The sequence below is a fragment of the Dromaius novaehollandiae genome, chromosome 15, assembly GCF_036370855.1.
Source record: "Dromaius novaehollandiae isolate bDroNov1 chromosome 15, bDroNov1.hap1, whole genome shotgun sequence".
In the NCBI taxonomy this organism is placed as follows: domain Eukaryota; kingdom Metazoa; phylum Chordata; class Aves; order Casuariiformes; family Dromaiidae; genus Dromaius; species Dromaius novaehollandiae.
In genome coordinates, this window is record NC_088112.1 from 21,915,018 (window position 1) to 22,134,221 (window position 219,204).

Consider the following 219,204-nt stretch of genomic DNA (forward strand, 5'->3'; position numbering starts at 1 on the left):
CATGGTAAATGTCCCCAGGCTTCCTCTCCCGGTGCGTGGTGCAGAAGCATGGCCTGGCCCGGGAGCCCCGGGGCTCGTGGCCGTGGGCAGGGAAGGAGACTCGGTGCGACGGCGAGTGGGCTGCTCTAGCCTGCCAACGCTGCGATTCCTTCTGCGTTACAAAAAACTGCCGGTTTTGAGCGTGTGCAGATTTCCACGAATCACCTAGGCGCTTTAGCTATAGCAAAGCTAATCTGCAAACGCTGCTTTCTTAAACCTGGTATCAGCTCAGCCCGTCGTCGTCTGAGCGTGCAGGAATTTTGTCTCGGGGTGGTTTGGAGCGCACATTTCTTTCATTCCTTTTTTTTTTCCTTGCGGACACATTCTTGGTCCGGCAACGGATGGGAAGGAAACGTGAGCCGCGGCGCGGCGGGGAATGTCTTGCTGCAGGACATGTCCTCGACTGGTTAGTTCTTGTCCAGGTGCTGCCCCTGAACGGAAAGGGAAGAGGAAAAATGTGAGCAATCCCGCTACCCTACCGGCTGTGCGAGAACGGGAAAGTCAGAGATCGACTGTTCTCAGTCGAGGGACTCTTTTTTTCTTGAGAAGAAAGGAGGATTTCAAGTGCCAGGGAAAGAGGGGTTCACCAGGCATTTTTTTTTTTTATCTGTTCACACAAAGTTGGTACTGGAAGTCTCTAAATATATAAATGTGTTTAGCCAGGGTTTTATTTGCAGCTTGGATGAGACGTTCAAGTCTGGACCTGGTTTGAGTGAATCTGAGTGGCTTCCCCTGAAACCATCGGAAAGTCTCTGTTCTGCAAGGCCTTGACTTAAAAAAAAAAAAAAAGAGGGGAAAAAGAAAAAAAAAAAGAAGAAAGCATGAGAGTCTTACCAGTTTGAGCCTCGTTTCAGTTTGTGTATTCTGGATTTTCAGCATCTGTCCTGCCGGGCGGGCCGGCAGCTATCCCCAAAATGACCCAGGAATCCGGAGGTCCCAAATTCAGTCAAAAAAATCTATCCAAGAAACAAACCCTCATTTGCTGAGGGCGGAAAGGAAGGAGGCGGCGAGAGGAATCGTTTGTTAATTATGAAGACGGAGCTTGTGCAAAGACGTCCTGCCCAAAGCGCCTTGCCCTTCCTCGAGGCGCCGGGAGCCCTCGGCCAGGCTGGGGCCCACGCCTCCATCCACCCGCTCGTCAGATTTGGTCTCCTGCTCTGGAAAATAATATATATATATATAAAAAAATATGCATATATATCTCTATCTCCTTGCTTCCTGGGGTGGGCTGCCCCTGCGTGCCCCCGGTGCGTGAGGACACCAGCACCTCGGTGGCTTCGGGGAGCCGATGGACCACGGCGGGTTCCCACAGCGTGGGAGAGGGGACAGGACGGTCCGGGTGACTCACAGACACCAGCGGCTTCGTGTGCGAGTTCCTCTGGGTTGCCGCTTGGCTGAGGACCGTCCCTCGGTGCTTCCCCCTCGGAGGTTTCCACGCAAGCAGCCCCGAATTTGGGCTCGCGGTGCCACCGCCCGTTAATCGCTCCCGCGCTACGTGAAGGGTAGAAGCACCGCGGCGGGTGCGAGCTGGGCTCCTAGGACGTCCCTCTGCCCTGGTGCCCTGGGCTTGGGCAGAGAGGTCCATCAGCCACGCCGGTCCCAGAGGACCTGCCCGCCAGGTCTTTGCGAGCCCTCGGAGGCTTGGTGGTTGTCCCAGCAGCGACGGAGATCCCTGATCTACTTAGAAATACTTCAAAGCCCGTCTCGGGTGGATGGGGCAGCGGGAGCTTTCCCGCGAGGCTGAGTAATCCCGCTCGCTTCAGACCTTCAGGCCCCCGATTACGCGAGCGAGGGATGTCGCCTCTTCAAGCAGAGTTCAAAAAGCCCAGGAATTTTTATAAATAGCTCACATCCTCCCGGTAACAACGGGCTGCTATTTATTGCCCGCTTCCCCCCAGACAGACAGGTCGGGGGATCTGGAAGCCGCACTTCCCGCGGAGCCCAGAGGAACCTGGGTTTTCGGGTTCCTACAATTGTTCGTGCCGGCGGGTTTCCGCTGCGGCTACGGCCTTCGGCCGGGCTGGCCCTGGTTAGGAAAAGCCGGTTGCATCACGGTGCAGCATCATCGCAAACGCACCTAGGGTTCTGCGGGACTCGGTTTCGTGATTTATTCATGAGAATTTCTCCCTGTATGAACTTGTATTTATTCCTCGTTGTAAGGGGAGAAAAATGCCAACGCAAGCTGCGGTGCTGCGAGGCAAATGGGCGAAAAACGGACCAGCAGCTTCTTAAAGCGCAAAGTCTCCCTTCCCCTGCCCGGGGGAACGGCAGATCTCTGTCTTTGGGGAGGTTTCTGTGATTTCAGCCCGGGAAACGACGGGCAGAGGACGGCCGGCTGCCTCGGATGTGCTCCCCGTCCCGGGGATGCCCCGAGGGTCCCTGCGCGGCCGGCGGTGACGACAGCCCGTCCGACGAGGACGGGAGCTTCGGAGCCTGCGGGGTCCCGACGCCCTGGACGTTTATTATTCTTCCCCTCCTTGCAGAGGCTGCTCCCCGCGGAAAAACATGTCATCCTCCCAGGCAAAACCCGCAGAGCTGCCATTAAGCAAAAAGCCCCACGCTTAACGCTTCCTTTAGTGCTTCATGGGAAGCCGTACCATCACCGTGTTTGTCGCCAAGGATGGATGCGATTTTTGCCCAAATTTGCTTGTTGCCGCACCCCCTCCCACAACTGGCAACACTGAAAAACCCCCACCAAGAAAAATCCCACCTTAAGAGTTATTTCCAATCCTTGGGAAAAATCTCAATGTCTGTCTTAAACACCTATTTTAACAAAATACTTTTGAAGGTGGTTTCAAAGCAAGCTTTTTATCGCATTTCTGAACCCTCCCGCCCGGGCTGCCTCCCGCGTGCAGAGCAGGGAACAGCGCATTTTGGGCTGCCTTCTGCCCCTATTTTCAGAACAACTGCTATAAACATTTGTTTGGATTTCTTTTCAGAAAAAACGCAGCAGCCATTTGTATATTTAACAATATATATTTATATATATATATTTTCTAGATCAGTACATTCATCAGTACTTGCTTTCTTCACAAACAGAAGAACTCTTACGATAGTAGACTTTCTAAAATAAATACTATTAAAATAGAGCTTCAAAATAAATACTCTATACAAAGAAAACCTTCTGTGGTGACTTTTCGGGGGGTGTGGCAGGGCCCAGAGCGGGGATGCTCGGCCGAGCCCGGGTGCCGGAGGAGGCAGGAGGTCCAAGTACCTTGAAAGGGGGACGCAGGAGCCGGGATTTGGGGAAAGGAGGGGAAGGGACGCTGAGCGGAGATGCTCCGCGCGCCAGCCCGGCGGGACCGGTGTCCTCAAAGAAGGCAGCAAAGGAGCAGTTACAGCTATGTACAACGCAAAGAGAAGCAGGCGGAGGCGGCGAGCCGGGGTTGCACAGCATGTGCGACTCGTTCCCCACCTGCCCCCTCCTCCGCGGTGCTGCCCCACGCCCGACACGAGGACGAGCTGGTGCCTGGGAGCAGGCGCAGCATCCCTTTTCCTAGGCTTTATACACAACCTAGCGAAGGTAATAAATATAAAAAGTTTTTTCTTAATTCCCCACGCAATAAATATCTACAATTAAACCTAACCGAAAACCAAGCCGCCCGGGTTAAATGAATTCGTAAAATGAGACATCCGAACCCCAGCCCGTCCGCTCCCCCGCCCTGCGCGGCCGCCGCGTTGCCGCCCGGCAAACGGGGCTCCTGGAAAGGCGACGCGGGCCCTGCCGGCTGCTTAGCTAATCGGGGATGACATTTCGCTGTCGCTGCTGTGCATTTACTGGGGAAATTTCCTCTAATTGAAAAAAAAAGAGAGCGAGAGCGAGACTAGCTCGGTGTTCAGCATGCAACAAGTACCTCCCTACTCACTAGCGCTGCGTGTTTGGGCAAAGGTTTTTATTTAGCACCTTGCAGCCGTGGAGAGAAGGGGCTGCTGCATCCGAAGGCAGCGCAGAGCTGGCCCCAGGGTGGGTGCACGGGCAAAGCCGACGGGATTCGGCTACGGAAAACCATGGGCAAACGCTTTCGATACGCTCCCTCCCCTCCCCGGCTTTCCCCAGGCTTTGCTGACACCAAAATAAACATGAAGAGCGTTCCCTACGCCTACAGAGACACACTTCTGTACAGAGGGGGCAAAAGTTGAGCAGCAGCAACAGAAATGGGGGGGTGGGAGGTACTTCAGCAACTGTCATTCTTCCCCAAGGTGGGAAAAAATTACCTTACTGTTCGACGAGCAAAGGGCTTGTTCCAGGAGCGGCGGTACTGGACTGATATCCCTATAAAAATATACCCACGTGGGCCCTGCACGTAGGTTTTCATGACTTCTTAACCCAGTTTGAGAGAAACGAACAGACTTTGAACGTCTGAACTTGGGGGGTGAGTTAAGATCCGCTTGTGCTCCAGCGTTTGCTGAGCGAGCAGGCGCCTGGGGACGTGAGACTTGAACGATGCTCTTTGGAGCAGCCTCGTCCTGTTGCTGTAAAGTCAGTATTTAGCAATGCACTGAATGAAACCTGATGCTACAGACGAGCTCCCTGGCAAAAGGACGTGACAACCGCGTGGACACAGTCTGCCTCCGTTCCTTGCAAGGAGGGAGCAGCCCTGCCTCAACTCGCTCGGGAAAGAAGAGTCCACATCAGCGTGGCCGGGTGGGGACAGAGAAGGCAACGTGCCTAAGAGCTAGGAGACCCTTAAACGAGTGACCCGTGGGCTTACTTCTGGTTCAAAATCTTGGAGGGATGAGGAAAACGCTTGGGAAACGTATCCTGCGTGTGCAATGGGCCCTTCTGATGGCGAGTGTGTGAGGGAGGAAGAGGAGGAGGAGGAGGAGGAGGGAGTTAACCCGTCACCTGCCACGAGCTGCTGGTAACACATCAGAGTTTTGAAAGAAAGCAAAAACCAGCCCCCCCGCCCCCAAAACGCGCCTCCGGGGCTGCTTCTGCAGCGGGCAGGGTCGCCGCCGGTGCTGCCTGCCTGCCGAGGGAGCGGCTCGCGGGCCGGGTGGTACGCGGGCACCGTGGGCAGCCGGCAAGCCGAAGCAGGAGCTTTTGCACAGCCGTTCTTCGTGACACACACAGGTTTTCAGCCTTCGCTCGCAGTTAGTAAGAATCCTCCTTTGGCCCCGTCTATTTAAGTTCTGATCGGTTCCAAAACCCTGAACAACCCAAAGTGCTTCGGTTGGTGGAAAGAGCTGCTGCCGCTGTCTCCGAAGGCAAAAGGCTGACGTTATCCTCAAACACAGGTTGCTAAAAACGCTGAACGCGGTGGCCCGCCTCGGAGGCCCCCTCCCCTGCCCGAGCCGTCAGAAGGGCTTCCCCGGCCGGCTGGCCTCGCCGTCCGGCAGCGCCTTGCAGACGACGCTGTTCGTGTTGCTGCACCTGCAGCCCGGCCGGCTCACGCGGTCGTAGCATCGCTGGGCCAGCTCGAGGCAGCCCGCGGCGGGCGGGTAGCAGAGCAGGCAGGGCAGCAGCAGCGAGAGGGCACCCATGAAGGACCAGCGGGCGCAGCGGTGGGCGCGGGCGCAGGAGCAGGGCTGGTCGGCGCACGTGCCTTCGTCGTCCTCGTTGGCGCAGTGGTAGAAGACGCCCCTGACGAGGCACATGCAGGTGCAGTAGCTGACCAGGGTCTGCGCGGAGCAGAGGCACTCCTGCTTGCACACCCAGCACGAGGGCAGCGGCCGCGGCAGGACGCACTCCTTGCACTTGCATTTCCCGCAGGCCTCGCACAGCAGAAAGTGCTTGTCCGGCTCCGGCGCCGCGGCTCCCTTCGGGTCCGGCGGCTTGCCGTTGACCGCCTTGGGCTGAACCCGCACGGCGCGCGGGGACGACTGCTCCGCCACGGCGGCCGGGGCCATGTGGTCCAGCAGCCTCTGCTCCGAGGAGGTGCTGCTGCCGCTGCTGATGGAGCTGGGGCGGCCGCTGAAGGAGATCCAGGGGTGGGTGACGTCCCGCTGGCAGCGCGCCGGCGGCTGGCTGCCCGGGCCCGGCCGCGAGGCCGTGGGGCTGTCGGCGTAGTCGTTCTCCGCGTGCGTCGTCTTCACCTGGTCGATGGGCAGGACGGTGAGCGGGTGCTGCAGCCGCCCGTAGGGGATGCGGCTGTCCGGGAAGGGCTGCACCATCACGGCGCTGGGGACCGCGGTGATGCTGTGGGCGATGCGGGGCTCCATCGACAGCGGGCCCGGCCACCGGCGCAAAGCGGGGTTTCAGGTGTCCTGGGGGGAGGAGAGGAGACAGAAAGGGGTGGGGGGGGGGAGAGAGCGTGCCGTTATTGAGCTAGTCTGCAACGCCAGTCCAAACGGGGCTCGGCGCGGAGCTGGTAGCACACGGAAAAATGAGCTAAACTCGCATCGAGCAGAGCCAGAGCGCTTGCTCACGTGTAAAGCTCTTTGCTCTCCCTGCCTTGGCCTTGCACGGCTCCTCCGGTCCCGGTCCTGGTCCCGGGACACGGCTCCCGCGCGCTCCCGCGGCCTCGCGCATCCCTGCAGCCGTGGAGGCACAGCTCAGGTGCTCCCGACCGCCGGCTTCGTCAGCAAACCACCTGCAATGACTTAGGCACCGCTCGGGGCTTTTCCCCAGCTGAGCCGGGTCTCCGGCAGAGCTGGTGCAGATGGGTGGGGGCTGAGCTCAGCCTTGCTGCCCCGAGCCAGCCTTTCTGGGAAGGGTCAGTGTCTGCAAGGCAGTGCCCGGCTCTCGGCTGCCCTGCGGGAAGGGGAAGCTCTTGCCGAGCCGCTTGCGAGGCTGCGGGTCCCGCTTGCTTCACGGGCCCTCGGGAAGGCAATGCCTCGCCTCCCCGCGTAATCCTCCTTGCAGCCCCGCGCAGACTAATCCTCGGTTGAAGGGCTGCTTGCCGGCGAGGCTGGCCGCGGGGTCTGATTTCATGGCAGGAGTGCAATTTGTGCTGGAGCGGATCCAGGGATTCAGCAGCGGCGCAGGACGAGAAACCACAGGAAGTAACTAAACTTAAATCAAAGAACGGAAACGACTCGGTTCAAATTTAGAAAGTGCACATTGTTTTCTGCTAGATGTGCCATTTCCTCCCGGGGTGACCTTTATTCATAAATAATATAACGCTGGAGATCGGCCTGAAGAAGCGGTGAGTAACGCTCCGGAGCAAGTTGCAGGAGGGGAAAAGCTGCTGGTATCGAAAGGAAATCGCGAGCTGCTGAAGGCATTTCGGGTTGTTTGTTTCCAGACAAACAAATTAATCTTTTCCAAAGCGTGAAAGATTTTAATATTACAGCGGTCTGAAAAGCCCCGGGGTAGGGGGGGAAGTCAGGAAAAAGCTGCACGAGCCCACAACCGTCGCGGGAGGAGTGGGTGTGCGAGGGTGAACGTGTGCGCTGTACCTGCAAACGCGTGTCCTGCTGCCAATTAAAGTTCACAGGTTTAACACAACCGTACGAAAACTGGGGCATGAATTAAGTACGACATTTTTGGCAGGAGAGCAAGAAGTGCGTTTTACCCCCGTTTTAGCTGCTGCTTCGGTGGGTCTCTTGCCATCTGGGTCTGACCCGCTGCCGGCCCCGCTGAGCCGGGGGGCTGGTGGTGGGACCTGCGCCCGGCTCGCCTGCGTCCGCTGCGTGAAACCAGCAGCGAAAAATGTGTTATTTCTCAGTAATGGTGGTGATACTTCTTGCACCGTAGTCTTTATGCCGTTGCTCTTCTCCAGTTGGAATTTGCTGCTGGGTCATCTCAACCATCCACCCAGAATTTCTTATTTCATTTTTCATAGCTCATTGACATCCTGACTCTAGAAACAAGGGCGGTTTTAAAGTGTATTTTCTAATTATTTCAAAAATAAAAATAAGCAAGGATTCTCACAGCTATGGGGCATGCAGAGGGGGGAAAATGATTCTTTTTTTGTGCGTAGAATCCAGTGTCACGGTATAAAAAAGCCTTACTGCAAAATCAGAGTCTAGCAAAGCACTCGGTTGCGTATCAGCTGGATGTTGTGCTTGCAGGAAGAGTTAGATTTCACAGGATTTTTTTTTTTTTGAAGGCGAGCGATGCAGCTGTTTGGGCCGGAGCCAGGGCGGCCGGCGGAGCTGGTGGGGGACGGGAGGCAGCCGGAGGAAATGGTGGCACGCGTAGCAATGTCACCGGCCCGGTGCCAGCGCCTCTGCCGCGCTGCCGGTGCCGCTTTGTCACCTCGTCCTGGTTTTGAAGCCACCTCCAGCACGTGGCTCGGTGTCTCGGCCTGAGTTTGGTCTCGCTCGTTACCGGTCTCTGCAGGTTCCCCCCGTCACGGTGGGTTTACCGGAGCCGCAGAGCATCACTCATTTGAAGGTGCCCCGCGCGCCGGCATCCGTGATGCAGGAAGCTGCCGGTCGCAGAGCCTGCGGTGGTCCAGGGCGCGCGGTGATGTCGCGCGGCACTTGCGGCACCGGCTTAATTTGTACAAGGGCTATAGCCACAGGTAGCAAATGCTTTACTCTTAAAAACACCTGACCACAAAAACTTAAGCCCACGGACACCACCATATGCAGGTAGACACTAAAAGATGGCTTAACTGCGATCACGCTGATCAGGATTTCAGTTAATTATCACAGAAAAGATTAACCCTGGACTAAATTCCATGCTTTAGGATAGTTAAGGTTGAAAATTATTCACTCTCTTTTTTTCTTAGCAGTAGTGTTTCAGATCAGTTTAGTAACAGGTAAACCGGTCCCGCAAAGCAGGAGGGATGGAAGCACGGACACGTGAAGCCTCTTCTCCCAATTCCTGCCGAAATGAGCTCGGCGAGGGGCTGAGGCAGGAGCAGACCCCACGGACATCCGGGCACAGGACGGACTTGGGTGAAACGGCCGGTGTTGGTGCTGGGGTACATTCGGACCCTCCACTTCTGCCCTTCCTCCTCACTCCTGAGCAGACGGTTTCCTTCGCTGCTCTTACCAAACACATCGAAGCGTGCTTAAGCAAGGTAAATTTATGATGCTTATGGAATCGTCCAAGGAATACGACTGCTTTGCTGCCGCTGGCCTTGTCGCCAAGAGCTTCAGCGGTGCACGACGATTGCTGCTGACAGATCCGGGTCAGGTATCCCCAGTGCTCCTCTGCTGAAACGCGGAGTGCTCCGGCTGGCCCTTGTCCTGCCGGGAGGCTCTTCCCCCCCTTGGGATCTGCCTGGATGAGAGCAATGGTGGTGGTCTACGGTGTGCTTGCTCCTGTCTTTGTGTCTGTGTGCTTTCACCGGCACGTGCCTCGAGCATGTCTTTCTCTGAGCTGTTTCTGCTTTAAGCTTTACGTCTGCAGCCCGTGAGAAGAAAGATCTCGGATTCGGTGGCAGGCGCCAGGCGCTGCTGCCGGCAGCCTTGGGCAGGCCAAGCTCTTGGAAATACGTGATGTAGCAAAGGGAACTAGGTGCCTGCTGTGTTTGCGCGGCAGAAGAGAAGAGACGGGTATTCCCGCTCCTATGGCAGAAAGTCAGGAGTCAGCTCAGGACTGGGGTTAAGGACTTCTTCTGGGTCAGAAGCAGGTCAAGAAGTCTGACTTCTCCCTTGAGTCCTTGCAGGCTGAAGTCTGCCTGTGCGAGTGTGTCCACGGACCCTGATGACTTAGCTGGAAGACCCCCAACGGCGTCAGAAGTTGACCTTCTTTGGTCAGCGTGTTCCCCGGGCAGGGGAGGGAGAAATGCAGCTGTGACCAGCCTGAAACTGTTCCAGGATGACGGGAACAATACAAGCAAGTCATCTTCCGAAACCTTGGCAGCTCACAAGGATATATAAGGATACGCTCGCCTTTCCCCCTCCTTTTCTTTCCTGCCTTTACGCAGCAGGTCTGGGGCTGGCGGCTGGAGCCACCGGGGCTGACCGGGGACGGGGGAGTCACCAGGGCCGAGCTGCAAACGTCCAGCCCCCCGGGAGCGTTCCTGCTCTTCGGGCTGCTGCGACAAGGCAGGGCTGAACGTCGCGGTGCCGGTGCCGCGATCTGCACGGATCTGCACCGTCTAGCGATGTCGGCCAGGTACCGCTCGCAGCCGCCGAGTTAAGTGCTCAAACCAAGCAGGTTTAATGTAACAGGATGCACCGTTTGGAGAAAATTGTAGATTAAAAAAATAAAAAGAAAAATAGGAAAAAAAAAACATTTTACAAGATGTTTGAGCACTGTGATTTTGCAAAAGTCACATAACTTTGCGTCGTGCCTTTGTAATCCATTGCCAAGGCACTAATCCAGTCTGACTGTAACTCACGTTTTTATTCTGAGTCCAAAAAATGCCACATAATACTTGTAAATTAAGTTAGTTAATCTTTGATCATCAGTAATTACATACATATTATTGCATTAACCTAGGTGCAAACTCACTGGATGCAACTCTACAGAAAACTTTCTGGAAGCAGGCAATTGGAAGGAAAACTCATGCGCATGCTCTAATATTGGGCTTTATTCACTCCTTAGAGGTAGGTGAAACGATGAAGTTCCTTTCAAAGCAAAACCGTCAACAAACGCCTGTGTAGAGAAAACTTTCCCCATCCCTGTTCCCCATGCAGGGACTAACAGTCTCCATCTCACGTGGTTGGTCACCACACACAAATTCGGAGTCAAAATATGCTCCCTTGCAGGCAGTTAATGTGGTGTTCAGCAATCAAGTTCTCAAACGTGCTGCAGTTCTCGTTTCATCTCCTCATCTAGGTTTTGCCAATCTAAAAAGATTACTGTACTAGGCAACTGGAAACCCCAAAGCTTTGGGAAGCCAGTTGTTGGCTACAGTGTTTTGGTATTATTTTACACTCCAAAGTTCTGTAGTATTCTTTAGTCATATGAAAATAAAAGTGATTTTACAGTTTTAATAGGATTTTGGACTTGCCTACAAAATTTTATAGAAAACTATATATTGTAGGCAATTCTGTGAGAAAGTCATACGAACCCCCCGGAAAGCTCATGCTCATTAACCGCTTTAGAACAGTTTCTCCCGTTGAAACTAATAAGGCTCTATTATTTTTATTTTCAAAGTCGAGTTGGATAATTTGTCTTCTAATCATTGAAAAGCAAAATGGAACTAGAATTAAATGCTTAACCAAGTGCAGACATATATAATGTTTATGACTGTATTAATTACTTATTAGTTAATAGCTCTGAGATGTTCTTTCTCGTGTGTTTAACAACGCTAGGTGTGCACCGTAACAGCGGGATGGTGAAAATGAGAGCTGGGCCGTGCAGAACGAGGCGCTGCGTGGGAGCAAAGCCAAGCTGGGAGAGCACTAGCGCGGTTTGGGACACCTGCAACGCCCGTGGTCCCCGGAGGTGACAGATACCGCACTCTCGTGGTCCATCTCCCATCGCCCAGGACCACGTGCGAAGTGGCACAGTTTGCCCAAGCCACTTCTGAGCGATGCAGAAGGTTTCAGGACGCGGCGTAGAAATGCAGACGGCTGAGTTCGCTCTCAGCTGCTGGGGAAAGGGCGAATCCCCGGCTGCTGCTCGGGGCCCTGGCTAATGCAGAGACCACCCGTGTGATCGAGGAAGCAGCGTGGCCAACTACAACTCTTCTGATACTGTGTGAGCAGCAAGTGCCAGATCAGTGGCCACTTTACCTCTTTTAATGAATTTTAGTCCTAATAACGCTGCCTGCGTCGGCAGGGCAGCCTGTCCCTACGCCGCTCCCGTGGAGCAGCTCCTCGCCTCACCCCACCAAGGCTTCTCCTGCGACTGCTCAGATAAGTCACTGCTGCTTACTGCAGCATGTTTCGTGGCGCAGCTCGTGCCCCTCGTTTTGAGCCTGGCAACACGTCCCGTAACTTCAGGGCGCTGCTGAGCACGCAGCATCCGCAGGGCTCGCGCGCTGCTCCGGACCTCTGGCTGCGAGGCGTTGGCGCGGGATGCAGAGCAACGGCATTAGCAGAGCCTCCTTCCCTCGCAGGCTTCGTGAAGAGGGGATGGAGAAATTACCGCGGGGAAACGGAAGGCCAAATCCCGCCTGGAGCCCGTGGGAGCTGCACGCTCCGTGCTGGGCGCGTGTTAACGCCTGGACGACTGACCTAGGGCTTCACCGTGGCTCAGCACCGGCGAGGAGCAGAGACCAGAGATCCCTGAATCCTGTCACCTAACAGCTCCATCATGCTTCCCCTGGGTCGCTATGATAATGTCAGACCTTTTATTAGCCACAAAAAAGCTGAAATACTTCCTCTAGAAGAGAGCAATCACCTAATGAAGCTTGCAGTGTTTGTAGTAATAGTTGCAGTAAAGGTACTGTAGAGGCTCTGGTTTTCTTTACTGCATGGGACACGTGAATTTCTGAGACAGCAGGACAAAAATCAAAGGAGAAATGTTTTCTTTCTAGAAAAGTCTGAAAGTAAAAAGAAAAAACCTATCATAAGGGAAAACAATGTACTTTACATCTGAAGTCAAGGGAGGCCATATACTCCAAGACCTGTGTGTGTCAACACCTCTCAGAATTGATGGTAATCCATATTGAATAGTCGCCCCTCTAATTTAGCATTATTTTTAGAAGGATCATGACTGTATTCTCTTTTCTACGGTGGTTTGGTTATACGATCTAGAAAAGCTTATCCAGAAGGAGCTCCTCGGAGCTGCCTCCGGCGCTTTTGGACAAGTGTGGGAATGCTGCCGTTCTGGCCTTGGCACAGCGCTGAAGGCCAAGAGCCATCAGCAACGGAGAGCTCATCTCCGCAGCTACTTGGAGAGGAGTGAAATGCTTGGGATGTGAATGGAAAATGAAGCCAGGGTGTCCGGTGTAAGAGCTATCCTTGCTATCAAAAAGCACTTGCAAAGGGAAGATTTATAGGGCTTAATAGAACATCTGCACAAAATGGTGCAGGAGAGTGAGCAGGCACCTGGCGAGTAGCCTGGGAAATGGTCCGGATGGTGAGTGCTGCTCCCTTCCTCCGGGAGAGACCATTTCGGAGCAAACGAGAGGGTCAATACAGACCTCGCTTCCCCCAAATCTCAGCAGAGGAGCAGCTGGCCGCTGCCCGAGCCGATGCTGCCATTGCCGTGTCACCCCGTGGCATTAAGGATGCTCCTCTCTGGGCAGCCCAAACACGACAAGTGACAGGCTGCTGCTGACGGAAGTGAGAAGCTTCAATGAGGGAAGACTACACTAAAGTGAGAAGAAACCTTTAGGAAGCATGTGTTTTAAATGTGTGATTAAGAATAGCATATAATGTTGGAGCTCGTCAAGACTAAGTTAAGCTTTCTGAATTTTGAGTTAAGCTGTAAATTCTTTAAAAGAGGGAAAACAAAGCTCTTTCTTTTTCATAAAGTATTTATTAATATCGACAGACTATTGATATTAATTCTTTTTGTTCCTCCCCTTAACAGCTTTATACCTCTAAAGACAGCTAGAATTTTCACTAACAGTAATAAGGGGAAAAAATTAGAAAGCTTATTAGGAGAAACCTGCCCTTTTTCAAATGAGACATTAAGTTCTTGCCAGAGCTTGGAAATTCGGAAGCGGGGAAGTGAGACCTGGAGACTTCCAAGAAGCTGTCTCTGTCCAGCTAAAGTCTGTTCCTGTGGTGTAAGTGAATAAAGCACATTTTGGCCCATGAACATTTGGATCTCTAGGGACTCAAATTTCTTAGTTGAGGCTTTTTATTGGATAAGTACATTTGTTCGAAGGCCAGAAAACTCAACTCAAATACAATCTATTCAGCTAGTTGTACAAAATGCTGACCATATCAGAGGGATTTTATATTAAGTGAAGGAAACACATTATAGTGGATTTGCAAAGAATAAACAACTAAATACTTGTGCAATGATTTGCCTATAAAAAGGCAGTTGTAAGTAGTGGGCAGAATTCATGAAATTGTAATAGTAATACAATTAATGATTTTTTTTTTTTTTGCTTTTATGGTTAATATTTGGAAAACTATCAAAACTGTGAATTAATTACTACTATAGTGATGAAATAACTCTGAATTTTATTTCACTAAAGACTGATAACATGGTTTTGGGCAGGGGGTGCTTTTTGAGATGTAGCATTTCCCAGTATGATATGGGAATTAGTCATGATACCATGAAAGCAGCTTTTGTTTTGCTGTTTCAGGAGAAGAGCAAATCATTTCTCCCCTCCACATACCTCACAGAGAAGTTGAAAAGGACTGCAGCATTCAGAAATCATCCTTTTAATTTCATAATACCAGTATAGAGCCCCTTCTAGCAGCAGAAACACAGTAGCCCATGGAAAATGGCACATTTATCAATGAGACATCCCCAGTGGGGTTCCAATAACGGAGAACAACCCCTCCTCCTGCTATCATTCATTTTTACATGGAGAAGGGGGAAGCTAGTCATCAAGATCATTGTGATTCAGTGCACAAATTGTAGCTTTATTCTTTAACCCAAAATAAAGAGAGACGAGGGAACAGTTAATATTGAGAAAAGTGGGTTTCACTTTACCTAATTGAACAGCAATTTCTGAGCTGATTTTTGACGTATTGTATCCTTAATACGGTTTGGAAGAAAGATAGTAGCTCAAGAAGTTTTAAAGAATCTAGAACGTACATTTTCTACTCTGGATAACTCTGGTGTTTTCCCCCCTCTCTCTCTTTTAGCCTTTAAGGAAAAAGTTGGGTGCAATAAAAGGTTTGAATCAAGAAATCAGACCTATCTTTTGATCATTTGAGGAGAAAGAGTTGAAGCCTTTTCCTCCTATGATTAATGCTGATATTCATTTGCACAATGTCTGCACTTCCAATCCTGCTTTCCTCCTGGACCTCTGTGCCTTGTATACGTCCCTCTCTGCTTTTTCCATTCCCCCTCTGATAATGAATTTTCAGAACATGTCGTCTCTAGGTTGTCTTTCTCCTGTGACGCCAGGACTGGTACCAGAAAACAAAATCCTAGCTTGTCTTTGCTACGCAGTTGGTAAAGAAGAGCAGCCAAGACAGGTTTTTCTCCACATATATAACATTTCATATACCTTTTATAAAATGATTCTATTCACACATTTTTATGACTTATCTAACCTTTAAAATACATAATCCATCCACATTTAAAACCAAAGCAACCAAGTGTACAGCAAGACAGAGAGCAGAACAGCGATGGAGGAAGGCAAAAAGAAAAAAAAAAAAGGACAGTTGCATGAAATAAAATGCTGAAGAGCAAAGGTCAGGCAGGAAAGATCTGACACTCCAGTGGTTGATCTCTGAAGTGTCCTATTATGGAGACAGCTCAGAACTACTTGACACTGGAAGCCACAGGGCTTTGGAAAAGAGAGGAAATACGTATGACCAGTTTTCATATTCTAAAGTAAGAAATATCCAGTTCTTATTTGTCAGTCCAGGTGACCATATATCTATGCTCCTTTTGGGAGAAGGAAGAAGGAATGAGGGAAAAGACACCCCATCAACAGAAAGAGGAGCCTTATTCTGTTATAAAAACCCTGCAAATAATCCTGACGCAAGTATGGTAAGACCTGCCTGCCATATATGTACACCAAATGCAGATGTTAATGCAAAAACATAGAAAGGAGGTATAATAAGAGTCACAGAAAAACAAATGCCAATTCTGCAGGAAACAGAATCTTTCTTTTCTTGAGAATGAAAAGTCTCCTTTATATAGTGAAGCACCAGGCAGCTATCTACTATATATAATTATAGATAATTGTTGTTACAAAAGTCATAGTCAGAAATATGCTTGTGATCAGTGATCTTTAAGGGAACAGATAAATGCATCTAGAAATAGTGCAAGATTTTGCCTTGGGAACAGGCTTTATTTTTTCCACTTAAATACATTTATCATTTGCTCACAAATACAGATCTCGTACTTACTTTAAATAATTCAGCTAAGACCATCTCTCAATAGGCGAGTTAATCCTAAATCCGAGACAGACGAGGGGGGCTGGACCTGCAAAAATCCTGGCACGAAACCCCTCGGAGCTGAGGGAAGGGACCTGCGAGCGCGGCGCTGCGCTGTCAGCAGCAGCCGCTTCCCCCGCTCCGCCGCGATGTTGCAACAACCGCTGCCTGGGAAAATGGCTATTTTATGAATGGGAGGGCAGCCACCCTCTCTGCGCATGCGCGTCCGCCCGACTCTATGAATGGGTGGGCACCGAGGCGCCAAGGCGCATGCTCCGCTCTCTTTTATGAATGGGGGGCTGGAGAGGAACTTGTTGCAAGTTGCGGAGAACGGATACGGCTCTCGCTTTCTTTTTTTTTATGAATGGAGGGCAGGCAGCAGCCGCTGCGCATGCACCGCGCCCCCCGCCCGGGGCTGAAGGTAAAGGCGGTTGCAGACGGGGTGGGGGGCGTCTGGGAGGCGGGGGGGCTCCTGCCCCCCCCCCCCCCCCCCCCCCCCGCTTCCCTTCCCCTCCGCCGCAGCCGTCCTGGCGCTGGCGGCGCCGCCCCGCTGTCCCCGGCCGCCGCCTCGGGCTCCGCGCAGAGCCGGGTCGCGGGCGGGCGGCTCGCAGGAGAGCTGCGCTGCGGGGCCGCTCGCGGCCGCCTTGCCCTTCCGTGGGTGCACTCTGTAAACTCATACCTACGTATGCCAGCAAGCGGAGAGCAGGAGGAGAAATTCGCCTGGAGCTGTCAGTAATGGCTTTTCTTCCCTTTTTCCCTTTTTTTGGTGGCGTGAATGTGAAGCGTGCAGATGTTAATCAGTGCAAATAATCATTCTGCTTTAGCGTCAGGCTTCCTTTTCCTGTGTTTAGACCTGCAGTTCAGTCCCTTCACTGCAGCATCGCCATGCACACACGTCCTCCCACTTATGCATTGCAGCTTCTGCGTTTTGCTGGCAATATCTGTGTGCACATGCAAGTAGAAGCCATAATTGCGAGCTGTATACACAACACAGATTTATTTTGTGGCTCTTGCCTTTTGAGAAGGTAAAGGAGATAGGAGACAACTGTGCAATTCACACAAAACCACCGAGAGAAGGAAGATGATCCTGTTTAATGAAAGTGAGACAATTTGGGTGCTGTTCTCAGCTTTGTAATGTTTTTCTTTAGCTTTGCATAAGTCCTGTTGGGCCTCATGGTGGGTGCACTGCAGGCAATGGGAGGCAGGCCCTCAGGGCCAGGTTTTCAAATGATGTTTAACCAAAAACTGCTTTTCTGCTGTTAGATGTTGAGCTTCCTTGGAAGTCTTGCCCTAACTGTACATGCCGAGAGCTCAGAAACGTCCTCTCGTGCTGCAGTTCCTTTCAGCAAATGGAGAATCTCTCAGTTCCCGGGTGGGGCAGGACTGACTCCACAACAGGCCTCCGTTTGCACAGTCCTGCAGGATCCTTGCAGGCAGGTTGCTTTATAGTGAAAATGCATTAAAAGTAATGGTGTATATATGCATAAAGAGTAATCTTCAGACTACACACTGAGCCCCTTCTCATTTTCTGTCATATTCATGGAGAATATCTTTAAAAGCTTGCACGGCACTTTGGAAAAAAACTGTCTATATTATTTATTTAGTGCCAATATGAACATTGTGTGCTAAGTTAAATGTACCTTTGGAAAAAAAAAATCTCTCCGAGTGTGCGCTCTAAGGCTGGTTGTTCAGTTATGTGTGCGTTTGTCTCTGAGGGCAGAAACCTTTCCAGTTGGGAACAGTATTTACGGGTCATGGGCAAATGCAATTTGACAAGGAAAGGACAGAGGAGGGAGAAGCTTTAAAGAACAGCTTATCTGAGTGGTGCATAAAGTATTACTGTATTTCAGATATATAAGACTGATGCCTTCTTTTAAGAATAAATAGAATATGCTTGCTAAAAATGTCCCTTTGTTATTGTCATGTTCTTTGCAATATAAACATTTTGGAAATATAGTCAAGCATAAGAATTCCGTGTTTATCATCTTGAAAATTAGCAAGTAAGTGGATAATAGAAGAAAATGCAATTTAATACAAAAACAACATCTCACTGTATTTAGTGCTGGAAACCAGCTCAAAGCTGAGAGATTCAAATGCCCGAGCAAAAAATCTGCTCTGATCCTGTTGTTTTCTGGCACTAGCAAGTGCGTAAATTCTGAGCCTTGATTCCAGTTTTGCAAATGTGCTGTAACATTGTGGCAACATGAGTCAAACGCCTCAGAATTAAAGGCTTTTAGCCATGAATGCTGAATTCTGTATTTTGGGGCCATGTGCACAGTAAACGCGGTGGAAGCCCTTTGTTGCAGCACAGTGAGCATCTCCCCCCAAGACCCCCACCCCGTGTGGCTGCTGCAAGCTGCAAGTAGTAGCCAAGAAGGCTGACGCTATAATTATACGATAGTTACAGGCAAAGCACAGCTAGACAGTGTACTCCTGACAAAAGCCCTAGCAATAAAACTGGAAAGAGGAAATAATGCAGAATTATTCATTAAATGCGTGTGAGGAGAGGAAGGAAGTGGGGATTAGCTGTGTCGTTCTGGGGAGAACATCTGAAGCAGCAGAGCTCAGGATGTTGCTGCTATTGCTCCCAGTTGCATGGAACTTTTTATATAGTCTTGAAATCATAAAAATCTTTGAGTTAATCTCTCTCCTCTTCCTCCTGGCTCTGCCCCTAGCCCATCCATATCCCACTAACTCTTCCCTCTGGATAAAGGTGGCTTTTGCCAGAGCTGAGCGTGTTTGCTGGGACTCGTGTCGGGCTCCTTGGGATCACAGACGAAGGCACCGGTTGCGCAGAGCTGCCGTCGCCGTTGGGCCCGGCGGGCCCTGCGTTGGGTGCGTGTGGGATTGGGGTGGCCTGGCAGAGACCCTGAACGGGAGTGCGTGACACTGCGGAAAAGCCACCAAAAGAGCAGTGTATTAATCGGGGAAGCAGGGCTCCCTCCTGCCGCCGCTGCTGGGCCCCTGCTTCATTTGGTTCCTCAAATCTCCTTATTCTCTGCAAAAAGGTGACTGTGCTACTGACTGTCGTTGCGGAGGGCTCTGGTGTTGAAGAGCACTAGGGAGGAGCGTTGCGTTACCGTCGTGCGATTCGGGGAGCTGAGGCTTCAAGAGAAACGCCAGCTGTCAGGAGACCTGTGATGCGTTTGTACGCGTTGGCAGGACCAGTGATACAGAGCTCTGCATCACCTTCCTCCTTGTGCTGGAAATTAATAGCTTATTCATTTCATGCCCATTTAAACCCCAAAATGGATGCAGATTTTTGAGCAAGATTTCTTTGCTGGAGTGACTTGTGGCACAGATGCATTGCCCACAAAGTAACTTTCTTGCTGGTGTTCTTGCGTGTCCTTGGAAAAGCTGAAAAACTGCCTGTGCTCTGCGATAGAGGCTGCGCCCTCATTTTCTGCAGTGTGTTGCGTTGCCTCGTCAGAACCCGCCAGGTTCAGATCGTGTTATTTGTTTTACTGAAACTGTGTGTAGCAGCAAAATACTCGTCCAACTCATACCGCCTGTTCCTAGGACCTGCACTATCGGTCTGCCTCTCTTTTTCCTTCCCAGTGAGGACAGAAAATGCTCATCATCTAGCTGGATGCTTTGCAATCTCCCTGTGTCCTTGTGGAAGAGCCAAGACCATCGAGCCAAGACCATCGCGCACCTTCCACCCTGGAGCCAGTTGCTAGGCGTGTGGGGTTGGTCGTTTGGCCGGGTTTGCGTGTTTGGGTGGAAGCCGAATTCTGAGCGGCCCCGAGACGTTCGGCTCTCGCTGGTGGTGGCCGGCGCCCAGAGCTGCTGGGGGCTTCCTCTCGCACAGACGGAGCGGCTGAAGTGCCACCCTGTCCCTGCTCTGCCGTCCTTGCCCAGCCCTGCACGTGGGTTGCTGCTGCTGCTGCCCAGGGTGGTAGCGTTTCCCGTGGTGTTGGCACTGCGTAAAGGATTAATTTAGCAGCAGACTACAATAAGATGACATCCAAAATGAACACAGATAGCAATAGATATATAAAATTCAAGGGATTTCGTAGTAAGCCCACGTGGCCTGTTCCGGGGAGCAGACATGTACCTGCTTTGGAAGCATGCTGGGTTTCCAAGGCTCAGAAGTCAGCGCTGCTGTGGAAGCGGGTGCCTTGCTACCCTACCGCGCTTTTAAGCTTAAATTCCATTTTCCCGTTCTCCAGGGCTGCCTGCCTGGGGCCGCGGGCTGGGGAAGGCAGAGCCGCTGCTGCCGGGCCGTTCTGGCGGCGCAGCCACGCGCCGGGCTGTGCTGGAGCCGCGCCGGGAGCGCGTGTGCGGGCGTCCTCGGCCGGGGCAGCCGGGCGCCGGGGTCCTCGCTGGCCGCCGGCTCGCGGGGAGGTGGCACGCGGCAGGACTCCTGCGGGGAGAAGCGGCTAGTTCAGTCTCTGAGCTGATAGCAGTTTTCTAATTTGCTTGCAGAAATGTCATGGGTTCTGATTACTACAGAAGAGAAGGGTGTTTTTTTTTTTTTTTAATTTGGCCTTGTTTCCTTTTCATTATTTCCTTGAGAATTTCTGTATAGGTTGCAAGAATGGAAACTATAGATTGGAATTTCCTATTAAAAATGGGAAAAGGGAATGGCAAGTTTTTATCTAACCTATTTATCCAACCTTTATCTACCTCACTCTTAGAACTATATTGTAAAAACCCGCGTGACTGGATCCCTGCCTCTCCATGCAGTGAGGAGATGTGCCCCGCGTATGCAGATACCCCTTTCTTGCTGCAGAATCCACCCAGCTCAGGCGCCAGGTGTTTCTGCTGCCTTTGGTGCTCGTGATGCTTCTAGCCACAGGCAGAGCAGGAAAAATGGGGCCTGCTAATTTATTCGCTGAGGTATTGTGTCAGATATGCTTATCACGTGCGTGCCGGATGAGCCGTTGGGGTGTTGCTGCTGGAGTAGTTCCCCCCGGGCCCTGCCAGCAGCTACCGTGCGGCTCTGCCGTGCCTGGAAGTAAGTGAGGGCGAATGGGTGTTGAGTGATGGAGATACTGGCCAGGCGGCCAGCGATGTCCCAGGACGCAGATCGTGTTTGGAAGCAGGTCTGCGCTGGGAAACCCAGGGCGCAGCGGCTGCTCGGGGGCTTTGCACCGCGGGTGAAGGTGCCGGGCTTCCTCCGGCCTTATCAGCACCTGCTGCCGCTGCCCTGATGTTACTCACATCCTCCAAGTCACCTCTTGTTTTGCATAATTCACGCCGCCTGCGCTTCGCTTCCTTCCTTCCCTCGCCGTTTCGCTCCGTGCCCTCACCTGGCTCCGCAAACGCCCCCGGCTTCGTTTCTGAGTTTCGGTACACGGAGGGGAACGCAGCCGGGGCTCCCGGGGCATCGGTCCGCGGGAGAGGTGAGCGTCTCGGAGGCTGGTCTAGGCGATGCCCGTAGGCGAGAGCTGGTGCTGTGGCCTCGTGCGTGACATTATCCAGCACATCCTTAGGAGTGGTTTAAAGAAAAAAATGGAGCAAGCCTGAGCAAATGTTGCAGAGCATTTGTTCATCGCAGCTGGCAAGCTGCACCCCAAAAGGGCCTGGGCCCCGCTGCGGGTGTCCCAGGAGAGGGTTGCATTGATCGTGAGCTGTGTTACGGGCTCCTAGGGCAATCCAGGTTCCTCTGGGATGATGTTTTCCATCGTTGGTTATTTTCGGGTGAGTTTTAGCATGGATCGCTGACTGCTGCCGCACACCAGGTAAGTGCAGGGCTTGGGACAGAAGCCGCAGCTCCAGCACTTGCTTTCTCTCTCATTTCATAGCTCCCCTCAGTTCCCTCCAGCTCTTACTAACTCTTGACCTGATGCTACATGAATAATTCAGTGTTTGCGAAGAATGGGAGTAACCGAACCGCCACCATTAACCGAGCTGAGAGCTCGGCCCTGGGAAGCTGGATGAAAGCTCATAAGATGTAAAGCGACAGGCAATGAGGGTTTTTCAAAATATGGGACACGTAAGGAAGACGGAAAAACAGGGCTGGAAAAAAAGAGATGAAAAAAGATGAGGGAAGCGAGCCAGCAGCCAGGGTGAAAGCTCCTGAGCCTGACTGTCCCCATCCCGGCAGCCGCCTGCGAGCGCCTGGCATCCCGGGGACATCGCCGGAGCTCCATCTCCATCCTCTGGCTATCCCGCTTCTGCTGCCCATCAGCCTCGCGTGGCAGAAGCAGGAAAGTAAACGTAATTCTTGCAGTGATCCAGCTGAAAATCGCCCTCAGACCTGACTTTTCTTCTCCCCCCGGGTGGATTGCGCGAGGGGACAAAAAGCTCTGGCTGAGCACCTCCGCTTACGAAGGGACTTCCCCAGGTTCTGGCTAAGCTTGTCTGGTATCACCACTCCATTTCAAAATTTCTTTCAGTATTTTTTCCTTAAACATTTACATTTTTTATATATCTATATATGTATGTGTATATATATGTATATATAGTACTTCAGCATGATTTTCCAGGTGATCTACCCCAGAACTGAACAGAACCGTATCATTGTACCTGTAACCCTGAATAACATTTAGCTGCTCGGTGCTGAAGTGACCGGCGACGCCAGCACACCCGAACGTCTGGGCACGTGTAGTCAATGGGAGCTGATGCAACCGAAGTCCCCGTTACAGCTCCGGGATTCTTGGTTTATACGTTTATTTATAAGCAAGTTTTTGCTGGGTCAGGTATTATAATTAAGAAAAGGTTGATCTGGATTTGCCGGCATCTTAGCAGCTGTAGCTGACCGCACTGTCTTTTGCTTTTCAAGATTTTATCAGTGTGAAGCTGTTTGCTAGTATTGATGGGTTTTGCTGTGAGCTGGCTGCTCTGAGTCTCAAAATCTGGAATCTCAAAATCTTGAGTCTCAAAATCTCGCCGCTGGCTTAGATAAAAATCCCGCGGAGGTAAATGCGGACTCTGCGGTTGGTACCTTACCAGAATAAATGATCTTGAAGAAATGATCTGCGATCCCTCCTGCTGTCCGACTGGCCAGATAACGAGCCTTGTTATTACGAAGCTTCATCATGGACAAGTGCTGATATTAAAGGCCAGAGGACCCCAGCGCCCAGCTTTACCAGCCTCCGTATAGCCACAGCAGGCCAGTTTCGCCTGGAAAATCCAGGTCTGGGCGTTGTTCCTCTCATCTCTCCACCGTCAGTCCCTAAAGAGAGCTGCAAATCACTGACGCAGCCCGAGGCAGTATTGCGTCTTCCCCTGACGCCCCGAGTAACACGCAGTTACACCTTGAATAGAAATGCTGTAAGTCTTTCCTAAAAGGCACATAACTTTGCACCGCAAGATGCCATTTACAAATGTTATTAATGAAGAGCAAAGCAAACACTTAAATATCACCTTTGCGTGTGTGTGCATGCACGTGTTGCAGCCACCGATGCCATCAAAAGCACACAGCAAGTATATCCTCATTTTGGCAGAATAAGATCAGTGCCTACTTGATGTAGACAGGGAGAGCGATTGCTTAGTAGCTACAGTGAATTAATTGTATCGGCATAAAAACTCAAATAAGTAGCTAATGAGGTCTTTTCTTCCTCCTTCTGTAGAACTGAGCTTTGCTCTTTAAAAACACCACAACAAAAATGATCTCTGAGGTCTCGCCAATTAAATAACCTGTTTTCTGCTTCAAAATATTCTTGTGGGCAATTAGTTGTGATTCGGTAGGTAAGACGTTAGGGCTGTTTCTTTATAAAGAGAAGTTCTGCAATGCAAATGTATTGGTCATTTTGGTTCACAACCGCTTGATTGCCAGGGCACCTCCAACACTTCTTTCCTGTTGCATTTCTGGACTTCGGTTTATGCAAGTTGCAGCAAAAGGGAATATACTTAATTCCAACCCAGCTACTGCAGTAGTTAATAGCATATCTGAGGTTGTGGTTTAGTATGCAAAAACTTTTGGGAATTCGTGTCCATACTCTGCGATTAGCCATATGGTCATGTAGATGTAAAACTTTTTTTGTATACTGTAAAAACGTTTTATATTATAGATCTTTTGCTATTTCCACAGGATTGGTGATGATTAACTGCATATTTTAATGATAGCTCCTTTGTGGCCTGTAACACTAATGCGATTTGATGTGGCTCCTATTTCCATCCCCATTCAGTATTTTTTAACCATTTCGATGTAGTGTGTGTGTATATAATATGTATTACAATGGAAAAGGATGGAAAAAGTATCTTCAAGGATTTATAACTTCTGGAATAAATTACGGTCTAAGATATTCTTCCAAGTTAAAGCTCCATTAGGAAAACAGCATAGCTCAAACAACCGGTGGGAGGAATTTTGGAATTAGCTCTTTAGCAGTCTCGCACGGCCCGGGAGGCGCTTGCTCTCCCCGCGGCCGCCCTGGCCGTGCGGCGGGGGCTTTGCAAGCCGCGCGTTGCACCGCTCCTCTTTACGAGGGGTTTTCTAGCTCGGCACCTGACCTTTGGCTGCTGGGGGAGGACACCCGTCTTTATTGATCCTGATTTAGCTTGCAAAGCTAATACAAAATAATAATAATTAAAAAAAGGGGGAAAAGCACAAGATAAACAGCTCTGCACGCATCCCTGGGTGAGCCTGCTGCTGCTGGGCTCGTCCAGCCGCCTCGGCTCGCCGGGCTGCGGCACTGGAATAACATCGGCACGGCCCTCCCCGCTTTGAAGTAGTGCTGGATGTTGCAGAGTCGCATACTTGTGTATAATTACCATATTCTGACACTTAAATATTTTCCTGACTAACTTCCTCCTGTCCCTACTTTGAAAATACCCAGATTTTATCCATTAAAAAAAAAACAGGCTGGAAAATACAGGATTTCAAAGGATTTTTTTAACACTTAAAAACCATTTTGCTTTGCCTGTTACCTTTCATAGAATTTAATGGTTTTTAGTTATTTTCTTTAACAAACCGCCCCTAATGTCGTATATCAAGATGTTATGACAGTCGGGCTGGGCCGGGGCCAGCGGCCTGCGCTCTGTCCAAACGCCCCCAGCTCCGGCGGGAGTTTGGCCTAATTAATGGTGCAGTAATGTGGAAACTTAAACAGCAACAGGAAGCAAGCGGATGTTAAATGGTTTGCCTTTAGCTGATCTCTTACGCTTTTTTTTCCCCTTGTTTTGTTGCTTAAGAGATCTTCTTGGGGCGTCTTTCACTCTGCTGTTGCTGCTTTTTCGCTGGGCGCTGGCGGCTGAGGGGCAGCAGCCCGGCCCGGGCGACCCGGTTCCTCGGCAGAGCAATTAGTCCTGGCTGTGTAAAGCTTCCTCCTAAGCCTTATTTCCCCAGCGTGACTGCGAGTTTAAGTGAAGATACAGAGTGTGGACCATGAGCAAAGACAGGCTTCTCCTTCTTGAGAGATGCATGTTTTTTCTGAATGAATGAAAAGTTAATTCAGCGGCAGGCGCTGAAGGCGCCCCATTCATTCAGAGCGGGCCGGCGGAGCTGCCGCCAGGGATGGGCGAGGAGGAGGAGGAGGAGGAGGATGAGCTAGCGAGGTTTGCTGCTCACGTTTTACAGTGTTTTGGTTAGCTCAAAAATATTTTGTTGTGAGAAACTCCAGATGGGTCTGAATGCTCTCGGGGGTGGAGGGAAGGAGCTAGGGGAGAAAGTTAGTCATCGCGCTGGCAGATGAGACGCCATGAGGACGAGCACCCAGTGATGCAAATGGGCAAAAATAGGCCGAATCGCAAATGCAGCGGGATATGACTTTCAAGTTTCCCTGATGGAAAATACTCTGAAGTCCTTGTGCACATCTCGAAAGTTTTTGTGCATCTTTCAATATCTGTGGAACAAATGGCAAATGTATAAGAAATTGAAACCAAGAGGAACTAATATAGAGAAATATATAAGGGCTTGTTTGCCCAAAGTTACGGGAATTATGAGATTTACATTTCAGTCTGATCTAAAATCCCACTTTTTCAGTTTAAAAGCTGTCTACTGTGCATCTAATGTACACTAACACTTTCTGAGACTATTGAGTTATGTCTGATATTTTTTGAAAGAACTAGTGTTAGAAAGGAAAATACTAAAAAATGTTATTTGTAGAGATTTTGACCTGTTTGTTCTTTGGTTTTGTGAATTCCTCTTCATTAAAGTACACGTTGCAAGAGCCTTCCCAGACTTTAGGTGGATGTCGTGTGTCCCTTTTTGGTCCCAGGCTCTTGCGGTAAGCCTGAGATGACTTGTCAAAGATGGTAATGTTACTTTTGCTTCATCAGGCAGGAATCTGATAAAACAGTTCAGAAACAACTCCGCTGAGGGCCTTTCTTGCACTTGCATGCCCTGCTAACTCCTACGGTGTGGCTACCTTAGTAATGGGGTTTCCTTTATTATTTTGTGTTTGATGCTCTTAGTGCTAACAGACAGACTTTATTTAACGTGAATGCTGCAGTATCCCCAAAAGTGCTTAAGATTTCGTGCGAGGCATGTTATGGAGGTGGCTGAACCCCGCTGGGGCGGGAGGTTCCTGCCTTAGGGATTTGGATACATTTTCCTAGCGGAACAGGGTGTATCGCCAGTGGGAGTGTTTCTGTTTTTCAAAGTCAAACAGCAAATTGTAGGTACATAAGTGTGTGGCTTCCAAAAACTAACCACTACCTATGGCTGCTTCAACAGCCAGAGCAGGTCAGTTTGCATTATTTAAAGGAGTACAGTAGGGAACTCACTGCTTGATACGGGAGGATTAGAGCTGGATGAACTGACGGTTGGAGGTTACAATTTCAGGTTATGTCATTTATTGCTCGGAGAAGGAAATGCCCTGAACTGCTAAACTGCTGGGTCTGTGGCCCTGGAATAGTGAGTTAAAAGCTCCCTAGGAGATCTTAGGATCGCTTTGGATCTCCTGCTACCTGATAGACAGGATCACACTATGTCGTGGTAAACTGAGCCTACACTTGATCTTGGCCAAGAGCAAGGCAAAGTCCTGGTCCTGGGCCCTGCTAGTCCCTTGCAGGCTGTGAAAGAGGATTGCAGGATTGCTGTGGCTCTGTGTCTGTCTAATACAATGTGCTTTTATTAAGATGGATTACTTTCCAGCGAGTGCAAGCCAGCACTGTCTCTTCCTCTGGTCCTTCTTGGAAGACGCGCTGGCACTCCTGATAAAACGTGACCGTTCGTGGACGTATGTGCAGTCCCAGAGCATGGCGATAGCCTGGGATTTAGTGCATGCGTGCGCTTAAGTTAATCTGTATCTTCCAGGAGGGCACTGCATCCATATCCCGCCATGGAGACGCGGTTCCCTACGCCTTTGTGCTCCAGGGTTGGAGGGTTGATCCTGGGGCTGTGCGAGCGGCGCGTTGCCGTAAGCGAAGCCCCGCGTGCGGCGGTGGAGCTGCTGGGCAGACAGGGCTGCCGCCTTCGCGTGAAAAAAATGCAGCAAGGAATTTTTAGCACGTTGTCATGCACCACTCTGTTTCCTGGCTTGTACGTTCAAGCTGTGTAATAATATTTATATACAAATGCTGACTGTGATTTTCCACCCCGGAAAAAGGAGATGTCATTTAGAAGTGCTGTGCATGATGTAAAGCAGAGATTTCTGCCTTGCGTACTTGCATATGGTGTGGGTGTGTATTTTAATTGTTTGAAAAGATATCATTAAAAATATATAACAGTCTAGCTATATAAGCACATTCTGAGGAAGTAAAGGTCGTTTTGTTTTTCAAAAGTTGGTCCTGGAAGAGGAGAGAGGAGGTTCCTCATGTCGCTCCCCACCCTGTTCCTACCTTTTGAATTTTTCTGAAAAACATGAAGTAATTAATTGTGGGGCTGAAACCGCTCGTTAGCCCATTTTCCTGCTGGGATCCAGTAACACGGGCCCTGCAGCCGTGACACCGGGCGTATCGGCACACGGAGGAGCATTGCTTCCCTCCGCAGAAAGGTGCCGCTCGATCTCCGCAGAGTTGACACCTGCGTCTTGCAAAAACACGTTTTAGTTTTACTGTGTGAATGATCACATCGACTGTCTTCAGCTTTTCTGGAGCCAGGATTTATATGTGGTCGCAAGGCAGAATCACTGCTTATCGGCTCTAGCCGAGGAAAGTGTTTGGAAATCTTTCCCGTTTCTAGCACGCCTGTGATCCCGGGGTGCTGGGCCCTGGCTTTGCTGCTGGCCCTGTGCTCCCGCGGGGCTCCTGACCCGCTGGGTGTGCAGGAAACAGCGACGCAACGCGCCGAGATGTGCGAGTGCATCTTCCGATCCAAGCTTGACCAAAGAAGGTTGGGTCAGGGTTTTGTTTTATCCTGTTGTAATGATGGACTCCAGATGTGAAGCTCCTAAATCTTTAAAGTTCCCGTTTTCCTTCATTGTAGACTCTTTGAAGCCGGGGTTGGCTCTTTGTCCGCGTGGCTCCCGGCGCGAGGAAGCCCTGCCCCTCGCCGTGCCTCTGCGGTGAGCGCGTAGTTGGGCTGCTGGCTAATCCCGCGGCCAGCAAGAGTGACGGCAGAACAGCCGGTTCCCGGGGATAATAAGGTATCGAAATAAATAAAACCGTGGTGTAGAAACCCGCGAGAAACCCGAGGCCACTCGGCTGCCCCGGCGCTGCTCGTGGCTCCTCGCGTCCCGAATCCCGCGGCGGAGCAGCGCGGGCACCCTGACCCCAAACGTGCCTCCTGTGAACAGGGGCTTTGCTTCGCTTCAAGCTCGGTGATTCTGCAGTCTGGTGACTTGTGCGACTTTGTCGCGTTAGTGATGACGGTGTCCGCGCCCCCCCCCCTGCCCGCTACCTGCGCTGTTGGTGAGAACGGGGATATTCCCGTCAGTCAAGCTTTAAAATCAAAATTCTGGTCGTCAGTAGAGGATAATCACCTAACCGTGTGCCAAGGGCCGTTTTCCCCCCAGTCTGCGTTATTGTGCCTGCGTATTTTCATGAATCTCAGAATATCCCACCAGCCGTTTGCCCAGGGCTACTCCGTGAAGGCGTTTGCACGGGGACCGCCCTGCGTCGAGAAGCCGAGCAGAAGCGGTGCAGCCCCTCGGAGCACCGGGGGACGGACAGGTTGTTTTCCCGAGAACACGTTTGCTTCCTTCACCAGCAAGAAAAAGGTTTGCTGGCTGTGCTGGGCCAGCGGCGGTTTCCCGGGCCGGTGGGTGTGCGTGGGTGTCCCGGCTGCGGCGGAGTGCTTGGAAACGTCGCCCCAACCGAAGCGTTGATATAAATGCTGAGCCCCCCGGCTTCCCCGAGGGAAGAACGTGCCTTTAATTTATGAGGGGTTTTGCTATTGGTAAATTAGTCATTTGCTGCGTCCAAATAATGAGGAATATTCCCTCCGCGTGTCAGTATGCAGGAACTCTATGCAGATTGCTTGACCTCGATTCCCTTTAAAGTGGTGTTTTAAAAGGAAAAAGTGAAAAAAAGAAAGTTTTATGTGCTAAATTCATCGTGCATTAAGAAAACTAGAAAAATAGCGATCCAGACCTGCGTTATAGGAGCACTTTGCAGCAGCGCCGCAGGAGAGCTGCGTCCAGCCCCTGTGGCTTTGGGCCACTGCGGCCTCGGCGCTGCATCCATCCGCTCTCCATCCACGCTCGCGTTATTCTCCAGCCTTTCTTCGGGACTGGAAGCACGGAGCAGCTTCTTGCTGTTATTTGAGTTGGGTCCCGCTGATGCACGCGGCCGAGCTGCGTCACCGGGGACGTGAACAGGAGGCCGGGAGCTAACGAGCCGCTGGCTAATGGGAGCGGGCCAGCGTCCGCGGCGTTGCCAGCGCAGGTCGTCCGTTCCCTTTCGAGGGAGGCTTTCCGAGGCGTCCGAGAGGGGACGGCGATGGTAACCCGTTAGCACCGCGGTGCCGAGCTGTGCAGTCGTCCTTCATCACCTCCTCGCGTGTTCGGAGATGGTGAAGGCCGGGTAAAGCCCGCGGTCACGGTCCCAGCGGCAATCAGCAGGGACCTCTGTTCCCCCAGGAAATCCCCAAGTCGGACCGTGTGTTTGCCTCGAGGTGCTCTGTGACCGCAGCTCCTAGGCAAAAAGGAGGTTCAGCATTTACTCCAGAGGGGATGGATGCAGGGGGAAGCCGACCCTCTGGCTCCCTTCGCCCACGGAGCGCCGAGCTCCCCAAAAGGCCTTTCTGCTTTGCCGGGAATCATCCATGTGAGACGCTGGAATAGCAAAGGAGGTTTCTCGGGCTTTGCAGACATAACATATCGTGGAAAAGCAGCTTGGAACAGATGTACCCAGCAGTTATTCCATTTATCATATTAAAAATAAAGAAAAGACAATTTCAGCTCGTTTAGTGCTTTATTAGTTCAGATAAACAGCTTTCTAATCAATGTGTGTGGCAAACACAATACTTCCATAATAATTTGGCAGTAGTGGTTCCAAAATTAATGAGACTGTCCTTGTTTATTGTCTGGTACCGCAGGCAGGCAGCTGAGACGTGGGTCAGATCCCACCCTTCTCCCGTATCCATTTTAGATAGGAAAAAATCATACTCTTTTTAACGTGCTTGAGGGTTTTTTTTCCACCTGTTTGAGAAAATGCGACCAGAAAGGAGAACGACTGCACAGGAAGCGTTCACAAAGGCAGGCGTCTGAACAGCATCTTAGGGAGTCCTTTGCCCCTATTTATCTAGAGGTCTTTGTTGATTTTCCTTCCCTTCCAAAAATATTGATTTAATTTATGAAGTCATAGAAGAGGCTGGGAGAGAAATTTTACCTGTGAGAGTGTAGCATTGTCCAAATACTTGCCCAGGAAAGGACCTGAGGAAAAGATCTGCTGCTCTGCTCCTGCAGATGTTTCTCATCTGGAATACAGAGCACTTCTAGCCTTTTTTTTTTTTTGATTACTGTTTATTTGGATGTTTTTATTAAACTGAGATTACCAGCAAGGAAACAGTGCACAGAAATCCAAGCAGCCAAGATGCAATTTGTACTGTGGTAATACTTATGCAATTACAATTTGGAGTTTTGACCCCTTTCCCCCCTTTTCTCTCTAATTGTGAGCCCTCAGTTCAGCTCTTTTATTGGGACCAATAAAACACGGTGATGGTTATGTGGGCCTTGCTGATCCCCACTGCAAGTGCTATTAACTGCAGTTGCTATTAAACCACCTGAAATTTTATAGATACATTTATGCTCGTTTCCAGCACGTAACTAATGAGGACCTGCTGGCTTTTTTTGCCACCTAGTGCTCCTGTCCCTGCATTGCTGTGGAAGGTGGATGTGCGGGAAGAGGGAGGAACCAGGCTCGGCCGAACGCCCGTGTTGGGGTTGTCAGGGACGTTTCCTTGCGTGACTGGATGAGCTTGAGCTGCTTTGTTTCCTTAGAGAGATACCAAGGGCTGTCGCAAGCCTTTCGTATACTGAATGGGAAGGAAGCGGCTTATGTGGTACCTCCTGCCTTTGGATTAATTTTGAATTGCTTTTTAAAGGCATCGCCTTCTCTTTTTTGCAAAGGTGCTAATCTGGCTGAGAGTGGGCCCTGCCTGGGCCCTCGGCCGCGCCGCCGGGGCTCCCCCAGGGTTTTGTCCCCCCGGAGCACCGTGCGTTCGGGATGCGTGCTCGCTGCTTCTCCTCCCTCCCCGTGCTCAGCTACCTCCTGGAAGGCCGTACGCTTCGTCCGAGTGAAGCAAAGCAGCGCCAGCAATCCCAGAGCATCTTATCGCTCCAGGTGTCCCGTGTAGATGCTACCGTGCGAGGGGAGTGTGTGTGCACATCTGCTGCACGCACGCAGCTATTCACACGCACAGATACGTGTGTGTGCACATCTGCTGCACGCACGCACCTATTCACACCCACAGGCACGTGTGTGTGCACATCTGCTGCACGCACACATGTATTCACACCCACAGGCACATGTGTGTGTGCACATCTGCTGCACGCACGCACCTATTCACACCCACAGACACGTGTGTGTGCACATCTGCTGCACGCACCTATTCACACCCACAGACACGTGTGTGTGCACATCTGCTGCACGCACGCACCTATTCACACCCACAGACACGTGTGTGTGCACATCTGCTGCACGCACACATGTATTCACACCCACAGACACGTGTGTGTGCACATCTGCTGCACGCACACATGTATTCACACCCACAGGCACATGTGTGTGCACATCTGCTGCACGCACCTATTCACATGCACAGATACGTGTGTGTGCACATCTGCTGCACGCACACATGTATTCACACCCACAGGCACGTGTGTGTGCACATCTGCTGCATGCACACACCTATTCACACCCACAGATACGTGTGTGCACATCTGCTGCACGCACACATGTATTCACACCCACAGACACGTGTGTGTGCACATCTGCTGCATGTGCACACATGTATTCACACCCACAGACACGTGTGTGCGATGTGGTGTTGCTGTGCTTTATGGCTGAAAAAGGCCAGAATCGGACATCCGAACCAAAATATGGTGGGGGGGGAAGTGAGCGCAGGTCGGTCCTGTGCTCGCTGCGGGTGCTGCTGGCGGAGGCCGGGGACGCCCCGCTCTCCCGTGCGGGCTCCGCTCCAGCACGCCTGGCTGCACGACGGGGCTGCGCCGCTCCCACCGGCAGCGGCAAGGGGGGCGGATTAGGAAAACCCGCACATCGGTCATCTCTTCCCCCGGCAGCGTGACCCCGGCGTCCCCCCGTTGCCCTGTGATGGGCGAGCGCCCGGCGCAGCCCGGTAGCACGGCGGTGCGGGTGGGGGTGACGGCAGCGGGCGCGTGGTGGGGGAACACTGCCTGGGGGACCCGGCTGCGGCATCCGGACCGCCCAGCGCTGCCTAAGCCACCGGTGGGAAAGCGGCACTTAAAGTGGATTTATTCAGGTGGGAGCACCGCAAAACACGGAAATACGGCTTTTGAGTGGCTGTGTGGGCGCGTGGGTGCCAAGGAAAAGCTTTTTGTCGGGTTTTGGAGCCAGGTTTCTGGAAGGCAACGCGCCTCGCCTCTTCTCGGCGAGCAGAGCTGCTGGCACCCCGAATGCAAAGCGGGGCAGAGCCGTAAACCAGCGGTGGGTGTGCGAGCAGAGAGCGCGATTGCGCTTTGCCCGGACTGCTTGCTTTATTTGACACTGTCCTTAGACAGAAGGTCACCTTGCAGCGCGCCCGGGGCCTGCCAGGGCGAGGAAGGTGCCGGCGGAGGAAGGAACCGGCCGCGCTGTCCAAACACCCCGGCTGTGTACTTGGCGGGGCCGTGGGGCGAGGAAGCGGCATAGTAGCTCTTTGTGCCCCTCGCCGCCTCCTGCCAAGGCGCTTTCCACGACCAGGCTCGAAGCCCGTTTGCACTGCGGCTGTCTCGGCTCCGGGGCGTGCGCCCGCGTGGGTCGCGAGCGGGAGAGGTGGGAGGAATCCTTCGGATTCGCCCCTCTGCCGAGCAAGGGGCTCAGCTCCGTATAGCGAGATGCTGTATTTTCCCTGAAACGGGAGGTCCTGCCTCAATGCTCCCTTCTTAAGCTCATGGACGTTTGCATGGAAACCAGAAAAGCGGGCTCAAGTCAGGACTGCAATAACCTCGTCTGAAACCGCTCGCCACGGCAGGCGCTCACCCGCTCGTGGCTTCTCTGCTCATGTGGACAGAAGCGGTGGAGGAAAGTGCAGGAAAACACTATATGGCTGCATCACTAGCATATTTTTAACAGGGTGGTTGATGTACAATGGGTTTTTGCAGTGCATTTCTCCCCTTCCCGCTGTGATAACTTGTAGCTGGACATTGATTAGTTCAGTTTGGGGGGAAAAAAGCCAGGCAGGACGATTGGGCGCTTTAGAGACGGGATTCCTGAAACGGGTCCGAAGGAGAGCTGGCTGCTCGCGGGGCACCGGCTCCTCGCCTGCTTCCAGCTGCAGACTTGCATTAAAAGACAGCCAAAAACGCATTAATTACTCTGCTAAGGTTACTTTCCTGTGTGGGCAATCGGGATAGCTTTCACATCTGTGCCGGGGAGGAAGAGGGGCAGCGTGCGGGGCGGCTCGCTTGTCTCCAGGCCCCGGTCATCCCCGTGCCACCGCTGCAGGAAGGCTCCTCCGGCAGAGCTTCCCGCAGCGGCCCCGGACGTGTGCTCTCCCGTGGCTAAACGCCCGTCCGCTCTGCGCGGCAGTCGGCGGAGACGCTGCTCAATCTGCTTCAGCAATCCCTGCTCCGCCTGAGAAGCGACTTACAGCAGTTCTGCAGCAATTCCCGAGCACAACACGGGGCTTGCTCTGAGCACGCGTTTGCTTTCGCTCCGGATGCCGTCTGGGTTTTCAGGCACTTAATGGAAATGCCAGTGTCCGCACTTGGAGGGCAGGCCGGAAAGTTTGCGTGGGCTCGTGCGGCTGCCAGCGAGCCGCGTTTCTGTACGTCGGAAGCCTGTTTCCATCACGCCTTTGCAGGCTTTGCCTCCGTGCAGGGGACCTGGGGAGTCCAGCTTGTTTGCAAAGGGCCTGGAAGTGCTCCAGAGCAAAGAAAAGAGGTCAGCGCTGGCAGGACCGCGCGCAGGGCAGGCGGGAGCGGGGTGGCTCCGGGTGACCGTCCATGCTGTGCACGGAGAGGGCTGGGAGAGAGATGCGGGAGCGACCGGAGCAGCGGAGCAACGGACGGGCTCGGGGCCGGTTAATTAAAAGCAATGCTTATAGGACACCCCCGTAACTGGAAGGGACTCTCAAAGTGCTTAAAAGATACGGGTCAGGCTTTTGCATTTCTTGCCCAAGCGAAGCTCTCACCGTGCTCGACGGGGAGCAGTGATGGTGCAGCTGCAGGAGCGGGGGAGCAGGGTAATTCGGGGAGGGCCGGGCCGGGCGCCAGGCGATGCGGGACCCCGCGGTGCCCCGCAGCATCTGTGGTCAGAAGTGCTGCTCCCGAGCGCATCACCGCGACCGAGGGCTGGAAAAAGCTCTCCTTCTTGTGACGAGGTGATGGTCACGGCTTTAATTCCTCCTCTGCCTTTGGGGACCCCCGTGCACGCCTCGCTCCTCAGCGGGGTTTTTCCTCCGGCCCGCTCCAGCTCCAGCTCCAGCTCCAGCTCCAGCTCCACCTCCGCCTCCTTCCAGGGGAAACACAGCCGAGTGCGCCTGTTTGCCTTGGCCGCGAGCGTCGTGGGATTGCCGGGTGCTGCGGGGAAGAGGCCTGGCTGGCGCAGCAAGCCGCCTCGCACCCCGGCCGCCTGCGAGCCCGGCCTCCAGCAGCGCCGCAGGAGCGGGAACGCGGCTCGGGAACGGGGTGCGGGAGCGGGAACGGGGCACGGGAGTGGGAGCGGGGCATGGGAGCGGGAGTGGGAGCGTGGGAACGGGGCTGCAGCACCGGCAGCGTGCAGAGCTTCAGGCGCCCGACGCTTTTCCAAAGAGCCGCTGCGGGCTGACAAAGCAGGAAGGTGTCGCGAAACATGCGTTTTTAGGCCTTTTTTAATTTCCAGTCTTTCCACCCTAACCATAATGTTAAAAACCTTTTTAAAACGTAAAACGAGGCTAAGACTTTCATATAATCACAGGATCCCAACTTTTGTGACTGTATGAGTATCTCCATCTCATGAGAGTCAACACAAAATTACGAGAGAAGGCACCGGGATTTGCTTAAGTGCAAGCGCTCGCCTGGCTCCTCGTCCTCTGCCCAGGGAGCCGGCAGAGCATTGCCACCAGTACCACCAGCCCTTCCAGCACTGGGCACGCTGGGGAGGAACAGGGGATGCTCGCTGCCTTCCCGCGTGTCTCGAGCTTTGACTGCGCTGCCCTCCCCTTCCTGTGCCGCTTCCAGCCCCCCCGGCCGCCCCGTCCTGCCCGGGCTGCAGCTCACGCAGCAGCAGCAGCAGCAAGGAGGAGCCCAAGCATAAAAAACCTGTTTCATGACATGTCTTCAAAGTGCCTTTTTAGAAGTTCAAAGGACATAAGGAAAGGAGGGGATCAAAACCAAAGGAGCATTGGGGGGAGGGAAATTAGAGCCTCAGAGGGACGTTGTGGCATGTTTTCTGTAACGCTTGCAAGGCCAAAATCGAAAGCGGTCCCAGCACCGGCTCTGCTCTCTCACGGCAGATTCCTCGTCTGCTTGCGCAGGTTTCGGAGCAGCCCAGCAGCTCCCTTGCTCGCAGGTGTGAGGTTCAGGCTGTCGTCCAAAAGCCGTCAGCAGTGATGAATGTGCGGGAGATAAAGTGCACGGGGTGCTTTGCTGTCCCGGAGGGCTCGAGCTCTGCTGCGGGGTGGCGCGGGCAGAGCAGCCGCTGCAAGAAGCCGGCCGCGTGCCTCGGCTCCCGCCCGGAGAGGCCCCGGTTTCGCTGGATATCGCTGAAAAGGTGACTCGAGGTAAAGTGCAGCGGGCATCTGTCCTATCACAGGATCGGCGATTTCATTCGGTTGTAGCGGTGCAGGGGACTTTAAGGCACGTCAAGCCTTTAATCGGGGCTGCAACGCCGTGGAGTTGCAACTCGCCTCGGGACCTGGGGTTTCCGAAGCCTGCGGGGTCGATTCCCGAACATCCACTCGGGAATGCCAGGCCGGTCGTGTACCAACGCTTGCAACAAGACCACAGCGCTTTGCACAGTTTGTTGTAGCTTAGGAGTGAAGCCCGTGGGCTGCAATGGGGGAAACCGTCCCAGCTAAGGCTGCGCGGGGCGGGGGAATGGAGAAGGACGCTGGGGGGTCGGCGGTAGTTTGCACACTATGTTTTAATTGCAGTGTTCTGCCTCAGTGAAGCTGCTTTTCTGCAGTCACCTTACAAACGCACATTCCTGACCGTTTTCCTGCTTCCTTTCCCGGCTGTCTAACGTGATGCGTTCTGCCCTGGTCCCTGCCTCGGCGCGGAAAGCTGCTCTCCGCCTCGGCGCAGCCCGGCTTTCCCTCCAGCCTCTCCTCCCCGGTATTTTCTTTAACGCTTTTGGCTTGTCGGGGGAACTTTGCAACGTGGGGCAAACGAAAGCGCGAATGCATTGCTCCTCACGTACTTGCTGTTTAGAGCATCTCTTTCTTCCCCTGTGGATTCAGAGAGAGAGAAAGATAAATCATTGATTTTAAAACAGGGTAATTTAGCAAGATTACAGGGGAGAGCAAACCCACCTCCCACCCGGAGCAGCACCCTCCTGCCTCTCTCCTCCTCCGCCGCGCTGCCCCAGCGCCCCGTTGGTGTCCTTTCCGGCGGGACCGCGCTGCGCTAATTGAAGTCCACGCGCCCGGCGTTCCCGCGGAGCCGGCCGTGCCCCGTCACGAGGCTTCGGGACTCCTAGGTACAGCTGCAATAATAATAATAATAATTATAATAATAACCAGCAGTGCTGCCACCGCCGAGCAGATACCGCAGGAAATATTATCAAACTAATGCACTTGCAGATGTTGTTTCCATTCGCGTTACCGAGCTTGAACTCTCGTTAAGCTCGGAGATTAAAATCAATAGGTATTTTAAAACAGATTTAGGGAACCTCACATAATCACCTCATTCTACAAGCTGGAATTAAAAAACAACAAAAATCTGGTAAAACGCAAACACAGACGTCGCTCCGGTTGTCAGCGTGTCACGGGAGGCAGCACCGCGGGGCCCGGCAGCGCCCGGATGGGGCTCCGGCGATGAGTTTCCAGTGACACGTTTTTCTAATTACAGCAAATTATTTTTGCAAACATTTTCCTGGGAAGACGCTCTGAAACCGCAGCCAAAAAGGCGGAAGGCTGCGATGCAGACAGTGCCCAGGGAAAAAGACAGAAAAAAAATTTACAATTACAATTTCCCCATTCCTGTTTCCAGCGCTGCTCCGCGAGCAGCCCCAAAGGCTGGTTTTGCCTGGCAGGAACGCGGGGGCTGCTAGGGAGGGACGGAGGAAGGAAGGACGGGGCATGCGACCGGAGCAGCCGGGGGGTCGGCGCGCAGCAGCTCCCCAGGGACGGCTGCTCGATGCTTTCCGCAATTTCCCTCCCATTTACATTTTTTAATGTCTGGTTTCCTCCCTCCCAGCCCCCCAGGTGCTGCGGAGGCTCCTGGTGCTCAGGAGCGAGCCGTGGCGCGTGCCGGGTCGCGGTTTTCCCGGGAGAGCCCTCGACTCCATCAGTATCCGCACACGGGGCGCCCCGGGATGCTGCTGCCCGTACCCACGTGAGCCTAAAACCTGCAAATTTGCACCGAAAAGGAGTCGATAGCACCGCCGCCGCTCGCTGCCCCGTCCTCGTGGCTCCGCTTGGGCCCTTCCCAGCGCGAGCAGGCTGTTTGGTATGTGCAAGTTGCTTTTTGAAGCGATCTGCTGCCCTGGGACGTGTTTGACGGCTCTCCTGGAAGCGGGATGCTCCGGGCTGGGGCCGCGAGCTGGCCGGGAGCGGGAGCCGGGCGAAACCCTTCCTTCCTGCCCAGAGTGGAATTGCCATTAACTCCGAACTAGTTTTCAAGAAGAACAGATTTTTTTTTGTAGGCTGTGGAGTTCTTCCAAGAATTTTTCAGTTTTTACAAATTAAAATACGGTCTAAACCAGACGCCAGCTAAAACGCACTTACTTCGTACCGGCTCGCCAAGGCAGCGCGCCACGAGCTCAACAACGCGGCCTTGAAAACAGCCTTTCTAGAACTAGCTGGTAAAAACACTTCCTAAAAAGCCACAATTGCAGCTACTCTCATTACTCATAATATCCTTAATGGAGAGGAACTTAAACATAATCCTTAAGGAACTTCAGCTTCGACGACCCCCAGTAGACTTCGTTTCTGCGCAGTGCAGGCTTCCTCTGCAGGGCTGCAGACCTGAGGCTGCGATTAGTGCTGATGATAACGTGCTTTTTAAAATCATTACTGGCATAGGAATAAAATGAAATAAAGGGAGCGAAGCCTTCGCGTTACTTTCTCATGCAAATGAATGGATCTGTGATTTAGCGATTTGTTTCTGAAAGTGGATACACATTTCCACGTTTTCACGTATTTATTAAACTAACAAGTAGTATATAAATACACATGTAAAATACATTACGACAATGTATCTCAATCAATAGGATAGTTTGAGTCGTCAGGCTGAATGATGTTTTGTAGATGTGTAATTATATATTACTTCCTGGGATTTTTGCAATATTCCAAGCTGTGCTGAGCTGCTGTTTAACTGCAATGTCACTTGGGCTCCTGAGTCCTTCAGGCTTCTGCTGTAAGGAAGGCTGAACCTTAATCTACATGTTTTCATTGACATTGTGCCTGCAGCGCACAGACGTGTCGTCCAGGCTTTCCCGACCTCCACCCTCGTGTCCTCCTTGCAAAGCTAGCTCTGTGAGCTCAGCTGCTGGAGTCCAGAAAGCCCCCCAAATCCAGGTCGCTTTGGCAGCACCACAGAATATTCCGCACCAGCAGTGCCGGGACATTTCAGACGTGATTGAAGCTACCTGTGAAATGTCTGTTCTTAAAACGATGCCACTAAATGCGCTAGGTTATGACTAAGAATTGCCCTGCCTCTTTAACTCCCGCTTCTTTCATTCCCACCCTTGACAGGGTGGAAACAAAACCTGTTTTCCTCAAAAGCCCTTGTTTTTGCTTGCTTTTTGGCTCCTCCTGCTACGGCGCAGCTTGGCTGCAGCATGTGCTCCCGTGTCTGCAGCACGTGTGCAAAATAAATTAACGCCTGCACCAAGCGTTAGGAGGACAGAAAGCGTGTTATATCACTCTCTCTATATAAATATATATATATATTGCTTGGGCAGGCTGGGGACGGGCAGGTCTGGGGGCCCTGGGGGCATTTTCCCACGCTCGCCATGGGCACCGTGGTCGGGAAGCGCCGGGAGATCGCTTGCAGCCTGGATGGGCTCAGCACGGTGCAACTGTATGGTACAAGCTGGGATTTAGAGCCTGAAACAGCGAACGAGCTCGAGCTGCGTAGCACAGCAGAGCGGCTGCGAAGGGGCAGATCGCCCTGGGTGCCGAGCCGAGCTGTCTGCCCCGGGTCTCCCCCTCCCGCTCCAAAAGGACGGGAAAGACGAAGCAAAGACGTCGACTTTGAGGTCATAAAGAGTTAAAGAGGTTAGAGCCCACCCTTAGTGCTGTGGAAATAAACAGGGTTTTGCTTTCTGTTGCAAATTCTTCACGTATATTGCGTTTCTGCTATCGTGCACGAGGACGGATCCGGCTGAGCGAGCGGAGATTGGATGCAGATGGCCTCGAGCTGCAGCTGGCTTTGCTGGAGCTCAGCTTGGAGAGGAGCCTCGGGGGTTTGGGCCTCCGCTCACGGAGAGCAAAGCTCCAGCAGGCTGGATGTTTAAAGTTGTTAATTTTCCGTGGCTGTGCCTGGAAAATGTTTTCCTCCTTTTTTAACCTGAGTCGAAGGTGTGTTTTGAATACATGCGACAAAATGGGCATTGCCTGCAACAACCCGGGACTGTTGCCGCGCGCCTTTGCGGAGCGTGGGGCAGTGGCAGGCACCGGGGCCTGGGGGTGCGGAGACCCCCATCTGCGTGGGCACCTCTGCCCCCCTGCGCGTCCCAGCCAAGGCTTTCAGTGCAAACCTGCCCTCGGACTTTATTCTGCATCGCTTTTATTCCCCAGCGCCCCTTTGCGCGCTCGCCCTCTTGCTCCGTTTGCGCTCCAGATGCCGATCCAGATGTTTGCACCGCGGTTCCCGCCCGCAGCAGCGCAGGACGGCCGTCCGCGCTCCGGTGCCTCAGCATTGCCATCTCCTGGCCCTGCCGGGCTCCGTGTCGCGCAGCTTCGGCCGCGGGGAGCTGCAGCGCTGCCTGGATCGGCAGCAAGCGGGGCTGCCTTGCGCTTTTTGGTGCGGCCCCGCGTGCTGGCCTTGCCGGAGGGGCTCCTCTTCCCCGGCTCTGCCTGGACACGGATGAGGAAGGGGGACTCGGGCCAGGCCCCGCAGGAAAGGACGCCGCTGCGGCGATGGAGGGGCGCGCTTGCCCCCGCGGGATGCCCCCACCCCAGCGGCACGGGACCCCCAGCGGGACCCTTCCTCCTGCGGGTGACGCGGCCTCGAGCGGGTCCCTTCCCGCGGGGAGGGCTGGGCCCCGCAGCACCCCACGCCCATCGGCCCGCCCTGCGGCAGCAGCACCCTGCTCCCGTCCCCCGGCGCCGGTGGAAGCAATCCCCTTCCCCAGCCGCACCTGGGCTCAACCGCTCCCTCCCGCCCCGGGGCAGCACCTGCTCCAAAACCCCTTCAAATTGCTGCCCGGTGCTGGTGCTGGAGTTGGGCTGTCCCCAGCCCTGCTGAGCAGTGGCCTTTAAAGTCAAGCATTTTGCTGCAAACCGCTTGGGGAAGCTGAAGGTAAGGTGGAAGCTGTCTTGTGTGCTGAAAAGCCTTGCGTGCATGTGCTGTGCACTTGCAGGGAGCTGCTCCCGGGGCGAGGAGCCTGGTCTGCTGTTTTGCCTTTCGTGCGTGGGTGTTTTTGTGTAACCCCTGGAGGGTGTATGGGATCCATGGGATCCACATTTACATTCCTGCCTGGTAAATCGCAGCGTGGTGCAGTGGTGTTTATTTAATGTAAAGCGTGGTGTTTCTAAAATGCAGCTGTGGCTCTTCCCGGGTGACGGGTTGTGTGGGTTTTCCTGCCCCTCTTCCCGGTGCCGGATAAACAACTAGCAGCCGGGTCCTGAATCCCCGCGGCGGTGTCGGAGCCGCGCTTGGTGGGGCGGGGAGGTGGCGCGGAGCCCCTCCGGTGCCGCGGCCGCAGCGTCGGGGTGCCCCGGGCAGGCCGAGGTCCCTGCGGTCTCCAGAGCTGGGTGATGGACCTCCTGCACGACGCACCTGAGCCGCTCGGGTGCCGCGACCGGGCAGGGGTCTGGGCCGCCTCGGCTCTCGCTCGCGCCCCTGCTGTCGCCATCCGGGGCTTTGCCAAAGCGAGGCCTCAGATTTGCTTCAAATACCTTTTCTTCCTGTTCTTTCACCCGCTGAATCTGTGCCGCAGCTCCGGGTGGGCAGCAGGCAACCCGCAGGGCCCTGCCAGGCTCGGGGGCCCCGGCCGTGGTGGGGGCAGGTGCTGGAGGCAGAAACGCAGCTTCGGGAGCCCCCGTGAAGCTGTTGCTGCGAGTGTAAGTGGGAGCAAACGCGAACCTCGGCCCCAGGAGCAGGGGCGGTGGGATGCCCTAGGGCAGCATCCCCCCCGCGCCCTCGTCCTCCTCCCAGCACGTCTCCAGGACGGTGCAGGAGCCTAAGGACGGAGCGGAGCGTCGTTCCGGGCGGGGGTTGAGGGGGTGCAGCCGGCAGCCCCACCTCCGACGGGCGGGACGTCAGGCAACCGAACAGCCCGCCGGGCCGGCGTCACCCCTGCGCAGCCCCCCAGGTCGGTACGCGCGCGGGTGCCTTTCCCGGGTAGGTAGCTCCCGGGCTGGGCAGGGTCTCCGCAGAGAGACTCGGTGTTGGCTTTCCCCTTCTGGTCAGGTACGAGACGAGTTTTGGGTCTCTTTCTGTCTCCATAAAGTACTCCAAAGGCGGTGGGACCTTCTCACGGGAATCGTTGGCATCGCGCGGGTTGACGGGAGCTCGTCCGTGGTCTCTCCGCAGCGAAGCTCTGGCCGCAGAGCGGCTCCCCGAGCGCCGAGGCCTCGCCGCTGCCTGGGGCCGGCTCCTGCCGCCTGCCCTGCTCCCGGGCTCGGCACTTCCACGCCCCGGGGACGGGTCCGGCTGCTTGACTCGAACGCTGTGAATTTAATCGAGCATCTCAACGTCTTCATCCTTCCACAGCGTAGCCACGTGTCCCCAGCTCACCCTGTCTCGCAGCCCTTGCTCCTCCGCCTTTAGGGCACGCTGCAGAAATCCTCTTAGAGCACACCTGCGCTTGCCACGCTGCTCGTGAAAGACCTTCAAGCGCAGTAATGTTATTAAATCTTGTAAGTCTCTCTTTCCCTCACCTCTCGCCCTAAGGACAAAACTCGAAGTGTAATTTCTCCTGGTAATGTCATCCTTGCTTGTTCGTCTGTCTGAAGCAATTACTGTGGCTTCCGCAGGGATTATTTTTCAGACAAGTGTTGACATTTTTCCCCAGTTGGGCGTCAAGCTTATACTGAGGTAGTAATTTCTGCGCTTCAGACCTCTAATGAGAGGAATGACCTGAGGTTAATGAGGTGTTGGAAGACGGCACGGCTAAATCCAATACTACACTTCCCAACTTTCCAGGTTAATTAGAAAGCTGCATCACCTGTTCATGCATTCATTCTTTTTATAGTTGAGTGGCAACCCAGCCTTTCACGGGGAAAATTATCGCAATATTTGTTAAGTGAGGCATTGACGCCATTTGCTATCCACATCACTCGGTCCTGTCCCAGCTTGCGTCTTTGTGTCTGCTATTACAAGCAGCATCTTCAGCTTTTAGCCACAGGCCGGAGCTGCCAGGACAGAGCTACCAAGGACGTTTGAGGTGGCCGTGTCCTGCCCTTCTCCTCATCCCCCCTGCAGCCCACAGCTCTAAATCCCGCATTTTGGCAGATATTCTGCACGTACTGGGTGCTGCTAGGTGCTGGTTTAAATGTCAGACTTCTCAGCTGTTAGCCATGGAAATTAAGCAATTACGAGTTCACAGCAGCCTGGGAGGTGGAGGCCGAAGGGCTCAACCTCTTGAGGGAACCATCTCACCGCCTTGGAAACCGGTGCTGTGGACGTGGGCTGCAGGCACACGAAGAGCATGAGCAAGTTGCCGTGGCTTCGTGTGTTAGTGCTCGTTAGCTGGTGTTGTTTAGATATATAAAACATGTCAACCTTGCAGAATGGTCACAGATACTTACTGGTTTAGGGATCAGCAGTGGCCTTACCTGTGACACAGGGATGCTGAGCCCCCCAGGATATTCTCCTCTTGTGTTTGATTTTGGGGGGGAAAGAAAGTTGTCTGTGCTGGGTAGATGTTTGCAAGCATTATTTTCTTCTTTCTTTTAATGCAAGTGTTTTAATTGGTTTACAGAATAAGAAGGTGCCTTTTTGGCTATTAGAGTTTATAAGTGAAAACTGGAAATTGCTGTTTGTCGTCCACCAAGTGCTAGCTGTCACACAGTAAATACGAGGCCATATGCTAGCACGGCCTTCCCATGGACGGCTGCACGGACTCTTCGGTATATAAAGGGTGCTGGAAGGCTTTTGGCAGCATTTCAGAGAAAAAAACCTTACCTTTTCACTTGAAGTCTGTACGGTTCCCCCTGCATTGCGTGGGACCGTTGAGTATTAGAGAAAAAGCTTGCAGATGAAGCTTATTTCTGCAGCTTCTTAGCCGTGCAATGCAGGTTCCCCCCCAAGAGCTCAGCGCGTCGGCTGAGGGGGCTGCGGGAGCACAGGTCGTCACTGGCCCGTTTGCATCGTTTGCAGACAGGGGCGAGGGCACCTGCAAGCGGGTGCTGGGGCGGCAGGACACCCCCGGCCGCGGTCGCTCGGGGACAGAGCGTGGTTTGGCCACGGCCCCGCGGCAGAAAGGTGCTCGGCAGGAAAAAACAGCTCGCGCTGTCTAATTAGCGGCCGGTGCCGGCCCTGTCTGGGCGTCGCGGCAGGCGCAGCGCGCACTTAAAAACCGCCCGGTGCACCGACGGGGCCGGGCATCGGCCCCAGCACGGGGTAAACAGGAAACACGCTTGTTTTTGCTCTTCCCAAAGTTTTGCAAGGAAACTTGGAAGCTGCAGCCCAGGTAGGAAACGCAGTGCGTGGCTCCGTGAGCGGTGCCGCAGCCCGGGAAGCCGGGGCGAGCAGCCGGGCTGCCGCGACCTGCTGCCGAATAGGTACTTCTGCAGCCTCCAGGGGTTTGCTATACAAAAATAACGGCAAATAAACTAGATTAACACCTTTGCCGATATGAACAGGACCTAGAATTATTATTTCAACAACGTAGTGCTGAGCCACGTTAAGTTACACTATGTAGCTAAATGCCTTTTTTTCCCCCCCTTTACTGATGAATAAGGGAAGCCGAGCGCTAAAAAGCAGGAGCGCTGGGTTTGGGCACCTGAGCTATGGGAAATCCTGGTTTTCCCGGATTTTTTCCGCGTGTCCGGCTGCAGCTTGTGGTGCATCCTGCTCGAGGCCGGGGTCCCCAGTGCCCTGCGGCTGCTGCCGCCGTCTCGGCGCTGGGGTTTTGCGCTCTTACCCCGGCGGCAGAGGGACATCGCAGCCCGCTCCCAATCCTGGGGGGATTTGCACGTTTTTACTGAAGCTTCTCTGATTCACGAGCAAACGCACCGTGCTGCACTAGTCCCTATCAAACTTTATTACTCTGCCACTACAGCAGCACATCTTATGTACAGCTTCGGTCCAAAGCAGCCGGGCGGCCGCTCTGCGGTTGCAGGGATTTGCCGTACGGCTGCGGGGCGACGCCGCCCCGTTGCAGGGCATGAGGGTCCCGTGTGCCTGCCCGCGGTGGCAGCTCCGGTGGCACCGCTGGGTAAACCTCCTCTCTTTGGTTGGATGCGATATCGCCGGGAAGGGTCAGTCCGAAACTGGAGGCTCTGGGCTTGCAGGCGCATCGGGAGCTGCTGGGGCTCTGCACCCAGCGAGCGGGGCCGGCTCTGGCTGCCCGGGGCGGCTTACGGGCACATCGCCGAGGAGGCAGATTCACTTAATAAATATAAACCACATACAGCAGGCGTTAGCACGAAGTACAGCAGTGCTCGTGTTGTCGGGAGGGATGAGTCGCCTGGGGCCGAGGGCTTTTGGCTGGTGCTAGTTTGGCTGGATGCAAAGACGAGATCTGCAGGGATTTCTTGCCAGGCTCTCACGCGACGGCGTGGTATCGGCGCGGCTGGCGGATACGTGGGAAGCCAGGTACCAAGGAGCCGGAGAGCATCACTGAGCCGGGACGACACGGTGAGGGGCACCGCGGGCGCCGGGCTCCCCGCCGGCGGGGCTGGAAGGAGGGCGCGGGGCCGAGCGGCTCCGCGGGGCCCCTACTCGGCGGCCGCGGGCAGCGGGAGGAAGAGGATGGCCTTCTGGCCGCCGTGCGTCCGCGGCCCCGCTTTGCTGCGGCCGTCCTTCTTCAGGCCGACGAACCAGCGCTTATCGGCGTGCTTCTTGGAGGCGTAGGTGTTGTAGTGGTTCTCCTCGAGGCGCTCCAGGAACAGGCACTCGTCGCTCGGCAGCCGCTGCGGAAGAGTGGGGTAAACGGCGTTATTTGGTTATTTACCCCCCCCCCGCCAGCGCCGTGCCCCCCCCGCCACTCACCGAGCCGTAGAGGAGCCCGTTGGTGTCCATGGCCAGGTACTGCCCGGACTGGGTGCCCCGTATGTACACCTCGCCCACGCTTTCCGCGCTGAGCTGCAGCCGGACTGCCAGGGAAAACAGAACAGCGGCAAAAACGAGAATAAGAGGAGAAGAAGAGGAGGAAAAAAAAAAAGATGTTGCCAGCGAGGTGTCGAAGCTGCTGGAGGGCCGTACGCACGCGGGAAAACACCGCCTCGCGCCCGCTCCTTCAAAGGAACCCCACAGCCACCTTTTGGGAGCCAAAACCCAATTTTTTCCTTATTTGACATCAAAGGAAGGTCGGTCTGCTTGCTAGGGCGCTGGAATGGGACACAGGAGATCGGGGGGTTAATTCTGGCTCTAATTTACAAATTTCTCATGTGGTTTTGACAAGACACTTAGGGAGTTGGCTATGCAAAAGCAGCTTGAGATGCAGAGCAGGGGGGAGCCGGCAGGGCCGCTTCTGCAGGAACTTTGGGGCTAAAAAGCGGAGTAGAAAGGTTAAAACCTGGCTCTAGTTCTTGATTAATACGTTGATCAAGAAACACTTGGGAAGAGGCGTTCTGCTGGAAGCGGCTTTGGGAGGGACGTGCTGTCGCGCTTCCCTTGAGAGCTCCCGCGCCCCGGCTGCGACGGGGACGGCAAAGCCCGGACGACTCATCGGCCGCTTCGGCGTGTGCGGAGAACGTGATTTCCCCAAGAACGGGACTTGGGAAAGCCGAGCCAGTCCAAAGCGCCGTGCCCAGCCTCCAGGCAGCCTGTTTCCCCGTGCTCGTACCACGGAGACCCGTAACGGGAGCGTTTAGGTTGGTGTGCCTGGAGCACGAAGGATGTCCCCGGTCCAAATCCTTCCTTTGCTTTTTACTTTATCCTCGTCCGGACGAGGTAAAAGGTAGTATCGCCTCTCGGCGTGGCAGAAGCCCCTGGCCCTGGGGGATATTTGCTGCTGTGGTTCAGGTTCTTCATCGGCTGGATGCCGCAGTCCTCGGATGCAGCCATGGAGAAGGAGAACCGGGGAAAACGGGAAGCAGGAGAGGAGTTACAGCACTGGCCTAAAACCTGCCGGGGCAGAGGGACGAGGGGCTCCGGCCAGCAGCAGAAATGCGGGGAAGCGGGAGGCAGCAGGGGACGGGAGGGACCCCATGCATGGGCCCTTATGCTTTTTGCAGGGCTATGCAGGTATTTTCCCCCCATGAGTAATGGGAGGAAACAGGGAAAATAAGGCTGGGCAGAGGCGTGTTTCTGGAAGGGAGCGTGGGCCCCATCCACGATGCTCCGAGACGCGCGGGCGAGGTTCCTGCTCCTTCCGCGGTGAGAGCGGGAGATGCCCAGGTGCTGCAGGGAAGGTGCTGGTGATCGTCTGGACCCCGAGGCCTAGGCTGATTTGAGTTTTTAATTTCTCATTAGCCGTCCTCCCCAGGTTTGCGGCTCGTGCCCGACAAGACAATTTGGGGTGAAAGGACGGATCCGGGATGCTCAGGTGGAACGGGATGCAGAAGCCAAGCGCCGTGCGGGGGCATGGGTGGCTCCCGCATCCCTCCCCGTGCAGGGTCGCCGGTGCTGGCGTGCTGCCGAGTCCGGCCAGACGCTGCTGCCCGCCGCCGTGTTTACGCAGCCTGAGGTCATCGTCCTCCGGCCGCGGCCCGCGCGCGGGCGTAAGTGGCCCCTGCAGCTGCACCCTGCTCCAAACTGCCTCTCTTTGCAACCGCAACAGCAAGGAGGAGGGTTAAGCTTGCGGGGGAGAAAACCACACGTACGTCTGTGGTTTCAAGGGAAAAAGCGCTTTTCTTAGAAGCTGCAAAGCAAATGCGGCTGCTCCCAACCCCTCTTTCTAGCCAGATTCGAGCCCAGTGGATCCCAGTCTCATCCCAGTCGGTGCCCAGGCTGTGGCATGCACGTAGTTCAGGCGAGGGTCGTGCTGGGAATGGAGAGAGCAGATGTTAAGGCTGGGGGATCGCAAAGGCGAAGCCATCTCCCTCCGCGTGCCGGGCCGTGGGGTGGGTTTGCTCCGGTCGGGGAGAGGGAAAGCGCTTGCAGGGTCTCCAGCGATGCGGGAAACTACGGGACAAGACAAGCGTGCATCTCTTCTGGCCGTGCAGCACGGTGTTATTAATGGTCAGTGTTTGCCCTGTGTCGGGTGATCTGCAGCACTTTGGGACGGTAGCGCTGAACGTGGCAGGAGAACTGCAAAGCGGCAACCAGAGTCAGTTCGCCAGCGCTCTACATGAAGCCATTAGTGTCTACGCTGGGCAACGTCACCTTGCTTTTCCAGAGGTCTGTCTGGTGCAGACCAACACAGAGCAAACTCCGTGCAGTCTGTTTTTCTACCTGCAATGGATAAAAGCAGCGCAAACAGAGCGCTAAGAGCAAGGATGGGGTTAGGAAAGACATCGTGCGATGGGTGGAGGCTACAGGAGCACACGCTACGCGCGATTCATAAGGCAAATAGTCATTTTCCGCAGGCTCAGAGCTGTTCAGAAGACCAAAGCCAGGCAAATGCAAGACCAGCTCTAATCACGCATTAAAAAAATATTAGAAAGAATGGTACAAATGCATGATCAGTCCCTGAGCCCATCCAAGGGCGGGCTGAATAGGGGCAGGATGCTCAGATCACGTGTGGTCCCCTGAGAGCATCGCGGCACCGGGGAGAACTGCAGAACGGCGGCCTTGTCTTAGAAAAGTGAAGGCTGCTTTTAAAGAAAGGGGAAAAAATCAGCAGAGAAAGAGAGAAGGAAGCTTTGTAGCAATAACGAGCTTTGCTAAAGGATTGCAAACAATGTACAGCTGCAAGCTCGGTCTCCAGCCAGGACTTGCTTCCCCGGGGAAAACCAGATGAGCAGATCTGCAGGCACCTCCGGGGAGTGAACGACCACCTCTGCTTGGCTGCTGGTTCCCGGGGCCTCGGCGGCCCTTCCGCGAGCGAACGGTCCCGCTCCGACGTGCAGGTGTGCGTGGTGCAGCCCGGTTCCCGCGGGAGCACCCGGAGCCGCTCCAGGCCAAAGCCGTGTTTCGGCAGAAGAGTCCTGCCAGCCCTGGGGAGCCTTTTCTTAAGCAGCTTCTGGAGAAGGAAGGGGCTGCCAGAAAGGCACGGGAAGGCAAGCGTGGGTGTCCGCGTGGCCTGGCGTCCCAGGCCGGCTGTGAGGGGCAACTGGCCACAGCGGGAGCTCCGCTCACCCCCAAAACCTTGTCCCGGCAGGAGCACAGGGAGCGTGCAGCAACCGATGCAGGGCACTGCAAGCTGTACTTGTTTTCAGAAAAAACCGTGCATGGTAAAACGGGTGGGGGTTTAAAGCCGTAAATCGCAAAGCAGCTTGCTTTAGGCTGATTCTGCCACTACGGGACTTTTGCATCCCGCAGCACCGTATCTTGCTGTTTAAGGGGAAAGGGAGTTACCCGAAGCCCAGAGCACAGTGCGTGCAAAATGCACGGAGAAAACGCGTCCTGCATGCAGGGCAGCGGGCCCCGGTCCCGCGCTCGGCAGCGAGGGGGGCGAGCACCCCACCGCCCGCCGAGCCCCGCGCGCTTACTGTGCAGGTCGCCGCGGTCCCTGGTGCCGTCCACGCGCCCGTCGGGGCGGATGCGCAGGAAGTGGCCCCCGTTGCTGCAGTACAGCAGCTTGGGCTGCTGGTAGTTCCCCGCCGGCAGGTCGAATTTTTCGGTGAGGGCGGCGAAGGTGGTTATCTCCCCCTCTGCCATCGCGATGCCGGGGCTTCACGGCTGCAAGAGAGGCAGCAGCAGCTCAGCTCCGCGCCGCCCCCGCGCTTTTCTAGGGCGGCGGGGCCCGGAGGTGCTGCTCTCTATTGACGCACGGACTAAAATTATACACCCCCCCCGCCCCCCCAAAAAAAAAGAAAACCGCTGGAAAACCACCCAGTGCCCGGCTGAAGCCCACGCGAGGCAGCAGCTCCCTGCGCTATGACGACCCGCAGGCAGGGCTGGCACGGGGCGTTGCACACGCAGCGCGCGCGAGGCAGCCAACGCTGCTGCACGGCTTGGTGCTCTGCACCGCACCTGCGCAGGGCATGCACACGCTTCAGAGCAGGGCAAAACTCAGATATTGGGGGAGATAGCAAGGGGGAGAGGAGGCTTTCGCTGCTTGGGCACCGGTCTGGCTGTAATTCGGGTTACCAGTAAGCAGGAGACTTACCCAAACACTGTGCAATAGCATACAAAGTAATGCATTGCTGCATCTAGCTTATATCACACCTCTGCGCCCTTGCCAGGCTCAGCAAAAATGCTCAAAATTGAAAGCACGTCTTTGGTTGCTGTCCTTCGTATACCGAGTTCCTCAGTGCTTGTAGAGAAGAGGGTTTATGAACAGAAAAACACAGGGCATCATGTGAATCTAGATGCAGGAAATGACTTTAAATGTCATTTTTTCCCATAGTTATACTATGGGAAATAGTATATACTCATTGTTTGTTTATACTTATACTCTTTATACACTATAAAAACGTGTTTTTAGCACTGAGTTGTAACGCTGTTGCATCAGGATGGAGCTAGTATTCTATATATACCCCAGGAGAGCGACCTGGGAGATGTTAAGGACTGCCCTGGCCCCGTGCCGCCCGGCCTGGACGCCGTGGTCGGGAGCAGAGCCCCCGCTCCCCGCGCTGCTTCCCGCCGAGCAGCCGCGTCTTCCTCGCCGCGCGCGGGGTGTCGATGCCCCCCGGCCGGCCCCGAGCACCCACCTCCGAGCCGCGCAGCCGGTGCGTAAAGCCTCGGTGCTTCACCGAGAGCTAATCCGAGACCGCGGCATCACGTCGCTTACCAGAACTAAAGCTTTCCTTAAACCCGTACCGAGCGTGAAAGGCGCTCCGAGATCTCCCGGGCCGACGGCACCTGGAAGCGGGAAGCAGCCCCCAAGCCGAGAGCTCCAAAACCGGCTGCGGCCGGAGCGAGCTGCGGCCGGCGATGCCTCACTCGCTTCAGCGTCCGGACGTTCGAGCCTCCGTGGATCGCTTCAACAGAGCGGCTATGTTGGAAATTTGGGGATTGTTTCTTCACTTTCCTGTTTTCCCTTGAAGGTTTTTTTCCTGCTATTTTTAGGCGGTGTTTGGTGCTCGCCAGCTGCCTTTCCCTCCGCAAGAGAGGCTGGATGACCGCTGTTTTCCACTCGCGTTGTCTCCCCTTGCTAAATGCTGCTGCCGTTCCCGCACTCCTACGGCCGCGTAGCTGGCAGCCCGCACGCAGCCCCGCTCGCGGCCCCGCGGTCAGACCCCGGGCAGGACGGGTCAGGGTTTGGGGGGGCGAAAAAGCGAGCGAGAGAGAGAGACCCTGGACCAAGCACTGCATAACTACTTGCTTTTTTGAGTAGGAGCCCAACAAAACGATTAAGCAGCTCAAAGGGGAATAGAAAACTATTGGCAAGATGCTAAGCCAAGAGACATCGCACCGCGGCGGCTGTTCGGTGCTCGTAGCCCAGCTGTGCGCAGGGGCTCACCTCTTCCCTCCCACCCCGAGCAATGCACTTTTCCCCTTTATTTTGGGTGTTTTCCCGTGTTTAAGTAACTGCCCGGCTGGGTGACTCTGTCAGGTGGGCTGGATTCGCTGTGAACTCCAGGTCAGCTACAGCCGACGCACCCCTCCTGCGCCAGGGCTCGCGGGCTGCGGGCAGCAGCTGTTTGGAAGAGCCTCCCTGCAACCTGGCGTTGCAGCCCGGGGAGCAAAGGAAGGGAGTCAGGGAGTCACGTGCTGCGGGTTGGAGCTTGGGAACGCGAGAAAAAAAATCGCCACTGCGATGAATCGCCTAATCCCTGAGCTCTGGGGGTCTCGCGGCCGGCCGGGGGGCCAGCTGGGCCGGGAGGCCGGTGCACTGGGGGCAATGGGAAATAAGTGAGGTCCTCTCCATTTCCCACTTCCAAACCAGTACAGGCTTCGCTAGACAGAAAGTCCTGTTGGCTCCTTTGCTCGCTCCACAAAGACGGTGTTGGAGAGGTTTTGGCAGCCGGGGGGCTGCTAATGGGCCGCGGGATTTCTGCACGTCTGGGTTGCTGGTTCGCACACAGACCGTCCCCAGCGCCCCGGAAACCTCCGGCTGCGGCGCGTCGGCTGCGGTGAAATGAGCTGGGCGATGCTCCACAGGGCAGCGGGAAGAAACGCTCCGGCAGCCTGCGTTGAGCACGGCTTTGGCACGAGTCTGGATGCATGGATGAAAAGTGCCGTTAATAACAACTGTCGCTTAGATCATCCCATAGAGAGCAGGCGGAAAGCTCCAAAGAGACACGGCCATCCCAGGATTTGCTCACGGTGCTGTCAGACCTCTCTCATGGGGTTGGCGTCTCCTGCATTGGGCCCCAGGGAGCTCAGTGGAAGCACTGGGACTGGTTTCGCTTTGCAAAGGGCCATTTTCTCCGTCACAGCAAGAAGGACATTTGCACCAGTGCATATAACCCAGCTGTGATCCAGCCCGGTTCCCCTTCCCCCTTCCACCCGCAGGCGCTTCCCGGGAGCGTGGATGCTGCGCACGAGGCTGCGGAGCGGTTGCAACAGGCAATGCATTTCCGAAGCGCTGAGGCTCCGGCTCTGCATGTCGGCGCTGGCAGAACAGCCCAGGAGCTGCTTGCGTTTTGCCTTTGATATTCTTGTGAAAATCAGGTCTAGTGCTGCAGCTCAGGCAGTTGGACGTCTCTCTCTTTCTTCTCTTTGCTTGGAAAATAGAAACCTTTCCCAGGCGTGCTGCTCCTGGGCGCTGCGTGTCCCGGGAAAGGCCGTCTCCAGGGCCCCCCAGCTGGAAACGCTGCCCGCCCCGGCACAGCTTTCCCTTCGGAGGAGCCGGCCGAGCTCTCCTTGCTCGGCTTGTGGCTGGCTCAGGCTCCCGCTGCTGCTGGCTGGGACCTCTGCTCCCGGGTAAATCCCCTTGACCCTGCTCGCGGGGGTTCACCAGCGTGTCTCCGTGCCGGGAAAGCCCTCCCGAGCGTCGGGGAAGGGGCCGAACCTGGACGGGCCGGGTGAAACCCGCAGCCGTGCTTTACCGCGGGCCGGTGATGCCTGGGACTGCGCATCCTCGGAGGCAGCTAGTACAGGATTAGGCAGAGCATACGCTAAATGCAGGTAACTTTGTGCGTATCGGCAGAAAGCACCGTGTTTTTTCCAGCAAGGGTTTTGGTAAGCTGCCACTTTTATCTCTAGTGACAGGATTAGCTGCTTGGTGAAACATCGCTCAGCCGGGTTCTGCCCTTTACAAGTGGAATTTGCAGTACAAAGTGTGGCCAAAACTGCAGGGATTAATTTAACGAATGCCCAGAGTCACCATCCCTTCTCTGCCAGGACCTGGAAACACAGTCGTCCCATGGGATTCCCTCAGGTAAAACAGAAAGGAGTGTGAACATAAAACCTTCCGCGGTTTACTGAAGCGTTAACCCTGGTGGCAAGGGTGACCGTGTCCTTGGCTGAGAAGAGGCTGGTGACCAACAGTCGGGAGCATCGCGATAAGGTGACACTGAGGGAAAACCTGCGTTCGGTCCCAGCAGGACGGTGAAGGGTGATTCCCGCTGCTGACCGTGGCAGGAGTTTGACCGGTCCCTTTTCTCATCCTCCCTTAAAGGCAGCATTAAAAAATAAATGATGGCACCGGGGAATAAGGTGAAAGAGGCACCTCGTACCGCTGGCGGGCCTTTCCCAGCCCCTCTTTGCGGGGCAGAAATAGGGTCGCTGGGCCCGATCCTGCCCGGTTTATGCCCTCCCAGCCCCACGTTAGCCTCTGTCTGGCTTGCGCAGGCGACGACCCGAGCCGCGTTTTGGGGTGCAGACAAGTGAATTGCTGCAGGTTTTGTCTCAAAGCCGCACACGGTTTCCAGGCTCCTCTTTGGAGCCAGGGCGGCTGGTGCCGCATCTTGGCAGGCCGACAGCGTCCGCGGGGAGAGGGGAGAAGGCGGCGATGCTCCGCTCCCCAGCTGCGCCCCAGCCGCTCCCAGCCCTCCGCCCCCGGCCCGCTGCCGCCAGCTCCGCGACGGTCCTGCTGGCTCCTTGGAGGTCCCACCGGCTCCGTGGAGGTCCCACTGGCTCCGTGGCAGTGCCGGGAGGGTCTCGGCCCCGGGGCCGGCGCAGCCCGCACACCCGTGCGCAGCCGCGCATCCCACGGCCCCAGCTGCGCTCGCCGGCTCCCAACGCAAACCAGATGTCGGGGCCCTCCCGGACGGAAAGATCACCCTGGACGGGGAGTCGGAAAAGCTGCTCCGCCGGCTGAGGCTGCAGTGGAAGATACGCTGCCGCGGTGGAGGACACCTTTGGGCTTTGCAGCGCGGGATGACGGCATTGCTGGACCGCTGCAAGGAGCCGGTGGGCGGGCGGGCGGGCGGCTGCTGCTCTCCATCCCGCTCCCCCAGCTCCCTCCCTTCCCGGTTAGAGAGCGGTTCTTTCTCAAGGCAATAGTTTACGGCGCTTGCTGACAAAGGCTGCTCTGTCCGGAGCTGGCAACGCGCTCGGCACCGGCAGCTCCAGCCCATCCCGGCGCTGGAGGCCAGGCCCGAGCGGGGGCTGCGGGTTGGGGTCCGGGCGCTCGCCCGCAGTGCGCGCTCGCTCGCTGGGGCTTTGGCCAGCTTTGCTTCCCTGCACCTCGGTTCCTCGGGCGGGAGATGACAAGGAACACTGTAAAAAGCAATGGGTCACCAGCGCCGAAAGTGTTTGCTGCTGGCACGGGAAAGGCTCTGCCTTGCTCTGGGGCGTGCGGGAGCGGAGGATGCAAACGCGTGCCCGCTGGCAGGGCAGCTCTGCGGGCGAAGCCGGGCTGGTGGCCCGGTGCCATTGCTAATCAGGTGTGAGGCTGAAATGGGAGAGCAGACTGGAAATAGGGATGTTCCCGCGGTGCTGGATGGAACCCCCCCTCCAGCCGGGCCTCTGCAGAGCGGCCAGCCTGGATTAAGGCTTGGCTCAGGCTCCCGGGCTGGGGCCGGGCTTGGTTCGGGCTCGGTGCACCGTCCCTGTGCAACTATCGGTTTCTGGGTTCGCCATAAGCTCAGCATTGATTTACTGCCCTGAAAACGTGCAGGGAGTTAATTACGCCCACTCTAAACCATTTGTCTAAGGAACATGTAGCTCGTCCTGTCCAGTTCTCAGGGAAACTGGCTGGAAGGATTCTGCAGCGGACTTTAAACCTGGTGCCTAATAGCCGTCGCTGCTCACCCTGCTTTATCTGCTGGAGGAAAGCCCTTGAGCTGTGTTTTCCCGTGCACGCTGTTGCTCAATACCCGTCTAACACACGCCTGAGTTACTAATTGTGCCACCAGGAAAATTCTCCAATAAATACCCGTTTTCTTATCTGAGTGGTTTGCAGGGCCGTGCAGGGCGGCACTGCGGCGCACGGGAGCATCCCGGGAGCGTGGCGGTGCCGGAGCCGGAGGCCGTGCCCCGCCGGAGCAGGGCGAGCTGCAAGCTGGGTCTTGGCACAAGCAGATGAGACGGTCAGCAACCCCCACCCCAGGCAGCTGCACTTATTGCTGATGTACAGCAAGACCGCGTGACCTCGTTGTCCTTTATGGCCACCACGGACCCTATAAGACTCAAATCAATGTCTTAGATGAGAAGTGAAGACCTTGATAATTGAGCATCTTTCATGCAGTTAGTGGTAAATAATAATTTGCCGCTCTGCCCGCGCTCCTGCTCCTGCTCCGGCCCGGAGGCAGCGGCGGCTGTGACGAGGTCCGCGGCGACTCGGCCCTTCCCGGGCCGCCTCCCTGCCAGCATCCGCTTGCTGTTTTCCATCGCGGCGCGTCCCGGGCGAGGTGACCTTTCCCTGGAGGCTGCTCCACCTTTCCCATCTCGGTAAACAAGAAACCACCTCAGAAAAGGGCGTCCCAGGAGGGATGGCTGCGGTTTTAAATATCTGATGAGCGTCGGCTGCCGAGGCCGGAGCGTTTTTCCATGGAGGCATCCCGGGCTTTGGGCTTCTGGCTCCCAAGCAGGCACCGACCAAGGATGCAGGGATGCTCCTCGTGCCCGATGCCCTCGCCCCAGGCGCTTCCAGGTCTGGCTGGGTGGAAAGCCGTTCCCAGGGAGGTCTGCCCACAGCGGGGACGTCGGTGACAGCTCGTGCTGGTCCTACAACCTCATCAGTGGGGGGAAAACCCAAGCTGAGCCCAACCGAGCGAAAGGAAGCGCCAGGGTGGCGGCTCCCGGGTGCAGCCAGCTCCCGGGAATGCTGTGTCCGCGTCCTGCCCGGGGAGCCAGCTCCTCGCAGCCCCTCCAGCGAGATGCATGTTAGGGGAGCGGGAGACGGGACCAATTTCATTGAACATCAAATGCTTTCCAAGGTTTATGTCCAAGATTTGACCTAAAATCAAAGCTTGGAGGTGGGAATGCTGGTGGAACACGCAGCCCTCTGACTTATATCCGTATGTATAAACCAGACTGATGGGTGCCGTCTCCGGAGAAAGCAGGGGCGTCTGCCGGGCCGGCCGGGCTCCGGGAGCGACGGCAAACGTGGGAAGCGGCCAGCTCGGCACTCCGGCTCTTTCCCCGTGCCCGGAGGGGGCCGGGAAGGGCCGCGTAGGCCCCCGAGGCGCACCTGGAGGGGGGCGGCTTCCCAAAGCGGCACCAGGTTTCTACCCTTAAAGTACAAATTAAAGTAAAAGTCAGAGGTCGGGACGGGCTTTTTAAGCCCAGCAAGGCGGTGAGTCACGTCTGAGCCGCGGGTCTAGACTGCGGCCGGCAACGGCACGCGAGGACGAGCCCAAGGGCCAAATTCAGCGCTGGGGCTGGCGCAGCGCCCGCGCCGTCCCCGTGCCCGCGGGGTGCAAGCAGGACCTGCCGCCCTCTCCCCGGGGAGGCTTTGCCCAGAAAACCGGCTTCTGCTGGCTGGGGTTTTTAGCCAGATTAAAAATTTGCTATTTTTAGCTTGGTTTGATCTGAAATTCCCTGGAAGGGTTAGAAACCCCGGCACAGCGAGGGAGCGGCGCCGTGGGAATCTCCCCCCCGTCCGGCATCGCCCGCCCGCCAGGGCCGCGGCACCCCTCGCCGCCCCTTCCCTCCGCTCCCCCGGGGACCGGCTTGCGAGGCCTCGACATCTGCTTTCGGTCTCCAACAACGGCGTTGCAATAAGAGACGCTGATGTTGGAAACGCGGCAAAAATATTAACTGATATTACTGCGAAATGCTGCTTCAGGCATTTTTCTGATTGAACGAACAGGGGAGCTGAGGGAGGATTAGTGCATTTGCTCAGGCCGCTGGGGCGGAGATGCCCCGACAAAGCCACAGTCCCCGTCTCTTCCGCTGAACTGCTTTCCAGAATTTCTGCTGCGAAGAGGTTTCTATTGTGAGTTGTTGTTCGGTTTTTTTAAAAGCACTCGGTCAGGCCTTTAGCTCAAGCGCTCATGGTTTGCATGCACTTTCAAAAATTTAATATAAGATTTCTAAAAACGCCCTAATGGTGGGTTTTTGCGTGCTGTGTAAGACTGACCCGGAGCTGCCCGTGTCACCGCGCTCGCGGGGCCGCGGCTGGCTCGGAGCGCAGACCCCCGCGCCGGGTGCTCCCACGTAAGGACCCGCTACCAAGACTTTTTTAGTGCAAGAAGCCAGGAGAAGGGGGCAGCTGGGCCGGGAGGAGCCGGCGCTGGGGCAGCGGTGCCCGTCCCTGTGCGCTGCGGCCCGGCGAGGCGGCCGGTGACGCTTTTGGGTCGACCTAATGTTAATTGTCGCCTTGGGCCGGTGACGCTTTTGGGTTGAGCTGTTGTTAATTGTCGCCTTTCGGCACCGCTCCTCGCAGCCTCCCGTTCCTGCACCCCGGCTGAGGAGCAGATACATTCCCTCGTCCCAACCAGATTCCTCTCCCCTGAAAATACCCGTCTTTGCTATCGGGGGAAGAAAAGCTCCTTTATAAGTGCTAATTTTTTTTTTTTTTTTGGTAATCTTTGACTTGGCTTCCAAAGAGCAAACAACTATTTCAGGTGGAGCTTTGGGGCCGCTCTGGGACGGCTGCAGCTGCAGGAGGGAGAAGAGGAGCCCGAAATAACGCCGCCGCGGCTATTACCGGCGCGGGCCGCGCGCTAGCCCTAACGCCTCATTACACCTCTGCCGCGAGCTGCTAACTGCTGCCTAGGCCGGCCCGGGGACGCCAAATATAGACCGAAACGCGGCCAGCGTCCCTGCCCGGGGGCGAGGAGGGGACGGGAACGATGGGCGCCGGTGCTGCCACGCAAAATCCTATGCGAGTTGAAAGCGATGGAGCTGGTCAGTAGTACTCAGACCCCTGGCTAGAGCAGGTTTAAGCACTTTTTTTTTTTTTTTAAGAAAGGAAACACTTTTTTCCATCAGAAATGAACCGCTTTATAGTAATGTCTCATTTAAACAAATTTCCTATTTGGAAAAAAGTTCCCGAATGGTCCAAATAGTGTGCTCTGCAATTTAAAATGCTTTGTGTATTCTGGCTCCGGTTCAGTCTTTTGTCAAAAGCTTTATGTAAATTGGCAGTAAGTTTAAAATTACTAATTGAAATGAAACATCCACTCCCTGAACCCTTCTCTTCTCCCCAGGCACAGCAGCCTAGAGACGTTTGCAAGGTTTGGGGGTTTTGGCCAAGTCGGGTAGGGAAATATTTCCGACATCCTAAAACTGTCCTTGGAGGAAAGTGCTCCCTGCTCTGCAAGGGCCCCTGCGGGCAGAGGGCTGCGTCTCCCACCCCCACCCCGGCTCCGGGGCAGATGTGCTGCGGGAGAGGATGCTCCACGCCGCACTGCCATGGGACACGGCTCGGGCATCCGCATCTTGCAGCCCCTCCGGAATGCCGCGGTGCCAGGGATCGCAGCCCCTCCGGGATGCCGTGGTGCCAGGGATTGCAGCTCCTCCGGGATGCCACAGTGCCAGGGATTGCAGCCCCTTCGGGATGCTGCGGTGCCAGGGATTGCAGCTCCTCCGGGATGCCACAGTGCCAGGGATTGCAGCCCCTTCGGGATGCTGCGGTGCCAGGGATTGCAGCCCCTCCGGGATGCTGCAGTGCCAGGGATCGCAGCCCCTCCGGGATGCTGCAGTGCCAGGGATCGCAGCTCCTCCGGGATGCCACAGTGCCAGGGATTGCAGCCCCTTCGGGATGCTGCAGTGCCAGGGATCACAGCTCCTCCGGGATGCTGCAGTGCCAGGGATTGCAGCTCCTCCGGGATGCCGCGGTGCCAGGGATTGCAGCCCCTCTGGGATGCTGCAGTGCCAGGGATCGCAGCCCCTCTGGGATGCTGCAGTGCCAGGGATCGCAGCCCCTCCGGGATGCTGCGGTGCCAGGGATTGCAGCTCCTCCGGGATGCTGCAGTACCAGGCATCCCAGTCCCTCCGGGATGCCGCGGTCCAGGAATTGCAGCATCATCCCCCGAAACGCGCCTCCCCCCCGCGCACACACGCCGACCGAAGCCGGGGCGCTGGGCACGACGCGGGCGACTCACCCGCCGCAGGCTCCTCGGGGGCTGCGCCCGGCCGGCTGAGCTCGTCTTCGTGCCGAGGGCAGCCGAGCAGCCCCGGCGCTGCCGCGGGGAGCGTGCCGGGAGGAGGGTGGCAGGGCCGCGGCTGCTCCCCGCGCGCTTCTCCTCCCTCGGCGCCGCGGAGCCCGGGGGCGACGGGGAAAGTCTCCGGCAGGCAGCGGGGCTGGGGGCAGCTGGCTCTGGCTCCAGCTCCGGCTCCGGCTGTGGCTGCGGCACGGCAGCGGTGCGGCACCCGCACGGCCGCTCCGGCGCTTTCCGCAGGGCAGCTGGCTATGCCGAGCGGCCGCTGGCCTCAGCCCAGCCGCCTCCTGTTTGTGTTGAGCCTCCCATTGCCAAGGAAACGGGGACTGCGGGGAGGCAGGATCGGAGGGGGGGAAAGCCGGAGGAAAAGCAGCGTTCCTGTTACTTTCTTTTCCGTTCCCACCTCTGTGGCCTTTTGTGCAACCACTGGCTGTTTCAGTGCCCTTCCTAGGCGAGGCGATAACCCCTAACCGGTATCGTGCTCCCGGTTCACCTGGCTGTGCCGAAATGCCGAGCACACGGGATGCAGGTGGACCCCGAGCACGTGGGATGCAGGATGCCCAGACAAATGCCGAGGATGCGGGATGTGGAGGAACCCCAAGCACATGGGATGCCCAGACAAATGCCGAGGATACGGGATGCGGATGAACCCCAAGCACATGGGATGCCCAGACAAATGCCGGGGATGCGGGGTGCCCAGACGGACGCCGAACACACAGGATGCTAAAACCGGTCGCCGCTGCCTTAACAGCCCTGTGGCACCTCCAAGCAGGGAGTGTTTGGCCTTAAAAGCTGAAGCGGCTTTGAGAGTGCTCTCAGCCTGATAAAACGTGGCTCAATATCCCGAAGGACCGTGTTTCCCCCGAGGAATTTGGCTCTGTCTGGTCCTGACGCCAGTGCCACCGAGCAGCTCGTCCCCGCACACCGTGGCTGCGGGGAAGCAGGGAGGTGAGCGAGCGCGGGCACGTCCTGCCCTAGGTGAGACAGGCTGCAAGCTTGACGTCTGTTTGAATCAGTTATAGCACCTAAGGCAACAAACGGCGAAGTGTCTGGCTTGGCCTGCCTCCCCCGGCGTCTTGGCGTGTTGTTTCCCCAGCGTTATCTAAGGCTTGATTAAAATAATACATTTTCCCTCCCAGCTGACACGGAGCCCATGTGTTTGGCCAGCGAAGCCTGGCCGAAGGGACGCCGGGGTCAGCGCTTTTGTCGAAAACACGCCGGTCATCTGCAGCGACCAGCCCGCCCCGGGTTCGGGTTGCTCTCAGTGTGCGCGACGGCACGCGCTGCCTCCAGGCCGCCCCAGCATCCCGATGGGCAGTTTCCTCTTAGCCTGAACAAGGCTGCGCAACGTTTTCTCCTGCCATTTCAGGATCTCAATCCCAGGAAAGACTGGGTCTGAATTTGGCTTATTTCTCCTGGATGAATGGGATTAGGATATCGGGAATTTTGGGAAACGCTGCTCCATTTTCCCATGCGAGGGAACTGAAGCCCTTATCCGTGGGCTGCCAGCCGATGCCGCCGTGGGCACGCTCCCACCCCGACCCGGCGCAGCCCCGGCTGCCTGGCTCCGGCCCTGGCTGGTGCGGGAGCCGCTGCCCCGGGGCTTGAGCCTCTCCTTGTCTCGTCTCACGCCCTCACGATGCCCCACGATGTCGGCAGCGTTTTGGCTTTGGTTGGAGACCTGAGGCTGTTGGTCTGCAGGGGAAACACAGTAAATAATTCACTACAGAGGAAGTGATAGGTGCTGCTTCCCACCCAGCAGGCACGCGCCCACCTGCCCCCACGCACGTGCTAATGCATCGCTGCAGCTCCTCATCTGCTGCCCCAGCTCTCCCCCCCCAAATCACAAACCAGCAACCGAGATGCTTCAGGCAAGACCTTCTGCAAGGCTGTTACCCAAAACAAGACCCGCAGGATCCCGTGGTTTGGGTTTCGTTATTCCCCTCGGAGCGGCAGTGCTGGCACGGCCGAGCAAGGGCAACGCGGGAGCAGCATCACGGCCGCGCTGGCTCCCGGACAGCTTCGGCACCTGGGCAGTACGCAGGAATGCGGGGGCCGGACCGGCACCGGCCCTGCGAGTGCGGATGGCCACGCTGCACCCCTGGCAGGCAGGGGAGGCTGGATAACCATTCGCCTTGCTGCTGGAGGAGGCAGCGGGCGAGCGGGGCTTTGCAGCGCCCGCCGAGGCGAGGGGCAGCTGCCGGGGCCGGGGCAGCTCAGTGCACCCGCTGGGGCGCTTCTGCGGGACGCAGCGCTGCCGAAACGCAGGAAATGTCCTCGCGAGTCCGGTGTTGTCACAGCACATTTGCTGACCCAAACCCGGCCTGCGTGTTGAGGAAACCGGTCCTGATTCCTCTGCCTGTGCTCACTGCCCGAGGCGGTGGGTGAACCGCTGCACGGGGTAGCGGACTCCCGTCTCCCCTGGGATTTTGTGCACAGATGCGACACAGGTGACAGCAGCACAGACGCGACACAGGTGACAGCAGCACAGACGCGACGCAGGTGATAGCGGTACGGACGCAGTGCAGGAAGCCACCCGCTGCCTTAGGCCGCTGCGCGCGTGTTAAGCGCCGCTTTGGGGGGGGGGGGGGAGGTTTGGGGCGAAGGGCAGCGGCCCCCCCCGCCCCCCCCGCCCGGCCCCAGGCTGCTGCCCGGCCGCCCCCGAGCGGGGCTGCGCCCAGAGCGGCTCCCACGCCGCGCCGCCAGGGGGCGCCCAGGGGCCGCGCCGCACCGCTGGGCACAGCTGGGCACCGCTGGGAGCGCGCAGAGCGGGGGGGGGGGGCACAGCTGGGCACCGCTGGGTACAGCTGGGAGCGCACAGAGCGGGGGGCAGAACTTGGAGCGCGCAGGGGGGCACCGCTGGGGGCAAACAGCTGGGAGTGTGCGACGAGGGCACATCTGGGAACGCGCAGTGCAGGGGCGAGGGGCACCGCTGGGCACAGCTGGGAGCATATGGGGGGCACATCTGGGGGCAAAGAGCAGGGAGTGTGCATCAGGGGGACCTCAGGGCACAGCTGGGAGCCCACAGTGTGGGGCGAGGGGCACCTTGGCAAGGGGTAAGGGACAGCGGGGAGAGGGCAGAGTGAGGGGGCACCACTGGGCACAGCTGGGAGCCTGCAGAGAGGGGGAGGCACCACTGCAAGGGGCGCCGTGAGGGGGTACCACAGGGAGGGTCCACCCACCTCTGGGGACCCCTGAGCACAGCTGGCAGCTCACCCCTTTGGGGGTTCACAGCTGGCAGCATGCACTGCTGGGGGCACAGCCGTGGCAGAGCTGGGGGTGCGCACAGCTGGGATCGGCGGCACACCTGGGAGCTGCAGCACTCCTGAGGGCTGGGACACATCTGGCAGCACACAGCTGATCGCACACCCACCTGGGCTGGGCACAGCTGGCGGCGGGCACAGCTGGCGGCCGTGGCCCGGCTGCACCCCAGGGCCCTTGGCAGGGAGCGGTGCGGCCCAGCCTCCCGCCAGCTGGCTGCTGGCTGCCCAGAGAGCAGCGACCCGCAGCAGCGTTGCAGCCGCTCCCGGGTGGCTGCTGGCTCGGATTTACTCCATCCCTGCCCCGCAGGTGGGGAGTCAGGCCCCTTCTCCCTCAGGTCACCGCCGGGGTAATTAGGAAGGAATCAAAGAGAGACAGGAAGAGTGTTTCTCATTAAGATCATCTCATTCACCCTGATTTCTGTCGAAAACAGTCATTCTCCAAACCAGACACACAGTAAAGTAATTTTGTCTGTCTCTTCTGTGCACTTGCACATTGCCCTCGGTCCTGGCTCTTCCACCAGGATCACTCCAGCCTCCTTCAGTCCCGGTCTCCCAGGACAGCGTGCCCCTTCCTGAGGAATGACTCCTCGTCTTGGTTTCCTAGTGGATGACCTTACGCACTGAAACGAATCTCGCTTGCTTGCACTCAGCACTGCTTTGACTCCCAAAGGACCCCTCTGGAGAGTCACTAACCAAACGATGAATCTTCTATTATAACTATATTTTGGGAACATCAGACAGTTTCTGATTCATTTATTATATACCAAGTTGCATTTGTTCCAAATCAAATACCTAAGAGAAGCTTGTTTCCTTAAAAGCACTGCCGTTATCAAACACTGACTTAATTACAGTTTTATCTAAAAATACATCAAGTTAGCTTGACAGAATCTTTTTCATAATCCCCTGCTGATTGGCATTATTTCTTTCCTTCAGTCCATGGTTAATCAAGTCCAATACTGACTGTTACACCAGCTTCCCAAGACCGACATCAGGCTGACAGGCCTCTCCTCACCCAGAGCTCCCCGGCAGCACAGCAGCTTTTTACTCATTGTCTGGAATTTTCCCAGTCTTCCAAGACTTACTGAAAATTAACGTTTAAAGTCCAGAAGGCTCCTCTGGATTCAAGCTACCTGCATGTTGCTATTTTAATGTTTCTGACCGTAGTAGCTGCTGGCATTTCTGTCCATGCCTGCTGGCACGGGGAGCGTTGTTCGTATTCCCACTTTTGCAGGTCGCCGCTTCCCAGAGCTCTCTTTGTTTGCAGAACTCGCACAAGGTAAGGCCAGTAGCCGGTATCTACCCATTATCATCACTTTCCTATTTCCTCCCATTGTTATGGACAGTTTTCGTAGTTTTTATAGCTGCCTTCGCTTCCCCCAAAGCCAAGCCAAGGCGACTTTCTTCCCACTTGGGACACTGTGTTTTTGGTTAGCCTGAGCGATGCCGGTAACTAGTAGGGAAACGTGGAAGAGCACCGTGTGCCTGGGCCGGGCAGAGTGCGAAAGCTTTCCTTGCCGGTCACTGCAGCGTGCCTGCTCCGCGCGTGTCCGGAGGGATTTGTGGCTGCGAGTGCAGCAACGCTCAGCGGCTTCAGGAAAAAATCTGACACCAGAAGTGCAGCAGCATGTTAAAATGAGAAAACGGTGACTTGGGGCGAGCGGGTGGGCAGTAGCGGGAAGAAGCTTGTAACAAGCGTGCAGCGGCTCACCGCAGCGCTTGGGATTGGGGACACGGCGCTTGCAGCATGCACTCTTCTCTTGACATTTTTGCTAGCGCATCTGGCTGTTTCTTACACCACCTGCCCTCACGTGCCCAGCGAGGGCACCCGCTGCCGGGGGGCCTGGCCGGAGGGGACCTGGCCGGGTAGGACGCTCGCAGCGCCCTCAGCTATGCGGCCATGGAGAAGTAAAACTAGAAATTATGAAGTGCATGAGGAACTAACCAGCTCCCAGAAGAAGTAGGGAAAATGTATGTCCGGAAAGCAGCAAAATTAGGCGTCACTCTGAATCAGAGCATGAGTAATCTGACAAAAAGTGTACATTCACGAGATTTTTTGGTGTTGCCAAGCCTGTGTTCAATTTTTTTCCCCAAATACTTCAGACAAATGCCCCGAGCAGCTCTGCAGAGCCCAGGAGCGGCCCAGTCCCACCCGGCACGCCAGGCTCTGCTCTGCTTCCCCAGCCGGGCTCTCTCCCGGCACCTGGTTTGGGCACCACGCTTTAGTTTAAATCCTGACAACGTCAAACACCCTCGTCCAGCCCCTCTCTTCCACGGATCAGTAAATGCATCGGTTACTGACGTATCCTTTCCCCAGTGCGCCAAGGCAGCTTTCATCTCCATTTGCAAATGAAGAAGTTAATGCAGAGAAGGGACTTTTTCCTCTTGCTGCAAAACAATGACGTGTCAAGCGCTTTCCCCACGGAGCACAGGAAGCCGTACGACATCCAGTAACAGCCCTCGGCTCGTAGGAAACCCAGCCCTGCGCCTCAGCCTGTCCTATGTAAATAATAACCCATCCTCGAGCTAAACAAGGCTGAGATGGGAAATGTTTGGTGATCCAGATAATCTCAGGCAAAGGCTGGGACCGTCCATTTGAGTGTATTGTGGTACTATTATTATAAAACACGATAACTGCATGCTCAGATTGGGTCAGTGTACTTGCACAGGGAAATATTCTTGAATAATTAAAAAAATATTCTGTATTCAATTTGCCACTGTACTTCCTCCATATCAAATTATTGAAAGATGAATACAATGTCAAAATCATTTTGAAAATCATTGGGTTTTGTTCTTTTGAATTGTTTTTGGTTTCATTTTTTATTATGTAAAGAAAGGCACAGGAAAACCTCGCTGCAGCTAATAAAGGCATAATGAGCAAAACAATTAAATATACAAAACTGGAGCTGTGGAGGAAAAGGGGGCTCCGCGGCAGCGTGGCCGGGGCCGTTTCCCAGCCGCCTCCGTGCTAGCGGCCGTGGCAGGATGCTCTGTGTGCTTGGAGCTGGATTGCAAACCAAGGGCTCGCAAGCGGCGTAATATTTTTAACAGCAAAGGAAACTGCTTCCAGTCATCGGCGGCCTCAAGGACGTGTCCTCGGTAACCAGTGCTGTGAAGGTAAAAACACGGTGCAAGGAAGGAAGCTCTCTGCTGAAAGGTAAGACGGTAGATCTGCGTTCTGGACCCGTTCCCTGGGAGCTAAATTTGCTGAGACTTACATGTGCACGAGGACATCTCACGGGATGACCTTGACGGGACAAAATATGTGCTTGTAAAAAAACGGCGCTGACGAGGACGCGGCTGTCCCCGCTGCTCTGCAGCTGCACACCTCGCACGCGGCCTCCTTTCCCTGCTGTTCTTCAGAAGCCCGATGAAGCCACTGCACAGGTTTATAAGCACGGGCAGGTTTTCTGGCTTGGCAGCGCGTTTGCTCGCTGGCACGGTGCAAAGGGGTCCGGTGGGCCGCCGGGGCTCAGCCGGGCTGCGGTGAGGCAAGCGCAGAGCTCGCGTTCGTGGCGGCGAGTGCGGGAGGCCAAACGCCAAAGTCGCGTACGACGAATACAAGTGTGAAACTGTACCTGTCCGCGTCTCAGGTATTATCCCAACAGCACGTCGCTCCTGCTCCTGACGTGGGAAATGTCTATTAATCCTTAAGCAACTTTTAATTCCCTTGATATTGGATTTTTTTTAATGGTAGAGATCATAATGGTAGAGATCTGCTGAGATGAAAGTCCCGCTTCTTGTATGATCTATGTCCTATTCCAGATCCTCCTGAAGACTTGACAGCTGGCCATGACCGTCCAGCTATACAAACATACCCATCTACTTAAAATGTCTCTAACTTCATTTACATGTGTAAAATGGCACCATCAGTTCTTACTCATTTGCACAAAGAGCTTTGAGGTATAGAGAAATAAAACACCACCTAACTGGGTATTATTATTTTATTGATTTTTATGCTTTCCCTCAATGAGTTTAACATGGTCTGATATTTACTGCTGTGATGTCCCATCCCACCTCGCTCATCAGGTGGTGTTATGTCACAGGGCTTTCTCACTTTGTAGGCAAAACATATGCCTCTGGAGGTGTTTCCAAGCTCCTCAGACATCGGAATACATCTGATTTGGTTTCTCCCTAAAATATCGTGCCTATATTGGCCTGGGTTCAAGGACGTTAATGGCAGGGAGAAGGAAAGCTGAACGCCTCTAATCCTTCCAGGGCGTGCAGGCAGCCCAGAAGAAGCCGCCTCCTTTTAGCAGGACAAAACATCTTTTATTTTAAACATCTGATCTGTGCGTGGCTGGTTGTCTGCTGGAGGAACACGGAGCTGGCACACTTTCCTGCAGAACCGCTTGTCATCTTGGTTCTTTAATTCATTAACTTAAGAAAACAAAACCCAATCTGTTTCCTGGCTCTTGTTCTCCGTTCTTGTAACTTTTCCCGGCTGCAGCTTCTCTTTTTCTCCTCCCCTTAATTCCTCTGGCTCGCCTGTCACTTCAGAGACCCGCTGAGCCGCCCTTTCACAGCTGCCTGCTGGGCACCGAAATGGCCGAAGACCCAAACGTACATCTTCCTTCTCCGTTTCATACAACTTTCCAGATTTTTGTACTGAGAGAAGAAACAGAAAATTTCAGTCCCTGGATTTGCAGAAAAGGGTCAAAATTAAGGGCTATACCCAGACCTAAAAAAACCCAGCAGGCAAAAATCGAGTTTGCATGGCGGTGGGTCTACGGAGAGGTGTCTAGGAGCAACGTTTGGAGTGCCTGGCTCTAACCCTGCAGGTCTCCGCAGGGTTTTGCAGAGACGGCGCGTGATTTGGGCAGAAGGAGCCATGAGGTTCAGATCCAGATTTTGAATCCCACCCTACCAAAGCAAACCGCTTTGTCTGGATTTCTGGGCAAAGTCAAAGTATTTAGTGGGGATTTCCACAGGATTTTGGAGGTATTGCTAACTACTTTTGAGAGTATTTTTATTCAGGAAAGGCAGCGGCCTTGCTGTAATCACGAAAATAAAAATTATTTCCACTGAAGCCAACAGTGGTAAATTGATGTAAAACTGGCATCGGGGTAGAAGAACGGTGTGTAAGGGATGGCCAGAGGGTCCCTGGCGGCCAAGGGAAAGGAAAAGCTTGATCCAGCTTCCACGAGGGGAGACACAGGAAAGATGGCACAGCAAGGTCTGAGACAACTGAGCAGGACCTGGAGGAAATTCGTATTTACACAGGGAGAGCCAGCACTTACATCCATCTTACAGGTCATACCAGGGCTAATGCACAGCAGACATCTCTGGAAAACCTCCAGAAAGGAAACTGGAGTTTGGTTTGGGAACTTCTGGTTCTAATTCCTGGAAACACAGTTTCAGATCAATTTCACAGTGGTTTGAAACTTTTTTCCAGTGGTTATACAAATTTGGGGAAAACATTCCTCTTGTTGGAATTGTCTTCTGATAGCATAACTTCATTTAAGTGGACTCGGGTTTTGTATGGCTTCGAAACCGTCTCAGAAGGAGCCTGCAAGAAGCAGCCCCATCTGCATCGTGCTCCTAAGTAACTCGCAGTTAAACAGAGAAATGGCTGGGTGCTGCCTATTCATCGTGTGCCTGTGCTTTTATTGCAGCCTGCTATTGTATTTTGACATGAAGAGTGGGCCCACAGCTTCTGCTGGATTGGGTTTTGACCTAGCTAAAACCCACCCAGTTTGCTACTTGCTCTTTGCACGGCTGGATCAGCTCCCTGACCCGTGCAAGCCTAAGAGTCAGCACAAGACAGAGCAGCCCAGAGGCCCCAGTGCTAAAGGGGGAGAAAACTTAACTACACAGCGAGTGAATGCTCTTCTGCCCATTGGGTTTGCAGAGATTTGGTGCTCAGGTGCTTTGTGTTACCACCTCACCCTCCCACCAGGTGTGGGCATTCAGCCCAAGCAGGTACAAGAAGCTGGAGCTGGAGCTGCTGTGGTCCTTGGGAAGGTCCTGTAGTGGTCTGTGTCCAGCTGTGGCTGTATGGTGCTGCATCTGGAACATCTGCTGCTGTGGGAGCTCATCTCCAGCTCCCAGCCTGCCTCAGGTAGTGGGGTCCTGGGGGGAGCAGGTGTTTAATGCAGGGGGTGGCCAAGGTCCTTCTGCTCTGGTTGTGGGCTCCATGCAGGCAATGTGGCTCTGCTACAGGAGCTAATCTTTTTGGTAAAAAAGGTTGCTGCTGTTGCAGGCAGAGGGGCTCAGAGCTGGGCTCTGTAGTGTGGCACTGGTGGCTGAGCTCTTTTGGGTGCTGAGGGCTCAGCTCTGCTAAAGGGGGCTTTGAGTAACTGTCTGTCCTTAAGCAGTGCCCCCTTGCCCCCCATGGTCCCAGGCTGCCTCTGCTAAACTGAGAGGCTAAATATTAATAGACTTAAAAGGTTAAGTCTAAAAAAGTTGTCTAAATTTTAGTATTCTCAATTCTGTGTTGCTTTCCTCAGCTATTGATTCCCAGCCTGCCTTACAAAGCCTGGGATGTGCATTATATTCCTGATGCTCTAGCTCCTGTGGTTAGCACGGTGCTGCTGCACGTACGTATCCTGTGAGCTAGCTACTCCTCTGTATAACCTTGATGTTATTAGATCCCCATACCCTTCAGGGGCCCAGGCACGATTCTCGTGTTCAGCCTCAAAAAGCTGAAATGGTCTTCTGGAGGGAAAGCCTGCCAAGGAACACAGGGCAGTGGGTCTCCTCCAAGCCAGGGAGTTTTTGAAAGCTTTGCACAAATAGCAGAAGTTGGAAATTGCTTTATGAACTTCATACAATATTCATTTCCTTACCCTAGCTCTATAGTCTGTGGTTCATTTGGCACAACTGGGTTCTTGGGGCCACAGTTCTTGTATCAGATGCCTCAGTTGTGTTAACTATGATTTTTCTCTGTTAATCTAATGACTTTTAAGGGTGTCACTTAGAAGAGTTAAGGAATATAATATACTTCTTGGCACAAATCTGTGTGACAGTTCAAAGGAAATATGTGGCATGTATGTGGTGGAAGGACTTCAATTTCCAGGCTTTGGTTAAAAACTCCCTTTACATTAGGTGTAAGCAAGGTAGGCTGCTCCTCTGCTCTTGAGTGTGTCTGTCTTTGCCTCATTTATGCCCACCTTGAAGATGAATAATAGCAATAAACTTCCAGTGTGTGAAAGGATGATGAGCTCCTAGACCCTTGCTCATCAGGACCTTGCAATCCTTTGCCTTTGTTCCCTCTCCCACCCCGTTCTCCTGTGTGAGGACTTGTGGAAGTGTTTTTCCATGGAGTATTAGGAGACCGAAGCTCCTGTGTGCAGTGTGGATATAGGCTGATGTTTTGTATTTGTAGAGGAAATGAATGGCAGCTGCTTGGCTGGTCTTTAGATGAGCTTTCTTATTTCCTGAAAAAAATGAGAGTAAGAATAGACAGACATAACTCTCTGGCCTTTCATGACAATGAAACTTTGTCATATCTACAATTAACTCTCTTATTTAAATAAAACTTTTTCCATAAACCTCTTTGAAGATTTTGTAGCCTTTGGTTCATTTATTATTTTTCCATTTTAGCTTCTTCCTCTGCTACAGTAATTTCAGGGCCATGACTAATTTTGCTTTTATTTCATTGTGAATTCATTTCTTATCCTGTTTCTGTGTATTTAGCTGTAATTTGTGCAGCCTGGTTGATGCCTTATCCCTGCCCAAATGCACATGAGTGTCCTTTATTTTCCTCTAGGAAAAGATTCCCAGAGAATTTAGAGATGTTATCACCAACGGTGTTTTCCTTCTTTAGGAAGCCTTTTCCTCAACGGGACATGTTTCCATATTTCAGTGTGGCTCGAAGGTTAGTCCTCACCCTTCAGGTCCAAGCTGATTGCTGCAGAGCCCACAGTGATCAGGTGTGGCAGAGGCTGGTACCACCCTAAGGTGCTCTGGGCACTGCTGGAGCTGGGTGCAGGACCTGCTGGTCCATCATGGTGCGCAGCACTGCAAGGCCTAGGCAGGGCTTTCTGCTGAAGGTGGCACATAGTTTGGCTCAAGTGGCTACAGCTGTGACAGCTGGGGCCTGGTGAATGTGCTGCTCTAATCCTCTCTTTATTCTTGGAGGATGTTATCTGCAATGCATTAAGAAGCAAGAAAAGTTGCAACAGAACTGGAATGCTCTTGAGACTCAGATCTGTGGAGCTGATTAGGGGAACAGTGTAATTGCCTCTAATCATGTGGCGGATTTTCTGTTATGTGTGTGTCCTCCCTTCTGAAGGGGTTCACCCAAAAAAAACCTCCAAGTATGAAACTCTTCTTGTTTTTATATCGTTTATCATTTTTGTGTCAGTAAGAAGTTCCCTACAGGGCCTGCAGTGACATGTCCTGTGTTACTTCTCCAGCAGCTGCAGGGGGAGTGGATTTTTTTCCTTTTTTTGGTGCTTGCTAAATAACCACTACTTTGCTCCACAGAAATCATGCAGAGATGAGACCTAGATGGAAAAAGAGCTAGTAAAACTGCTGGGCAGCACAGCAAATGCCAGGGACAAGGGGCATCCTTCTCTCCAGCATGAGATAGGACTCCAGCCATGCGCAAGGAAACCATGAGCCTTCAATGCGATTAACCCTCTCTTTGCCTAGAAGGTAGTTGTACATACAAACACACACGTGAACAGTGAGGTCCCTTTTTTGTGTATTCTTCCTGTTGCACTGTGGTGTTAAATGTGCTAAATGCCTCTAGACATACTAGTTTCCTCATCCAATAATTTCTTATGCTAGTCTTAATGCTTCAGAACAAATGTCACATCTCCAGAGGTTATGACCGCACAGTCACTGTCTTCATGATTTGTAGCGCAGTCTAAACCATGCTGCAGATAACCAGATAATAATGCACTGCTTTGTTATGTCTTGTACATGTATGCCTAGTGTCATTAACATTTACAGTATGAATGGTGTTTTAAATGAGACTAGAAAAGGAGTCATTGTGGCTTGAATCAAGCAGTGATTTGTGCTACGGGGTAACTAAGCCTCTGGAATCTCGTGATTAAGGCATTACTCTTCAAAATAATGTTTCAGTTCTGTAAGTTATTTTATGTCTGATATCTGGGCAGGGCAATGTAACCATAGACCTGAGTATGATTAATTATATTAAAAAAAAAAAAGCCTCAAACCAGTTCAATCTTTCATAGTATTTCAGCATAAGGATCTCATGGTGCTTTTGATTACCAGTCATCATTATCACTACCAAATTAAGTCAACACAGGACACTTTGGCTGCAGGAGCCTGTGTCCTGGCTCCAGTGCTAGGAGAATCATCATCCTGGAAACAAAGTCAAAGCATAATAGCAGACTAGAGAAAGCCAAGGGGATTCGAGAGCATCTCCTGTGCTCCTGGGAGGCTCCTGGTAGCAGGCTGCTTCTTGGGGTCACAAACTTGTAATGGCATAAGAGGCTAGCAGTCAGGGCAGATGTCTGTCTGTGGAGCTGAGTACAAGCATTAATGAAGTAGTAAAAATGTAAGAGCCTTCTCATTAAACAGTGCTCCCATTCCAGAAATATTGACAATGGGCATCTCCAAGCAAACAGAAACACCCCCAAAGCCCAAAATGATGCTATGCAGCATTAGGTGTTGATTGCAAGCTAGTAAACACAATTGGATGTGGTATATGACATCTCTTGAAATGCTGGGTAAGACAGTGGATGCTAATGAAGGTCTGTAGCAGTGGTCCCTGGGGAAAGTGCTGAACATATTTGTCTCATCCTCTTTTCAAGCAAGTATGTAGCTTTATTACTTCAGATGTATCTTGCTTCAAGCTGATCTGTGTTCTAATCCTGCCTTTTCACACAGAAGATGCTGCTCTAGAAAATGGGTTTATTTGGTCATAACCTAGTGATTTAACCAGTGATTACAAGAGTGATCTATGGTTTATGACATGAACCAATACAGATACCTTCAGCCTTGTTGCAGGCAGGTAAGACTGGGTTAGAAAACCAGTGAAAAGTGAAAGACTGCAGCTGTATATGTTTGATTCAAGTGGCCCTGTGCCAGGGGTTAGTGTTTCTGCACTGGTAGCACACATGAGAAGAAAAGGGAAAACTGCATAAAACCACACACAAAAACCTGCTTTCCTTCATCTCAGCTCCCCAAAAGCAGAGCAGCAGCCTGAGCTGCAGCCCAAATGCAGGAAGATGAGCGAGGGATGAAGGTCATTAGCAGGAATCCAAAGGGAGGCTGAGGTTAGCTGACAGTTGTTATTGCAGTCTGAAACCAGATAAGTGCTGGGCTGCAGAGGGATGCTGCACTGACTGAAGGAAACATGGAGTGCGAGCTGGGTTTCCTCACCACAGGGAGCAGCATTAATAGGCAAGGGCTAAATTAAGTGGGACATACTGAGTCTCCTCTTCAAGCTATTTAAAAAAAGGTCATGAGTGTATAAAAACTGATGGCTGCAAGATGCTAAAGAGACTAAACTCCTGCTCTGAGACTGGAGAAGGGGGAAGCAAATAGCACTTGGAAAATCAGGCCAAAAATAACAGAGTTAGGAAAAGTGCCATCCCCCTGCTTCAAGTCTTATCCCTCCCAGTGCAAAAGGACTGTTCTTGTTAGCAAAACATCTTTTTCTACTGAGGGGTGAGTTGAAAGGTCAAGGGTATGTCAGGCTTTTGAGTCTTGGTTCATTTGCTGCCTCTCCAAGGAGGGCTGGATGTGCCTCTCTAGAACTTGTTGTTTGTAGCTTTCACTGTATAAATTTCACACACACACACACACACACACACACACACACACACACACGTGTGAGTGGATGTAAAATGTGCCTAGCCTAACCCTGGGGTACTGAAGGATTTTTAAATCAAGGAATCAAGGTGAACAAACCTTCACGCACCATAAACTTTCAAACCCGCGACTGCCCCGTGCTTGTTCTGGAAGCACTCTGCCGCTTCACTTGAAGCTGGGTTTTGGTCTATTTGACCTGACACCTGCCAGGAAGATGAAAGGAAATGGTGCTATACTGTTTTCAAGGTAGCTCCACTGAGAGATGGCATTTCTAGTGTGTTTCTGTTTCTTTTTACTTAGATTGCTGCTCTTTCCCCAGTGCTCCCGGATGGGTGTGGAAGAGGCACGCGACAGGGAAGTGGCTTGGCAAAGATGAAGCTGTAAGTAGCTGGCGTGCCCAGGGCACGTATGGTTGCTGGCTTTAAAGATAATTGACTGTTGCAGAGCAAAAGCAGTAGAAGATGCCAGTTAGTCAAAAACAGATAGATGAGAGGACAGTAGCAGCTATAGTTATAGTAATAGGTGCTCTGCAGGGGACAACAAATGATTGCCCAAGGCACAGACAACAAATAAAGTAACTTGGAAGGAAATAGATGTTGAGGTCATTCCTGCTACAAGTCGGACGCTGCAGACTAAGAGTATACCCCATTGCTATTTGCATTCAAAAAGGAACCAGCTTCCAAAAGCAATTAGCATATCTGTAGTGTCCACGAAATGAGTTTGAGCATGCAGTACTGGCTTGTGTGTCTCTGCCTGCACCTGACACCGTTTTGATCCTGGGACTTGTCTAGACCCTGAACCTGGAGAAGGCTTGGTAGCACGAGAGGCTAATGTCCAGTTTTGCAAAGAATTTGATCTGCTTTAAATCTACTGGAGGTGAACATTTGCAAGCTAGAAGCCTAAGAAGTTTTGCAAATTGTGATCAGGGACCCCAGTCCTATTTGCTTTTTACTTTTGACCCCTATGCAGAGGCTCATGTACTTCCAATCACTGTTCTCTATAGACACCTACATTCAGGGTTGTCCTGGGCACCTGTGCAAATCTTCCTGAAGGCCAGGAGGGGGACTGCAAGGACAAAAGAAGACAAAAGCTGAAAAAAGAAAAGAGGAATCGAGGAGAAATTCCCTTGATGACAGTGGAAAGTCACAGACACTACTGCTGGAGGTGTGACTCAGGTATCACTGCATGGCAAAATACATGCAAAATTGTGTTAATCATGTTTGCTATGTGTAAAACGCTCTAGAATTCAGTAGAGGGAGCACTCCTGATCATGTTGAAGGTGTCTCTAAGACTATTTGCTGCAGCCACAGGGAGAAGATCTATCAGGCAAAAACACACCCAAAGCATATTTCCAGGATGACATGACTATGTTGGAGAAGAAGGGGGAGCTCTAAGAGTGTCTACTTCAGAGTGCAGTATTCATAACTAACAAAGACCAGACCCAATGATCTGATCCCTCAAAAGGTTGTCAGCACAACATTTCAATACATGCCCTTTGATTTACAACAGGGAATTCATACGGATTCATTGCAAAGGTCTAATGTAGTTGCAACTTTTTTTTCTTCATATGCAATGCTTCATCTGTGCCCAGCTCAGAAAAGGATCCTTGAGAGCAAGAGAGACAGGGGTGATATGTAGTCACATAATAAATGGACCTTGAACACTGCTGCTTGAGGGAAAGTTCAAGAAATTCTGCATGTGGTTCCTGGTTTCTAATAGTCAAAATGCCTACTGCAGTCTCCTGGGTTTTAAATAAATGTCTGTGTGTCCAAATCTGTTAGCTTTCGGATCTAATTAATTGGTGGTTTTACCACCTTGCTTCTCCCTGTTCTCTCAAATCCTTTATAGCACTGGTCTCCATTCCCACAAACAGTGGAAACTGCAGGCTTCGACTGGTGAATGTCAGCTTTCCAAAGATAGCCTCCAAGCTCACTGATGCAAGATATTTGGAAGATAACTGGGTTTAACATCTCCTGACAGACACTGCAGTAATTGTACACGGATGCATGCACTGTAACGCACGCCTTGCTGCCTCCCCAAGGCCCCTCTCCGTGTCTGTCTGGGTAGCTCTACAGCAGTGATGGGCCTGTGAGACATGGGGAGCTGACAGCAGCTCTGTGCTGCTGAAAGGGGAATGGGGCCATGCCCCAGCCCCTCCCTGCTCCTGGTGTCCCTGTGGGTCTTCTGCCAGTCTTGTGCTAGCTCTGGTGCTGTCAGCCCTGCTGGGGCCTTGCTTATCCCACTTAACTGGCAGAAAACTTCTCCAGAAAAGAAGTGGCTGATGTCTACCATGTTAATAGCTGATCTTCCTTCAAAGAAGGTCCTGGAAACGCCACAGGAAGCACAAGGAAGCAGGCAGGAAAATGCAGCTTGTGGTGGGTCAGCAAAAGGGAAGCGGGGGAGATGTGCTCAGCCAGATTCTGGAGCTGATCCAGCAGAAGCTAACTCTACGAAAAAACCTGTTAATTTTCAGACAAAGCTGCCTAATCCAGCTGATTGCATGACCCACCAAGAGCTAATGCTGGTGCAAGGGAAGGCTGGGAACAGCAGCTGGAGCTGATGTGAGTTGACACTACTGCAGTCTTCCTTTCTCCCACTTGGTCAGGACTGTAGTGCCCCATGCACTTGCATCAACACCAGTGGTTATTTGATCACATAGTGAGCTAAACTAGGTAGAAACTGGTGTGGGGTTTTTTGATTTTTGTTTTTTCTGTTTGTTGTTAGTTTTCTGCTGACTCAGCTCCCTGAGGGAGCTAATTGTGGGATGAAAGTCAGCAACTATGCAAGAGAGAACGTGTTAACGCATGGTCAAGGACAAGCTCACAGGTGGGAGTGGGGGATTGCAATGGCAGCAACTTTGATCTGCTTCAGCTATGTGTGAGCACAGCTTTAGAGAAGCACAGAGCAGTACTTGCTAGAGATCAATGACAGGCCAAATTTCTGCACCCGCTAGCATAACTAGGAATGTTTCTGTTGGTTTAAATAAAGTATTACGTTCTGGTGAGCTAAGTCAATTGGACACTGTACATGGCTCTGGTAAGACAAAAAAAAACTCTAAGCAGGCAAGCAAATGTGCTGAGGGGTGCCAACTTTTAGCCACAGACAGGAGAAAGTGGAAATCTTGATTCTTGATTTTTTTTTTTTTTTTTTTTTTCTTCCCCCATTTGGTATCCTTCTACAGTTTGGATGTATGATCCCAGCAGAGCTTGGTTGGAGTACTTCAGTGGCTGTTCCTCCTCACTGCCTGCTTCTGCTGAGAGAGACTCCGGGAGCTCAAACATGATGGGGAGCACAGCGCAAGCAAGGATGTGGAAGGGAGGACAAGTGCATATCTGACGTGTTGATTGCTGCCTGCCAGAGGCCTGGGGTCCGGTCCTGGTGTGTGCGATATCGTGCATGTGACAGAGCTTTGCACTCTCAATTTTGTCCTCATCAGAAAATGACGGTCTCAACACCATTACCTTCTGTGATTCTGGAAGGGTGGAGAAGCTGAGCACAGAAATTGCTTCGAGTCCCAAATACTCTGATCCTCTAAGGCAGTGTCCTATAAATCTAGTTACAGGTTCTTCCATATTAGCCGTAAGTGCTGGCACACTGTTTTACTCTAAGCAATAGCAATGTAGAAGGATAAAACTGAAGAATGTGCTGCTGTAGCTTTGTACAGTGCAGAATAAAGGAGCTTAATACAAATAGCATCTAGTGCTTTTATGGGGCTGTATGCATATGGCAAAAATTACAGCTAATTGAACTTTATACCCTGCTTTTAAGATAAACATTTAATTAGTATTACATCCACTTTATAATTAGGAAATCTCATGCAAAAAAGATGTCTCTCAAACCACACTTGGAGGCAGTGACTTGGCTAGAATTAGACTGTGGTGAGATGGAGAAAGTGGTGCTTTAGAGCTTGCAGTATAGTGGGGATAAAAAGGCAGGCGGCAAGGGTTTGGGCTAGTATGGGGTCACTCTGCCTGGACATTTTCACTAGAAAATGCAGGTGGATTAATGTGGTATCACCAGGCTCGGGCTGGGTCACGTATTGTCAGTACTGCACGGAGCCCAGGCTTCATGTGAGACCACATCGATCTTCCCTGGCCTGGAGGGCTGGCGCCGGCTCCGCGTCGCGTTTCACGGCTGGCTTGACAGGAATGCGGCCCCGTCGCCACGCTGGATCCCGGACACGTCCGCTGCGCGGCTCGCGGGCCCGTGTTTGCTGAACGGCGGCCTCCCCTTGCGAGCCGAGCGGCTGAGCTTCCGGGCTCCCGGGAAGGGGGAATTCCAGGCATCCAGGGATTACCGGCAAATGTGCCTGTTCGTCACTGCCCGGGTGACGCTGCTGCGCTGGAGAAGCTGTCGTTGGCGACAGCGCACTCGCACCCATGTAGACGTGACACAGGTGTGAGGAACGTCATGGCTTCTGCCACGCGCGGCTAGGCCGGTGGGCAAAGCACAGCGAAAATGAGATGTCTGAAATCTCATCTCAAGTTGCGCTGAGCTGGCTGGTTTTGAAGCCAATTTGTTTTTTGATCATGGCTGTTGTGCTGGGCGGGTGGGAGGCTGCAACACCTCCACCTCCCGCTGCTGTAGGACATGGCCGGGCCGGTTCACCCTCAACCCGGCCGTTTACGGGAAGAAGGTGTTTTTTGAAGACTGTTGGGCCGGCGCCGACAGCACTTCCCTTTTTTTACTGTTGATGGGCCGCTATCCGCCCTGGGGCGGCTGAAACCGCCAGGGCCGAGGGCAGCGAGCGCTCTGCGGGGCGGGGCCGGGGGTGGAAGGGCAGCGCTCGCCCCGGGCTCCCGGCACTCTCCCCGCCGCGGAAAGCGGCGAGGCAGCGCGGCGGAGGACGGGGGTGGTTTCCTCCAGCCGCCGGGGAGGTGACCCCGGGTGTCAGGGGAGCAGCAGCCGCGAGGGAGCCCGACGCCGGCGCTGGGAAGCGCTCGGTGCCCGGCTGCTCGCGGCGCTGCGCCACTGCCCAGCCCGGCGGGCCGGCTGCATCCGGCTCCATCCCCTCACGGCGGCGCGGGCGCCCGCCTCGCCCCGCCCCCCGCGGGCGGCGCCGCTGATTGGCCGGGGGGCGGCGCCGCGTTCGAACGCGGCCAGTGGCGCGGCCCCGAGGAGGGGGCGGGGGGCGGGGCGCGGCGAGGCGCGCGCCCATTGGCGGGGGCGCGGCGGCGGGGCGGGGCCGGCGCGAGGCGGGGCGGGGCGGGCGGCGCTGGTGCGGCCGGCAGCCGTGCCCGGGCGGCGGCCCCCAGCGCGGCGGCAGCACCGCCCCCGCGCCGCGCTCCGCGCTCCCCGCCGCTCGCCCTGCGCCCCGGCCCGGCCCGCTCCGCTCCGCCCGGGGCGCGCCCGTCCCACCCCGCCCCGCCGCGGGGCCCGCTCCGCCGGCGGCGCGCGTGCAGCTGCGCTGCGCCCTTTCGCTTTCCCCCTTTTCCATTATTTCTTTGATTTTTGGTTTATTTTCTTCTCCCCTCGCGGCGGGCAGCATGGGGCTGCCGGCGCTGGAGTTCAGCGAGTGCTGCCTGGACAGCCCGCAGTTCCGGGAGCGCCTCCGCTCCCACGAGGCCGAGCTGGAGAAGACCAACAAGTTCATCAAGGAGCTCATCAAGGACGGGAAGTCGCTCGTCGCCGCCCTCAAGAGTAAGTGAGGTCCCGGGGGGCGCCGGGGGCACCGACCCCCTCCCGCAGAGCCACCCCCTTCCCTCCCCGTCCGGTCCGGTGTGGGCTGCCTGGTCCCGTGTGAGCCACCTGGGCCGAGGTAGCGGTCCTGGCCCACCATGGGAGTCCACCTGGGCCGTGGGAGCTGTCCTGGCCCACCATGGGGGACCACCTGGGCCGAGGTAGCGGTCCTGGCCCACCATGGGAGTCCACCTGGGCCGAGGTAGCGGTCCTGGCCCCCCATGGGAGTCCACCTGGGCTGTGGGAGCCCACCTGGGCCGTGGGAGCTGTCCTGGCCCACCATGGGGGACCACCTGGGCCGTGGGAGTCCATCTGGGCCAGGGTAGATGTCCTGGCCCACCATGGGAGTCTACCTGGTTTGTGGGAGTCCATCCGGGCGAGGGTAGATGTCCTGGTCCACCTGGTCTGTGGGAGCCCACCTGGGCTGAGATAGCTGTCCTGGCCCGTTATGGGAGTCCACCTGGGCCGAGGTAGATGTTCTGGCCCACTATGGCCCACCCAGTGCATGGGAGCCCACTTAGGCCAAGGTAGCTGTCCTGGCCCACCATGGGAGTCCACCTGGTCCATGGGAGTGCATTTGGCCTAAGGTAGCTGTCCTGGCCCATTATGGGAGTCCACCTGGGCTGAGGTAGCTGTCCTGGCCCATTATGGGAGTCCATCTGGTCCATGGGAGTCTATTTGGCCTAAGGTAGCTGTCCTGGCCCCCCATGGGAGTCCACCTGGGCCGAGGTAGATGTTCTGGCCCAGTATGGCCCACCTGGTGCATGGGAGCCCACTTGGGTCAAGGCACTTGTCCTGGCCCCCCATGGGAGTCCACCTGCTTTGTGGGAGCCCACCTGGGCCAACCTAGCTGTCCTGGCCCACCATGGTCCACCTGGTCCGTGGGAGTCCACCTGGGCCAACCTAGCTGTCCTGGCTCACCATGGTCCACCTGGTCTGTGGGAGTCCACCTGGGCCAAGGTAGCTGTCCTGGCCCACCATGGTCCACCTGGTCCGTGGGAGTCCACCTGGGCCAACCTAGCTGTCCTGGCTCACCATGGTCCACCTGGTCCGTGGGAGTCCACCTGGGCCAACCTAGCTGTCCTGGCCCACCTGGTGCATGGGATCCACCTGGGCCAAGGCAGCTGTCCTGGTCCCCCATGACCCACCTGTTCCTTCCTAGCTGCCCTGGTTCACCACGACCTTCCTGGTCCATCGTGGTCCACCCAACCCTCGGTGGTCCACCTGGCCCCACTCCTCATGGGGGTCCCCAGCGGCGGCTTTGTTGTGAGGAGGGGGCAGGGGACACGGGCAGCGCCGTGCCCATCCCCGGCTCTGCGTGTGGACCTGGTCCGGCTAAGGGGTGATGGGCACGGGTGCAACGCCTAGCGCCCCGTTTCTGGCCTCGCTCCCCTTGGACATTGCAAGACCCCCGGGAACGTCCTCCCACCCGAGGGACGAGCGGCAAAGGCGGCTCGCGAGAAGCGGCGTCTGGCCGCGTCGGCTGAGCAGAGCTTCGGGTTGCCTGGAAACCCGAGTTTCTCCTCTCCCGCGAGGACCTGGCGAAAGGGCAGCGTGCCGGGGCCCTGCCGGGACGCAGGTGAGCGCGGCGGGGACGCGGGAGCTCGCGGGGAGCCCGGGACGCTGCAGGGCCGCGCTCCCGGCTGTGCCGTCGCCTCCTCCCGAGCCGTCTGTGCAAACGGAAGCAGAGATTGTTGTTTGCGAGAGAGGCGCCGGGTGGGGGTTAAAACTGCAAAATGCTCCTGGTTTTTGTTTTGTTTTGAGTCCTGTAAGAGAAGGAAGCTCTGACACATGCCGACGGCTATTTCGGTGCCGAGGGGAGATCCGGTGCACGCAGCCGCCCGCAGCATCGCTTTGATACGCTCTCCCCCCATTCACCATGCCCACCTCCCTCTCGTATTAATGGATTAATTTTGCTGGCATCTCTGCGGTTGAGGGACTGGAGTCCCCTCGTGCTGTCTCGCGCAGCCCTGCTCGTCTGGCCAGTGGGGCCGGGTCTGTTGCAGGAGGCTGCAACGTGCTCCTTGAGTGGCAATTTCGCTTCCGTAGTTTCCCCAGTGAGGTTATTTGGGGGTTATGGTTTGTCTTTCTCCCTGTGAAGTGGCCTGGGGGATGGATAGTTTCCCTGGCCCGTATGTCTTTCGTGCTAAGTAAGCTGACAAAGTGAGTTGTAATCGAGGTGAACTCTCCAAAGCTCGTGTTTTGCTGTGATTTGACTTTCTCTCGCTCAGCAGCAGGGATGGACAGGGAGACGGAGAGGAAACCCGCGTGCCCGCACGCCGTGGAGCCGTGATCCGTAGGAAAGCACGTCCGGGCGCTCCGGCAGCATCCTTGCGCTCCGTCCCCCGGTCCGGCGCACCGGCGTGGCGTCTGGGATGCCGCAGGGCTATTTTGGGAGCCGCCACGCAGCGGGGCTCGCCCGCGCGGCACGGTGACAGGTGACATTCCTGCCCCGGCATGGCCGCGTGCCCGCTCCGCGCGGAGCCGCAGCTGCCGGGGCTGCGTTCCTGCTCCCTCCCTTGCAAAGCCGATACCGACCCTGCAAGCGTCGCTTCCCTTGCACTGGAAATCTCATCCTGCGAATCCGCAGTTACAGTTATCCTCCAACGTACCAATTCTTCATGTCCCGGGTAACCCCCCCTCCATACGAGTAGACTTATTGTTATGCACATCTGAGACGGGAGGTTTTAGGGCAGTGTGTTTGCCTGCAGAGTCGCAAGACAGCCTGTGCCTGGCTATTCCTAGCACATTCCTTTTATCTGAGAGCAAGTCAGTGTCGTTTATTCTTTATTATTATCTTCTTTATTGAAAATGAATTTTAGGACTGAAGTTGTGGGCGCTGATGTTGTTTGTTTCTAAGCTTTCCAGCTCAGTCAAAACGCAGCTTGGGTGAATTCCTTAGGGAAGGTGGCTGGCCAAAGGACAGTCACTCTGCGCTGGTCCCGTCCCTGCTGGGTGACGAGTGCTTTTTGGTGGGGGCTCCTGCCTGTTCTGCGCTGCTGGCAGAGGGCCGCGAGGCCCAAATTCCCTGGACTGATACGATTTGCCTTTCTCTAGTGGCATTTGCACGCGCAGGCTGAACTGGACTGCCACACGTGCTTTTGCACGCTCGTCGGGGATCCTTGGCTCGTTTTCGCCGGTGCAGGACAGGCGCCGTGATTCCCGGGACGGGGACCGGCACAGTCCTGAGCCGCAGACTTTCCCTGGCTGCAGTCGCAAAGACTGTGTGGCAACAGGAAGAAAGTTCACTGCTCTCTGAAGATAAGGGTATTTTTATGACCGAATTGTTTTCTAGCCTCTATTGAATCTGTTCTTGGATTAAATTTTAATTCCTTTAATGGCACTGGGAGTTTATTCCACTGATTTCCGGGAGGCTAGGATGCAGTGGGCATGGGTGTGAACGATCCACAAGACTTTGCCTGAGAATTAATCTTTGCATCGCCATTGCCTGTTTTTTTCTAGCAGCACTGGAGCAGCAGAGGCGTCATGTGAATGTGGGGACATGCATGTGGTGACACAGGAGCAGGACAAACCCCTCAAAGGTCTGGTCTGTAAAACGTTTTGGTAGGAAGGTTTTGCAGAAGGGGTGATGGGATTGGACTGAGATGCACAGCTCTCCTTTGTGGGATAGCTGCCGGCAGAGTTGGAAATAAAAATTGGGTGTTGCCGTCTGTCCCACGCCGTGGCTCCAGATTGCTTGTTCCTTCCCTGTGCATGATCTTTTCTCACCTCGCCTATACTTTAGTTATGAAAGTGACTGTACAAGTTGTTATGCTGCTGCAAATTTGCAGTAATTGCATTGAATTCGTCAGCGAAGAGGGAAACTTGGGAGAGCACAGGATTTGGCCCAGCTCCTTCCCTAGGAATTGAAATTAGTGTGACCATCTTTCATATGGTGATTTGACCTAGTTAGGTGCTTCCATGCTTACGTCCTATGTAAGGACAAGAAGTCTGAATTCTTGCCGAGTTATATAGACTATTGTAAGCCTTCGGGGTATCCATCTGAATAGGGATAAAGATATTCTCAAAGTGAGAACTGCTGCCCTGTATCTCGTAGGGTGAGATGGGGAGCTGGTTCACTGCGTTTCACTGACGCCTTGCAGGGAAGTTCGTTCGTTCCTGCACGGCTGGTTTTGGCAGTGCTGTAGTTTGCTGTGAGCTGAAACCGCTGGAGGTGGTGGCTGGTGATAGGTGTTGGTAGTGAGCACGATGCTCCCTTGTCTTACTGAGGTTTTTGCGACGTGGTGGCAGCAGGTCGGGGTGACCAGCAGACCGCTAGCGCGGGGGGTTTCCTACGGGGACAGAGGGGTTTGCAGGCATCTTGGATCAGAGCGCAAGCGAGGCAGCGTGAAGCTGAAATCATCTGAAGTCTTGGCAATATCCTCTCGCATTTTCCTTCCTCTTGCGTTTTCTACCGGCTGTTTCACATCCTCTTTGTTTGAAGACGGGCGTTGGGCGAGGAGGAAGCACTAACTTTTTCTATACCGGAGAGAAGGGAGTGAGCTGGAGTGGCAACTTGGACAGCAGCTGTACTGCGGCTGGGTGGAGGTGGGGAGAGGAGGAGAGGGAGCCTTCCTCATCGCCCCGACGCAGGGATGCTCTGGGCTGCAGGCGTTGTCCTGCACTGCTTGCAGAAGGGCCTGGGGCAGCCCTGGCCCAAAGCTCTCCTGCTCTAGCTTTGCTAGGCTGGGCTCATTGCACACCCGCCTCTGGCGCTTCTTAAAACCCACCGTGTCGAGAGCTGTGGTTTGGGGAAGAGGAGGCTTGTTTGAACACATGTAAGCAAATGTCTCCTGTGGATTTTGTGGAGGAGCCGCTTGCCGTCACCCTGCTTTTGTCCTGCGTGAAGATACGGAAAGAAATGGTACTGCCGACTGAGAGCTTTTTTTTTTTCTTCCCTTCATTAAAAAACAAAGAGAAGTTCAAAAACAATCTTCATTCACTGAAGGACTGGTCTTGCTGAATATCCTGTGGTGTCTAGGGCCTCTCTCAAGTTTATGTACAAATAATTATGTTTTCAGAAAGGGAGTGTCTGTCCCTATTTCTGTTGTCTTCCATTACTGCTTCCTTGTACTTGGTGACCTGGTTTTCATCCAAACATGTCCCTCTTTCTCCCTTGTACACCATGCATAAATTATTCAAAGTTTTGCAAGTGCAAAGAACCGAAGCGAGACATAAATAATGAACTCGGAGCTCGGATGCCGCAGGTCCTCCGGTGGGTGAATCGGACTGAGCCGCTCTGCGGCGACTGGCGGTGCAGGAGTATCGAGGTCTGCGGCCCCGTTGTGTCCCCTGTGCAGGTGAAACGTCAGCCGGCCGGGAGCTGTCGGCTTGCTCGGCAGCTCGCCCGTGGGTACCACGGGTGTGATGAGTGGCGGCGGTCTCGACGCTGGCTCCAACGCGACCCTGCTCTGTTTCTCTTGCGGTGGAGGGGAATTAGCAAGATGAGCCATAATCAAGGCTTTATTTCCATAGTGAGGAAAATCCTGGGATTCGGGGAGGATTTGGGTGGGAAGCCCAGTGCTGAGGAAAGGAGATGAGGGTCCCAGCTGTGGCCGTGGTGGAGCCCGGGGCAGGTCACGGTTTCTGTCCAGGTGAGTTTTGGGTGAAGGTGGGGGTACTGAGCGGTTCTGTGGCTGACTTCATACAGCCAACGCGGCACCGTGGAGGGGGGAGATGCGAGGGGGGTGCAGGCTGCTTGCACCCGTTGCCTCTCCTCGTGCTACGACGTGGCGCGGGGCATCTCGTGCGCGGAGGGTTGCTCAGCAGGCGTTTCCACGGGGAGAGCTGCAGCAGGACCCTGCGCGGATGCGTCTGCCTTCCCTCCTGCACCCACCTAGCAACTCGGCTGTGTGCTCGGAGGTGCCGCGTCTCTATGGCGATGGGGCTGTGGGTGTTAGAGACGCTCCTGGTTTGCGGGATCGGAAGCGCGATGGTGGAAATGCTCCTGGGTGACTAAAACGGGGAGAAAATCTGCAAGAGCGGGTCTGGAGGGGAGTCGCTGCTGCCCATCTGGAGCAGAGGGCTGGGGCGAGCGGGGTTCTGTGTCTGTAACGCTGCTCTTCAGCTGGTGCCTGTTTGTCTGAAACAAGTGGCTTTTGGGAGTCACGTGGTACTCAAAAACCAAAACTATTCATCCCCGAGCTACCCGTTTATTTCCAGAGTGTCCATGCCCTGGGAGCACCCCAGGAAGCTTTTCCCGCGTGTGCCGGCTGCAGAAGGAAGCCCGCCCGGCTGGAGGGGGGTAGGTGCGCGTTTGGTGGGTCTGCCCCTGCCCCGGCATCGCCTGGCACCGCGCCGGTCTCGTTTGAATCCCGCGGCCCCTTGCTGGGCTGAGGAGCGTGGCCAGAAGAAGGGGACTCTGCTGCTGCAGCAGCGGCTGGAGTCCAGCGCGGTGGCACTTCTTTTTTGCTCGTTTCTCTAACTTCTAAGCACTAATTTTAAGCCACCAGACTAGTCCACACCCCTGGTCTGGAGCGTGCTCGCCTGCTCTTGCGTAAGTGCTGCCGCAGGGTACAATTTGCGCGTGCCGCAGGGCTCCGGCGCTGCGTGCAGCCGGGCCGCGGGCGAGCGGAGGGCAGTGCCGGCAGGAGGGAGCGGGACGGCCCGGAGAAGGGCGATGCTGGGCCAGACCCGTGGGGAAGCAGGAGCAGCCTCTGCCCGGCCGGGGCTGGGGGGTGATGCCGTCGTGGGGGGATCGGCCTCCCGGGGAGAGGACGCGGAGGAAGGGCCGGCCGTGGGCAAGCGGCACAGCTCCGCTGCCCTCGCTCTGCAGGCACGCTTCGCTGGAGGCCTGTCGGAAGAAATGCAATCGTCTTTCAATCTTGTGACGGAGCACATGCTTTAATTAGCCTGCATTAACGCGTGTGAGGTTGGAGGCGGAGAGGCCGTCTGAAGTCCCCAGGTGCACGTGTGCCACCAGCCAGCCCACCGCTCCCGGAGCAGGGCAGCAGGTCTACCCTGCAGAGTCTGTGTTACTGTTGTTATTCCTGATGTATGTTTTGGGTTTCTCCGGTGGCTCCTGAAGGAGATGTTTGTCTGTCCCGTCTGTGTGCCGGCGGGGCAGGATGCCCGTGGGTTTGCTGTGCCGTGGTGGCGAGCAGCAGCGTGTGGAGGACTTGGCTCCCTCGCGTTGCTCGTTTTCTCCCCAGAGCAGGGCTTATTAGCATGGTTTTGACACAAAACTTGTACTCTCTGCTTGTCCCCTTCCCATCCCACCGAGCACTTCAACCCTCCCCCTTTGCACCGGGCGTTTGCATTGCAACGTCTTGGCGTGCCCCACGGAAGAGCTCATCCCGGGGCGAGTGGTCTCCCAGCAGGAAGAGGTCCACCTGCCGCAGGAGAAGACGGGAGATGAACGCCTTCAAGCAGAGGCACAACCGCGCACCTGGGTTGCCCCCGTTTTCACGGCGGCCTCGCAGCTTAAGGGATGAAATGGAGTGTGGTTCCTTCTCGCGGTGTCACGACTGTCGGGCTGAACTTGCAGACTCTGTTCTCCGGGATCGAATTGCACCCGGACTTGGATTCCGTTTCTTAACAGCTTCTTGCCAAAATCAAGCCTTTGTCAAATGTTTGCGTCCATGATTGTGCTCCTCTGCAATGTTTGCAACCCAGATATCGCAGCAGTGTAACTGGAGCTGGCGCGTGAGTCTGCAGCTTGCCTAGAAGGAAAAGTGAAACTTTCTTCCATTGTTTAACCCCAGCAATTAATTTCCCTCTGATACGAACAAGGTTCAGTCCTGGGATAAGGAAGTGTTTTAGACTCCAACCAATACTTTCAATTGCCTTTAGCCCCAGCTAACTTTCTGTTACCAAAATAGGTAAGGAGTCAGATGTGTTGCCTGTCTGCTGATTGCTGCAAAACCCACTGATCTGACCCTCTCGGTCCTCTCCCAGGGGTGCGTGTGAAGTGTTTTTCTCCTTGGTCTGTGCCTCCCTTCCCGGGAATTGCTGGGGACCACATCCTGAGCAAAGGACTGGGAACGCCCCTTTGCTTTCTTCCTGTGGATTGACACAAATCCAAGAGGAATTTTTTCTTACCGAACCCCTCTTCAGGTTAGGGAGCGGATTCTGCGTCAGCTGCTGGGGGTGAAGGGGCTGTCGCAGCCTCTCGGCCGGCGTGCCCAATGCAGGGCACCGTCTGCTCCCGACGCCATGGGGAGCGTGGGCCGAGATGCTCTGCGCAAAGCAAAGCTGGAAAGCTGTATGCACATTCGAGAAACCCAGATGGGTAAAATGTTGCTGAGACCAAGACTATGGAAGAAATAAACCCTGACGGAGTTAACCTTAGAATATGTGTGTTTGCTCACCACCGTCCACTCTGAAGCGGGGAGGGTAATCCCGGCTCAGGCCAGGGAGAGCTGCCCAGCTTCACGGGCAGGTAAATACAGTGGTGGAAAATGTTCTAAATGTCTTTGGTTTACATCTCTGCTGGGTGACAATCCTTAGGCGTTTTGGAGGAAAAACACTGTCTTGGGCTCTCTGGGGTGAAAGGCCCCCGTTGCGTGCTCCTCAGCAGGGCCTGGCAGCCGAAGGCTCACCACAGTCTTCATCGATGGCCAGAGCAGCTCATGGCAGGTAAAACAAGCTGCTGGAAGAGTCGCTGGTGACTGCTGCTCCTGAAAGGGCAAGAGGAGCAGTACCCGTCCCCTAAGGATACCGGAGCTGCTGCGTTGGCTCGACCCAGCGGTCCCTTCCGACCTGCTCCCCTGGGCTCCAGCGTCGACGTGGGGAGGTGGAGAACGTGCCTTGCAGAAACCCGCAAATACTGAAAATCCTGAGGTGAAGAAACCTGAAACTGTTCTTTGATTATTTTCATTCCTTTTGCCCTGCTCATCTCTTTTAAAGAGCAGTGACAACCCAAACCCTCCCCTCTTCTGTGCAGAGATTGAGGAAAACAGAAACTGAGATACAGAGGTTTAGATCTGATCTCTGTAGTAATGGCCCTTATTTCTGCAAATGCAAACATTAGTGATTAGAGATGTGCTCCTGATTAGGAGACATCTTTACTTCTTGCAGGCTTGAAGTGGAGGGTAAATCAGCGTTATGCTTTCTAGAGGGTGAAAAAAGTCCCATGTTGGGTTGCTGTGGCCACTGGAGTTAAATTCTGTGCTGGTTGTGCCCTAAGAAATGATGTTTGGAAGCACGGATTAAGCAATCAGTGCTAGAAGCCTACCCGCACCAGTCGGGTAGTGGGATTATCAAGGTGAGTCATGCTGCTTTCAATGCAGAACGCATTTTACATTTTCAAATTGCTGGAAAAATTGCTGTCTTACGGAGGGAGGATTTCTCAGGGCTCGAAAGCGCAGCACGGTGGGGTGTGAAGCTGCTGAGGACTGCAGGATTGCCCAAAACCTGAGCGAAGCTCGGGGCCTTGAAGCAGGCAGTCCTACCTGGATGTGGGAGAAAGCTGTGGGAGAAACAGGCTCGTTCCTAGATCTTCTCAGAGGTGGTTGTGGTGGGACGTAGGACTTGCCAAATCATCTCGCTCTGCGCTCTGGTGTGCTGTGAACTGCTCCGGTTTCGGGAAATGAGCTGTTGCTCCGGTTCTGTATGCCCTTTTGATGCTCAAACTCTGCTATTCAGTGAGTTCTTGCTTTAGTACCATGATTGCAGCAGGTGACGGTATTTAACACTTTTGAAATCTGGTTTCTTTATCTAGATCTAATCTTTCCTTGGGCTGGCAGCGCAATAGATTTCCTCCTCTTCTCAATTTCCTTGTTGCTTGTTCAAATACGTGGCAGCTCATTTTACCAAAATGGAGCTCAAAAAGGCTCTTCACCACTAAGAGAAATAAATCTAAACGGACGGATGAGATCTCCTTAGCAGCTTGGATGAAGTCTCAGGTTATATTGTTATTAATAATAATACCTACATTGAGAGCTTTGTGTCGATTTCAACTAACTAATCTTCAGTGATACCCTTGGGAGATAGGAGTTAAGTGTTATCCCCGCTTTAATATGTGGAAACTCAACTGAGGTTGAAGCGCCTGGCCTGGGGCCAGGAAGTGAATCAGTCGCCAAGTCAGGGTTAGAATTTGGGGCCTCCTGGTCCCCAGCGCTGTGCTGTTCCTGCAGACCACACAGCCCACTGCCAGCTCTGTTCCCACTTAAAATGTAGTCATCTTCGCAAACTGTCGCAACCAGGCGCTCCGCGCCTCTGCTTGTGATGTGACTCAGACCGAGGTGGCTTTTAAGCAGCGCTGCTGGATGTGGAGTCAGATGCGTCGTGGGCTTAGCATCCTCCCGCTTGAAGCGAGGGGAACAGGAGGCGGGGGGATGAGGTCTGCCAGTTTCAGACTCTGCAGTGCAAATGTCATCGTTTTAGAGCTGTTGGGGGTTTCTGGTTGTTCTTGAGAAGAAAGCTTTCTCCGTGTCTCCTGTTACGGTTTGGGAAGATCTTTAATTGACAGTGCAAAATTAAGCCGTAGCTGGGCATTGCAAGTTCTCCCTGCATCGCCAGCCTGTGTTCTTCACGTTGGCCGTACAAGCTAACCACAAGACCGATTTGAGATGGGAAGCCCATGATTTTCGGTTCGCATTTCTAAGATGAGTTGCTTCTGTTTTTTCTGCTTTGTTCATCTAGTGAAGATGTAATTTTGCAACCTTTTTCAGCCTCAAACTCATGGCTTATCTGTGTCAGGATGTATTTTTCACCTCCTCTTCCTTTCTGAAAGGCTGTAGGAAACATTCAGTGCAAGGATTATTTTGCAGTGAGGGAGAGGTACGTAATTATGGCTCAGCTAGGCAGTCCTACCCCTGAGCCAACAGGACCAGTGAGAAAGAGGACTTCTTCCTTCTGTGCAGGATCTGTGTGGCTTTTATAGTCACCTGTTTAATAGCTTGTCTGGTGTTTTATTAAGCTAGATGTAATACTCTGATTTATTTTCAGCACAGTTTGAAAACTCTTCCTCTTCCTCCCCAGTGGAAATGGGTAGCGGAAAGCCTGCAGGCACAGCCTGACACTGAGAACGAAAACCCGGGAGAAATCTGTTGTGAGCTTTATGGGGACTCGTGCACTTTTTCCCCCTAAATGGGCGTCTGCCCGCTGTCCCACGTGGATGCACGCTTCCCTTTGCAGTCTCCTCTACCGCAGGCACGCACGCTGGAGGCGAAGCCCGTTGCAGGTCCCTCGGGGAAGACGCGCCGTTCCTTCCTGCCGCGCGCAGAGCTGGGACGCCTCTGCTATTTCTGTGCTCAGGGAACTGGAAACACAATGCTGGTACTGAAAGCAGGGAGCCTGGGTTTGAGCTGGGATGGACGCCTCGCGAGCTGAGCAGTAAATGCTGCACTTGTGTCGCTTCCAGCCTGTAACTCTACTCCCGTGCATCACTGCACCGAGATGTGGCTGGATCTGGCCTCTCATTAGGACCAGGGAAATGGAAGATTTTGGAAGTGGAGGAAGTTTGCATGCATTATTGCATCTTTTAAATTACATTAGGAGAAAGCTCATTAACAAAGCATTGAAGGCCCTTTTAATTGGGAGCGTGCTGCAGAGCAAATCCGGGCATGTGTCCTGGCATGCCGGTCCTGGTGACGTCGTCTTAAGGAGCTGCTGTCCCTGTGACTGTGTCACAGCCCTCTCAGCTGTGGCACTGAAGGCACTAACCGGCTGCGCCCTAAACCAGGGTGTCAAAATGATGGTATAAAATAAACCCTTTTGGGTTGGTGAGGGGTGGGGTGAAGAATAAGCAGCTGCTGTGAAAGGTGGGATCTTCTGGGATTGACTTCGTTGCCAAAGCCAATGCATCACAAAAGCACGTGCTTGTTTTTTGAGGAAAAATCTAGGTAGAAGCTGTATAGATCTAAGGAGGTTAAAGTCTCGCAGGAACAGAGGTGTAGAGAGGGTGTTTCGTGGTGGGCTGTCGGGTGGCGGGGTGGGATCTGCCGGTGCTCCTCCAGCATTGGGAACCAGCCATCTGCTGCGTCCTGCTCGCGCTCAGCATTGAATAGATGTGCCTGATTTGGATCAAGAGGCAGTTTTCCCCCGGTCGGTTGGGTGAGGGCTGCGTTTGCAGTGTGCTGGCTCCCTGGCGTGCTCCTCGGGGACACGCTCTGCTTGCTAGGGCGTCTTTGGAGAGCTGAGCGGTGGTTCTCCTGGCCCTGGGGGGAGAGCTGGGAAATCGCGATGCCTTCACTTCTCTTGTCCTCCTCTTGCAGCACGCCGCAGCCGTGTTTTTACTTCTCTGACAATGACTTTAGCTGTGTTTTAGGGTGACGTGGGGTTGGGTGGATGGCTCCTTTCTTCTGCGCAGGCTTTTGACACCATCTGTGTCCAGGGCGGTGGGCTGAACCTCTGTACCTGAGCAGAGGCCGCCGGCAAGCTGGCACGGTCTCGGCTCGCGTCTCCTTTTGCTCCTTGCAGCCCTGACACCGGCGGGCGTTTACCAACGATGCTGCGCCAAACGCTTTGTGCAGTGAATGCTGTGTGGCCTGGCACTCTGCTTTGAGGGTTTTTCCTTTCTTTTGAGGGTGCTAAGTCACTGTAACGTTCAACGTGCACGCAAGGAAATAGCGTTTCCATGGCTGCCGTGGCCTCCGCGGAGGGCAGCCGACGTGACGGTCCCGGGCGGTCTGGCGCGCTTCCCCGTCTTCCTGCAGATCGCTCGGAGCGGCCCTTTCCTGCGCCCCGCACCTGCTTTTATGGCTAATCTGCGCTCGGCCAGGAGGCCGCCGCTCCTCCTCTGCGCCTTATAAGCAGGCTGCAGAAAGCGGGAGCGTTCGGGCGGATGAGATAATGGACGAGTGCCGTGTTAGCTGCTGCTCCTGGTCTGCAGAGACCAGCAGCCTTCGGGCATTGCTAGCGTTGGACCCTGACGCTGCACCAGGGGACTTAGCAGGGCTGCAGCACTGTTTATGGTCTCTGAGCGTGTCTTAATTGGGGTTAATCCCGCTCGGAGGCCGTCAGCAGCCGCGTTGCTGCAGCGCTCGCGGCCCGGGCAGGGATCTCGCGCTTGCCCCTAGCTGGGGACGGGGCCGTGCGGAGCTGGCGCCTGCCGGGCCGGCGGGCGGGCGTTTCACTTTCCCTCTCCCCCGAGCTTGACGGGGAGCCGAGTCGCTTAGTCAGGGCTCGGGGGAAGGTGTCGACGTTCTCCAGAAGAAAGCAGATGAAGTCGGAGCCTTGGGAGCAGCTTCTCCTGCCTCTGCCAGGCCCGCCGGAGGAGAGGGGCCAGGCGGCGCGCTGGAAGCCCGGGCGGTCCTCGGCTGGGGAACGGCAGATGCCACGGTTTGGGGGAAGGAGCAATAAATGGTGGTCTCCTCTTCAGCAGGGACTGCATCCTCTTTTTGGGGACACATGAGTTTTCTTGCGGGGGTGACTAGCCCTGAGGCAGCACCTTGGATGAGCCCAGCACGGGGCGAGCGGAAGGGAAGCCCTTCCCTTGGTGGTGCACCCATCCCTTATGTCTGCAAGGCTTCCTTGGTGCATGTGGTTGGGCACGTGAAGTGTGTGGCTGGGCCACCAAAAAGCCTTCACCCAGGAGCGAGTGGGCTGACCCACCTCAGCGGTACCCGAAGCCCCTTCTGGGGCTGAGGCACGGCCCAGGTGGCCCTTGCTCGCGCCTCGCTGGGTGAGGAGGGCCGTGGGGCCGGGCGTGGGGCTGGGGCACTGCACCTTCAGCCCAGGGGCAGTGGGGAGAGGATGGGCGTTTGCCTATGGGCTTGCACACCGCTGCGGCCTGCCCAGGAGGCAACGATGCTCTTGCCAAGCAAACAGCTCGGCAAGCGGCTTCTGCAACCCTGGAGGCTGCTCTGTGCAAGGCACAGCACAGGTGATGGCACCGAGCGAAACCGTCCCGGAGCTGCGATTCTTCTGGTTGAGTGCGTTTTGGGCAGCCTTTCAGCTTCCTTTTGTCATCTCCCAGCAGCTGATCCAGGAGGCGGATGTGCTTTGCTAGGTATTTATCGCTCCTTTTTTTTGATCTGTTAATTTTAAGCATAACCACACGAGCCAGCTTCACATGCAGCGTGATAAATAGATTGAATGTGACCTGTTGTGGGTGGGGAGGGGAGAGAAAATGAGGGAGAGCTTGTACTGAAATCTGCACACCCTGTTCGCTTCACTGCTGCTGCTTATGAATCATCTCCCCTCTTCTCCCCCAAGCATGTGAGCTAGCTGTCACAGTGAAAGCTGCTACCAGCAGAACAGAATCTGTTTTGCTGGTTTTCCTGGCATGCTCCCCTCCGTCAGCCTGCGCCACCAGGACTTTTCCACCTGCTTTTTTCTTTTAATTGCTCTGTGCAAAAGCAGAGTGACCTTAAAGAGTTGCCTTTATGCGACCTCTCCTGCAGACAGCATGTCTGAACCAGGAGGATGCTTTGTTATTAGGATGCTGAGAGCAGGAATGGTCTCGAGCCTGGCGTGGTGGAGCAGCGAATTGCATTCCCCATCCTGATTTTTTCCAAAGTCCGTTGCCTGTCTCTGCCTCGGCTCCCATCTGCCAAAGAGGAGAGCGATAGTTTGTGATGTTTCTACGGGGTAATGAGGAGAAATGCGCCCCGTATCAACAGGTGCAGACCTCCCGGTAGTGCCTGAGAAGAGGAGACTGCAGAGGCTGAAGATGCTCCGAAGAACGGTGGCCACGGTGTAGTGATGGAGGGGAGGAGGAGAAGTCTCCTGCTTTAATGCCAAGCTAATTTCTAGCTCGAGTTTATGCAAAGTACACAAGCCTCCGAACCATATGGTTTCTGCGTGTTAAGTGGTGGGCAAAGCCGTGCGGCACATGGGGCTGCGGAGCGCGTGTGAGGAGGAGAGGAGTGATCAGAGAAAGGCCGCAGATGCTGCTTCCTCTTCTCTAATTGCAACCGAGACACATGGCATTTGTCACAAGCCGACGGTTGTTACGCTTTAGTCAGCTAATGCACAAACTCTTTGGTGTGGTCTATTTGCTTATTTTAATCTCCTTACATTTTTTTTAATTAACTTTAGCCGAGCCTGAGGAGGAAGCGTCTCCCTCCTGGAGCCTGTCGGAGCTGCTGGAGGGGCGGCAGCGGCGTCCCCGGGTCGCTGGCTGGTGCAGCGCTGGCCGCGGCGCGTCCGGCTCCGGGAAAGCGGATGGCGTGCCGGCCGCGGTGCCACCCTCGGAGGGCAGGAAGGCTCGTCCCCCCGCCCGCGGCACGTCCCCGGCAGCCGCTCGCGTGCGTGTGTGCCGCTTTCCTCTCCCTCAGCGACTCCAGCTAGACGAGTCTGTCTCTGTAAAGACAAAAATGCTGCCTTTGTTCTGGGCTGCAGCGTGAAAGAATCTGTTTTAAGAAGATATGAACTGTTTGTCTAGAGATAGGCACTAAATAGCTCGTAAAACTTGTTGGAAAACGGGAACGTTTTTTTCTTTGGGGACGAGAGCTCCCGTGCGTGTCTGTGCAGCTCGGCACGCCGATAGCCCCGCTGCGGATGTTGCAACGGGGAGCTGCTGAGCTGAAGGCCGGACGGGTCGCAGTTACAAGTTCCCAAATGTAGTCTTTGCGTAGGGTTTGCAGCGCTGCGCTGCGAGGAGGTTGTCGTAACGGGTGGTGGTAGCCGGGGGCTGCCGTTGCCCGGCGCTTGGCCGCGTGCTGCGCGTGGGAGGCGTAGGTGTGCGCACGCGTGTGCGTCCTGCTTCGGCGGCTGCTGCTCGTGCCCCGTAGCTTAACCAGGGAGGCGTGCGAGGGTCCTTCGCGCAGAGCCCGCGGCCCGTAAAGCGAGCTTGGGAGCGGGTTTTAAATGATGTTTCCCCCCGCTGCTTTCTCTAGCTGGAGCCGCGTCTGCCGGGAGCGATGCCCTCATCAAACACCGGTTGCTTAGCGATGACTGTTTTTAAAAGGCAGGCATTGCGACACGCAAACATTGCTTGGCATTGCCCTGGCTTCCCTCTGCTTCCAGCAGCCGCACTGCTCGGGGCGTGCGGGAGGGGAAAGGGCAGAAAGCAGCTCTTTATATATATTTTTCCGCAGTTTTGGGGAGAGAAAGGTCCTGCCCTTGCTCCTGCGTTTGCAGGGAGCCGGTTGACGTCCCGGTGGGGTAACGGGGGGCTGTGGCTATACCCGCCGGGGCAAGGAGATGCACGGCCTCCTCGGTGTTTCCCTGAGCGGTGGTGTCAGGAGCTCCTGCGTTTCTGCTTGAACAAGGGTGATTTATGGGGAGAGGGGGGTTGAATTTCCAGCTCTTTAAACCCAGGTGACCACAAACTTTGGAAGAAGCACGACCGGGACTGCCGATGCGTTGTGGACCCCGCATCGCTAAACAAGCGGCGTGCGGTGGGGAAGGGGCTCCCTGCGTTAGGGCGATGGCTGGAACAGCTTCCCTGGCAGCCAACACCCGAAGTCGTGGTGTCTGCAGCGGGTCTTCTGCTGCTGCGGGATCTGCCCGGGGGAAGCTGGGAGCGCGGAGGGCGCGAGCATCCTTGCGGGTGACCACGGCTGGTTCTCCAGGGAGCCCCAGCTCCCTGCTGTTTCTGAGATTTATTTCTTAAGTGTCAGAACAGATGCAGTTTCTTACCCAACATGGATGTTTTTGGATGTTTTTTTTCCCCATAAAACAGGCAAAATTGATTCATTCGGCAGCGATCTTTCTGAGAGCGTGGTGGGGAAGCGCTGGAGACGAAAGGATTTCCCCAAATCCGTTGAGAGGAAAAGGAAGCAGACTGCTGCGAGACGTATTTCTGAGGGTCTCGGAGATGACTGCACTTTTCCAGCTGTCACCGCGGGCTGTCAGGCCTTCGCGGCGAGACCGTGTTAGCAGGGCGTACTGCCACGGCGGCTTGGGAAGTGTCCCCTTGCCAGGAAACCCGTGGGTCCTCCCGAGGCCTCTGGCAGAGCCTCCCCGGCTTTATCAGCTGTGCGTTATCTGTTCGGAGGGTGGGAATGCCCAAGCGGACACGCGGGAACCCATCCGTTCTCCCGGGTCCACGCGGCGCGTTGGTGTCCCCCCACGTCTCCGGGCCGGAGCTGGGGCATCGCCCTCCTTCCCCGCTCCCAGGGCCTGCAGGGATCCCGTTGTGCAGCAATTCCTACACAAATAACTTCAGAAAATATTAGATCCAAACGTGTGAGTTGTGAATAAATTCTTCCAGTCATCACATGGCCAAAATAGGATTTATTTATTTATTTATTTTGGTGACAAGGCTGTGGAGAACTGCTTCCTTGAAATGCAACTGAAAGTTTCTGCTCCCATTCTTATAGAAACGTGACGCTGCAAAGTGTGAGAGCGTGTTGGTCTCTCCAGAGAAGGAGTAGCAAGGTCTCGGTCAGCGGCTCTGTGCCGATGCTCCGGGCGTGCTGTCTGCCCTTCGCAGCCGGCCGTATCCATCGGTCCGTTTTGGAGCGGGCTGTCGCTGCGTCGGGGTCTGCTGAGGCTCCGTGTCACCGCGTCCGAACCGCCGCCGGGTCTGCTGGCTGCACGTCGGTGGTTCGCCGCGGGAGTGCCGGGCCGGGGTGATGCATGCGGCGTGCCGAGGCTGTGGGTTGTGCGAGTCTCCTCCACGGCAGGCTGCTCTCGTGTGAGAGGAGTCACCTGAAGGGCTTTAATGCAAGCTGGTGGGTTGTTTTGCTGTGTCTGCGATCCGTGGGAAGGCTCGGCCGGTGGCGGGGCCGGGGGCTGCCTCTCTTCTTCCAAGGCCTTGCTGGTGACGGCCTCGTTGGGGCAGCCTGGTCTAACCGGTCCCGCTGCTGCTTTCTGCCCGGGATGCCGAGCGCCGGCCTTGCGCAGGGCCGCATCCTTTCGCGAGCAGCAGTGGGGCCCGTCGCGGTGCCGAGCGGGAGATGCCGCCGTCGCCGGTGCCCGGGAGCCTGGCCAGGCGTCGGGCTGGAGACACGCGGCCCAGGGAGCTCGGCCAGCGCCGTGCCGAGAGCAGGCCCGGCTCTGCATCCAGAGACCTGTGCCTGCCTCTCCTCCCGGCGTTGGCCCTTTCGGAAGGCGAGGAATGGAAAAGAAGAACCCGAAGGCTTTGCAAAGACACCCTGCCAAGCATGAAAACAAAAAATCCCCCAGGTACTTGCTGCCTTTCTTATGCCTTTGGGCATAAAACAGGTATCTTTGGTTCTCCCTCCCTCCCCTATTGTCATCTTTTGTCCCCTGAAGATGCAGACTGCAGAGCCCCGTCTTCCCTGGCTTTGTGGCTAGCATCCACATGGGATGCGCTGATTTTGGTAGCCCACCTGCCAGCCCAAGACAGTAGAAACACCTTACGGGCGTCTCTGAGGGTGCAAGACTAGCAGACGCTGAAGAGAAGGTCCAGCTGCCCAAAAGAAGTATGACTAAAATTTCCTTTTCTGTTTTCAGCTGTGACAGATTTTTTGGGGGAGCGGGTGGAGGAGACTCAGGAATCAAAACAGTGCCAGCCTCTGAGCTGCTGAAGGTGGAACTTGCTCTCAAGCCCGCGCTTTGCAGACCCTCGCCCGGCTTGCGGGGTGCTCCGGGTGCGCGGGCGCCCCAGGCACGAGGAGAATGGCCCGTTGTGCCTTATCGCTGGAGTTTATCCCAGCGACCTGCTCCGCGGCTGAGCTAACTAGCCGAGAAGTATCTGGAAGGACCAGGCAGTCCGTCAAAGGGGACTTTGTGTCGCGGTTACGCTCGGGCAAGGAGCAATGGCTCGATCAGGAGGTCGAGCCCTGCTGCGAGTTCGAAGTGCATGCCACGGTCACGTTTCGGTGGGGTCTGCTGTGTGGTGCTTTGTGCGGTTGAAGGGCCGAGGAGAGGCTGTGGCGGGGATGAACGACATCTGCCCGTTGCCTCTGGCTGCTCAGATCAGTCCCCTCCGTCCTGTAACGCTTTCAGGATTGGAAGAGGCTGGGACACAGGACCAGAACCACGTCGTCTTGCTCGAGGAGCTCGTTGGAGAGGAGGCGGCTTTGCACAGAGCTAGTGCAGGCGGGGTATCGGTATTTCCAGATGTCGTTTGCTAGATCCGTTTATGGACAGTGTCCACTTTCCCACCAGAGCAGTTGCGATGGGTTGTGAGTTACTTTTTGAGTGCGTTTTGAGCGTGCACTCTGCAAGAGTCCTGTCCCTCGGCGTGAAGCGATGCCTTCGGGTGAGCTGGAGGTGGGTGAAGAAGCTGCCATGCTAAGTAGAGGTGCACCTCTACTTATTGCCATCCATTGCCATCCGTCTTGAGGTTGAATTTCGTTGTGAGTTAGAGGAAAAGAGTGAAAATTTCCCAGTGATCCACGCTGTCCTGTGTCTTCTAGTTGCAGTTATGATAAACACTGATTAAAGGGTTTTTCAGTGTTGGACACTAAATAAATTACAACTTCTAGTTAGTGTCTCTCTCCAGGGGATGTTAGTGATGTTCGCTGGTTTGCGTGGCTGTTCGGTGTCCGTGCGCGGTGCTGGTGGAGCTGGTGAGATGACTGAGGAGCGGAGGTTTCTTCCCGGCTGCGGAGAGCGGAGCCCCACGCCCGGCTTCTGCCGCCGCTTGGCTTTGGTTCTGCAGCTGCCGTTCCCGAGCACTCAGGTGGAGAAAGCCAGGGCTTCGTGAGGGCAAAACGCTTCCCGATGTGAGCAGGCGGCAAAGCCCTGCTGGGCTGCTGGAAGCTGGCTGCCGCCTTGCCAGACGGGCACGGTACCAACGTGGCTGAAGAGATCTTCAGCAGTCGGCTCTTCTGGGAAGACCCCTGGAAGTGCTGCAGATGCAGCCAGGCTCTGGGGTAGGCACGGTTCCTACCTCCCCGAGCAGGCTTTCAAATTAAGGCCTGTTTACTCAGGCTTTGATCATGCAATTAGAAGTTCAGTGTAATTTCTGCTCTTTTATCACGTGGTGTTTTTGGCCTCGATATTAAGCCTGTACTTTAGCGCGTGGGAAGTCTGCAATGCTGGAGCAGGCGGCCGTGGGATGGCAACGCCGGAGGGAGCAGCGTGCTGCCGGTGCCGGCTCCGCGCTTGGCCCCAGGACCCCGTCTCCCCTTGGAAAGCAGCAGCGGGGACCTGGATGCCTTGTCCTGGCCTTGCCGTGGCCCTTGTGCTTGTGGCTGGTGAAGCAGAGGGTCGTTTGACCCTCTCCCCTGGGCATCACTGAAAATCTGCCCTTCTGAGTGAGCCACCACACGCCCAGCGCTGGTGTAAGCCCTGCCGTCGGATATGAGGCTCAAAAGCCTGAAATTCTGCCCCGGGATGCAGTAAGGTGGAGGTCGGGGTCCGGGAAACCCGTCTTTCCCCCAAGAGGTCCTTCAGCTGCAGAGCCTTCCTCTTCGGGGATCAAGTAGTGTCCCCGCCGGGCTGGCTATTAACTAATGAGACTTAATAACAAACTAATCCAAATGCATGGTTACTGCGTGAGGTAATCTGTTCCCTCGCCCGGCGTTAGCACATGGCGTCTGGTTTGGAGGCTTCTGCTGTGGAAAAGCAGCGCTGAAAGCAAAGCCGCCCCGGCACGCCGAGCACCAGCACGAGCCCGCGCACGCGGCTCCGCTCCGCTCCGGCCAGCGTGCCCGCATTACCCTTGGCTCCCGCTCCTGGGCGTCCCATCTTGCTAATGGGTTATTACCTTATTCAGAAGCAAATTTCTCTTGGATTAGTGTCCTCTAAATTGATTAACTGTCTCAGACAGAGCATTTTATTTTAATGAAATGTGATTCCAGGCTCCAGTCAATGAATTTTTATGGAAACAAGAGTAGAGTAATCTGCCCTGTTTTTGTATGTCATCGTTTCAGGGTTTAGAAAGAAAAAAGAAGCAGAAAAGGCTCAGAGGGGAAATCGTAATTACCAAAGGAGCATGTAACGCTATCATGTATCTGCCCTCCTGCCCCTCCGCAGCTAGGGAGCTGTGGGGAAAAAGAGCCGTCAACAAAATATGGCATTTCCGTCTTGCCTTCTGCAACAGCTCTTCGTGAAATTCAGAGAAACTGGGGCTCCGTGAAGCAGGCAATCTGTACGTAAACACATTTAATGCACTTATGTGTGTGTATATAAATATATATGTAAAATAGGAAGTGATCAGGTGACTTCTTGCTGGGGGGAAGCAGGAGCACAGCTCTGCAGTACAAAATAAAGCCCGTGTGACTTTGGAAGAGGATGTGAAGGCGAGTGCCGTATCCTGGTGAAACTTCTGGGGAAATGGTGCGTTCTGGAAGACCGTCTGCGTGGGGCTTGGGGAGGACGTGGGAACGCCGCGCTTGGGAGACGCTCGCTCTTTTTAATGCCCACAAATAGTTCAGGTTTTGCAACCGATGCAGTAGATACCGCACGTGGCACCTGTGTCCTTGCTGGCGTTCTTCATGCAGGACCTGTTCAATTCATATGTGTATATATACGTGAGTCTGTGCATATATAAATATGCATGTGTGTATTAATATATATGTGTGTGTGTGTGTGTATACTCTTGTCCTGTTTGTTCCTAATGTCCATGGCACAGGGAGGTCTGGGTGATGGTCGCTCCCCTGTCTTCTGCGCGCACGGAAAGGCAGCTTTGGGCGCAGGAGACTGGTGTCGCAGCGTGGGTGTCCGGGCTGCACGTGCCTGGGCAGCCCGTCTGTCGGATTTACGCGTACTCGGTAACAGCCTGTTGTTTCTGGGATTATGAGAATTTTTGTGACCTCTGGCTGCCGGCACTGATGATAGGAGCTCAATGCAGTCACCTCCTAATGCGTACGCGTCTGGCATGCCTGCTTCTTCGCTGGGATGTATTTTTAGCATGCGAACTACCTTTTTTGTTCGCAGCACTGCGTGAGTGAATACAGGGCCATGCGAAGGCTATAGCCAGCGTTGGATGGGCTGCGCCGGGCGCTGGCCCGGGGACGCCTCTCCCAGCCGGGCGCCTTGGTGGAGCAGCCTGGCAGCAAGAGGGGATCTTGCAGCAGGGGGGTGAAAAATCAGTATTTTAAATCCGTGTTGTCCTGAATAAATTGAAAAATATTTCATAATTTCAAGCTTGCAACTCGGCAAGCATGAGTTAACACTGTTTTTTATTTGTACGGTATGTTGCATTTGGAAATACTAGTTAGAGCGATAGTTTTCCATTTTATTGCCACTTCCCTGAAGTTTTCCAGGTACTTGAGCTGTCATGTGCGTTTGCTGCTCTGGCACTTCCCTCCTCTGCTTTTAGTGTGTTGCATATTTACGTGTGACTTTATTTCAGGGCCGTATCTGCGCTCGCCTGCAGCTGTGCCCCGCGGCAGCCTGGCCCCCGCCCCGGCCGCCTGCCCGCGCTCGGCTGCCAGCGCTTCGGCCAGATGCTGGCAGTCACTTACCGACGAGATTACAGGGTAGGACGGGCCCCGGCGAGCCCCGCTCTGAAACAACACCAGGATGCGAACGAAAATAAACACGGGGAAACGCGCCAGCTCTGGTAGCTGGGCGGGGAGGCGGAGGGACCTCTCGTGTTTTGTTCTGCTGGGCGAGCCGTCGGGGCCGTGCAACGCGCTCCGCGTTCGGGCCGGCGCGAGGGAGCGGGGAGGGCGGCCGGGATCCCGACCTTCCCCGGGGCACGGATTGCACCCGGGAAGGTCGCTGCAAGGCGGGGAGAGGGTGTCCGGCGTGGCTGCCGTCCCTTCCCTGTGCTGGGCACCAAGCGTGGTGCTCGAGGGCCGGCGGGAGCCGTGCATCCCTTCGTTCATGTCCGTCGTGCATCCCTTCGTTCATGTCCGTCGTGCATCCCTTCGTTCATGTCCGTCGTGCATCCCTTCGTTCATGTCCGTCCTGCATCCCTTCGTTCATGTCCGTCCTGCATCCCTTCATTCGTGTTCTGCTCCCTTGTCTGTAGCTCGCAATCGCCTGACTATCCAACAGGCAGGTTTTGCTTGGAGTCTGCTCCTGGATTTCTCACATTATTTCCTACCACTTCCCTTCACGTCCATCCTGCCTCATCTCTGTCCGTTCTACCTCCACATCTCTAAAGCAAGAGCTTCTGCAGCTCGTTACACGCCTCAGTCCCTCTCCTTAAATAACTCGTTTAATGCAGAGCTGGGAGAGGGCAGAACTGTGGTGTGCCCCAAACCGAGCGGTTAGTTTGGGAACAGCTACTTCCGAAAATCCTGTTTGGACAAGTAGAGAAAATACTCCAAACTGTGTAGTGCAGGACAAGCAGGGAAACTCCTCTTCCTCGTCTTCCTCTCCCAGCTTCCCCGCGGTTGCTCCTCTTTTGGTGCAGTTCGGCGGCGGATGTGTCCGGGCGGCGGGGAGAGGGCAGAGGCAGGCCCTGTCCTTACGCGAGACAGCCGGGAACCGATGGTGCTGGCAGCTCCCACGGCCCAGGGAAGCCGTTCACTCCTCCCTGGCAGCTGGAAACCCCTTTGCTAAGGGCTGGCAACCTAGTGGGTTACGGGCTGAGAGATTTATGGTATGCTTTCCCTTCTTTTTGCAATATTGAACTGGCTCTGCTGGGAGCGTTCTTGTCTTTTACCAAATTTGTGGAAAAACTCCTGGGCTTCAAGGGCTGGGGGCCCGGCAGGTCCCCCAGGGGTTTAACCGGTGGGTGATATCCCGCTCAGTGCGTGGCACGGAAACACCGCTGATGGCTTTTAGCATCAAGCAGTCGTGCCCTCGGCTGCAGCAGAGCTCGCGCCTCTGTCGGGTTTGGTGGGGCTTGCTGCTTGTTTTCTGGCCGATCCTCTCCGGGCGTGAGACGGGGAGGTTGGTCCCGCGCTGGGGCAGGCGGGACGCCGTGGTGCGCTCGGCTTTGCGTTGTTGCCTCTACTCGGTCAATGTCTGCCAGCAGCGTAGCCCAGAAGTTAAGGGTAATCCTTCCCCCAAAGGAAGCTGAGAACGGTCCAAAACTCATCCCTGTGGTAGCCCTGGATTTTCAGGGAAGCGGATGTGTATCTGCCTCTCCTGGAGGGAGGAAAAGGTGGTTGAACCCATCACCGTTTAGCACTTCACGTGGAGGACCGGGCAGGTGAAACGCCAGCGGCGGAGGCGGCCGCTTTGCCGACGCGTTGCTCTTGCAGCTCGGCGATGGTCGCTCGTTTGCGCGCCCGTCTGCCACCCGCTTTTGCCGAAGGGATGGGCGAGCGGGGCCGTCTCGCAAACCGATGGCCTCCTGACGTAGCAGCTCTTTCGGGGGCGGCTGGGAGTGTGCTTTGCGGGGTTTAACTCGTCTTTCCCTTTGTGTTACAGTGAAAGAATGGATTTGGTGCTCGTTCGGCTGCTGGGGAGAGGCGCGTTGCGATGCTGCCCAGCCGCGCTCGGCAGGCTTAGACGGGATCAGCCCTTTTGTCCTCCCGGTGCCGGCGCCGGAGGGACATCGGAAAATGGTGCCCAGCAGATGTGGAAATGCATGGGAGCAAAATGCTGGTCCACTTCAACACCGGTGTCTTGCACCGGTCTCTTACGACCTGCCAGGCTGCTTACGGCAAGCGCGTTTCTTTGCCTGGCGGGTCTCTGACTTGCTGACCCCCAGCAGAAAGCGTTGCTGGCATCCCGTAAGGGGTGAAAAATTGTGCAGCACAGTAAGACACCTTACCAGGAACAAACTCACAATCACGTTTGCTTGCAAAAAAGGTGAAATTTTATTTATTTATTTAGATGAATCTACTGAGCTATCTCAACTCTGTATGTACTCTTCGGTGGCACGTAGGCTTTCGGCGCGTTGCTCCTTCGCTCGGTAGTGCAGTTTGGCATTTGTGGGTCTAAATTGCCGTGGTTCTCTTGCAAAACACCTGCGTTTGCCGCATTGCGTGCCAGGAGACGGGCAATTAGCCCCGCGAGGGCACCGCTGGTGTCAGGCACGGGCCGAGGGCTCTGTCGCGGCTTCCGCCTCCCTGTCCCACGCTCGGGTTACGAGGCCGAAGGCTGGGGACCAGCTGTGGCCGAGCTCCGGGCAGGTTGTGCTCGACCTCTTCTAAAATCCCGTCGCGGTTTCGATAGAGGACGTTTGTTGCAGGGGCATCGGGGCGGTGCTGCCCCGCGTGGACGCCCGCGTGACTGTGCTCGTCCCCCGTTCCGCGCGTGGGCCCGACGGCCGCCTCGCCGTGCCGTGGGGAGCGAGCTGCTCCGTGAGGGTTAAGGATATGTTTGTACAGCGTATGCAAACTCTGCCACTGTTTTTGGAGTTAACTGGGCTCTTTTCCTTTTATCAGAACTGTATCGCACCTTCGTAAACTTTTAAGCTATGATATTCTTGCAGTGAGGCTCATCGTTACAAATGCAGTTCAGATACCAAGAATGACTTTCATAGAGATCCTGAATGATGTGAAAAGTAGGTATTGAAGCACTACTTTAACAGAGTGGTTGTTGAAGGTTTGTAACCGAAAGTCAGATTCCCGTGTGGATGGAAGGCTCCGAACGCGCAGAGTAATCCCTTTTTTACGGCAGTGACCCGCAGGGCCCCGCAGGCTTTTTGCAGCCAGCTCCGAAACTGCCTCTGCCGTTTGCTCTTTTCCCCAGCAGTGCGGTGCAGAAGGGAGCTGACAGCGAGCTGTTTGTGGAAATGAGTTTTCTAAAGTGTCTCGGTCGCTGTGCAATAAAAATCCGTGCATGAAAGCTGCTGTAATGACTTTGTTTTAATAGGAAGCGCATGGGCAAGCGCTGAGCAAAGTCGAGCAGGCAGGGCGGAGAAGTGTGGTGAAATGCGTCGGTGAGGTTTGTGCTTGGTCTTGAGCTTGGCAAGTGCAAAGCAGGGTCTAGACAGGACTAAGATGTCCAGAAGCTGAGAAAGATTAGGACTGATTTTAATTCAGAACAGAGGCGGGGGGGCAGAGGGAAGAGGGCTCTAATTAATGATTAGCTTCCTAAAATAAGGAGGCAGCTGCTGGAAATAGAGGAGTAGTGAGTTCAATATGAATGAAAGGAAGTAATTTTTCTTACGGTGTATTATCAGACTCTGGAGCTTGTTGCTACAGGATATCGTGCAAGGCTGAATCCACCGGCTTGAAGGATGCCTGGGATGCACGCACTGGATTCGCAGCAGCCTCGGATTCCAGGGGTTATCGCTAGCTGCTCCTGCGCGAGTTAGTAAAGCTCACGTCCAAGATTAGGACAATTTGTAAAGACGAGCATTAAGGGAGGATGTAGCGTGAGGGGCAGGCAGGCTCCTCTCTATCCGCGCAGGGAGAAGGTGTCCTCTCCCGCCGGGACGGTGATCCTGTCGGACCGCAGGCCTGCTCCCGGCGGAGCGCGGCCGTGCAGCCCGTCATCGAGGGCTTTAGTCAAGGAATAAAATCACTTTCGTGGTGGCTGTCCCGGTTCTGCTGCCCTTGTCCGCTGTGTGATTTGCGCACTCTCCCTGCTGTTCGCGTAAATGAGTGAGGTTGTATTTAGGTGACGTCTGCGGGGAGCTGGCAACCCGGTTCTGCCCCTGCTCCCCCACCGGTGGGGTGGAAGCGGGGGGACCTTGTTCTGCTGGTTGCCCAGTCCCTGTGTGTATGAAACAGGACATAACAACACTATTCTCTTCTGAATACTCGAAGATCATTTGATCAAAGAGCTATGTAAGAAGCTGCTATGTGCATAAAATATTATAATTGATAAAACTGCTGCGCAGCCAAGTAAGCCCCCCCGTCCCGCCCGGCTGGCTGGGGCGGCGGGGAAGCGTGACGGTGGCTGGCTCCGGAGGTGACGGCTGCTGTGTTGGCGTCCGGTGACTTCTCACAGCACTCGAGTCGAGAGTTTTGGCCGTGTGCATTCGTTTTCCTCCTTTCTGTGACAAGGACTTAAAATGGGGCTTGCATGGGCTCGAGAGGAGCTTTCCTCCGTTTGCATCTCGGCCGTTTTCCGCAAGCTCTGCAGCGTTTACCTCCTTCAGTCTGTTTAAAATGACTTTAAACTTTTCTTTCAAGTGGCACCTTGGCATCAGCTGGTGCCTCGGTCCCAGGGCCGGCTTCCCGACTCCCTGCTGGCCGCCGGCTTTTCCTCCGGGCTCTGCCGCGTCCCGGACGCCCCTCGCCCCGCGGCATCGCCTGCAGCACGGGGTCTGTGCTGGGAGTGAAGCGTTTCTAGATCAAAGCAAGGCGGCAGCGAGATTAGGCTTCAACCTTCCTTCCTTCCCTCTCTGCAGCTCTTCCCTTTGCAGATCCGTGGGAAAAGGCGGTTGCATTCCTCTGCCCTGCTTCCCTCTCCAAAGTAAATAAAAGCTCCAAAAACTAGGTAGGGGCTTGCTTCTTGCTTGCTTTTTCCAAGTTGCCCTCTTCTCTCCCGTGATACGTACCTGCCCTCAGTGATACGTAGGCTCATCACTAACAAAACGTGCTTTTCCCCACGGTGCAGCGGTTCATTTTGCCTTCGGACGGGGCCGCCGAAGGTGGAAGCACGCAAACTGGGTAATTTTAAGCTTCAGGTCAAACAAACCAAACTGTCCTACTTTCTGTCTTTTTAAGTCAGACAAAAATTATCTCTTGGACTGAGCAGGCAGGAAGGATCTGGACTGAAAGAGGGTTTAAGCCAGCGTGGGACGCTGCTGCTTAGGCAGGTAGGTCCCCATGGGAAGGATGCAACGCGAGCGTGGTGTGCGTTTCCCTGGGCGTTTCGTTGCGGCATTGCGTGGGCACTTTCAGCCTGATGGAAAATGCCTGGTTTTGGGTTTTGGTGTGCTTTGCACAGGCTGCCGTGGCGATGCAGCCTGCCCTTGCTGTTGCTGCAGGAGGAGGTTATCCTCCGGCCTCGCCTAGGCTCGCTCCCTGGACAGGAGGAAACCTCCTCCCTCCTTCTGGATATCCAGCAGTATTTCCAAGAGACCCGACTGTCCTTTGGATGTCGTTCCTTTTGGATCTTCAGCGCCTGTCATCGGGAATCTCGGAAAGCTTTAGAAAAACATCCCGGCCTGGCGGCACTCCCAAAATAACTGGGAACGTTATTGATTTGGGGGGGAGGGAGGGATGAAATGATACGGCCGTGGCGTTGGCTTGACGGGAACAGGGAATAAGCTCAGCTGTGTAACCAGGCAATCCTTCGCCAAGACCGACTTTGTGTTTTGTGAAGCACAGAACTTTTATCTCTTCAAATACCACGAAAATAATTCATGTCTCCAGTGCGTTGCTCAGATCCGATCTGCTGTTTGAGCTCAGTCAATAGTCCCATTCATCCCACAATAGGTTCTCTGTCCCTCTGGCAAACATTTTGTCGTATGAATCCACTTTGAGCGTGTGAAGCGAGGCATACGGTGATGCATTGGCTGAAGAGCAGCACAACATGCTCTAGTGCTTGGAGTGAAAGAGCGAGTGGAAGCCGGGGCAGCTCCTGGGGGTTAAATCTTCGAGCTGTCTTGGACAGACCACTTCGTTTTTCTTGTGCTTTAGCATGTCCAAGTAATTCTGCGTTTTTTCCTTGAAGCATGATTCATAGGGGTGCATTTATTTGTTGTGTCCGAGGTGCTGGAATGGGATGTGCAGTGCAGAAGGAAACCCCTCGCTCGTGGGAAGGACGGGGCGGTGAGCCCAGCTCGTGGTGGGAACCTGCGCGGTGCCTTCACCTTGCGTCTGGTGTCCTCTGCGAGCTTCCAGCCTTCTCCAGCGGCCTCCCTCTCCCGGTGCCTCCTGCCACAGGAGGAGGAGCTCAGTGGGAAGCACCGATCCGCTCTCCGAGCGTAGGGGACCTCTTGGAGGAAGACGCAGGAAATGCAGCCTTTCTTCAGGTGGAACCGGTCGGTGCGAGATGCTGCTGATCGTAGCGTGTGTCCTCGTGCGGATTGAGGAACTTAAATGCTCTTGGAAAGCGGGCAAAACCGCGTAAAGAAAGCACTGCAGCCAGATGCTTTGCAGCTGGACCAGCCGCAGCATCGTCTTGATAACGGGCTGCTCCACGCGGCTGGAGCTCACCTTTGCGTGTGGCCCCTTCGCCTCCCCAGCGAGCACCGCTTTGTTCGCATCCGTTGCTGGCCGTGATGCTCTTGCTGGCCGCAGCCTGTCGCGTGCTGTCCTCCGGGAAACGCAGTGGCTCGCGTTTAACACCGCTGATTTTCTGCGGGATGTCCGAGGTCGGCAGGCCGCACCCCGCACCGCGGTGGGGATGTCCCCGGGCTCGCAGCGATGGGCTCGCTCGCGTCCCGGCCCGTTCCCAGGGCCCAGCGGAGGCGGCTGCTCTTTTACTAGAGCAGATGCTCTAGTAAAATTTTTTTCCCCTTTTTTCTCATCTCGTCTCAAGGCTTGTTGCTACAGACAAGTTGTTAGGGTGGGTTTTCTGTTCCAGTGCTGTAGCCTGTCTCCGCGGTAGTTGTTTTACTTGCTGGTGCCCAAAATTCAATCTGGAGTGCGAACGAGTGATCTTTCGTGGCGGGAAGGGCTGATGGGTTGCAGACGCAGAGGCTGCGGCCGCCGCGCCCCGGGTCCTGCCACGGCACCGGCCGGCCCTGCTGCGTCTTCCCCAGTGAGCGACAGCTTTCCAAGCCGCCACGGTGCAGTGAAGTTCCAGACCTTGGCCCCGCCGGCCTTTTATTCCTGCGTGTAAATTCGTGGTGCTTCCCCCTAAAAAGGATGCCGTAGCCAATGTCAATACTCGTATCCAAGCCTTTTTAAACAAACAGCTACGTTTTGGCAAAGGGGACTTGGTTCTCATATCTAATGATGCTTATAATTGACACGGGAGACTTTTAGAGGGATTCATAAATATTAAAGTTGGAAAAGACCTGTCAGACAAGCTTGTGAGAGCTGGTGCTCAGCTGTGTGGGACCGAGTCGGACTGGCTGATTTCTGTGGTCGGAGAGGCTTACCTCTCTGGCTCCCTCACAAAATGCCTGCTCTGACCTCAAAACCGACTCTCCGCGGTTTTTGTCCTCCTCACGTGCACAGGTGAGACGAGACTAGACCATTAAACTGCAGCCGAAGGCTGTATATAGTAAAGGCAGTAGAACCAGCAGCTGGTTGTGCTGAGGTGCCACCTTCCACCGAGATACAGGTATGTCTGTGCTTAGGCTCTACTAAATCAACACGTCTTGGAGAGGTTGTATAGGTCTTAAGATAACTTCTTATAAAATCGGCTGGAAAGTGTGCAAATAGAAGATAAATCTCTATACTCAGTAATCCCTTCCTATGGGGAGCGAGGCTCCACATCCATCTCCTGCACGTCTCTGATGAAGGCTTTCCTTTGGGCGCTTCGTGGTCCGGAGAGATGAGCCCCAAGCCTGACTTCTCGTCTCCTCGCCTTTTCCTCCCGTCTCCTGAGTGGCTTCTGTTTTCATGCTTCAGGTCTTTGTTAAGAGGATGTTTTATTTTTGATTTTTTTTAAGAAGCGAAACGCAGAAAGCCGTCGCTGTGAAAGGACTTTCTTCTGTGGACTTCATAAGTAATCTGGGTTCTTCTGTACCTGTCTTTAAGGTTAGTTTGCTGTTCTTAACGGCAAAAGCTGAAAGAACACAGCATTAAGTATTTAATGGTGACTGTTAGCGCCCGTTGCACGCAGTCGGTGTAAGCATCTTCTGTTTGGTGTCCTGCCCTTAAAACCTTCATCTTTACTGTTCCAGTGCAGCCTTTTCTCATGCTTTTATGCATGAACTTACTTCAGTGAAAGTAATACACATCTGAGATGGGGTATTCTCTGTTCTTGTGGGTTTTTCGTTTTGCTTTAACTCGAATGATGACTCAAAGGCAGAACCTGCCAACAACTTTAGTCCAGTCCTAAATCACTGATTAAATCCGACCACCTGGCTGAGAAGTTATTTAATAAACACGTCATTGCTAATTATGAATCAAAGCTGCTCGGAGATCGTCTCTGACCCCAGCTTGGTTTGGCCCAGATGCCTGTGGTATCTTGCAAGCGTGGTGCTTTTGCTAACCCTGCCGTCAAGCGCAAAGGAGGAGGATTTAAACATCTCGAAACAGATTTTGCTTTTCATGATGCTGACCCAGCTCTCCACGCTGACCACACCGGGCGTTGGACGGTGCCCCGGGGAGCCTGGCCTGTGTACGTGCTACAATATGATTTCTGTGCGTATCAACACTGACTTCTTAGGCAGAAGGCCCTTGCTGTGAGATTGAATTGCTCGACCATAGTTATGTCGGAGCCCCTTCCTTGCTGCGGTATTGCTGCGTTTTGCTGTGCTCCTCGCTGCGTTTTGCAGCGTGCCCGGACTCGTGCTGGCCGCCGGCTGTGGCACGTGCTCGCTGCGATGGCAGACACCATATTGCTGCTTTCTAAGCATCCTTAACCGGCCCTAATCCGGCGGTTTTGGCCGCGGGTTGTAGCAGCTGTTACCTAGATTAACTCGCTGACTTGTCCCCTCGCAAGGAATCGGTGCACGGCAGAAAGCCGAGCGCCGGGCAGGGCCAGGTATCCCGAGGCTGCCGGCTGAGCCCCAGCGCGGTGGTCATCGCCCCACGTTTTCCGTGGGCTGGATGGAGGACCGCGGCCGTAGGGAAGCCGGATAGCTGGCTCCTCTGTCCTGCTGCGTCTGGGCGGTTTCGCAGCAGCTACGGTATCGTTGCAAGGCAAATCTCGGGAAGGGAGAGCCGGTTCCCTCCCTGAGCGCCTTGCGGGGCTGGAAGGGGATGGAGGGAGCCTTGAAAACCGAGAGCGGGGAGCATGCCAGGCTGCCCTTCTCCTCTCGACCGTGACTGTCCGAGGTCCGCGCCAAGGCACGGTGCGTGCAGGCCGTGCCCCCCGCCTCTGCCCCCGGGCCCTGGGGACCGAGCAGTGAAGGCTCGAGAAGAGAGAGGCTGGAGTTACAGCTTCCCCTTGGAGCCGCCGGGGCAGGCAGAACAAAAGGGAGGACGTCACGAGAGTTTCCCAGTTGCGCCCTTGTGCTCGGCAGAGGAAATGAGTGGAAGGTTTGGATTTTCCTTGAGGAAGGAGGAGGGGGGGTTCTGCTGCTCCCCGCAGCCCCCGCGGGTGACTCGCTCGGTCTCCGGATGCCTCCGCAGCTGAGCACGGCGGGGCCGGTCGCCTGGACGTGATCCTCTGGCCTCGTGCAAGCCCGAGGAGCGGGACGGGGGGCCGAGCCGCGCTGTGCCGGTGCGTGGCCGTGCCAGCTGCCTGCATCCTCGCGTCTGAAGGTCTCTGTGAGTTGGCTGCAGGTCTGCAAGCCCCGGCGTTCGCGTGGCGGGGCTGCGAGCTGAGCTGGCCAAGCCCTACTGCGGTGAAGAGGTTGAGGCTCCTGGCTAGATCGGCTCTCGGTGCCGGCACGCTGCCCGGTTGCACGTGTGCCAGCGTTGGTGCAGGAGAGGGCACGACTGAGTAAGCAAGAGCACGACCGTGCAAGAGAGGGCACGACCGTGCAAGACAGTGCATGACTGCACAAGCAAGGGCACGACCGTGCAAGACAGTGCATGACTGCACAAGCAAGGGCACGACCGTGCAAGCCCGGGCCGTGCAGAGGTGGCACCGTGGTGTTTCAGCGTGGGTCGGCCGCGGTGGGTGAAGGTGCATCCCCATGGGGTGCCGTGCCGCGGCTGGGTTGGCGTCCGGCAGGATCAGCGAGCTCCCTGGCGCGGTGGCCCCAAGGTGGTGGCTGTCCCCTTTCTGGTGTCACCAGCAAACTGCCAGCGCCCAGAGCTGCCCGCTCGGCTGGGCTGGTCCCGAGCTGCCTGGAGGCCGTGCCGCGGGAAGCAGTCCCGTGCTCAGCCTCGGCGGTGGCGTTGGTTCAGCGGCGATTTCAGTTGAAATTGCTCAAAAACAATGAATGCATTAGCACTTCTCTCCCTCCTGGGGAAAACGCGCTCTATTTGGATTGTTGCTCTGTGATTTATACTGTTTATGTTGAAATATTTTCGTTTGAGGCCTGTCATTGAACAGCATCGTCCAGGGACTCCGCGTGCGCGTTTCTATCCCCGGAGCTCGGGCGGATGAGGCCGGGGGACGCTACGGCTTTGCGCGTTGATGCCCGCTGTGCGCGGCCCCGGGCGCTGCACGGGCTCGGGGCTCTGCGGGGAGGCCGGGCTGGTCGTGCAGAGCGGGGAGCTGGAGAGCAGGGCAGTGAAGAGGTTGTCTGTATTTTCACCACCCAGTGACAGAGTTGGGAACAGGCCCAGACCTCGTCTGCAGGCCTTGGGATCCGGCCACGAGAGCAGCCGGCCTCCAGGACCGCGGAGGGAGGGTTGCGGGGGGGAGTTTTCTCCCCCAGCCGCGGCTCTCCTCCACCCTCGTCCCGGAGCTGGCGGAGGCCGAGTTGGCAGGGCTCGCGCGGGAGGAATAAAACCCAACTGCGGCGAAACGTGGAAAGCGTTCGCTGCTCTTGGCCGAGGCCGGTGTTGCAGCGAGTTGCTAGGAGATGCGGGGCTGCCCTGGCCGCCCCCGCGGAGGGACGGGACGGGACGGGACGGGACGCGCGGCGGGGAGGCCGGCCGTGATGGGGAGGCTGCACTGAGCCGGCCCAGGCGCCCGGCCCCCTCCCCTGGGACCACCGCGTCCTTCTCCTCTGGCTGGGCCTTGGCTCACCGTGGGGTCTGGGAGCGATCGAAGCGGTGGGACGACCTGCTGCGGCAGGAAGCCTCTCTCCCCGGCGGCCGTGTCCCTCCGCGGCGGCCGTGTCCCTCCGCGGGGGCCGTGTCCCTCCCCGGCTCCCCCAGGGCTGCGGACGGTGCTGGCGCTGGGGCTGGTGTAAGTCACCTTCTGCAGACCGGCAAGGCTGAGCCCTGCGACGGCAGCGTCCCCTCCGCGCTGGGGACTGTCGCCTTTCTCCTCTCCCCCCTCGGAGGGACCTCGCTGCCTCCAGCCTTGTGGCTGCGGGCGGGGACGAGCGCCGGGGCGGGGGCAATCGCTCGCGGCCCCGTCTCCTGTTGCAAGCACGGGTGTCTTCTGCTTGCTTCCTGGCCGAGGGGCTCTGCAAGCGCCTGGGGCCGCATCCGCACGAGGGCTTGCAACCAGCCGTCGCTGCGTGTTCGGAGGTGACGCGCGCCGGTGGATCCCCCCGGTCCGCGATGCCGCCCGCTCGGAGCGGGGCCGTGCCGTCCCCCCCATACAGCGTCCGAGCACCGTGGCCCGCGCTCGGGGTCCTCATCTCTTCGATGCTCCTCGGCCTCCGCGGGAGCCCCCGGGCAGCAGGGCCCCTCAGGGCAGGCGGCAGAGCGGGCTGCCGGGGCCGGCTGATGCAACCGGAGCCGTTCTCGAGTGCGTGATTACTTTCTGTCGATGGCTGCTGCTCCCTTTGCCAAGGCAATTACCGCTGAGATGTTCCAAAAAGTGCATTTTGGGCGTTCTCCTTACGTTTCCCAGCTGCTGCGTGCGCGCAGCGCTCGGGCCCCCGCGGCAGCAGCCCGGCCGGCTTCGGCAGGCTCGGTGGGGCGTGCGAGCCGCCTGCGCCTCTCCGGGGGCTTTGCAAGGCTCGATGACGGCCCCGGCAGAGACCCGTGGGCTTGCAGAAGGCGGTGATAGCTGCTTGGAGGGTCAAGCCGTCCTTGCTTCAAGCCTCGCGTGTTTGCCAGCAGGTCTTGCGAGATGGTGCCCAGGGTTCATCGAGGCTCCAAGGCGCCCCGAAGCTGTAACGGAGAGAGTCCGTCCCGAGGGCGCGGGCCGCTTTTGCAGGGGAGATGAAACGCGATGCGCGGTGGCATGTCGTGGCTCGTCCTCCGAAGAGCTCGTGGCTCCGGGAGCGCTCGGTGCCGCTCCGGGCTGGCTTCGCCGCGCGCCCCGGTGTCTGTCCTTGCCGTGCAGAGGGAAGGGATGGTCAGGAGTTTCGGTTCCTGCTGTCCCCACGGTTATTAAATATAGATTATTAAGCAACTTTTTTGGCAGGAAGTGTAGAAATACAACTCCGTGTGAGAGCACAAAGTCTTGGACATGGCACGGGTTGGACCTCGCCTTGCAGACGTGTTGTTGGCCTCATCGGCATCGTTATCCTTCCCCCCTTGGTAATAGTGAACCTTCGCTCCCGCATCTTCCTGCTGGGAATTTTGGTGGCCAGGTTCCTGCTTTGACTTGCCCTGCCTGCAGCGACCGTCCCGCTCTCGCCGTGTCCGTGGCCCCGGGCGTGCAAGGTGCCTGCTGATGCCGTGGGCCACCATGATTTTTCCTTCTTGCAGCTGGAATAGCGAGCTAGCTGGAAACGGCGCTTTGGGGAGGCTTCCGAGCTCCCGCTCTCCGCAAGCTGTCACCACATCTCCTTCCCTGGCCGATCTGATTTTTCAAAGGACGATGCTGGTGTGGGGCCAGCCGTGGCCAGAGGAGCCTGGAGCACCTGGTCCAGGTGGCTTCACGTGCGTGTCCATGGGTTTGTGCCTGGTGGCACAGGAGCCGGCCGGACTCCTGCCCCACGAGGAACATGCATGGGACCTTACCATCACGTCTCGCTTTCCCGGTGCTCCCGCCTGCCCTGCCACTCCAGGGGCCTCGGGAAGCCGCCTGAACCCGAGCCCCGTGCGTTGGTACGGCACGGAGCCAAGGTGCCACCCGGGCCGGCCGCCGCTCTCACGCGGGAAGGTGATGCCTCCTACGCAGGCGTGTTTTGCTCCGATCATTAAACTTCTAAAACTTGTGTTTGGCAGCTGGTGATGATCCCAGCCAACGCTGCTTTTAAAGGCTTCTGTTCTGGGTTTCTTGGTTGCGTGGTGATAATCCTCCCCCTCGCCCCCCTACCCATCTCTGGAAATAGCACCGTCGCTTTGTTCTTCCAGCCAGGAGCCGCATCTGCAGCGTGGTCTCGTAGTTTCGTTAAACCTTCCCGATCGCTGGGACGGCGGAGGGTGTGCAGGCCCTTGGGAAGGGCAGGGCGCAGCGGGGGCAGGCGTCCGGCATCTGCACAACGTGTGGGGCCTCCACGATGCGTGGGGTCTGCATGGTGCGCGGGGCCTCCACGATGCCTGAGGTCTTCGCGATGTGCGGGGTCTCCTCCGTGCACGGGATCTGTGTGGTGCATGGAGTCTCCGTGATGCGCAGGGTCTCCTTGATGCATGGCCTACATGATGTGCAGGGTCTCCACGATGCACGGTCTACACCACGCACAGGGTCTCCATGATGTCCGGGCTCTGCCCGGAGTGCAGGGTCTCCATGATGCATGCTCTGCACCACGCACAGGGTCTCCACGATGCCTGGGGTCTGCACGGGGTCCGTGCCGCCCCGCGACGTTTTGCTTCCTTGCACTGAGCGGCCCTGAGGGAGGTTACCGGTGCCGCTAGCGCAGCAGCTTGCGGCTCTGTAACGTGGGAACTTTTATACGGGCTTTTCCACGTTTGATTTTGGTGTGTTTTAGCCATTTGCTGTTAGTCTGCGTCCCGTGATGATGGTTCCCATCCATCCCCCCTGCTCCTCCGTCCCGCGGAGGCGGCGGCTCCGGGGCCGTTCCTGCTCCTCTCCCCCCGGCGGGCTGTGCCTGCGGAGGAGGGTTACGAAATCCTGCCGGCTCCATCTTATTAATGGCCTTTTGCAGCCTTTCCAAACCCCTTTGGAAGGGACTTTTCGGGGGGGTTTTGTTTTTTAATTTAAAAACAAAGCACTTCACTCGCGTTGCGGTTGCAGAAGCCACTTCCCAGAACGATGCCTTGAAGGGTGAGGAAACGGATGAGACGCCGGCGGCCGCGCTCGGTGCTCCCCGCCCGCTGCAGTGGCTTGTGGCAGGGCCCCGGCGCCCGGAGGGTCCCGTCCCCGTGCAGCTGGACGCCGGCAGCTCGCGGACCCCGGCACGGGGACGGGGGCAACCGCGGGTGATCGGGGAGTCAATACCCAGCGCCTGCCCCTGCGTATGCACGAGGCGCTGGGGACGCGACATAGCCGCGGGCAGGAGCGTGCACGGCGCTGCACGAGCTGCCGGGCCGTCGCTGCCGCTCCGAACCAGCCCACTTCACGTGCTGGCTTGCATCCCACCGCGGCATCCCACCGCGTGGCTCGCTGCCACCCCCGTTGCGTGGGGCGGTCTGTGCATGCTTCCTCTCGCCTCGGGGACAGACGTGCCGGAGCAGAGCCTTGCAGACCATCACCCGGTGCCGGCTTCGGTCCCGGGCAGTGGGATGCACCCGCCGGCATCTGCCGCAGTGCAGCTCAGGCCCCTGTGGTCCTCCCTCCCCTCCCGGGAGGTGCGCGCGTGCAGGGGGATGTTAAACTTGGGTTTTAAATAAGGAAGAACAAGGAAATACGAGATGAAAATGAACGTTGCAGAGAGAATCTGGGGGAAAAAGGGATTGAATTCTTGCTTGCAAGCGGCAGCCTCCTGCATTAGGGAAAGCTTGCACCGGCTTTTCCCTAACATACCAGGTTTTAATTTGCAGGAGCTCGGCAGCAGATGCGCCCGTGCGGGGGTTTGCCGGCCGAGGCAGGGCCAGCGCAGCTTCGCCCGCGAGTGTGTCGGCTGGTAACCTCCTATTGCAATAACAAGCCCATGCATCACTTTTAAAAGGGCATTTTATTTGGGCCGTGCGTTGCTGTGGTTACGCAGCCGGGCTGCCGCTGCCTGTGTCTTGTCAAGTTAACTTTCTTGAAGGGTTCCCGCTACCTCCGTCAGCGCTGCCGCGAAACACCCGGGCCGAGAGCGGGGAGCGTCTGGACGCGTCTCAGAGGAAGACCACGCTGGCTCGGACGCCACGAAGGGGTATCAGTAAGGATAGAAAAGAAATAAGTAACAGACAGAGGAGAATTTGGGGCAAGAGCTCTCCCGCCTTGGAGCAGCGGGGAGGGCAGGAGGGAAAGGCAGTGAACTTAGGTCACTGCAGATTTAATTATCATTTCAGCATGATGCATAACTGAGTGCACCGGCTCCTGGGGCTCCGTCCGCCTCCCGTGAGGTTTCTGCTCTGCTGGCTTTTGCCGGATGCTCATCCCACCTTCCCTTATTGCCCCCCAAAATCCTTCTCTCGCGCCCCTAGCCCAGCTCGGCTGTAGGAGAGGGGAGTCCTGCTGTGGGGCTTTCGCGTGGGTTTTCAGCTGCCTAATGGCATGCAAAAAGCACGGTGCTGAAAGCACACAGGTTTCTGATGCCGGGCATGCGTTAAGTGTTGGATCGTACCCGAAACCGCGTTGTGCCCCTGCTAACCGCACCAGCACTGGGGAAACGTCCCCGCTTCTGCCCTGCGCGCTGCTGGCCCCGTCCCGGGATCCCTCCCTCCCGGCCTCGCTTCTGCCGTGCAGGACCACCAGCTAGTGGTGCCCGGGCCTCGAGCTTGGGGGAGAGATTTTTCCGGCTTTGCGGTGGTTTTGCCCTATTCTGTGGTTGATTGATGAGACCAGCTAGGGAACTTGGGAGCAGGACTTTGACAGCCCGGGTTTGACTTGCTCGCGTGGAGATCTGTGCGGTTTAACTCGCACAAGAGAAAGCAGACGTTGCTCTTGAGCCCTTGTAGGATTTTGAGTTTGCTCATCCCAAATCCAGAGGAGAAATAAGCTTCAGCAGGTGAGCAGGGTGCTGCGCCCGAGGGCTGAGAGCGAAGACGCGGCGGTGGCCTCGCACGCTCGCAGGTGAGGAAGACCTCGGCCAGGGCACGCACAGCGGAGCCCAGCTGGCCTCGTTCGCTTGGGACGTGTTATTTTAGGGCTTGAAGATCTCTCACAAACAAACCCTTTGTTGCTTGCGTCCTATCTGCTGTGCGACAAAATCAAACCCAACTTTGACACGAAGAGCCTTGACATTTCCCGCGTGTCTGCTCCGGAGGCACTATCCCAGGGCAAAGGCAGCCGTGCTTGCTGAGGACTCCCAGCTTGGAAAAAGGGTCTGTTTGCGTATTCCGGTGACCGGGATCGTCCTCTCGGCTGGCACCTCAGCTTCCGTCGCGGCCGATGGTGCGGAGAGCCCGGGGCCCGCGGGCTGCCGCTTGGGCCGTGCGCTGCTGCCCCTGGAGCTTTCTTTTTGTTTTTTTCTGAAAAATATTAGCTAAAAGCTCAAGCTTTTAGGAAAATGGGTTCCAGCAGTGCGGATGGGTCTGGCTGCTGGTTGCACGGGGAGCGGTGGCCCTTCCCCTCCGTCCCCGGCTGTGTCTCCGAGCGCGTGGCGGCAGCACGCTCTCCTGCCTCTCCTCCGGCCGAGCCGGCCTCTAATTTCAGCCGTCGCTTTGCTCCTGTGACCCGATCGTGGTGGTCAGCAAGTAGCTGGGAGCAGCTCCGCTTTTATCGCTGCGCCCTGGGAGTTATCTCCATTCTCCCGCTGCCTATTTTTAGTGCCCCGCGGGTCGCGGCTGGCGGCTCGCGCCGTCTCCCAGGGCTCGTTGGGTTTGCGCGGGAGCGCTTCGGCTCGGCTCCTGCCCCGAGCGGCCGCTTGGGGTGATGAGCGGTGCTGGGTGGGAGCCGCGGGCTGTGGCCGCGGGAGGAGGCTGCTCCCCGGGCATCTTCCCTCTGCACCCCGGCATCGCCCCGCTGCTCCCTGTGCATCGCCCTGCATCTTCCCGCTGCACCCCGGCATCTTCCCGCTGCTCCCCGGGCATCTTCCCGCTGCTCCCCGGGCATCGCCCCGCTGCTCCCCGGGCATCGCCCCTCTCTGCCCCACATCGCCCCTCTGCTCCCGGCCGCGCTGCAAGCGTGGGGAGGGAGCGCGAGGCCCCGCGCTCTCGCTGCGTGCCGCTTCGAGGAGGGAGGGAGGGAGAGGGCGGCCGTAGCAACGGATGCTGCTTGGAAAGCAAACACTGCTGACCCCGGCGTGCTCCCCGCGTGGCCGGGGCCGGCGGCTCTGCGCGCCTGGCTCCCGCCCAGGCCTTGCCCCAGCCTCTTCCCGCGGCTCCGCTCCCTCCGCGCCGGAATGCGGCGCTGGGATGGCGCCCGGGAGCCGCCACAGCGAGCGAGGCCGGGAGCCTTGGACGGGGCCGTTTCGTCGCTGCTGGAGCGGGGCAGCGGGCTCGGATGGAGCTCCGAGCCCTCCCGGATGCCTGGCGAGGAGCGTGCCTTGCACCTGTGCTTGCAAAGGAAAAAATCGCTGAATTTTGGGAACTTTGAGCGAGGATTTAGCATAGTGTCGTCTTAACGCTGTTTGCATCCCCCGAGGCGCTTGCGTTGCTCGGTGCGAGCTCCCGTCACAGCCTCGCCGTGCCGGCAGCAGTGCTGCCTGTGCGGGTGAGGTTTGAAAAGCCGATCCCGGATCGGCTCAGCCCGCTCCAAGTAATAACTTAATAGGATTCGGATCTCGGGGAGAGTCTGTGACTTGTAAAGTAATAAACCTGTGCATTAGCGCTGGTAAGCGGAGCCTTCGTTCCGGCGAGGCCTTTCCCGACGCAGCCAGCGCCTGCGGGACGAGCATCCCTCGGGGCAGCTGGGATTGCAACGGGAGGGCCCAAATCGAGCAGATCCCTCCTAGGAGATTCGCTAGCTCAGGTTATGCGACTGCCTGGGTCATGCCATCTTTAATACCTGCGTTTTCCTCTCTCTCTCCTTTCTTGACAGATCTGTCTTCAGCCAAGCGGAAGTTTGCAGATTCCCTGAACGAATTCAAATTCCGCTGCATCGGTGATGCCGAGACGGATGACGAGATCTGCATAGGTGAGCGCTGGGCGTTTGTTTAATGGGCAGCGCTGGAGCGGTGCTCCAAGTCCGTGGGCTGATCAGAGCTCGTGGTACATGACATAGAAACACAGACGTGGATATTGAGAGGCCCAGAAATTCTTCTGAGTCTTTCCTGCCCTGTAGAAATGCATATGCCTTTTAATTCAACATTGGCAAAGCCTTCGCAAGAACAGTTGTAGCTTCTTGCCCTAAATCTAGCCCTGTCAGATAAGCAAGGAAGAAGATTGTCCGTATCTGAAACCATCCAGATTATCCTACCGTTTGCCCTTTTCCATTTGAGAGCAGTGATCTGGAGACGTAGTCGCAGCTAAATATACTACAGGGGATTGCGATCTGAAAGAGAGGCAAAGCGCAGTCCTGTTAGCCGGGCTGTGCCGGGGAAGGACACCTCAGGCACTCGCCGTCCGCATGCACGAGCCGTCGAGAGCCTGGCGGTGCTCCCCAAATTGTGAACCTGTCTCTGCCAAAGGTGGGTGCAGTCTGTTCTCGGTTCAGGGGAGCAGCTTCTCCCCCTTCATTCAATATTATCACACTTCTACACAAGTCGAACTTTTAGAGCTTCCTGTGCAAACACTTTGCTTATTTATTTGTATTTGATCTCTTGGCAAAAACAGTTTCTCGTCAAAGTCCTCTTGCTGAGATGCAAAAGGTGCGGTGAGCTGTCACTTGTGTGCTGAGCGCAGCTGAGGCCTGCGTTAAGCTGTGAGGCTGATCAGTGCCTGTCCCGTGGGCAGAGCAGCTGCAGGACCGATGTGCTGTCCTTCTCCCTGCAAATCCAGCAGCCGTAGGCCTGGGCAGCGTATTCTGAATGTGCAGCAGGGAAAAAGCAAACTTCTGGTTTGTCTCCGTCTGCCACGATGCTTCTGGGACAGTCGGGGTGCGGCTGTTCCTGTTTCGTGTGTGTGTCCCTCCCCAGCACGTCAGCAAAAGGACAGCAGCAAGTTAGACTTGCTTGCGACAGAGGAGTTGAAGCTACGTCGGAGCTGGCAGCTTGTGCGCGGAGCCCCGGGCTGCTGCTGCTGAGCTCGTGGTGGGCGCAGCGGCATCTCAAGCCAGCGCGGCACGCTCGCTGGGAAGGCACCGCCTGGCTGGGTAGCGGCTTTGGGGTGGTATTGCCCCAAAGGTTTGACAGCCAGTTCCCTTGCTCGCCGACTCCAGGAAGCAGCCGACCTCCTAATAAAGTCGGGATTATGCGTGCCTGGAGCTAATCTGCAGCGTGATCTGGCCTGGCTGCCCGGGATATCTTCCCTGAGGAAGGGCGGGCACTGGGGATGTGTTGCTATGGCCACTTCGATGTTAAAAGTTTAAAAAAAAAGAAAAAAGAAGTGTTAAAAACTGAACTTGTTGCTGTGTCTTTCAGCCAAATCCCTCCAGGAGTTTGCCACCGTTCTCCGGAACCTGGAAGACGAGCGGATGCGCATGGTACGGGCTCTGCGGTGAGGGGGGTACCCAAGGCTGGGGGCTCCGGGCAGCATGAGGTGTCCCGTGTCCTCTGCTGTCCTCCTCGCTCCTCACAGAGGAGAACAGCTGGTCCAGACATCTTCAGCCTCCTGTGCGGATCCCACCCCGGTGTGTAGCTGGAGGAGGACGAAGGGTGCAGGTCTCAGTTTTCCTAGGAGAGGGTTCTCGTCCCAGGTGCTGCAGTGTTGGTGTTTGTTTGGAGGGACCGAACAGAGAAACGCCACGATGCGGCGCAGGTGTCTTAGTTCTAAGCTGGACACTCGGTGCTCGAGCGCGTGGTCCCGCTGGGGCAGGCGTGAGAGGAGAGGGGTCGTGACTCGTGCTGGTCTTCCCGCAGATCGAGAACGCCAGCGAGGTGCTCATCACGCCGCTGGAGAAGTTCCGCAAGGAGCAGATCGGCGCCGCTAAGGTAGGTCGCTCCTGCGCCGAGTCGGGAAACTTCTTCCCTGGAAACTTCCCCAGACCTCCCCCTGCGAGCGAAACGTGAAAAGCAGTGGCCGTGCCTGCTCGGGGACGGGGACGGGGACGGGGACGGGTCTCAGCTGGTCAGTGCACACGGGGGAGAAGTCCCTTGCCTGCGGGACGGAGAGACGGGGACGATTCCAGCTCCCGTTAAAGCACCTCGGTGTTTCTGAGTTTGCCTGTAACCAAGCAATGCGCGGAGGCGAGCCGTGGGCCAAAAATCGCATGCAGACTTAAGTAAGCTTTTTTTCCTCCCTCCAAACCTCGAAACCAGAATTAGCATTTTCTCAGACGAATTCTCGGTTGCCTGGAAAGAGCCCGGGGCCTGTTCTCTGCCGTCCCGCGCGAGTCCCTGGGACGTCGCACGGAAAGGGGGCTGGCGTCTGGCGGCCCGGGCGGGCCTGGGGAGGGCTGGCCCCTGCCCCAGGATGTCTGGGAGCTGCTGCGAGACACAACCTGTGCTTTTATTTTGTTTTATTTCCCGATTTCTTTCCTGTCTTTGTTCTGAAGTTAAAAACGCAGTCCGCTGCCCTTCTGTTGTTATAACAACCTGCCGCTGCCTGCGAGCAGCCCACGGCAGTGAGTCGGGGCAGCGTTTGCATCGCCGTGGTGTGCTGAGCTCCCCGCTGCACCGCACTGCTGGGGGGCACGGCGGTGCGTCCCCGAGGCCGGTCCGTCTTGTTCTGTGCAGCAAAAAAAGTAGTCCTTCGGAAAGGTTTTGCTCCAGCCCAGCGCCCGTGGTGGCCATCGCGGCTTCCCTGGGGTGACACGGGGATGGGGCGGCAGGCGGGGACGCTGCCCGGGGGGGCCCTGGCCGGTGACCGCCGAGGGCCGTGCCTGTGCCCTTGCTTTTCTGTCTGTCCACCCCAGGAGCACTGCTGTCCCAGAATGCCCTTTTTTTGGCCCAAATGCCTGCCTGATTTTTCTTTCATCTCCTGTTGCCGTCGTGTTGGTGGTTTGAACTTGCCCGTCGTCTTCCTGCCCGTGCTGCTCCCTAGGACTTGGGAGCTTTTGCACATCGTGAAATCTGGTGGCTCCTGACTTTCAGCAATGTTCTTCCTTTCCCCCTCTCTCGGCATGGGCCGCGGGCGCCTGCAGCCTGTGATTTGCGCGGTGCCGTGGGGCCGAGCAGCGGGGCATCGCACGGGGGGCTGTTTTTGACACCTTCACGTTGGTGCCACGGGCTGGCCGGTGCCCGGGTTTCTTGCACCACGTCCAGCTGGCGCAGAGCAAAGAATCCCCCGCGTTACGTCCAGCGAACGGCGCGAGCGGGTGCCGTGTGCGCAGCCGATCGAAGGCAGGCGTGCCGGGGGTCAGGAGCTGCTGTCCTGCCTCTTCCTTCGCTGTCTGTCCAATTCGGGACACCCTTCAAAGCGTGTCTTCTCCGGGTGTGGTTTTAGGGTTGCTGTAAGTTTTGAGATGAAACTTAAAATAAACCTGGCTTCTTTGCCGAGCGCAGCCTTGATAACAGGGTTCTGGCGGAGGGTTACGGTTGCTGCGAGCTCTGACTGCTGCGTGTGCAAGCTGACGACTGGCCTCTGCTGAGATGGGGGTGGAAAAGAAAAGGTTGATGTCCTCCGTTGACACTCCTGGCACAAATAATACCCAAATTCCTGTATCATCACCCTGAGTGACGCCTAGGATAAGCCCCTGCCAGGTCTGGCAGGGGAGGGGATGAGAAACTTGTGATGATGTTCTCGTTAGCGGGTAGCAAACGCTTTCCTCGCCGTGTTACCTTTGGATGGGCGCTGGGACTGGGAGTGCTGATGAGCTTTGGGCTGTGTTGATAGAGAAGAAACTCTCCCAAGTCTTGGTTTTGGTAGTGAGAGTGTGGTAACACCAACCAAGTTTTAGTTTTGGCACGGCCGTGCTCGCGTGAAGCCCTTTGCTTTCTCCCGCGGCCGCTCGGAGCCCCTTGGTTTTGCCCTGAGCGGTCTGTGCTTTGCAAAAGCGGGCTGGCTCCTGCCTGGGACTCTCAAGCCCGGTGTCATGCAGCTGTGATGCCGTTGCAGTCTCCTAACAGCTGGCACAGTACTATTGTATTTGCTGTAACACCTTTTGTTCTGTTTTGTAGGACGCCAAAAAGAAATACGACAAGGAGACTGAGAAGTATTGTGGTGTCCTCGAAAAGCATTTAAACCTGTCTTCTAAGAAGAAAGAATCCCAGCTCCAGGAGGTGAGACCAGCCTCTGGTTTTCCATATCTGGTAGTACCTGGTGTCGACATCTTTTTGGATATATTATGCAGCTTACTGCTTTGTTTTCCCTGGATGTAAATTAATATTTTTTTTTCTCAATCTGGCTGCAAGTGGCAGCGTTTTGCCCTCTTCTTGTTATCACAAGGGACAGAGCTGTTTTGGTGCGTAAATGAGAGAGACCCCAAATGGAGAGCAACCAAAAAGGATAGAGAATTTATAATTAAAGAAGGTAGTTTATAATTAAAGAAGGGGAGCGGTTCTGCTGCCACCTCCTGCGTGCCGGGAGGAATCACGGATGTCTTCGGTTTCCCTCTCTGGAAATGGCTGCGCTGCCTTCGTGCTTCCTGGGAAGAGCGATCAGGCTTAATGCTCTTAAACTGCTTTCGAAGCCTGTTGCTTAGTCGGGACGTGGTTTGCTGCTGCGCCAAACGCTCTTACGGGGTGGCAGCACTCAGTTTTCAGTCACTTCTCACAAGCCTGGGATTCCCTGAACCAGCAGCTTTCGGCTGCTCCTTGCAGGATGCATGTGCATTTTTTTAAGCACAAAGCTGGAAGGTCACTGAGCCCTTTGGAGGGAACTGGGGGCCCAGGCAGCGACCTTTGCATGGGGATAACTCGGGTTTCGTCACGGCGTGCAGCAGAGCTGGGGATGTAGCCCGAGTCAAGAGCGCAGACGCATCCCTGGCACGAACGGCCGCCGAGGACGGGTGAGGGTCCGGGCTGCCGTCCCGCTGAGCCGGGCGGTTCGGCCGCGCTGGTGGCTGGTGCCATCTGCTGGCACTTCCACCTCCGGCTCCGCTCCTGCCGCCGGGGAAGGTGCTCCCGGGCCCCTGCTCCCGGCTCGGGTGTTTCTGGCCTTTTTCCCCCCCGCGGCACTAGGAAGCTGATTGCGATGACTCAAACTTTGCAGAGAAATGGGTGAAACAGCAGTGCGACGCTCAGGTTGTTAAATGGAGACGCAGCATCCAGCAGAGCATCCTGCGGAAACATCCTGCTTGCAAACAGCTTCCCGGAGAGGGGGCTGGAGGAACGGCAGATGTGCCTGGAAAAGTTACTGATGTGACAAGAACGTTTTGGAAAAGGTCACACCAACCATTTATTAGCAGTCCGAAGCTTTATTAGACTCCCTGGCGTCCTAGGAGATGAGTTTGTATCTGGGAGATCTGGTGTTTTGCATTTCCTACGCTCCTCCTCCTGTCCACATCTGGAGGATGCTGGTGGCCACATGTGCAACTGCTGTAGCAAAAGGAGGAGAGAAGAAAACCATGGGAATTCTCTGCTGCTTTGGCTGTCGACCAACTGAATAACACACTGAGTCTAATTTGCCGTTTAACTGCTGGCAAAGTCACTTCATTGCATCATGTTTTCTGCTTTTCAGAACTCAGTTTGCTAAATATCTCAGACTCTGCGCCGTGGATACGTAGTGCAAGTGTTGATGGCAGGTCATGGTGAAAATAAACCATTTCACGGCTTTGTCACAGAGAAAATGGGGGATCAGTTCCCGTTAAAAGGCAGTGGATGTTTGCCAGCTGCGTCGGCCGAGCACAAAAGCAGATGTATGTTCGGCTCTGGCGGGATGAGCGAAGCCGCCTGCCCCGCGGGCTTGGCTCGCTGCTTCGCTCACCCCGGGAGGACCTTCCCGGGAGTCCTGCACGGCCCCGGCCGCGGCCAGGACGGCGGAGGAGCCAGGGTTGGAGCTGCTCCACCACCCCGCGTCCTGCTGAGCAGCTCTGCTGTCTGCGCTGCACACGCGGGGTCTGAGGGAGCAGCTTGGTGCGTCTGGAGAGGGCAGAATTTGTGACAAAGCTGCAGTTTTACCTATGTAAAACAGCAGTAATAATAATCCTCAGCCTCCCTGGGTGCTGACTCCAGGGTGTTAAATACTCCTTAGTCCTCAGGAGAGGAGAATTTGCCTCCTGATGAAAGATGACTCAGTCCGCTTGCACTGGGGGATCTCAGACCAACACTGAGTTTACCAGAGTCAAGCTCAGAAGGATCATTGATCGCCTGGACTGAATTCCCTTCTATCCCAGGTCCAGGGTATTCTGCACCTATGAAAATAGTAAAAATCTGTGACCCGGGAAGGCAGGCGGGTGGCCCCTGCGCTCCTTCCCCTGCTCCGAGCGTGGTGGGGCAGGTATACCACCTTGTTCAAACGCAGGGCGTTCCTGGAAATTCCCCTTCATGGTGCTCTCCAGAAAATGGAGAATTGTTTCTTATTGTCGAATATGTAGAGGCTTCTCATATGTCTTGCTTCTAATGCGTGCTTTTCTGTGCAGCTGTCAAGGAGGTAAGAACATAAGAGTCATTAAAAACATTTTTTTCAGCTGAAGAAAGAGCCTGTTCATGTGAATCAGGTTTATATTTAATCACCATGCCATCTGTCCCGCCCCGCACTGGTGTCTGAAGCCGAATTTGCGTTCTGCACGGACTCATTCCCATTAGACCCAGATGTCTTCTAATCTTGAAGCCAAGTGTTCACCGTCAGTAGTGATTTTGTGTTTCCTCTTTAATCTCTGGGGCGCTTGTAGGCAGACAGCCAGGTGGACCTGGTTCGGCAGCACTTCTACGAAGTCTCCCTGGAGTATGTCTTCAAGGTGCAAGAGGTCCAGGAAAGGAAGATGTTTGAGTTCGTGGAACCCGTAAGTGAACGTTCAAACTCCTTTACCTGCAGAATGTTTCTGACGGACGTGTTGTTTTTATACCAGCCGGCTTGTTTGCAATGATGTGAAACGTTTTCCCTTTTATTTGAGGGATTGGGGCTGGACAGTGCTGGTGGCACCCATGTGCGGTGGCCCGCGGATGGGCAATGCCCTTGGTCCTTCCCCTGGGTGTTGGGACGTCCCTCTGCGAGCGCTGGGGCTCGGAGCCATCAGTCTCCAGCTCGGCGGTCGCACGCGGACCGGGAACGTTGCCGGGTTCGGTTGGGCGGTCGTCTGCCGTGATGGGCTGTGGCTGTTGGTCTCAGTGCCGCTGGCAGCTCAAGGCTGTGTTAGAAGGAAGATAGGCTTGGCTGGGGAAAAAGAGCAGAACCTGGAGCGAACTGTAACTTTTACAGGGGGAAAATAGAGTGCAGGAATGATAAAAGTTGAAAAAATAAGTTTCCCGACATGCACCTTTGCTCAGGTGCTGAGTCTTTTAAAGCTCCTCTAGGAAATGTAAAACCTTCTCTGCTGTTTGCAAAAAGTAATTCCTTTTAAGTGAAGAATAAATCAAGGTTAAGCGAAGCAGGACTTTGGGCATGATTACTTAGGGCCTGGTTTTCCCAGCAAGTCTTGACCCTGTTCTCAGAGAAGCGAGCGTTTAAATAAGGCCAGGGAGGGAGGAGGAGAGAGATGCGAGGAAGGGGAGCTTTGCTCAGTTGTGCCTTATTTATTTATTTATACGAGATTGTTGAAAGTGGATTTTTTTGTGAGCTCGGGGGTCCGTGGGGATGCTGGGCTGGAAGCAGGGGGTGGACCGGGCTTGGAGAAGCGGGGGCTGTTTGTGCCCCGGGGCGTCGGGCGCGCGTTGCCCCTCGGCAGCGGCTGCTTTGGAGGCAGCTGCGGGTCTCCACTGACCATCTCCATCCCTTCCACCCCAACGCAGCTGCTGGCCTTTCTGCAGGGGCTTTTCACCTTCTACCACCACGGCTACGAGCTCGCGAAGGACTTCAGCGACTTCAAGACGGAGCTGACGATCAGCATCCAGAACGTAAGTGCGGGAAGGCCGTGTGAGCCTGACCGCGACCGTCTTGCAGAGCAAGCTAACGTTTTTTTGGCTATAATTTAATTAAGATTTTTTTCCCTTTTTTGTGTGCCATTAACCAGGAGGTTTGACAGTAATTGAAAGCAGTATTTTTTTTGTAAATAACGCTACATCATACAGACAACCTAAATGGCAGTTTATTCCTGACGGCATTCCAAATATAGAGCTGCAGACTTTCTCAGGAGAAGCTGGCCAGCGGGCAGACGTCACTGAGTGCCCCATGGTTTTAGTGAGTGCTTCAGACCGTTTTGCAAGTATTTCAAAGCGTTGTTTGTCTTAGGAAGTGCCTCATTTTGTTCGCCAGCATTTTTTCTCCGGGGCTGCTGGAGAGGAGAGCTGCCGCCGGGCACCCCCGGAGCCGGGCGTGTGGTTAGTGTCCGCGAGCCCGGCTTGGGGCTGCGTCTGGAGCGGCTTTGTTGGGCATCTTGGCGTTGCAGCATGCTTCGCTTTCCTCTTTTGTTATAAAATTACTCTTTCTACAAAGACTGGTTTCATTCTTTTGAAACAGCTTCTTCAGAAAACTCATAAAACAGCTTGGCACTTGTAATATTTTTCTTTAAGGTCAGGAAAAGCTATTCTGTGGCCGGCAATGGGTGGCTCTGGCCCCGTTTCCAGCGAGGGCGGTAGGGACCTAGCTCCGGGGTCTCCTGCCGCTGGTCTCCCCCCGCGTGGTGCTCCCCAAAACAGCGCGGTCCTGTCCGTGTTAGGGCACAGACGCCGGGTCGCCCCGGCTGCTGCCGTCCGGGTCCTCGCTACCCCGCGGGAGCGCGGCTGGAGACCCAGCGTGGCACCGGGGACGGGGCCGTCCCGGAGCAGGGCACCGGCGTCTGCTCTGTGCGGCGGAGGAGGGACGGCCGCGGGTGGTGGGACAGCTCGCGTGTCATTGCAAACGCGAGATGATCCCAAGGGGATGAGCTGAGGTTGCCTGGGGCGTCTAGCGCTGGTTGAATGGAAATGGGTGGAAATGTTTTAATATAGCTTTTTGCGTGAGCTTGTATTTGCATTAGGGTATAGACTTGAGGCTCAGAAAGGATTTGTGTTGCTGTTTTTTGGTTGGTTTTTTTTTTCATGAAAAGCTTCAGAATTTATTGAAGTTGTCTCAACTTGCAGAATGGAAGAACAAAGGACAGAGAGTCCTTTCCTGGCTCGCTCTTCTGTGTGTTTAATTCTGCAGTGTCCGTGGCTCCTGCAGAGTCATACATGCCTCCCTTAATTTACAGACAAGAAATCGCTTTGAAGGAACGCGGTCGGAGGTTGAATCGCTGATGAAGAAGATGAAGGAGAATCCCCACGAGCACAAGAATATCAGCCCGTACACCATGGAGGGCTACCTCTACGTGCAGGAGAAACGTAGGTGTCGGTGCCGCGGCGCGGGCGCTGCCTTCGCGGGGCGTCTGCCCGGGGGCCCTGGCAAAACGGGGGCTTGCGTGAGCGTGGATGGCAGGGCGCAGGGACGGGGGCTCCTTCAGCAAACTGCGAAGTCTCTGCGGAGAGATCGGCCCAATGGGTGGGATATTAAGATATGAAACTGGGAGCCAGAGTCTCCTTGCGAATCACCACCAGTGACTGATAAACTCTGTTTCAGCTTCGCCTGATCAAAATGGGGATAATAATGCTTATTGCGCTTGTAAAGTACAACCCGAACCACAGGGACAATAACCTGTTCTGCTGAGTGGTTGTTGCATACAGGTTATTAACGGGAGTGCACTAAAACTGTGCTGTGTCTGGGAATAAAACTTTCATGTACTCTGCAGGTCACTTTGGGACTTCGTGGGTGAAGCACTACTGTACGTATCAGCGGGAGTCCAAGAAGATAACGATGGTACCGTTCGACCAGAAGTCTGGCGGCAAAGGGGTGAGTGCCGACACGCAGCGGGACGCACGCGGTTACGGACGGCTCGTCCCGGGGGAGGTCTCCGGCGTGCCGGTCTCTTCCCCCAAGGAGGATTGCGGACGAGACCTGCCGACAGGCTCCGGGAGCCATTCCCCTCCCGCGCCGACTAACTCTCCAGTGATCTCCTTCTCCTTCTTGCCGAGGTCAGACTGAAACATTTTTAGCAAGGTGACAAAAATGCAAGTGAACTGGGTCAAATTCATTCCAGGCTGAGCGAGTGCCACAGGGGGAGTGAACTCTGCGCCTTGGAAAGGAAAAATTCCCTGGGAAACTGTCAGCAACTCTCGCAGAAGAGCCGCTTTCCTGGGCGAGCAGCGCCCTTTGCACATAGCGCGATTTTACGCTCCCATGCGTGCAAGGATTGCTCTGGCTCTGTGTTGCAGGCCTGTGTCTGCACACAGTTATGTATTAGGGCGAGTTCGCAGCGGCTGCCTCTGGGCTTTTTGCTTTTGGAAGGAGAAAGGAGGAGGCTGGGAGCCGCACAGAGCCACGCCGTGTGCACCCGTCCTGCCCCAGCTCCACAGACTTCGCATTTCCAGTGCCTGGTTCCTATTCTGGGACCCCAGAGAAGGGAATCTGCCCATGATTTTCTTCCTTCCCCGGCCCCTGTGGCTTGGCCGATGCCGTTATTTCATTTTAACCGGAGCAGCGGCAGGCCTTGGGGATCCCACTCGTTACGGGTGGCTCCCCGTCGCAAGGGGAGGTGGCTGCAAGGAGGGCAAGCTTTAAAACTAATTTCCTCTTGCCCCGGAGCATCTTCGTTATAACTCGGCTGTAAAACACCCAGCCCGGTACTCATGGGCTGCTGCAGCGCGTTGCACGTGGGCTTGCCCCGCGCCGGCAGCTGCGAGCGCCGGTGTTTGCAGCCCGGAGCCGGCGGCTGCCGTGGAGTCCGGTGGGATCCCCGGGTGCTCCGTGGCCTCCCGAAAGCCCGGGCGTTTTGGGGACCCGCTGGAGCGATCCCGGGCTGCAGGGCCGCGAAGGGCTGTGCGTGCTCCCGGCCTCGCGCTGAGCCGCCTTGGGCCGCGGCTGGAGCCGGATATTAGGCGGTTTAAAACCGCGGCGTTCCTTGAATACCGGGCGGAGGGTTCGGCTCCCGGGCAGCAGCCCCTCGCCAGCAGCCAGCCGGCGACGCGGAGCCGGGAGCAGGTAGCCCAGGGCTGCCTTAGGTGGAGCTTGCAGAGCGCTCTCCAAAGTCGCCTTTCCGGGCCTATTCTGGGTCCCTAAATACGTTTCCAGGAAAAGGATGATGTCAGGGAACAGGGTGGTCAGCCAAGGTGCCGTTACGAGCAGCACGGAGAGCGCAGAAACACGGCCCTCTCCAGGAACTCATTCAGAAATTTATTTTCTATTGAGTCATCGGCGGATTTCTAAAACTGCAGAAGGAGAAGTCTCGGTGCTCGCAGGGGCTGCGCAGAGGCTTTGTCCAGCAGAGGACAGCAGTGCACGCTGCTACTGGCACGTCGCTGCTCGGCATATGGGAGCCCAGCGCAACCTGGACCCAGATGCCTGGACGGGAGGATGGTTTTGTCATTGCTTTGTTATATAATAAACATTTTAAGACATGTTTGCTCCCCTGAAGAATGCTCGTGTACCGAATGCTGCCAAAAATGCAGCCAGCTCTGGAGCGAAAACTGACAGCCAGATCTATGATACGCTGTAAGCAATGGAAAATAAAGCTGACTTTGCCCAAAAATTGTGGTCCAGCACTCCCTGGCGGCCTGAAACAGGGGACATGGGATGCTTAATGCATACAATTTAATGGTTTTATTGTGTGCATTCAGAAAGAAAGGTTCCTTATGAAAGTTTTGGATGAAACCCATTTGCAAGGGTAAAAGGACAAGTCCTCATTTCAGATATGTAAACTTGTGTTTCTAGCAGGCGAGGATTTGCTGGTGTTGGCAGACCTCTCCTCTGGTTCGAGCTTGTGAGCTGAAAGCGCAGTGGGTGCTGAGGACGGGCGTATGGTTGGTCGTTCTCAGCCGAATATCCCATTTCATGTCCTCTCAGGGCGAAGACGAAGCTGTTATCCTCAAATCGTGCACACGACGGAAAACCGACTCCATCGAGAAGAGGTTTTGCTTCGACGTGGAAGCCGTGGACCGGTGAGTGGCTCGAGGTGACGCGGGGCACCGCAGCCGTGGGGCGCGCGGCCCGCACCTTGCGTTCAGCAGCGCTTGTCTTGCCCTTCAGCCGCACCTCCCGCGACTGGGAACCGTGCGTCCGTGGAAACATGCTTTTCTCTGGTGTTTCCAGCCAGGTGCTCTCAATATGTTGCATCAGTGCTTCATTTTACAAGGTGCTGAGTTTACCCAAGTCTCTCTAGCTTTAATAGCGTTTTAGCACTTTTGCAGGCTCTGACCATGTGAGGTAACTGGTCATAAGCGCGGAAAGGTCGCCCTGCATGTGTTCTGGCAGGGATGCGACACCTCTTTTCGGCATCGGGTATGTGTTCAAATAACTTCGGCTTTTGTGCTGGCGACCGGCTGTTGGTGGTTCCCTGTGGCTGGTCGATGGTGGGAGTCCAGCTTGCATCTCCTGGTGCTTTAAATTCACGTTGTCTTCTTGCAAGAGTAAATGCTTTCTAACACGCTTTACCGCTTAGCAGCTGGGCCAGATGTGTGTGTGGATTTAATCTATAGCGCCCAGGAATGAGAGCCCGTTATCACGTCTAATTAGCATCACGCGTGGCTTACGTATATAAACAGGAAAACAAGGCTATTCTCAGCGGTGTCAGTCGCTGTCTCCTGTCTTCCTCGCTGCAGGAAGTTTGCAGGGTTTGCAAAAGCACGCTGCAAACTCCCCAGGTACCCGTGCCCTGGCCCCTGTGTGCCTGTCGGCTTTCCAGCCCTCCTCTCCCCTGCGCTGCCCTCCCTGCAAACGCTCGTCGGTCTCGGTAACGCCAGGTTCAGCAGAAATAAACCTGTCGGATGGAATAATCCGCATTGCCCTTCCCCGTCCAGCCCGTGCTTCCTCAGCATTTCCCTGGCAGCGTCTTGCGCTGCTGGCCTACAGCGAAAAGGGGTTTAGGGGGATTAAGCCCAGCCCGTGTTGAGGGGGCGATGAGTGGCCTGTGCGCGGCTAATCCCGGGCGGCCTCCCCGCGCCGGCGGCTGCGCTCCCCTCTCCAAAGGCTGCCGGATTTCTGCTGACACGGGGTTTTTTCTTATGCCCGGAGGAGATTCCTTCTTCAGTGTGAAAATCAAAATAAGGCTGGGCGGAGGAGGAGAAGCCAGCCACCGCAGTAGTTCTCTTTGCAGCGTGCTCAGAGGCGGCTGAACCTCCCCTTGATGTCTGGAGCCTGTTGGGCGCGGGATCAAGAGGCTCCTCCAGAAACATGCCTGCTAAGTGTAAATAATGGCAGGGAGCGGCGGAGGGGGGAAACCTGAGAAATTGCTCTCTTACCTCCTTCCCTGCGCTCCCTCCCGCTGCGAGAGTGCCCCTGCCCCAGCAGCAAGCCCAAGCGCTAAAAGGCTGCTGTTCCCCCGCTGTGCAGGCAACTCGCTGCATGTTTTTGTTATCAAAATCTGTCGTTAGTTGTATAAAATCACAGAGCTTTCCAAAAGAGCTGAGAAGAGAGGGGGAGCACGGCCGTCTGGCCGTAGCCCGGCTCCGCGCGTGCCCCGAGCGCCTCTTCGCCCGGGTCTGCCGACCGCAAGCGATGGACCGTCTCCGAGCCAGAGCATCGTCCGCGCGCCTGCTTCCCTGGGATGGAAAAGCTCGTTCGGGTCGTGGGCTTTTGGTTTGGGCTGGGATGTTTGGAGGGCGGGGGCGGCCTCGCAGTTTTTCGGTTGTCTCCGGCAGTAGAGGAGTGAGTTAGAAACTTGCTGTCTTGTTTGTCAGCCCCATGGAGCAAGTCTGAATGTGATTAAGCAAACAGACCCCCAGGATGCCCGTCTGTCTCACACATGTGCTGCGTTTTGACTTGCCACAGTCTTGTCTTTTATTTCTGCATGCAACTTAAAGACAAAAGTCGGTCCAAACAGGAGAGCACGGAGATTCTGAGAATGCCGTCTGCGTCGCGGGGAGGTGAAGGGTGTCGCAGCAGGTCTTCTCCCGAAGCTGGAAGCGGCCGCGCGCGGCAGCGGGTCCGGGGCGCCGGCTCTGCCGCGGCTTTGCTCCGTGGCTTTCAGCGAGGTGCTGGCGTGCCTCGGCGCCGTGGGGACAACGCCAAGTCCCCTCCTTCCCAGGCCTTGCCTGAAGTGCTTTTAATTAATCGGTGTTAATTAGCTCTGGATGCCCAGGCTCGCTTGGTTATTGACCTGCTTCGTTGTGGCCTGGTGGGTCGGGTCGGTCTTGCCAGCCGGGCAGGAGGAGGAGGAGGAGGAGGAGGAGGAGGAAGGTGCTGCTGGGCTCGGGCTGGGGATTATCCCGCTGCCTCGCGGTAGCATTGGCAGTATAAAACCTCCCCGTAGTTACGATTGCTTAATATCAATCCAGTGCTAACAGCCACGTAGGTGTATAGCTACACGTGCGTATATAACTTTATATGAGCAAATTTCACTTTCTGCTTAAACGTTTTTATCACCTATTGCCATGAAATTTGAGTAGCTCTTCAAATTCTGTCCGTGCTAGATGGTGAAGGCGTTTTAGGGCGAGCACGAGGAGGAGGGACGTGGTGCAATCGCAGCGCTAGGGCGGTGACGTGAAGTCGCCCCGCTCGAGGTGCCGGCGTGCGGTGCAGCGGGGCTGGCAGCCCTGGCCCTCCTTCCCGCCTTGCCTTCTCCCAGCAGCACGAAACCAGACCTGCCCGCGCCGCATTTCGGGAAAGCGGCGTGCACGCAGCGCGCGGTGCAGGCTTGCACCTCTGTAAATAACGCCCGGAGAAGCTATTGTCAGCTTAAAAAAAGGAGAGGGGAAAAAAAAAGAACCCGGCTTTTCTCCTCTAAAAATAATTCAGCAGTATGGAATTGGAAATCTTGAGCCTGATCTGCAGTTAAAACACTGCTTCCTTTTCCTACGGTCGGATAAGGAGCAGACTCCAAAGTCCCCCCTGCCGAGGGCTGAGAAGCTGCGATACCTGTATTTGTGAGAGGCAGTAAGAAATTCCTGACACCGTATGTGCAAATAGTTCTAATTTGCTCCGTGGGAAGGGAAGAATATTTTAGCACTTTGTTCGGAATGCGTTATATATTCTTATAGCAAAATTAGCCCCCAGAATGGTATTCTGGTCCTTGGCTGAAATACTTTTCCTAGTGCGAGGGATAGGGCAGTTTACTGTTAATGCCCTTTTTTCTAACTAAACCTGTTTGCAGTCTCTGCGTGTTGGATCAGCCGTACAAACAAGGTGCACGGGACGACAGCCAGCGTCTTACAACACGAGCCTCAGGAGCAGGAGTGTTTCATTGAGGTGATGACAAAGGCTCGGTAATTTAGGATGATGTAGGTCGTTGCTCTGGGCCGCAAGCTAAGTGCTTCTAATACCAGTTGGCTTTTATGGGAACTGGAAGTATTCGGTGTTTTTAGGGTTTGTTCTCTTAGTCATTTGCAAAGGTAGTAGAAGTGCCCAGGTAATACCATTTCCCTGGAATTGTGCTTCTCGCGGGTGCAAAGTGCCTTAGCTCGGCGCGATGAACCCGCTGCAGGCGTTCCCAGCGACCGGCTGGTCTGCAGCGGGTGCGTGTGCCGGCCTTGCCCTGGGCCTCTGCTCCGTGCGTGCGCTCATCACCCTCCCGCTCCCACCCGCGCTGCGAGCAGGAGCATCCTCTGCTCCGACGCCGGCTTTGCGGACGCGCAGGGCTCCGGCGGCCGCGCCGCCCCGCCTGCCCGCGAGCGCCGGTGATCCCTTGGACATCACGTGCGATACAGCCTGTACTTGTTCCTTGGCCGGTGTCGCGTTTCCAGTGACCTTTCAAACAAAGGGACTCGTGGGGTTTTCGCGTCCTGGCTGGCAGTAAGCGCGGCCTCTCTCCCTCCCCGCCGTAGGCTCCGGGAGACGCAGGTCGCAGCGGAGCGGCGATGCTCCAAGCTTTCTTCTGCGGGAGCATTTCAGGCACGGACCTCCTCCGCGCACGGCCCTGCTCGGCCTTCGAGACCGTTATTAATCTGTCCTTGTGTTTTCATGCAGCAGTTTAGATTGTCTCGGCGTGATAAGCTGCTGCAGGAGTTGAAAGTTCTTATCTGCTTCTATTGCTTTCATCATTTGTTTGTCTTTCTGGAAGCAGAAGAAGCCATCAGGCTTTTTCATTTTCTCTGCCTGCTTAGTCATAGCTCCTTAAATGCAGGCTGTCGTTCGCACAAGGTGAAATATTACGAAAATTCAAATTTCCTGTGTGGTCTTGTATGGAAAAATCTCTTTAATTTTCAGATTGGAAAACGCTGAAAATGTGCTTTCTTGCACCACACTTGCCATGTTCTCATCTGGTCCCGTGCTCCTGCACAGCCATTCAGTGCAGAAACTGGTTCCTCCTGATGACAAAACTTCCCTTCGTCCTTACTCCCTTGCATCCCAGAATAGGGCAAAGGGCTCCAGTATTCAGAAACATTAGTGTTCGGTCAAGGAGCAAAAATGAATAGCTGTTGTTGGTCTGTTGGGAAGGGAGGTCAGAGGAGATCCTCGGAGAGCTCCTGCTCACCCCGGGCTCCTCGGAGGCCGCCGATCTTTGGGGAAACCCCGTGAAAACGAAGCTGGCTGCAGCCAGGGCGAGCTGAGCGCAGCTGCGTGTTGCCGGCATTAGCAGGGCGTTGTTTCGGCTGCCGACGTCCTACCCGACTGCTAAGCGTGCCGTGCCCTGTGGCGTTGTCCCAATAAATAATGGATGAGGGCTAATGTGTGGGGCGCATTTCGGATGCATCACTGCCAGGAAAACCCAGCAAAGTGCCGCAGCGGCCGCTTTGGCAAGTGGAGGCTGTGGGAAGAAGTGTGGTGCCGTTTGCAATGTAAATGGGTTTTTAATTCAGTTTCTCAGCCTCTCCCGTCATGCTGTTAAATAAGTCTGACTTTGAAGTGAAGCCCGAAGAGCTGGTGTCTGCTCAAAGGCAGAACAAACACTTTCATTTTATCACCTTTTCGGCTTGTTTGCGTGAGAACCTGGCACAGGAGATATCAGCGTTGTCTTCCTAGGACCTTGTCGCCTGTATGAGTCCAGTGTCAAGTTTGCCACAAGTGAATGGTTTGAATTTCGTAATGTTTTAATGTTGCAGCTTAAGAGGCAGGAATCCCCATACTTCATTTTTGCGTATCTCCCTAGCACAGATAGAGCCTTTCCAGTGCTGGGATACCTGTTCCTTAAGTAGCAGCTTGCTTTAAACTCAACGCGAAGCCCTAGTTTAGCGCGAGCGCAGCTGGGATCCCTGGTCCCCCAGGGCAGAGCTGCCCCATTGCAGGCGGGCAGGAGCCTCGGCCGCCGTCGCGAGTGCTGCTGCGCTCGCGTGGGCTCCGCCGTCTCCCCTGAATCGCGTTGTCCCTGCACAACGAGGAGCCGTGTTCGGTGTTCCGAAAATGTTTGGCGTCGGATGCTGCACATTTTCTTTCTCAAATGGGGTGATGGTTAAGTGGTTTCCTCTTCCCTTCGGAATGAGTAAACTTCCAAACCACTAAGCTGGTGAGTATTGACTGACTCACCAATGGGATTAGCGAAGATCAAATACATTATGTCGGGTTTACTTGGACGTAAGCTTCTTGCAAGCCCGAACATACTGCTTCTGCTGGTTAAACGGTGCTAAGCCGTCCTGTCTGTGCAGCGTGCGAACTGCCTATTTGCTTGGGGAGCAGAATTAAGAACAGGGCTTAATTCTCTGTTCCTTGCCCATATGCACCACACAAACAGTAGAAAACGGGTCAAAACCACGAGCAGGAGAGCCCCTGTCAATGTTTTGTTTTTTGAGAGAGGATCAGCTCTTATCAAGGGCCGAACAGCTTTTGCAGAGCGCGTTGCTGCAGCGTACGTCCTCCTGCCGAATCAGCCCTCCCGGCCTTATCTGTTCTTGAGGCCTTAGTACCAAAAAGAGCCTACGTGCTCTGCCGAACGCTATCTGTAGCTTGTTGGCTGCTCCCAAGTCACACCGCTCATCCCCCTCTTGCACCGCGAGCAGTTATCCTCCAGATTGGGTTTCTGCTGCTTTTCTGGAATTGCTTGAGCTTTGCCGGGGATGGAAACTGCAGTGTCAGAAGTTCTCTGCTGTAATCCTTTTGATGGATGAAAACCCACAAGTATTCCTGCAAAGAGAGCCCTGATAAACATTTCTGCTCACGCTGGAGTCGCAGCTCCTCTCGCCCTGCCTGCGCTTCCCGTTGCCAGGGATTCTGTCCGCTTCCCGCGCGTAGAAATAGCTGCGGCGCGGTGCTAATGCGTCTGAAAATAACTTGGAAGGGAGCAGGAAAACTAGACCAAACAAACACAGCAGAAACCCCAGTCGATTTGCTATGTGGGCCACTTCGCCGCGATGGAAGCCGATGCCCCGTCCCGGGTTTTGTGCGAGCGGCGCGCAGGCAGGAGCTGCCTGGAATCCCAATGAGGCCGGAGGCGGCTGCTTCCCGGAGCCCGGGACCCGGGGCAACTGGCAGCCCCGCTCGGCAGGCGTGCGGCTGGCCAGGCTTTTTGTCTTCTGTACTTGTCTGCAAGAGAAACTGGGGTATTCGGGATCGAAAGCCGGACAGCTTATCCCGGGATGAAGCGGAGCAGGTTGTCAGGCTCTCCGGTATCCCGCAGGAAGGTGCCATGGGCTTCCGCGGTCCGCAGCGCCCTTCCTCTGCTGGGCGCCTGCACGGCTGCGCTAGGGCTGGGAGCGGGCAAATACACCCACTTTAAGACAGCCATGACCTTGGTAGGCAGAGTTAAAACTTATTTATTTAACTCTGTAAAGGACCAGGGTAGTCCCAGGTCGTCCCCAAGCCATGGAGGTGGTGGTGTCCCCGAGGGGGAGGACCGGGCTGCTTCTGTTCCCAGGCTTCTCTTGCTTGTTTGCAGTACCGGGTACTGCAGTCACGTTTTCTGTCCTTTCCCCTTCTCCCTCTCCTTTGAAATAAATAAATACAGGGTTATTTTTTGGTAGCTGAATTTACAGCGCGGCTCCCTGACTGTTGTGTTGGTAGAAACGGGGGGTGGACGGCAGCGCGGGGGCAAGAAGGAGCCGCCACGGAGGGAGGGAGCATCCCGGGCCAGCGTCGTCGTGAGAAGCCGTCATGCTGCGGCCGCCCGCGATGCTTTTGGGGACCTCCTCAGCGTGCGGCCGGCGTCGGGGACGTGGTGGCGGTGGGCAGGTGTGACCGTCCCAGGGACAAAGGTACTGAAGTGCCTGACGCCGCTGCGGGTCCCTGCTGCGAGCTGGGGCCGCGTGGGCAGGACGGGCCCCCTGCGCCTGTTGGGTCCCTGCCTGCGCGCCCGTCCCCGACACGAGCGTGGCTGGCCCGGCACGTGAGCCGTCGGGGCGAGGGGCAGAGCTCGGCATCCAGCGTCGGGCGCTGGGTCTCCTGCCCTAAGGACCCGCTGGAAGTGCGGGTTGATCCTTGGAGGGGTCGTCTGCCCGTTTATCCCGGGTTAGGACCTGCAGGGACATCCCTGGAAGGGCTCGACGGGGTCAGACGTGGCGCTGCAAGGAGAGAGGTCGCCTTCTCTCGCCATCTCTCCCGGGCGTTCTGCCTCTGCCATCCTTTTCTCCTGACCGGCGGTGTTCCCTCTCCCTCCGCAGGCCCGGCGTGATCACCATGCAGGCGCTCTCCGAGGAGGACCGCAGGCTGTGGATGGAGGCGATGGACGGCCGGGAGCCGGTGAGCAGAGATGCTGGTGGGAGCTGCTGGGGAGGAGCGCGGCGAGCTTTCCTAGCCCGGGGCGGACCGCTTGCCGCGGAGCTGCCAGCCAGCGCACAGCGTATCCGTGGGGCAGCTCGCGCAACCTGCCAAGAGAATGGTTTAATCCCTTGGTTAAATATTTGAGGTAATACTGTATCTCCTGCGCGCGGGTTGCTCGAAGGTGCGGCGCAGAGGAGGAGGGCAGGCTCAGCCAGCACAAACACGCTGCTGTGCTCTGCTGCGCTCGGAGGAAAACGTGGCAAGAGCAGCAGTGGAAGAAAATACGCTGTCGATTTCCAGGGCTTTTTCTGAGCCCTGCAAATCGTCTGGCGGCCGTTCCTGGGTCTCGCAGAGCATCGCGGATTTAGCGTGTGCTCCAGCGCGCGGCCCCCTTCCCTCTCGCTCAGCGGGAGCCTTGGCGTTGCTGCGGCTGCTCCCGGCGTGCCGAAGGGCTCCCTTGGCTTTCGGGCAATCCGGAGGGTTTTCCGGCGTGTGCACGCTCTCCTGCACGGCTTGAAGGGCTCTGATTTGGATCGGGCTCCCTCCGATGCATTTTGCTGCAGGTGCATGGGATCCTGGGATCCTGGATCCTTTCCGAAAAGCCGGGGGAGCAGCAGCAGCACGCACGAACCCAAGGAGCAGCCTGAGCGCAGCCCAGGGGCCCCAGGGCCTCGGCGCGGCCAGGAGCGTAGCAGGATGCGAAGAGGAACTTTGCGGAGAGCGAGAGCAGCCAGGGTCGTTTTGGGACGGTCTGTGCGTTTTTGGCCTGGGTGTCCGTTCCGGGCTGCAGTCAAGCTCTGGCGATGAGCCGTGTCGGCGAGGGGAGCGGGCTGTCCTGGCCCGAAGCAGCCCCGCTGCCAGGGGCTGGTCCCGGTTTGAGCAGACCCCCGGGCTGGTTCGCGGAGGCGTTTGTTGGAAAAAGCTGTCTGTTACACCGAGGAGACGGACTGTCCCGTGCACGTTTTTAAGCACGTGCCGTTGTTAGTGAAGCGACTCGCCTTTGAGCGGTCTGCAGGGATTCGGAGGCCTGGGAGGCGATGCGTGCTCGGAGGTGCTGGGCCTGTTGCAGCTAAAGCATTTCTCTGTCTTCAGCTTCGAATCACAGATTTTCAGGTGGAAAGGGACCTCGGGAGGCTTCTAGTCCAACCTCCTGCTCCAAGCAGGTTCCTCAGAGCTTTATCCAGTTGGGTGTCGCTCAGCTGCACCCGCAGACGCGTCCCATTCCCAAGAGCAGGCGTGGGAGCTGCCTGCATGGAGGCAACCATGACCCTGGAGGTGTGCTGCGTGCCGAGAGCTAAGGACAACCACCACTCTCTTCCTCTGACACTTGTGGAGAAGGGACCCGCGTTCGGCGGTCGGCCTTCTCGGCTCTCGCCCGGGTGGCCCGTCCCTGGGGCAGCCGCGGTGGGAGATGCTGCTGTGCGAGTCGTACCAACCCCTCCGGCTCCCGCGCGTGAGCTCTTTTCCCCTCTGAAACCAAGCCCTCCATGGCCTCTGTGGTGGCACCTAGGATAACATTTTCTTTTTTTCAGTAATGAAATGCGCATCCTTGCACCCTTCTGCACATAATCTCAATTAAGACTTGTCCTTTTTAGTCTGTTCACCTCCTTCCCATCGCCTCACCGCCACGGAAGAATTGCGCTGTAAGGATGTGAAACGCGGTCGCCTGCAGTTGCAGCTGCACGAATAGAGCCCTCGGTCGCATTTTGACCGGCCGCCGCTCTCAGGAGTCGGCACCGCAGCTGGGCCCCTCTGTCGGGACGGGGTTGCAGAGTGCAGCCGGCGATTGTAGCCGCCTCGGGTCGGAGGCTGGGTTCTCCTCGCCGGTCTGGGCAGGTTCAAACCCCGCAGGTCCCCGCGCTGCCGCCGGCGTTTCTCCTGTCGCGCCCGTCAGCGCGGGCGGCTCGCTCCTCCGGCGCGTCCAGGGCTGCTGCCGCGCATCCGTACGGCAAAAGCTGCCCTGGGAGCCGTGGGAAAGGGGTCCAAGAGGCATTTTGGCGAGGAAGCCGGTGTGTGCGGACGGGCCAGGTGGCTCCTCGTCCTCCGTTTTCCTCCCTGCTCCACCAGGAGCTGTGGGAAACCGTGTTTTCGGTCCCTTGTTCGGGTCCTTATCTCGCAGCAGGAGGGCGCAGGGTGGTACCTACTCCGCAGAGATTTCCTTGAGCAAGAGACAGGGATTTAACCTTTGGGCTCCTACAATTATCCATTCTAGGCTTTGAATATACTTTGTTAACCAAAAAAGCCCTGCTGGAAGGAGCGTCCCTCCCCATGGACCGGGCCGCGGAGCGTGGGAACGGCCGGCGCGGTGGGGACGGCAGCCCCGGGGCGGACCCGGGTGCTCGATCGAAGGGGAGTTTGTTTCTTAATTATAATTTAAAAACTAAAACCAAATGTTGTGTTATGTTTTAGTAATAGCTAAACATAGAACGCGGGCTACATTAGCCAAGACATTTGTCACAACTCGAAAAGATTTATTGTGTATCTTACAGTCAAAGCAGTCTCCAGATAGCTATCACCCGTCTGTTAACTCTTACCACTTGTTTCTAATTTGGCTAAAAAGCCTGTGTTGACTTTGGTTTTTCTTTCATGTTAGAGGCTGGAAATAGGAGCAAATGTTAGCTCCGTAGCAGAGCAGTTGCGCTCGTTCTCATCAACGCAGTTTGGGAACGTGCATGGGGGATCCCGAGCCGTGTTGGAGCCCGAGTCGAGAACAGCAGCTGTATTTGCTCGTGGGGGGACTGGGGCGGGTTGTAGGATGCAGAGAGGTGCAAATCAGGCTGTTTGCTTCGTGCTGAAGGGCAGGAGAAGACGAGCGTGTCAGCGAGCTGGTGGCTCTGCGCGCCAAGCCCAGCGCCGAGAGCGGTCGCAGCGGCGGTGGTCCCTGCTGCCGCCTTCCAAGCAGGTCGGTCACCTCGGGCATGAGTCCCACGCCAGCACAAGCAGACACGTGCACGAGTTTTTGGAAGCGTTTGGGACTTCAAAATGTTTATCAACAGAAAACGAGCCTGGCGACGTAGGAGCAGGCAGAGGGACAGGAACACGGAGCGTATTAGATCGCGTCGCCGTAAAGCTGTGTTACTCCATGGTCCGTAGCCCCGATTAGCGATGGGGAAGTTAGTGTTAAATGGCCAACGCGACGTCCCGCGATCCGGGCGGAGCGAGACGCGGATGGGCTCTGAGCAGCGGTCTTGGCGCTCGCCTCGCGCTGCCCTTTGCTCGATTTGTTTTGTTTTGCTTTTCTATTCTTTAAAGCAGTGCGGGGCGGCCGGCTCCACCCGTGCTTCGTGCCCTCTCCGGGGAGGCAGATCCCCGAAATGCTCCCTCCTTCCCATCCTTGCTCCCTCACCCCCCTTCAACTCCTTGGCATGCTCCGTGAGGTTGGAAGAGCAGGAATTGGTCCCTCAGCTGGAGGTTGGCCGTTGCATGGAAAGGCAGCGGAGCAGAGGCTCAGGGCATCGTCCAGGAGTCGGGCACGGCGGGCCGGGAGGGACCGGTCGCCTGGCTTGGTCCCCGGGACGAGGCTCCATCCTCCACGGAGCAGCTGGGTTCTGCTCCCGTTCGGGAAGGCTCTCCCAGCACCTCGCCGCTCCGATGCCTGCAAACCTGCCTCGGTTTTCCCAGCTGCCCGCGGAGCCCGGCACGGTTCGGGTGACGGCTGTGGCCCCGGTGCTTATCCGCCGGGGCAGTGAGATGTCTCCTGGAGACCATTTGCTTTCTGCTCGCCACCCTCCCAAGCGCCGTCGGCAGCGCGGCCGGGGCCGTGCGGGGCAGCGCGGGGGCTCGCGGGGCGGCTGGGACGGGGGGCCGCGGCGAGCCGAGGCGCGTGGCCGGGGGGAGAGCCGGGGCGTAGCGGTGGGAGGGTTCCTGCGCGAGGACAGCACAAAATGGAGAAGGCCCCGGGGCGGGGGGTGCCGTGGGGGCCGCTCTCCACTAGAGGGCAAGCTGAGACCAGCCCGCTCATCGCACTTGTGCCCGGAGCACCTGGGCGCGGCGGCGACGTGCGGGCGGCCCGCTGGAGCCCCGGGGTCCGGGCGAGCGTTATCCCCGCACGCTGGTTTTCCTCTTCTCTTCCCCTACGTATTCATTTCGAGTGTGTTTAGGGAGTTGTGCAGAACCGGCAGGTCGGGAAATGCATTTTCCGTTTCCAAGAGCAAAAACGGGCCGTGGGAAAACCCAGCGCCGGCTGTAGCGCTTTCCCCGTGCCCGGTCCCCGCTCCGGCTCCCGCGGACGCTCGGGATCGCGGCTCCTTCGCCGCTGCTGCCCGGGAGACGTCACGCAGCGCTGGTGCAGCGAAGCCCACCGCGTGCTGCTGCTGGGAGGCCTTTCCAAAATGGTTTTTCGTTTTCCTTGTCTAATTATGCAAAATGGTGAGAGATTAATTTCCCAGTGGAAACGATGTCTTTTGAACTCCATCCAGGGCTTTCAGCCTCGGCATTCCTGTCGCTTTGGCTCATTCAAAAAATAAATGAACTCGAAGGGCTTCAATCACGGCACCCGAGACGCCGCGGAGGGATGGCTGGATACCGGCCGTACCGATTCCCAGCCTCCTCCCGCTCCAGCGTAACTAACTGGAAGCTGCAAATCTGTTTTATCGTTTTAATTCATTTTATCTCTGGCTCCTCAGAGGTCACTTGCCTGCTCTATATTGCTTTTATGTCGCACTCATTACCAGCGGATCCGACTGGTTCCAGCAGTGCTTTAAACCTGCGCTGACGGAGGCCAGGGCTGCTGATTTATGCTCGGATGCAGTATTTATGGCGGTGCTGCATCAAGATCAGGCTCGGGGACTAATTGCTCAAGTTATCGATAATATCAGCGGTGTTCTTCTGCAGGAACGCTGGCTGTAAATTGAGCCCCAGACTGGTAGCAACTGCAAAATTGAATTATTAGAGATGGGAGAAAAATCTTCATCCAGAATTTCTTTGGCTGCGGCTGGTCCTTGCGAGTGGCCTCCCCTCGCCGGGGATGCTCGTCGCCCGCGCTCCTCCGCTGCGCCGGGGCTTCGTCCCTGCTCGTCTGTGCAGCTTTCTCCTTGCGTCCCTCTCCGAGCCCCTCTTTTCACTCTCCCAGTCCCGTGCCACCCACAAACGCGTGTTTTCCAGGGAAAGATGGTTATTTGTCTATGTTTTGTCTTGCAGTTTTCCACGGCCTTCGTCCTATCCGGGGTTGCTTGCTTATGGCGCGTTCTTCCTCCCTGCTGCAGCTCCCGCGACCCGGCTCCTTCCAGCGGCTTCTCCATCCCGCGGCTTCTCCATCCCGCTGCCTCTGCTTTGCTGGTGGAGCTTCCCACCGCTTGCTCTCCTCCTTGCTCGCTCTGGGCCGACGGACAACGCACGATGCTGCGCCTGGGCTCTGGCATCGCGTGCTCTCACCGCCGCTCCCCCTTCTCCCTCTCCTCTTTTATCGCTTGCTTTAAGCCTGTGGGTAGCGACTTCACGCGAAGATTGCAAGCTTTTATTTTGTCCCCAAAGCACTTAATGCAGCGAGGTCCTAAGCCTTGGCTCCAGGCTTTTAGGTACGGCTCCAGTAAGTGCTGCTTCGGATTTTGATGGCTTTACAAGCCAAAACCGTGGCTGCTTCAAGCTGCGAGGCTTTTGTCCTTTGTTTGATGAGCCGCTTCGGTCGCAAACAGGAAAAAACATCGAGAAACACTGGAGATCTTAAAAGCAGCAGAGAGCCCTCCCTCGGCGCGGCCGGGCCGGGCCAGCCCTCCGGGAGCTTCTCCCTGTCGCCGTCTTTAACTCCCGCGTGGGAAACCAGGGATCGCGGCGGCTCCGGTCCCAGGAGCGAGGACCTCAGCGCCCTGCGAGGGGGTGGCCCTGGTGCTTCCGCTGGCCTCCTCCCATGTCACCTTGTTGGCCGGTGCCCGCGGAGGCAGGCTGGAGCCGGGATTTGACGGGGCCACGGAGACGAGGGACGGAGGGACGTGCTGGCCCCGCTTCTGCTTCTGCTTCTGCGTGCACCAGCTCTGCTCAGGGCCGTGCAAGCGGGCGAGCCGAGAACGGCCTGGCAACGCAGGGAGTAGCTCCACGCAGCAGCACCAGCCTCCCCGCTGCTTTCAATAGGGTGTTTGGCCACTTTTTCCGCTCTGAATTAAAAATGGAAGTAGCTGGTTCATTGCACAACCAGTTGTCAAACAAACCACTTCCTTTATTCCTTCCTCTCGCTGGTCCCCGCGTCCCCGCTAGACACCGACCTGCCGCCCTGCTGCAGAGCCGCCGCGGTGCCGGTCGCGGCTTTCTCCCTCTCTCCGCGGCGGCCCGAGGAGCGGGGCCGTGCAAAACCTCTTTCCTCGGGCGGGAATGCAAGGCGTGGCGGTGCCACAGTTGCTTTAAAGATAAAGGTGACACCATGTCACGTAAAATCAGGCTGGTTTTGGTGCGCTGCGGCTGCCGGTCGGCCAGCAGAGAGCTGGCGGAGGAGGACGGGCAAGGTGTTGCTCAAGCATCCTGGAAAACTTGCGGGAAGCTGTTAAACTGGTCGTGGTTTTCGCTTTTAATCTGTCACTTGAGTGAGCTGGACATATCTGCTCCCCGGCATTGCTCAGAAGTGCTGCTCGGTGAAGCCTTAAGTGCTTTAGTTATTCCAAAAATGTATTTTGCTAAACCAGTTGACCTTTAGTTATGTTATTTGGAGAGCAGCGTAGAGCGAACGTGCTTTGCCCCTTCCACCTGCCCTCGTTTGGTTTGGTTTGGTTTGGTCGGGTGTTTTAAACCGCCTGCCGCTTGGTTTCCGCTTAGCACTTGGACACGGTGGGTCGATAGTTTGACCAAGGTGGTTTTTTCCTTCGGCCGACCCAATAACGTCCTCCTCGGGTAGGAAGCGGAGCGGCGCAGACGGCTGGCGAGGAGCCGGCGGCCGCGGCCCCGGGGGTGCCTGCGCTCGCGATAAACGCGGGCTTGGTTTTAATTAGACCCATCGCTTAGTTCAGCGCGGAGGATCCGAGTCCCCAGATGGCTCGCTGCGATTTCTCTTTGCTTTTCTTTCTTTTTTTTAATGAGCTTGGGGTCGAAATCTGCGTGGGAAGCGAGGGGGGAGAGCGAGAGCGCGGGTGAGCTCTGCGCGGGGCAGGAAGGAAGGACGGACGGACGGACGGAGCCGCCAGGGACCCCGGCCACCCCCTTCCAAATGAGCAGCCCTCGCCTGGGTGACAGAAACCAGAATGTCGCAGCGGGTTCGCGCTGCCCTGCCAAGCCGCTCGCGTTGGAGTCGGGGCGTGTTTGTCCCTCCCTTCCCCCTTTGCAGCGACGTGGGCCGGGAGAGATCTCGCTCCTATCTATATCGCGCTGGCTCGGAGCGCGAGGAAGGTTATTTCTAGCCGCAACGTGGTGAAGCCGAGCTCTGAAAACGCTGCTGCGAGTACGAAACCTGGCTCCCGGACAAGAACGGAGCAGGGCTGATAAGGCAGAGCCAGCAGCCAGGGCGGATTGCGCCGAGGTTGCCGGGTGTCCCGCTTCCAGCGAGGAAATGGGCCGCGTTGCGCGGGAGCCTTCCCGCCCCGGGCTCTGCCGGCAGCCTGCGCCGGCCGGGCGGCCGCGGCACGGGAGCCTCCCACCGCCGGCTGGGCCTCTGCCGAGGTCGCCCGCTCCTCGCCTCCGTCCTTCCATCCTTCTGTTCATCCTTCCTTGTGTCCATCCTTCCCTCCATCCGTCCTTCCGTCCTTCCTTCCATCTGTCCTTCCATCCGTCCTTCCATCTATCCGTCCATCATTCCATCCGTCCTTCCATCTATCCGTCCATCATTCCATCCGTCCTTCCATCTATCCGTCCTTCCGTCCTTCCTTCCATCTATCTGTCCATCCTTCCATCCTTCCATCCTTCCGTCCTTCCTCTGCTCTGCCCTGGCTGCTGCTGCAGGAGGCCGGGTGCGAAGCCCTGGGGCACGGCGGAACCAGCCGTCCCTGCCTCCTCCGGGGCTTGGCGTGGCACCTGCTCCCGCGTGCTCTGGTTTGGGTCCCCCGTCGGGTGCCGGTGCGGACGGTGCTGCCACCCTGGGCTCCCTGCGGCTCTGCTTCCCTGCGCCTTTTGCTCCCAGGCCGGGCAGCCCTCGCACCCGTCGCTGCTGCGGCTGGTGCTACCAGCTCGCGACCACCGGCACCGTGCATGGAGCCTCCATCCTTGGAGAGACTCGGAAGCCGTCGGGACAGGGCCCTGGAGCAGGGGCTTGGACTAGGCGACCTCCAGATCTCGCCAAGCCCAGCCGCTGTGCGACCCCGTGGCCGCGCCGGTGGAGGCAGGGCAGCCCGGAGGCTCGCTGGCCTTGCCGAGGCCGGTTTTAGCAACAACGCGGAAAACCCGGGACAGGAACGCGGCAGCTGCCGGGGGGAGGTAGGGCCGAGGGATGCCGTGGCCGGCCAGCCGAAGCAGCGAGCCCGCGGGCCGGCCCTGCCGCAGGCTGGGAAAGAGCCGGCAGCTGCCGGGAGTTTGAGGAAATAATTAGGTGCCTCCTTATGCTGTTTGCAATCAGGGAAAATGTGCCACCCATGTGTGCTAAAATTAAGCTTGAAAATGTAATTTTATCACTTTCTTTTTTTTCCCCTTGAATTGCTGTGAAATAATGGAGTATTTGGCAGTAGAAGCAAAGTAATGCGTTATTGCCTTTTAAACGGAAGATGTGCTAAATAACTCAGAGGTTTTGCTCTCTCGAAATCCTTTCTGAGCCACCGAAGATCAGCACGCAAGACCTGCTGTCGCAGTTTCTTCGCTACAGGACACCAGAGAAGATTTTTGTGCGCTACCGAAGCGCTAGGTGAATCGAAGAGTTGGTCTTTGCTGGCCTCCCCGAGCACCTGAGCCCGGTGGCACGTCCTCGGCGCGGCTTTCTCCTCCCGGCGTTGCGGGATAACTCGCACAAACCTTTTCCTTACGGCTGCTGCTTGTCCGGCTCCCACCTCTTTGCACAGGGTTGGGAACAAATTCTCCAGGATAGGTCTTGATGCCCAGTAGCTTTGGCCTAGGTCTGGCCTTAGTAAATCTGCACGGCTGGACCCAGGCGTCCGTGCCGTTTTTCCCCCTGTTTCCCCTTTCGTTTATGGAAAGGCTCCAAAACCCGTGGGGAAAAGGTCCGTGCAGCCCCTGCCCGTGTCTTCTCGACCTGCCCCCGGGGAGCTGGCAAGCTGGCTGGGCTACCGATGGCCAGGGCATATAATGGTTTCTATTTATACATTTTTGGCTTGTTCATCTTCTGAGCTGAAAGTTGAAAAACTTGTTCATGGTTGTTTTGAGGATTTCTGAATATGAATCACAAGGAAATTGCATAATATTGCAGCATTTCCTTCTATTGCTCACTGCGTTGAAAACATTGCGCTCCTCCAGGGAGCCCGGGGAAGTCTGGCAGCACTGGCCCGTTTTGACAGCGTGCTTCAGTCGAAGTGGAAAGTCTGGGTGGAAGGGTAAGTCCTAACGCTAGAAAAAGAAGTGCAGGAGGAATCCTCCGTGCCAGGGCAGGGACCCGCTGCCTGAAATGGTGTTTCCCTTCCCAAACGGAGAGCCCGCGGCCGTGGCTGCAAAGCAGGACGGCTGACGCCCTGGATGGTGAAGGCTTTCCGTAAACCACCGCTGTCTCCCACCCCCGAGAAGCCGGGCAGCTCTTTCCTCTTGTTCCCAGCCCTTTGGGCAGAACGTTTGCTGTAAAGGGTGTCTGCACACATGCAATTGCCCTATGAAAGCGCAGTTCATTTATCGAGGAAGTTAATAGACATTATGGCCAACCAGGGTGAACCCTGAAAGAGGAAATAAACCTAGAATTACTCAATATCTTCTTTGGTGAGTTCCACACCTAAACCCCCATCTCCTTCCTTTTTTCTTCTTGTTACCCACAACTTCCAATTTTATCCTGACCAGCCCGCAGGTCGGGCTTTAGCTGTTTGCTCCCTGCACGTTCGTGTGTGCCATTGGTTCGGCACAGGGCTGCAAAACCCGTGGGGAAGGTGCTCGTAGGTTCCCTGCGCGAGCAGAAGTGGCAGCAGGATGGTGGCTCTAGGAGGCTTTTTGGTTAAGCTCGTGTCTTCATTAGCCACGTTTCTAACTTAAATATTTGTATGTTGTAATTACGGAATTGGAATCTGGGGGGGCGAATGGGTGGGTACTGCACTGCTTCTGCCTGCCCTTGGTCCACGTGATGCTGGAGACGTGAGTCAAGGGAAATACGGGTGCCGGAGGCTCGGAAGGGATCCCGCGGCTGCAGATGGGACGTAAAACACCTTCACGGCAGCGGCGCGGCGGCGGCGTGGTCGGGCTTTGCTTTCCAAGGTTCGTTAGCGCCCGCGTGACTATCGCAGGCCTACGATGGTCTGCATAAAACTGCCTTCTCTGCCAAATACAGCATAGCTTTGGTGAAATGCTTTACCAGGAAGACTTAATTTTTTCTTTCACAAATTCTTTTAAATACTGAGTCACTAACTGAACGCAGCGTGAGTGTTCTGTGGGAGTGTTTTAATTTAACTTTGCAGGAAATTTTCAAAATAGCCATTAATCTGGGATTTCTGTAACGCTGTTTACTTAAACTCCCGGTTTACTCACAGATGGATCTCAGAATTTTTTAAAACCAGGTCACAAAAGCCTTGTTTAATCCTCCAAATAGAAGTGATGCTGCAGAGGTTGAGCAGAAGTAGCTTCCACCAGAACAGATATTTTGTTCAGGGCATTCGACCACCTGCAGTATGAATTTAGAGCACTGAGGCATCAAGGTCTGCAAATTTTGCATTAGGTTTTTATATTTATTTTCTATTAACTTCACTTCTGAAACTTCCCAGTAAAGATGCTTTGGCTCTGAAGATGCAATCAAGTGGGAATAATTAGCGGGAGCGTGATGCTGAGCTGGCGGCGGTGCTGCGCATTAGGGCTTTGGCTCCAACTTCCTCGCTAGCCCCAGTTTTGTGAGTTTTATCGCCCAGCCCGTTGCCGTGCGTGCAGCGCTGGCCCCTCACCTCGGCGCAAGTGCGGGCTCCGTCAAATTTCCTAGCCTTTTGCAGAGAACGATACTGGAAAGTGAAAGAAGCTCTTGATTTTATGAGAAGCTTTTTGGGTTTAGATGCATTTCCTCTGGAGTGTTTTAACAACAGGAAAATGGCTTGTGTGCAGATGCATATGCAAACACACATAGCTAATAACCACACTTCATTCTTTTGCCACACTGACATGTGGATCCATTCAGTTCCAGCTTTTCTTTGAAATGATAGCGAAACTGAACATCTCCCCCAAAATCACTAAAGTAACTTAGATAATTTTTGACATCTGTGTATTTAAAATACAGCCAACACTATCAAATCTTTACACATTCAGAAAACCCCATGGGTGGTTGTTTTGCTTAATTAATAGTTTAAAACGAGTAGTCTGGCTTGTGCAAACTCAGTCGCAAGCTCTCAGCAGCTCACCGCGTTCTGCAAAGCTCTCAGAGTTTTCTTGTTTTCAACGAATTACTTCCAGAGTCACATGCCTACGCAAAGACTATGTCTTGTTTTGTTATTTTGGAAAGCTAGGTTCGTCCGGACGCAGACCCGTGAAAGGCGCAGGCCGATAGCTGTGCGGGTTGTTGGAGGTCTCCCCAGCTCGATCAGTGGAGACGGGTTCGATGAATAAGAAGCACCTGTTTAAAACGCGGCACCTCTTCACGGAGAAGAAGTTTGGTCCGTCAGGTGCACTTGCATGTGAGGCTGGATCTTGAACGCACCGTAAGCCCCGCACGCTCTCCAGGCTGTTCCGGAAAGCGTGGAATAGCAGTATCCGCAAAACCCGGCGGGGCGAGGGCGGCGATTGCCGCGCCAGGACCCCGGAGGGGAGCTGGGCTCCCGGCTGCCGGGCGCGGCTGGGCTGCGCTCGGTGCGCGCGTTTGGCGGCGGGGCCGATGACGGCCCTCAGGGCCTGGAGGAGCTTCCTTCTGGGACCTCTTACACACGCAGCCCGTTTACAGCCCTTTCTGCAGACGCGGAGACTTTCTCTTGCACCAAAAAATCTCTCTCTCCGGAAGGCTTGAGGCGTTGCAAGAAAGGGCCTGTTTTTAAAAGTGATGTTTTTCTTGGAAAATGAAAGGGATCACAGAAGTGGGGCTTGGTTAAAACCTTGATGTTGTGGAGCGGTGTTAATGGATTAACACCCTGACGGAGGGTGAAAGCTTTGTCCTTAGGAAGATGGATGCGGGATGACAGGATCTCCTTGTTTTATAGCCGCGTAGTTGACCTCTGCATGGAGTTTCCTTTTTACTGTGTGTGCACACTTCACAATTAATGGCACAAAGATATTGTGTTTCCTTGTCTGCCCTTTTCCATTTATTTTTTTTGAAGAACGATCTCCGATGATGAACAGCCTCGCTGTTGTCTCAGTTAGCCCCGTTGGAAGAACGGCCGGGCGGGCAAGCAGACCTCCCTGCGTGGCTGCTGGGCTCGCGCCGAAACCCGGCGCCGGGCAACGGCTCCTTTGGGCCGGGGACAGCGGAGGACACTCGCGGGAGGAGGCCAGCAGATAAGGGACGTGCGTCAGGCCCCAGAGCAGAGCTCCATGGCCGAGCCCCGCTTCTCTGCTGTATGTTATTAACTTAGATATCTGGCTTCTGCTCTTGGGAGCCGCAGCGGAGCGTGGGGCTTGGCGGCTGAGCGGGATCCTGAGGAAGGCCGTGCCTCTGGGAGTCCCTGGGAATAAGGAGTCATTGCAAGCTGTTCCCGCGTTCCCTCCAACAAGTCCTCCAGGACGGGCGCTGCCGTCGGAGAGAAAAACACGGTTTGGGAAAGCCGGCTTCGTAGCCAGGCCTGCTAGGCAGCACCAGCGGCCGAGGAGCCTTCTGTTTATTTTCTTCCCTGTTTTCTCTTATTTTATTTTTGTGATACAAACACTATTCCTGTAGGAAAAGGCGCTTGCTGACTGCAGCTGGTTTTGATGCTGAATCATCCCTCGGTTTCCAGATGTGGGATGAACAGATTTTTTCCTGCAAGCAGAATCTCGGCTTTCTCTTGCGCTGTGTGTCAGGATGCCTTCGGAGGGGGAGAGGGAAGGTGTGCTGTGGAAAATGCCATAGAAGATTGGCTATTAGCATAAAGGGATCAGTGTCTCTGCCTCAACCCTCAGTCTGGACTTGCACCGTTAAATTCACGGCTCCGCAAATCCTTCCCGCGGTGGCAAAGCTGGCGCGAGCAGCTCCTGCCCGCCCTCGGCCCGCGCCGGCACGGCCGGTTGTGGGCCTGGCCCCGGATGGGGTCCAGCAAGGGACCTCGGCTGAAAATAAACCCGCAAGAGGCACATGAAGAAAAAGAGGTCTTTAATGCTGATTAAGTTCCCTAATTTAGCTCACCGGGCCACCTTGCAGGCGCAACCGACGGGGCGGCGCGTTGCCACCGGGGAGGTGCCCACGGGAGCGCAGCCCGGTGTAGCGGTGCCTCGGTGGCTTCCCTGCAAGGCTGGTGCAATGGCTTACGGTGAGCAAAACCTGGGAATAACATGTGTGTTTGATGATCTCCAAGGAAGGCATGTTTGAGAGGTAACGGAGGTTGCAGAAGTGCCTCTTGTCCGCTGCTGCTGGCTGCCGCTGTGTTTTCTTGGGACACGGGCGCCCGGGAAGGGGCTGCTGGCTCTCGGGCGAGAAGTGCTCGTGGATTTGTTCTTCAGAGCGGCTGTAAGTTGTGTCAGTGTTTCTGCTCCAAAACGTCCTCGCTGCCGCGTGGGTAAGCCAGAGCCAGCTCCGCGGTGGGCTGTGCGTGGGAGTTGAACCCGTGGCTGCCCCTGTCCGTCGCGGGGAGACGCTTGGAGGCTGGTCTTACAGCTGTGGTTTGCATTACGCTGCGTTTTTACATTGTGCTTAAACCGTGATGAAAAGCTCCCGCCGTTGCTCTTTCCCCTTTCGTTTGATCCATCGAAGCGGTTGCTTTAATCCAAGGCAGCCGAGTTGTGCGAGCGGTGTGGACGGGGAAGAGCACCAATACTGAACGCAGGAGATCTCGGGACCGAGCCACAACCCGGGCTGGGAGAGCGGCTCGGTGCAGGCCACGTCGGTCCGCTGCCCAGTCCTGCTGCGTTTCACGTCAACCGTTTCTCCCTCTCTGCCCGTTGCCCGTCCCGCTCCGTCGGGTGGTTGTGAGCGGGGACGCTGCCCGCTCGCTGCCTCGCCGGTGCCTCCCGGCTGTCCCTGCCGCGCCGATGAGCCGTGGTGGGAATTCCTGCCTCCCTCCAGGTTGGTTTCCTTTCCATGCTTCTCCAGGAGAGCGGAGGAGAAGCGTGCCCGTTTCTCGCCTTGTCTAAAAGCTCCTGCAGTTTCTGCTCTTGCCTCGTCTCTTTTGCGTGCTCTCCTTTCGAAAAGCGTTCGAGTTGCTGCTCCACCGCAACCGCGAAGCTGCGAAGACCTGGCTTTTTGCACGTAGAGGTCTTCCGTGGCCTCCTCGGCGAGGTCCCAAGGACCCCAGAGGGCCCGGGAGCCGTGGCCAGCGGGGACTCGCCGCGAGAGGCACCGGCAGCCCCTCGCGAGCGGAGGCAGGGTCTTACGAGCCTTTCCCCTTGTGTTTTCCAGGTCTACAACTCCAACAAGGACAACCAAAGCGAAGGCAGTAAGTATTTCTTTGCAAGCACGACCGTATCCCCGAGAGCGCGGCCGCGTTGGTGTTTTGCAGGTGGGGAGCTGCCGCTGGGCTCTGCCGGGCGCGCGGGGGGCTTTGGGCAGGGACCACGCGGGGACAAGCGTGGGTGTCCTGGGCCAGCAAAGTCCCGCTTCCGAACCGCAAACGAGGAGTCTGGTGTGTCCCCCAGCTCCGTCGTGCTGCGGAGGAGTCCCCCCCTTTCCAAAGGGGACCTGGAGCAGTGTGGAGCCTGGGGAGGTCCTGCCTAACCAGCGTCTCGACGAGAGCCCCTAAAACGGGCTGGTTTTGCTGTAGGTTGGGCGGTCAAGGGCCGGAGTCAAGACGGCACTTGTTTCTCTCGCTGGAGCAGTGGCTGCACCTGGTCCTAGCTCTCGTGTCCTATGTTTCAAAACCCTTAATTGAGCCATTTCCCGAAAGGCTTCAATTGCCGTAATAGCGGTACTCAAAGTGCCGATCCCGTCCCTCCTCCCCCAAGTCCTGGTCACGCAGGAGCCCAGCCCGGGTTCACGGTTAGCAAATAGCTCATTTGTACGCCGTCTCAGACGGGGGGGGGGGGGGGGTTCGTCTTGACCTAGCAGCGTTTTTCTCACAATAATAGGTATAATTTACAGATAATGTTCCTCGCACCCAATTTCAGCCTTTCTATAAAACAGTCTTTTCCTCATTTCTGCCCTCGCTGCTGCGGCCTCTCCCTTCCCTCCGGATCTGCCACGTTATTGCTGCATTCGCGTCTTATCCCGTAGGCATTCCTTTAGCTGTCGTGCAATGCAAGTGGTGCTCCCAGCGTTAGAAATCGTGCTCCGCGCTTAGGACGGGTCGTGGGGGTAACGCGCCCGCTGCGCGTGGAACCTGCCTCGGAGCAGCCCGATCCTCTGCCCATTTTACAGCAGGGCAAGGTGAGGTTTTGGGGGACAGAGGACAGACGGGCTCGACGCTCTGCCCCTGCCCTGGCACAGCAGGACCTCTCCCGGCAGCCGGCTCTCCGGAGCACAGCAGCGGCGAGGCAGCACCCGGGAGCTGGTGGCTTCCCGGCTTGGCCCGGCCACGGCCCGTGCTGCAGCTCTGCAGAGCGCAGCGGAGCTTCGAAGACGCCGAGTTTCTCCGTGCTCGCCTTCCCGCGTGAGGGAAGTCGGGGTTTGGTCAGCCGCGAGGGCTTTGGCAGGGTTGCTCCTCTTCCAGCGTCGTCTCCGCTCTGCTGGTCCACCTTAGACGTGAGAACGGTTCTGCTTCCCCGCTCGCCCGACCCTGCCCGCGTCTGGCGGAGCGCGCTGGGGCCCTCCGACGAAAGCCGCTTACGTAACAGCGTTCCTGCCCTGTCTGGTAGCAATTATTTTCACATACTGCTCTGACTAGAGCTGCTGCTGCCGTGTTCAAACATCTGACTGTGTTTTAGCGCTCATTAAAGCCGTGTCTGCAGCGAACTGCTTGCCTCACCAGCCACGCTTAAAATTGATTCTGAGCCTGGCTTCTTGCCACGCAGTCCTTGATACAGAGGCTTCCTCTAAGGACTTGAAATGACTGTAATTGAAGTGAGTCCGGATGCAGTTCCTGACCCTTAAAACCTATAGAACTCCGTTTCCTGCTCTTACTTATATTAGTCTGAAAGAGACTCAAAGTGCTGTAGTGAGGTCTGCTTTTTGGCCACTATCTAATTTTACAGAGCTTTTGGATTTTACGTCCCGCTGTGCGGCCAGATGGCCATCAGCCTGCAAGGTGATTTATCTCAATCTTCTCTGGAGTGAGGAGGAGGCAGAGCAGAGTGGCAGGGTGTGTGGGAACGCGTGTCGGCGAGCTGCGAGAACTAAATGAGTTTTGATGCACTAGTGAGCAGCCCGAGAGCACTTGCCCTGCTCTCCGAAAATACATCCTCTAGGCCACTTGCGCGTGTTGCGTGGGCAAGCACCGAAGAACTCCCTTCTCCTTCCCCTCACCACCATGTTTGCGTCTTTTATCCATACCCACTTGATTCCCCATCTACTTCAGAACGCCACTGAAAACTGTCTTTATTTTTATAAACCCTTCACAGACCTGGAGTGTTTCCACACCTTGCTCTGTGTCTCCGCTCGTCTTGGCGGCCTGGTTACTGGGTGACCCAGGATCCTTCCCCAGGGCTCTTCATTCCCAGCATCTTGGCAGCTCACTGGTAGTTCCAGACTTGCAGTAAGATAAAGCTACTCGTTTCTCCCTGGTCTCCGCTTCTTGGTTTCTCCCTCCCTCTGTGGCTCTTAATACCGTAATAGTCTTTGAAATAGTTCACAGTAGTCCTGGCGCTTCACTCCACGACGTGGAGATGTGTAGCGGGGCGTGTGGAAGAGCCAGGTGTGACCTTGTGTTGCAGTGACCGATGGCTGCACATCTGGGGTCAGCAAGGTTGCCCGAGGCTGAACAGAGCTGACTCAGTCTTCTTCCCCCTTACCACACTCTCATATGCCGTATCAGCATAAAGCGAACGAATCAGTGGATTAAATAGAAATAATCTACTAGTCAGAAATAGAATACGATGAGACCAGCTCAGTAGCACTGGAATACAGTGCTTACCTGACGGTCTGTTAAGTACGTGTGTGCACGCAATAGCTGGAACACAGGCAACGTGCATCACCTTTGCTGATCCAAAATCTTTCCGTGATACGGTACGAGTACCGCGTCTCAGCTGTGCTTTGAGATGCTGCCCTTGCACGGAGAGCAGCAGCAGATTCAAATCCAGCTTCGATCTGTGCTGCTGCTGGACTGAATCATTGGGTAAATGAATGAGATACGGAGAAGCTTCTTCTGTGAGAGGGGAAATCGAGCTTTTATGATGCTCATTAAAAGTTAAACTTAAGGATGAATAAAGGCAGTTTGGATATTTAATCAGATATTATTTCTGGATATAACTACTGCAAATAAATCCCCAACCTTTCCTGATCCAGAGCTCAGCAACGAGTTGAAGAGCTTATTCGTCTACTTGGGAGGATTATGCCCGGTCGTCTCCATCCGGAGAGGCTGCTCCTGTTTCTCCCCTCGGCTGTTGCCGAGCCCTGCCGAGAGGTGTGGTTTTAAGCTCCTGCCCAGAGCCGGAGTAGTGGGCTCGGCAGCGGGAGTAAGTTGTGGAGAAGGACAGATGTTTGTAAGCGTCATGCTCTCAAATGCAAACGCGCTAGGAGCTGAGTGAAAACTGCAGGTTAGCAGGAACGGCGCTTAAAAGTGCGTGATGGAGAGCCTGAAATAGTGAGCCATGTGTCTGGGCAGCGCTGCACAGGGATGCCGAAAGATCAGGGTTAGGACTAGCACTAAGCAAAGCTAAAAAGACCTGCCGAACTAGCTTAGTCTGTGTGAAAGTGTTTCTGCACCACGGTGTCCTGCTTTGCAAGTACCCAGGGCTTGTGTTTTCACTGGCCTGGGCTCCCTGGGTCTGTCCCACCGATTAACAGTCCATTGCTTTCACGTCGTGTCTGTGCTCGGAGAATAGTTGGAGCCGTGCTGCGGGCTCCACGAGGAGCTCAGCGCGGCCCGTGGGGCTTGGGGACACATCCTGTAGCACAAGCCTGCTGCGACTCGACCGCTTGTGTTGGCGCAGCGCTCCGGGACGCTCGCCCGGAGAAGTAGAGCAGAGCTGCTGGGCTGTTGCAGGTTCCTCTGCGTTCCTCACGCCAGCGCTAACACCAGCAGAGACCTCGGAAGCAGATGATTAGTGCGGGACTGCACCGTGCAAGCTGGAGACAGCCGGTGAGCCGGCGGCTTAACGTGCACCGCCAATGAGTCGAGTATGTTTACGTAAATGACGGGAACAGGGAGGATGCAAGGGAATAAAATTGCATGTGCGCCTTGCTGTGAGGGCACTGCCAGCCCCAGGCGATGGATCCGCTCCTGTCGTGCTGTAGACAGAAATTCATCTCGTGTCTCCTGCAACCTTGCATTTCCTAGTGCTTACACAGAAGTACGTAGTCACCTGCTTTTAAAATAATACTAGACCTTCTCTGCCTTCTGGAGTTCAAAATCCTAAGAATGTTGTACAGCCCTTGGGTCAGACCCTTTGGGGAAAATGCTGCATCTTCCATTTTGCAGGTGGGGGACCTGAGAGGTCTGGTGACCGCTCCCGAGGATCGTCTTCCTCCCGGCGTTTGTACTCCGTGCTGCAGCTGGGGGGGTTTGCGGTGCAGGCGGACCCGGTCCGGCCACCTCGAGCACCGCAGCTCGCTGGTCCCCAAGTCCTGGGCGACTTCGCACGCCCTTCCCTGCGCGGCCTCTGCCATAGGAAAGGTTCCCCAAAGCTTTATACAGAGAGGAAATAATTTCCCGTAAGGAATAGCTGACTGCAGGCAGCGCTTCCCGCGTCGCAGGGGAAAGCTGACTCAGGGATAAATGTTGCTTCGGGATTCCAGCAGGTATTTGGATCCACATATTAGTAACCCCTTTAAATTAAATTTGAAAGCCTGCAACAGCTTGAGTTAATTGAGTCTCGCATTCCACTAACATGAATGGTTTAGATCCTACTCTCGGGCAGAGTCAGCTGCCCTAAGGACATCCTAATTTGCACCAAATAAATATTTCATTTGTGCTATTAAAAGGAGAGGCTGTTCTTGAGCTGTGCACGTCTGCATGGGAGAAGGGGTAAACGGGGTGGTTTGTGCGTCGTGCGTGAGACGCTGTTGTGCAGCTGGGTGCTTTCATCTCCCGGGAGGCAGCGGTGTTTGGTTGACGGGTGCTGCGGGGCGGGAGCACCGGGGGGGCAGTGGGACTGGCCTGACCGAGGGCTGGGGCGGCTCGTGCACGCGGACGGGTCCCTGCCCGCCCGGGACCGCGCTGGCGGGGGGCTCAGCCGGGAGTATGTTCGCACACTGTTGCTCTCTGCCACAGCCCTTCTCTCCTCTTTGGGCCATGTTCTTACCTCCACGCTTTCCCCGTCCACTTCCTCGCTCTGTCTTCCTACTGCTGCTCCTATTCGTCTCCTCCTCTTTCCCTTTTCTTTCTCATTATCTTTCCCTAGCCCATGGCACTTTGCAGTGCTCTGACCTGTCGTATGGTTTGTTCTTGGGGAAAAAAAATGCATCTGCACAAAAACACTCAAAAGCAACGAGAAACGCGAGCAGCCGCAAAGCCTCCGCCTGCTTCCCCGGGGAGCCGGTCACACGCTCCGAGCGCAGGCAGCCCCACGCGCGGCACCCGTGGAGGTGGCCTCGGGATGAAGCCCTCTTTGCAGCAGCAGCGATGGTTTGATTCACCGGGTGGAGGTTTTAGAGGATTTGTAGGAATTACCTGGTGCTCGGATCAAGCAAGCTGGCTTGCGCAGCGTTCAGGGATTTGCTGGGCCAAGAATATATGTGACTTTACTTTTTCCAAGCCACCTAGTATCAACTTCCCGGGGGAAGTTTCCTTCAGGTTGTCTCACCTTGATCCTAAGTTCATACTTTGGCCAACCGTGGGCTTGCATCTCCAGGTAGCCGGGGGCCCTGCTGCTCCGTGGGGACGTGCAGGAGAGGCGCGGGAGGCGGGGACGGCGCGAGCGCGGGGCCGCCGGCCTGAGACCCGGTGCAGGCGAGCGTGCGGGTGCCTTCCTTCCACCCGCACCTGCTCCATCGCCTGCTCCGTCCTGCCCGCGTCGCTTCGAGCGGCGGTGCGACGTCGCTTTGCGCGTGGGCGGTGGCGGCGGGGCGAACGGAGCGCTCGGCGGGACGCCCTGCCCGCGCCAGGCGTTGACCCCTTCTCCCTCTTCTTCCCTTTCAGCTGCCCAGCTGGATAATATCGGCTTCAGCATCATCAAGAAATGCATACATGCTGTTGAAACAAGAGGTAGAGCAGTTCGCCAGGTGGTCTGGGTTTGGGGGAAGGCCTTGCCTCTGTGCCTAGCGCAGCAATTGCTCACCTGCTCTTTTCATGGGCAAAAATGATTCATTAACCCTCGGAGACCCGCGTCTGATCACCTCTGCAGTGAGCTCACCCACATGCCTTTGCTGAGCCTTGCGTGGGCCGTGTGGCCTCGGTTAATAGCGGTGAAGCAAACATCAGAAACAGCTGAATTCGGAAATTATGCACTCGATGTTCAAACTGGGGGGAAAGGAATGAAGCTGCAGACTTCGTCTGAGCGTGCCTCAGTGTGATACTTATGCAAAGCACTTCCTCTCGTTTGGGATAATAAATAGATGTGTGTTTCAGTCCTTCCCCTAAATTTCTTGCAAAGGCTATTTATGTACAGATGGGCAATCTTGGCATCCGAGCCACCTCGCAGTGAAATATGGGTCTTGTTCTCACATCGTTTCTGTGCGAACTGTTGTCTGCACGTACATAAATGGGTAAGAAACAGGCCGCACAGGCAACCTTTGCTCGAGTAAAGGTCTGCATTGCCAGTACTTCTGCCAGTGGTTTTTCCCTGGGGTCTTCCTCCTGCCCATAGGTAGTATAATGTGATGTGGGCTCTCCAAGCCTGGTGTTTTCTCCGTAATACTTGCAGCAGTGCAGGAGCTGCTGTCGAGAGCAGAGGATGACACGGTGGTTCCTGGGCTTTTGCCACCTCCCACATGAAGAATATTTTGAGATTTTCATGCTACTCACAACTTTCTGTAACATCCAGGTCGTGCTTTAAAAGCCATAGGGGAACAAAGAAATAAATACAAAAAACAAAGGGATGGATGAGACCAGCAAGCAAACAGGGCAAATACAATTATTAGGAAAAAGCTGAGAGAGCTTGGGCTGTAAGGTTTGGCATCCCTAACTCAAAGATGCTTTGGTGGACAGAGGGCTGCTCTCACTCTTTGTCTGGCTGTCGTCTGCTGTAGCAAAGAGGTCTAGACTTCTTGTCGTTTTTGGCGTTACAAGAATAATAATATTGTTCTGTTCAAGGCCTTGTTGTTCCAGGCCCTTATGAAGAAGGCACAGAAGGCTCAGACCTCAACCTGAAGGACTCAGCACAATAAATTTTTCCAAAGCTGCCGCTGAGATCCTTCACGGTGCAGCCGTGCTCGCTCGCTGATGAGCGGTGCGGTGGAAACGTGTCCTTGTATCTTTGATTCCTGAGCTAATTGGGGATAATACTTTTAATGAATACATGAAAGCTCTGACATCAAAACCAAATTTTACCCTCTTCTATAATAGCTGGGATGCGAGTTTGTACGCAGTTGGTGAGAGGCTTTAATTATTGCTGCTGTTAGGCCAAAGAAATGAAAGAAATGTTAGTAGTGCTTTTGACATCCTCCTAATAAACTCTTTATTTTCCCCAGGGATCAATGAGCAAGGGCTCTACCGAATCGTTGGAGTAAACTCTAGAGTTCAAAAGCTGTTGAGCATATTAATGGGTGAGTATCTCCTGTTGCGTTAAAGGCAAGTAGATTGTGCTGCTTTGAAGTCTTGCCAGCCGAGGAGGGAGGCTCCTGTCTCGGTGCCTCATCGTGGCGGCTGTGCCCTTAGGACCACGAGCTGCTAGGGGCCGGGAGGCCGCAGGACACCACTGGCAGGTGACGAAGGTGGGACTCGTGGCACGTCCCCGTTGCAAGGTCTCTGGTGGCGTCACTGGTGTCCTGCTCGCGTGTGCAGCACTCTCGGCAGCCTTCTGAATGCAAACTGAAGTCTTCAAAGAAAGAGCTAAAAGCTTTGTGTTTTAATCTCATACCCGCCCCGTTGTTCCCAGAATACTTTTAATTGTTTTCCCTCTTCGTTGCATGCTGCCTGTGGCTCTCGTTACCTTCCCCTTGGACTTTCTCCTGCCTGTTTTAGCGCAGCCCCGCTCGGGCCTCCCGAGCATGCCTCTTCCTCGCGCTTCAGACCCGAGGCGGCGGGTCCGGCGGCTGGGGGTGCCGGGCAGGCGAGGCTGGGTCGGGTCGCCCGACGGCCGCGCTCGGTGCCGAGCCACGTGCCTGCTGGCAGGGCTGCTCTGAGCGCCGGCCGCGATGTGCAGCCACCCCGTAGCTGCCCAGCAGCCTCTGCCCGCCTCTGCTAGCAGACGAGAAGGCGCGGGAGAGGATGCATCGCTTGCGGCGAGTGCCTCGTTGCTCTGACCGGCATTCCCACGGGCACCGATCCACGCAGGAGCAAGCGGGTCGGTGGTTGTCAGCGAGCTGGTAGTTGTTCCCGGCTTTGGGTAGGTCTGGGACAGCTGGTTTCTCTCGGAGCGTTGCTCGTTGGTGCTGTTGGGTTTCCATCGCCCCTCAGCCTTGCACAGCCGCGTCTGGGGTCACACTAGTTGGTCGGGAACTTCGGTGTTAAGTGTAGCCTGGTGGTTATGCCCAGCCCCAAATCGGAGGTGAGTCACTCCCGCCTCGTGCCTCCGGTCTCTTTGCTCCCCTTCCAGGTCTCGTCTGGTCCAGCAAAACCTGCCGTGCCCCTTCGGCCCTCCTCTGTGACCCAGCCCCTGCCCGGCCCCCCGGATCGCGGGGCCGCGTGCCGGGAGGACGTTCCCGCCCCGGCGCCCGGCGGTGTAACCCTCTGCGTCCTGCAGCCGCCTGAGCTGCCCTGCCGCGAGCCGGCCTCCCTTCGCCCTGCCATCACGCTGCGCGTTGCTTTCAGTGCTCTTTGGAGAGCTGGTCCGTCCCCACGTGCGTGTGACACAGCTGAGGAGCAGCTTTGAGAAGGTTCTCGCTGGCTGAGCTGGAGCAGGGGCAGCTGGACTCCTCCGGTCCTGTCTCGTGCCTGTCAGACTTGGCAAAACCCCTATGAATTAGGTGCAGTAATTAGGAAACGAACGCTCAATTATTTGTTAGCACCCTTCTGAATGTGTTTGTTACTCCCTGGGACAAATGAGTGACATTTGTGTTTTCCTCTTTCTTTTCCTCTCTTTTTCCATGTGCCTATAGCATTCCCTCCCCTTTCAGCTTCCTTCTGCGTGCCGTCACACAGCACCAGTGCTCCTTTCTCCTTGCAGCGAGTTTTAATCCATTATGCTTCACTTTCAGTCTCCTTCCCTCTCCTCTCCCAATCCCCCCTTCTTTTCCCACCGTTAAAACCTGCGTTGAGTAAAACCCTTGGTGGCCGTTAGGTTGTCAGCGTTGACCTGTGGGAAGCTGATGCTCCGGTGAGACTGCTGGGAAGCGGAAGGGGAACGCCCCGAATCGCTGCTTCGGGCTCCCGGCTGGCGCGAGGGGACGTCTCTGCCCCGGTTGCGCGCTGGCATTTGGAAAGCTGTCTGCAGTCACAAGAGCTGGGGACCGACTCTCTTCCTCTGAGTAATAAGGGTCTGGCCGGGTTCTGCAGCACGTGAGCGTGTCCCGCCAGCCACCCAGCGCGGCGGATAAGCCGGACCCGTCTCGCGCCGCACGCGCTTGGCACTGCTGCGTTGCTGCCGCTGACGAGAAGGGGCCGGGGCCTGGCTGCCCCGCTGCCGCCGGCGCTGACGTGGCAGGTCCTCTGCTTCTGCTGCTTCTGCCGGCGTGTATCGCCCACCTCAAGCGCCAGCGGAGCAGCTGAGCTTGCCTGCTTCGTGCAAGGGCGCAGTCTGTCCCCGCGGCTGCGCTTGCACGCGTTGGGTTTGTCGGTCGGGCTCTGAGGCTCTCGGCTGCGGCAGAGGGCAAGGCTTGCCTGTCCTCCGAGCTCCCTGGAGCCGGGGGGATTCGCAGTTTTGGACACCGTCCAGAGTCCGCTATCTTCTCAGTGACTGAAGCCCCTCAGCTGTCGACCGTGTGTCTCGTAACGCGGTGATAGATAGCTCGTGGCTTTTCTGTGTCCTGGCGTGTCTTCGTTAGCGGCTGGTGCTGAGTCCAGCCGCGTGCCGGTGCTTCCCGCAGGGCTGCTGCCGCCGTGCCGGCCGCGGACCCGGACCGCCGGCGTGGGTCCCCCGTGCCACCCGCCCGCCGGGACTCTTTGCAAGCCCGTGTCTCCGTAGCTTCCTCAGAATCGCAGGCAATTAAATCATCTTAGTGCAGTTGCAGCGTGCAGGCTGTCTGCAAAGCAAGCATCGCGCTGACGTGTGTCAGCTGTCAAAGCCCCTTTTGTTCTCTCCTGCCCCTCGAGGCTTCGATGCCGTGAAGGAAGACTGAAAGGTGAAAGCAGACACCATTCTACTCAATGTTCCCTGTTCAGAGCAAAAGCCCGTGAACTAAGAAGCCCAGTTTTGCTTGCAACTTCAGGTTTCCCTTATATTTAGAAACGAATGTGGGCAGCGTTAATGATTCACATACAGTTTAAATGGCAGAAAGATCACGTTTCAGCGAGCGGTGGCTGCTGTAAGCGGCACTGCCGCGAGGGCCTTTGGCAGGACGCGCTGGGGCAGGAGGCTGCGCCGCGCGCGCGGCCGCGGGGGACGAGTTCTGCATAGTCCGTGCTATAAAAAAGCACGTTCTCACGTCTTCTCGCCTGAAATCTGGAGTTTTGCAGCTGTCTTTTATTTCGTCAGGTATCCCCGAGCGAGGCACCGGGGGTAAATCCCTTCGGTGCGGCAGCGGGGGGTGCAGGGAGGTGCTGCCCCGGGGACGTTTGTGGCCCTGCAGAAGGAGCTTGCGGCGGACGCAAACGGAGGGATGCTCTAGCGGCTGGTAGCGGCGGGGGAGAGCAGAATGCTTCCCTCAGCATCTGCTGGAATAAAAGCTTTAGGGAAGTTATTTTTTCACGCCGTTTCCCCCTACCCTCTCACTTTCAACCTTTTCTGCATCTGCCGAGAGACATCATATCAGTGATGCACAGCGACAAGCAGCAGCGGGGTTAAAACCGGATTTGGCCTGGGAACACCTCCTTGCTTTTATGGGCACTGTTTCACATTTGCACCAGTTCACGTGGAGATTTGTCCTTGTGTGAGGATGGAAGCCAGCCCGCGGAGCTGGCTGCGTCCTTCTTTGGCTCGGAAGACAGATGCTGCGTCTATAACCCGCAAAGCTAACCATTTGCAGACTCATAAATCTGAAGGTCAAGGAGAGCCGATTATCTGCTCCGAGCCTTTGCATGAGGCCGGCCATAGCATTTCCAGTAGGATTTCTTACAGCATGCCTAAAAACTGGATGTGGTTTGGAAAAGACATCCAGTCTGGAGCTGTTTGCTCGACTTCTGTGAGGGCCTTGCTGTTAAAAAGTTAGGATATACATATGTGTGTATATATATAAACACACACACACACCTCTCTCTCTATATATATATGTATTTTACTCTGCCAGGTTTATCTTTACCCTATTAACATCGCAGCGGGAAGTTGCCTTGGCATTGGGAAGGAAGGATGGTGTTCATTTGTGTGATTAATGTGAGACACACGTGATCTTGGTGTGAATATACATTTTTTAAATGTTTACTTTTTCAAGTGCTTCTCTTGATGTTTTTTTTTAATTAAAATAAACCCTTTGCCCTAGGGGAGATCCTAACTCTTATTCAGTGCATTCTTTTAATTAGTTTTAATATTACGGCGTGTTTACCTGTTGCTTTAAAATTCAAGAGTGCATTATGTATGGCTGCGAAAAGAAACACAGCCGCCGAGCCGAACCCCTGGGACCATCTGGTGCCGGCAGCCGCGCCGAGCCAGGCTCCATCGCTCCGTGCCGGGCGGCGGGTCGAAGGCGACGGCTCCTCTCCCAGCAGCGCCGCGACGCCGGACCTCAGCGCCTGCAAGTGCCAGGGAAAGGAGTGGTCACCGCTTTCCTAAAGGCTCTTTTATTTTCAAAGCTTTAAGGTGTTTTCATGGAAATGGGTAAAAATAGCGCCGTACTGGTCTCGCTGCCGAGCTCTGTGCAAACACGCGTGGCTTCCGGAGCTGGTTGGTGGTTTGCGGAGCGGCGAGGAGCGGCGAGGAGCGGAGCGGCCGACTCGGAGCAGCCTCGGAAAGTCCGGAGCCTCCCGTTTGCATCGTGCAGAGCCGCTGCGCGCTTTTTTGAGTGCTTCAGAGGAGTCTTTGAAAGCAAAGATAGGAGGAGGAAGAATGCGGAGAGGAAGGGAAGGCCCCGGAGGAGACGGAGGAGAGCACGCTGCAGCGTCCAGCCGTGGAACCAGCGCGGCTGCGGAGGCTCCCGGGGCGGAGGGGCAGCTCCGCGGGTGCGACGGGACGCGGCCGAGCCGCGGGACCGGGAGCGTTTGCCCGAGCTCGGGGCACTTGGGCCTCGTGGGGCTACGGGCTGACGCGGGAGGATGAAGGCAGAGGCCAAAGGTGTGAATATGTGCATGGCCGGTGAAGACACGGAGATGAAAGCTTCATCCTGAGACAGCGGAGATGTCCTGAAGCGCAGCTCGGCGAGCAGGGACGTCTGGTTCTCATCTTTTGTCTTCATTTTGGGGGAAAAAAGTACGCTTCTCTTCCTGACTTGCATCAGTTTTGGGGTTTCTGAGGCCGCCTTCGGGGTGGTTGGATAGAGGTGGTCACAGCAGCACTGGCGAAGGACGCCGGAGGTCTAGACGTGGGATGGAGCACGTCCTCGGCTCAAGCGGGAAGGTGGTTTCCATATCGGAGGCTCCGGGGACTTTGGAGACGGGACAAGCAGAGCTTGCAGCGGCGGCGCGGGATGTAGCTCGGCCCCTGCTCGGGTGTGCGGCCACCGTCTTCCGTCCGAGCTGATGCTCTCAGGAGAAGCTATTTATCATCACGAGATGTTTTGAAGACCCACTGGGGTTTCCGTCTAACGCAGCCGCAGCAAATCCGGGATTCAGGTCCCGTGAGCGGGGGACCTGGCTCTGGCATCTCCCCTGCTCCGTAGCAGAGCCGGAGCCCCGGGAAGGAGGCGTGGGAGCGGCGGCGGGGAGGGGGCGCGTGGCGGTGCATTAAAGCAGACGTGCACCGCTGCTGCTTGCTCGCGCGCGCTTGGGCTGCCGCGGCTCCTTGCAGCCTGCCCGCGGCTCGCAGCGGCGACCAAGCTGCCTCGGTCCACGTTGGACACCACGGTCTCCTGCACCGTTTGACGTCACGCTTGAAGTCAAACTGCCATCTCGTTGCTCACGATTAATGTTTTTTCCCCCCTCTTTTTGGTCCCGTGCAAGTGGACCTTGCGTCCCACCCCTCGTCACGGATTCGGCCTGATTGCAGGAGTGGCTGCGGGGGACGCGCTCGCGGTCGCTAGGGCTTTCGGAAGAGCTAACGAAACGGGGCGCGAAGATCTTCCCAGGCGGTTGGCCGTGTTCTGCTGATGCGCCGTGCTACGTGCTGTGTTCCCGTGGCTTGGGCTCACTCTTTCTTTCTTTCTTTCTTCTTCCTTAGACCCCAAAACAGCCAGTGAAGCAGAAACGGAGATCTGTGCGGAGTGGGAGATCAAGACCATCACCAGCGCCCTGAAAACCTACCTGAGGTGAGGGGCCAAGTCTCCTTCCCGCTGTGCGGCCGCGGGGGGACCTGCGAGGGCCGGGGACGCTGCCGCCCGCCACCGCGGATGCTTTCCAAGGGCACTTAAAGAAGAAACTGCTCTTGCGGAGTTTATCCCGGCCTTTTCCTTGACCCTCCAGCATCTCTGAGCGGCACATGGGGAATATGTTGAGCTCTCTGGCAGATGCGTGCATCGTACAAACAGGATTTAAAAGCTCCTTCTTGTGCACCCGTGCCTTGGTCCACGCCTCTCCCCGAGCTTTTTGCTGTCGGCTTCCCCGTGACGAGTACGCGGCAGGCGGGGAGCGCAGCACTCCTGCTCGGGCCGCGGCATCGATGCGGCCCTTCCGCAGGGCCGGCGCTGGGTGCTGGGCTTTACTGCGGGAGTAATTGCTGCAGGGCAGCTGCTGCCGTTAGCATCGCGGGTTATCTCCCCGAAACGTTCGTTTGTTGGCAGCTCTAAGCGCTTCGTTGTCCGCAACATGCCGCTACCTGCTGTGACTGCAGGCTTGCGCTTTCTGTTGCCGTTCTGTGTGTTTTGTTTTGGTTTGGTTTTTCGAGAGAGAGAGAGAGCAAGAGAGAAGCTAAATCCAATTAGGGTGATGAATGTAATTAGCGTCATGGATCTCAGCCTAGAAAATCACAAAACACCACATAATTTTGTGTGATTGGCAACCTTTGCTCCAGAGTTTGAGTTGTTTGCAAGGCAACGAGGGAAGTCAGCAGCACGGGAATAGCTGCTCGCCGAGCAGAAAGGTCGGGACTGAGGAGAAGTGGCAAATCCAGGGAGGTCCTGAGGGGGAGGACAGCGGAGCTGCGGCAGCGGGGACCGGGCACTTGCGGATGCGTGGGAAGAGCTGCCGGAGCACTGCTCCGCCGTGTGCATGCCTCCAGCCAGGATTACCAGGCCCCCAAACTTCATCAGCATTCAATATGAAACAGTCTTTTTTTTTCATTTTAAGTCTGCTTAAGCTTACCGATATGTTGCATTGAAGGGATCTGGAAGCAGGAGGGAACAAGAGGGAATTTAGTGAGAACAGTGATTGCTAGAGTTTTATGACTAGGTTTGTTTCTTTTTTTAATTTATTTTTAAACATATTTGAAAATCCTGAGCTCACTGATGTAGCAAAACTCAGCCTGTGCTACTGAAGGAATGCTGAAGTTAAAAATGAATTGAAAGAAGGAAAGAAGGAAAAAGAAGGAAGAATAAATCGAAGCTCCCTCGGTATATCCTATTGCTTCTGATGATGAGAGGAATTAGCAGAGTTGCTATTGCTTAGTTCAAAGAATGGGGCTGAATTTATGGTAATGGCAAAGTTATGTTTCTGCGATTCTGTGTATTCTTTTGCTCAAACGTATTTTGTTCATGTTTCCTTTTTTTTTGTTCCAGGATGCTTCCGGGGCCGCTCATGATGTATCAGTTTCAAAGAAGCTTCATCAAAGCAGCAAGTGAGTTTATTGATGTTTGAGGCGTCTGTCGGGAAGAGGCACATAATTTGCAAGTAACTGCGCGTAGCCTCTCCCCTGCGACTTTCCCACTGACCTCCTTATTCACGGATCCGGGAAAGCAGGATAAGAATGGAGGTGCAAGGGGCACGTTGTTGTTTGGGACTTACTGGAGAGAAAAGACACGTAGGTGCTGCGGGGGAGAGGGGAAGCTGCTGAAGGCAGTGACTGCTGTCGCAGTTATCTGCTTTCTAACCATCATCTCCCCAGACGAGTGAGGCTTTTGTTCAGTCAAAGCTTACGGTGTTTTGATTAGATCGGTCGCGGTCGAGATGTGTGCCGCTTTCCTTCGCCTGTGCGGGAGGAGGCATCACGCGGGAGCAGTAATTCCCAAGCAGCTGCTCTTCCCGCAGCGGCGCTGGTCCGTGCGCGGTGCCGGCGGCCAGCTGGTGCCGCGGGAAGAGCAGCCGGGGCAGCGGCCTCCTCACCTGCATCGCTGGGCCGCTCTGATGCACGGCGTGGCTTGTGCACGGAGGAGATCCTGCCTGCCTAGAACGCGAGCCTGAAGGGAGGGGGAGCGGGTCACACGCGGACGTGCAGCCCGTGCCACCGAACGTAAGAACCCCGCGGACTTGCAGCAGGGCTGCTGCAGCTGGGCCCGGTGAGGGCAGCTCGCCTGCTCCGCTTCGCCCTGCCAAGGATTAGGGGGGTTCACGCAGCCCACGGCACCCGGCTGTGCAGCGGCAGCAGAGACCCGAGAAGGGCGAGTTCTTCCATGCCTCCCCGCGGGCGGTGGGCTCGTGCCTCAATGCCCCCGCGACCCAGCCGGGGCTGGCGGCCAGGCGCTGGACTGTCCCGGTGTTGTGCTGGGAGCACCCTTGGGTGCCTGAAAGCACACTGGGCAGGAAGGTGCTGATGCGTCCCGCCTGTGAAGCTGGAGAAACATCCAAGTTGCAACCAGCCCGTCCTCTGATCGCAGCGGGCTCTTTGTGCAGCTGCTGTCTATTTTCAGCTCATTGTTTCAGCCCGTTGCTCTGTTCCTTTTTAAAAAGGCTGATCGGAGCTGGTAGAAGGAAGAAGCGTGGTCGTGAGTGGCTGCAGCGTGCCTGGGTAGAGGTGGAAGCCTCAGGCCCCCAGGACGTCTGTCTGTGTTACTGTTCAGGCTTGCAGGCTTTTGTTTTGTATAGTAAAAACCCTCTAGCAGAGATAAATCATCCTTCATTTCCAATGCAGAACTGGAGAATCAGGAGTCGAGGGTGTCCGAGATCCACAGCCTCGTTCATCGGCTCCCGGAGAAGAACAGGCAGATGCTGCACTTGCTCATGAACCACTTGGCAAAGTAGGTATATGACTGACATGTTTTTCTCTCCTTTTTCCACTTCCTCTGAAAGTTAATAGTGGCAGAAAAGTTCCCTTGTTTGCGTGTGTGATGTTGAGTCATATCTGGTTGACTGGTAGCTGGAAATCTCTGTGTGAGTGAAATAAAAGCTGGTCCAAAAGGAGATGGAGGAGGAAGGAGACCTACGTCGGCGGCGCGGCGCGGCGGGGAGCTTGGCGCTGCTTTGAGCGGCACCGCAACGGCTGTGGGCTCCCCCGAAGGTGCCGTGGGGGTTAAGAGCATCACTGGGCTTCAGACCCAGCCTAGCATTAAAGGCCTGAAAGCTGTTTCTTTGATACAACACAAGACTATTCTGTGGCCTGTGTTTTTGCCTTTATGCACCCTGATTAATCAATACTTTTAGGTCACCCTGAAACTTTCCGAGGGCAAAGGAGTCGAATAAATTTCTCGCTTTCAATGGTGGAGCTGACCTATAATTTCCCATCTTCTTCCTGCTCTTGCTGGTTACCGTGGAAACCTTTGATTAGTGCTTAAAAAGTGGAAGCATCACAAGGTGCTTGTGGCAGCCTCAAGGCTGCGAGGCCATCCCTGCCCTCCCGAGCCGGCGGGATGGGAGAGGACTCGGAAAGCTGCGGAAGGAGTTAATCAGCGTAGGAAATTCGGCAGGAGAACTCAGCAGAACTCTGGGGAAACCTGGAGTTATTTGTGTAAGAGAGAAAATAATAAGTGATACTTGGGTTATGTTTAAAAATGACTTCAGATGCTTTCTTGGGACATGTGTTTGTATCCGTTCCATGGAATCCGCAGCAAGGCTGTTAAAAACCGAAGGGCTGGTTCAGCTCCGAGTCTCCAAACCTTCCGCGTTCGCAGGCTCGAGCCAAGGGATCGGGAGGGAGTTCCAGGTGCTTCCAGCAGCCAAATATGCGCCAGGGATCTCGTAACGCCGCAAGTGCTCTTTGAGGAGGGGAAAACCTGGTGGCACGGAGATGGGGGGAGGCAGGTCGCACAATGGGTTGGAGGCTGTTTTAGTAGGGAAGGAACTAAAACAAAACATAAACAAACAATGAGCGTAGCGGCGCTCGCTATTTTAGGAAGAGAGACGGCTCATGGTGGTTATTTAATGGGGAAAATATTATCTCGGAGAAAGGCAGGAAGCCGCACAAGCGCGAGGCGTGTTGCTCCAGCGGGACCGGAGCGCCGGGCCAGCGGCCCTGCGAGAGCCGGGCTGCTCCGGGCGTTCCTGGGGCTGCCCGCGGTTGCTGGACGGCGCGACGGACAAGCGTGGGAAGATAAGGCTGCATATCCGTAGAAGATATTCGGAGCGAGGGAAGATGTCACTGGAAGGAGAGAGTGCCTGGCTGCCCCCGAAACCCCGCGGTGGGGGCAAGGAGGCTGCGTGGAGAGAGGAGCTGGACTCGGACGGGACCGCTGCCCTTAGCAGCAGGGACAAGGCCGTGGTCACGCCGTCTAACGTGGCCGTCGTTAATGCGAGTTAAACGTCACCGGGCGAGCGCCCTCGGGAGCGCGTTTCTCCTGCCGTAGCACGACGTGAGCAGCCCGCGCTCGCGGTCTCCCATCGCTAACTTGACGCTTTGGGTTTCCTCCTCTTCCCCACGACCCAGCTCCAGTGGAACTTGCCATTATTATGTTAATCTCTGACCTATGAGTAGCCGAAACCTTTAATTTTCCTTCCTGCGACGTGTCTGTGCTGTCAGGATTTCTGTGGCAAACCCAGCTGCGGTTCAGTGTTCCTGAAAAACGGTTTTCTTGGCTGTTTTTTCCGGCGTCTCTGCAGAGCAGCCAAGCCCTGCGGAGCTGAACGGCCCCCGTGGCGGGGTCTCCATCCACCGACCCCTGCCCACCGGCAGCCCTCGGGATGCAGCAGCTGGAGCTGGTGTGGCTCTGGATGACCCTAAAAAATGCATGGTTATTCCTGTCTCAGGCCAGAGCGAGCCCTGTCTTTCAAGGAATTAAAATACAAAACCAGCATGTACCTTCTCCTTCCCTTGCAGCTGTCACAAGTCGCTGGTGCTTCATCGATCTGTTGCTTCCTGGACCTCGTTATGTGCGCCGGGCACGGCTGGTGGGAGTGCTCGTGGTCCCCTGGCTTAAAAACAGAAAATACATTTTTTTTGCAAGCTACATGATGAACTGACGCCAAGAAGATGAAGCGCTGCTGCGTGAGCACGCGTGTTAGCCGAAGGGCTTGTCGTAGGGACGTTTCCCACCACCAAAGCTCAACGCTTTGGGTCTCCTCAATGAGGTTTTCCAAGCAATCAAATTTGATCCGTGCCGATACTGAAGAGGACACGCTACTATTGAACAGAGAAACTGCCCATGAATAGTCAAATTAAAATGCTTGTAAGCTGTGTTGGGTTTTTCCCCCTCTGGTAGAACATCTGTAACAGCTGGACAGAGCGGTTCCCCTAGAAGCAGCCGGAGCTCAGTCCGGTGGACCGTGTGCCTCCGGGCCCCTCGTGACGGGCAGCTCTTTGCACCTTCTTCCGTAGTTTTTGTGTTTATTCTGGGTGTTTTTCCCCTTGCGCCCAGCAGAGCAGGGGGGACGGAGCCTCGGGGTCACCGCAGCGAGCTCGCCGGCCGCGCAGGCACCGTCCCACCGTGTCACCTAGCCACGCACTGTTACTCGCGCGTTTTGGATTTGTTTTGCTGAATAATCTCCTTTTGGCCCCGCACCTCTCTCCGAGAAGGTCTGTGCTCTGTTTTCACATGTTTTTATCACTAGATGTGCCAGCGCTGATTAAAGCCAACGCTTTTTCCTGCCAAGTAAGGGAAGCTCGTTCGAAGCTGTGTGCGGGCCGGCACTTTTTTTTATTTTTTTTAACGTGAAAAAAGTCACCTTTTATCACTCACTCTGTAATCGGATTGAGAAAGTTGCTGCCAGTTACTCCGGGGAATTTAGCAGGACTTAAAGAGTCTGAGTGACTCGAAGGATTTGGGTGCTTACGTCGGTAATCAAGTAAGCGCAGTTTATCGCGAGGAAGGGTCTGAAAGGTCGTACGAGATATAATTCATCGTGCCCATCGCAGGGGCTGGAGGCTGCCGCGTGGGGCTGCCGTTTCCCCCGGGGTTTGGGCCCACTACGATGCAATTCCTTCGTATTATGGGGGTTGCAGATGGTGTTTCTCTTCCTCGTTTTGGAAACGCGGTTCCGAGCAGCTGTGGTTAATTGTCCTCTTCCTAATTGGCGCCGAGCCTGTTGAGATCGATAATGATCCTTTCCGCTGTGATGCTTTGACATCAGTAGCAAGCGGAGCCGGTTGTCTGTTTGGTTTTTTGTTCCCGAGTGGGAAAAACGAAGCAAAACACGAGTAATTTGGTCGGGAGGCGGCGGGTTCGGGAGCGCGGTGCTGGCGTGGGCCGGCCGGTGGGGCGAACGTGGAGGTGGTGGCTCCGGCCAGGCTCAGCTGCCCCTGCATCTGCGCGGGAAATCCACGGCACTCCTCCTCCTCCTCCTCCGTCACGGTTTGGGTCCATGTAAAGTCTGGTGCATCTTTGCAGTCGGAGGCAGGCGGTGAGATTACTCCGAAAATTAGTTTGAAGTCTCAGAGCGACCGTGTTGCGTGGCTAACTTAATTACTGCATTTAACCAAAACCACCTGTAGCTTCATCAAAAGACAAGGATGGGCGAACGGTTCTGGCCGTTGGGCTTGGTCAAACTCACACGCGTCATTTGGTAGCGAAACCTGCGTGTCCTTGTGATGCTGCAGCCGCATTTGCTCTCTTGGTTCTCGCGTTGGGCTCCTGAAGACTATTTTACCTTCAGCTTTTTCCATTAGGGTTTTGGTTCTCCCCCAGCCTGATGTCGGGGGGCTCCTGACGTGCCCCGGCAGATCCCGGCACGGCAAACGTGAGCCGCAGAGCAGCGTTCAACCTGGAACGTGGCTTTGGAGCCAAGGCGTGCTCATTTGCTATTCGACTCCTCCCAAAATCGACTTTCTTGAGCAAAATGAAGTAGAAAAGGCTCCGGTGCTCAGGCTCCGGCCCGTTTTGGTGGGGAAGGGGAGCGGTGGAGACCAGAGAGCGGGGTGGTCTCGCGCCCGGTTCAACGCGGCATTGCACACGCTGCCAACGCGAGACCCATCGTTCTTGTTTCTTGTGCAACAGCGGTTGTTGGACACGGATGCTCCTTTCTCAGAAGCAAATAAACAAAAGTCCGCGTAGCACGGACTGCTCTAGGAGGTGGTCGTCGGAGCCGAGAGCCCCAAGGCCTCCAGGCATTTCCCGGTGTTGGTGGCAGGTCCCGGGAGCCCCGTGCTGGGTGCGGTGCCCGGCCGGGAGCCTCCCCCCGCCGGCTCCGTCTCCCTTCTACCGTTCTGGTTTTGGTTTTAGTGTGACGTTCTGGAGAACTCGGAGCAGAAATCCCGTGGCCGTTCTCTGCAGTTCGTGTGGTTGGCTTCCTGTGACATGCAAATTAGCAAAAGTTTTTGTTCTCCTTCCACAAATGAACTTTTCACCTGCTCAGGCTAGATTGCCAACAGATTAGCCGTTTGCGTGAGAAACACAAAACCCAGTTTCCTCGTAGCTCTTTCTCCCATGCTGCTTGCCCAAAAGGCCCCGCTCTCTGCGAGGGTCCCCGGTCCCCTGCGCGGCTGCAGTGCCCGTGCGCGTCGCAGGCACCCGGGCGCGGGCGGTGCATGGCGCGGTGCGTCGACCACCTCGGCGGGCTCAGGCGCGGGTCGCTCCCGGGCTCTTTTTCCCTGTCCCTGTCAAGCTGGCTGGCCGAACCTCGCCGCGCAGCGCCGAGGGGAGATGTCAGACCCATTTCCCCTTGCCCGCTTGAAAAAAAAGCGTCGCAGATCTCCTACCCGTTGGGTTGCTACTGCTCAGAGGTCCTGTGTCTGCGTTGCACGTGGGCATCATCTCCGCTGCTATCGTAGTGGGGGTCTCAAGTGAAACGAGGACTTGCGTCGCCAGCGCTGGCAGCGACCACCCCGTAGCGTAGCACGAGATGCGGAGCGTCCCGTGTTTGCCGTGGAGACGTGGTGGCTGGCCGTCGCCGCCGGGCAGCTCCCGCGGGAGAGCAGCGATCTCGGGGTGAGGGAGCAGCACCGGGTCCCCGTGCGGCCCGGGAGCAGATCCTGCGGGTTTGGGCTTGAACTTTCGGTTGTCGGCGGACGTTGCTGGTAGCACGTAGTTATCTGATTTCCCTCTAATAGCTCATCACAGCGAAACCGAAACTCTCCGTTCAGAAGCAGACCGAATCTAGAGCGAGCAAAAGGTTTCCCATAAGCCGCTGGCGTCTCTCCCTGGCCCTTCCTCCTCCTCCTCCTCCTCCTCCCCCCGCGACAGAGCGGGACACAAATTTTAACCAGCGTTTCTCTAGGTTGCCCTTTACATTAAACAGGCCCAATGTTAAACCAGACTCGGTTATATATATTTTTAATCAACAACTATTTATTTCTGTATTATTTCTTTGCAGTGAAACAATATTCCGGAATGCTGTGGTTTGCAGGGAGGAAGCGCATCCTGCTTTCCGCTGGCTCCGTAGGTTTTATTGCAGCGCTGCTGTTAAGGCACTGGCAATTTCGGCTTTCAATTAAGGAGCCGCCGGCCGGGGGGCTGTGCCGGGGGGGCTCAGGGCCGGCAGCGCGAGAGCTCCTGGCGCAGAGGGAAGCGGCTGCCATGGCAACGGGATGCAGCCGTGATCCCGCTCCGATGGGATCGCAGCCCACCCGGCCACGGCAACCCCTCCGTGTGCCCGCCGCCGGCCAGGCATCGTCCTTAGTGGGTAAAATAATGATTTATTAAAATTATAGATTATCATTATAAATCATGGTTTATTAAATTATGAATTCCGTCTCGCCCTGTGGGACGCCGCGATGTGCAGGGATGGCCTGAGCGTTTCCCAGGGCTCCCCGGCCCTCGTGCCTTGCCTGGTTTCCTACAGCCCGTTCAAACACTGAATTATTCTCTGAGTTGTTCACCACGAAACTGCTGGCGAGCCCATAGACACTTCCTTACCGACGGTGTACCTGCTGTGTGCTTTCTGTCTTTAATTTGCATCCAGAGTCAAACGTAGGCATTTACTTCGTAGGAAACTACCCGTAGCAGCCTAAATCATTTGAGGGTTGCTAACCCTCTGCGTTGCTGGCTGTTCCTGTTAAACGGACGCATGGGGAGACCCCGAACAGGTCTTGGCCGTAGCGATGTGAAGTAGCTGCATTGCTTGCTTTTATATATATGCATATATATATGTGCTTGCTTTATTTTATATATAAAGCGGATGCACGAGATCCCTGCAGCAGCGCGGTGCCGGGCACCTCGGCGCGGGATTCCCGTGCGGCAGCTCCCGCTCCCGGACGGCGCGTGGGTCGCCGGCTCTCGGGAGGGCTCCCGGGGCCGCTCTCCGTGCAGGCAGCTGGAGAGGTAAACGCGTTCTTCAATTGCATTTCCACAAAAAGGAGCATGAGCTGCTGCTCGGGCTGCAGGAGCGTCGGTCGTCGCTCCCGCGCGAGGCAGGCGGCTCTGCGGCGTTCGCCCTCCGCTCCGCGATGCCGCTTCCCAGCCGGCGCGGAGCAGCAATATTTACTGCCCCTGCGCGCCCGCTCTGCGCTGAGGCCCGGCTACCCATTACTCTGTATTAAATTATGTTCGGTCATGCCCGTGATTATACGGTATCCAGGCAACCCCGGCATAATCTAATTTAACACATAGCATGGATTTACTCCGCTCCCCGTCCCCGCTGGAGCTGGGAAAGCGAAAGCGGAGCAAGTGCTGTGCATTTAACCGCGGGATCGGCCCCGGGAGCCGCAGCTCCCCCCGGGCTGTCGGCGGAGGAGCCCGGCCTCCGCTGCTTGCAGTGTGCTGGGAGAAACCAGGGTGCCCGCTGCACCGATTCGGTGCAAAACCTTCCTTTCTGCACCGAAAAAGCCCGGCAGCCTGCGGTTACTCCCCCCGACGATGAAGTCTGTCACCGCGCTGGCCAGACCGATTCCTCCTGCTATTCCCAGATGACACATGAGCGATCATGCGCCGGGAGGAGGAGAAAACAGCCTCCAGCCAAAAAGCCGGTTGATATCCCGGCGTGCCGCAAGCATCAAGCGCAAATTAAGAGGTTGTTCAGTGCGTTTCTGCCTGGCTGGTTGATGCACTCGTGGTGGCCTCCCGGTTGTGCTTGAAGTCACTGCACAACGCGCGGGCAGAAAGCAAAACGAGAGCCTACCCGTCTAGATTAATATTAGCGCAATCGCTTTCAGAGCGCGCTGGGGGTCGGGACGGAGCAGCGGGTTCACGAGAAAATGCAGCGAGTACGCGCAGACCTCCCGAGGGGCAGGCGCAGGAGCGGGACCAGCGATGCCTAAGGGGAAGCATCTGCAAAACGCACCTGCGTTAACCCCCTCTGGGATGAGAGCGCCCCACCTTTAGCAACCGCAGTATTATTGCCTGGTACAAAGGATGGTGAAGAGGTATAATTCCTAGCAAATTATCGTGCGGGTAATGGATGTGGAGCTTGGAGGCTGCGAGAGGTGAATCATGTTTTGCAGCACAGCTTTGGTAACCGGGCGTCACGAAGAGCCCCGGTGGAAAAGTACCCGTGCCGGCGGTCCCCGATTCACAGCACCCTGGTTTTTTTGGGAGAGGAACGGGACCCGAGCGGTGGCAAAACGCGTTTCACGCTTTGCAGACTCAAAGCGAGCGTGGCCAGGAGCGGCTTGGTGCAAAGCGTGGCTCTGTGGCGCGGCCGGGGCCGCCCCGTCCCGGCACTGCAGGACGGGTGCTGATTGGGAAGCCGTTAATAATTTAATCTCTCGTAATTAATGGGAGCGTGTACCGTCCCCTCGCCATGGCAAAGCAATTCATTAGAGTGATGTATTACGTGATAACGGTAATGAGAAATGAGGGGGCCTAATTTTGTACGACTTAGATCAATGTCGTTGTTTTTTATAAATGAGCGTTGTTTTACCAACCACCAAAGGTCATTAGAGTTACTGTGCGATATTGCAAAGTACTCTCAAAACTATTTGAATTACCGCTGCATTTTTCAAAATCCAAACAGGGCGACGTGAATACGCGTCTATAAATACAGACGTCGTCGCGGTGTAAAAGCTTCCCCGGCGTTTGCAAGCGTCCCGGTGAGGAGGTGGGTTGGAGGGGGAAGAGGTGTGAACGCGTTGCTGCGACGCATCCCGGCAGCGTCCGCCATCGCCTTCCTCCCGTCGTCGCGCTCCTCCTCGTGCCGGCGGCCGCGGCGGGGACGGCTCCGGTCGGGTCTCGGGGCGATGGGGGCTCTCCGGAGGGGACGGGGCGCGCCGGTTGCAGCCATCATCTCCGAAACGCGAGCCTTCCTCCGGGGCGGCCCGTCGCCCGCCGCGCTGCAGCTTCCTGGCAGAGGCGGCTTCTCAGCCGCCCGTGATGAAATATTCAGGGCTTCCTGGCGCCGCGGGGGTTACGCTTAGGCGGGAAGCTCTGCAGAGCTCCCGGGGGGCTTGGGGCAGGACTTGGCACCTTCGGAAGCCCAACCCGAGCCAAGCGAACGCTCGGCGCGTCGTTGGAGATGATCGTTCTGCTTCCCCTGCTTGGAAAACAGGCTAAACTGGCCTCGCTGGCGGGCGTCCCTCGGCGAGGGGGTCCTCTCCTGCAGCCCCAGGAGCCCCCCGCGACGATGAGGAGTGAAGAACCGCTTCTTCGCGGGTGCAAAGCGAGGGCTGGGGGAGTGGGAAGCACCGTTTTAGGACAGCCCTGGTTTGCGCGGGGCTGGGATGAGCTCAGCACGCTGGCGGAGCAGCACTGGCAGCGTCTCGGCTGTGGGATCGGTCACGCGAGCTCGCGGCGGTAACTTCTGGGGATGTCCCAGCAACGTCCTCGGGATCTCCCGCTCGCTTTGTGCGTCCTCCCAGAGAAAGGGGGGAGAGAGGGAAGCGAGGAGACACTTGCGTAAAAGCTTCAGCTAGATTTCTGTGATTCCCCAGCCTGGAGTCGTCGGGAGTTTCCTGGCTGAGGAGGTCAGACGAAAGCCGCTGCAGGGAGTGGTGGAGATGGGGCTGCGGCGTTGCCCGTCGAGCCGCTCCGGCCGGGCTGCGGTGGCCGCAGAGCAGGCGGAGGTGGCGTGTCGGGGTCCCCGGGGGTCCCCGGGCCGGGGCCGGGGCCAGGGTCCCCTCTGCAGCCCGCGTTGGCCGGCCCGGCAAGCCTGACCCGCGGCGAAGGCGAGCGCCGCGCCGGGGGAGAGCGATGGGAGCTGGAACGGATTAGGTCACTCCTCCGCTTGGAGAGCAGCGTGTGTCCCAGGTCCAGCAATTTGTTTTGGGAAGGGCTTGCAGCGTTACCGATTCAAGATGTTTTCCTGGGAGTGGTTTGCAACATGAGACTCGGTGGCTAGAGCAGCACTGGGGTTTTACGGGATTAGTCAACGCACCAGGGCTGGAATTTCACTAGTAACACAAGGTTGGATTTGTACTTTTCCACATGGCTGAGCCTTCAAGGAGCTCACCACGACTCCGAACAGCGTAAACAGAATCGAAAGCGCTGTGCCAAACGCGGGGCAGGAAGGGGTTTCCATCCCAATCGTTTCTATCACCTCCTTTTCTTCTTTTTCTTCTTATTTTTGCAGAGTTGCAAATAACCACAAGCAGAACCTGATGACCGTGGCCAACCTGGGTGTGGTGTTTGGGCCGACGCTGCTCCGGCCTCAGGAAGAAACAGTCGCTGCCATTATGGACATCAAGTTTCAGAACATTGTCATTGAAATCTTGATAGAAAACCACGAGAAGGTAATGCCTCTACTTGATGCTTTCAACGTGACTGATGTGTTAAAACGAACGTGTCTCCCTTTGCAAGCTGGGACGCGCCGCCCTGAGTGACGTCCCTTCTGCCCGTGGCTGGCCAGCGGCTCGGTGGTGACCCGGCCGCGTGGCCCGGCGGTCCCAGGTCTCCAGATTGCTGTTTTTTGTTCCAAACTGAAATTTCACATGGGAGAATCGTTCTTCTGCCGCCCGTGTTCGGACTGTGCCTTTGGTTTCTGGCCTCAGGGACTTCCCCCACGTGGAGACCAGAAGCCGGTGGCTTCTGCCGATTTTCGCCAGTGATGGCGAAGGCTCGGGAAACGCAGCGGGGCTCCAAAACTGGGTGTTCTTGGCGTGAGCAAGGACGGTTGCATTATCAGCACTTCTAGTAATGAGCTGTGTTTATGGTCAACTTGGTGCAAATCTAGGTCTGTGTCTCTTTTACAGAAATCCCTCCTTTTTCCCCCCTTTGTGGTGTTTAGTAGGAATTTGTGTGTTATAAAGCCGTTCTCGTCCGTCGCTCGCTGCGGTGAGCAGCGTTGGGTGCACCGGTGGCTGGGTGAGCAGAGCTGCCTTCCCCGCCTGGTCGGGGAGCTGGGGCGAATACCTGGAAAGATCGTAAAATGGTGTCCATTAAAGGCCGTTTAGTCCTGCAAACTGCAGCTGCAGGAAAAAAAATCCTTTCTGAATTCAAACAGTTCTGTTTACAGTCCTTGGTTTGGTTTTGGTTGGAGAGAGATACTGACCTGGGCATCCAGGCTGTGAAGTAGAGAGGCAGAACGGGACTCGCCCCATCCTAGGGGATGGCGATACCCTTGCGGGACGGTGTTGCGGGACGGTGTTGCAGCTCCGCGTGGCATCTTGCTGGTGAGGTGTTTTGGATATACAGCATCGCTTGCAGGTTGCACGCCACGGGGTGCCCGCAGTGCGGTGAGGGTACCGGGCGGCAATGGAAAGCGTCGTGAGAAATGCAGCATTTCCGAAACAGGCTGCTGAATCAGGGTGAACTGCAGTATTGCCTTGCTGAATGTCTTTGGATTCCCTTAAAAAGGAAGCAGCGAGGGCTGAGGAGCTCGAGGGTGCAGCGCCGGGTGCTTGCTGCTGCAAGATATCCCGTGTGCTGGGCTTGCACCGAGGACGTTTTGGACCACGATTTCATTGCGGTGGCCCGGCTGGGTGCTGCACCGCCCTGCTACGGTGGAAAAAGAAGAAGAAGAAAAAAAAAAAAGGCCGGTGACGACACCGTCGCTGGAGGTGTAACAGGCTCCCGGGTCCGTGTGCAGCACCGCAGCAGCGCTACCAAACCCCGCGGCCCTTCCCGCCCCGTTGGTGCTGCCCGGGCTTCACCGCCGGCGTTTGCAAATGCACCTGCAGCATGCGCGTGCTGCCGTAGCTGCCTGCTGCAGGATTGACTTTAAATAGCTATTAATTCTTAAGTAACATGTCGGTATAAAACGTATGCTGCTTACGTATAGTTGGGCAGAGAAAATGGTTTTTCCCGCGCGGCTCCGGGTGCTGCCCTGACGAGCAAACCAAGCACGCGTCCGGGCCCGGAGGAAGAAGGCTGCTGCAAGGTCTGGCTGCTTTGCTCAGGCAGCTTCCGTTTCACACTGCATTTCTGATTTAAAAATGAAGAGTTAGCCAAAAGGCGTGCCAAAATATAATTACCTGTGCCGGCATTTAGTGCTTTGAAAATTGCAGATATCCATGCATTTTGTTTTCCAAAGCTTTTGCTTTTGTAGCCCTCTGGAAAAGGCTGTTGTTTTACAGCGGTGCAGAGCCAAGAGAGCGATTGCTGCCGCGATGGTGCTGCCGGCAGGCAGGAGACTGGCCAGCTGCAGCGTTAACGTGCATGGTGCAGGTGACACACAGAGGATGAGTTACGAAGGGAGTTACGCAGGCCCCAAAACTAGCCTTTATACCGGGGAAGAACTCATTTTTATTAGAAAGAATTAATATCTTTCTATTGGAAAAGCACTGCGGCTGCTGGGGGTCTCCCGGGTGCTGGAGGGGGAGTAACAGAGCGAATCTGCGTTGCGAGCTGGGACCCCGGCAAGGTTGTTATTATTAAATTAGAAGATGAAACAAGCCTGGAGATCTTGCCCGCGAAAAAGCGTGGCTGTTTTCTGCGCCGAGCACCTGGGGCTGGGGAGCGGGCGGCGGGTCCGAGCCCGGCCAGGACGGTTTCCTTTGCTGCCCGAGATCCGTGCAGCTTCCGCAGATAATAACGGCAAAGGCAAACGTCGACTAAACTATTTATCTTAGAGTTCTTTGAATCTTCGGACTCCTCCCTCTTTAGACCTTCAAAATAAGCACTGGCGCTTTTTAAAGTGTGGCCTCCAGAGGAGAGGGGCTTCCTGCGCCCCGGCCTCCGCGGCGGCACGGGGACCCCCTTGGAGATGGGAGCCGCTGCGGACGGGCTTGTGCGAGCAAGCATGGAAAAGAACAACGGCGTCGCGTATAAAAAAGCAAGGCTGGTGGCTGGTTTCTCATCAACGAGTGCACAAACTGAACGAAACGCGTGGCTGAGATGAGCAGAGCCCGTCGGGAGGGTCTGCACGGGGCTACGTCGTCCGTCCATCCGTCCTGCAGCGCGTCCAGCTGTGCACGGGTGGATTGCACTGCTCGCTGCGTCGGGGCCGCGACGCGCGGGGAGTCTTTGCACGGTGATTCATCGCCGGTTGCGGTTCCTCGCACGGTTTGCGGGCTCCGAAATGGCACCTCGGCTCCGGCACTCAGTGTCCGCACGCGGAGGAAGCGGCTGATCCGTCGAGAGCGGTTTCATAGTGCGTCTCCGAGGGCCGTAAGCGCTGCCGTTGGCGCGGGCTCCTTCGTGCTTTTGGGGAGAGGTGCGGCGTTAAAATCTTTGGCTGAGGCCTGGTGGCTTTCTAGCATTTATTTGTAAGAATCGGCGTGGGTTTTGTGCGCACTGGTGAGGATTGAGTTGCTGCTACACGGAACGGCCCCGGGAGGCTCCGGCAGGCTTGTCCGGCTCTCCGCGGCCAGCCCGGCGGCTCCGGAGGCTCAGGGCGAGCGGAGAGGGGGCCGAGCTGGGGGGAGGCCGTGGGGGACCTTTGTCTGAAAGCGTGATGCTAAAGGAAACCCTGTCTGTCGTTTCTCACTAGATATTTAACACGGTGCCCGAGGCGCCGCCGTCCAACTCCCAGCTGCTGTTGTCCCGCAAGAAGAGCACGGACTCGAAGCCGCCGTCCTGCAGCGAGAGACCCCTGACGCTCTTCCACACCGCGCAGCCCGGCGAAAAGCGTAAGTGTGCTGCCGCGGCAAAGCTTTAGCCCTAAACGTCACCGACTGAGTTTAATTCTCACGCTGCAAAATATGGTTTTACTGGTGTCGATGGTGGAGATGCATCATGCAGTTTTCTGCAATATCACGTCGGTGGGGAGCGCGAGGACCGTCCGGCACGCGAGCCCTCGACCAGGGCGTGCAGCATTGCTGTCCCTCCCCCCCGGCGGCCCCTCCGCATTCCCGATCTCGTGTTCCCACCACCCTCCTCGCTCCCCCCCGCCAGCTGCCCGGAGGCATTCCCGCACTCGGCAGCGCGACGCGGCGGGGGTGCCCAGCCGGACCCTCGTCCCGCCCGGACGTCCCCCAGCGCCTCTCCTTTTGCAGAAAGGAAAACCTCAACCGGGAGGTTCTGCATTTTTCTGAGGATCAGGTACCACCGCAGTGCAAAAACGTTCGGGATCATCTTTCCATTTCTGCCGTTAATTGATGCTCCGGATGTTTAAGTGAAGGGGTCAGATCCCGCTCACGTAGCGGCATTAACGCCCTGCCCGGGCCGACGTCTCGCGTTGCAGCCCGGCCCGGCCAGGTGCTCCCACCGCCGTCCCCGGGCTGGTCCTGACGTCCGTCAGGGTGGAAAACTAACCCGGCGGAAGGAGCCGGTGGTCGGGGGCCGCCTGGGTTCCCCGTGGCGGGCAGCGAGCGGAGCCGGCTTGACGTGCCGCCGGCAGAGCCGGGCAGGGGACGAGGAGCGGGGCAGGACCTGTGTTGATGCACCGCAGCTTGGCATCGCGCGGCACGTGGACGTGGCTGCTGCTTGCTCTTCCGGCTCAAACGCGTGGGCTTCTCTGCCTCTGATTAAATTGCAGTTAATTATCCAGCGCTCTCATTTGGAAGGATGTCATAGCGATACATGTGTTTTTAAGGAAGTACTGGGAGTATCCATGCATGCTCTGAAAGAGCACATCGTGTCATTCTGAGTGCAGCATCGAAAATCAGAAGCTGCTCTTGAAAATTTGGGGCCTGATGAGTGAGTTTGCTGTTCACAGAATGGTGGTTAGATTTGCGAGTCACCTGCTTACGGTTCCCTCCTGTACCACCTCCACCGTACCCAAAAGAGGGGCTGAGTGCATGTATTGAGTTATCCCCACCTGAAGCAGTGTTTTCTGGCCTTCCTCCCCGCCGGTGCATCACCACCTGTGCTTGGCCATTCCCCGTGTTGGCAGCTTTCCTTCAAGCACCTGAGAAACCACAACTTCGTACCCGTTGCGCCCACAAAGTTTGGTCTAAGGGCTGCTTCACCGGCACGACGAATTCCACAGAAACAGGGCGATTTTCAGGGCTCGCGGGAAGATAGTGCGCTTTTTGTGCTCCTGCCTCTAAATATATATTGGAAGGGATAAAGGAGGCTCAGAGCAGCCCCAGGAGCGATGGCAATGCTGAACACGTGCAGCGGGAGTCTTCCATCTGTGCAGCAAATCTGCACGTTGAAGTCAACTATCGCTCTAAAATTTTCACTAATTTGGCTAGAGAAAGTGATGTGTAACGCAGAAATTACAGCATCGTGTTCCTCAGACAGTATCGTGCCAGAGAACAGATTAGATAATTATAATGATTATTTTGTTGGTAAGTGTTCACGTTTTCGCTCACTACTGACCCGGGTCAAGTGCGACCCAGGAATTGAGTGTATATTGTGAAACAAGTGTCGTTAATGCAGTAAATACACCAGTTTGTTCTTTACCAGTTTTTGGTGACAAGCGGCGTTTTGGCATGTTGCTCTTACTTTGTCATGCGAAGTGCTTTTGTCATCGCTTTTCCGGTCCCGGTGGATAACCGCTATCAGGGTGCCCTAGATCTCGGTTATCACCCAGAAATTGCTGCCCTGCTGTCTGGAAAGGTGTGACGCTCGCTGGAAATGCGCCCGAAAGGAGCGGGAGAGCCGGGCGGGCTGGGAGGAGAAATATGTTTCAGCAGATTTGCTGTTCCGTTTCTGCAGCTATAACGCCAAATTAAGTATCGCAGCGAGGAATCCTTCGCATAAGCTGTCAAAACCACGATGCCAAGTACAGCATCAGCCTCTTAAAAAGGCAGAAATAAAGAGATAGCTTCAAATTCTTCCGTTCATCTCCCGTCCTCTTTAGATGAAACTCTCCGCTTCTTGGCTGATAGTGACTTTAATTTAATATTGGCTGGTAGCTAGTTCTTAGATTACAGAGGCGGTCGACACTGATTTGTTAGGCTTACGGAGCTTATTTTCAGACTTCAGCCTTGGGCAGGAAATGTTTGGAAACAATAAAATGCAGCTTTACAACACATTCTCGCAATGCCAACCTGCCCTGCTTCGGCCCCTCGCTGCGGCCCTGCCGTCTGGTCAAGGCTCAACGCGGGGTAAATCGGGGGCTTTTCTGGTTCTCCGCTCCGAGATGTCCATCCTGATTTTGTTGTAGGACCTGTGCGATCGGATGCAGAAACCCAGCAGTGATTTGCTCTGGCCTTCTTGGTTTTTTAAGCCCTTTGACAGGGTTAATTCCTCTCTCATTTCATCTGCTGACTCTGCTCTGTCTTCTTGTCAATATTTGTACAGTTCGCTGCTCTACTTTTCTTCACTTTTGCCTCTTCTTATCTCCTGCGCGGATTATCTTTTTCATCATGAAGCGCTTGTACCTCAGTCAGCACAACTGAGAGGCAGACACCTCTTACAACCACGTTACCTCCCCTCTTCCGATGGGAACGAGCAGCTTGGCGCGTGCTCGCGGGCTTTGCCCTCTCGCCGTGGTGAGTAACCGCGCAGAGCTAGCTCGCTTGTCCCTCATACAGCCTGGCCCCGAGTTCCCCAGCGAGCTAGAGGAGGGTTTTCCCTTTGCTGTGGTATCTTCAGAGAAGCTGCCAGACCCGAGCGCTGCCGCCCCGCTTCCCTGGACCCCGCGCCGCCCCCTCGGCCTTCATTTCCTTGGGTATTTTGCTGCCCGTTTCAGCTGCTGTTGGTATTTTCCTTCCATCCGCTGCCATCTGCCCTCCCCTGCTTCCATCGTTAAATCAGACTAAACGGGACGGGCAAATACTGCTGCCTTGACGGATATAAATGAAAGCAATTTCCCTTCTGGAGGCTAAAGCTTCAGCAAGGGCCCCTCCGACGCTGATGGTAGCCAGGCAGTTAGCCTCGCTTGGAAGAAATAGCTAAGCGAAGGATTAATAGCAATAAACACGGGTTTGGTCGTTGTCACCTTCCGAGTCCCAGGCGGACTTTCATTAGTTCGCAGCTTGGCCGCGGAGCCCGGGCTCAGCGGGGCTGTACTCGGGCTGACCTCTGCGAGCTGTCCTCTTGCAGCCCCTCCGCCGGTGCGATATTCCCTGGATAACACCGAATTACAGTTCCAGCTTCAAACTCATTACCCGCTGCTGGAGCTGGGTGTGAAATATAGGCCAATAAATATCTTTAAATTTGGCACTCCAGGGAAATCACTCTTGTTTATGAGCTTTTCTGACTTGGTCTGGGGGAAGCATGGCTTTCTTTGATCCCCGTACGACTCAAAGCTAAAGAGGTTGTTTGGCTTTTTCCTTTTGACATGCCGAAAGGTGGCAAGTTGGAAACCTTGGTTGGGCAAAAAAATCCTGATCCAAGTGGCCTGCTTATGACTAAGTAAATCATAGGAACAGAGGAGGAGACAGAAGCATAAATCATGCTTGCTCCTTTGCTAGCTTAGTGGCGATCAAGATTAATGAAATGCAGTTTCAGGAAGCTATTGACAAAATTAACATGTCTTTGGCTTTGGGTGTCTTTGGAAGATGAGCTCGCCCATGCAGACTTGCGGTTCGGACTGGATACGAGGAGCAAGCGGTGGGACAGGTCGCCCAGGGAGGTCGTGCAGCCTCCATCCCTGGAGCTTTCCAAAACCAAACTGCCCTGAGCGGCCTCACAGCTGGCACTGCTTGGAGCAGGAGGTTGGCCCGGGGACCTCGGGGACCCCTTCCAGCCTGGGCTGTCCCATGGCCCGGTGGTCTGCCCTGCTGATAAGGACGCCTGGTTGCACCCCAGGTACCCCGGGAGCAGCTTTAACCAGCCGGCTTGCAAGCTGTGTGTCAGGGGTGTTGTAAGTACTGTACTAACGGGCCTGTCGAAAGAAAAGACAGTTTCTGGATGAACACAAGTAGGGCCTTTTAGTAATTTCGTTAAGTACAAACAGAGTTTGCTTGGACTTGCTGTAGTGGAACACCTCTGCATTTGCGGAGGAGCGAGGAAAGGGAGCTGTGGCCAAGAGGCACAAGTTCTGGAGACTTCTCACTGTGTCCTTTCTGCCAGCGACAGGAACAACTACGGTGTTGATGGTCTCCAGAAGTTGCTGATCCTGGTTGCGTTAGGCCTTCTCCAGATTCAGCAGAGCCAGCAGCAGCATCGTGCTGCCTGGAAAGGCTGCTGGGCTGAGGGTGGGAAGAACCGGCTTCTCTTCTCAGCGGTACCGTTAACGAGCGTAGCTGTGACTGCTGGCAGGTCATTGTGAGTTCTCCAGTCCTTTTTTTTACTTTTTTTTCACTTTTTTTCAACCTGTCTAATGTAATTTAGCCATCAAGCTGGTTGGAGATGGTCTGTTTCTTCTTACGGGTTTGTGCAGTTCAGCCTTAATTAACTGAGCCTTTCAGGACTGTTACGCAATGCGGGTACGGATGACGATGCTGCCGTGTTGGGACTGTGCTTGGCTTCCCCGTCGGAGGGCACGCGACCCTCCCGCACAGCGTGCCGGCCGCAGCGAGACGTGGCGCGGACGGGGGAGCGGCTCGGATCTGCTCGGCAGCCCCCGTCGTACCGGCTCTAACGTGAGGATGAGGTTGCAAACCGAGTCGTAATGAGCCCCTCTTCTCTGCCTGCCTGCTCCGTCCTGGGCATCTCCCCACCGCGGCTGAGGCTCAGCCCTCGCTCGCCGGCACCCAGCCCTCTGGTTTTGCCCAGGCGCAGGGCAGATTCAGGACTCCGCTGAACGAGCGCGACAAGGAGCGTTAGACTTGGCTTTTCTCCCCAGCGTCCACAGACCTTTTGGTAATGTCATCTTTCATCTTGAAAGCAGCGGTGAAGAGTTTACGCTGTGCCACCCTCCTCTGTGCCCCGGACAACACTACTCCTCAGTGATTTTACAGAAATGCAGGGGATTTCTTTCTGCTGTCTATTCAGGATTAGCTTTTTATATAACCAGGAGTTCCTCTTATCCTGGGGTTTCATTTAATTCCTCCGTTAAGTGTGTGCAGCATATGGTCGAGCATTACGCGTTTTCCTCCCAAGGCAAGCAGAGGTGTACGACGCGGAGGGGTGGAGAACGGGATTCCCTGCTGCTGCGCGCTTTTTAGTAGTGGTTTGATCATATTACTGTGCGAAGGAAAAATCATTTCTTTGGGAGATTTGTCATTAAAGTAGGACTCACGATAGTTTCCAGCAGGTACCTATCTGTCGTGAAGGCATCACCGCAGAAGCGGCAGGTCTCCCCCGTAGGCCGGTTTTCCACGCCGTCAGCGATGTTAATTGCTTCTCACAATTACAGTTACTGCTTATATGGAAAAGGCGTCTTATGAGAATGAATTAACGTGTTTTTAGGTAACCCGGAGCTGAGGTAGGGAGCCCGAGCTGCAGACACGGGTTTGGGATGCGTCGTGTTGTCACGCCCAGTTGCCGAAGTTGCACGGATGAGGGGGGGATCTCTCCGCGGGCCGTGATCAAGTGCAACGAGCAGCTCTGGGAGACCTCCGAGCCGTCAGACGTGGTGCCAGGGTTCCCTCCGACCAGGGCAGGGAGGCTCTTCCCCCCACCTCCAACCGGGTGACCTGCCCTTCCTCGCCCTAACGTCATCCGCCTCCGTCGCGCGCCTGGCACGTTCGCTGCCTCAGCGGCTCGTTTCAGTGGCAGGGAAACTCATTCCTGTATAGAGTTTGCATTTTAATTTCTTTTCAGGTTATGTGGTAGTTATGAAGTCTCCGGGAATGTAAAATATTAATGACTTCAGAAAAATCAATGTTTTCTTACCAGAAGAGTTACTCATTTAAAATGTACCTGCACCTAAAAAAACCCTGCTATTTCCTATAGTTTAAAGTATAATATATGTGCAAACAGGACTGTAAACACTGCCTGTCTTTGGGGATCTGCTGCGGTACTGCCCTATTTATATAAGGGCAAGGCTTATTAATAGGGATGCTTCGTGTCTTGCAGCAGTGCTCTCTTTACAGTTTTATTTAGTGGCAGCTATACGTGCGGTGTGACGATTCTTGTTTTCTCGGTGTTTTTCTAGAGGAGAACAGGAACAGTATCATCAACTCCAGCCTGGAGTCCGTCATATCCTCGAACGCAAACAGCTTCCTCAACTCCAACAGTGCTCCGCAGCCCAGCCTGAACTCGAGTGATCTCGAACTAGAAGTAATTAAACCCAACAGGCCAAATTCACTGTAAGTACAGCGGTAATTAGTGTTTTATAGACTTTCCATCCTTAATCTTTAATCAGGTCTGTTTCTTGCTCTGAATCAGAGCGGTTTGTTGAAGAATACAATTTAACGTTTTAATTTTTAATGGGAGCCTGGTGTGTGTTCTGCATTTTTAACTCGGTCCAAGCGGTGGAATTAGTTACTGTCGGTTCTATTTGCTGGCTAGTTTCGGCTCCGATGGTTTTGACCGTGCGGAATATTTTTCAAGCAGATCCTCACGTTGCTGTTTGCTGGAGTTATCACCGGCTGGGTCAAACAGTTCAAACACAAAAGACTTTTCTTTTCGGTTAAATTCCGTGAGCGTTGTCAGTACAGTTGATCTCCGGCCAAATTTGTGCCATTGCTTCTGCTATTGCTTCCTTCATCTGGAAAGTTCAAGGGAAAAAATAGCGACCTTAGCAATGACTCCCTGGGGACGGGCGGGTTATTTATGAAGTCCCCCGAACCGGCGCAGCTGAGCGCTCGCACCGATGGTCGTCTCCGCCGAGGGGAGTTTCCTTCCTTTCGCCTCTCGCCTGGGCCCCACGGCGTTTTCCCACAGCCTCCCCCCTCGCGCATGCGGAGGGCCGCTCGCATCCCCGGGGCTGTCGCAAGCCTGGGCCGACTTCCCGGCTCCGGCTCCCCTGCGGAGCCCTGCCGGAGCGCGGCCGTCCACGGCCCTGCCCTCTCCAGTGGGAATCGTCCTTCGCGATCGGGAGAGACCTCCCTTCCCACCGCTCCCGTCCTCCCGGCGGCTGCCAGAGCTCGGAGTCCCGCTCGGCCCTGGAAGGGACCTCTAGTCCCTCGAGAGTAAATGGCAAAATCCGGCGCTAGCTGGGCAAAATCCGGCGTTATCCGGGCAAAATCCTGCGTCATCTGGGGAAAATCCTGCTTTGGCTTTCTCCCGCTTGCCGGGTTTCCCGCGGGCAGGCGGGTCCGTCCCGTAGCGCTGGCCCCGCTCGGGTATCCGACCGGGGGGATCCGCGCGGCTTGGTGGACAGCGCGCTCCGAGCCCGGTCTCGCCGTGACCCTGCGGGAAGCTGGAGTCTAGGACTCTGGCGGTATTTGCGGCATTTGGTGCTTTTCCTTAAATCCAGTTAGTATGCAATAATTTTTGCACAGTGAGAAGCAAACAAGTTTTCAGTCCGTAGCGAGATGAAGGCTGAAAAGTGAATTTCAAGTGCATACTGCTACAAAGCAAATATTTCCTTCTCTCTACCCCAGTTATTTAAAGCAAATATCTTTAAATTTAAGCCAATTTTTCAAGGAGAAGTGAGGCATCTGGCCTTGTTTTATTCTTTTTAAACGCTATGTATTGATGTCACTCACTGCAGCCAGCCTGTGCCGGTTACCCACAAACACAAGTTTGTGCTTCCTCGTGAACCAGTTTTGTTGTCCTCGCTCTTATCTGTATTGCTGTTGTTTTTACTGTTTGCTGAAATGCATTAGTCTGTCTTCAAATATTTGCTTTTAACCCAATTTGCAGTCCCATTAAAATTTTATCGCTAAATTTTCGTCAGCAATACTGTGGTAGTTAAACATACACTGGTGGGTTTTATTTATTTATTTGTTTATAGCTGGCTGATACCGGCTAATTGTGCTTAATCTTTGCTCCGAATTTGGGGCAAACGGGAGAGAACAGCGTGTGCAGCCGGCTGGCTTGCTTGCTCGCTGCAGGAAAAGGAACATGTATTTTTAAACGCGTAGGGGTTTAGCGTGCGTGATCTCTGTTTCCCTGTAAAGCGGGCGCAATGGATGGCCATTAGGGTGATTTTGCTGTGTTTGGAGCGTGCCGGCTGCTCGGTGCCGTTGCACTTATTTCCAGCGAGGCTTTTTATAGCAGCCTTTCCCCGAGGCTGCTTTGCACCTCTTCCCTTGCTGCTCACCAGCGTGTGGGTAGGGGAAAAGCTGACTAAGCCGGTTTTTGTGTCGCTGCTGGTGCCGCTGTGCGTGCCGGGGCCCCGGCGGGCGAGGAGAGCCGGACCCCGGGGCAGATGCAGGAGAAAAGGGGCCGCTTTCCCCCGGCCGCGCGGGAGCCCCAGCCCGGTCCCGCAGCCAGAGCTGGCCCCCGGTTGCACCGCCCGCATCCCCAGGGCTTCATCGCCGTCGCTCCGTGGCAGTGTGCAAATAATGCCTGTATAAAGCCCTTCTTGTTTTTTTACCCAGCCGGGTAACCTGAGCATGGCAGTAAGCCTTGGGCAGCTCTGTCAGCTGCCGTCGGCCCTTGCAGAGCACTAACAGATACCCGCGTTTTTGGGCTCCCCTGTAATTACCCGACCGCACTTAGGCGTATGGCAACGGAGGGTCCCAGGTGCCTCTCCCGTCCCGGCCCGTCAAGCGCTCTCCTGCAAGTCCCCGACACCCCTCTTTGCATCCTGCCTCCCGGCTTTGTTTGCTTTTCTTGCATTCTTCCCCAATTCCCGTAATTTTCCCGCCGCGCGCCCAGGCCCTCGTGCGCCGGGACCCTTTCAGAAATCGTCGGCTTCCCTAGGTGCTTGCCCACGAGTTGGCCGACTCGGCGAGTCGACCTTCAGCCCAACTCCAGCTGCTCCGGGGACGAGGAGGCCAGGGAGCCTCGCGCCCTGCTTTGGAGGAAAAAGGGTTTCTCCCAGAACGAGCCGCTCCGGAGGAAGCGGGCGGGAAGGCGGCCCGGGCTCTGCGTCCCTCCTTCTCCCCGGGGGACGGCAGCCGGGGTGAGTAATCCGCAGCCCGCGCCAGGGCAGCCCGCGGCCCGCCTCGTTCCTGGCGTCTCGGTGCAGAGCCTTGCCGTAGGGCACGTGGGACGGACTCGCCGTCGGTAGGTAATAAAAGCCTGCTAGGAAATGAGAATTTCGGTGCCTTCAGTTGCTGATGTTGCACCCTGATAAACAGAGCAGATTTCTCCTCCTTCGCTCACAAACAGGCACGTTAAAGGTCACTTTCTGTTGACAGAAACGAGGTCTGCACCAGAGGCTTTAATTACCTGCCAAATTCGCGTGGTTTTGCAGTGGCTTGTCTGCGGCCCTAGCACGGCGGGATAAGTCTGGCATATAAACAAGGCCTGATTAAAGTCAGCTCGTCGCCGTTGGAGGCACTGCTGCGGCAGCGTCTCAGGGCTGGCTTAGCCCTGGCTTAAAAAAAGATGTGGGAAGGCCGGCGTTTCCCTCGCGCCCTTAGTCCTGCGGCTCCGCGTGGGATCAGCACTGGTTTTGGTCCGGGGTCTGCCGCTTCCTTTCTCCACGTGTGATTGCAGCCTTTTCCCCCAGTTTTATTCCACCCCTTTCTGGATGCTGGGCGAAGGCGATGGACATGGCGTGGAAGCGGCACACCATGTGCCTCTTGCCCTTTTAAAAATAAAATACTGCTTTGAAATCTTTGCTTATTGTGTTGTCTGCTAGTATCGGTGAGTTATCCATTAGTGGCTCTGTGTCACCTTGGCGTGTGTACGAGGCAGCTTGTACAGCATGACATCTGCTAAGTGGAAAATGCATTTTTCCTGTTGGTCACAATGTACCGAGAGCCACACGCAGATTTGCGGCCAGAAAAAGCTGCGGCGTTTTGCTGCTGCCGAGTAGCGTCCGCGTTGCCGCTGCTCTCGGCCCCGGCTGGAGACGGGGGGAGCAGGAGGTTTGTCACCGTCCCAGGGCTGCACGCTGGGGTGTTGGAGTCCCGCTCAGCTTTGGCCACCAGTGGCTTTCCCCACGGAGCAGCGTCCCTGCAGTGGGACACCCTGACCGGGAGCCAGAGCCTGGAACAACTTCATCTCTGCTGCCCTTTGGCCTGCAGCTTTCTGCTCTGCACGTTGCCTCCAGCCCTGCCCCGTGCAAACCTCGGAAAACGCCGACAGCTGGAGTTTAGGACAAACCATCTCAGGATCGGCCCCTCCTTCACGTGCTTGCACAAACCAGAACTGAGGCTGTCCTACCACATCTGCAAGCCCCTAAGGCGGATCCGCTCAGCTCGGAGTTACTCCTCTTCCCTCCCTGCTCTACAGCTGCGCACCTATACCGGGCGGGAGGAAGGTGAGGAGGAGGAGGAGACGGCCGTGTCCTCGCGTGGCCACCTCCCTCCTCTGCTCCCCCTCCTGCCTTGGCGGCTGCACGGACCCCGGGACCACCAAGCCTTGGGTCACTGCGCGCCTGCTCACCTTGGGTGTCGTGACTTCCTCCTGCACTGGAGAGACCTGTGCCACCGCTGCTTAATCTCTGCAGAAGCACTTTTAGGGGTTGTAACGAAAGGAATTGTACAATTTTGAAGTCTGTGCTGCTTATTAAGCTAAAAAAGCTAAATTAAGCTAAAAACTGATGTTCTTGTTGGAATAAAACTGTGAAACGCTCGAGCTCAGTGGGGAAGATGTTAGGGACTGCAAGGTTGGGGGATTTCTTCTTTTTGCTATGCCGCAGTAAGCACGGCTGCATTCAAAGGCTGCTTTAAAAGGTGTAGCGTTAAAAGCTTTGAACCTTCTCTGAAATTTGAGATGTTCATGCGTGCTTTTTTTTACAAAAGCCTTTCAGCACGCTGCTAAACGCGCGCGTGTTCCTCAGTGCTGCTCCTGCTTCTTAAATCACCCAGGCGTCCGCGCGCTGCTTTTCCCAGGCTCCGCATGCCGCGAGGGCTCGGGAGCTTCCGCAGGGACGAGCGCGGCAGGCCGGCGTCCGAGGCCGTCTTCCCGGCTCCGGGGCATCGCCGGCGCCCGCTTGCTACGGGGGGGCCAGGAGCCCTGCGGCTTCGCCTCCCCTGCACCGCCAGCCCCCTTCGCCGGCCCGGGAGAAGCTGTTTCCCTCCCGGCAAAGGCTCTTCCTCCCTAGCAACCACTCAGCGTCTCACTGTGGGAATGCATTTAGTTATTGGGGCTGGTTTTGTTTTTATGGAAAAACTGCTCTGGGCGGCAGTTGTACTGGGTGAGTCAGCGGGATCGCGGTCCCACGGCACGGCACGGCCGGCACGGCGAGCGGGCCGCTGCAGCCCCCGGGACGGGGCCGCTCCCTTGCAGCACTGGCTTTCTTCACCCTTGCCGTTGCAGACTTCTTCCTTCAAAAACATGGCAAAATAAAAACAGGGAATGGCAGTTTTCTAGCAGAGACACATACTTTGCAAATTCCACCCTTTCTCAGCTGGAGTGAAGTGTGTGAGCACTACAAGCACGCACTGTATTTAAAATAGTGGATTTTTTAAATCCTTCAAGAGTAGCAGCGTGCTGTGGGGCTGTGCAGTGCCAACCTGGCCCCCGGCGTGGAGGGTGCCGGTGCACGGAGCTGCACCGATTGCTCTCTGGCTGCTCGCTGCCAAGGGCCGACCTACAGCTTTTGCTTCGCTTGCTGCCGGCCTCGGGGGTTTCGCTCTCCGGTTGTGTGTGTCAGTCCCCTCTGCCTGTGCGCGCTGTTGGGAGACCTCGGCTTGCTGCAAACGCGGAGAGGTCGCGTTGCACGGCCTCGCTGGAGTCACCTTAATGCTTGAAACAGCCCTAACACCTCGATCTTAAGCTAGCCCTTCGGCGTAACGCGCTCGGTGCTTCTGGCAAGCGTTGCCCATCGGCTGCGGCAGCTTCCCGCAGCCTGTTGCGGCTGTTTGCAAAGCTGCACAGCTAATGCACTGCAGCTGGTAAAACAGGCAGCCGCCGAAGCGCCCTGGCCGCGGCGGACGGAGGAGTGAGGGCTCCGGTCGCTGCTTTCCGCGCGCGGCTGTTTCGGAGCGAGGCGGGTCGGGTGGGTTTAGCCGGGTGCCTGGACGGGCTGGATTTTTGCCTCGCGGCCTGGCTCCGCGGGGTTGCCGGCGTGCGGACGCGCGGGCGGATCCGGAGAGCCCCTCTGCTCCCCCTCGAAGGGGGGATGCCCGGACCCGCGATGCTCGCTGCGGTGCCTCGGGCGCTTTGCTCCCACCTCTAGCAGTGCCCGTCCTCGACGTCCCGCGGCCCTTGCACTTCCCTTGGAGCACCGTGGCAGGTGGCAACTGCTGGGACGAAAACTCGGCCGCCGTTGGGTGCCGGCAAGCAGGACCCGCATACGAGAGGTGGACGCTGCTTCGGGGACCGAGGCCTTGGCCAGGGCTTTGCAGCGACGTTTCCCGGTGGTGCCCCTGAGCGTTTCTCCTCTCCTCTCCTGCCGCTTTACCTTCTTGCCGCCTCCGGCAGCCGGTTCCGGTGCTGCAGGTCCCGTGCCCGAGGCCCGTGGCCGGTCCTGAGCAGCTGCTCGTGGTGGGTGCCACGCTCTCGCGGCGGCACGCTGGGGATCTCTGAAGCTACAACCCCCCTTTCTCCGCTGGATGTTATTTAGGACGGTTCCTGGAGGCCGGAGCTCCGCGTTGCCCGATCCGGCTCGGGGACCTTCCCGATTTAACTCCGCGTGTCCCAGCTCTGGAGAACAGGACTTGGCAGCCTTGACGCCTCTTCAGCGCGGGGTCGGGTGCTGCAGCCCGGCCCCTTTCCACGATGAACGCATTTACTGATTGCTCTTGGAATTGGCTTTTTGTGTCCCCACCCAGGCAGAAATAACGAATGCCAAAAGAAAAATCAGCTGGAGAAGGAAATATCCTCTGTCGCTCCCTCCAAGCTGAACATTACCGTGTTTATTTCCTTGCTTGCTTGTTTTTGAAGAACCTAAAGGTAGCGATTTTTTAAGCTCGCGCAGAGCTGCCTCCTGCCCGGAGCCCCGCAGCGTGGAGCCTCCCGGGAGGCTGTTCCCGTGCCCAGCGTGACGTGCAGCCGTAAAACATCCCCATCCCGGATGAAACGGGCTCCGGGCTGGGTCGCCGATGCCCCGCGCGGCCCAGGCCCCCCAGACGCGCCGTGCGTCGCGGCGAGCACGGGCTGGGAGGACTCGGAGGCAGCCTTAGCTCCCGGTTTAATTGGGTCTGCACCGCTTCGCTCGGGGAATGCGATAATAATTAGTCGTTGTCGTGGCAACCTGACGGCCGCCGTGCAGCTGAGCCGCGTGCTTTGCCGGGGGCCGGAGGATGCTCTGCCGGCGCGCCGGAGCCAAGCCAAGCCGCGACGGGCAGCGCCGGACGCTCCTGGGAGCCGAAAATGCACCGGCAGCAGCGGAGGAGCCGGGAACGGGCGGCCAGGAGCCCCGGCACGGTCCCCGCCCTGGCGGCATGCCTGGTCCCCTTGCACGCTCGGCGTTCGGGGCACGCACGTTGGTGCCACCAGCCCTCGCGGTCCCCGCCGGGTGCCACCGCTCCTCGTCGTCTCGGTTGATGCTGCCCCGGGCTGGGCGTCCTGGGGGGAGCGACCGTCCTGCCGCTTCCGACCCGTCTTGGCCCTGGGGACGCTGGCTTCAGGGCAATAATAGCGTTGGGAAACTTGGATTTTGTCATCGCGTGGCTATTTACATTTTATTTCGTTTTGCTGCTGACCAAGTATGGCTATTTCTTGCCCTCGATGGACATGGAAAGACATGAGGAGCGGAGCTAAGGTCTAGTGGTCATGAAAAAATAGCCCGATTAATGCGAGGCCGGGAGGTTGTTCCCACGTGCTTCTGCTTTACGGGGCCAGAATAAATCTTCATTACGCATCCCGGTTAAAATCTGAGCAACGTTTCTTCTTGTTTTCCCCAAAATCAAAGGCCTGGGGGAAGCTTCTGCCGTGATGGGTCTGCGGAGGCGGCTCCCTCGGTGGTCCATCGCCTGCGGTGGGACGCGGCAGCGGGGCCGGGGCAGCCGCGGGCTGGAGCCCCCCGTCCCCCCTCGCCCGGCACGCGTCCTGCCGGGATTTGGGATGCACCTGGCTCTCCGGCTCCTCGCCGGGATTAGCAGGATGCCTTTGCGGTGTGGGTGGATGGGCGCTGGGAATGCTCGTTCCAAAGGGAACGTTCCTTTGGGAGCCGGACTTTTTCCAATGCTTTTCTGCCATTGCTGCAGAGATAAAATGAAAGATTCATCTTTTTTCCTTCCCAAAGTAGCGTTTCCTAAGCGTTTTGCTCTGTTTGGAAATCCTTCGCGGTCCCAAATTTGTGCCTGGTGGCAAACATAGCATCGTGAATGCATCCGACAGGATAAAGCAGCATTTTTTGGAATAAATAATCTCATAAAAATGCGAACAGCTTCGACAATTACCAGTTGCAATATATGTAAGCAAAAACAAACAAACACAAAGAAAGGTAAATAGACCCTTAAATGCTGCTTGTTTGTGAAATCTCCTTGCAGAGTTTGTCACTTTTTCCACTTTGAAAAATACCTCCATAAACATGACCCAGCCTTGTTTTCCCGTGCTTGCGCAGGATGCAGGCCTCTGCAGCAAAAATAAGGCCTTCATGGGTTTTTTCTCCTCCTGCGGAGACGACGGTGCCGGGAGGGATGTGAACGCTTACCGTGCCGTGCTTCGTTAGTCAAGCGACTGCGCGGACAAGCGCTGGTTCCTGCAGGAGCCGGGCCGCGGCGTTGCCGGCGGTGAGGTGTGCCGGTGCGAAGGGCGGCGGAATCTGCTGCCGACTGAAAACTCGGGAGCGAAGTGTCTGGAGTTCTGGGTGCTGGGGGAAGTTGGCAGCCGGAATGCGTTGATTTTCTTGGTGAAACCCCCTCCGAAGGCCCGCCGAGGACGGGAGCTCGACCCCGCGCCGCGTCCTGCGAGCGGGTCCTTCCCGGCGGAGCCCGGCAGCTGCCGGCGGTGTCCGATTTCACGCTCGGAAAAGGTCCCGCTGCGGCTAAAGTTAGCAGTGCCGCCGGTAACGCTAGATGCACGGCCGGGGTTTCGCGCTGTGCAATGGAACCGGTTCGTCCGAAAGGGAGATTCGCGTGCGTCGCTGCTGCGTTTTTCACGCCTTTAAGATGCGAATGATGGTGGTTAATGTTTAAGTGTCGTATTCGCAGATACCGTCTCGCTGACTTGGAGAAAAGATCTGAAATCCTCGTCGGCGGAGCGCTTCTGCTCTGCGTAGCGAGGAGGGAGACGATGCCCCGCCGGGCTGCCGAGTCCGGCCGGCGCGATGCCGGCTCCGGCGCAGCCCGGGCTGCTGTGCACCAAAAACACTAGCAGTATCAGGTTTCATTTTTCCAATTCTGGCTTGCAGGTCCAATTTACACGCCTTAAAAATCGGGTGGCTTTTCTCGCCAGCGGTGCCACGTGCAGGGCCCGGGGTCCGGCTCGGAGCGGAGCCGTGTCCTCCCCGGCTGCTGCACCGCTGGGCGTAGCCCGGCTGCCTGCTCGTCCGGGCCGGCACCGCGGCAGCTCGCTCTCCCCCAGCCTCGTCGTTCCGCAAGGAAACCCGGGGCAAAGCGTGCCGTAGGAACCGGTCGCTCCAGAAGCGAGGGCCTCTCGCCGGCAGACCTTCCCCATCGCTCCTCTGTGTCTGAAGGCCGTCCCTCCTCTCTGCCTGGTCGCGGGGAAGTCCTCTGCAAGAAGGCTGCGGCTCAGGCGGCGTTTTCCACCCGGGCGGGATGAGATGGGGCCGCGGGAAGGGCTCAGCCTCGGAGCGGGGAGAAGCCGGCAGGGTTTTGAGGCGGTTTCTTGCCGTGCGCGGCGTTTCCTGGCGGTCAGGCTTACAGAGCAGCGTCCTTCGGGAGGAATCCCTGCCCCGTAATCGATGCAAGTGCAGTGCAGACCTGAAGCCCTTGGTGTTTGGGGCTGTATTTTCCGTATAAGCATAGTCCCCCTGTGCCTTTTCAGCAGGATGAATTAGGCTCTGGAGATGGGAACCCTGTGATGTTTTTCAGATGAAGAATTATCTATAAATGAACATAAAGCCGGCTGGAGACTGCCCGGCACCCCGGCGCGGGAGCTGGCCGTGGCTGTAGGAAACGAGTCCTTAGTCTCCGAGAGCTTTTGCAGTTCTTCTCTCTTCCACCCACTTGCAAAGACTTTTGTAACTGGTTTCTTTTATCCGTAGCCTTTAAGAAAAACAGCAGTGAGGGGTGCAGCCGGCTCGTGAGTCAGTGCCACCCTCCTGCCTTCCCTCCTGCCACGCTGGGGACATCTCTGTGAAGTGGTATCTCTGGGGCTTTGGCTTAACACATTTTCTCGCCTATCATGTCCATGTCCTGGGGAAACCTGTATGCTTACCGCTCTCCTCCCGTCACAGTGTTCAGCCCCACTTTTAATTCGGGAATTAAAATGGGAAAATTTTGGGAAGTTGTGCTTGGTCTCCGTAGGGACGCGGTCACTGTGCTCAGCAGGGCCCTGGCTGCTTCTCTTCTCCTCCCCGCACCTTTCTCAGCCCCTTCGGCTGTAATTAATCAGCGGTGATTAAAGCCCTGAAAGCCCGGTGCACATGTACATCGCCGTTAGAGGACATGAGCGATGACCTGCTCGGCAGCAAAATGTCTCGCAGCAGAGCGCGTCCGTGCTGGACCGCGGCAGCCACGCGAAGCCCAGCGCAGCCCCCGAAACCTCGGGCTTTTAGCCTAATCTGGGTTTTAATAACAAAGGCCGGTCTCGAGGGGCGGATCTTATGATATCATTAAACAAAAAAATGGCATTTTTAAAGGATTAGGTAAAAATCTCTTAATCATCAGGGAAAGTGTTATCTAAATGTCTTTTGAGAAGGACCAGACCGCGCTGGGCTGCAGTTGCATGCCAGGTGCCTGGCCGGGCATGCAGCCGTGCGGTGCCCACCATAACAGATCTGCAAATAATATCGTCTGAAGAGGTTTCTCAGAGGTGGGAACTGCAGTCTCCGTAGCTGTAAAGCTTTGCCCTGGGGGTCCTGCAGTGCCTTTTCGGTTCCTCTGAGCTCTCGTTACCGCTCGGCCGCGTGCCCCGTGCGCTGTGCATTGACCCGGGAGGGAAGAGCACGGCGCTGGTGCAGATTCGGGGTGAAGTTAGCCGAAACACGCAATGCTTCCTCTGCTGTTTGCAATCACAGGGAATATTAAAACCTTATGAGAGCAGGATTAGAAGCCCCGCAGCAGGAACGGCATGTCGGATTTTGTGCTAAGAAGAAAAACAAGCTCGCTGCGGAGTCTCATCACGTGCGTGTTGCAGAGGCCCCGCTTCGGCGCTGCGGGATGAACTGGGGCCGTGGGCAATGCTGGATTTTCCCAGCGGAAAGGCAGGTCCCGCGGCTGGCAAACCGACAGCGTCGGCAGGAGCGGGAGCATGTCGTGGCCCTTCTCTGCTGGCGCGGGTCTCCGGGACAGCCGGGGGATTCACGGCTCTTTTGCAGAACGCCGCGTTGTGTGTGTTAGCCCTGGGGTTGCCTTTGTGTCCAGGAGGATTAGGGATTGTTTACAGTCTAAAACAGAAACCAGACATCCCCTCGTTTTCTCCTTCGAGAAGAGATCCTACAATTCCCAGTCTGTTGCTTGGATTATTCCAGATGACATAATATTCAAAGTAGCTTATGACTTATTTATTACTTGGTGAAGGCTGTTATGAAGTTTTTTTCCTAAGGCAGCTTCAACTCGGGAGCCCCAGACTGTGCCTGCAGTGCGCAGCCTCCATCGCTCGAGTGGCTCAGGGAGCCGGCAAACATCTTCAAACGCAGCTCCGCAAGCAGCAGCCTCAGTGGACTCCACAGATAAATAGACTCGCGGCTCAGTTGCTGATGGCAATGCATTTAAAAATTGTGTATATATGCGTGTATGTGTATATTTCATAAATCTTTCTTATGTTGGGTGTAAATAATGCTGGATTTATTTTAGATGTGTTTTATGCTACCATGAGGTATTTTAAGATACATGAAAACGAAGGATGCTTGTAGGCCACAAGACCGATGATCTTGTTCTGGGAGGGCAGAGGGAAATTGCAAACTTGCATTTGAGGGAGAGATATTTAAGGCTCTTTGGTCAAAAGGAGAAGTCCGGCGCTGGAAGGGGCCCAGCCTCACCCGGCTCCGCTGCTCGGGGCTGTTGCTCTGGGCTCGCGGAGGGGAAAGGCTGGAGATGGGTGGTTTAGCTGGTTTTCCACTGTGGGAGCTTTTCATACGCCCCAGAGTTTGGCATAACAACTTTTCAGAGCTTTAGCTCTCTTTCACTCTTTAGTTGGCTCTTGGTCTAGAATCTTTCCACAAACTAAACTTGAAAATTAAGCCAAATGTTCTAATAAAGTCTCCAATTTTGTGGCTAACCCCATGCAAACCAGTAGCCATACGTCAGAATATTTCCTACACATCCATCCGTTGAAACAAAGACAATTTGTCAGGTAAAGTGCTCTTTTTACTAATACGATCAGAAACGTCTCTTGCTTTTCTCAGCAGGAATAAATTGCGTGGTCGCTTTGGACCTGCCGCTTTGGAGGGCACGTAGCTGTGCTTCTTTGGACGCTGCTCCCGCGGGGGCTGAGTGGTCCCGGCCAGGCTGACGCAGGACTTGTCCCTTCCCAGGAAGCTGCAGCTTCTTCCAAGCCGGCTTTGCTCCCCGCAGCTCTGCCCGGCGCTGCCTCTCCAGAGACTTCTCAGAAGTTTCTGCTTCTGAACAGCCCTGGTCTGTTTATACGATTTGCTTGGGAAACATCTAAGGGTGCTTCTCGCAGACTGAATTAAATCAGAGTTGTAGAGCTGCATCCAAGAGATCTCAAAAAGAGCCTTAAACTTCACCATCACGTACACTTAAAAGACAGCTTTCTTGAAAGCCCGAGGAAGAAAATACAGCCATTGCACTTTCATTGCTTTCTTAATTCGTGTAATTAGTGTGGAGATAGCTGCAGAGCAGTATTTTCTTCAGAGAAACTGCCTGAGACAAATATTGGCTAATGGAAATTTCGCTTTCAAATGAAGCGGTATTTGAAGATGCATTAAGGCCTTTGTGGGGAAATGGGTGCAGGAATCAAAGAAGCTGCAGCAAAGCTTCCCCAGGGCGGCCGGCAGAGCAGAGCGTGTTCTGTTACGGGGCGAAGTGCGGATCCCCGAGCCGCCGTCGTGCCGGCCAGCCCTCCTCCTTCCCTTTCCCCTTCCCTCCTGCCTTCTCCTTCCAGCGGGCGCCGCGTCCCGGCCGGAGTCGCGCATCTTGGAGGTGATCCCGGCCAAAATCTTCATGGAGACCTCTGCATGCAAAACGACAGCGCATCACGTCCTCCTGCCACCCGTAAATGTCACCACGGACTTAATATCTTTTAAAGCGGCTGCACGCGTTGCCTGCTCCAGGCTCGGGGGGTCCGGGGGCCCCCGCGGCCGGCAGCATCCCCGTTCCCCGAAAACCCCGGCAGCTTCCCCCGGCGGGGAAAACAGGGCCGCGCGGGCACGGAGACATCCTGTCTCGCTCTGAAAGAAGATCCCGGTGCTTAATTAAGTTCGTCAATTAGCCGGCGCGCTAAGGCCGCCGCTTCGCCGTGAAGCGGGGTAATCCAATCTCTCTGCCGCCGGCTAATTCGCGCCGGGGCTCCGGGCGCCGGCGGCTGTTGGCGGGGCTCTGCTAAGCCGGGAATTATCAGGAGCCCGGGAGCCGCCGCCGGTCATTCGATGCCCCGCGGCCCGGCGTCCGCGCAGCTGGCGGGCGGAGGGGAAGAGCCAACCTCCCCCTGCAAAAAATGTGCATTGCATGTGCCAGCCTCCGCCGCGTCTGCTTAGCGGGAGCGGAGAAGCGGCGACGTTTTTATGCGGCTTGCGGAGGTTTTTCTCCGGAGCGGGAGGGTGGGCTCAGCAAACGGGATGGGTCGTCGTGCGCTGCCTCCCCGCCGGACCGCTGCGGAGAGCCGGGCTTTGCTGCCGAGGGCTGCTGGACAAAAGCGTTGTCACCAAGTTTGGGGTTTTCCACCCAAAAAGGAAAAAAATTACAACAAAATGCAAACTGAACTTCTTCTGATAACTATGATAAAAATCACATCTTTTCAGTGCTGTAGTCTTGGGTTTTCAGACTTTCCTCCCTAAAATGAGAATTTTCTTTGGGAAACAGGCATTTTGCTGGGAAATGGAAGGGCAAAAACCTGTCGGAGAGGAGTTCGGGGTGACATGTTCTCATCAGCTCTCTGCAGCCGGCGCTTGCGGAGCAGTTGCAAAACACAGAGCAAAACGGGAGCAAACGTGCACAGGGAAATCCGGCATCGGGGGAAATTCAGAAATTTATTATGCAGTGGCTTTGCTCACCCATTGCTCAAATCACTTCTGCAGGCCAAAATAATCCCCTTTATTTTTCTCAACACGTGTGACTTAGGGGGCAGGTGTTGGTTCCTTGTGCTGCTGGAGGAATATTTGCACATGATAAAAAAGTAAGATTTTTAGCTTATGGAGGCTTAAATAGATAGTGCTTGTTTTATGTAAGGAGTTGAGCCTGAAAATGGTCTTTAATCAGATAATGCAAGGAAAATTACTTAGCAAGCAATGAATTTTTTACAGTGTGGAATAGCTTTTCTGGCCATTTCCAGAAATTACTTAAAAAAATAGAAGAAACTTGTCTTCCCTCAGGGAGCCGACAGCAACAGCTTGCGGGACTTGGTGGCAAAACGCTGCTTTTGCTTTGAGCCCCGGGGCCGCGCGGGGCGAAGCAGCCAGCTCCGGGCACCCCGCCGCGCTGCTCCGGGGCTGCGGATCCCCCGGGACTCGAATCCCCTTGGCTCTGCGGGGATCCCCGCGGCAGCTGGGAGAGTTTCCTCTTCTGGGGGAAATGTGGCGGTGGAGGGTTGGATGCCAGAAAAAACGGGAGATTTCTGGTGGGCTGGAGCATTTCCCTGAATAGCGAACACAGTTTGTTGGTGACTAATGCCTCCAGACTTGCCGAATTACCTCATGTGTTAGAAAAAGCAGCTTGGTCAAGAAGATGTGACTAAGCTGCTGGCTCCGTATTTACCAACACTTCCCTCCCGAACTGCAGCTTGCCTTCCGCCTGGCACATTGCAGCCTTCCTATTAATAATTAAGGGCCTTAATACGTTTTGAAAGCACTTGATTCAACCTAAAACCTACCAGCTCGATTTTGGGTTTGCTCAGAGCCTTTTGGGCAGAGAGCAAGCAGTGAGGGCGGTTTTTTACGGAGCAGAAAATACGGCCTCGGAGCAAACAGCGGAGCAAGGCAGAGTGGGGCTGGGTGCCACGACGGACCGGGGCGAGTTAGCGCGGGTCTGTGACTGCCTCTGGTTTCTGCCTTCCCTGCCCCATCCGTGCTCTTCCTCCCGTTTCCATCCCGGATGCCGTCTCCGGAGTGCCGGGCCGCTGCTCCCGCGGAGACGGAGGTCCCCTGCCACGCTCCTCGTGGTGGCACTCGCGGGGGTCCATGGTGGCGTCACGTTTGGGCTGGAGATCTTGTTGCAAGAGTAGCGGCTGCGGGGCTGGTAACTTGCAGGTAACGCTGCAAATGCGTGACTGCGAATGACGCGTGCGGCCACTAACGAGGTGCTGTGCCACGGTAAGATGCATGATGCTCCCGTCGCCTGGATCCCGCCCGCTGCGGACACCGCTGCCTGCGGGTCGTGCTCAGCCTCATCCCGTTGCAGGCAGCTTCCTCTGCTCGGCGCGCGCTCGTGCCGAAAACGCAGCCGTTGCTGATCCTTTGCTTTCTTCACCCAGCCTTTCTCCAGCTTTAACGCCCGTCTTTAAGCTTCCTGCCAGAAGGCTGTACCAAGCCGCCAACGCAGTCGCATCCCCTGAAGCACTGAGCGTAACCTCTCTATATTTGGAAGCGGAAACGTCTGTTAAGTGGGACAGCAAAAACGCCAGCTTTCCTTCCCGAAGTCAGAACCCTTCCCAGTCTCCCTCTTATGCAAGTGGAAAAACTTTTAGAGGGTTTAAGAAATTACCAGAGCAGAGAAATATTTCTATATAATGGGAAATAAGTCAAGCAGCAAAGTAAGAGGAGAAATCAGTGTGCTGGGTATCTTGAAGAGTATGAAGAGGGACGTGTCCGTATTATTGAAAAGAAGATCATATAAGCTGTGCTTGTGCAGACATAGCAACTAATAAATGGAGGTGCGGGGAAGTCCATGCTGAAGAAATTGAACTTTTTTGGACCTGTTTGGTCAAGTGAGGTTGACCACAGTGCTGCTAATTTCCCTAAACACGGCATTATTTTCCAAGTGAAAGATTATACAGCAAGATAACCCCCCGGGAGAACAGCCCTGGAGAGAGTTTTAGCATTGTTTCGCTTGCATTTAAAGCATCAGAGGAGAAGTGCTGCCGCTCTGAAGCCCTTGAGCTTACGGTAACATGTAGGAATTGTGTGTGGTGCCATCGCTAACCTGGAATGCAGCCGGAGTCCGGAAAAGAGCTTGCTCGAGCCCATCCCAGCTGCGGTCTGTGCTTTGCTAGGATGCAGCGCTGCATGAACGGGCTTCGTGCGTGTGTGTGTGCTCGAGGCCGAGTCCCATTTCGTGTAGGCAGCATCGCTATGGCCACAGGTGACCTGCAGTCCTGGCCCTGGGGTAGCAAAGGTGAAGTGCCCTGGCATTAAATGATACCGTATTGGTTAGCTTTGGAAGAGGCCTTACATTTGGGAGCTTTGTTTTATAGGAATAGAGTAGAATTGAAATTGAGGGGGAGGAGTGGTTGTTGACTTGTTTTAATTCAGTCAGGTATTGATCATGTCAGGATGGGAGTATTGTGCTTGTTCTGGAGGTGATTCGTCAAAGGCCTTAAACTCACGGTAGACTCTGCCCATTCGCAGAAGTTAGATGTTGCGTGCCAGGAGTAACGGTGTGAGTCCCGAGTTAGGCAAAAACCAGTAACAGGTTGAAAAGCTTTTTTTAGTGGCACTTGTGTCCTCTAAGCAAAGTTGTCTGGAATCCCTGCCGAGAAGGATTTTTTAGACCAGTAAATGGCCTGGGGGCTTCAGCTGCACGAAGAAAATGCCAGAAGCAGTCTGGGTGGGTAGACGGTAGAGAAAGAGGAAGGAAACGGAGAGGCAGGTTATGGGAAGGGATTGGAAAATGATCTGCAGATAGGACTGGAGCGAGGATCAGAGCCTGGAACAGGGATCGTTTCTCTGACATGTTTGGGCAGCAAACCGAGCACGGAGCGGGAGAGCTAAGAGGTACAGTAGTCACGGGAAGCAAGGAGGAGGATTCGGTTTCACTCGTCTCTAAATATATTTGCTTGCTCGTACAGTTGGATTCCCAAAGGGGCACCTAGGGGTGCTGAAGCCAGCGCCAGCCGAGCGCTGAAATGCGGCACCCTCCACCCCAGTGCCCTTGCCAGGACGCTTTTTGCCACGTCTTTGCTCCCTGAGCTGCAGGTCCCTGCCGCTGTTTGCGTTTTCGGAGGCTGGTTCGAGTAGAGGGGCGCAGAGCGAACGAGGAGGCAAGGCTGAAGCACCGGGACGTTCGGGGCTCCTGACTCACGGCACTCGCTCTCCCGCTTCTGGTCGTGAAAAGCTAATATCCTCCTGTGAAGACTAAATTTAGCCACTTCTGTGTTTCCTGCTTTTGATATTTTTGGTTCTTAGCATTTTTATTTTGTTTCTGTTTTGTTTCCCACTATGCACCTAACAGGACGAGCCCCCCGCAAAGTCCTCAAGAATAAGAAGAGGAAAAAAAAAAGGTCCAGATGACATTAACTTTCCGCAGACAGAACTGAAGGCAGGCAGCAGCCACTATTTCCAAAAAGCCCGTCACCACCTCTGCTATTTCCGTGGGAAAGAGAAAGGAAATTGGATCCTGCAAGAAAACTGTTTTCCAAGATGCAGTGAGGTCCCAGAATAGCCTGTTTGCTCACGTGCATTTACTTCTCTAACGAGGCGAGGGAAGACTTAGGCCTTGCAATTGCGTAACTCAGTAGGGTGATATTCGAGCAGTATCTTTGAAAATAAGTGCATGTATTAGACTGAGAGGAGCTAGATAACCCCTTAGCGTGCCTCGTCGCTGCGCTGCTCGTCGGTGCTGGGCAGGGTCAGCTCAGGCAGCATCCCGCAAAGTCCATTCGTTCTTGAGGAAATTTGCTGGAGAGACTTGCAGAAGGACTGCAAGAGGGAGCAAAAGTAGCTCAGTCGTCATAGGACCAAATTCATCTCTTCTGTGAGTAACTTGACTGAAAAAGGATGATCTTACTACTGAAAAAATTGCATACTCTCATTAATTAATACTTCTGTTGGGTTTTTTGGTAGGCACTGAGAGGGTCCTCTGTGCCATTCGGGATCCAAAGATACCAAAATCCTCCTCCAAATTTTGTATAGCTTTTTAGATAAAGGCTAGTCCGAGTACTGGCTTCTTGCTCTTAAGCCTTTTTTACTAGAGAAGATTGCAGAATAATTCTCTGCGAATCATATTGATTGTATTTTACACTGTAATTAGTGCAGCAGATGAAGCAGTTGATGCAGTGATGACAGAGCTGACTTTACGATCAGCGAGAGTTGTCTTCCTTTAAAGTGATTTCATCTCAGAAAGTGCACTGGGGATTTCTAATCCCAGCGCATGGCACAGTTGGATGTTTTTTAAAATTGCGACGTGCCGGGGGTGCGTGCAGGAGGCAGCGGCATCGCCGCGTAGCGCCGAGGCTGCAGCGGGTAACGTGCACCTTCGTGGAGAGCTGGCGGCGGTGGCGGACGGAGGAGTCCACACGAGCGGCCCTGGTAAGAGGAGGGATGCACCCAGCAGCTCCGCTCCCTCCCGGGTGGTAGACCTTCGCCCTCGGCTTGCCGCGCAGCCCTCCCGGGGCTCGCCGTGCTGTTGCAGGGCCGTTAGCTGTGCAGGGTCAGGACACGTTGCATGCGGGTGTTGGAGCCCAGGGCCTTGGGCTTCCAGCGTAGCACTACTAACGAGACGGTCCAGGTTCTTCTGTCCGCAGGAGAGCACTCTCCATGCGCTCCGATGGGTCTGGCGTGCTCTCTCCATTAGAGGGCAGAAGCATGCTTGTGCACGCATGGAATAAAACAAAACTGCACACCATATATGTTCTATAATTTGCCGCGGTAAGGGAAGGTAGGACATCGTCACGGGAGAGCCGGACAACTCTACCTGCTACAAAGGAAAAGCGGCGTCGAGAACTGGTGTGTCAAGGGTTAATTGCTGCGATTGGGGATGGCTCGGTGCTCTTTGTAGCACCTCCCTCTGTTTAAAATTGGAAATAGATTTAAGATATGGTAAGTACGAATGTCTAATAGATTCATGAAAGACAAAATAATGTTGGTAATTAGTCATTCTGAAGAAGACTGACAATCTTGATGATAGAAGAATGCAAGCAGATTGTTTCTAAATGCTGACAATTATTAGGTGAACATTTTAGGCTTTCTGTTAAGTCTGTCCGTGACCGTTCCCTGTTTTACAGCCCTCCCGTGAAGGTCGTGCGGCACGGCTGTGCTTCGTTTCTGTATGCATGTAATCGCTGAAGCAATAAAGGTATTGCCCTTCCTGGCACGGGGGAGAGAGCTGGTGTCTGTTGAATGCGGTGACACGACTGCTCCAAGGGTTTGCCCTTAAACGCATATGGACCTCAAAGCAGTTCTGGCCAAAAATTTAACCTTCTTTGATGTCCTCCAGGTGCCAGTTTTACTGGTGATATTTATGGCATGGAAACTGGAGCAAATCCACAGCCTTATCCTCTCGATTTTGCGTTGTCACAAGCAGCGAACGCAGAACAGAGGTGGCTCTCGGCCCCGCTCGGAGGGCGCGTGGAGGGGCTCGCCGGAGACGCTGGGGGTCACGGTGGTGGTAGCGGGGTCCTGCAAAGGGTGCCTGCCAGCTTTAACTCGGACTGAGAGAAGGAGAATTACAGTCACACCACAAAATTCAAGATTAACCGTAAATATTTCTTGGAGAACCTCCTGGATTTGGGGGGTTTGGGTTCTTTTTCTTCAAAACGATAGAGGTTGGGGTTTTAAATGGAGCTTGAAATGGAAAAAAAAGTGGGTGTTACATTCTCTCTTCTCTGTTAGTATAACAAAGTGTTTCGGTCCGGGCTTGAGAAGCAGAAGCCGGGTGCTGGAACGAGGAGCTTCTCCTGCTGTGACCTGCAACGGTCCTCGGATGGTTGCGGGTTGAAGCATTACCCTTCTTACGGGGACTTTATCTTGCTGTTGAAGGTTTAAGAGGTGCCTGTGAACATGGGCCACCCTTGGGACCCGCGGGTCCCCGCGCCCGGCCACGGCACCCGGGGGCCGTCCCCTCCCTGCTGCTCGTTTGGGATGGGGTGACCTCATCCTTGTTTGCTTTGGGGTCTTTTCCCAAGTTGACTCCTAACGCTGTGCTTTTCCGGAGGCTTCTCCTTGAGCGCTGGAGAAGCGCGTCCCTGCACGCCCCGTGATAGCGTCAGGGAGTTGGACAGAACATGCAGCTGAGTTGATAGATTTGGGACCAGTAGAAGATTAATAAGACTCAGATGAGCATTTTAGCACAATAATTGCCTGAAAATAACCTAAATATAACTGTTTTGAAGAAAACAAACACTTCTCGCTCGACTTCTGCATGCATTTACTAGGTCCATAACCTGCTTCAGCTTTAATTGACAGCAGTAACTTAAAGGCGAAGTAAGCAGTCCAGAGCAGCTTGGATGAGGGGCAAGATTTCTCCAATATCAAGCATAAAAATGATCAATTAAAATTTTATAGTACTACAGTGTGGCTGCACGGGCTGTCGGGGCATCGATGCTTCCTTCACTGCCCTTTTTAGGTTTTGAGAAGATGTGCTGCCCTTAATCTTGCTTTGCTCGTCATCGGAGGGCAGGAGGCCACCTCGGAGCATCCCCCTGCGCGCGAGGAGGCTGCAGCACGGTCGCAGCGGGCGAAGGGCTCCCGGTGCCTACGGCCCGTTCAGTCCAAATTGTAAACGGGGAGTTGTGTTTGGGCGCTGGGGCAGGAAAACAGCCTTTAATGCGGATGCCACACGGGCCGGAATAAAAAGGGCTGTGCAGGCTCCTCGCAGGCATCGTTAGCGTCCAGAAATACGAGCAGCCCTTTCTGCCAAAAAGGGGGAGAATGGAACAAGGCAGGTAAGTTGCTGGGGAGACCAAGCGGCTGTGCACGGCGAAGCAGCCCCGTAACCGGGCACACGGCACAATATTTTACAATTTTTGCCGTTCTCGAGGTACCCGGCTCGCCAGCGAGGGGGCAACGGAGCAGGGGTTAATTGCAAGATCCGGCTCTTGCTGCCTGGGGAAATGCAGACCTGGCCTTGAAGCACTTCCCAAGGTCTTGGCGCTTGGTTTCGCAGCCGTGTCTCGTGCTCTGAGCGTTCCCAAGGCACTCGCTATCGTCGGCTGTCGTCTGCGTGTCTCTCGGCCGTGTTTGTTGCTGTGGTTGCATGTTGATAAGTTATCTGGTTATGTCTTGCAGCCCTCAGAGTCCAAGCCCAACGTCACCCCTCTCACCGTCCTGGCCCATGTTCTCCGCGCCATCAAGCCCTATGCCCACCTCCTCTACGTCCAGCGACTCATCCCCCATCAGGTCTGTGGCAGAATTTGCTTTGCTTTGCGTTGCTTTCGCTATTTTCCCTTCGATTTTCTTGATTTCCCCCACTCCGCTTCCCTTCTGCCTTTGCATCCCGCTCGCATCCCCTGGTGCAGCTCTCTGCGTGCAGCCGGAGCAGCCTGTCCAGCCTCTCCGGGCCCCGCGGAGGTCGCTGGCGAGCTGGGGGCTGCGGGGGCTGCCGGGGGCTGCCGGGCGCCCGTGCGGGCAGGAGCCAGCGCTCGCGGGTCACGGTCGCACTCAGTGCACTCGCTTGCGGTTTCTGTGGGCTTTGCCCGGCCGTTTAAGCTCCCTGCAGCTCACTTTGCTCGTCTCTACAGCAGGTAAGAAACGCACCGTCTGCCCGGACGCCGCAGAGAGCAGCACACGTTTGTAAAATGCTGTGATACCTGTTCTTAGCTGTCACCTAAGGAGCATAAGTAGCGCCTCCGGGCAGGGAGAAGAGCCGTAAGGGATCGGGGCGGCGTCTCCGTCCCCCGCCGTGCCGCGGGCTGTCCCGGTGCTCCGGGGACTGGAGATGCAGACCGTGGGGATGGCTGCGGCGCTGGGCGGGAGGTAACGGGGTGCTGGGCACGACCGCGGGACCCCGGCACCCCTGGAGCCCTGGAGGGAAGAGCTGCAGCTGAAGCCGCGAGCTGCTTGGAGGGCACAAACGGGGCTGGGGCCGGAGGGAGCCCGCGTTGCAGCGTTCGTTCGTTGTGCGGGAAGCAGCGGCTTGGAGAGTGCCAAGGTGGTAGAGCCAGAAAATGCCTTGCAAACGTGCTGCTTGACAGCCCGCACGAGTTTTGCCTGGGGAGCAGCTCCCGCTAGCCAAGGAATTGCTCATCCACAGGAAAAGCGTTAACCCTCTCCGGGTGTTTGTTTCGTATTTTGCCAATTCCCACATCAGACAGCTGGAATTTGGGCAGGGAAAACCTAAACCTCGGAGCTCTGTGCACGGTGGAACCAAACCCGTTCCCGGCTTCCCGGGCTCGTGGTTGCTCCGTGGATACCGCTTTCCCCACCGGCTGGAAGCTTGCAGACCATCCTGGGCCCAGTTCGAGAGCATTCCGGATAATTTTGAGCCCTTTGGAAAGACAGAAGCTTGGGAAGCCACTGAGCTGGAAAATGGCGACGCCCGCTTTATTGTTCCAGCAATTCTTTGGGGCGTTTTTGGTACTTTTCCTGAACCTGCTGTGGTTGAACGGTTTGGTGCAGCCTTGGGCTGGGAGGGCTGAAGACCAAGTGCTTGGACAAGCCTAAGCTGGTGCCGGCGCTCGCTGGGCCGCTGCCCGCCCAGTGCTCCCAGTTTGCCCCGGCCGGGTTGGACGGCAGAGCAGAGCGGGACGCGCTGCCGGGGGACGCGGCTTCTGCCGCGATTTGCCTGCGTTTCAGGTCGACACGCTTTTTCCTCCCATTTCCTCCACTGCGCAGCGGGGCACACGGGCTCTTTTCCGCTAAAATCTAACGGTTGTTAAATCCTTTTTGTCTTCAGGTACGGCCTCTAAAGAAGGGCAACAAATTCTTCGCAGACTTATTTATTTTTCTGTTTTGAAGTCCCCTTCCCCAAGTGCTGCTTCTTCCTCCTGAAACGCTGCTGCTGGTTGCAGCTGGAAAACGAGCGCTCCGGCCGTGACGGCTTTGGCGATTGCCTGGCCGCTCCGCACCGGGGCCCGGGCTCGCGGCGGGACGTCTCCTCGCTCCCCCGGAGAGCGGGCAGGGCCGTGCTGGGGTGCATCAGTAGCATGTCTTTTACGGCAATAAATTCTGTGTTTTTGCAGCTCGCCGCTGCGGAAAGCCAGAGCTTTGTACGCGTGCAAGGCCGAACACGACTCGGAGCTCTCCTTCACGGCCGGCACCGTCTTCGACAACGGTGAGTCGCCGGGGACCCGCTCGCCGGGCTGCCTCCGCTCCGCCGCCCTTCGCGGCCCCGCTTGTCCCGCACCGCGAGCGCTCGTTTACCTGCCCGGCACGTGAGAAAGTGCAGGTGCAGCACGCACAGTAATACAGGTGGAGCTACGCAGAATGACGCTTCAGTATCATCTATTTTATATTTATCACTGAGCCTTGCAAGTTACTGTTACTCCTCCCGTGACCAGGGAATGGTTGGGACTCCGGATGCCTGGGGTTTCCTTTCAGGCCTGTGTTTAGTGACTGTCAGTCCCACCCCACTGCTAAAACCCCCCTTGAAGGAGAAAAGCAGAAATACTTCCAGCAAAAGCATGAAACTGGGGATGCGGCTTGCCCCGCTTTCGGTGTCCGGGCTGAAAATCTGCAGGTGATCCAGCCCTCCTTTGGGGCCGGTGGGAAGATGGGATTTTCAAGCCCATGGGTTACTTCATCCCAGGGAGGATGTGTGAAGCGGACGGGCTGAAGCCTGCGCTGCCGGTGCCGCTTTTCTCCCCCAGCGCGGAGCGCAAGGAAGGGGCGAGCTGAACCCCGCGTCCTGCCCCTTGCCCTGCCCGCGTGCGCGGGGCCAAGTCACCGGCCCCAGGGCTGAGCAGGAGGGCTTTTTGGGCACGGGGACATCGTGGCACGGCACGGCGAGGACGTGCGCGGATGGCAGCCGCTGTCGGACCACGTGCACCGGACGGATGACGGCCGCGGTGCGGCAGTTTGGTGTGGGACGGTTGAGGCTCGCGTGAAAGAGGTGCAGAGACTCGCCAGGCTGTGCTGAAAACCTGATGTTCAGGCTATGAGCCAAGGCAGGAAAACAAGCAAGGTGCTTGCTGGGGCGGTGCCGCGCTTGCGGCACGGTGAGCCGAGGGGGCCAGCGCAGACGGGGCTAGCGCTGCGTTGCGAAGTGGGAGCCGACCTCGGGCGGCCGAGCTGCTTTGCTTTCCCGCAGCTGCCGGGTGCTGCGGCTGGCTGCTGGCAGCTGCTCTAGCCCTCGCAGTACGCGTGCCCCCGGTTTGGCTGACGCGACAGTGACTGCCAGCGCGCGAAGGTGCTCGCGGCCGTGGCCGGTGGGAGCCGATGCCTCCTGCCCGCCCCACGGCCCTCCTGTGCGTGCGGACCCGCGAGTTAAGCGTAAGGCCAAAACGAGCCAGCGGTTGACTGAAAACAGCGTTTACAGTATGAGGTTTTCTTCAGCAGTTTCTAGGTAAGAGATCGGTTTCCGAGTGTCGGCACCAGAAATGCTCTGTGCGACTGCCATCGTGCTTCGTGCAGGAGATGATGGAAAAGCAGCGTGTGCTTTTTTCTGCCTTTTTTCCTATGGATAGCGAGGCTTGGAATAGGTGGACTCTGATTAGTCAGTTTTTTGGAGATGATATTAATGAACACAGACCTCCTGTTTCCTGCATCACGAGGAAGAGACCGTGCCCACCGGAATTAAGCCGCTCTGGTTTAGATATAATCCCAATGCAAAGAAAAGACTTTTTACTACCTTCCAAGTACTTTTGGCTTTTGTGTGTTAAGTATTGTCATTTGGGAAACAGCTACCACATGCACTGTTTTTACCCTAGGATGAATATAGCAGAAAGGAGAAGAGAATTAATACATGTGAATGAGGGAAAACACTTTTCCTAAGCAGCTCCGTAGATATCTTATAAATAAACATATTCTCCCCTTGGAAAGCCTGTGGGAATTAGAACAGCTAGTAGGGGAACAAGTTTGCATTAAATACATTGGGTTGGCTAGACAAAAATCAATGGATTATTCAAAGGAAAAAATATACAGCATGTCCTAAGCACTTGGCAGCGCAGCGGAGGCTCCCGCTAGCAGTGCGTTAGCAATGGCACTGCGCGGTAGAAATACCGCCACGGCGAAGGGGTTTTATAAAACCCGCCCTAAGAAAATACATCTTGGAAATCTTTAGAAGACAGGCGGCTTTCTGTTTGACTTTGCGCTTCCCGGAGGTTTTCCATGGGAAAGCAGCCTCTGACTCTGCCTGGGAAGCTGGGGGCTGTTGACCACACCGAGGGACGTGCAGGCAGCCATAGCATCACGTTTCGCGACTGAGCCTTTACGCTTCATAGCCTCGTCCTGCTTAAGTTGCGTGGAAATCGGAGTCTCAGCCCTCGGGCGGCGGGGCGGGACGCCGCGGGTCCGTGGACCCCCTGCCTGGGTGGCAGCGGGACCCTGGAGCGGGCCGGGGGGGTCACGGACCCCCCAGCCAGCCGCCCCCGGGAAAGGGAGCGCACCGTGCTTCGGAGCAGCGAGTCTCCATTTTAGCCACTGTTGTCAGATACTGAGGTTTTTACACGGAAAATGTAGGAAAGTTGTGTTGTGTTTGCATTCCGATTTTATAACAGGGAGTAAGCTTCTCCTCGCTGTTTGCTCCGTGTGCCCTGCTTTAGCTGACAACAGCTGGGCAGGAATAAATGCCCGTCTTTGGGACATAGGTAATTTTTTAAAGGAAAAGCCGTGGCGGGAGCTCACATGAAGCAGTTTCCCAGCCCGTTTCCCAGACCGGAGGGCTGGAAACTGCCCCGCAGACACATGCCCCCGGCACGGAGTCTGTTCTCGTGGCCGCCCCGTCCCCTGGCAGCACCGCGCCGCGGGCAGGTAACCGATAGCCGCTGCTGAGGCTCCCCGGGGTCCTGGCTGCTGGCCGGGGGTGGCCGAAGCCGGCAGAGGCGGCGGATCGGTGCTGCCCGCGGGGCGTCGCGGGGCTCTGCGCTGCGGGTTTCTGCTCCCGCGTCTCCTGCCAGCTGCCCGGTTGCAGCGGTGGCGGTGGCGATGGGCTCAGGCCGTGCTGGCCGGGACTGGTCCCTCGCAAAGAGCGGAAACGTTCGGAGGTAAAACAGTTCGTCCCTCTGGGTTGTTCTTGCTAGGCAGCATCAGTTGTGGTTTTTGCATAGAAAATCGCGGTTCTGCAATATCAGTGGGGCTGTAGGAGGAAAGGAGAGGTCCGCAGACGTCTGAAGAGCTGCTCCTCCATTTCTTGTTGTTCTGCTGCTTTGCTAAGCAGAATGCAATGCCCGTGTTTGCCGTTGGCTCCAAAACACGTGGTTTTTGAAGCCGCCCGGAGCCGCGGGAGGACCTGCAGCTGCCGCAGGATTGCCGGCAAGAGGCCGAGTGCTGCAGACCCAGCAGCTCTCCGGAGCCTCTCCGCGGCCGGGTCCCCGCATCTCCCTGCCCCTCGCAGCAAAGAGCTGCCCCACTTTTGGGGATGACGCCGACCTGGCCCCCAGCTCCATGCCCGCACCGTCTCGGTGCACAACCGTCACACTTTTGCAAAGCAAGCACGGAGGAGTCACAGTAACCAGCAGGCAAGAAGGAGAGCTCCAACTTTCCGAGCTCCTTAGGTTGTTTCCTTTCTGTGAAATCAATGCAAACTAAAAGCACGGCCTTGGTCTCTCCCCAGAGCAGCTTGGACATCAGCAGCACACGCAGCAATGGCCCCTTCAGACTAACCCGTCCTTCCTTCCCTCCTTCCTTCCTTCCTTCCCTCCTTCCTTCCTTCCTTCTGCCGCTCCCCAGCCGTGCAGCCGGCCGGGCGTCCCGCATCAGCGCGGGTCGGGGGGAGCGGGGATGCTCCGGGCACGGAGACGCCCCGCTGACGCCCCTCTTGTCCCCCCCCCCGCAGTGCACCCGTCGCAGGAGCCGGGCTGGCTGGAGGGCACCCTCGACGGCAGGACGGGCCTCATCCCCGAGAACTACGTGGAGTTCCTATAACTCCGGGCGTCAGGCGCAGCGCTTTCCATGGTATCCATGGCGACGGCGGACCAGCATCCCGGCGCCCTGGGGAGCAGCAGCCCGGCGCGGGGGCACGGGTCTCCCACGGCCCCCGTCCCGCCCGCCGCATCGCAGCGTCCGGCCGCGGGCTCCTCCGCAGCGACCGTGCCCCGCCGGCTCCCCGGGAGGATGTTTTGGACCAAAACTCTCAAACTGCTTCTTTTTTGGGGGGGGGGGGTGGCTTTGTGCGGGGTGACCATCTGTGATCTGTGCAACCAGCGTTTCCTTCGCCGAGGGCGAGATGCGGCCGCGGCTCAACGCCGAGGCCGAGCAGGGGAGGACGGGGCCGCGGGGCTCTGCCGGGCTCTGCCGCGGGGGACCTGGGTGGCTTCGCTCTTCGTGATGGTTTTAAAGACTCCGAGTGGCTGACTTGCTGTACGTGTCACTTTTTATTTTTGAAAGAATTAATGTATAAATAGAGCATCTTAAAACATTGCGAGGGAAAGAGCTATATTTGATATTTTTAGAAGAGCTGTAATGAGAGAAGCGACGGTCATCTGAAACCGGTTTGCAGAAGAAAGGCCTGAAGGCACCGGCACGCTCACACGCACCCGCTGCGCCCGCGACCGCCTTCCCTTCCCTTCCCTTCCCTTCCCTTCCCTTCCCTTCCCTTCCCTTCCCTTCCCTTTTCCCTTCCCTTCCCTTCCGAGGAAGCATGCTTCGTATAAACGCTAATTGCACACGCGTCGAAAGCGCACCCTGAGCAGTCCCTCTCTGCAGGGCTTGGAGCCCCTTTTCCCACCGAAAACCAGCCCTTGGCTGCTCTTTGCGGAGGTGCCACCGGCTTCCCTTGCGCACGGCTCCAGCCCGACCCGCGGCATTCCCGCTCTGGCCGGCGCCGTGCTGCAGATGACGGGGCATATGGTGCCGCCGGCGCTTGGAAGTGGCGGCGAGAGCACTTCGTGCCAGCCCGAACTCCTCCTACGCGAGGAGGCTTTTGCCAACAGTTTTACCCCGCAGGACTTCTCTCATGGAGCGCATCCCTTTGGCTCCTAATGCTCCACTTCGTCTGAAAATGGAGTAAATTCCTTTTCTAGTCACTTAGGAGCTTTTTGATAGACCTAGACTGTAGCTGTGAAGAAAAGTACCACGCTAACGTATCTGCAAGATGTCTTCTGCAGGAAATTAAAATGAAGCACAAGTAGAAGTTACTGCTGTTGCAAGAGAGCTAGTGGAGGGGTTTTTAAATTTTAACTTTCCAAAAGGAAAATATGGCTGAAATGCTAAATGTTCCCATCTAAGGCCAGCTATAATACTGGAGCAAACATTTGTTTATTCCAACAGAAATTAAACATAGAAAATAATTATCTTTCATCAAGCTTGACATGGCGTTTGATGCCGTAATTACTGTAAGAGCCATTGGTCAAAATTACAAGACAGTGGGGACAGTCGAACTTACTCATCAGTAAAGTCCCCCTGTGCTGTCTGTTCCATCATTTTAGGCATTAAAAGACATTTTGCAATAACATCTGCTGGACCAGATGCCAGGCACGGGTCCTAGGGTAAAGTCCTGCCGTGGTTCAAGCCGATGGCAGGAGTCCCGCGGACGTCGCGGCACGGGGCATCGCCCGGCCCAGGACCGCTTTGGGCTTTTCCGGGGCGGCGTGGGAGCGTCGGTGCCCTCCCCGGCTGCCCCACGGGCACTTGCACTTAAATACATATGCACGTAAATACGTATGCGCGTGAACACGCACAGGGCTGCAGCCGGGCCGGCACCGTCAGCGCAGGGAATGGGCTGAGCGATGGCTCCTAGTGCCGCTTCACAGCTCAGAAGAAGATGGAACCGAGGGACGAGAGGAAAACACTCGCTGGAGACGCAGCACCGCACATCAGGTTCCTGGACGAGCTGACGGATGACTCTGCCCAAATGCCGGAGCGGAGTTGCTCTGCTTCATCTCTCTGGGAGCTCTCGCAGCACAAATCCCAGCGGCTCCGCGCCGTGCCGGCCGCGGTCCCTGGGGCACGTCGGAGAGCCCTTCCCGCGTCCCGGGATGACCGGAGCTGCAGCCTCGTTCTGTACGAGGCTCTTGGGGGAAATCACCCTTTACGGCAGAAACCCCAGGCAGCTGCTATGCGAAAGTCGAAAATCGTCGCGGCCCTGCGCCGTGGGCAGTTGCAAAGGCTGGAGGGTGCCTGGGACATGCAATAGCTGCCGCCGCTATTTCCAGGGGAAACCCTGCAGAAATGCAGAGTGTCCCCAGCTCCGGTGCGCCCGTCCTCCCCGGATCATTTGCTCGGCTCTGATTTCCCCCTCGGAGCTGCCTGGCAGCGACGCTGCAGAACGAGGGCCCAAGCAGCGCCCGTGTGTTAAAGCTCAGCCAGTTCAATATAGCATTGATTTAAGGCAAATTGCTATATAATTGAGGAGAGTTACCTAGGCAGAAAAGAAAAGCGAGTGCTGAAGGGACATGTTCTGCTTGGAAAATGCATAGGATTTTAATTACTCTAATGAACCAGAAACCTCAAAGCAATTATAGTTTGTACATTCGGGCTAATTCAAATTTTGAGCTTTTGGGAAATAGAGATTAGAAACGAGTTTTTTTTTTTTTTTTTTTTTTAAATAGCCATTTAAAATCCTATTCTCCGGGCGAGGAGCTGATGATTTGAAGACAAGCGCGGCAAAGCAGCTTGTAATTTAGCACAACCGTTTGGCTGCTCGCGCGGTAGCACCTGGCTATTACCCGGTTAATGAAGCTTACTCCTGCTCCCGAACCGCAGACAAAGGTGTCCAGAAAATCGCACCTGTGCTCTAAAACTCGCTGACGCACTAGCGAAGGGGGAAAAAGCCCCCCCAGCCCGGCACCGGGGCGGCTGCGCGGGGGGGTCCCGCGGTGGGAAGCCCAGCGTCCCCGCAGCATCGTTCCCGTGGGCGATGCAACTGCGCGGCGAGCATCGTCCTCTTGCTACGGTGCAGCAGGTTCACGGGGCGTCAAACCACCGTAACGAGCCAAATATCCCTGGGCCTGGGAAATGCACGTGCTCCTTCCAGCCTGGGCCCTCTCTAATCCTATTTATTTGGTGGCTTTTTTGCAAAACGACTGTCACCGTGGGTCAGCCAGGCTCCCGCCGTGCCTGCGCCGGTGCACGGCCCTCCAGCCCCAGTGAGGGGAAGCAATTAACCCCCCAGGTCGTCATCGAGTCGCTGTTTGTTCTTTATTTCCCCAGCAACAATGATATGTTGGGGGGGGGGGGGTGCAGGACAGGGCCCCCCGAGGTCCTTTGGGTTTGCCAGGCATCCAGTTGGTTGGTTGGAGCTGGAGTTGTTTTTTCTCCTGTGATTGCTCTGTTTTGAGCCTTCTAGAATTTCTTTTTCTTGCTTATTTTTTTTCCCCCTTAAGCACACGTGCTGTTCTCCTGCAGCCGGGTTACGACAGGCAAGCATGCACGCCGAAAGAGGCAACGAGCATCCGAGCTATCAGTGCAAAGCAAGGCGCGTCCTGAATAAACCCAGGGCAATTCCCGAATCCAGGGCAGGTCCCGGATCCGGCCGCGGGAGCCGGGTGCAGGCAGCCGCGGGGTGCGGGAAGCAGTGATCTGAAAAGCAGTCGTCGCCCGTTCGCAGCGCAGCAGCGATGAGACTATTCATAAGCAGCGGCTACCAAAGAGCTGCACTTCTGGCAAAGGAGGAACATTTGTCAAACTGGTTGCAGACATGATTTAGGCAGCTAGTATTTCCTAATAGCTTATCGGAGAAATCTTACGGTTTCCCAGCGCTCGAGCCCCTCGGCAGCCTGTTCGCAGCCCCTGGTCTGGCCGCCGCCGGGACCTGGCAGTGCTGCAGCAAACGCAACCGCTCAGCCGCCAGTGCTTTGATTTTTCAATAGCAAAACTACTGGCAAACGTGGGTTTTTGGGGAGGAGTGGGAGATTTTGATCATTATTTCCCTCCTCACTAAAACCAAGCGCGTTTGGGAGGTGCTGGCATAACTGGATGGATATCGGTGCTCTGCAACGGCT

General features: G+C 55.8%; 3 protein-coding genes and 2 long non-coding RNA genes across 11 annotated transcripts; 3 read left to right on the plus strand and 2 right to left on the minus strand.

Moving 5' to 3' along the window:
* Window positions 1-3,005: 3,005 nt before the first annotated feature.
* Window positions 3,006-15,968, minus strand: SPRY4 (sprouty RTK signaling antagonist 4). Its single transcript, XM_026118313.2, has 2 exons — window positions 15,766-15,968; window positions 3,006-6,246 (listed from the first exon to the last, which is right to left on the minus strand). The coding sequence occupies exon 2, from the start codon at window positions 6,199-6,201 to the stop codon at window positions 5,338-5,340; it is 864 nt and encodes a 287-aa protein (XP_025974098.1). The 5' UTR covers window positions 6,202-6,246; window positions 15,766-15,968; the 3' UTR covers window positions 3,006-5,337.
* LOC112994137 (uncharacterized) lies at window positions 6,912-13,543 on the plus strand. Of its 3 annotated transcripts, none has more exons than XR_010391796.1 (3): window positions 6,914-9,997; window positions 10,325-10,431; window positions 11,143-13,543. It is a non-coding gene; the product is annotated as an uncharacterized LOC112994137 (long non-coding RNA). The 3 variants fall into 3 exon arrangements; XR_003261870.2 differs by having other exon boundaries at window positions 6,919-7,127; XR_010391795.1 differs by having other exon boundaries at window positions 6,912-10,431.
* A 19,687-nt stretch (window positions 15,969-35,655) lies between the features above and the next one.
* LOC135329989 (uncharacterized) lies at window positions 35,656-76,813 on the plus strand. Of its 2 annotated transcripts, none has more exons than XR_010391701.1 (4): window positions 35,656-35,947; window positions 73,444-73,523; window positions 74,147-74,318; window positions 76,325-76,813. It is a non-coding gene; the product is annotated as an uncharacterized LOC135329989 (long non-coding RNA). The 2 variants fall into 2 exon arrangements; XR_010391702.1 differs by lacking the exon at window positions 76,325-76,813 and adding an exon at window positions 75,617-75,698.
* Window positions 44,743-59,299, minus strand: FGF1 (fibroblast growth factor 1). The gene is made up of 4 exons (XM_026118153.2): window positions 59,096-59,299; window positions 49,259-49,448; window positions 45,714-45,817; window positions 44,743-45,634 (listed from the first exon to the last, which is right to left on the minus strand). Exons 2-4 carry the CDS (start codon window positions 49,425-49,427, stop codon window positions 45,440-45,442), a joined length of 468 nt encoding a protein of 155 aa, XP_025973938.1. The 5' UTR covers window positions 49,428-49,448; window positions 59,096-59,299; the 3' UTR covers window positions 44,743-45,439.
* A 1,517-nt stretch (window positions 76,814-78,330) lies between the features above and the next one.
* ARHGAP26 (Rho GTPase activating protein 26) lies at window positions 78,331-215,683 on the plus strand. 4 transcript variants are annotated; one of them, XM_026118231.2, is made up of 23 exons: window positions 78,331-78,783; window positions 118,879-118,974; window positions 120,359-120,420; window positions 120,797-120,868; window positions 122,996-123,097; window positions 125,650-125,760; window positions 126,707-126,811; window positions 128,086-128,215; window positions 128,620-128,720; window positions 130,770-130,864; window positions 138,389-138,467; window positions 152,980-153,016; window positions 158,750-158,815; window positions 160,240-160,314; window positions 166,113-166,200; window positions 167,605-167,663; window positions 168,894-168,999; window positions 178,568-178,727; window positions 181,865-182,003; window positions 188,252-188,405; window positions 209,456-209,566; window positions 211,348-211,439; window positions 215,100-215,683. In XM_026118231.2, the coding sequence occupies exons 1-23, from the start codon at window positions 78,630-78,632 to the stop codon at window positions 215,186-215,188; spliced, it is 2,283 nt and encodes a 760-aa protein (XP_025974016.2). In that variant the 5' UTR covers window positions 78,331-78,629; the 3' UTR covers window positions 215,189-215,683. The 4 variants fall into 4 exon arrangements, with proteins under 4 accessions (XP_025974016.2, XP_025974017.2, XP_025974022.2 ...); XM_026118232.2 differs by lacking the exon at window positions 209,456-209,566; XM_026118237.2 differs by lacking the exons at window positions 209,456-209,566; window positions 211,348-211,439; window positions 215,100-215,683 and adding an exon at window positions 205,683-207,551.
* The last annotated feature ends 3,521 nt before the right edge of the window (window positions 215,684-219,204 follow it).

Excerpts from the sequence above, each read along its gene's own strand:
- SPRY4 (XM_026118313.2), bottom strand. The coding sequence starts at position 6,201 with ATGGAGCCCCGCATCGCCCACAGCATCACCGCGGTCCCCAGCGCCGTG.
- FGF1 (XM_026118153.2), bottom strand. The coding sequence starts at position 49,427 with ATGGCAGAGGGGGAGATAACCACCTTCGCCGCCCTCACCGAAAAATTC. Across the intron at positions 45,818-49,258 it reads GGACCGCGGCGACCTGCACA|TCCGGCTGCAGCTCAGCGCG; the intron begins GTAAGCGCGCGG and ends TTTCCCTGGCAG. Across the intron at positions 45,635-45,713 it reads ACGGGCTCCTCTACGGCTCG|CGGCTGCCGAGCGACGAGTG; the intron begins GTGAGTGGCGGG and ends ACTCTTCCGCAG.
- ARHGAP26 (XM_026118231.2), top strand. The coding sequence starts at position 78,630 with ATGGGGCTGCCGGCGCTGGAGTTCAGCGAGTGCTGCCTGGACAGCCCG. Across the intron at positions 160,315-166,112 it reads GCTGTTGAGCATATTAATGG|ACCCCAAAACAGCCAGTGAA; the intron begins GTGAGTATCTCC and ends CTTCTTCCTTAG. Across the intron at positions 166,201-167,604 it reads GCCCTGAAAACCTACCTGAG|GATGCTTCCGGGGCCGCTCA; the intron begins GTGAGGGGCCAA and ends TTTTTGTTCCAG.